Source organism: Sphaerodactylus townsendi, linkage group LG17, assembly GCF_021028975.2.
Source record: "Sphaerodactylus townsendi isolate TG3544 linkage group LG17, MPM_Stown_v2.3, whole genome shotgun sequence".
NCBI classification, from domain to species: Eukaryota; Metazoa; Chordata; class Lepidosauria; order Squamata; family Sphaerodactylidae; genus Sphaerodactylus; species Sphaerodactylus townsendi.
Window position 1 is genome coordinate 19746533 of NC_059441.1, and position 244618 is coordinate 19991150.

The following is a 244618-nucleotide window of genomic DNA, read 5'->3' on the forward strand; positions in this document are numbered from 1 at the left end:
TTTCTGTGCATCCCCGTTGCGAAACGCTTCCTGCCAGATCCTGGAAAGCGAAGCGTCCTCTGCGCCTCCAGGGAGCGGCGGGGAAATGAATGGATGGCTCCAGGTTTGGATGTTCACACGTGCCGGTTAAAGCCGGGGAGCACGAACAGGTCTTGGATGGACTTGGAGCAGGTCTCTGTGGCCAGACAGAATTAGAATTAGAAGCCAGAACAGAATTAGAGTCCAGGTTTGAATCTGAGTCCAGAACAGAATTAGAATCCAAATTAGAATTAGAATCCAGAACAGAATTAGAATTAGAGTCCACATTACAATTAGAATCCAGATTGGAACCACTACCCCATGCAAACTCAAGGAGATGCAGGTTTCTTGTTGGCATCTCAGTCTCCTTGAGTCAGCATGGCACAGTGGTTCAGGTGGGTTCTAATCTGGAAACTAGGTTTGATTCCCCGCTCCTACACATGTGCAGTGGACTTTAATCTGTTGAACTGGATTTGTTTTCCTGCTCCTACACATGAAGCCTGCTGGGTGACCTTGGGCTAGTCACAGTTCTCTCTGAACTCTCTCAGCCCCACCTGCCTCTCAAAGTGTCCGTTGTGGGGAGAGGACTGGAAAGGAGTTTGTAAGCTGCCTTCAGACTCCTTATAGGAGAGGAAAGCAAACTCTTCTTCTTTTCTTGTGCTTAGGGGACGGTATAAAATAGCTCCAACTTTAAGTTACAGTCTTCTATGGAAGGTCCACTAGGTCCCCAAAATGGTCAACTCAAGGGGAGGGGGAGCATCCAATTAGAAATTGTTTGGGTTGCCAGTTCAAGATTTACGAGGTGGCATCTAAGGAGTGTGGGGTTGGGGAAGGGAGCGACTTCAGTGGGGTATAAATAATGCCGGACAATCTACCTTACAAAGCAGCCATGGTCTCCAGGTGCAATGGTCCCTGATGCCTGGAGATTAGTGGTAAATAATAGCAGGAGATCTCCAGCTACCACCTGGAGGCTGGCAACCCTAGAAATAATGAGATTCACTAGTGAATAGCGGGCAGTAGGTAAGCAACCTGATTGTGGAAGCCGGCTCTGTTGCAGGTGGAAATCGGCAGTCCAGCTTCTTAGGGCCGCAAACAATAGGACAGGTGGAGATTCCTGCAGGGTGGCTACATATGTGCCTGTCCCGGTGCGGGAGGGATATATCTTATTGGATTCACTATCAATATCTGTTTCAGGGCCAGAAGTGTCAAATGTACACAACAGGGATTTTTCATTAGTGGCCCCTCTCCTTTGGAATGCCCTCTTCCTTTGAGGCTTACTTTACCATCTTTGAGGTACTAAGCCAACGTGCCAGCGTGGCATAATGCTGAAGAGCAGGTGCACTCTAATCTGGAGAACCGGGTTTGATTCCCCGCTCTGCCGCTTGAGCTGTGGAGGCTTATCTGGTGACCCAGATTAGCTTGTGCACTCCAACACATGCCAGCTGGGTGACCTTGGGCTAGTTGCAGTTCTTCGGAGCTCTCTGAGCCCCACCCATCTCACAGGGTGTTTGTTGTGAGGGGGGAAGGGAAAGGAGACTGTCAGCCCCTTTGAGTCTCCTTACAAGAGAGAAAGGGGGGATGTAAATCCAAACTCCTCCTCTTCCTCTTCTTCTTTATTCAGGCTCTTCGGCAGCTTTATGATCTGTTTCTGGCACTGAGGACTGTAATAATGTTAAGTGCATGGGCGTGTGCCTTGCGCTGTTTCTATGCCCTGGCTTGTTTTTAACAGCCTGTTTTAGTGGCCGTGTTCTGTTAATAGCTGTGGTTTAAAGATTGTGTTTTAATTGTAAGCACCCTCAAGCGGGTCTCTGGAGAGACAGCCTGTATATTTTCCAAATAAATCAAGCCAAAATAAGTTTTTTTGGGACACGGGCAGAGAGTGTGGTCCCTCACAACAGAGAAATCAGCAGCAGCCATCAGAAGGAACCAGAGAAGGGGGTGCAAATGGTGTGTGTGTGTGGGGGGGAGAAAATAGAGGCTGGATGGCTCTGAAAGGTGATAACAGCTGCCTGGCATCTGTGTTAATTCTACTTGTGGCCAATCAGGCGTGATAATTCTACTTGTGGCCAATCTCACAACACAACTGAAAATTTCAGCATTCAAAACTCCTACCAAGTTTTCTACTACTTTTAGCCTAGAAAGTTGGGGAGACCCATAAGGAGCTATTGCTTCAATCTAAAGGTGCCCCACTGGATTACTCAAAGCATCTGCCTAGCTCAGCACCCTTAATTTGAAAGAGAAACCCACAGGATCTTGTAAGAGGAACCTTTTAAGATAAATGTCCTCTTAAACATGGAAGCTTTATTTTGCCAGAGTAGTGCATAAACTGAAAAGAGAAGAGTTTGGATTTATACTCCACCTTTCTCTCCTGTAAGGACACTCAAGGTGGCTTACAAGCTCCTTTCCCTTCCTCTCCCCACAAGAGACACCTTGTGAGGTAGGTGGGGCTGAGAGAGTTCTGAAGAACTGTGACTGGGCCAATGTCACCCAGCAGGAGTGCAGAAACACATCTGGTTCACCAGATAAGCCTCTGCCACTCAAGTGGAGGAGTGGGGAATCAAGCCTGATTCTCCAGATTAGAGAACCACTACACCATGCTGAACAATTTATTCTCGTTCAATTTTGCCAAGCTCTTTTAGAAGATCATCTAGGCTAAGGACCACCTCCAGGTCTTGTAGCAGAAAATTCCGCTGCAAGAAATGCTCATTGGCTTTTTGCATCTTCTGAACTTGCTGCTGATGCATATCATTGGATGACTCCATGCTGCCCATCATTTTATCTGTCGTGTTCCCCTCTTCATTCAACTCTCTCCTGCCCTAGTTTTTTACATCTCAAATGCTTTGAGCCTTTGTTAATAACAAAGATGTCGCAATCCCGGGATCCCATTGGTCAATCTCCTCTCTACCTGTTCCAGTGCTATCTTTTTCAATGAGTCAGAATGTCCCATCTTGCTCTAACAGGACAGGACATACCATCCCCTCTAATTTTTTAAAATTTGTATCCAATTAAAGATGCAACTTCCTCTGGGCATGGAATGATTGCAGTGTAGCAAGAAATAAATGAGAACAATTTGTGCAAAGAAACATGTTATTTTTAAAAAAGGAATTCAGTTACTTAAGTTGCCCATGGAGGATTGTTTTTTGGGGGGAGGAAGTATATTTCCATGCCTTGTTTCCCAACAATGGTTGCCAACAACCTGGAGAAAAAAATGTTGCCCCTTTAATACAGCTTTAGTAGGTGGAAATGGGCAGTTGACACTTTTAATGGAAACGAAGTAATAACATTGCCTGTTCAATACCTGCCCCTGATATTCCTTCAAGGTCTCCTATCCAAACATTTGCCAGGGTTAAGTCTGATTGGCCCAAGGCCATCCAGAAATTTTCATGGCATAGTGGGGACTCGGACCTGGGTTTTCCAGATCCTAGTCTGACCCCTTAACCACTACACCTCGTTGGCTTTTTACTGGCAGATATAACATGCATGAATTTGCGCCTTTCTAGGAAACATCTAAGCAGGTGGTTGTCACCATATCTTATTAAGGTGAGTTTCACCAGCAACTTTCATATTGTGGGAGAATAGTATTTTCCTCCTTTATCTAGACTACAGAAGAAGAAAAAGAAAGGAGAAGAAAAGGAGGAGAAGTTTGGATTTATACCTGGCCTTTCTCTCCTTTAAGGAGACTCGGAGGGGTTTCAAACTCCTTTCTGTTCCTCTCCACACAACAGACCCCTTGTGAGGCAGGTGGGGCTGAGAGAGTTCCAACGAACTGTGAGGCAGGTGCCCAAGGTCACCCAGCAGGAATATAGGAATGCAGAAACACATCTGGTTCACCAGATAAGCCTCTGCCACTCAGGTGGAGGAAAGGAGTAAAAAACATTTGGAAGTGCTCTCAGTGCTCCCAGAGTCTCATCCCAACTGGCCACTGCTCAGTCATTTGAAATCTTCTCTTCTCTTACATACTTGATTTTCCCCACTGAAATTCTATGGTCATTGAGAGTGGATGATTTCATGATGCCTGAAATCTGGGGGGAATTTATTTGAAGCAGTAATTTCTTCATTTCCTTTCCCCCGCTCCCCTCCCCCACACTTGTTTTGTTAAATAGTTGGTTTAATAACCTAGTAAATCTGATGACTCTCTGAACTAATTGTATTATTCACCACTTTTGGGAACAGAATAGAATAGAATAAAACAGAAGGGGAAACCACACCGTCAACATCAACAGCAAAATCATGCATCACCAAGTTGGCTGTTTTGGTGTTCAAAAGGTCGCAAATGTTGCACATCTTTGGAGATAGCAATGTTGGACGACTTCACCAGATGGCAATAAGGATTCCTAAAATAATGCACATAGGAGAAAACGGCTGTCTGTCAGCCTGCAGAATCAAGTGTTAAAGGTATATCCCGTAAAATTTCAGGGAGCAGTGTCCTGTTTGACTGAGCCTTAGTTTAAGCAACTAGGAAATTCTCTGCCCATAGAAAGAAGAGAAGAAGGAGAGTTTGGACTTATCCCCCACCTTTCTCTCCTGTAAGGAGACTCAAGGTGGCTTACAAGCACCTTTCCCTTCCTCTCCCCACAACAGACACCTTGTGAGGTAGGTGGGGTTGAGAGAGTTCCAAAGAACTGTGATTAGCCCAAGGTCACCCAGCAGGAATGTAGGAGTGTGGAAACACAACTGGTTCACGAGATAAGGCACTGCCACTCAGGTGGAGGAGTGGGGAATCAAACCCAGTTCTCCAGATTAGAATCCACCTGCTCTTAACCACTACACCACACTGGCTAGCACAGAAATGTGACCTATATTTCTTGCTAGTGTGCCATTTTTATCTGTAGAGAGGTTATTTCTTCATGAAGAGGATATTCTACAAAGCAACACCCAATCACCCTGGGTCCTCAAGGAAAGGCGGGATGGAAATCTTTTAAACAAATAAAAAGAATTCTACTGATTGCATAAAGTGGTCATGAATGGGAGCGACCTGAAGGAAACACAGTCAGGGCTCTTTCCCACAATGCCCTTCCATCCCCAGCTCTGGGAAAAGCCGCAAAATTCACACAGGAATAGAGGAGTGGAACTTTCTCTCTGGAAGTGGGCACTCCCTCCTGACTGGTATCCTGTTTCCGCAGTTCTGCCCAGATGGAGGAAGTCAGAACTAGGTCATTTTTCACTGAAGAATGAGAAAGGGGGTGCAGGAATCAAGTCAGTGCCCATCCTAATTCAGAGATTCCCAAACTTTTTTTTCTTGTTGCAAACAAGACCCCCCCCCAATGCATCTCAACTCTAGCTCAGCAAGGAAATCTCCCTGAATTAAATAGGGATGACTCCAGAGTAAACGTGCATAGAATCACAGCCCAGCCATGTGTTTGTATATCCCAAAAGATTAGTCTCATTCAGTTCAACGGAAATTGGCCTCCCATCATGTTTCCCTGGGAATGAGTTTTACTGCTATCAAGTCCATTTTTATCCCACTATTGCTCCAAGGAGTCCAGGACATCCCGCAACATGTTTCCGTTCCCATTTTAACTTCGTTCTGAAAGCCAGTGTGGTGTCGTGGCTGCAGTTTCAGAGCAGGATCTGGGAGACCCGGGTTCAAATCTGCACCCTGCCAAGGAAGCTTGCTGGGTGACTTTGGGCCAGTCACTGACTCTCAGCCTAACCTACCCATAAGAACATAAGAACAAGCCAGCTGGATCAGACCAAAGTCCATCTGGATCAGACCAAAGTCCCACAGGGGTGTCACTGTTTGGACAGGTAGGGGAGCAATTCTGGGTGGGAGGACACAATTTCAGTACTTGCCTCAGGTGCTATTTTCATCACATATGCCACTGAATGGAGGGTCAAAGGTAGACCCTCCAATCTGAAAAGGTTGAAGACTACAGTTCAAGATTTTTAAAATGTCCAAAGAAAACAAATACCCAGTGGCACTAATATAATTTGTTTCAGTCTTCAAAATGCCTCTGGACTTCAGTTTTATTTTGCAGACTAACACACCTGCATGTGTGAATGCATGTTTCTGTAACGTAATGTCAAACTGCAGCCGACTTATGTTAACCCAACAGTGTTTTCAAGGCCCCTGATTAAACAGAGGTGATGGGCCATTGCTTTCCTCCGCGAAGTCATGCTTGGTGGTCTCTCGTCCAAATTCCAACCCTGTTGAGTTTCTGAGATCTGATGAGATCAGGCTGGACAATATCATTCCAAATCATACTCTGTTATCAAGGATCAATCAAGGAACAATCTTATTATCAAGGATCATCCGCCTAGCCCAGGCTAGCCTGATCTCGGAAGAGAAGCAGGGTCAGCCCTGGCTAGTCTTGGATGAAAGGCCACCAAGGAATACCAGGGCTGTTATGTAGAAGGAGGCAACGACAAATCACCTTTGAGCATCTCTTGGCTTGAAAACTCCACCGGGTTGCCATAAGTCAGTTGTGACTTGACAGCCCTTTAACTACACATGTTATGCCAGTCACTGTTCTTTCTTTTCCAATGGAAAATCAGCGCCTACAGGTAAAGAGATGCAAGTAGTAGAAGAAGAAGAGTTTGGATTTATATCCCCCCTTTCTCTCCTGCAAGGAGACTCAAAGGAGCTTTTCCTTTTCCTCCCCCGCCCCCAACAAACACCCTGTGAGGCAGGTGGGGCTGAGAGAGCTAGGAAGAACTGTGACTCGTCCAAGGCGTGTATTGGAGTGCACAGGCTAATCTAGTTCCCCAGATAAGCCTCCACAGCTCAAGTGGCAGAGCAGGGAATCAAACCTGGTTCCCCAGATTAGGGTGCACATGCTCTTAACCACTACACCACGATGAGTCCTCATATTCACTCTGACAATGTCATGACCGGACAACACCAACCATAACATTTTAAGTTCCATTCACTTGTTCATCTTCCAATGTTAGGTATGCTACCAAGTGTCAACAGTGCCCTTTTGGTCTCTACATTGGACTAAATGACCAGTTGTTGCAACAAAAGGATTAAAGTTAGTCTCTTGCCTTGGAAACCCTGCTGGATTGCTGTTAAGTCGGCTGCAAACTTTACCCACATAGTAGCAGCTGAGTTGTCTCACGGTTGCAGATAGGGGGCGCCATCACACACCAATCCTATCACTAATGCCTTATTATAGTTGATCTCAGGGGAGCCGTTCGGACACGGTTTGCGTATGAGTTATGCTGATGTTAAATTAAGAGCATGCCAAAGTTACGATCCCTTTATGAATGGCAGTTTAGAATGGAACGGCTCAAGGCAAAAAAATAATGCAGCTAAAGGGCATTTGGAGATTAGAGAAACAACCAAAATACATTTCATACACTATCTGTTACTAGCTTGAAATAGGGCTGTGTAAACATACATCCTATTAGAACACTTTTATGCAACTGAAAATGCTTTAAATAGTACAGTTGGCAAAATATAACTCTAATTTCTAGGACATTTATTTTCTGAATAATTATACTGTAGAAGGTTTTCATGGCCGCAATCAACTGGTTACTGTAGGTTTTCTGGGCTGTGTGGCTGTGGTCTGGTGGGTTTGGCTCTTAATGTTTCACCTGCATCTGTAACTGGCATGTTCCACAGTAAGATGTGTGCCACGGAGAGAAACACATCTTACTGTGACATGCCTCTGGAGGCGCAAGCCACAGATGCAGGCGAAATGTTGGGAGCTAAAAACCACCAGACCAAGCCACCCAGCACAGAAAACACACAAAGCCAATTTCTAAACAATTTCTTACCCAAGATTTTTGAAATGGTGATGCTATGTAGTGTGGGTGTTTTGCTCTTTCATTTGGTTGGTTTACTACAAGCTGCTAAACTTTGGTACTAATTAAAGTGTTTGGGCTCTTCCCTTCTTTTGGGAAACCGACCCTAAGAAAGGGAGAGATAAAAGTCTTTCCATGAGTAACACTTATTGTCAACAACATACTCAAGCATTTGGTTGTACACCAAATGGATTTCAAATAGTGAGGAGTCACCCCACATGCTCCTTATCACAGCCTGCTTTGAAACCCTTCAGATTCACAAGGGGAAACTGAGCCAGGCAGCATGGGTGGAAGCTCTTCAAGAACACAAAGACCTTTATTGCTTGGTTCAGGGTCCTGCCATCCTTTTAGAACAAACATTTGCAGGATTCATGTTAGTGCCAGAAGTACTTTTTTCCCCAGAAAAATTGGAAGCAGGAAACTCATAAATGACCTGGAAGTAGGGGTGGGTAGCGTGGTGGCCAAGTTTGCAGATGATACCAAATTATGTAGGGTGGTGAGAACCACAAAGGATTGCGAAGAGCTCCAAGCGGACCTTGATAAATTAGGTGAGTGAGCTCAGAAATGGCAAATGCAGTTCAATGTAGCAAAATGTAAAGTGATGCACATAGGGGCAAAAAATCCAAACTTCACATACACGCTACAGGGGTCAGTGCTATCAGTCACAGACCAAGAAAGGGATTTAGGCGTCTTAGTTGATTAGTTCCATGATTAGTTCCAACTCAATGCATGGCAGCTGTAAAAAAGGCAAACTCTATGCTGGGGATAATTAGGAAAGGAATTGATAATAAAACTGCAAAGATTGTCATGCCCTTATATAAAGCAGTGGTGCGACCACACTTGGAGTACTGTGTCCAGTTCTGGTCGCCGCATCTCAAAAAGGATATTGAGGAGATAGAAAAAGTGCAGAGAAGGGCAACAAGGATGATTGAGGGACTGGAGCACCTTCCCTATGAGGAGAGGCTGCAGCGTTTGGGACTCTTTAGTTTGGAGAGGAGGCGGCTGAGGGGGGATATGATTGAAGTCTACAAAATTATGCATGGGGTAGAAAATGTTGACAGAGAGAAATTTTTCTCTCTTTCTCACAATACTAGAACCAGGGGGCATACATTGAAAATGCTGGGGGGAAGAATTAGGACTAATAAAAGGAAACACTTCTTCACGCAACGTGTGATTGGTGTTTGGAATATGCTGCCACAGGAGGTGGTGATGGCCACTAACCTGGATAGCTTTAAAAGGGGCTTGGACAGATTTATGGAGGAGAAGTCGATTTATGGCTACCAATCTTGATCCTCCTTGATCTGAGATTGCAAATGCCTTAACAGACCAGGTGATCGGGAGCAACAGCCGCAGAAGGCCATTGCGTTCACATCCTACATGTGAGGTCCCAAAGGCACCTGGTGGGCCACTGCGAGTAGCAGAGAGCTGGACTAGAATAGAATAGAATAGAATCTTTATTGGCCAAGTGTGATTGGACACACAAGGAATTTGTCTCCGGTGCATATGCTCTCAGTGTACATAAAAGAAAAAAAGAAAAATGGACTTTGGTCTGATCCAGCTGGCTTGTTCTTATGTTCTTATGAATTGGATGCAAGAAGTCTGACAGGGTGGATGCATATCTTCTATCTCTGGACAAACAGTTTCAGTACCACTGTCCCAACAATACTCAGCCACAAGTACTTGCTAGAGCTCACCCCATTCAAGCCCACAGGAAATGACATCAAGACTTGCAGCATCCAGCAAGAGCCCTATTTGAATGGAACGTGCCATTCCCATAATCTTCAACAATACAGAAAAGCTCCATTGTAGATACATAGTGTTTCTTTGACCAAATCAGTATCTAAAGGGTTCCCTGAAATTACCCTGTTTCTCAGAAAATAAGACATCCCCTGAGAATAATAGGTAGTAGAGGTTTTGCTGAAGTGCTAAATATAAAACATCCCCCGAAAGTAAGACGTAGCAAAGTTTTTGTTTGGAAGCATGCCCGTCGAACAGAACACCAGAGCATGCAGCTGTGGAGCGGAAAAATAAGACATCCCCTGAAAATAAGACAAAGCGCATCTCTGGGAGCAAAAATTAATATAAGAAGAAGAGTTTGGATTTATATCCCCTCCTTTCTCTCCTACAGGAGACTCAAAGGATCTTACAATCTCCTTGCCCTTCCCCCTTCACAACAAACATCCTGTGAGGTAGGTGGGGCTGAGAGAGCTCCGAGAAGCTGTGACTAGCCCAAGGTCACCCAGCTGGCGTGTGTGGGAGTGCACAGGCTAATCTGAATTCCCCAGATAAGCCTCCACAGCTCAGGCAGCAGAGCTGGGAATCAAACCCGGTTCCTCCAGATTAGATACACAAGCTCTTAACCTCCTACGCCACTGCTGCTCCTGTCTTATTTTCAGACCCTGTCTTATTTTCTGAGAAACACGGTAGAAAGTCTGAGAAAACCCTGGACTAAGTTTACCATGCTCTGATGTTCATATGAATGCAAGCGTAAGAGGGGAAAACCTACTGTAACCTAATCAAGGATTCTCACAAGTCTCCTTCACACTATTTGTGGCAACGTCAGGCACAAAATGTCACCATGAAAACCAGCCCATCCAATCTTTTAAATCCCTACATGAAGAAACACGAAGAACATGCTCCGTGTGCCTACCACTTTGTTTGACTTCAGGCTTACATGGCGATTTCCTCATCTGGATCATCCCATTCCTCAGAAATGAGAAAGTCTGAGGTTGCTGCCTTTCTGCCAGTATTTCCATGTCTCTAAAAAGCTCAAGTTCCCAGGGGAAAGACAAGGGTTTTGCTTTGAAATTCAACAACTTGTGATGACGTAGATGGATCTGGTTACTTCTGGATGAGCTGAGAGAAGGAGAAATGGGGACAATGCTCCTGAATTCAGTGTCCCATAAAGTACTGTTAGAATTCAGGCCATATTCTGAAACAAATCAAAAAGATAGTAAGAACTCTATTTACAACAGCTGATCAACAAATAATTTCTCCCAACTGAAAAGTTTAATGTTCCTTTGGTCATGTGACACATAATCTGCTAGATGATTTTCAGCATTCTCCTCTTGGCAATTCCAAGAGAGAACTCTTGCTTGGTTTTCACTCCTCCCTTGTGTAATCAAATGCAGAATTTCTCATTTTTGCACCATTTTCTGTTGAAAACGTTAAGCTACTGACAGACCCTTAGCTGATCAAAACCAGCCGTCTACTCTGGCTGGCAGCAGCTCTCCAAGGTCCACGTCACCTACTACCTGATTGTGTTATAGAGAGATACGGGGATCGAACCTGATACTTTCTGCATGCGAAGCCAGTGTTCTTCTCCAAAAAAGCTGCTGCTACCTACAGAGTCAGGCCCTTGATCTGTGAAAGTCAGTCTTGTCTGCTCCGACTGGTAGTCTCTCTACTGTCTTAGGCAGAGATCTTTCACATAACCTATGGAGCTCACTCAGATGGGACAAAGGAAAGAAGCTTTGTTTCCACTGCAAACAGCTGTCAAATATATACAAAAAACCTTTGAAATGACATTATTTCTTCCTAATACATTTGCTCTGAATTTAAGGAAGCATGATGTTCCGATTTAGATGATGCTTTATACATTTCTGATATCCTCATTCTCGGTACTCAGTTTTATTATGTATAAAAACCTATTTCATAATTTTTTAAGAGAGTAACTTTCCCTTTTCTAGAACAAATTTTCTATCTTTATTGTTACCATGCTATATTTTTACAAACTAAAAATGCAAAATATGCACATGCAAAATTAACCACACTGATTTACTTCCCTGATAGAAATATCGTAATGAAGTTAAATAGCACCAACATATAGGAACCGGAATGCATTGTGAGCGGAGAGTCACCTATTTGGGACAGTACATGGGGAAAATTACTGAGGATTTTCTTTTCTGCTTCTCAGTTCCCTAATTAATTAATTGATTGATTGATTAATTAATTAAATTTATAGGCCGTCTCATCTCCGAAGGGCTCGAGGCGGCTCACAACATGACTGTTACCAGAACAGTAAATCAATATAACATAAAATCTAACTCATTAAAATTCAGCAGCAATTAAAACAATAAATACAGATTAAACAACAAAGGTTGTGTAAAAACACACACACAGGTGCCCGGTCTAAAGGCCAAAGGAGAAGGGAGGAGAGGCAGGGCCCAGGATGGAATCAGGGCCCTACCAAGATGGAAAAGGCAGCTTAGTTCCAGTTTCAATGGGGGGCAATAGAACCGCGGCCAGCCCCTCCAAAAGCCCGGTGGAATAGCTCCGTCTTATAGGCCCTGCGGAATTTACCAAGGTTATAAGATTTACATTGTAGTTACCAGGCCAAAGGATGAAAAATGCAAAAGCAGTGTGTGAAAAGATCACGCCAACGTTGCGCTTTGAGCAGAAATGTGCTGGGCTTCCCAAGACAGGTTTTTCTTGCAAGTGTGGCTAGTGACCCTTACAAGGAAAATGGACAATTGTCAGATATGCTGAACTTTTACATTGACAGATGAATATAACAGTGACAGGAAAAGCAAAGGCTCAGAGACACAGGAGCCAACCAGAACAACATAATTTGATTAAATTTGGATCAAGTGGATCGGATTAAATCTGGATTAATTTGCATTGACTAAGTTTTCTTGTTGAGGGAATTGATTCTGATGATGGGTTACTGTAGGCCTTCTTGTTATTAGTATTATTGGAGGGGGGTGTCTCTAGAATTTTAATGTTAATAAAGATTTGACCAATTTATTTACAGTCAAAGCCCAATGCTAAATCATGGCATAAAACAGAGCAACTTCTAAAATGAAAAAAGAGAGGACCTTTGAAAAAAAAAACACCATTAAAACTATTCACAATTTAAATAAAATGAAAGAAAAGGAAACATCATTAATCACTAGGGTGAAATGATTTAAAGCCAAAAAACATTTCTTACAGAATAACATTTGGTTTTAAAATTCATCACAACCCTGCTTGCCACACGTTTTAATCCACATGGGCACAGAAATTTACCACATGCCTCGAAATGCTAGGATAGTAAGGAACATAAGAACAAGCCAGCTGGATCAGACCAGAGTCCATCTAGTCCAGCTCTCTGCTACTCGCAGTGGCCCACCAGGTGCCTTTGGGAGCTCACCTGCAGGATGTGAAAGCAATGGCCTTCTGCGGCTGTTGCTCCCGAGCACCTGGTCTGCTCAGGCATTTGCAATCTCAGATCAAAGAGGATCAAGATTGGTAGCCATAAATCAACTTCCCCTCCATCAATCTGTCCAAGCCCCTTTTAAAGCTATCCAGGTTAGTGGCCATCACCACCTCCTGTGGCAGCATATTCCAAACACCAATCACACGTTGTGTGAAGAAGTGTTTCCTATTATTAGTCTTAATTCTTCCCCCCAGCATTTTCAATGAATGCCCCCTGGTTCTAGTATTGTGAGAAAGAGAGAAAAATTTCTCTCTGTCGACATTTTCTACCCCATGCATAATTTTATAGACTTCAATCATACCCCCCCCCAGCCGCCGCCTCTCCAAACTAAAGAGTCCCAAACGCTGCAGCCTCTCCTCATAGGGAAGGTGCTCCAGTCCCTCAATCATCCTTGTTGCCCTTCTCTGCACTTTTTCTATCTCCTCAATATCCTTTTTGATTTTAAATATCTAACCGCACATTATTTATTTATTGCAACCGTTTATGGGTTGTTAGCTGCCCTGAGTCTGAATTTTGGCGGGAAAAGGCAGGATAAAAATCAAATAAATAAAGGGTTTTGCTGGGCCTGTGGCGAGCTATCATAAACCTGACTGAACGTTTTCCTGAGGCAAACAGCGTGTCAAACCAAATATCCAACAACTCCTGTTTTTCAGCCTTACTATTTACCTCAGGCTGTGTGTGTTTTGAAACAAATATGCATGTTCACTTTTAATAAAAGAAACCATCTTGCACCTCTCAAATCTACCTCAGTTTCCTTCGACCTAACATTTATTTCCTGTATTGTATATGCTTTTTAATCCGTTTTTTATTATTGTTGTACTGTTGTCTATGCCAATAAAGGCTTGCTATTAATTTTTTTTTACCTCAGTTATCATTCAAGGCTAGGTTGGGTAATACTATCCCCTCAACTCAGTTTATCTTCCTATCTTTTTAAACATTTCTTGCTGGAAACCCAGTCAGACGCACTGGGAAAGGCGAGAAATTTTATTTTTATTTTAATTTGCATTTCTTCCCCGCCAATCTCCCAAGGGACTCGAGGCAGCTTTGCATCATAACAGAAAGGGAAAATTCCTGTCAGTTGGGGGCTAGCCCCCAGGATATTTATTTCGTTAATTTTATATGCCTCCTTTCCCTGGAAGTGCTCAGGGCAGCCACGAACATTCATAAACTCTGTTTTTGTTAGATAGCAACTCCGTCTCAATACTGGAACCTACGGCCAGATTTCTCCATGTTGTTGTCACCACACATTCCCGATTTTTCGCTAAACAAAACTCTTAATCCTTTGTTTTTTAAAAGGTTGTTTTATTTTATGATCTTAACTTTTATATTCTTCAAGCCTATTGTATATTATATTTTAAAATGCAATTAAAGGTTTCAATTCAATACAAACACAAACATTCATAAAACATTAAAAACAACCCACACTCCACACACTTATTGCTCTAAAATCTATTCAATTAGACGGCAAAGTTGATTGAAATGTTTTTGTCTCCTTGTAGGGAAAAGGGGGGGGGGGCAGATCCATAGTGGTTAAAGAATCCTGGAGGAGAGACTGGAGGAAGGGAGATAATTCGGATTAAATCCAAATTATTCTCCCTCGACTCATGCGTATATATTGGAGCCACTGTGGAGAGGAGGTGCAACCTTTGGTGTTGCCAACAGCCTGGAGAAAAGCATCCTGCCTTTTTAATACAGGCTTCATGTGTGGGAAATGGACAGGCCAAGCTTGGTAAATGACAACTCGTTGGAAACAACACTTCTGTTTAAAGACAGAGAATTTCCTAACTCCAGGCAGTTGGCAACCATAAAGTCTTGCTCTCTTGCAAAGTTTGCATCCTTGCACTGTTTTTGCACAGCGACAGTGTATCCAGGCGTTGACGTGAAGCAAGCCACACTGAGTTGCATGGGCCTGACTCCCAAGGAAGCATGCAACAGCTTTGATTGTGCTTTTGGCCATGCAAGGAGGATTCCATAGGTGGGATGTTTCCTAGGAGGAGCTAATGGAGCACCAGGTGGATCCAGGCCTCCCTTCACTCTCCACATGCAGCAAAGAAGCCTCTCTGCATAAACCCTCTAAGCTTTTTATAGACACCCAAATTTAAGCTGCCCCAAGATGGGGGGGGGGGGCAGCAAGAGAGAGGGGAAACATTCACCTCCCTTCTAGCTCCTGCAAAATTGTCCCAGACTTGTTTGTTTTTGTGTCCCCAAAAACAAGACTGTTTTTGCACCCTTTCTTTGGCCATGCAGAGAGGCAGCCAAATGTTTATATCAGGGGTGTTCAACCCTGGCCCTGGGAACCATAGTCAATGAACACCTGGAGGGGCAGAGTTGGACACCCCTGGTTTAAATAAACTCATCAAAAATAAATGATGTTTTGCCTCCAAGAGTTAGTGAATTCTCTAAGCAGCAGAATTAGTTAACTGCAACAAGAAGCCCGGTTGGAAGATCTCTGCCTTGCCTTTTTGTTGTGAATAGAAAAACATCACCCAAAATGTAAATATACATCCAAAGATGCTACAGCTCAGAAAAGCTTAATGGAGGAAGGTTTGTAGTCTTTCAAGGGTCATCAGACACCTACCTTATTTAATACACAATCCTAGCCCACAGGAAGGTTACCTTCTCTTCCCCCAAATGTCCAACTATACTAGATTTGAAGTGGAGGATAGGTTTACACTCAAGTGTGTCAAATCAACCAAAGCACCCTCCCCCCCCAATAGCTGACTGCCTGTCTTTAGCTCATATTTTTCCATACTTCTTTGTTATAGTGTCTGTCACATTTCAGTTTTGACCGGCCAATTTACTCACCTCCTGAAATGAACTGAAAAGGTACAAACAAAAATCAAAACCAAAGACGTTGCAGCGAAATATACGAAAATATATAGTATTGAAAGTAAATTCACCCATTTCTGATTTGTTTGAATACAGATATTTTGTCAGTCATGCGTTTCTGTAACCGTTTATCACACCCACTTGCATCAACGCTTGGCTCTAGGACAGAATGAGCCAGCCCCTAGATACTTATCAGGACACAGAGGATTCTGAGGCAGAACCTGAGGACACAGTGCAGCTCGAATTGGCTGCTCCTGAGGAAGACCAGGTAGCAGAGCCAACGCCCAGCCCTTCCCTGCCTGATGACATGCAGGTGGAAGAGCCTGCAGATCCTCCCAGGAAACCCAGTGCAGAGGGGGCAGAAGCAGAGGCTGCTACTGCAGAAGCACAGGAGTGCTCATTTGGCAGCAAGGTATGGGAGATTAGAAGTCTCTGCATCTGATGAGGATTAACTCCTTGCAGAATCTCTATATAAGCCTTGTTGTGAGGTTGCTTCTGCCTGGGTGCAACAAGTGTGTTTCCCGTTGCTTCCATGTGCCTTGTCCACTGCTGATCTCCAGCCTGTTACCTATCTCCTGTGCCGTGACCTGTGGAACTGACCCGTGACTATGCAGTCGCCTGCCTTGACCCATTGGACTGTCTCCTGACTACGCTCTTGTCTGCCACCTGTCTGTCCTGTGAGACTGGACCTGAACACGCCCTGCCTGCCTGCAGCACACCTTTCTTACATGGCCAGGGGAATACAGATCTCTACTTGGGGTCAGGAAGAAATTTTCCTCTAGGACAGAAAGGGATCCTAGATGTTTTTTGCCTTCTTCTGGGTATGGAGCAAAGGGTCACTGGAGAGTGATAATAGATAACCTTTAATGGCATAGTACAAAGACCCAAAACAAGATGCAAAAAAATTAGAAGGCAACATACAAAGCAAAATTAAGATCGTTTGTTTATGACCGTGCATAAAAACCTGGCCGTTTGCTCTAGGAGTCTAGGGCATAGCTGGATCCATTGTTTAATAAACTGCTGATCTATCACTCTAAGCCCATCAATAAGGTTGAGAGGAACTTTGTTCTGGCCTGGTTATGAAGGGGGCTATAACGGTGTACAGTTTCTGCAGTTTGTAGCATGCAGGTGCAAAAACGCTCGCTAGGGGGTGTTTTGGAGCCTCTTCCATCCAGTGGGGAGTGGAGAGGGTTGTGAATGTCCTGCATTGTACAAAGGATTGGACTTAGAGGTCCCTTCCAGCTCTGAGTTTCTGTTTCTATGTTTCTAAGTGAGGATCTGGAGACATGTAGTACTAAGCACAAGTTCAGCATATATCCAGCTGCATTGCCCATGTCCACATGATATTATAATTTTGCCCAAATCCAAGACTGGCTCTCCATTCGTCCACCCTTTTCTCAATAGTCTATAGGTTCACTGCATTTTGGAACCTTTTCATCCGCAAGATAAACCAACAATGAGACGATGTTCTGTTCCATGCATCCTTTATTCCATTACAACCACTGCTGCATTCTGCCAATAGATACACAAACCATAATCAATCGCGATCCATCTTTTTACAACAATCAGAGGTGTACAGTACATTTAAGACCGTCAGATTTGGTGGGGAAAATCTTGCGGCCCCTTAGCGTAATGATTTTAAGTATCTTGCATATTCTGTGCGATTCCAGTGTCAGAATAAAATTTCCCCAAACCAAAAAAAAACCTCCCCCGACAGGATCAGTTTCAATGACAGTTTTACATAAATTCATCAAAAACAAATGTGTAAATTTTTTAAATTGTCCTGGAAACCTTATAAAATCTTTAATAGCAAAATAATGCAGGAAATAAAAACTCATTGTAACAAAATGTATTCAATCATATACAAACCAGAATTTATTGGTAACTAGACTGAAATTTAAACTATCAATCAAGAGTTATGCGTAATGTAAATTTATTTATATACAATACTTTTAAAAACCTCTATAAGGAATGCTTTACACAAGGATTTGCCTAAGATGGCGGTTATCCAGACTGCAAATATTATCTGAATAACAGATTTAGCAAATTTACACATTTATTTTTTTACGTATAAAGAATTAAAGGAATTAGCCATTTTAGTTATTTTTTTAAAAAAAAGAACATTTCAGTTTGTAAATATCCAGAAACCTGATGAAAGACTTGTTTCAGAACCAAACCCATTTAGGAAGTCAGTTAATCATAACTTACTTAGGAAGGTCAGTAAGATAGCTTTTTTTTAAAAAAAAAAACCCACGAGAAAACATCACCACAAAAAAAGAAAAAAAAAACTCTTTCCAGTTACAATAGCACAGCCCAAAACTTTGCATGAAGAACGTTCTTCGACTGTAGCCCCAGACTGTTCACTTTCCAAAGAGAGGGAAGATTTTAAAGGAAAAAAGTAACAGGAATTAAGTGACTTGAAGCGGCGGGGGGGGGGGGGGAGAAGAATCATGTGAACTGACTAGAATTTAGTATTCTCCTATTCCATTAGTTTCCCCTTCACAAATCCAACTCCTCTGGGATAAGGAAGATTTTAAAAATCAGGGATTCCAGTCATGACTGTTAGAATAGTTTCCTGTTATAAAAGAAGTCAGACTTGATTGGATTCGCCCTCATGATAAGGGCATTTTCTTCATAGTATAAAGCTACTACAGTTAATCCAGTTAATGTATGTGCAAAAAACAGGTTAAGTTCTTCCATTCACAGTTAACTGAGGTAAATTAAAAAAAAGAGAAAAGAAAAGGAAGAAAAGAAAGATCAAGTAGGATTCTTCAGGAGTTGGGGAGTTCATGAGATATGAACTGTTTTAGCCGCTCTAGGTACTGTGCGTAAAGCTCTATGTCGTTGTGGCCAGCTCCTTCCACCCAGAGCGGTTCCACCGCCCGGGGACATCGCTCGTACATCGCCAGGCCATGCGAGAAATCTATTACTTCATCTTCGGTGCCGTGTATCACCAGCACAGGAGAGGTTACTTTAGAAATCTTGTCAATGCTGCGGACATGAACGAAAGAAACAAAGGGAGAGAAGAGAAGCAAGATGATTAGTTCAGTCGTTAAATACATGGATGGTTTTTCAGGCTGTTATGAGGAATCCTGGAACACACTCTTCAAATTGGCTGTTATTTGATGACACTTTACACACAATACTTTTTTTTTTTGCTGTCAAGACACAGATGAAGAAGACTTAAGAATTGGATTTTTATCCCTCCTTTCTCTCCTGTAAGGAGACTCAAAGGAGTTTACAATCTCCTTCCCCACCCCCCCAACAAACAACCTGTGAGATGGATGGGGCTGACTAGCCCAAGGTCACCCAGCTGGCATGTGTTGGAATGCACAAGCTCATCTGGTTCACCAGATAAGCCTCCACAGCTCAAGTGGCAGAGCAGGGAATCAAACCTGGTTCTCCAGATTACAGTGCACCTGCTCTTAACCACTACACCATGCTAAGATGACTTAGGGTAACCTCATAGGATTTTCAAGACAAGAGATGTTCAGAGGTGGGTCGCCATTGGCTGCCTCAGCATCATGACCCTGGTATTCCTTGGAGGTCTCCCATCCAAAATACTTGCCAGGGTGAATGTTTGTGACTGGCCCATGGTCACCCAGCAAGCTTCATTTGGCAGAGTGGGGATTTGAACCTGGGTTTGTCAGATCCTACTCCGACACCTCAACCACTAAACCTTGCTGGCTCCTGCTTCAAGGCAAATACATCCTGCTAACTTAGGTTTCCATGACTGCTGCCTGCATCTCAATAAATGTGTCCTATTCCCAATCAACTTAAGTTATCTATTTTCAGGTCTTTCATATAAAGCCTACGCTGTCAGTCTCTGCCAACAGAGAGCAATGAGGAAGCCTCTCCATTCTAGATCTTGCTTACTAATGTCACTCGTTCCCATTCAGGCATTTCAGTATTTGTAGCTTGCAAGAAATATTTTGGAACGCATTCCACTGCCAGCTCAGCGGTTTCGCTTTGAGAGAGACAGCAGTCAACGAGCACATGAGCTTTACTAGGTATTCCCGGCTATGCTGCTCTGCAGCTAAGAAAATGTGCAGCGGCTACATAATGATGGAATTCCAGCACCAGCAAGCACAATGGAATCCCAGCACCAGCAAGCAAAATGGGTCACCTGTGGTGATCTGTTCTCTCTTCCTCAAGGCAGGCAAGAATGAAAAAGGGTTGTAGTTCCCGGCTTGACATAACAATGAATTTGTGCGAAAGAATCAGCAAGCAGCAAAAGAAAGCAAACAGCAAAGAGAGGTGTTAACCACCTCTGTTCTGCTGGTCCCTGCCCCAGTAGTTTTCATCCATGGTTTGACATTCTCTCTCTCTCTCTCTCTCTCTCTCTCTCTCTCTCTCTCTCTCTCTCTCTCTCTCTCTCTCTCTCACACACACACACACACACACACACACACACACACACACACACACACACACACACACACCACTAGAATTGGTTAAACAAACATACCCACAATAAGCTTTATTTCTTTAAGAAGAGGTACCAATCGAAGAATTGCAAATGCACCGTAATTCCCTGTGAGCACATTCTGCACATACCTGGGGAAAGCATCAAAGCAGTATGTTTTCCTCGTGTCCGGAAAAGCTACCCGTAAGCCAGACATCAATGGTGAATGAAGGATCACAGCTGCACACTCGTAGCGGGATGCCAAGTCCACAGTGGGAACCGTCCCGATACTTTGTCCGTACAGAATTATATTCTCGGGACTGACGCCGTATCTGCAAAGGGAGGAAATAAGAAAGCAGGAGCTGTTACTTTAAAAAAGAAAATCACACCGGCAAGAGATGGACACACAGATTCACTCTTTCAATATGACTTTGGGTGTTTATAATGATCAGTGCATTTTTGAAGGAAGGCGTTCTCAGTTTTAGTCATCTATGTGCTCTGGCTTCAGCTCTCTGGCCACAGCTCTGCATAAGAACCTGTAAAACCTACCAGCCTGTTTGAACAGGGGTGGACGTGAAGATTCTAGGGCTTGCCTTTCAATACGGCCTGTCATTGTGAATGTGATCCCCACTTAAAGACAGGGAACATCACTGTAGGAGACCTTGTTACCTCAATATATTTAACATAAAGCTGCATTCCTAGAAATGCATTTCAAAGGCAGGCATGAAGTCCTGACCTGGATATCCCAGGCTAGACTGATCTCGTCAGATCTCAGAAGCTAAGCAGGGTAGGAGCTGATTACAATGTGGATGGGTGACCTCCAAGGAATACCCGACACAGGTAATGGCACACCACCTACGAACATCTCTTGCCTTAAAAACTCCACTGGGTGGCCATAAATCAGCTATGACTTGACAACAAAACCCCAGCAAATATCAGACTGCAGTTCACAGTTTTCTGGCCTCTGACAAGCACAGAGATCTCCATAATGGCTAGAACCCACAACCCGTGAATCTTGGGGGAGGCAGGCTACCTTCTGGGCAAAGCTCTAGAGATGACTTCAGCATCAGAACTGTGATCAAGCTTTGGCCCAGCCAGCCTGCAACATTTCTGTCTGATGGGTTCCACCAGAAGTTAATGCTGCTGCTGGCCAGGTGGGACGATGCAAGAACTAGGGGTGAAGTCTAGATTTATATCCCACCTTTCTTCCAAGTTCCTTTCCCTTCCTCTCTGCACAACAGACACCTTGTGAGGTAGGCGGGGCTGAGAGAGTTCAGACAGAACTGTGATTAGCCCAAGGTCACCCAGCAGGAATGTAAGAGTGTGGAAACACACCTGGTTCACCAGATAAGCCTCCGCCACTCAGGTGAAGGAGTGAAGAATCAAGCCTTGTTCTCCAGATTAGAATCCACTTGCTCTTAACCACTACACCAAGCTGGACATCATTACCACGACCTCCACCATACCAGGGATTCAACTCTAGTGCTCAGATTTGCATTATGCTAGATTACTTTTTAATTATTTAGAGGGCAAGCTCTTTGGGGACAGCCACGCATTTGAAGAAAGAATGCCACACACCGCCTTGAACCCATGTGATAAAGCAAGATATAAATCTAATAAAGAATAAATTGAGAGAGGAATGGCCAAAGGCCAAGAAAGTTTAAGAGAAGGTGAAAGAGGTTGAGCGTGAACTACCGATGTAAGATCTTGTGAACAATTTGGAGTAAACTGTGGGACATGCAGGGTCAGTAGCACCAGATGATTTGGCTTAAGAAATGAACTCTGCATTTTTAAAAACAGCCAGTCTGACATGCAGGTATCACAGATTTCTTACGACTACTATATTAGGTACACCTGGGCAAGCCATTATGCTTACTACAGATTGCAAAATGGGACCAACCGTTCATGTTATAAGGTTGTGATTATAAGACTGTAACACGCCGTATACGTAGGGCACTTCCGCACATGCAGAATAATACACCTTCAATCCGCTTTCAATGCACTTTGCAGCTGTACAGAATAGCAAAACCCACAGGTGTGGAAGTGCACTGAAAGTGCATTATTCTGCACGTGCGGAAGTGCCCATACAGTAGCGGAAAGCACTGCCAAACTGGTGTGTCCTTGGGGTGACTCTGAAGGGATTTCAAGGCAAGGGATGGAGAGGTGGTTTGACTTTGTCCTTGCCCTGGACATTCTTGGGGGTCTCTCATCCAAGTACTAACCCTGCTCAGGTCCACCTGGCCCATCCATATTTGTCATACACAGTCCTGACTGGACAGGTTAGCAGTCATCAAAAATACAGGGTCTGGGGTGCAGCAATTGGTTTCCAAAGTGCTTTGTAACTCTCAACAAGGAAACTTTACCATACTGCTCTGGCAGAAACATTCAGACACTATCATCTTCCAGCAGATCATTTCTGTGCCTGCCAGCTCCCAGGTGGTCTACCTTCGAGAGCGTGCTGCAGTTTCGAGGCGAGCTGCAAAGCAGCTCCTAAAAATACCCTCCCGTGAATGAAAAGCGTTTTTGTCTCCAAGGAGAGCCACGTGGCCGAATGGAAAAGTCAGGATTAAGTTTACAGCTCTGCAACCAAGTTGCTCCTGCACAGATCGTCTCTTTAAGGCCATCCCAAGAACAACAGGATGGAGCACAAATTGGAAGGGGAGGGAGGAAGACAAGAGGAGGAAAAAACACAGAGGAAAGATTCAAAGCTGGCAGCGTGAGCTGGAGTAACCCCGATATGCATGTTGACATAAGGAAAGTGAGTGCTACTCTTCACTAAAATTGTGTGTTTCGGCACAGATGGACCAGAGAGGGGGAAATGCAAGGCCTTCACGTACCCTCCAAACCAGCAGTATAAATAAAAAATGGCACTGCTTCCACCGGCAAAGCTGTCTGCTGCCCTTCCTTTCTACCTCTGAGAACATTTAAAGACCTCCACTTCTTAAAAGCCACAGTCTTAAAAGCCACAGTCTTAAAAGGCCTTTCTCGCTCCACGTGCCAAGCATGATTCTCTGGTTGCCACCTTCTGGCTGTCTGCCCACTTGACACCTACCAGAGTTCATTCGTTTCCCACACAGCTCTTTCCACTATAGGAAACGGGGAGGAGGAAATGGAAGCGAATGGGGCGGGGGGGCGGACCATCTTTAGAGACCTTTTCGAAGGTGCCGTCAGGCCATTGGATCTGCAAGGGCTTTTAACGGGGCTTCAGCCTTTGGCGTTTTCTGGGGGAGCAGGGTTTTACTACTGAGTTTTGTATTTTTCTTTTTCAAATTTCAATACACACAGAAACAAAGTTAGAAGGGACCAAACGGGACCGCCAAACAGAGGACAGGCAGAACAACCGCAGGTCAGTCAAATCTGTATATCACAAGGAAAAAAATGATGCTCCTCGCTTTAGAAGAAGAAGAGTTTGGATTTATACCCCACCTGTCTCTCCTGTAAGGAGACTCAAGGGGGCTGACGAGCTCGTGTCCCTTCCTCTCTTCACAACAGACACCTTGTGAGGCAGGTGGGGCTGAGAGTTCCAAAGAACTGTGACTAGCCCAAGGTCACCTAGCAGGAATCAGAGGTGGGATCCAGCAGGTTCTCACAGGTTCCCGAGAGTAGGTTACTAATTATTTGTGTGTGCCGAGAGGGGGTTACTAATTGGTGATTTTGCCACGTGATTTTTGCCTTAGTTACGCCCCTCCTCTCAGCAGTAATGCGCAGAACTTGAAGCAGTCTAGCAGGAGGTGCACCAGCGTGCGTGGCAGCCTGCGCCTGCGTGCATTCGTTTCCCACCCAAGGACCGGCGCAGCGGCTGCATCCTTGCCACAGCCCCACCCAGGAATGCCCCGCCCCATAATGCCCGGCCACGCCCACATCGTGCCCCACCCATCCCCATTGGCACTAAGCTACAGTTTGAATCCCACCACCATGGGAACCTGTTACTAAAATTTTTGGATCCCACCACTGGCAGGAATGTAGGAAAGCGGAAACACACCTGTTTCACCAGATAGGCCTCTGCCACTCAGGTGGAGAAGTGGGGAATCAAACCCAGTTCTCCAGATTAGAATCCACCTGCTCTTAACCAGTACACCACGCTGGCTTTTACTGAAAGTGGAAAATGAAAGGCTTATGGCAACTTTCATCTGTATATACCATTTACAAAACTGAATGAAGCAGACAGGCTGGAACCTTTGAGCACCTTGTGCCAGGACAGCAGACTTTTTAATGGGGTTGTGTGACCCGCAGACCCATTTCGGTCTGAAAATCCAACCCCACACGTGCACGAATTTCGAGCCCTCCTGGTTGTCGCTGACCTGAAAACCAAGAGAAAATGAAGGGGCAGAGGGAAGAGACAGACTTCATGAGCAAGGCCAGCCTCCCCAGACAAAGCAGAAAACGGGCGACTAACAGCATCAACACTCTGCAGAAACCTGGAATTGTTCCGAGACAGAAGGCGACCACAATCAGACTTGGAACACTAACTGAAAAAGCCCCCTGTGGCCGATCAACCGGGAGCAAAAACTGGTATGACTAAGCAGGCTGCTTTTCTTGCCATGAAAACACGGCATAAATCTGCGGGCTCCACACTGCAAAGACGGCCAAGGACCAGGAGCAAGGAAGCCGGCTGCTTCTGCCTCAGTACGTTCAGACGGAACTTGGCACACTGTTTTCGATCCCTACTTATTTGCTCAAGGGCAGTTAGCATAACATACATGTTTACACTAGCTTGCTTATTTAGGAAGTTAACACAGGACTGAATCGCTGGGTACAACCGCAACGCCCGGGCTTTCAAAGCACGGAGGAACGAGGGACACGGTTCGAGCGGCTAAAGATTGACTTGTATCTTTGAAAAGGGAAAACATCTACGGTGGTGCCACAAGCAACCAGCTGAGATGAGACTCCCCAGGCACCAGAAGCCTGTTTATTCTGCTGCCCAGGAAAGTTCTAGTGGAAAGACCGCTGACAAAGGGGTTTCTTCTTCGTGGGTCAGAGAAATAACTGCATCACAGCAGGATGTGTCCGTACCTTCTTCCACTTGACTTTTGCAGAGCTCTGTGCTACACAGAGGACCCTTCAAGGCTAGCCAGGTGAGCGGCAGAAAACCACAAAACAGCAGACAGGTAAATAACACCAAAACAAAGTCAGACCCTGGCAGCAATTCAGACGCAAGCTGTTGCAAGCAGCAAAGCCCAGGCAGAAGACATTGAGGAATGGTTTATCTGTCCGAGAGCTCTTGCAAGATACAGGAGATAGCAGCAATCTACTTTATAGGGGTCTCATAGTCTTAGGGATATGGTGTGAAAAACTTTAAACAGTCAGGAAGAATGTTGATTATGGACCATCACTCTTAGCTAGACTATTCCAAGAGCAGTCCACATTCCTGAGTCTCCTTACAGGAGAGAAGAGAAGAAGAAGAGTTTGGACTTATACTCCACCTTTCTCTCCTGTAAGGAGACTCAAGGTGGCTTTCAAGCTCCTTTCCCTTCCTCTCCCCACAACAGACGCCTTGTAAGGGGGGTGGGACTGAGAGAGTTCCGAAGAACTGTGACCAGCCCAAGCTCACCCAGCAGGAATGAGGGAGTGCGGAAACACATCTGGTTCACCAGATAAGCCTCCGCAGCTCAGGTGAAAGTGGGGAATCAAACCCAGTTCTCAACACCTCTACACCACGCTAGAGAAAGGCGGGATATAGATCCGAACTCCTCCTCTTTCTCCCAGTGTCTGATATAAATGCCATTTATTTCCGCCTTCAATTAAAAAAAACTGTACACAGCAAGTTGTAAAAGCAACTGTTCCCCCGAAGACAGTCCAAGATTTTGCGTGTGCATTTTAACCACCAAGCCCCACCATGCCATTTGTGTTAGGCAACAGCTTCATTTACAGTGAGGAGATAAACACGATCTATTTGGTACACTGTTGGCTTCGCTTAGGAAACCACCAAGCAAGCAGTGAGGTTACTTTCACTGAGTTAGCTGCATTTAATTAAGCCACTCTGCTGCCAAGGCATGTTAAGAGATCGAAAAGGTTATTTATTACAAACAGGCAGCGTTCGCAAGCCGCTCAGGACTCCCTTCGCAAATCAACAAATTATCAATAGAGTTGAATTGCATGTTATTATAGACTTTTTTTACTGGACTGGCAGACAGAATCTATGAAACAAAGCAAATTTCAGGGGAATATGCCCTCCAATGGATACCAACCGCAGAAAAATCCACTTCCTTGTTCTCTAGGGAACAGAGTCCACTGTATTTGCAGAAATGGGGATGTGTTTCTCTAAACAGGTGTGTCCATACTTGGTTATTCTTATTCACACTTGGAAGCAGAGTTCCCTATAGAGAGCAAACTTGTGACCGAGCAAATAATTGTTGGTGGGTTGTTTTTGTAAACTGTAAGAAACCTGTAATTTTTCCCCTTTGTTCTGATGGCTGATGCAGTAAAATGACACTATGGTGTATACAGACAAACTAGTTCAAATGTGTAAGCTTATATCTTCAAGACCTATTTGCGTGGTGGGGTTTCTCCTTCGTGTTTCTTATTTCCATCATGACAAATGATACTCTAAACCCACATCAGCAAGGGAGAGACAGGGCTTTGTCCGAAGGAATGTGCAACCTTTCTGAGACTTTATGGAATTCTCAGAAGGCCCGGATTATGGAGACCTTGTAGGCTTTCAAGGCAAGAGATGTTTAGAGGTGGTTGGCCATTGCCTGCCTCCATGTGGTTTGTAAGAGTTCGGAGAAAACTGTGATTGGCCGAAAGACACCCAGCAGGCTTCATGTGAAGGAGCAGTGGGAGAACGAAGAAGAGCTTGGATTTATACCCCACCTTTCTCTCCTGTAAGGAGACTCGAGGTGGCTTACAAGCTCCTTTCTCTTCCTCTGAGTTCCGAAGAACTGTGACTAGCCCAAGGTCACCCAGCAGGAATGTAGGAGTGTGGAAACACATCTGGTTCACCACACCACTCTGCCACTCAGATGGAGAAGTGGGGAATCAAACCCCGTTCTCCAGATTAGAATCCACCTGCTCCTAACCACTACACCATGCTGGCTCTGCTGTTTTTAACCACTACCCCTCTCTTTTAAAAAGTGTTTTATCCTCACAACCCTGAGAGAAAGGTTAGATTGGGAGCTAGGGATGATGTTCACAATTGAGCATTTTAAAATTAAAATAGAGCCAACATGAAGCATATTAAGAAATGCACATCGCTATGCGTGTAAGCACAGAGTCTCAACGGACTGCACAACACACTTCCGAGAAAGACACAGCATCCCAGTGTGCACAATAACAAGATCATTATAGCTGATCCGCCAGTGCCAATAACCAGATAAACTGGCCATGGATAAATTAACACTGGAAAGCGTGTCACACCCGCTGCTGCTGACTGCAACAGCTGTGTCCTCTCATTTGCCCCCACTCTTCTCCCAAGGAGCACAAAAAACGCTATTCTCTTTGCTTCCAATTGATCCCCCTTGTAAGGTTCAGAGGACAGGCTGATCGACTCATGGGTGAGCCACAAACCCCAAACAGAGGTCAGAATCTGGGGCTGACCCACTCCCAGCCTGGTGCTCTAACCAGTAAACCGCAACAGCTTTCCCCCACTTCTGGTGATACGGCATTTTAATTCACAGTCACAACACCCCTGCAATACTCTGTGGCAAACCCCCAACACCCATTACCATCAGATATTTAACATAGATGCTGCCTTAGAGAGGGGTGTTATTATTAGCTCCAGATTTTCCCTATGGCTTAAAACTGCAAAAATTGGATCATTTAGAGAGCTTCGTATTTGTTCAGCATCACTTTCCACAAACTTTGCAGACCTCAGATTTTAAACAACTGTTATGTTAGTGGGTCGTTATCAGGATACAAAAGTTGTTCAACATCTGTACAGTTGTCCCTTCCACATTGCGACTTTCCTGACTGCAGTTTGGTGTATTGCGATTGGCACAAGAAAGGACTGTAAATGGGAATTTCAATGACATAACTGTTTAATAAAATAAATGAACAGCAACACAGTTTTCTTTCTTAAAATTAAATCTGTAGCCAAAGAATGGCGGTCCAAAGCATGTTTAGGGCAATCTCTCCGAGACATCTCATGAGAATCTCGCAGTGTTCTTTAAATCTCAAATTTCACATGGTTTTCCAGATCGCAGGGGGTGCTGCACCCAAAACCACCACGATGTGGAAGGGAGTCTTGGGATTGGAGGACTTCTCCTGTGACTTTTACTGAATTCCCACGGCCCTGCTTCTTGCAGCCATTTTAGCTAGGCTAGCCTTGCATTCAGTGGCAGACAAAATAATTTATCTTTTATCTGATGAGGATCACTGTGTCATATATATGATGCCACTGTGTGCACTGGCAGGCAAGAAGACTCGTACTAAACTCTTGTCCTGATGTTTAATGTGCAGCAATCTATGCTGTGCTGTGGTCTAGACAATTTCAAAACAGTTTTTTAACCCTGCCGCATTTTCTTTTATTGTTATATTTATTATTGCCTGGACAGCTGTTTTTGTTTTATTGTTACGGCCTCTGGCCTCACACCATAAATTTTACTTCCTGTTACCACCAGCTTCCTGCTGGCCACTGCACAAATATACAAGGTTGTACAAAATCTGTCACCCAAAGAGTACATCTTTCCTTTGCTATTCATGCGGACTTAAGGCCTAGCTGTTCCTACAGCTTAGAGCTAATTACTTCTGCATCCTGCCAAAATATTATTCAGATCACCATAACCTGGAAATTTAAGTTGACCACTTATACAGTACCTGTAATGTAATAATACATTCTAATATGTTATCTGGCTAAGTTATCTGGGTATCATAAACAGACTACAGAAGATCTGAACGACTTGAAACCGACCCTGCCAAAGGTAGCTGCATGTACTGCGGCTGTTCGGCACTTATGAGCTTGGGCCCCTTCCTCACACGCAGAATAGCAGCACTTTCGATGCACTCTGAAGTTGGATTTTACTGTGCGGAATAGCAAAATCCACTTTCAAACTATTGCGAAAGTGGATTGAATATGCATTATTCTGCACATGCGGAAGGAGGCTTGGTCACTGCCAAACATGGAAGTGGGGGGTGGCAAGTTAATGCCTGTGTTGGGCTTGTTCAGTGACAAATTGTGTTGTATGATTAGGAACCGATTTCTACGCAGTCTCTCTCCCTGTCAGCCATATAAGCCTTTAATACTTATAAACTGCACTTGGCCACAGCCATTTCTGAAGTTGCTGCCATACTCAATTCCAAGACCACCTGTTCGTTTTTTTTTTACTGGCTGATAGCAGCCTGTGACAGGCAGAGTTATTTACAGCATTTCCGACTGAAATGCAGAACTAAACAGAGCTCTGTTTAAGCTGTCCTCAAAAAACACAGCTCCATCAAGTCAACTTGGCTGCAGCCTGGAATTACGATCGGAGGAGGGGGTATTCAGACATTTTGAAATCGGATGCAGAGATCACCAAGTTATCCGCTCCAGCAAACTGCCGGACTTTCAGGTTGCCTGGATGGGAGCTTTCCAATGTCTGAAGAACAAGACTAGCCAGTCGACCAGCGTGTGGATCTTCTGCACTTTAAAGAACTGTAATGATAAGGCTACAGATTTCCAACTGAATGAAATATTTGAAGCTCTGTTCTTTTGAGAACTGCAGTTGACATTTCAAAGTACAGGGCTGCACCACAAAAGTGCTGTATACCACAAACGCACCAAAACGAAGAACCTCCTTGGCGATGGTGTTACAGAAGAGCAGAAGACAGAGGCGTAGCTAGGCCAGAGTGCGCCCGGTGCACACTCTGGCTTTTTTGCCCCCCTTCCCCCGAGGAATATTTAAATTCAACTAGTTATGCAAACCCCGAGCACCTCTAAAAAGCCTCTATATAAGCCTCTTGTTACTTCCCCTGTTGAATTTAAATATCCCTGGATCATTAGAAGAAGTGAAGGTTGGGACTCTCACAATTATAAATCAATTGTCACAATTGTATATCATTCGTTTATGACTCAAGTATTGAGTTTATGTACACCAAGGTGTAGTATCTACAATACTACAAAGTTGGGCAGACAACTGGTCAAGCTGATCAGATAGCCATCTCTGAACTACAGTTCTAGGATGAGATGCACAGCACTTGAGTATTTCAGACTGTACTCTTTTCTACCTTGGCTCACAGCAAATTTGTGGCACTTGTACAATTAACCCCCTTAAGCATGACCAGGGGTCCCCAAACTACGGCCCGGGGGCCAAATGTGGCCCCATGAAGGCATTTATCCGGCCCGCCAGGCATGGCGGCGATGGCTCCATTCATGTGCAGTGGGGGCTCGAGGGAGAGGAGGAACCAGCCCCAACGGCTGTTGATTGCAGTTACATGATGGCACCCCCAAATCTCCATGAATTTTCTGACCCAGAGTTGGAAACCTTACATGTGGCAATGCCTGCTCTGCCCTTCCCTCTCAGCTACTCCATGTGTTGCTCTCAGGCTTTCTGTTCAGCGCACTCACTCCCATTGGCATCAGCCAGGCTGGCGAATCGCTCGCTGGCTGCTAGGGAGGAAAGAACCCAGGAAGATACCTGATCCTGGGTTAGATGGAATGTCTCATTGGGAAAGTTCTGCTTTTTTTTTTTTTTACAGGGGAAGGTATTCCACAGCCTCCCCAACAATATTTGGAGCCCACCCTGTACTTGACATACTTTGGTCACTGTTCTAAAAATAAACAGTGACAGAAAGGCTGAAAGGTGAAATCAAACATTTTACAATCATTTGTGCATAGGAATTTGTTCATAGTTTTTTTTAGTCCGGCCCTCCAACAGTCTGAGGGACAGTGAACTGGCCCCCTGTTTAAAAAGTTTGGGGACCCCTGCGCATGACTAAAATACAAGGCCTCCATCCCCCCCCCCCCCTCGGTAACATTGTCCCATCTACCCCTGGTCAGCAATGCAGGGCAGAAAACTTTCTGATGCTGTATTTTTCTGTGGAAAAATTCCTGCCCGACATTTGTAAAAGTCTGTTGACCTAGACCTGTCAGAGCGGTTGTGCCTCAAATGAATCACGTTAGATGCCCTAAACGTGGGGTAGGAAGAACGGACGCGTGGCAGTGCTGGCACGTGGCACACAAGCATTCTTCTGCCAACGTTTATTTGATTAGTATTTGGATTGGACAATTTTCCAGATTCAAAATTTTCCTGTAAAACCCGCATCTCTGCTTCTATGATTTGGAAAACAGATTTCAAATCGCCAGTCGTTTACAATGGTTCTTCTAGACTTCAAGTGTTGCCGAAAACTGCTTTGTGCGCTCTTTGCAAGTGATGCCACACTGATGAACGTGATGTCACACTGATCAGTTATGAAAACGCAGTGGGGTGAAGGCGTCTCGTGAAACTTACTACCAGACAAGTTCTTTCGTCACAAGCTCAACCCATATAACTACATTCTTAGCACCGGTCCCTCCGCTGCCCCCCTCCCAGTGCAGGCATAATGCTAGTAACTGTCTAACCATGTCACACTTCTCAAGTCCAGTAGAAGAAGAGTTTGGATTTATACCCCACCTTTCTCTCCTGTAAGGAGGAGACTCCAGGTGGCTTACAAGCTCCTTTCCCTTCCTCTCCCAACAACAGACACCTTGTGAAGTAGGTTGGGCTGAGAGAGTTGGGAGAGAACTGGGACTAACCCAAGGTTAGTGGGATGAAGGCTTCTCATGAAACTTGCCACCAGACAAGCTCTTTCATCGCAAGCTCAAAAATAACCACATTCATAGCACTGGTCTACTGCTAGTAACTGTCTAACCACGTCATTCCTTTCACATCCAGTACATCCCATCTGCGCTGCCACTAAGCACATTAATGCCAATCAGAGCTTATCAATGCAAAACAAACAACCCCCAAAGTCTCCTTACCCGGATTTCAAAAAACGAATGTTTTTAGGTTGATGCAGGTACTGTATTGTAGCTAGTGCTCAACTAGCCAGGTAAGGGAGAGGAGAATTAGTTGCCAAGTGGGAAAGTGAGCCCACAGCACGGTCCCAATTTCCCAACCACAGTCAAAAGCATTATTTCTGAACCAGGCTCTAAATAGGAAAATCTGCATCTTCTGAACAAGGCAGACAACAGCAGTGGAACTCAGAGTAGCCAAATATCAAGGCTGTACAGAGGTAATCTAGGAGCTCAGATAACAAGGAGAGAGAATGGCAGTCCAGACCGTTTGGAGTTAATGCCACCCCAAATAACCCATATTTCCTAGTAGCCCAGGGAGAGCTGACTACAGAACAGAACAGACAAGCAGCATTTCCTTGGTAATCAATACTCTGAAATCCCTCCTGTCATACAAAGGCACTGTACAAGCTAACAAATGCTGTTAGCTGCCTCACCTAGACAGCTCTGCGCTGAAATAAACAAATGAGAACAGGCAGAAGAACAGGAATACCATCTGCAATATTTATTGGATTCATTTTGCTCACAAGCTTCTCTCAAAGTACTGCCTTGAGACTGATTAATCTTTAAGTAGGAAGAACACCTCGGCGTCATGATGGATAAACAGCAATGCTGTTTTTTTAAAAAAGGTTTTCTTTTTTAAATGTTAGGATTTGGTTTAAAAGGATCCCCGAATTTGATACAAACATTTTAAAGGCTACATACATCTTCTTTGCAAAACCAAATCTTTAAAACAGAATTAAAGCCTGCTTTTCTATATACGTATGCAAAGAGCAACGGGGAAAAACATTTGACATCTAAATTAAGCCTTAATGAGTAAGTTAATGACTAGAGATGTTAAGGCAAGCAAGACCCAAAAGTGAAAGAAAATCAGGGGTAATCTAGCAAGAGAACCAGCATGGTGTAGTGGTTAAGAGCAGCTGCACTCTAATCTGGAGAACTGGATTTGATTGCCACTTGAGCTGTGGAGGTTTGTCTACTAAACTAGATTAGCTTGTGCACTCCAATACATGCCAATGGGGTGATCTTGGGCTAGTCACAGGGTGTTTGTTGTGAGGAGGGAAGGGAAAGGAGTTTGTAAGCCCCTTTGAGTCTCCTTACAGGAGGGAAACGGGGGATATAAATCCAACTCTTCGTATCTTTCATGTCGTATCTTTCATTTATATACCACATTCCCCCCAAAGGCTCAGGGTAGTATATTCTCCAAACCAAAAAAAAAAAAAGAAAAAGGGGGGGGGGTGCCAGCGAAAGACTTGGGATTTTGGACTTCACTCCCACCTTTGAAGTCCACCCCAACCCACCCAATGCAACATCCCCTTTCATTTTAAAATGTATTTAGAATATTTCTGTGCCGCCTCGTCAGAATCCTGTTTCAGATGGCTTACGATTAAAAACAATAACATTAAAACGCAAGACATTTTGCCACCAGCTGAGGAAGGAAGGCAACACACAAGCTCCCTTTAATGCACAGACTGAGCTGCATAGCTTCCCTTATTCGGGGCCCTAGAGTGTCTGAATCACCAGAAACATAAAAATGAATGAGTGGGCGATCAAACACCCGATGTCAAAAAGCCCCCCAAACTGCAGTTAAGATAATTGCTCAGAAGAAAATAAAATTGCTTGAAAGACTGGCATAATCAATGCAAGCTGCAATTCTGCCAACAGCTGTAAAGTTCCCGATCACCGTGACCTTTGAAGACTATCATATGCTGACCCCAGACCCTTTCTGCAACAGGTCTCTGGAACTGGCACAACCGGGATTAAGATGAATGTGGAAGCAGTGAATTAATGCTCGAATGTCACTGAGATGGTAAATCTGCCTCTGCACCATCTCAGACTTCAGACTGCATCCTATGTAGTCTTTCCTCTATACAAGGAACCTCCCTCTGGCATAAGACCAGGCAGGAATATATTCCAGGAATTATTATCCACAGTATTCTCCAACTACTGGTATCTCCATTCTGGCACACATAGGTAACTGCAAAGGAACTTTAAAGCAAGAGCGATCTACCTTTGCCAGTATTTTCCATTGCTACTGTATGGAATTCATACCTAACACTGAAATGCTACATTTCGTGTCTTTATAATACAACCCGTTCAGAACACACAAGAGTAATTGCAGGGCTCTCTGTTTGCCATATGGGTAACACACTACATTCACATTAATTTTTTCCTGAACCGAGTACTATGGAACCTAGATATACAGTTCTGGAAACAACAATCTAAAGGAATCAGAGAAAGTATCAAATTTCATTGCATATTAAAAGATGTGCAGGAGAGGTTTTCAATTTCAATAACACCCTCTTTCATTTTCGCAGGAACCGTTCCCAAGCACCCCTTTACCTCGTTCGAAGAGCCTGCCAAGCCGCATCAATGTCCGCGTAAAGGTTCTTTTCAGACGGTTTCCCAGTGCTCACTCCGTAACCAGAGTAATCGTAGGAGAAGACATTGCAGTTGATACGAGAACCTAAACCAATGTAGAAGCTACACATCTGGCCCAGATCCACGGCATTGCCATGGGAGAAAAGCAGTGTATACCGGCTGGAAGGAGCGCAGCGCACAAACATGCATCCCAGTCTGTTATCCCGGGATGTGCGTGAGAAGAAGACCTCCACGGCGTCCAGCTCCCTTTGGGAATATTGCCAGTCTGCCCGCTCAGTCAAGTGCAGGCTGCAGCTCCCCGTAGGTGTCCCAGCAGCAGCCGTCCCAGCTTCTTGCTGTTCTGGTTGCATCACAGTGTACGTGGGCTCTGGGGGAAGAAAAGCCAGCTTGGCAGCTATGCGGCTGGGGCACGGCGGGCAGCAGAAGAGCCAACATAGCTCACCCAGAGAGAAACCGTTCATTCTGGGGCCTTGTTCTGGCATCAGAGACGCTGGATGGGAAACCGCACCAAAGAGAGACGGGGAGCCAGACGGATTCGCCGCTGATGTCGGATGAGCTCTGCCACTCACCTCAAGCTTCGCCGACCGGTCGTCGCTCGTTTATCATCAGCTGGCAAAACGAACCAAAGGAATCTGTTACCTAGAAGAAAACCGAGGGTGCCTCCCCAAGCGGCGCGTGCCACTTTCTTCCCCTCAAAAAAACCCCTGGTGCTGCACAGTCCAGGCCAGTTCTCCCTAACCCTCCCCTCATGGTGGGGAGACTCACTTTTCTCTAACTTATACTCTACAGTAGTGGCTCCCAACCTGGCATATGTGTACCCTCAGGGGTATGTGCCAGAAGAAGAAGAGTTTGGATTTATACCCCACCTTTCTCTCCTGTAAGGAGACCCAGTATGGCTTACAAACTCCTTCCCCTTCATCTCCCCACAACAGACACCTTGGGAGGTAGATGGGGCTGAGAGAGTTGAGAGAGAACTGTGACTAACTTAAGGTCACCCAGAAGGAGCATAGGAGTGCGGAACCACATCTGATTCACCAGATAAGCCTCCGCCACTCAGGTGCAGGAGTGGGGAATCAAACCCGGTTCTCCAGATTAGAATCCACTAGCTCTTAACCACGACACCATGCTGGGGGAACACAAAATAAATTATGTAATGAATGTGCTAATATGGGGGTACAATTTTAGGGAAACGAATTACCACAAGTGAGAAAAGGTCGGGAACCACTGACCCACAGGACCAGCTTGATTCAGATAGATAAATACAGCTTTTTGTACCCTCAAACGCTGTCTGTCTGCCCACACACTTGGCCCTTTTTGTTTTGGGGAACCCCTAAACAGACACAACTCCCCACCCACACATTACCCCATTCCCTACACAGCTTTGCCTCTACAAGGCCTGGTATCAGGTATCAAGGCCTTGCTTGCCCCCCCACCCAGATTTCAAGGTCTTGCTCCCCCCCCAAGTATCAAGGTCTTGATTGCCCCCTCCCTCCCGTTAAGAAGGCTGCAAAGGGATCACCCAGGCACAAACGGCCCTCCCTGTCACAAGCCCCCCACACCCACCGGACACCTAACCTGGGCCGAAGGAGGAGGAAAGAGAAGTCCTTCCAGGCAGCAATGGGCGCCTCCTCTAGAGCAAGCAGGCCTGGAGGAAAAGGAGCGCCAAAAAAGCCTTTTCTTTCCGGCTGGAGGGGAGGGAAAGGTCGCAGCCCGAGAGGGGCAAGCGGAGGCCGGCTGATGTGTCAGGAGGAAGGGGGTCCTTAGCTGAGGTCTGCCAGATCCATGGCGGAGAGGAGGGCTGAGGCGAGTCACGGGGGGGCTCACAGCGAGCAGGCGGCGGCCATCGTGCCTCAGGTCTCTCCTCTCCGCCGCCTCTCCCCTCCCCTTGCTCAGAGAGGCTCCACTTCCGGGGTACGATCGCCCCACTTTCTCAAAGAGAGCTGTCCTTTTCCACTTCCGGGTTACGGGCCGCCCTTGAGGCGGCAAGCGCCAGAGAAAAGGCCCGAGGAGATGCGCATGCGCGTTCCGCCCCGCTTGGCCAGAGCGTTCCAAGCTCCGACTGTATTGCCGCCCCCTAGGTCGGCGCAGGGGGAACGGCAGCTGCAAGAGCGTGGTGGAACCCGAGGAACGGACCAATCGCGCTCCTCTGCGCCTGTGACGTCGCACAGGGGTAAAAACTTTTTCTGCTGTGGGTTTCTAATGAAAAAAATCTACTGTACACATGAGTGGAAAAGATCTTGTAAAGTTATCCAGCCTCTTATAAAGCAAGGTCTGCCCTCCCTAATCCCTCCACTCCAAAAGACGCAGATCCCAGGGGCAGTAGGTTTGGGAACACTGACCCAGGAAGACTAGGCAGAGCATTCTCTAACACTCATTGCCATGCTCACATGAGGTCAGTGGCTTCCTGGGAGAAGATCAAACTATCTTGAGTATAGAATGGCAAAAAAGATGCTCCAATACAAAATAAAGGCTTCAGGAGGGAAGCATATGTCTAAAAGGAGATATGACTTCACAATTGTAAGCAATTAACTTATTCATACTGAGTGTAGTGCATGTCATCTGTAGTTTGTAGGACGTCTTTTTTGGGAGGGGGATGCTTACTTAAAAGCACTGACCTTGCTTATTTATTTATTTAATATATTACGTTTCTACCCTGCCAATCTCCCAAGGGAACTCAATGCTATCTGCTCTCTGGGTACCAACCAGCTTTAAGAAATTAATTTCTCTGGGACCCAAGTTGCAACCTGCTAGTTTCAGAAGAGACATTGTGCACCCTTTTGGCTTATGGCACAGCACAGGTCTGGGGCGCTTCTGCTTTCCAGACAAAAAGTTTGAAGACAGAATTTTGGCCAGGAGGGGTAACAAAACAAACATTTATGGAGGCGAGAAAAGATGCCTAAATTCTGTCTTCTGAAAAATTATTGAAGACACAGCTGCTCTTGCATCTGTATGCTTTATTTGGGGGCTCCTACATGTTCGCTAACAACAAATAAATGTGCACAATTACAAACATTTGGCGGGCAGGGAGATAGCAGATTGTAGCTAAATACCCCAGATGAAGCCAACTGGAAAAAAGAAAAACAGACGCAAATTGGCTTAATGCCTGTCTTGTGCCTAGCACCAGATGTGTAGTATCAGAGAGCTTCTACTGAAATAATCTTTAATCCCCCCCCCATCAGAGCAAGTTGCGATTCCGTTATCTGTAGAAACAAATGGCAAATTGGCCCAGCAAGCCAAAACGACACAGATAATGTACCTGCGATGCAAAACATATGAAAATGTTATGGCAAAATGTGTCTGTATACTCTCCAGAGGTCCCAGGATTTAAGATTAACTGCAGGCTGCTTATAAAACCAAGCAGCTTCCTTTCAGGGGGAATATATATGTATAACAGAGTCTGTAATATATATATTTACAGAGTCTATTGATGATAGATAGATCAGATCACTATGTGTTTGTTTGCTAGTGACCTTAGTGTAAAAATCCAAGACATCAGAGCTGACCTATAATTGAATACCTTTTTGAGCTATTTGTTCTAGAGAAGCACTGAACAAACCAATAACCAAAGGACCCAGTGACTCATGGGAAAGGATACCCCCATTATTACCTTCCCTGCTGGCCCCTGAGCCATGCTATGTGGGTCGACCAGCCAGCTGTTCCCCAGTACCTTTGGGCTGAAAGCACATAAATGTGCTGTTTTTCAGCATACATTGGAGATGCAATTTTTAATTGAATGCAGTTTTGTATAGTTTCTACTTGCATTGTGGTTTGTCTTTGTGCTGCTCCGGTTGTTTTTATGCTTTTTATTGACACGAGACGCCTTGCAGTTATTGCTTTGGACAGTCAGGCTATAAAATGTTTTCTAACAGGCATCTTGCGCAAACGCCCTGTGGAGCTTTTGGGTGAATCCCCCCCCCCCCATTGTTTTTAACAGGAGCTCTGTAGTAACAGTTCCAACAGGATTTTCTCTCCTCTATGTGCATCTGTAAAACATTCACCAGATTGTTTTTCTGTATGGAGTCAGAGGAAATAAAACAGCGTATCAAGTGCATCGGAGGAGCACAGCATCATCTGGACAATGCCTCCTGTCTGTCTGAATCAATTTACTAACATTATTTTTATTGCTGCTTCCCAAATCCTCTAATAAAGAAACTACAATCAAAATCCCAAAGGGTTGTTTTTTTCTGGTGGAGTGATATGGCACAGTCCCTAGCTAACTTCCCCCATGTTGGTGTCTTCGCTGATTATTCAGATTAATATTAGAGACATTAAAAACGGGTAAAAACACTAGAGAATCCCTTGTGTAACGGAGAGGGGTGTTGGATTTCCCCCATTTCTTCTTGAAACTGGATTTATTGCTGGGTGCAAAAAATACTGCTCACAAAGGAAAAGGACAGTTGACGCACAAATATCCTCTATGAGACAAGTCAGCTAAACAAACAGAGTGCCTTGGGAAGGAGAGCCGTTTGACGTCACGACACAAGGAAATGACTCACTGTTGACTTCTGGCTTGTAGAAATTCAGGTTTTATCAATGCTCCCCAAAGAGCAAAGTCCATTTGGGGCTTTGCTACGGACCAGAGGTCATCACTTATGGTGGACATTGATTCCATACTTCTGACATGCCGTTGGATCCCAGCCCTGAATGGAAATATTTTTATAGGTGGAGCCACACCAGTCATAGAACAATGGTTCTATCCTGCAAGAAGCATCAGCATGTGGGGCAAAAGGTGAGGTCACAAATGCAGGTAGCAAAGGGGATGTGGAAATGAGAGTTTATTCCATGTTTCCTGATGGCTATTCAACTGCTATTCAAATAGATTCTCTTGTATTTCCTCTTTTTGGAGGGGCGACACAAAAGCTGAGATCTTCTTCTGAGCTCATTAGGAGTCTCAGATTTTGCTGTACAAACTCCAGGATAACACCCTCAGCCTGCTGGAGCTATAGTTAATTAAGACTAGAAACAAGTACTCTATTTTTGTTGAGATTTGAAAGAGGGTCGAGTACTTAAGTGTATACCTTCATCTCTGGTCAACATAACTCGCAGGTTTTCATAGCATCTCAAAAACTTACCTGACCTATTTGACCAGAGGCAACATTAAACAAAAATAATGCATGTACATTGTAAAATATAAAACCACTCTCTCACAAACTACATCAGTTTCTCCTGGATGTCACCCAAGCACTGAGCCTGCCATGAATCTGCATTTACCTCTCTCTTAAAAATTTTCAAACTGAAAGGAGCCAAGCAGTTGATATTTCCTGCTTCTAGGAGACTCAGCTGTGCCAAGAGCTGATTGATGCACAGGCCAGCCAATTACAAAGCCATGTTCTGCTCAGAGTAATATTTCAAGTTAAATTGCTGGGAGATGGATTCAAGTCCATGCAAGAGGGAGAACCAGGGACATGGTGGAAATAGAACAGAAAGGGTGGGGAGAAACAAACCTTGACTTGCAGTGGAACCCCCCTCCCTACCAGCGTGGTGTAGTGGTTAAGAGCAGGTGCACTCTAATCTGGAGAACCGGGTTTGATTACCTACTCTGCCACTTGAGATGTGGAGACTTATCTGGTGAACCATATTAGCCTGTACACTCCAACACATGCCAGCTGGGTGACCTTGGGCTAGTCACAATTCTTCAGAGATCTCTCAGCCCCACCTACCTTACAGGGTGTTTGTTGTGTGGGGGAGGGAAAGGAGTTTGTAAGCCCCTTTAAGTCTTCTTACAGGAGAGAAAGGGGGAATATAAACCCAAACTCTTTGAACTCTCTTGTTCCAGAGGAAGTGGTACATAGAATCATAGAAAGGGTCATATGGACCAACTAGCCCAACCCCCTGCTCAATGCAGGATCAGCCTAAAGCATCTTTGTAGGGAGTGTCTGGTTTGGTGAAAGCTTAGATTTTCCTATTTCTCACAGCTGCAAAGTGCATTGAAAGTGCATTATTGTGCATGTGCGGAGCAGGCCTCAGCAGGGGGTTGGACTAGATGACCCTTTCCATAAAAATGACACAAAAAAAGTAGAGCGGGCTCCCAAAAGATGGCTGTAATGAAATCCCTGTGTTTTAATTCCTTGGAAGCTGACTTGGTTTTCATCATTAGAGACCACCCAGATGTGGACACCTGATTGTGTGGGAAAGGAGAGGTTAGAGGAAATGTAAGGTTTGTAGTCCTATGCTTTTATAAAAAATTGAATTACAAAAAAATTACTTCGTTTGAGGGGAAAAAACCACAACGAAGCTTAGGAAGGAAATTTCTGGAAATCAGCAGCACAAGAAAAGGACACACAAACACAGTAATTAAAGAAAGATGATTGTAACCATATGCTAAGAGCAAATGAATGGATAGCTTTAGAGATGTCTTGACATGTCCAAAGTTCTGTGGTTTTCTAGATGTTTCTGACTTGCAGTGCTGCCGCCATTCTGATGTTCGCTGATTGCCGCACAGTTTGGATTCATCACCATGGAAAATGGCCTTCGTGATGCGGGGGAATGTATCCGGCGTCACACCGCCTAAGGTGAACTCACAGGACAAACCCTGCCCGTTACGCAACCCAGCTTGCAATTCCGCAATGGTGGAAAATTCACGGGCTTGGAGCCATTGGAAATGTTAAGGGATATTTCACCTCCCTGCTTCTGCTGCAAGACCGATCTCTATTGCCATGCTATTCCTAGGGGACAGGGCTACCCAAAGCACAGCATGTTGGGAGAAGTTTGCAGTGGGATAACGGAAATTGACAAAAATCTCTCCGTGTCGTGGAAATTCTCTGTGCAATGCGAACCACTGGTTGAAAAGGCAGCAGCAGTGGCATAGTGGCATAGTGGCTAAGAGCAGTGGCTAAGAGCAAGTGCACTCTGATCTGGAGGACCAGGTTTGATTCCCAGCTCTGCCACTTGAGTTGTGGAGGCTTATCTGGGGAATTCAGATTAGCCTGTACACTCCCACACACACCAGCTGGGTGACCTTGGGCTAGTCACAGCTCTACGGAGCTCTCTCAGCCCCACTCACCTCACAGATGTTTGTTGTGAGGGGGGAAGGGCAAGGAGATTGTAAGCCCCTTTGAGTCTCCTACAGGAGAGAAAGGGGGGATATAAATCCAAACTCTTCTTCTTCTTCTTCTATATTGTCGAAGGCTTTCAAGGCCGGAATCATTAGAATGTTGCGGGATTTCCAGGTTGTATGGCTGTATTCCAGTAGTGTTTTCTCCTGACTTTTTGCTTGCATCTGAGGCTGGCATCTTCCCTGACGTTTCACCTGCATCTGTGAAGATGCCAGCCACAGATGCAGGTGAAATGTCAGGAGAAAATACTACTGGATCACGGCCATACAACTTGGAAAACCCACAATATCCTTGAATTTGACCATGCTTGAAAATGCATGGGGGTGGGTGAATCATCACACAATACAAGATATTTCCAAGCCATGTTAAACAACTATCCTGTTACATTGTCACTGTTCTTTTCAACTGACCTTTGAAAGCCTGGAACCGTGTGGGGGTGGGCAGCAAATTGTGGGAAGCCCTCCTAACAGACTGTCCTCTTCCCATGCAGCTGGGTAATAAGCTAAAGGGAATAAGAGAAGTAACTGACCTTGTCCATGTGGTGCTGGATCTTCACTAACTATCAAAACAGCCTGGTCCAAGGCCTCAAGAAAATGGCTCCCCAGACACACAGCAGTAGCTTTCAGGAGTCACAGTACTCTTCACCAGATTTATATGACATACACCGTGGTGGCAAACCCTTGGCACTCCAGATGTTATGGACTACAATTCCCATCAGCCCCTGCCAGCATGGCCAAGTCCATAACATCTGGAGTGCCAAAGGTTCGCCATCACTGGATCGAGTTGCAACTCACTTTCAGGGCAAGTGAGAAGCAGAGGTGGTTTGCCATTGCCTTCTTCTGCAGAGCCTTCTTCGGTACACTTCCATCCAAGTATTGTGTGTGAGATCTGATGAGCTGAGCGATAACATGCTGTCTTATTTTCCATCTGATCTCTCTCTATTTAACATCATATCGGGAGGGGCCGCATGGTACAGCCTGATCTCAAAGTTCAACAGAGTCAGTACTTGGATACCACTAAGGTAGGCTCTGCAAGGGAAGACCACTAAGGAAGGCACTGCAAAGGAAGACCACTAAGGAGACCACTAAGGTAGGCTCTGCAAGGGAAGACCACTAAGGAAGGCACTGCAAAGGAAGACCACTAAGGAGACCACTAAGGTAGGCTCTGCAAGGGAAGACCACTAAGGAAGGCACTGCAAAGGAAGACCACTAAGGAGACCACTAAGGTAGGCTCTGCAAGGGAAGACACCACCAAGGAAGGCACCAAAGGAAGACCCCACCAAGGAGACCACTCAAGGTAGGGTCTGCAAGGAAGACCACTCAAGGAAGACACTGCAAAGGAAGACCACCAAGGAGACCCCGTAGGCTCTGCAAGGGGAAGACCACTCAAGGAAGGCACCTCGCAAAGGAAGACTCACTAAGGAGACCCCTAAGGTAGGCCTCTTGGCAAGGGAAGACCACTAAGGAAGACACTGCAAAGGGAAGACCACCAAGAGACCCCTGCTGCAGGCTCTGCAAGGGAAGACCACTAAGGAAGGCACTGCAAAGGAAGACCACTAAGGAGACCCCTAAGGTAGGCTCTGCAAGGGAAGACCACTAAGGAAGGCACTGCAAAGGAAGACCACTAAGGAGACCCCTAAGGTAGGCTCTGCAAGGGAAGACCACTAAGGAAGACACTGCAAAGGAAGACCACTAAGGAGACCCCTAAGGTAGGCTCTGCAAGGAAAGACCACTAAGGAAGGAACTGCAAAGGAAGACCACTAAGGAGACCCCTAAGGTAGGCTCTGCAAGGGAAGACCACTAAGGAAGGCACTGCAAAGGAAGACCACTAAAGAGACCACTAAGGTAGGCTCTGCAAGGGAAGACCACTAAGGAAGGCACTGCAAAGGAAGACCACTAAGGGGACCCCTAAGGTAGGCTCTGCAAGGGAAGACCACTAAGGAAGGCACTGCAAAGGAAGACCACTAAGGAGGCCCCTAAGGTAGGCTCTGCAAGGGAAGACCACTAAGGAAGGCACTGCAAAGGAAGACCACTAAAGAGACCACTAAGGTAGGCTCTGCAAGGGAAGACCACTAAGGAAGGCACTGCAAAGGAAGACCACTAAAGAGACCACTAAGGTAGGCTCTGCAAGGGAAGACCAGTAAGGAAGGCACTGCAAAGGAAGACCACTAAGGAGACCACTAAGGTAGGCTCTGCAAGGGAAGGCCACTAAGGAGACCACTAAGGTAGGCTCTGCAAGGGAAGACCACTAAGGAAGGCTCTGCAAGGGAAGACCACTAAGGAGACCACTAAGGTAGGCTGTGCAGGGGAAGACCACTAAGGAAGGCACTGCAAAGGAAGACCACTAAGGAGACCCCTAAGGTAGGCTCTGCAAGGGAAGACCACTAAGGAAGGGTCTGCAAAGGAAGACCACTAAGGAGACCACTAAGGTAGGCTCTGCAAGGGAAGACCACTAAGGAAGACACTGCAAAGGAAGACCACTAAGGAGACCACTAAGGTAGGCTCTGCAAGGGAAGACCACTAAGGAAGGCACTGCAAAGGAAGACCACTAAGGAGACCACTAAGGTAGGCTCTGCAAGGGAAGACCACTAAGGAAGGCACTGCTAAGGAAGACCACTAAGGAGACCACTAAGGTAGGCTCTGCAAGGGAAGACCACTAAGGAGACCTCACTCAAGCGTAGGCCTGGCAAGGAAGACCACTTCAAGGGAAGGCTCCTGGCAAGGGGAAGACCACTAAGGAGACCACTACAGGTAGGCTCTGCAGGGGAAGCACCACTAAGGAAAGGCAAAATTGCAAAGGAAGACCACTAAGGAGACCACTACCCATGTAGGGCTCTGCAAGGGTGGGAAGACCACTAAGGAAGGGTCCTTGCAAAGGAAGACCACTAAGGAGACCACTAAGGTAGGCTCTGCAAGGGAAGACCACTAAGGAGACCACTAAGGTAGGCTCTGCAAGGGAAGACCACTAAGGAAGGCTCTGCAAAGGAAGACCACTAAGGAGACCCCTAAGGTAGGCTCTGCAAGGGAAGACCACTAAGGAAGGCACTGCAAAGGAAGACCACTAAGGAGACCCCTAAGGTAGGCTCTGCAAGGGAAGACCACTAAGGAAGGCACTGCTAAGGAAGACCACTAAGGAGACCACTAAGGTAGGCTCTGCAAGGGAAGCACTAATTCACTAAGGAGAGACCTACTTCAAGGTAGTGGCTCTCTGCAAGGGAAGACCACTAAGGAAGGCTCTGCAAAGGAAGACCACTAAGGAGACCACTAAGGTAGGCTCTGCAAGGGAAGACCACTAAGGAGACTACTAAGGTAGGCTCTGCAAAGGAAGACCACTAAGGAAGGCTCTGCAAAGGAAGACCACTAAGGAGACCACTAAGGTAGGCTCTGCAAGGGAAGACCACTAAGGAAGGCACTGCTAAGGAAGACCACTAAGGAGACCACTAAGGTAGGCTCTGCAAGGGAAGACCACTAAGGAGACCACTAAGGTAGGCTCTGCAAGGGAAGACCACTAAGGAAGGCTCTGCAAGGGAAGACCACTAAGGAGACCACTAAGGTAGGCTCTGCAAGGGAAGACCACTAAGGAAGGCTCTGCAAGGGAAGACCACTAAGGAGACCACTAAGGTAGGCTCTGCAAGGGAAGACCACTAAGGAGGGCTCTGCAAAGGAAGGCAACAGCAAACCACCTCCAGTTCTCACTTGCCTTGAAAGTAATTGTTGGGGTTGGTCAGTGGCAACTTGACTGCACTTTAGACACACACCAGATCATGTCTTTCTGACAATCCAAAAGCTTGAATTGATGTAAGTGCTGTTAGTCTTGAAGATGCCACTGGACTTTTATTTTGTTAGGACAGACTCACATGGCTACTATTTGCAATCCATTGTTACAGTCTCCTGCCTTTTAATTAGTAGTGTTAAACCATTTATTAGTTTTTATCACAATTGCTATTGACACTTGTAGTATTTTCATGGTTCCCAGGGCCTTTCAGTTGGCTTTAACTTTTGCGTGCTTTGTGCCGCTAAACAATTTTAACTAGCTGCATTAAACCATTTATTTGCATTTTTTAAAAATCGCGGCTCCGATTGATACTGGTAATGTTTTCATTATTCCTTTGGCTCTTGCAGTTGGCGTTGTAACGGCAGTGGGCGTTTCGTGCTTCCAATCAGTTTAATTCGGACACTGTTTATTGAATTTCACGTTGGAAACCCCCTTGAGCAATTTTCATCTGCGCGCGGGAGCCTTGTGTAAATATTTCAAATAAAATAAATACCCCGTCTTGTTCTGGCTTCCGCAGCGAGTGTGTGTCAGTACATTAACAAGAACAATTTCTTGCTTTCAAAAAAAAAAGGCTGGGAATTGGATGTCACCTTGCCTGACTCTGCGGACCGGCTTCGAGAAACAGATGCTGCTTCTCCAGTCTGGCCAGTCTATTCCTGGTTGGAGCAGACATACAAGAAGACTAGTTGCCCCACATCTCAGAGGGGAATGGGGTTATGCCAGGTCATACCTGGAAGGCAGTGGATCAACAGAATAAAAGGAAGAAAACAGCATTTCCCGTTCACTCACTAACTAAATGTCCTATTCTTATGTAAGATAAGACCTGGGGCAAGAAGGGACGCAGCAGCATTTTAATTTGCTCACAGCAACAGCATTCTTGGGCCGGTCGCGCTCATAGAAGGAAGTGGTGCCTAATGCACAGGGCAGCAGATCCCAGCCCTACATTGTGAGACTTGCATGAGTATAGTGTCTAGATCGGTGATGGTGAACCTATGGCACAGGTGCCGAAGACGGCACTCAGAGCCCTCTCTGTGGGCACACATGCCGTCATCTCCCCCTCCCCCCTTGCCCAGCCAGAGGTGGCTGCCAGCAAACGCGTTGGGAGTCATGCTGCACAGGCTGGCCGTGCATAAGGTGCTCTGCCAGCTGGGGCTGAGCTTCAGGGAGGTCCTCTTGAGTCGACCTGATTTGCTGTAAGTACCATCTACCGCCCCACAAGTGCCCCCCATCCCCCACAAAGCTTGGGAGACTGGAGGCTGGCATGCTTTTCTTGGCGTGTAACTTTTGGGATCAAACGAAAACTTTGGGGGTAGGATTAAAAAGCAGCACCCGGGTGAGGGGCTTCTATTGGGAGGAGTGTGTCTGCTAAGAGCAGGGCAGGTGCAGTGGTGGGATTCAGGCACTCGCCCCTATTGGAGTGAACTGTTTGTTAAGGGCCCCCTTCCCCTGGGGGGAGAGTGATGGGGCTTTTAGTGCCTGGGAGCCCAGGGCTGGAAGGAGAGATCTGGCAAGGTCCCTAAGCTCGCAATGCCAATCCCATTCCCACAGGATCAAAGCAAAAGTACAAAAGATAAAAGGCATTTCACACCGATAAAGAATTGAGCTAAACTAGGCCCCGACCAACTGGCAGGAAAGGGAGAGGAGCATCCCTTACCGCCCTGAGCACCCCTCCCCCCCTCCATTCTGGGTCATTCTGGCAGAGGCAAATGTGGGGCAGAAAGGTCCATTTCAAAATATTCTCCATGCGTTTATTTTTCTGTTCCTGTTGCATTTTTGTGGGAAGTCAAGCGGTGTGATGACATGTGAAGGAAATCAGATGGCTGCTCCACAAATTTAGCTTTCCTGAAGTTATCCCACCCCTCGCACAGCATTCTTGCTTAGGATTGCCTCCCTTGACTGCCTTTTTACTTCTATTTTGTGGTGGTGGGGTTATTGGATTTCAGAAACCAAAAGTTTTACTTCCCTCTCCCCGCGCCCCTCCCCCCTCCCCCGCCAGGCCCCCAGTGTGATAATAGTATAACTATTTCAGGAAGATTATTAGCATTAAACCTCAGATCTAGTTTTGGGGAAGCACGGTTAAGAGCTTTTAAACCCCACTGATTTTCATGAAAAGAACTAAAGCACAATCCTTTACCTGGGAGTAAGCTAGGTTTCTGGCAATGGGGCTTGTTTCTGAGTAAACCCTCCTAGGGTCATGATTAACCCATTTGAAGCGTTGCACAGTTGCTTCAAAGCAAAGCCACCAACTACCACCAAGCTTACTCCCAAGTAATGTGCACCTTGGAGCCAACCATTTTTTCTAAACTAAAACCTCAGTATTCAGGTTAAATTGCCATGTTGGGACTTTGCGATAAATAAGTGGGTTTTGGGTTGCAATTTGGGCACTTGGTCTCAAAAAGGTTCGCCATCACTGGCCTAGATCAAGGGAAGTAATCATACCACTCTCCTCTGCATTGGTCAGACCTCCCCTAGTGTACTATGTTCAGATCTGGGCACTGCAGTTTAAGAAGGATATTGACAAGCTGGAACATGTCCAGAGAGGGACAACCAAAATGGTAAAAGGTCTGGAATCCATGCCCTAGGAAGAGAGGCTTAGGAAGTTGGGGATGTTTAGTCTGGAGAAGTGAAGGTTAAGGGTGAAGGTTAGCTATGTTTAAATATTTGAAGGGGTGACATGTTGATGAGGGAGCAAGCTTGTTTTCTGCTGCCCCAGAGACTAGGACATGGAACAATGGATTCAAGGTGCAGGAAAAGAGATTCCACCTAAACATTAGGAAGAACTTTCTGACTGTCAAGGCTGTTCGACAGTGGAGTTCACTGCCTCGGAGAGTGGTGGAGTCTCCTTCTTTGGAGGTTTTTAAAAAGAGGCTGGATGAACATATGTTTGGAGTGCTTTGATTGTACGTTCCTGCATGTCAGGGGGTTGGACTTGGGGTCTTTTCCAACTCTTATGATTCTATGAGTTTTGGCAAGACAGAAACAACAGATAGGGAACAGGACTACAGGAGCCAGGCAGATGTTATTGGTGCGGCTTCTGCGCTGTGGGCCAAGATGGCTCTTGAAAGCTTAGAAGAGCACATCGTTTTAGAAAAGCTTGAGAAATGCCAGACCAAAGCACAAGCAATGGCTTGGTTTGCGTTCCTGTTTGTGCTCAAATGTGTTCAAAATGAAGGAAAGGAGCATTGAGGCTATTTAGTCTTTTACGGGGGCTTCGCTACCTTCAGCCAAGCTAACCTAGTGTTCAGGCAATAAAAAGATAAACCTTTGAGGGGTGAGGAATGGGGCTGATGCACTGCATTGGGATCAGTGCATCGATTTTTATGGCTTGACCCAATCGAAGAATGGCCTCCGGAGGAGCAGAAGCCACACAGGGTGCATTCCAATGGCTACTGTGCAGTTCTCCAAATACAGCCAAATATCCTTACAGAGTCAGGGTGGTTTAGTGGTTAAGGTAGTCTCTAATCTGGAGAACCGGGTTTCATTCCCCGCTTCTTCACATGAATGGCAGGCTCTTATCTGGTGAAGTGCTGGAGTTGGTATTGAAGTTATCTGGAGTTGGTATTGAAGGACCCCCAACAAATATATAGCCTAATTAAACTTAGACTATATGATCAGGAGTATCAACATCTAATCAATTGTGCAACAACAACATGCTCCCCATTGTACTTTGGTATAAACCCTGAGTCTGGCACGATGGCCAAATACTTATTACAAATCCCGGATTCTAAACAACGCTGGGTACTGACTCGAGCCAGATGCAATGTTTTTTCCCCTGCCCTTTTGCAAGGCCGGATTGAGAAGCGGCCTCTATCACATAGACTATGCCCTTTCTGTCCCACCATGGTGGAAACATTGGACCACATTTTATGTTATTGCCCAAAATATAATCCCCAGAGGGAAGCTTTAGTACTACCGATAATGGGAAATGTGCCCCCCAAAATATCAATCCCAAAATTGTTAAACAGTAATAATCCTTCCATACTTGGGAGAATAGCCAATTATTTGCTGCAAGTCATGTCCTTAAGAGGTATGTAAAATAGGCAAGTACAAAACTATTTAAATGTGAAATACTCCATACCTCTGATACTCCTGGGGTATTTTAGAAGGTGTTTATAAGGAGCTCACTGTTATTTATTGCATTTTATGGAAATTTAATTAATTTATAGTATTAGTAATTTATAATATTAGTAATTTATAGTATTATAGTAATTTATAGTATTAATTAGTATATACAATTTATAGATCTTGGGGAAGGCTATACCTTTTTAGTAAATAGGCTATGAATAAGGAATATCTTAATCCTGTCTTAAGTGTAGTTTTAATATACCTGTTCACAATCCCGTGTACAATGGAATGGACAAAAATTTTTAATCTACGCTATTTTTATAAATGAAGTGTGATTTTAGAATGTAAAACTACTCATAGACGCCATGTACAACTCTTTTAAATTTAGTGATGGTCTATACTCACGCTTTTGTATCTTATGCCAATAAAGGTCTATTGTATTGTATTGTATTGTATTGTATCGAAGTGCATTTGCTTCACCACTCCTAAACATAAACATAGCCTTGGGCCAGTCACAGTTCTCTCTGGACTCTCTCAGCCCACCTAGGTGTCGTGGGGAGATGAAGGGAAAAAGAGTTTGTAAGCCCCTTTGAGACTCCTTACAGGAGTGAAAGCAGGGTAAGAATCTTCCTCCTCCTCCTCCTCCATCATCATCATCATTTAGAGGGCTTATGGAGGTACTGAATACTATGCTCAGGTCTCAAGAAATGCACTATAAACACTGGGCTTATTTGTTATCGAAAAATATTCTTATAAACTGGATTATGAAAGAACAATTGGATTAAAGCAGATATCTGGACACCTTTAGCCTCTAACCTGAAACATTCTAATATTTTGTTTGCTTTCCCTCCCTTCTTTTCCTGGTTCTTCAGTTTGGCTCTTTATTTCCCTGTGGGTGTTTGGCACAAATAGGGGAAGGTTAGAGATAAAAGGCAGAGAGAACGAAAGACCCATTTTCACAGTATTAAGAGATCTCATATCATCTTTGTTTTTTGACTCCTGAAATATTTACACAGCTGTTTCGCTACTGGTAAAAACAATTTTTTCCCCTCATGAGGCCTGGCAAGTGCTCTAAACCCAGCAAAGCTGTGGGGAGGACTGCGTGCTACTTTTTATCCTACCATTATGCCCCAGACGGCAACAACCCTGCTCAGTTCCACCACCAGTGAGGAGACACCATTTTGAACAAAATGGCACCCTCACAGTGAAAGCCAGCCACCTGGAAAGAAAAGCCCTCCAGTTGGTGCCGATATATACAAATGGATGACTAGTGGTTTTGAAGGTTAAAGATTAAGATCCAATAAAGAAAAGTAAGACTTTATTATTAACAACGATTCTAAAGTGCTGAAAGCATAGATTTAAGGGCTAATATTCAGGGTAAAAGAAACTGGAAGTTTATATGAATATAAAATACTTATTTCACAATTATAATTTGGTAAATTTCTGTATTTGTGTATGTTTTGGGCTTTGACTTTGAAGTACCAATAAATTTTTTTAAAAAAACACTTGCTACCTTTAGAACACCTGGAAACTGAGGGGAAGGTCTCTAGTTTAAAACACACATAGGTCGCAAAAATCATAGGAAGCAGTGTGGGTCCCCTCAGCTGGTAGAAAAGGCCAGGCACAGAAACCTACCAACAGGATATCAATGCAGGCAGTTCCCCGTGCGATTTGATGCCTAGCTCGGGCCCCTTCCGCACCTGCAGAATAATGCACTTTCAATCCACTTTCACAATTGTTTGCAAGTGGATTTTGCTATTCCGCACAGCTGCAAAGTGCACTGAAAGTGGATTATTCCGCATTTGTGGAAGGGGACTAGAAGATATGCTGAAAATTGGAAGTGGGACATCCACGTTCCTGATTGTCTGGTTGACTGAGCAACAAGAAAATGGCAGCTTCAGAAAGCTATAAAAAGTGCTGCTTCACAGCAGATACAGCAAAATGAACTGGTCACGTGTAGGGAATTCTGATACAGATATGTTCTTGAAGATTCGCCCACCATGTATTGTCAATTAGAAAAGATATCCAAGATGGATTTGGCGACAGATCCAGCTTGCTCAGCAATGGTACAAACATTCCAACCAAATCAAGATAATCTGAGGAATTCCGAAGGAGGATAAGAAATGAATGCATGAGTGCTGATCAACTTCCTGCAGAGACCTTAGATATGGCAGTGGTCATGAGAGGTTATTAACTAGGCAACTACAGACTACACCCTTCTCAGCCTGTTGATGGAGTTCATCTAAAAAAAAAACTGGGTTGTAATAACATGTAATTGATCAGACGGGCATTTTCATAAAGTGAACTTTAATGTCTGAAAAGTTGAGGCCCTTTTCTTTTACTCTTGTATTGTTTAAGGCAGGAGTTCCCAAACGTTCTTCGCTGGCTACCCCTTGGCAATCCATTTCCCTAAAATTGTACCTCATTAGCAAACTCATTAAGTGATTTCTTCCTGCCTACCCCCAAACACGTACCACAGGTTGGGAACCACTTGTTTCAGGGACTTAATCATCCTGTATTCATTGAATTACTTTGTAATTTTGTAACAGGTTTTGTCTGTCTGTTTGCACTGTTTGTAGCATGTTTTACACTGTTTCGATTGTATTGTCTTTAATTTCTGTAATCTTTCTTGAGCCTCAACAAGAGATTTATGCATTCACTACTTACCCCGCAGCTGTTTGCTTCTCAGTGGGGTTTTCTCACCGTTTTTTGTTTACACAGATTACCGTCCTGCAAAGTGCCCCTAGCTGATCCAATCTGCCATTTTGCCTGCCTGCCACCTTTAATCATTTATTTATCTGGCCATCTTTGGTCTAGCTAGATCATGTCAACAACAACAGACATCGCAGCAGTGGCAGGGAGGCAACTATAAGCAAAGTATAACACAACTGTAAGCAAAGTATAACACAACTATATGTAAAGTATAGTCCCCAGTTAATCAATTCTAGACCATGTCAATTTCACAGGGTTTCAAAAGGTCCATCGCTCCAGCAATAGACCTTCAGCATCAAAATAAAAAAGAAGCCCTTCTGCTCAGCCTGAAATTGTGGTCCAAAGAGTGGGAGGAATTACTGTGGCGTGGGCAGGGGAAGCAAGGAGGAGTGAGAAAACCTGAGGATAGCTTCATGTATGGTGGTCTTCACTTTCTCTGTGAAGGGAAAGAAAAAGTTGCACTAAGGCCCTTTCCGCACGGACCAATAAACACGGGTTAAGGATAGGATAAAACCCGGGGGGGGGGGGCTTCACATGGATCCCGCTCATAATGTGAGTCCGCTCTGCATCCCACCCACCCCCACCCCCTGGGTTTTACAAAAATTGTGATATGTGCGATTCTTTTGTTTTAACGTGTCTCACAGCTGCAGCCTAGTGAACGGCGCATTATGCAGCTGGAGTTTTTGTTTTGCTTACCTCCTGGCTCCCATCTGTGGAGCCACGCAGGGACTTCTGGCTTCAGTAAGGCGCTGGGGGAGCATGGGTCCCTGCCTGCAGAGCTGTGCATAGTAAGAGGTAAGTTTTAAGAAAAAAGTTGTGCCTCCATGCGAAGGTAGGAGCAGCAGTGGCGTAAGAGGTTAAGAGCTCGTGTATCTAATCTGGAGGAACCAGGTTTGATTCCCAGCTCTGCCGCCTGAGCTGTGGAGGCTTATCTGGGGAATTCAGATTAGCCTGTGCACTCCCACACACGCCAGCTGGGTGACCTTGGGCTAGTTGGGTGACCTTGGGCTAGGTTATTGCCGCCTGAGCCCTTCGGGGGAGGGCGGTCTATAAACCCAATAAATAATAATAATAATAAATAATTCTTGGAGCTCTCTCAGCCCCACCTACCTCACAGGGTGTTTGTTGTGAGGGGGGAAGGGCAAGGAGATTGTAAGCCTTTTTGAGTCTCCTGCAAGAGAGAAAGGGGGGATATAAATCCAAACTCTTCTTCTTCTACACTCCCTGGCCAATGTGCTGGCTGTCCATGGGCTGTCCACGGCCTGGGGATATGCCGGGTTCATTTAACCCAGCTGCAATCCAGTCTAAATTTACTGTGCGAAAAGGGCCTAAGACCTTTTGGAAAGTATGAGGATTCTCTGATCTGAAGGCCATGTGACAGCCAAAGAGGGGAGAATCATGTACTTAACACAGAAGGGCACGACTGTGCTACAGCCTGCAATGTATGTGTCTGAACTGGCTCTTAATAAGATTATTCTTGCTCTGTTGTCAATAAACTCAAAGGGAAGAAGCTAACATTCTTGCATTAATTAGTCATTATCCTCTTTTAAAACTCCTCCCCAATGGCTATTCATGAAAAGCTGGGTCTTTTGTTCATTTTCTCCTGCCCTCCCACACCCCTCTGGACTGTCCTCTGCCATGACGACAACCACAAATACTCGCAATATAACCAAGACCAGGAAGTTCTCTCCTGCAGTGTCACCTTCTTTCTCATCAATGCAATCATCGGCAACAGTTCGTAATGCTTTATTATTTTAATGAAATCTCAAAAGGCAGGTTATTCATTATACAGACACGCAAAACTGGCTTTGCTATACAGAACACTCAAAAGTACAAAACACACACTGACCCACAGCACAGGTGCACATCGACATGAAAGATTCCCAACAGATCGGAATGCAAATGATAAGAAAAGTCCACTTCTTTAAAACAAAAATCACATTTAAAAAAAGAAAGAAAAGCAATATAGGGCATGTGGTCCTATCCAAGCGGTGCACTTCAAGGTTTCAATGGGACTGTTAAAACACGAAATCAATTTTCTCCTACTGAAATCACCAGATAACCCAGCCAAAACTTAAGCCCCACCCATTCCAGTGGAAGATGTGAACACTAGATTCCAGAACGGCTGCACCAAAAGGCAGAACCAGAACAGATAAATCCAGGTTAAGAAGTGAAGAACCTAGCATTTCTATGATCACAAAAGCAGCAGGCAAATAAATATTCAACATGATGATGTTCAAAGTATTAGGGTAGGCAATCCTGCCTGTTCCAAAGGGAGAATTTGACATGGGGTAACTTGGATGAGTTGAGTCAGTCAAAGGCAGAACCAAGCAAGAACATGAGAAACAGCCAGAGAAGAAACAGAAAGGATCATGCCAAAATCTTAGTACTGGGTCCCTGACTTGCTCAAATAATGTCTGGTGAGTTACAGTGCAATCCCGAGAAGAGTAAGCCCACTCATTTCAATGGGCTTAGGCTAGAGTAACTCTGAATAGGGTTGTGCAGTTAGTTGTTTAACTCTCTTCCCACTGGAATAAATGTGACTTAAATATTTAGATTGGGTTAAATGGCATTAAAAGCGCCAAATTTTGGCCAGACATGCCCCAAATTTCTATATGAAAACTGGCCCATATCCATGCAGTTGTTTACCCCAAAGATCAAGATGGCAACGTAGGATATATTTGCTCCCTAAACCACAGCAATGCTTTCCCGTTTGACCCTTTTCCTTCTGGTATTTTGCAGCCCACACAACGCTATGACCCCGGTATTGCCGCTAGAACACACTCACAAGGCCCAGCTTGCTGGTTCCAAACAAACCTGTCTAGTGGTTAACTTGTGAAGCAGTCAAGCACAATACAGCCGTGTTACAGCATCAATAAAGCAACGATGGTTCCATGCCTGCCTACTTTAAGCAGGGAGTGAGAGGATGTGCAGAAAAGCACGTACTGACAGCTGGGTAAACCTGACATTCCCGCGTCCGAAATGAATCAAGGCGTTTTGAAAAAGCAGGCTTGTAAAAATTACTTCTGATTCCAAATTTGTATTTTCAAGACAAGAAGGGCAATTCGTTTATAAGTGGATGTGGATGACTGAAACGATGCATGGAAAAACAAGTTACACTCAACACAGGACTGGTGATGAAAATAGCAGTCCTTTGCGCATCATGGGCGGAATTGCTTACTCGATGGAACAGCGTCATCCCTTTGGCTTTTTACCCATCCATCCCTGGCTTCTGCTGGTGAAGGGATGGAAAGTTGATGGCGGGGGGGGGGGCGGGGTAAAGCTCTTGATATGGGAATGAGCCCACGTAGAGTATAACAGGTAGGCCGGGCACATATTTTTGAGCCTCAACAATGAGTGATGTTAAAAAGGTAATATAATGATGGAAAATGTTACAACAGATTGGACTGCCTATCAGCACATGTTAGAACGACGAGAACTTTGCAGGGGGAAGGTTTTTACTTACTCCTTTGCACACTGGCCGAAGGAATTAAGAAGACGGGACAAATTTGAGGACCATTTTCCCTTCCCTGTTATTCCAAATGGTTCAGCTTCTTCTGCCACCAAATTACCACATCACTCTGGTGCAAGTCTAGTCTTCCCCATGCTCACTAACTATCATTTCAAGACTTATCTGATGCATCTCCTGCTCTTACTGGCACTGTCAGAATGGGCCCCTGAAAATACTGCACAAACTAGACCAGGCTTTAAGTCTCAGGGCTGGTTCTTGGACCAGGGATTCTAGACACATAGTCCGAGAGAAGGTATGATGCAGGGGAAAAACGAGCGGCTGTTTGTGCTCTGCAACACTTCACTATGAAGTTTCTCCTGCAGCTCTCCACTTAAAAGGAGTCTCCTGTTGTGATGCTTCCTCCTCCCTGATTGGCATTTCGCCCACCGATCACTTCCTGCTCGCCTCCTCTGGGAGGTCACAAAACCCGGAAGAAAAGTTACGCTTTCGAATTGGTTGATCAGCTTCTCTGGGAAAGTGAAACTATAAGAAAGATCACATTTTGCCAGCATTTGAAAACCACATCACCCTTCTGATCTGCGGCGCAGCGGTTTTGGGAGAAGGTAAGAAAAATGCATAAATGGAAGTTTACAGTGAAGGAAAGGTAAGCTCACTGCGAGGCAGAACACAAGTGCATGAATGGCCAGTGTTTTTTCAGACACATGAGAATCCATGTTTTCAGCCAGTCTTTCTTGCCACAAAGGGTGGAAAGAACACAGAAATCAGGCCCGTTGCATCTGGTGCCCATGCCACCTGAGACTCTGTATGGCCACTGATGTGTCATGCATGCCAGAGGATAAGGATTCCCACCCAGTCTTCCACAGAGAACCCCCACCTTCACAAACAGGTGCAGGGGCTTCAGTCGTATGTGCTCCAATGTATGACTCTGGCCTCATTTGTAACGGACTTTCCTTTTATATGGGGATGGGAGGGTGGGATCCCAAAACTGAGATAGGGAATTCACTTCGTACAACACCAGATATACAGATAGTACTAAAATGTACACATGTTCAAGTTTAGATGGGTTAAAATGAGACGGCAAAGGCATGAAACTTTCTTGCAAGAAAGCATTAGGTCACATGGCGTAACCTTACATTCAACCTGGTCAAAAATGACCGTGGAAAGAAGGATAGACTCTAATGTCGAGAACAGGACGGGACTTCCCTAGCAATAGAGAACACTTCAACACACACACATAATCACACAATCCAAGAGAAAGCACAGGAAGCAAACAATGCTGCCTCATGCCCTGTCTCACAGTATACTGGCCAAACTGTACATCTCAGCATAAAAGCCATATCCTACCAAAGGGCCCTCTGACTAACCGTTCTCTTCCTTAAAGCATGTTACATGAAAGTGGTTTCAAGACTCAGTCAGAAAATGGTGGCTTGGAAGGGGACTTGTGCCTTGATAGTGCAATGTCCCCTCACTGACCTTTTAAGTCCAATTATACCCATTTCCCTGAACATTACTGATGCATGCTGGCCTAGAGGTGAAGGTTGGAACTTTCCAGGCTGTTGTGGAATGTATTGAACATATGGCCAACACGGGAAAGAACGGCAAGGCCAGAAGAGATGTATTAGCCTAGATCTGGCCATCTGGTTGCTCACGATCCGGAGACGGCCTACAAAGGAACGTCTCCTTCCTCACAGTTTCCAGTCGAGAAGAAACAAAAAATGTTCAAGTGCTGTGACATATTCTGTACCCTTTTCAACAAAAAGAACTGAGTAGAATTGTAACTTCATCCGCCACGTGCTGGGCCGTCTTTCTTCTAGAACAGGGGTAGGGAACCTGCGGCTCTCCAGATGTTCAGGAACTACAATTCCCATCAGCCCCTACCAGCATGGCCAATTGGCCATGCTGGTGGGGGGGGGGGGGGGTGCGGGGGGGGGGGGGTGGGGGGGGGGGGGGGTGGGGGGGGGGGGGGGTGGGGGGGGGGGGGGGTGGGGGGGGGGGGGGGTGGGGGGGGGGGGGGGTGGGGGGGGGGGGGGGTGGGGGGGGGGGGGGGTGGGGGGGGGGGGGGGTGGGGGGGGGGGGGGGTGGGGGGGGGGGGGGGTGGGGGGGGGGGGGGGTGGGGGGGGGGGGGGGTGGGGGGGGGGGGGGGTGGGGGGGGGGGGGGGTGGGGGGGGGGGGGGGTGGGGGGGGGGGGGGGTGGGGGGGGGGGGGGGTGGGGGGGGGTCGGGGGGGGTCGGGGGGGGGGGGGGCGGGGGGGGGGCGGGGCGGGGCGGGGGGGGGGGGCCCCGGGGGGGGGGAGAGGTGGGGGGGGGGGGGAAACCACACAGCACCCAAGTGATTCCGGCCGTGAAAGCCTTCGACAATACATTGAGATAAAACATTATGTGGAAGATCCTTCATGACAGACTCTCCACAAATACGATGCTGCTGTTTCTTTGGCAGTTTGTTATAGCTTCTAGACAGATGTCGTTGGCATGGTTTGGAATACCAAGGGGGTAATGGTCCATCAAAACTCCCCTCTTGCTCACACCCTGCTTTTTCCTTTCTCCTTACCTGAGGTTCACTGTTTTACATGCTCAACTATGTCATTGTTGTAAGGTAAAGAGCAACTTATTTTATTTTGGGGTGGAGTGGGGTTGCGAGTTCAATGAGGGAATCGCTCCAATAGTTTCAAGGGACACGTCTTGCTTTCAGGGAGGGCTGGTGGGTACCAGAACCCAAGCAGAGCAACAAAGAAGGCCCAGGAAGTGGCGGAGGATGAGTTTAAAATCCCCTGGGATCTTTAGGTGAGACTGGGAGCACTTCCGCCCATGCAGAATAATGCACTTTCAATCCACTTTCACTATTGGGGGGCTGTGTGGTTTCCGGGCTGTATGGCCGTGTTCTAGCAGAATTCTCTCCTGACGTCTCGCCTGGATCTGTGGCTGGCATCTTCAGAGGACCCCAGTGATTCCGGCTGTGAAAACCTTCAACAATACACTTTCACAATTGTTTGCAAGTGGATTTTGCTATTCTGCACGGTAAAATCCAGCTGCAAAGTGCATTGAAAGTGAATCAAAGGTGCATTATTCTGCATGTGCGGAAGTGCTCAGAGTATAGGGATATAAGCGAGGCAGCTGTTTGGGCTGCGAGTCACACAATATAATTCTGCTTTTGGCTTCTTACACTGACCCCCAACTGATTGTTTGACAACCCCATCTTGGCACAAAGGCCTTAATGGCACAACTCTTGGTTCTGCTCACCTGGAACACTTCCGTCTGGCTGGTCTGCTGGTGAGGGTGCTGTTCGCTGTTCTGCTGGTTATGGTGCTGGCTTTGCCACTGGGACCAGACCTCCGAGGGCCTTCCTTGAAACTGCCCACTGCTTTGGCTGCTCTCGGCTGAGAGAATGAAAAACGGCATCGAAACACAGAACTGGATAAGACTTCAAGGTCTTTTCCGACGTCCTTCTAGTTCAACCCCCTGCACAGAACAAGAACCCCTCCCCCACTCCCCCAGTGACCCCTGCTTAGGGGTGTACCGCTAATAGGAACATGGGGTATCCCATGTCCCCAGGAGCACGCCGCCGAACACAGCCCCCAAGCCTTCCTGCAGGGAGATTGGGGGGGGGGGGTGTTTCTGCGACAGGCAGTCCAGGAGATGGCTTGCTGCTACGGCACCCGTCCGAGTTCTGCCCTCCCGCAGCAGGGGCATGGGGAGGGGGCCGCAGGGAGCCAGGGGGGTGGAGCGGGGAGGTGGTCATGCCCCCGGGCGCAAAATAGCCCTGGTACAGCACTGCCCCTGCTGTAATGATGTTTCGTTATGACGATGCATTTTCTGTTTTTAGGAACTTCAGTCTGTTAATAGAGAACATCTATCTTCCTTTTAGCAAGTGAGTGATGACCCAGATCTATGGCAATATTGTTTAAAAAATGTATAAGAATTTCTATTCTGATATTTTTGATTCTTTAACAGCCAGGGAATCGGGCCACGCTGAAGGAATCCTGTGACCAAATTTACTGGAGTTTGGTTAGCCCGAAGGAACATCATTGTCAATACTCTTTTAAGGCCCCTTCCGCACATGCAGAATAATGCAATTTCAATCCACTTTCACAATTGTTTGCGAGTGGATTTTGCTACTCTGCACAGTAAAATTCAGTTGCAAAGTGCATTGAAAGTGGATCAAAAGTGAATTATTCTGCATTGTTTGTGAGTGGACTTTGCTATTCTGCACAGTAAAATCCAGTTGCAAAGTGCATTGTAAGTGGATCAAAAGTGCATTATTCTGCATTGTTTGCGAGTGGACTTTGCTATTCTGCACAGTAAAATCCAGTTGCAAAGTGCATTGTAAGTGGATCAAAAGTGCATTATTCTGCATGTGCGGAAGTGGCCTTAAGCAAGTGTGCTGGAACTATTAGGGTCACATTTTCGTATACAAGCAGTTTGCTTTATTTTTGTGTTGCATATCAACCCCGTTTTTCTCCCCAATGGGGATCCAAAGCAGCTCACATTGCTCTTCTCTTCTCCATTTCATCCTCACATCAACCACCCCGAGGCATCGATTAAGCTGAGCATATGTGACTGGCCAGAGGTCACCCAGTCAGGTTCACAGGCAGAGCGGGGATTTGAACCTGGGTCTTCTCCCAGATCTTTGGCAAAGTTGCCCGGTTGCCTACCTACCAAACCCTGCAGTTCTGTTCGCCAGGCTGGAATAGGCATTTCCGCTCGGAGAAGACGTGGCCGGACTGGAGAGGGGGCTGTAAGACGCCGGGTCGGCGGGGTAGGTGTGGCTGGTTCCAATCCCGAAGGGTGAAGACTGAGTCTTGCTGGACTGTGAAGGAAGTTGCTAAACAGGGAAACAAACAAACCCAGACTAGACCAGCATTTCCCTCCTACGTTCGTTCTTCTTGACCTAGGAACGGAGTGGCGCAATTGGCCTCCCCTTTAGCAACATGAAGTTGCTGAAGCAAGACTTTTTTGCCAAAATCATCAGATGTATCACTCCCACCTTCATTTGTCTCTGCCAGGGTTGATTAGCTTAGAAGTAAATCTTAATAAAGCAAATCTCAGTAGCCACAGCTGGTTTTGCCCTATTTGTTACCCAAGTGAGACTGAATCAAAAGAAGGCTCTTATCTGCCATTCATACCTGAACAGCCTTCTTGGAAAGCTGAAACATACAAGCCAAGTAAGGGGGAGATGGTTTACTAGCACCAGCATTGCGCTGCAGCACAGGTATGCTTCTGGGGAGCAATGTGTGGGGGCTGGTTTTGAATCACTTTGGCATGGTTTTAGGCAGAACTGGGAAAAAGCCAGCTGTGGAAAACATCTTTCTCATTTCTGACAAGCTCCTCAGTTCTAACTCCCAGAGCAATTTTGAAATTCTCTTCTAAACCTTTGAGAAAGGGCTATTTGGTAAAATGAAGGATAAATGCTTCTATGAGCCTGCCAATTTTGGAGGGGGGCGTGCATTAGGTGACCGGTGCTGCAGTTGAATGCAGGGCCAAGTCCTCCTTTGGCTTGCTAATATGTATATATGTCAGGCAAATGGAAAAGACAGCCTCAATTTGTACCAAATAATAATAATAATAATTTATATTCCCCCCCCTTTCTCTCTTGCAAGGAGATTCAAAGGGGCTTACAATCTCCTTTCCCTTCTCCCCCCCCCCCCACACAACAAACACCCTGTGAGGTGGGTGGGGCTGAGAGAGCTCCGAAGAACTGTGACTAGCCCAAGGTCACCCAGCTGGTGTGTGTTGGAGTGCAAAAGCTAATCTGGTTCACCAGATAAGCTTCCACAGAAGAGCCAGAGCAGGGAATCAAATCCGGTCCCCCAGATTAGACAGCACCTGCTCTTAATCACTACACCACACTGCCACCTGCAATGTTAAAACGAATGAGTTGATGCCCCTGCTGTTGCATTTGGCATGCGGCAGCAACAGGATCTTATACCAAAATAAGGTTTTTTCATCCCCTTCCAAAAAGAAGCAGGCGAGCCCGCTGAATGAACCTTCATACCTGTCCTGGGAACGGAGGGCGACTGCCGGTCCAGGTCACTTGACTCTGGTTTAGCTGGCGAGAGATCTGCGTCAGGTTCTGCCCTGTTGAAGAAGAGGACTGAATGTCGTTGACACCGGGGACGTGGACCACAGAGGAACTAAAAAGGAGGAGAACAACGGTTCAGTGATGCTTATATATCCCAAGGCCTAGAAATATGCTTCTTCACCCAATGCATACATTAAATTGTTGGGACACACTTCTCTAAGGCCCTTTCCACACATGCAGGATAACACACTTTCAATCCACTTTCAGTGCACTTTGCAGATAGATTTTACTGTACGGAATAGCAAAATCCACTTGCAAACAACTGTGAAAGAAGAAGAAGAAGAAGAAGAAGAAGAAGAAGAAGAAGAAGAAGAAGAAGAAGAAGAAGAAGAAGAAGAAGAAGAAGAAGAGGGGGAGGAGGAGGAGGAGGAGGAGGAGTTTGGATTTATATCCCCCCCTTTCTCTCCTGTAAGAAGTGCTTACAATCTCCTTTCCTTTCCCCCCTCACAACAAACACCCTGTGAGGTGGGTGGGGCTGAGAGAGCATGGAAGAACTGTGACTAGCCCAGAGGTGTAGCAAGGAGGGAAAGCACCCAGTGCACTGGCATGTGTTGGAGTGCACAAGCTAATCTAGTTCCCCAGATAAGCCTCCACCGCTCAAGTGGCAAAGGTTCTCCAGGTTAGAGTGCACCTGCTCTTAACCACAACACCATTGCTGCCCTCAAAGTGGATTGAAAGTGCATAATTCTGCAAGCGTGGAAGGGGCCTAAGACAATGCAATGACCACTAATTTAGATGCCTTTTAAAAGGCCACTAGATACATTCAAGAAGGGGGCTAGCTGCGTCCATGACGACAAAATGGATTTCTAATTCCCTACCTATCCCTGCTGTGAATATTCCCTTGATTTTTTAAACCCCTTAGCTGGCGTTATCTCAGAGAACTGCGACTAGTCCAAGGTCACCCAGCAGGCTTCATGTGGAGAAGCAGGGAAATAAATCCAGTTCACCAGATAAGAGTCCGCCACTCATGTGGACGAGTGGGGAATCAAAGCTAGTTCTCCAGATTAGAGTTCACTTACTCTTAACCACTACACCTGGCCAGTTCTCTGTACATCCTATGAAACAAATCCTGTGGCGTGCCCAGTTTCATGGGTGACCAGTAGAACCTGGAATTTTGAAACCATAAGCTCCTCCCCCTTGGTGGATGCAGGCAGGACAACAGCCAAATATGGTGGAGCTAAGGAAGAAGCAGAAGAAGAGTCGGATTTATATCCCCCTTTCTCTCCTATAGGAGACTCAAAGGGGGTTACAAACTCCTTTCCCTTCCTCTCCGCACAACAGACACCTTGTGAGGTGGGTGGAGCTGAGAGGGCTCTGAGGAACTGTGACTAGCCCAAGGTCACCCAGCTGGTGTGTGTGGGAGTGCACAGGCTAATCTGAATTCCCCAGAGAAGCCTCCACAGCTCAAGCAACAGAGCGGGGAATAAACCCAGTTCCTCCAGATTAGAGTACACCTGCTCTTAACCACTACACCACTGCTGCTCTCTCAGAAAGAATTTTGCAGCCGGTCAATGTCTGGCATTTACTGGATTTTACAAACCAAATACTGGTTACCTTACAAGACCGTAAAACCTTACAAGACCTTAAAACCGCTACTATGATTCCAGAGGAAAGTGTTTTTTGACTGGGAGCCATAGGAATTCTTTCCAAGAAAAATGCCTTAAGTTATGTTGCTAAGCAACAGTGGGCCAATGCAAGCCACGCCCTCCAACAACAGTGCCTTCCATTTATTCATTCTGTCACAAGATACCTGAAGGATTTCCCAGAATGTCCTGGCTGGAAAGGGCTCCCTTGGGAATAGATCTGCTGGTTTCCCACCGTGGATGCTGAAGGCATCATCTTTTTATCTGCTACAAGAACAATGCCAAGAAGACACATTTCAGAGCGGAGATGGAACAAACTCACAAGATATGTGAACTGCTTCTCACTGGAAAATGGTCTTCGTAGTCCCTCTACAAGACACCATAAAAAAGTTACATTCATGGCAAACAGTTCTGGTGGTTTTCCGGGCTGTGTGGCCGTGGTCTGGTGGATCTTGTTCCTAATGTTTCATCTGCATCTGTGGCTGGCATCTTTAGAGGTGTATCACAGAGAAAAAAGACTCAAATCTTTTCTCCGTGATACGCCTCTGAAGATGCCAGCCACACATGCAGGTGAAACGTTAGGAACAAGATCCACCAGACCACGGCCACACAACCCGGAAAACCCACCAGAACCAGTTGGATCCGGCCGTGAAAGCCTTCGACAATACATTCATGGCAAAGTGCTCCATGAGATTTTTACTTAATCCTATAGGGCAGCGTAATTCCAAATTCCAAAGGCACAATAAAGCCTATGCCCCCTTCTGCACATGCAGAATAATGCACTTTCAATGCGCTTTCACAATTGTTTGCAAGTGGATTTTGCTATTCCGCACAGTAAAATCCAACTGCAAAGTGGATTGAAAGTGGTTTGAAAGTGCATTATTCTGCATGTGTGGAAGGGACCTATGTATACTAGCAGAGTAAATCTTATAGTTTTTACTTGGAAATAATTGCAATACAGTTCTGAGGCAATCGTTCAAAAGTACCTGTACATAAGATTATAACCCGAAGTGAGGAGGATTTTTAACACCTTAAACCTTTTTCATCAACTGTAACAAAATTCTGGATTGTGATTTTTTTAAAAAAACCAAGCCCATCTACACCGAAATTTCGTTAACTGCAAATTGAAATACACTGAAAAACAGACAAATTTTGTAAAAATTCGTAAAAGAATACAGCTATTGACCTGGGTATCAAATTTGCCATCCATTACATAAGTAGCTAGAAAAATCTGGGCAAAATTTAACAGCCATGAAGGCGAAATTTGCCTGTGTGACATCTTCATTCCTGTATAAAGGCCCCTTCCAGAAGCTGGGAAATAAATCTTTGCCTTGGATTCTCTAAAACTGGGCAGAGAAACATCTAGAGGCAGATGCAACCCAGCTGCGACTGCTACACATATAAAATTGCAAATTGGAAGTTACTTTTTACATTATCGGCATGTGCTGGCATGCATTCTGCCTTCCACAAACTTCAAGGTTTGGAGCTTCTTTCCACTCCTCTTGAAATTGTTACAGAGGGTCAACAGAACCTCAGGGGTAAGAATAGGGGCAAAATGAGGGTCTTCAGTAGAATGGGGGAATCCTCCCCAGTGACATTAAAGCCATCCCCTGCAGCTGGTTTTATCTGTTGCAACATTTTTGCCTTATCGTTATCCTATTCTTACCTTCGGCAAACTTTTCTATTGTCATTTACTAAAATTCTGCATTGCCCTTTAAAGGAAATCGACTGTCCTCATTCTTTTGTTCCCTCAGTTTGCACGGCAGGACTGATGGTTGCTTTTCTTGTTTTAAACAATTACTCTGCAGTTCTGCGTTTGCTTAATCTGTACACGCTACCTGGAGGTGGCATAAGCACAATTCCTGGAGAGACGTGACAAGAAATAAATAATTGCCGATGAATAATTATTGGCTGCTATGATTGTCTTTCCCTACAATGATTTGTTCTGTTGTTCCTCGTCCTCCGACACATTCCTTTCTCCTTTTGTCAAGTGGCTTCTTTTCTTTTTCAAAAATTTTTTGGCATGTAACATTATTGCCTTGGATATCTTTTAATCAGCAAGCAAGGCACAAATGCTTTAAAACAGACAAACACGAGTGAAGCTTCTGCAATAAATCTAACTTTTGGTATTCGGCTTGTGGGCTGCGAGAGAGGGAAGAAAAATTCTCCCGTCTTTCTGAATCTGGATGCTCCGTTGGTGTTCAACTTCTGACCCTAACCTAGGTTCTTGCCAGATACAGAGCGACGGGCCTCGTAAGACCCGCCGCTTAGAAGGCCCACACCGTGGCAAGAAGGGATCTTATTTGTATTGCGAGACGTGCTTGACGACTGCAGAGCGAATGTCCCCACCAAGATCGGCCCCCTCTGCTAGAACTCCAACTGTTTGCACAAGCTGTCCCAGAGAAGCCGATCCAAAATCAACACAGCGCAAACACACATGCAAGCAACGTGCGAGTCTGCCTGTATATCTGTGGGGAGGGGGGGGGGGACTCTGGATCAAACACGGCTGTGAAAAAGACTCGCACACTGATGGGAAAAAAGAGCCCCATCCCCAAATCTCTGATAGCGCTCCATTGGGAGAAAGCAGTGGTGGGATCCAAAAATTTTAGTAACAGGTTCCCATGGTGTGGGATTCAAACAGTGGCGTCGCGCCAATGGGGCTGGACGGGGCACGACGGGGGCATGGCCGGGCATTCCGGGGGAGGGGCATTCATAATTTCTCTGTTACTGTAAAAAACTCTTACTGTAAAAAATAGTTCCTAATTTCCAGCTGGTATCTTTCTGTCCACAATTTAAACTCATTATAGCAAGTCCTATCATCTACTGCCAACAGAAACAACTACTTCTCCTCTAATTGACTGCCTGTCAAATACTTAATACTTTCAAATACTTAATTTTGTTTCTAGAAATCAAAAGAAGGATACTTTCCTTAAACAAGAAAACTTGACAATATATTTCTTTAGAAACATGCTTTTAAAACAGCTAACAGGGAGAATTATCCCGTTTTCTACCTTCGCTAACCAGCCACATAGGAAACAACAGGACTTTATGATTTTTGGACCTAATGGAATTTCTAACGGAAAAGCAGACCCAGTTAGTAACCCCTTCTCGGCACACACAAATAATTAGTAACCCACTCTCGGGAACTGGTGAGAACCTGCTGGATCCCACCTCTGGGAGAAAGGCCAAGAAAGAGTTCAGAGATGTACATTCCTCCTTCAACTTCATTTTATCATTTACCCATTCCCTTTTAACCATGCACATTGATTCGTAATCCCATTTTTGGTCACACCGTATCTTCTTATTGACTTATTTACAAACACACACAGGGCCCTTCTGCACATGTAGAATAGTGCGTTTTCAATCCACTTTCAATGCACTTTGCAGCTGGATTTTACTGTGTGGAATAGCCAAATCCAGTTGCAAACAATTGTGAAAATGCATTATCCTGCATGTGTGGAAGGGGCTGCACACACACACTTACAGATGCCTTGTCAATCCTTTCAATAACATTATTTGGATACTTCCTGGTAAGCTAGAGCCCCGCTATGGTTTGTGTCATAGGAAGGCATCATGATTCTCAGAAAACAAGACACTGGCACACAACCTTTGGGGAAAAAACCACTGGCACACATTCCAACCACTATATCGAAATTATTCTGCATAATGCAATTGCAGGAAGCAACCGGGAGCTAGAAGAAGAAGAGGAAGACGAGGAGGACGAGGAGGAATTGGAGTTTGGATTTATACCCTGCCATTCTCTCCTGTAAGGATACTTAGGCTCATTCCGCACATGCAGAATAATGCACTTTCAAACTGCTTTCAGTGCTCTTTGAAGCTGTGCGGAATGGCAAAATCCACTTGCAAACAGTTGTGAAAGTGGTTTGAAAACGCATTATTTTGCGTGTGCGGAAGGGGCCTCAAGGTGGCTTACAAGCTCCTTTCCCTTCCTCTCCCCGCAACAGACACCTTGTGAGACAGGTGGGACTGAGAGAGTTCTGAGAGAACTGTGACAAGATCATCCAGAAAGCTTCACATGTAGGAGCGGGGAAACAAATCCAGTCCACCAGATAAGCCTCTGCCGTTCATGAGGAGAACTGGGGGAATCAAACCTGGGTTCTCCAGATTGGAGTTCATCGCTCTTAACCATTATACCACGTTGGTTTGAAAGCATTGGAAACCTCATTCCGCCATTCCCACGGCTTCTAAGATGCCACGAGGAATTGTTCTTTCAGACCTTGTGGGATCCCAGCATGGCGCAGAGATGCTCAGCTGTTCCCTGCTCTCTCTCTCTCTCCGCGACCCGTCATTTCATTTATATTTGTAATATTTCTCCCTCGTGTTCCCTCCACAGCATTCCAAAGAGGCAGCCCATCCAGGCACAGATCGGACTGAGAGCAGCTGGGTCACGTAGAACAAACAGGGATGAAAAGGGGCTTGTTGTCGAAAATAGGATCATGACACCATCAAAGGCACACGGTGGGAGCCAGAGGTGGGAGGAAAATTACTTTGGGTTTCCTTTAGTTTCTGAAAAGCATTCCACCAAACATCTGGTACGCGTATTTATTACTAAAACAATAATGTTTACATCCAAATTGGGGGGGGGGGGGAGTTTGGCTTGGAAAGCAGATATTAGTCTGCAATGGGGGCAATCCTATGCTTTTTGCACCATTCTGTAGAACGAAGTTTATTTATTCACATATTTATACCCCACCTAGCCTTTTTAGGGCCCACACATGCAGAATAATGCACTTTCAATCCACTTTCACAATTGTTTGCAAGTGGATTTTGCTATTCCACACAGCTGCAAAGTGGATTGAAAGTGGATTGAAAGTGGATTATTCTGCATGTGCAGAAGGGGCCTAGCTCAAGTTGGAAGCCTTCTCCAACTGAAGGAGTCTTCCTCCAATCTAAGAAGGATCAGGCACGTCAGCTTGGATCTGCTCTAATGTGCTTTTTTTGGCAGAGGGTTTTTTGGTTATGAAGCACCTGTGCTTAAAAGCCAGCATCAAGGATCCCAAGTGACACATAGTTTTAACAGCAAAGAGGTTAACTTACAAGTTGTTATGCCAGCAAACATCTCGGCAAACCTTGGATCCCTCTCCTGGGAGAAGATGGCGTCTGGCTTCTCAACAGGCTTCGCACTCTCATGGACGTTTGACTGTATAGCTGGAACAGGTACCTACCTCAACAGGTACAGAGAAGCAAGTCAGACTCCCACTGGTGGGAAAGCTTCCACCCACCTTTTCAAATCTCACCTTCCAGATTCACTTCAACAACAAGCGTACAATTCTTTATGGATACATTAATGGACTGGACTCTTCAGATTAATGGGAGGGGGGTTAAAACCAGTGACCAGTGGGCCGGTCTCTGGTTTCCTGTGCCTCTAGTACCTGATCAGTGGAACAGGCTGGTTCTCCGGCCAAACCACACAAGCAGCTCTTGCGATGACGCAAAGAGGAATGTGCTGATGCACCACAGAGGCTCACACTGGGCACTTTCACACATGCAGAATAATGCACTTTCAATGCACTTTCACAATTGTTTGCAAGTGGATTTTGCTATTTCGCATAGCAAAATCCAGCTGCAACTTGCATTGAAAGTGCATTATTCTGCATGTGCCAAAGTGCCCTTTGTCCTGCAGAACTGGAAGCAAGAGCCCAATCCAAAGTAAGGCCCCGTGGCAGCACATAACAGCTCAGCTTGGATCTGGCTGGCTGCTACAGACAAAGCAATGGGCCCACCTTGCCTAAGGCCCCCAAACACCCCAAACCAGCCCCAAAGACGAAGGAACCTCTCACAATACTAGAACCAGGGAGCATACATTGAAAATGCTGGGGAGAACAATTAGGACTAATAAAAGGAAACATTTCTTCACACAACGGGTGATTGGTGTTTGGAATATGCTGCCACAGGAAGTGGTAATGGGCACTAACATGGATAGCTTTAAAAAGGGCTTGGACAGATTGATGGAGGAGAAGTTGATCTGTGGCTACCAATCTTGATCCTCCTTGATCTGAGATTGCAAATGCCTTAGCAGACCAGGTGCTCAGGAGCAGCAGCAGCAGCAGCAGCAGCAGCAGCAGCAGCAGCAGCAGCAGGCCATTGCTTTCACATCCTGCATGTGAGCTCCCAAAGGCATCTGGTAGGCCACTGCAAGTAGCAGAGTGCTGGACTTGATGGACTCTGGTCTGATCCAGCAGGCTCTTTCTTACGTTCTTATGAGCCACAGATACTTCTCATTATCATCACATGTTTGTGATCCTGGAAAGGTGCCCCCTTTACCACGAGTGTCAAGTACATTCTACTTCTCTTCCCAGCCCAGGCAACTATGCTGATTGGTCCTCCTGGGTAGAAAGAACTAGAGCGTCCTTTTTTTAATGCAAGGAATTCTGGGGTAGCCCCTCCTTTGCTTCTCAGGAGGGAGGTGAAGCTGAGAAGCAGCAGGCCTCGCAGGAATTTGGGGACACCCTCGAGAATCAGTTCACAAAAACCAAAGAGGCCAAGTGGCCAAATTTGCCGCACCTGAGATAAGTCATATGATGACAGCCCGTCTCTCTGGTGTACTTCAAGCTCGGCCTGCTGCTGCTGAAGCTGCCTGGAAACAGGAAAGGGAACAGGTTAAAGATGCCTGAAGCCTCAAGCTGCATCCTCCCCTTTGGGACTGGGCTCTTTGCAGAGAAACAGGAACACCTGGCTGGCTCACAATCCCGCAACCCAACTTGGACCTCCAGGTTGCCATAATCCTAGGATGGGGTGGTGGAGACCACAAGAATGAAGGAAGGTGGAAGCCTGTATTTAGAATAAACAGGAGCATGTAGCAAAAAAAGAAGAGTTTGGATTTATACCCCACCTTATTCTCCTGTAAGGAGACTCAAGGTGGCTTACGAGTTTTTTTCCCCTTCTTTCCCTCACAACAGACACCTTGTGAGGCAGGTGGGGCTTCCTCCTCTTCCTACAGCTGAGTGCAAGGGCGCAGCCTTTCCTGCGGCACAGCCCACCCCTCCCCAAGTCCTCGCTGCGGTTTTCTGGCTGTGCTCCCACCCCAGGGTGACCGGCTCTCTCCCCCAAGAAAAAGCAACGCATGTGTTGTTATGCTTTGCAAACCTGAGGTCATCCTCAAAGCACAGCCAAACCCAAACGTTCCTTAACCTTGGAAATAAACATTTGCAAAACTTTTCAGATACTGTGTATATCAGCTCTAGCAAGCCCCACGTGTGACAAAAAACGTTTGCAAAACTGCACGCCGACATCTCGCCAGCAGCGCCCCTCCAGCTGCACACTTGGAGGAAAGCCTTTGCAAAGTTCCCCTCCGCGATGCACCGCCGCTTTGTGGAAATCACCTCCCAAAGCGAGCCTGCAGGTACCTTGGATGTAGGTGCACTCAGTGGTGGAATCAAAAATTTTTAGTAACAGGTTCCCTGGGATTCAAACAGTGGCGTAACGTCAATAGGGCTGGGTGTGGCATGACGGGGGCGTGGCCAGGCATTCTGGGGTGGGGCATTAATAATTTCTCTGTTACTGTAAAAAAAAGTTCCTAATTTCCAGCTGGTATCTTTCTGTCCATAATTTAAACTCATTATAGCAAGTCCTATCGTCTACATATTTAGTCATTGACTGTAAATAAAGTCTTCTTCTATCGTCTACTGCCAACAGAAACAACCACTTCTCCTCTAATTGACTGCCTGTCAAATACTTAATACTTTCAAATACTTAATTTTGTTTCTAGAAATCAAAAGAAGGATACTTTCCTTAAAAAAGGAACTTTACCATATTACTAAAACATGTTTTTAAAACAGCCCAACAGGGAGAATGACCCCGTTTTCTACCTTCGCTAATCAGCCACATAGGAAACAACAGGACTTTATGATTTTTGGACTGAATGGAATTTCTAACGGAAAAGCAGACCCAGTTAGTAGCCCCCTCTCGGCACACACAAATAATTAGTAACCCACTCTCGGGAACTGGGGAGAACCTGCAGGATCCCACCTCTGGGTGCACTGCTCTCGTCCAGCAAACTGGAGCCTGAGTTGCCCATGGCGCGGGTGGTCCGGGCAACAACCGAGGCAGCGACTAAGCTGCTGAAAGTTGTAGTGGGGTTGCATCTCCTCTCCTCAGAGAGCTGCCACAACGACCAGGCCAGTTCCTCCTAGCCACACACGCCACCTTGACCCCGCGCGCTTCTCTCTGGCAGAGGGTGAGTGAGACAGGTGGGAAAGTCCTTGGCTGCAACTGCGAGAGAGCAGGCCCTCACCACCTTAGAAGGCACCGCATTTTACCCTCTTCTCCGAGGGACCCAAGAAGGACCAAGGGGGTTTGATGCGGCAGGGCCTGACTGGTGGGGCAGGGGCCGGGCAGGGGCTCCCAGCAGCGGCCTCCATGGGGCCTGGCTCGGTGTGGTCGGCACAGCAGTGGTTTCTGCCAGGCCTGGAGGGGGGGGCAATTTTTTGCCCCATGTGACTTCAAAGGCATGCCCCCGGGACGCGCCCCCCCATCCCATCCTATCCAATCGCAACCCAACCCAACCCATGGAAGCTATGTGACTGCTGGGCTCAGAACAAACGGGGAGGTCTGGTATAGCTGAGATGGGGAGGAGCAAGCCAGCCACCCCCGCAGCCACATGCCCGGTGAGCTTGGCCGAGGGACAGCCCAGGGCTAGTGAATGCCAGAAGAGGGGGCAAGGAGGGCCTCAACTGCAGTGGTGGGATTCAAATTAACAACCGGTTCACTGAACTGAAAAAAAAATTTAGCTAGCGGTTCTCCCGAACCAGTGCGAACCTGCTGAATCCCACCACTGGCCCCCTCTGCCTCATTTGCCCTAATGGGCCAGCCTCCCGTGCCTGTACCTTTTTTACTTATTGCAAAGATAACTGCAGCTTCAGAGAGACAATATAAATTGTTACCAGATATGAGAAACACGTGCTAAACAAACAACCCAGCAATCTTTCCTCCCGCTTCAAAACAGTTGCAGGGGCTACTGATTAGTTAAAAAAAAACATAAGAGATTCTATTCCTTTTTTTCTTGCATCCCATCTGGGTTAATGCTTTGGCAAATCTCAAAGACAATCGGTTTCGGGCAGGGGGGGGGGGGTTGATGCAAAACATAGCAGAGCAGATAACTTGTGAAAGCAAGTCAAGTCACAAACCACAGGCTGACAAAGCATACGCAGCTGTGCAGACATCCGTATGTAACCACACACATAAGGCACTCACAAAACAAACCCCTCACCTCCAGGCAGAGATCCAGAAAGGTCACAATACTTGCAGCAAACCTACTCAGAAACACACAGTGCTCTTTCTCCCTCCCACTTAGGCCCTTTCCACATGGGCCAAGAAACGCGGGGTGCAGCTGGGGTGCATAAGCCTGGTGCAGCCCCAAGCCCTTCACACGGCTCCGTGTGGGCAGCCCTGGAGCCAAGGCGGCTGGCCAACACGCCTTTGCACGAAGGCAAGTCTGTTGTTAGTGTACTTGCTTCTCCCAGCTGTGTAGCAACGCAGCTGGCCACAGACGAAGGTGGATGGTTTTGCTATCATCCTGTTTAAGCCACCAGCAGCTTTTACTTTGGCCTTCTCTGCTGCTGGATCTTGACCATCAATGCAACCCAATGTAACACCGATAGTCCATTATTCATCAGGTTGCCAAGTCTGGGTTGAGAAACACGACACCTGGAGATTTTGGGAGTGGATCCTGGGGAAAGCGAATTTGGGGAGGAGAGTAACCTCAGCAGGATATGAATGGGGTCCACCTGCCCACAAAGCAGTGGCAGACTCTAATCAGGTGAACTGGGTTTGTTTCCCTGCTGCTACACATGAAGCTTGCTGGCTGACCATGGGCTAGTCATAGTTTTTTTCAGAACTTTGATCTTTCAGGTTGATCCATTTTCTCTCAGCCCCACTTGCTTCACAAGGCGTCTGTTGTGGGGGGAGGAAGGGAAGGAGTTTGACAGCCACTTTAAGGGGCTTTCCCCACTACAGAAGGGAGCTTAGGTCGACTCGGTTCCCTTCAGTGGAACCCCTGGAACCGAGCTAAGTGGGCGGGATCATCTTGGTGCCTGTTTCGTTCTTCGATCGTGATTGGCACTTGTGTTACGGTGGAAAACGGGAACGTTCTTTTTTTTTTTACAGTTTTTACAGTTTACAGTTTAAAGTTACAAGCGCTTTCTGCCCGCCACGACTCTCCCATTCTGCACATGCCACAAAAGCGGCTCGTGATTGGTTGAAAGGATGAGGTGTCGTTTCGATGCTTCCCCCCTTGCCATTTGATCAGCTGTTCAGGTAGGCCCGTAAGGACTTGGAGCCCGCTATCCAACTTCTTACTGGAGCTGTGCAGTATCTTAAATCTATTTTAAAACACTCCCTATAGTGGCAAAAAGTGCCAACCAGGCAATTTAACCTGAATGCTGAGGTTTTAGTTTAGAAAAAACTAGTTGGCTCCCTCTGCCCCACCCGCTCGAGCAGGGACCACCCTGCTCTAGCCTCCAGCAAGTTCCGTGCACACCGCTCTGTGCCTCTCTAGCATCTCTGCCTCCTCTGTGCCCCCCCCCCTCAGGCAGCAGCCACCCAGAGCACAGGCAACAGGCCCACCAGCCGAGTCCTCTCTGCTCACCGCAGTGCGTGCATGTCGTGCTCAGTGGCCCAGCCTAGATGTGTGTGGGTGGGTGATTTTCCGCCCCCCACATGACAAACTCTGTGTGCCCGTGCCCACAGAGAGGGCTCAGAGTGCCACCTTTGGCACTCGTGCCATAGGTTCGCCATCACTGCCCTAGAGGTCCAAAGGAAAAAGAGGCTGGGGTCAGCTGAGGCAGAACTGAGGAAGAAAATATTCAGAAGTAAGTCTTGTGCTATTCAACAGGACTGACTTCCAAAAAAATGTTTTCAGAATTGCACTGATAGGTTATTACACTTAGTTGATGGATACTCCTTTCCCTTTCAGCTCTATGGCCTTGGCCTATAGCTACTTCCTTTTTAAAAAAATATATTGTATTGCTGGATTTTCCATTTTATATTTGTATACTTCTTCTTACATTTTCAAACAATACATTTTTCCCCTTTTACTCCCTCCCCCCATAATATCTTCTTTTCTGTTTTATTGTAACCAAATAGCAGTAAGTTCATTCTTTGTTGTCTCTTGTCTCATATTTCTTCGTTGACTCCGGCTTCTTTCATCCAGTCCACGTATATTGTCCATATCTTCAAAATTTTACTCTGTTTCTCTTGCCACAGTTCAGTTTTTGATATTATATCAAATATATCCAACATCACTTGTTCCCAAACATATTCCAGCCAGTTCTGGATTGTCCATTTTTCCTTTTCTTTCCAAACTAACGCTATTGTTGCATGTGCTGCTCTAATCATTATTTTATACATTTGACTATATTTTTTGTCAACCCTTCTATCATCCATTACACCCACAAACATTAAATCATTATTTAGAGCATGTAGTTACTTCCTAAGAAGACTGTAATGACGTCATAAAACGCTGGTAGCGGAAGCAACAGATGCAGAAGTGGGATCCAGCAGGTTCTCACAGGTTCCCGAGAGTAGGTTACTAATTATTTGTGTGTGCCGAGAGGGGGTTACTAATTGGTGATTTTGCCATGTGATTTTTGCCTTAGTTACGCCCCTCCTCTCAGCAGTAGCGCGCAGAACTTGAAGCAGTCTAGCAGGAGGTGCACCGGCGTGCGTGGCTGCCTGCGCCTGCGTGCATTCGTTTCCCGCCCAAGGACCGGCGCAGTGGCTGCGTCCTTGCCATAGCCCCGCCCAGGAATGCCCCGCCCCCAGAATGCCCGGCCATGCCCCTGTCGTGCCCCGCCCAGCCCCATTGGCACTACGCCACAGTTTGAATCCCACCACCATGGGAACCTGTTACTAAAATTTTTGGATCCACTGAACAGATGGAAAAGCATGGTCATGTGATCACAGCTGCCCTGGTAACTGTTGTGAGAGTCTAACCGCTCTTGGAGTGGCAGTTGGCTTAGAGGTGGTGCAGGAGAATAAACCCATCCTTGAGTCAGAGGCCGATACCCATCCCACCATGGGAAACATTGTGGGGAAAACCAAGCAGTCCAAGGAGATTTACGAAGCTGGAGACACCCCGATGAGAGGGGAGAGCTGGCCTCAGAGAAGCAACGATCAACAGGGGAAATTTACCAGGATCAAGGCCTTCTTCAAAAAGAAGAAAGCCGTCTCTTTCCATGGGTGGGAGCCCTGGGGAAATGAGGGGTGGAGGTGGAGTTCAACACACTGCTTGGGACATATTGAGAAGGGATTATTGTTTTAGAAGAGTACTGTGCCGTAGGAAAGATCTCACCTGGGTGGAGGGCACAAGTCACCAAACGTGGCTTAATCAAAGCGGTCTAATACCCCTGGTGGATAGACACATTGGGAACCTTCTCAAGGACCCAACCAGCCCTGGTGTTGTGTGCCCTGCACTCAGGGGCATACCGCCCAGGGGGACATATGGGGTCAAATGTCCCTGGGCTGCAGCCATTTAGTCACGTGGGGGTGGAAAATGGCTCCCACACCTCTCCTCCTCCCCCCACCCCAGGTCCATACACTGACTTCAAGACCTGGTGAAAAAATCATTGTTTGGTTGGGGTGGGGGAGGTCCATATGGGAGGGGGCAGGCGCAAAACTGAGATTTTGCACTGGGCTTCATGTACCCTAGATACGCCTCTGCCTGCCTTTGACCCTAGAAGCCAGAGCTCTCTCTTCCAGCAACCCATATATTTTATTATACATTTCCCACCCATCCTTTCTTCCATCATGGGACTTAACTGGGGTTACATCAAGACAGCCAAAGGTACCATCAGAGCAGACCATATCAAGATCTGCTGAACTTACTGGATCATGTGGGTACCAGCCATATCCCTTGACCATGGCCTACTTAGGCAGTGGTGTCAAACTCAGGCCCTCCAGATGTTCATGGACTACTATTCCCATCAGCCCCTGCCAGCATGGCCAATGCAGAGGCTGTTGGGAATCGTAGTCCATGAACATCTGGGGGGGGGCAGAGTTTGACACATGTGACTTAGAGGGTGGGTAGGATAAAATTGTAGCCTGTAGCGAGGCAAGGGTCGTCATCCTATTTTCCTATCTAATAGACCATTTTCTAATCTCAGATTTCAACCTCACTTGACTAGGAAACGCCTGAATTTTAACTTGAAGTGCTGCTCTGCTCACACCAACAGTTCACCCTCAGATGGTGGTTTTCCAGAGGGGGCAGCGGAGGTAGTCTGGTCCAAGGATGACTATGAAACTCCTGTCCAACAGGTGGGTGAAAACTGCAGACATACATAGGTGCTGTATGTGTATTGTTGTAAGGCACCCGCAGCCCATTGAAGGGGAAGTATGGTGTATAAATTGAATAAATAAATAATCCCAGCACCACTGAATCTCTCCTCCTCCCCCACCCCCCCTGTGTGCAAATATTTCCATAGAAAAGAATGGACAGAAAATAATCTAAGAAAATAACCGAATGACATATCTCCTAACTACACAACACACTTTCCCCTAAAGTGTGCTGCGTAGTTTTCATTTAGAGGGATTGACTTGATCCACAACCCCACTCTACGGTTGCCAGCCTCCAGGTGTCCCCTGGAGATCTTCCACTATTACAACTGATTTTCAGACGGCCAAGATCAGTTCTGGAGAAAATGGCTGTATTGGAGGGTGGACTTTATGGCATCGCTCCCGTCTTCCAAACCCTGCTGTCCCTAGGCTGCCCCACCAGAAAAAGTCTCCAAATATTTCCCAACCCATGTCTGGCAACCCTACCCCCTTCCCGTGTTAAAGTTCTTGGGTTAAGAGAAATGCCATAGGTTATAGGTGTCAAACTCGCGGCCCTCCAGATGTTATGGACTACAGTTCCTATCATCCCCTGCCAGCATCATGCTGGCAGGGGGTGATGGGAACTGTAGTCCATAACATCTGGAGGGCCGCAAGTTTGACACCTGTGCCATAGATGTGTGGAGAAGATGGAAGCAATTAGAAAACCAACCTGACTCACCCCCCTCTTGCCCTCTCCTCCAACAGGAAGTGAGCAACAGCGACCTCTTGAGAGTCAAGGACTCCGGCACCAGCTATAAGGAGACGACTTCTGGGTACAACCGCTGTGTTCAGAAGCTGCAGGTCTGGAGACTGTCACAATTCTATCACCCATTCCAACATGTGACACACAGTCAAGGGTCCCCAACCTTTCTGAGCCTGTGGGGAGCCTTCGTAATTATGAGAGAGGGTGGTGAATGTCATCCCAAAATGGCTGCCACAGGAGGTGGAGCAAAACACAAGACCGCCGCCTTACTATTCACCCCCTTACATCCTAGTGATATTTTTATGTCAAAAGTAGGTAGATGTCCACAGTTCTTCACCAGCATGTTCTGCCCAGACAATCCTGAACAATTCAAAGCCTATCTTCTCTAACAACACTAGCTCAGGGTTTTGTAAATTTAAGAATTAGTGCCACAAATGTGATAAGAAGAAGAAGAGTTGGATTTATATCCCCCCTTTTTCTCCTGCAGGAGACTCAAAGGGGCTTACAATCTCCTTGCCCTTGCCCTCTCACAACAAACACCCTGTGAGGTAGGTGGGGCTGAGACAGCTCCAAAGAACTGTGTCTAGCCCAAGGTCATCCAGTTGGCATATTTTGGAGTTCCCCAGATAAGCCTCCACAGCTCAAGTGGCAAAGCGGGGTTCTTCCAGATTAGAGTACACCTGCTCTTAACCGCTACGCCACTGCTGCTCCTGAATGTGGTTGTGTGGGGTCTAATTTGATTGAATAGGAGCATATGGTTCAATTCTACATATTTCTGAAATTTTTGCACATGTTCACCAGAGTCAGATTTGCTTGGTCCAAAGTGCCCCAGCCAGCTACATGTGGAGGAGCGGGGAATCAAACCTGGTTCTCCAGATTAAAGCCGACCACTCTTAACCACGATACTATGCAGGCATACAAGGGGCAGGTTTTGATCAGGACTGTGGGCAAGCAGGCTTCAGCTTCCCTTCATTGATTCAAAACCGCGCCAGGAACAGCGCTAGCCTGTTGTAGTGGGGAAACCTGTGTGTAGCCCATGAGAATACGTGTAATCCATCAGTACATGTAAGTTTCCTCAACAGGGAAAATCATAGCCTCTTGACGCCATTTTGAAGCAGTGAATTAGCATGATGAGCTTAGTGGTTTTCTCGAGTCAAAAAGAACAAATGCTATGCCCAATATCTTACAAATCTCATGGACACAAATTTAAGAAAATCATTCAGGAGCAGCAGTGGCGTAGGAGGTTAAGAGCTCATGTATCTAATCTGGAGGAACTGGGTTTGATTCCCAGCTCTGCTGCTTGAGCTGTGGAGGCTTATCTGGGGAATTCAGATTAGTCTGTGCACTCCCACACACGCCAGCTGGGTGACCTTGGGCTAGTCACAGCTTCTCAGAGCTCTCTCAGCCCCACCTACCTCACAGGGTGTTTGTTGTGAGGGGAGAAGAAGGGAAAGGAGATTGTAAGCCCCTTTGAGTCTCCTGCAGGAGAGAAAGGGGGGATATAAATCCAACTCTTCATCTTCATCATCCCTGAGATTTCAGACGTTTAAATCAGAATATTTACTAGGGAGATATGCCAAAACACCAAGAGAGCTACGAGTATGTAGATGTAGCTTAAATCAGGCTGAGGATATAATACATTACATACTTTACTGTCCTTTTTATTCTGCTATCCGTTCCAAATATATTAATGACATCCTGACAGGCCTATCAGGTAATGTGGAGGAGAAGGTTTGCTTTCTTATGGCTGATGTTTATGCTGAGGTTACAACTAAAGTAGCAACTTTTATGTTCTTAGCTGCAAAAATCAGAGAAAACTTAACCAAAGCCCTAACCATAAAAGCAAAGCTATAACAAAGGTGGTCAAATCCTTCCAAAGTCATAATTAGATTCTGCCTTAATTATGTAACCAAACATATAATTATTTTGTTGTTGTATTACAATGCTATACAATATTCTGGTTGCATATATCAATGCTATATAATTATTCTGTCTTGTATTTTAATGTTTTGTAAAATGTTTACAATGTGTTTTAATCATGTAAACTATGGGAGTAGGGAGTAGGGTTGGGATTGAAGTATTTTTCAAGTGTATGGCCCATGGCTAATAATAAACGTAATTTGGAATTTGGATGATGAGCTTAGGGTTTCCAAATCTAGCTGGGAAAATTCCTGGATATTTGGGGGTGGTGCCTGGGAGGACAAAGTTTGTGAAGAGGCAAAGCTTGGGAGAACGTGATGGAATTCTAGGCCTTCCATTTCTTCTCACCTCTATGGTATGCCAAAGAGTCTACCTTTCAAAGCTAGCATTTTCTCCATGAGAACTGATATCTTTAGTCTGGAGATACGTTCTAATTCCAGGAGAATTCCAGGACCTACCTTGAAGCTGATGACACTAGATTAGCGTCCCCCACTCTGTGCACCACTCCAGATCCCAACTTGAAAAGGCCCACGTACACCCAGGAATTTGGTTTCAAGCAGGAGACTCCCAGTTTCAGTTGGCAGCTCCCAGGGAGGGCACCAGAATGCAAGTCTCTTGTAGTCAGGAGGGATGTTGGATCAGGCAGATATGGCTCCCTCTTCATGTTAGTTTACATTTGAGAAAAGTTACCTTCTCAGTCACTCCTTGTGCTTTCCCTGCGTGCAGAATACGTACATGGCACTGCGTGAAACAATAGAAAGGTACGAGCAGATAGCTGAAGAAATGGAGGACCTCCGCCCTGAGCTGAAGGTGAGCGAGACAGATGTGCTGTTCATACCAAGAGAAGTTTCAGAGATGAGCTGCCCAGCCTTTCACTTAAAGCTACATGCAGTGTCGTTTTGTTTTTCACGTTCTTGTCCTTTTGAGGATGCGTGGTTCTTGGAAGGACAGCATCTTTTTTTTTAGGGCTGCCAGCTTCCAAGAGGTAGATGGAGATCTCCAAGTATTACAACTGATCTCCAAAGATCAAAGATCAGTTCACCTGGAGAAAATGGCCACCCCACCCTTTTCAGGTTCCACCCCCCAATTCTCCCGGTATTTCCCAACACAGAGTTGGCAACCCTAATTGCGTGGGATTGTGGGAGTTTAATGCTTTTCTCTTTGCATTTAAACTCTTGCTCATTTTTTATTTTACTCTCGATGATGGTAACAGAGCAATTATGAAATGACAACCTTAAAATGGTAAAATTGAAAGAAGGGAGTAATGGACTTAACAGCAAAGAGGGCACACACATACACACAAGAACAAGTAATGCCTGACTCAGGAATGCCACAGCTGGCACTGAAAGAGAAGAAGAAGAGTTTGGATTTATATCCCCCCCCCTTCTCTCCTGCAGGAGATTCAAAGGGGCTTGCAACCTCCTTGCCCTTCTTCTCCCCTCACAACAAACACCCTGTGAGGTAGGTGGGGCTGAGAGAGCTCCGAGAAGCTGTGACTAGCCCAAGGTCACCCAGCTGGCGTGTGTGGGAGTGTACAGGCTAATCTGAATTCCCCAGATAAGCATCCACAGCTCAGGTGGCAGAGTGAAGAATCAAACCCGGTTTCTCCAGATTAGATACACGAGCTCTTAACCTCCTACGCCACAGCAAGAATTAGTTAAGCCGGGATCAGAAGGGAAGGAGCATGTTACCTGGTAGACAGGCAACTCGCTTGTCCCTTTTGTATACTTCATGTGTTACAACAATTTGCCTCATGCTTCATATTAACCAGCACACATCTTTTTCTACAGGAGAAGACACCGCTCCAGAAATATTTACAATTAAATTTGCAAAAGCCTCAGATGAATGAATTCATTTATTTACATGTTTATAACCAGCTTTTCTTCCTGATGGGTGGATAAGCTTACAACAGAGAGGCTTCCAGCACAGCTCGGTCCTCTTCCCTTTTCTCCTCACAGTGAGGCAGAGTGGAAATTCGAACTCGGGCCGCCTAGATCCTAGTCCGGCACTCCAGACATTGCTTTGCAAAAACTGAGGGGCGATGACAGCTTTCAACTGAGCATGTGGCAACAACAAGTGCACACTGCCTGATCTGAGCACTGCTGAGCGCACCAACAGTGTATATAAGCTCAAAAGGAAGCTCATTTTGAATTGCCGATTCAGCAATCATTTAAGGAAAGGGCATAGACTCGTAACAAACTTGAATATTACAAGCAGGGGAAATTAGACTAATGAGTCTATTATGTTTGATACTGCTGGGGGATGCGGGGTGAAGGTTGCTAGATCCAAGTTGGGAAATTCCTGGAGATTTGGGGAATGAAGAAGAAGAAGAAGAAGAAGAAGAAGAAGAAGAAGAAGAAGAAGAAGAAGAAGAAGAAGAAGAAGAAGAAGAAGAAGAAGAAGAGGAGGAGGAGGAGGAGGAGGAGGAGGAGGAGGAGGAGGAGGATTTATATCCCCCCTTTCTCTCCTTTAAGGAAACTCAAAGGGGCTTACAAACTCATTTCCCTTCCCCCCTGACAACAAACATCCTGTGAGGTGGGTGAGGCTGAGAGAGCTCCAAAGAACTAGCCCAAGGTCACCCAGCTGGCACAAGCTATTCTGGTTCACCTGATAAGCCTCCACAACTCAAGTGGCAGAGCAGGGAATCAAACCCGGTTCCTCCAGATTAAAGTGCATTTGCTCTTGACCACTTCACCATGCTGGCTAGTCACCATCTGATTTAGATTATGTTTTTAACTTTTAAAAAATGTTTTAATTGTATTTATAAATTGTTGTAAGCCGCCCTGCCCCTGCAAGGGGAAGGGAAGCATATAGAACCAATAATTAATAAAATATGATGATGAAGAAGAAGAATACACGACAGTGTGGGTCTGTTAGCAGTTCTTGATTGGGATTTGTAAGCGGCCCCCCAACTATTGGTTCAGCTTCTGGGGCATAATTAAGCAATGGGGTTTATTTTACTGTGCATTGAGTAATACGAATTATATATTTAAATATCCACCCCGCATTCATTCCAGTGCTAAACATTGGGTGGGTTCGAGCATTGGTGGCAGGGCCAGATCTTTCCAATCTACAGGCTTCAGCAGAAATACACGCACTTTTGCAAGATGTTAAGAGTGACATCACTGTGTCTGAGTTGGCATGGAGTGGGCAGAGACTGGCAGGGTTGTTTATGCTGGTTTCCATGGATGCAGGAGAGCCACCAGAGGCCCAGCGCAAATATAACCTGCCCACCTCCTCCTTGGATTGAATCCCCTGGTACTTCAAACTGATGTGCATTTTAAAAAAAAATCAGTGAAAAACCAAAGCATTTCCAAGTGAGTTTTCTGGAGGTATGTCTAGGAGATTCAATGAAAATGAATCATGTCGTTCACTTCCATTCATTCCCTTTTATTTCGCTGGCAGGCTAACTCCCCCCTTGCCCATTTTTGTCCCACAGGAGAGGTACCAAAAGGAAAGGAAAGACGTTGAGAATATGAAAGTTTGGACCAAGGTTCTGATGATGGAGGTAAGAGAGGAGAACGTTAGAGATCGAACAGACACGAGTGCAGGTCGTGCTTTCTTATTTGCCATTCTGTTTGGGATGTTTTTATCCCACTCTTCCTCCCAGGAGCTCAGAAGAGGGCACACGGTTTTCTGACCTCTACTTTTCTCTCTCCTCACAATGTCCTTACAAGGTAGGTGAGGCTGAGAGAGAACGCCCATATTATCCAACAGGTTTCCATGACAGCAGAAGAGTCAAACTGGATACTAGTCTGACACCCTAACTACTATACCACACTAGTGAAACCACCAACCTTGCATAAATAGAATCATAGCGCTGAAAGAGACCCCAAGGGCCATCAAGTCCAACCCCCTGTAATGCAGGAACACACACTCAAAGCAATACCAAATAGAAGAAGAAATAGAAGAAATACCAAATTGCTGCTGAAGTGCGGGTGGGGAATTCTATTGGTGACACAACAGATGCTACCCAATCAGTGATATGCACAGCCAGCTTTTGCTGCAAGCTTATATTTTGTTAAAGCTTCCGTCCTATAGGACCAGGCATGGCGTGGGATCTCTTCTATCCCTGCCTCTCTGCTCAGTCCAAGGCCCATTCCGCACAGGAACTTACCGTGACCAGAAGGAACATTTGCTGAACCATCTTTGCTTCAGGGCATGTTTGCTATAATTGGCCATTGCCCTATTTCTCCACGCTTATTGCCCTGTGTGCAGTGGGGCAGACATTATTACCAGTGGTGGGATCCAAAAATTTTAGTAACAGGTTCCCATAGTAGTGGGATTCAAACTGTGGCGTAGCGCCAATGGGGCTGGGAGCGAGGGCACTCCACGGGGACATTGGCTGGAGGCATTCTGGGGCGTGGGCATTCCTGGCTGGGCCAGCTGGCAAGGGACGCCCAGCTGCTGCGTAACTCAGTCTCTTGGGCAGGAGAAGCGAATGCACGCAGGCACAGGCTGACACGCACGCCGGTGCACCTCCTGCTAGACTGCTTCAAGTTCTGCGCGCTACTGCTGAGAGGAAGGGCGTAACTAAGGCAAAAATCACGTGGCAAAATCACCCATTAGTAACCCCCTCTCGGCACACACAAATAATTAGTAACCTACTCTCGGGAACCTGTGAGAACCTGCTGGATCCCACCTCTGATTATTACCCTTTACTCTGGGGTTCAGAGTTTTTCTTCTTGCAGGGCTGAATGGTATCAAGTCCGTAGTACAGACAGCTCCGCCTCTGCAGCCTAGTGGCATGCGTGTTCCCATTGAATATGATTGCATATCCCCTCCCTCTCTCCCGGACAGAAAATCACCTAACCTTAGTAGTTCGATAGCTATAATAATTCAAATATCGTATGCTGCTGAGTATATCACAATTCTTATCGCAATTTTGGGGCAAGACATTAATCACCATTGATCTATTGGTAAAGAAAATTAAACTTGCGCTTGAAGGGGTGTTCTTGGTGTGGGAAACTGGGAATGAATGTGGAGCTCAGGGAAATATGTCTGTAGAAGAAATCTTGCCCCGAAATACATTCACCCTTGCTGTGAGGCAGAAACCTGTGCATAATTGGCCCAAATTGCATTTGCTTTCTCTTGAAATTTAGAAGAAGAGTTTGGATTTATACCCCACCTTTCTCAAGGTGGCTTACAAGCTCCTTTCCCTTCCTCTCCCCACAACAGACTCCTTGTGAGGTAGGTGGGGCTGGGAGAGTTCAGAGAGAACTGTGACTGGCCCAAGGTCACCCAGCAGGAATGTAGGAGTGCAGAAACACACCTGGTTGACCAGATAAGTCTCTGCCACTCAGGTGGAGGAGTGGGGAAATCAAACCTGGTTCTCCAGATTAGAATCCACCTGCTCTTAACCACCAAACCACCCTGGCTCTCTAGTGCTGCCAAGGTGGCCACGTCTCGTTCGTGCTGATGAGTGGGAATCACGTGACCCAACCTGTGCTACCAGCCCACTACAGAACCCCACTCTGCACCATCTGCTGACCTCTTTCAGTCTGATAAGGCTGCCAAGCACTTGGTCTTGCTGCCGGCCAATTTGGCCAGCTGGTCCACATATTGGCCAGCCTGCTTCTTCCCGGCCTCGTGACACGCCTTCCTCTCTCAGCATCCAAGCACATTAAAAACACCCGTTCAAAAGGCAAACTCTGTGCTTCTGCAAATAGTCTGCCTGGATGTATGTATTCTAAATGGAGAACGAGTGGCCCACACAGAGATGCAACAGGCAACCTCCCCAGAGGGCAAGTCATTCTGTTGCCCCTCTGACTGATCTTGACCCCTGTGGCAGAATCACTTCTTCCCGCCCCCTACTCTCACCAGCAGATATTGACTGCAATCAATCAATCAATCAATCAATCAATCAATCAATCAATCAATCAATCAATCAATCAATCAATCAATCAATCAATCTATCTATCTATCTATCTATCTATCTATCTATCTATCTATCTATCTATCTATCTATCTATCTATCTATCTATCTATCTATCTATCTATCTATCTATCTAGTTAAATCTATATCCCACCCTATTTCCTTAGAGCTCAGGCCAAAGCAATTAATTTCACTGAGATGCAGAGGGCAACCTGTATGCCCCCTGCCCCGAATAAACCTGATGGCTTTATTTGTAAATAAACCCAAAGATATGCAGCTCTCAGCATTCAGATATCTAAGCATTTGCAGCTTCAGGATTCCTATAGCAAAGGTATCTCAGCAATAGGTGTATAATTTTTTCCCTAGTTTAAACAACAATATTTTGGACTAGGGGAAACAAAAGATACAACTGCCCTCCAACACGCAACTCCAGACTTTCCCTTTCTGAAGATTTGTTAAAAACCCTACAAAGGGAGGAAGGAAATAAAATGATCTGAATGCGTAAGAGCACCCGGCAGGTGGCCGCCTTAATCCAATTACGAGAACGCTGGAAATATGTCAACTGTGCAGTAGCCACGGAGCCCCACTTCAAAGGAAACTGACACATGCAATAAGAGAGAAGAGAAATGAATCAGACCGAGGTAGTAAAATCCATCCAAACGACTCTACAAATCCCTCAGATGCAGATATCATCTGATTCTGGAGTTAGGTACTCTGGCAGGAGGGAAATGCCAGCAGACAATTCATTAGAAGCCTGTTAAGACCACTCATTTTTCTTCTCCGCATGAATGGCCCCAATTGTCTCGGGGGTGCATTCTTGCTGACACCCGTGTTTCGCACTCTCGAATTAATTCAGTTTCAACCGATCAGTTAACGAATCTATTTTGATCTGTATAAACTAACAGAGGACTAAACAAATAATTCTGAAGAAAAAGGTGCACTCTGTCCGATTATTTGCTCGTGTTTTGTCCCGCTGGGAGGGTAAGTTTCCTCCGGGGCAGAGATTTCTGTACAGACAAGATTCACACTGACAGCGCTGAAGATCCTGTTAGCAAGAGTGGGGAAACCCCCATGTTTCCCCTTGCTTCCGGGTATCACTCTTTCCGGGTCACTCCCCCCCATCCAACTCAAGATTGAAGATTGCTGGCTTCTTTTTTTGCGCCCTTTAAATGTAATTCCTTATATTCCTTTAAATGATATTCCTTATATTGATATTGTGCAGGTTGCTATTGCTCTTGTTTTTTTAGGGAAATGTCAACTGTCAATCCCTGCAAGGAGTGGGGGGAGATGGTTCTCCCACTCCACTCCTTGCAGGGACCGAAAACCAGCTTTTTTAAAAATCCCCAAACAATAATAGATGCCTGCACAATATTGATATAAGGCCGTGGTGGCGAACCTTTGGCACTCCAGATGTTATGGGCTACAATTCCCATCAGCCCCTTCCAGCATGGCCAATTGGCCATGGGAATTGGCCATGGGAATTGGCTGATGGGAATTGTAGTCCATAACATCTGGAGTGCCAAAGGTCCGGCACCACTGAATTATAAGGAACACCAATATTACATTTAAAGGGCTCAAAAAAAGAAACCAGCAATCTTTAATCTTGTGGATGGGGATACGACCGAGAAGCAGGGGTAGGCAAACTGCGCAGAAGGCAGCGGGGCACCTCCTCATGTGTAAACAAAGTGAGGAGACCCCCTGCAAAGGCACTCTGGGCTGAGGAATGCTGCGGGAAGTCCCCATGCATAATAGGCTTCGGTTTCAAATATAAACCCACACCCATACACAGCCTCTGTAACATTCAACCCTGATTTTGCCTGTACTGACTCTGAAAACCAATGCATGGCCCCTTTCAGACCATACGTATAGGGCGAATCTATATGTGGCTGCTGTCTCCTGGTTTGTGTGGACAGTAACATCTGAAGACAGCTGGAGAGAGAAGAAGAGTTTGGATTTGCTTACGATCTCCTTTCCCTCCTCCCCCCACAACAAACACCCTTTGAGGTGGGTGGGGCCGAGAGAGCTCCGAAGAACTGTAATTCGCCCAAGGTCACCCAGCTGGCATGTGCTGGAGTGCACAAGCTAATCTGGTTCACCAGAGAAGCCTCCACAGCTCAAGTGGCAGAACAGAGAATCAAACCCCGTTCCCCAGATTAGAGTGCACCTGCTCTTAATCACTACACCACGCTGGCTCTTAAGGGAGAAGGAAGAGATCTGGCATAGGTTTCTTCCTCTCAAGGAGGAAAAAGAAACCTATATCAAAATACAGAATTCATTGCCCCAAGTTGTGCTGATGGCCACTGGGTATTTTTTTTAAAAGAATTCAGTGCATACATGATGCCGTCTGTCTATCAAGAGTAACTTCCCAGTTGTGAAGCAGGATACCCCTGAATACAAGATAATAAGGATAATAAGAACGTTCTGCATGCCGTGTTTACAGGCTTTCCAGAAGCATCTGGTTAGCCCATGCTGCAAACAGGATGTTGGACAGCAGGGTTCTTCTAATGCTCTAACTATACTGTGGAAAAAGGGCTTCCAAGACCCCTAGTGTGCATAACAAAAGGAGACAAAGGTCTAATGGACGCCAGCTCAGCCCACCAGCAAAATGAATGCACTTGCCACGTTTTCTTTTCCGAAAGTTAATTTAAAAAAGCTAATAAGACAGGAAGCTGAATAGGAAGCTGAATGCTCAAGTTAAAACACTTTGCCTCTCCAGGAAGTTCTTTTTGGACAGCTGTGCCCAAAAACAGACTTGGATTAATTTTATTTTATTGGCATGGAAATAAAGTGAACATCTGAACCCAATGTTTGGTTGCTTTTCCGCTTCCAGACCGAGTTTTGGAAATTGATTGCTGAAGCTGGAAAGAAACGCAACACAAAAACAACCGCCGACTGCGAACACCAGAGTCCCCTATCATTCTCCTCCCCAAACCGTTTTCGCTGACTAAATTCATCACTCAACCAGCTTCATGTTACCATATATACTCGAGTATAAATTGACCCAAATATAAGTCGAGGCACCTAATTTTACCACAAAAAACTGGGAAAACTTATTGACTTGAGTATAAGTCTTGGGTGGGAAATGCAGCAGCTATTGGTAAGTTTCAAAAATAAAAATAGATACCAATAAAATTACATTGATTGAGGCATCAGTAGGTTAAATGTTTTTGAATATTTATTTCAAAGAAAAACAGTAAACTAGCTCTGTAAGTGGAAAAGAGGGTCAGCAAGAAGAATATGGTATCAACAATAACTTTAAAACTACAAAAGCCTTAGCTTTTTTGTAAGGAAGGGTTTTCTGGGCTGTATGGCCGTGGTCTGGTAGATCTTGTTTCTAATGTTTCACCTGCATCTGTGGCTGGCATCTTCAGAGGTGTATCACAAAGAGAGATCTGTTACACATTGTGTCCAGACTTCTCTTATAACCTCTGAAGATGCCAGCCACAGATGCAGGTGAAACGTTAGGAACAAATTCTACCAGACCACGGCCACACAGCCCAGAAAACCCACAATGACCAGTTGAATCCGTCTGTGAAAGCCTTTGAATCCGTCTGTGAAAGCCTTTGACAATACTTTCAATGTTTTGTAATGTAATTTTCCCCAGATTCTCCCTTTAAATCCACTCAGAAAGGGGGGGGGGTGATTTAAAGGGAGAATCTGGGGAAAATTTGAGGGTGCATGTCAGGGGAGAAATGTTTATGTTAGCAGTACCAATATTTCATAGTATCTTTAGGAGACTCTCCTGATTATACCACCCAGGTTTGGTGAAGTTTGGTTCAGGGGGTCCAAAGTTATGGACCCTCAAAAGGGTAGCCCCATCTACTATTAGCTTCCATTGGAAACAATGGGGGATGGGGAATCCCCTTTGGGGGTCCTTAACTTTGGACCCCCTGAACCAAACATCACCAAACCTGGCTGGTATCAGCAAGAGATTATCCTGATGATACCACCCAGGTTTACTGAAGTTTAGTTCAAGGGGTCCAAACTTATGGACACCCTGAACCAAAATTTACCAAACTTGGCAGGTATCATCAGGAGTGTCCCCTGATGATATCCTGAAATTTTGGTGCCATTAGCCTAAAAACTGCACCCCCTGGCGGCAAACAAAGTAAAAACCCTAAAAAAAATGTAAAATCCTCATTCGTGTATAAGTCGAGGGGGGCTTTTTGCAGCACAAAAATGTGCTGAAAAAGTCAACTTATACTCGAGTATATACGGTAATCAGATTTCATTTTTAAAAACATCCCACACCAAAGAAGATAACAGCCTAAATAACTCCTGCATATCCATCCATCCATCCCTCCCTCCCTCCCTCCTGTCTGTCCGTCCCTCTCTCCCTAACTCCTGCATATCTATATCTCCCTCCCGCCCACCCGCCCGCCCGCCCGTCCGTCTATCTATCTATCTAGTCCAGGGATCCACAACCTGTGGCTCTCCAGATGTTCATGGACTACAATTCCCATCAGCCCCTGCCATCATGGCCAAGTGGTAGGGCTGATGGGAATTGCAGTCCATGAACATCTGGAGAGCCACAGGTTGCAACCCCCTGATCTAGTCTGTTCATCAGTCTATCAATCCATTCCTCCCTCCCTCCTTCCCTCCCTCCCCCCGTCCATCCGTCTATCTGTCTGCCCATCAATCAATCAATTTATTTTTTGGTTTTCTTTGAAATGGACAGATCAATTTGAATTTATTTTATTTAAAGCATACCTATCGTGCAAGGAGGTTTTCACACAAGCAACAAGATATCATAAAAATTAAAGCAACAGCATAGCAACATGAACAGACAAAATCACAGCCAAGCCTTCCAAACAATCCCCTCTCAACTGTTATTTCACTCCGCGTCCCCCTGCAATATGCCCTGGAATGAAATTATCTTGCGTAATCTCCAAAAGTAACTGCCCCCCACCCATTCTCACAAGCCATCCCAAAATACAGGTCCCTTGAAAGAGACTGCCAGCCACAGATGCCAGCCACAGATGCAGGCGAAACGTCAGGAGAGAATGCTGCTAGAACACGGCCACACAGTCCGGAAACTACACAGAATCCCAGTGATTCCAGCCATGAAAGCCTTCAACAATAGACTGCCCTAATTCCGGCAATTGCTAAATCAACTGAAGAGAGGGTACAATCAGCGGTGGGATTCAAATAATTTAACAACTTGTTGTTTACAAGCACTATTTTAACAACTGGTTCTGCCAAAGTGGTGCGAACCAGCTGAATCCCACCACTGGGTACAATACAGAAGAGTCCAACTGAAGATCACAATCTAATTATTTCTTTTAAACTTTTATTAGCCATCAATCTCCCGTGTGGGACTTGAGCCAGCTTACAAAATAAATAAAACATGATAAAAACATGATAACAGCAATTAAATCACAGTTTAAAACGGCAATTAGGACTGCCAATAGTAAATGGCAAATCAATCAAAATTCAGCCCTAAATAAAACTGCCTTCAATGGTCTCCCAAAGATCAACAAAGAAGGGACCAGACCTCCCTCCACAGGGAAGATTGTTCCATAATTGTGGGGCTGTTACTGAAAAGGCCTTCTCTCATGTACCCACCTAACAAGCATCTTTGGTGGGGCGGTCAGGAACTTAATTCCGAGGCAGAAAATATATGGGAGAAGGCAGTTCTTCAGATGTCTTGGTCCCAAACCACATAGTGCTTTAAAAGACAAAACCAACACTTTGAATTGGGCTCAGGAGCAGATTGGAAGCCACTGTAATTGTTGTAGTATTGTTGGCATATGCTCCTGATAGCTGGCCCCAACCAGCAATCCAGCCAAGGCCTTCTGCATTAGCTGCAGCTTCGGAATACTCTCCAAGGGTAGCCCCAAGAACCAAACTCCTCCTCCTCCTCCTCCTCCTCTTCTTCTTCTTCTTCCTCTTCCTCTTCTTCTTCTTCTTCTTGTATGGATCATTGAGGATAGATTTGTAGCAACCGGCACACTGTACGAATACAGCATATACAGTGTTGTAAGCTGCCCTGAGCAGCTTCTCATAAATCTTTGTAGATCAATACACGTATATCTGCCACTCCTGGGCAAACCTGGCTACATTTTATCTACAGAGGACATATAAATTAATTCCAGCCAACAGAGCTGTCAGTACGAATGTTCCTCGTGCAAAATTTATGATAATTGATCCCAGACTTCATTGCTTAGAAGTAATAAGTCACAAGAGGCTCTCAGCCCAAGATTTGGTTGGCTATTTCAAATCACGAAGAACACAAGAAGCTGCCTCGTACTGAGTCAAAAGCACTGGTCCATCTTGTTCAATACTGAATCCGAATAACCAATATGTGCTCAGCGCGGAATCTGGGACCTTCTTTCTGCAGGCAAAGCCCCTTCCGTGTCAACTTAGGGCCTAGCAGACAGGATGTTTTCCTAATATATATTTATGGTAATAACCAAATTGGTCAACACTGAAAGTCAGTGACTAGTGGAAATGGCAAAGCTGTGCTGCCTCCGCTTTCAAATTGAAACCACCAACTCAGAAAATCTGGCAAAATTTTAACCTCTTTATTTCCTTTCTTGGGCCCACGCCGGTGAACGTCCTGCTAGACTGCTTCAAGTTCTGCGCACTACTGCTGAGAGGAGGGGCATAACTAAGGCAAAAATCACGTGGCAAAATCACCCATTAGTAACCCCCTCTCGGCACACACAAATAATTAGTAACCTTACTCTCGGGAACCTGTGAGAACCTGCTGGATCCCACCTCTGCTTCCACCCTCCAGCCTACAATCAACTCATAGCTTGGTGGGAAGGGAGCGGGGTGGGGGGGGATGAGAGGAAGATGGCCGCATCAGTGGAGGGTTCTAGAGGGGCCCGCAACCCAACAGGCAGAGCTATGAGTCTCCCAGTCAACGTCAGGTGCATTAAAGCACAGACACACTCCAAGGCCCGTTCCGCACATGCAGAATAATGCACTTTCAATGCACTTTGCAGCTGGATTTTATTGTGCAGAAGAGCAAAATCCAATTGCAAGCAATTGTGAAAGTGGATTGGAAGTGCATTATTCTGCATGTGCGGAAGGGTCCCAAGACTTGCAGCCAGCAAAGTGTTTCTACAGATGAACAGGGGAGAGGAACTTCCACTCATTCTTCCTCCAATTGCTAATTTCCATCACCCCTTTCAGGTTGATCCTGGCATCCTTTGTACCCTTCCTCCCAACAGTAACATTTTGGGCTACAGTGGGGGGCGGGGGGGGGGGAGAGACACAGGTGGTGAAGTGTACTCTCACCATAAGCAAATGCCACTGGATCCAACCCCATCCACCCACACACTTATTTCCTCAATGGACTGAGATCCTAAAATATGTCCAAGTTATTGATCACCTCCACTTAGCAGCCAAGGAAATGGGAGCAACAGCTGGGACCGCCTTACCCCATATGTCCCTACATGGCCCCTACGTTCTATGAAGGCCAATTTACTGGTGGTCCCCAGTCCCCCGATGATGCGGCTGGCCTCTAAAGGCCCTGGCCCCTGCCTGGTAGAACACTCTTCCTCTATCTGTCCAGGCCCTGCGGGATCTTGGTGAGTTCCACAGGGACTGCAAGACTGAGTTGTCCCACTGGGCGTTTGGAGGGACCGGCCGCTGATTACGCCCCCTTCCCTCCCCAGCTGTGTTTTTACATCTAGGATCCCTTTACCATCATTGGGACCCACTGCCTTTTCTCCCCCTTTTTTCTCTTTTGTTGAGGAGGGTTTTAATATGGGTTAATTGCAGGACGCTGATTTTATATTGTGTACTGTACTGCATTGAAAGCTGCTTTTAATGAGTTTTTTAGTATTTATGTTTTTGGAGTTTATATTGTTTTATAATTTGTATTGGTTCAATACTCCATCTGTTTTGCTGTGTGTGTTGTACACCACCCAGAGCCCTTCGGGGGAAGGGCGGAATATAAATCTGATCATAAATAAACAAACAAATAAATAAATAAATAAATAGAATAACTTTGCAGACACAGACACATACTTAACGTTCGTGTTGGTGCAGATGATGTACTCGATTTCATCCGAATATGGGTTCTGGAACGTGAAGCTGCTGGTCCGGATTAACATCCATTCCCGGTTTTTGGTACGGAAACGATACATCACGGAAAGAACCTGACCTTTAAGCTTAACAACCTGCAGAAGATATAGCGAAAATCAACGATGGGAGAAAGTAGCAGGGCAGCCAAGAAGATACATTAACGCAACGTGCCCCATTTACTTTTTCAAAACAGAACAAGGACCATTTCCCTACAAATCAGTTAGCATCACTAGTTGTTATCGGCTTAGAGTTGACCTTGCGTAATAGTTTAGACTCCTCATCAACAGTTTTCTGATGCTGCTCCATACAGGCAATCGAGATCCCCCCCCCCCCCCCCCCGATAAAGATTTCACAGCCTTTTAGCTGCCATAATCAACCTAGAAACTGTCTCTGCATCAGATTCTCCAACTGACCTCTCCCAAATAACACAATAAAAACTGTTGGCACCGAACACAGCAAGCATTCTGAACTATCATAGCTCGGTTCTTTAACTGTATTCCAGAAAGTTGGAATTTGCAAACAGTTCCCCCAAAATCCATAAAAAGTCAGTATTGTTCATTTGACTTCTCAAACTTCCTTCTAGGACAGCATGGAGAAGATTTGCATGGTTGGTTCCCCCACCCCACCCCACCCCACCCCACCCCCTCTTTCCCCAGTTTTAGAATATATTCAGAGATAGTCCCAGAGGTAAATCACAATATATCCTGAGTAATATTATCCCTAAAAGGGACCATAATCGTATGTATCAGAGCCTCTAATCTTATGAAGAAGAATGCATACAAGGCTGTCTTAGTCACTGAACTGTGATGTTCCCCTATTACAAGCAGTGCATAAATGTATTGTCAAAGGTTTTCAAAGCCAGAATTAACCAGCTGTTGTGGGTTTTCCGGGCTGCGTGGTCTGATAGCTTTAGATACTAACATTCCACCTGCATCTACGGCTGTCATGTTCAGCGGCAGGTCCACACAGTAAGATGTGTTTTGTGGCACGTGTTACTGTGGCATGCCTCTGAAGATGCCAGACACAGATGTGGGTGAAAAGTAGAAACTAAAACTACCAGACCACAGCCTGGGAAACCCACCAGAACCAATGAATAAAGGTCCTGGGCAGGCATTGAATCTGCAGAACAGCAGCTAGGAGACTGCAGTTGAGCCTAGAGCAGTGGTGGCAAACCTTTTGCACTCCAGATGTTATGGACTACAATTCCCATCAGCCCCTGCCAGCACGGCCAATTGGCCATGCTGGCAGGGGCTGATGGGAATTGTAGTCCATAACATCTGGCGTGCCAAAGGTTCGCCACCACGGGCCTAGGGTAATTAACCCATAACATCACCCTGGCTAAAAAAACGGGCAAGACCAACTCCTTCCTAGTCAATCGTGTGCCTGCTGGGATGGCAGAACTATCTCATTTTCATATATGTTGCCTTTCCTCCAAAGATATCAAGGGATTATCTTCATAATGGCCAAACGAACTAACTTTGTAAATCAGTGCTCGAAACATGAATTCGATGAGAGATGGAATCCTTATTTTTAATATGTATTGGAATCGATCATGTAAACATAAGATAATTCAAGCATTGGAAATGAATAATATCTAAGATATAGTAATTGGAATTGCAAAAATAGTTTGGAGCAAACAAATGACAAAGATTATGAGATTTTATAAAGTCTCTCTGGTAATCAGAAAATACTATTTTGGGATCCATTGTGTATTTAATATAATGGTGGGTAGATATTTTTTATGCTGTAACTTTTACTGTTCTCTATCATTTTCTTTTTTCCTTTTTTTTTTTGATCTGTTTAATATACGTTGAAAAATAATTTTAAAATAATTTTTTTAAAGGGATTCTAAAGATCAGGCCAAGAGACTACAATCGAATCTAACTCACCCAGTGCACTTCATGGCAGAACCCAATTGTAGCTCTCGTCCAAATGCAAAGATCTTCCTATACACCACATCAACATGGCTCTCCACTAGTTGATTAAGAAATCTGCTCTACACTGAGCAACCTGGAAAGCTGGAATCTCCACTTAAAACAGGAAAAGGCATACGTGAAAAGAAGAAAAAATACTTTTATGGTTCCCAGAACAATAAATTTTGGTCCTGGATAAAAGCCAGAAGTGAATGTTTTCTTTAAGCTATGTTTTACGCTTTCTTCCTAGTTTCAGTCGGATGAGGCACACATCCTTTGAACGACAGCCGTTCTACCACCACACCCGACAGGGTGACTGTAAAAATAGAGTTTGTGTATAAATGTCCAGAGGAAGGGTTTTCCAGTGATTCTAGACAGCCACCCTCTGCAACTTTCGATACAAATCCCATTTGTTGTTCTTGGCTTCTGAACAGTTCATTTGGGCTTAATTTTCCTACCCTGATGAATAAATTTATCTTTTGCAGGAGGCAAAGATACTGAAATTGGCCGGAGATGCAAAATCCTGCTCAGGTTGGTCTAGCCCTAAACGGTTCCTGATAAGGTTGGCCATTTCTAAAACTTCTCCTTTTCTGGGGCATCCTACACCCCAGTGAATCTTGCAATAAGCTCATGTTATTTTTTTTTGAAAAAGAAAAAGAGCATACACTCTCACATTCAGGCACAAATCGCTGCATCAGTGATGTAGGTATATATATTTTTATAGGGTGGGTTTGGGGATGGGGCCCAGGGGGTGTGACCCACCTTTCAAAGCCCCGCCCCCAGCCGGTGGGGGCGCGGGGGGTGGAATCCGCACCACTATTCTGGTCACGTGGGGGGTGCAAAATCACCCCCACACACACGACCAGGACGATGGCAGGGGGTGGAGCCGGTGGCGAGACATCCCATCGTTTTGGGAATGTCTTGGTTGGAGACCCACGATCCTACCATACGTTGGACTCCCCGCACCATCACATCTGACTTATGGTGACCCCTGCTGGGGTTTTCAAGGCAAGGAACTTCCGAGGTGGTTTGTCATCGCCTGCCTGTTCGGTCGGCTGTCTTTGGTCATTAACCAGACTCTGGGTTATCGTACTTTAGGGTGTTGTGGGTCTTCCGGGTTGCATGGCCGTGTTCCAGTAGCATTTTCTCCTGATCTTTAGCCTGCATCTGTGGCTGGCATCTTAAGAGGATCATCCATCCAGAGGATCATCCATCCAGAGGAGCAACACAGATGCAGGTGAAATGTCAGGAGAAAATGCTACTGGAACACAGCCAGAAAACCCACAACACCCTAGTGATTCTGGCCATGAAAGTCTTCGACAATACAGAAGTCTTTATTAAGAATCCAGAAGCAGGTACCAAATTGGGCAAAGCCAGTTCTAAAGAGCACAGGAAGATTATCCCTGATATAATAGCACAGACTCCGCCTGCCCTGTACCAGTGTGAGAGATTCCCAGCAGTTTCAGTGTAGTTTAGACTATGAATGCCTTATCTGTTAACTCGTTGCCAAGCAACAGAATACCTTTCAGTGCAGAGGCCCCATACTCGTGTAGCAGAATTCCCATCCACCACCAACCCTTTAGCAGAGTTCCCATCCCCTGGGCTGCCAATCTCCTGGCAGGAGCCTGGTCTTAATTAAGTGAAAGCAGCATGGCAAAGCATAATCCCAAAGAGCAACCATACACAGCGAATGAAACAGGCCAAAATGCTCGGCGCAAACAATCTCATGCTACACCCCAGATCAATCAGAATCAATTTGTCCAACAAGGACGTGAATTCCAGTCACAGATCTGTGGTGCTCTGGAAAACCCAAAGCTAGGTCCAGAATTGCTTCCATATGCTTGCATGTTTCCGTTAGCAAATCTCAATGCTATCTCCGAAGACTTTGCATTGACAGCCAACATTTTCAGGATTGTTTTATATAAACAATTTTTTTGGGGGAAAAAAAGGATATCCCAATTATGGGTGGTATCTTCCAAACAGCTCGAGCGAGTATAGCCCAGCTGAAATTGGCAGAAATTCCACTGCCACTTCCCACCAACTTTGGAGAAGAAAGTTTGGCCAGAGCTCCTGTGTAACGTTCTTAACTCTGAAAGCCTTTCTCCCCAGCCAAATCAGACTGAATTTCACTGCAATTCACTAGAGCCACTTGCATCTTGCCTGTGACAAGACCCGGCGCCAAGAAATCAGGAAGCTTTTGTAAACTGAAAAAGCATGAATTCTCTTAGTCCAGGGGGTCCCCAAACTTTTGAGTTTGAGGGCACATTTGGAGTTCTGACATGGTATGGGGGCGCAGCACAAATGGTTGCCATAAAATGGCTGCTGGAGGCGGAGCCAGACACAAAAATCGCTGATGCAGCTTACCTGTTGGAAGCTCTCTCTCAGGTGACTCTGATCTTCTGGATGGCAGAATTCTAAAATGTCTTTTCCCAAAAGGTCCTAATGAACAATGGAGAAAATTTCCTTTTTCAAAAAGGTAAGCAAAAATTACAAGGGACTTTCCAAATCCTATAAGGCACTGAGGTCAGGTTTGGGTAAGTTTCTGAAACCTGGGTGTCATTTTGAGAATTGTGAATCTGAAGAAAATAGGGTAGAGGCGTGGGAGTCTGGGAACAGGAGAAAAAACAGACCTGTGGCTGGTAGCCAATAACGCTGATGCATCTTGGATCCACAAAGGTGATAATGCCGTCTGAGTTGTGTCGGGACAAAAACTCCGTGGGGACGGACATCCCATTCATGTCCATGCACACTGGAGAGCTAGTTACCTGAAAGGAAGAATCAGAGATGCTCGGTTCAATAAAAAAGGGAACAAATGACAAAGGGAAAGCCTGCAGAAATAAAACCTGCAGGGACTCTGCCACCCTTCCAAAGATATCTCTGGCTCATTCTGCACATGCAGAATAATGCACTTTCAAACTGCTCTCAGTGCTCTTTGAAGCTGTGCGGAATATCAAAATCCACTTGCAAACAGTTGTGAAAATGGTTTAAAAACGCATTATTTTGCGTGTGCGGAAGGGGCCATAGAGTGCATTGTCCATTTTTACAGTATATAGACTGTTTTTATTGACCCCCCATATCACAGACTAGCAATAAAGCCTGTTGTGTGAGAAAATAGAATGGGCTCTGGAAAACTTATTTTACGCTCCTATCCCATCCCCTTTATGCTCCCAGAACTTTTTGTGTTCCTGGTTTTTCTCTGTGAGTTGATGCTCACATCTCTAGGTGGATTACACAGGTTAAAAACAATTAAATAACAATAAAACATCACAAATAAAAGATAACCATTCAAACAACAATAAAAATAATATTTAAATCATCTGAACCCCCACGCCCCAGACCAGCAGCTATAGAGGGATTTTGCAGAGAGGCTAACCAAATGCGCAAAAATCACATGGCAAAATCACCCATTAGTAACCCCCTCTCGGCACACACAAATAATTAGTAACCTATTCTCGGGAACCTGTGAGAACCTGCTGGATCCCACCTCTGCAAAGAGGACGGTCTTGCCATGTGCTAAACCCATAAAGGGCAGGCATTTGGTAACGGGCCCTCTAAGCGTTCCCCAGTGCTGTGCGGCAATCCAAAAACACTGCATGGAACTGAGCCACCCGGGAGCGCTCCCCTTGCTGGGAGCACCAATACAGAGGCCATGCAGCTGCGCACATGCACAGTTTACAGGAGCCAGGGGGGTGTAGTGGTTAAGAGCAGGTGGATTCCAATCTGGAGAACCGGGTTTGATTCCCCGCTCCTCCACCTGGGTGGCAGAGGCTTATCTGGTGAACCAGATGTATTTCTTCACTCCTGCATTCCTGCTGGGTGACCTTGGGCTAGTCTCAGTTCTCTCAGAACTCTCTCAGTTCCAGGAAGGGAAAGGAGCTTGTAAGCCTCCTTGAGTCTCCTTACAGGACAGAAAGGTGGGAGTATAAATCCAAACTCTTCTTTTCCTTCTTGCTGAGGGGAGGCTAATCTAAAGCCTGGAGGAGAAGTTTACAATGCCCACTTCTTGAGACTGATTTTCCATAAAGAGCATTCTTGTACATTTTGTATGGGGAAAAATGAGCACCAAGCATTGCTGGTCTTATGCTAGAGGTCATTACTGGAACCTGCACTTTCTGGTCCCAGCTCCAAGCAAGAGTCCTTCTTTCTTCAACCTCTCCTCCACACACTATAGGGCCAGATGGGCTTCTCAGGCAGGAGAGCACGGAGCAAGTTCCATCGAATGTTCCCCTCTAACTTCTCAGTGTGCCAAGATACAAGTCCGAGGCTCAAAAAGGTCACTGCCATCCAGTTGGGAGATCTACTTCCTGGAGGGAGAAGAGGTCATGATGCCGGCCCCCTCCCAAGCCTCTTTGTGACTAAACCTGCCCCATTCCCGCTGCCCGCTCCTGACTTCCGCTGTCATTCACAGCACGCTTGATGTCAGAGATGTGCCATTGTTCCGTGGACAGGCAATGGTATTGGTGCACAACAGTTTGTTTTGGCAGCTGAAATGCCTTGTAAGCCCCAGGAAACCACCCCACCTATCTCTTAACACTAAAACATTAAAAGTTAAGGGATTTGATCACGTTTATCCCATGTGACAGGCCAGGACTGCTGTGTAAACAGGTGGGAAAATCTTTCCTCCCATTAAATTGGGTTCAGACTCTCAGAAAAAAAAATGTATTGTGGGATTCCACGTTCTGTCCCCTTCCACCTTTCCCCCTCAGTGGTAAGTATGCATTTTTAAATATTGGCCGCTGTGGAGTTGAAGTTAGATTTTGAAAATGTTTTGACTGTATTTTTTACAAAATGCTGGAAGCCACCCTGAGCTTGCAAGGAGAAGAGTAGAAGAAAGAAAGAAAGAAAGAAAGAAAGAAAGAAAGAAAGAAAGAAAGAAAGAAAGAAAGAAAGAAAGAAAGAAAGAAAGAAAGAAAGAAAGAAAGAAAGAAAGAAAGAAAGAAAGAAAGAAAGAAAGAAAGAAAGAAAGAAAGAAAGAAAGAAAGGCAAGCTTTGGCCTTTTATTTCAATCCTACTTGATGCAAAATTTCAGCAATCCACAAACTATACCAGCTTGCATAGTTTGTACTGTCTGCTGCTGTAAGTAGGTTTCTACTGTGCCATTTTTGTCTTTGTTTCTGCCATGTTAATACTTCATGCCTGGTTGGTTTTCTCTACCAGTCAAACACCTCCTGCATCACCTTTTGGATATCCCACTTTGACAATGAATAACATAAACAAACAAAAAATGTGTTGGAAGACAAGGTTTTCACAAAGACAGCTTTTACCTGAAGCCTTCCTATTGCCACCAGACAATATTTGCTGCCTTGACTCACATCCGCATCTTCTTCTGGAATGGTCATTCCTAAAAAAAAAAGTTTTAAATCCCAGTTATGCCAAGTGAGAACACTGGCTTGACTCAAGTCTTGCTTTTCCTCCAAGGAGCTCAGATCTTGCAACAGACTTGCAAAACTATCTTTGTAAGAAGCCCTCCCTCCAAAAGTCAGGAAAAGTGAACGGACACCACGAAACACAGTAGAGGGCACCACGATACCCGTTGGCACTTATTTGGGAATCAAAGCTTTTTTACACCAATCGGCCCACCCTTAGCAAAGTCGGTCGGGAGTTAGCCCCTGGGCACTCCCACCTTCCTGCGATGTTCTTCTCTTAACTTCAATACCTAAAAGGATATCGTGATCTAGGATGCTTTCCCAACAAACTTGTGTGGAGATGGTCCACTCCCCGCTAACTTTGGAAGTTGGCTACCGCTGTTACAGACTCAAGTCCATTTGAATCGTCCCCTGGCTTCATTAGGGAATATTTTGCACTCTTGTACTGAAAGACTTCGGGGTTTCCTAACAATCCCATCACAGACACATTTCATCACACTGGAAAGAAAACAACAGCCGGAAAAAACAAGCGGGCATTTGCTTTTCCTTTGTTTTCTCAAACCATTTTAACAGGACTTAATTTTATAAACATGAAAGGGATACAACAGCATTTCAGAAGACTATTTTCAGCCCTTCTGGGTTACACAAAAAGTACTGTTTTGATCCAGAAGCATTCTCTACTCCACTAAGTAATCAAATTTCCAAAGTCAGGCTTTGAAGCCGTAAACTTCCTACATATGCTTGAGAGATTTTAAGCTATTTAAAACCTTTCCCCAGAGTCACTTGGACTCACGTCACAAGACAGTGATCCATCGCTGAAAAACATCTTTTGGCATGCTGGTCAGGTTAATCAGAAAGCAAGCTTGTGTTTTGAATCAATTTCGATCTTTCCATTCTAACCTCTTCTATTCTCCCCGAACATGGTGTATGGAGATAAAGCACAGTTTGCACAGTTTCTTCTGAGCACCTATGTACATACTTGAGGTGTTAAAGCTTGTTTAGAGAGCCAGTGTGGTATAGAAATTAAGGCCCCTTCTGCCAGTGGTGTAGTGCCAAGGGGCTGAGAACATGACACACCGGAGGTGTGCACCCTGAGAGAGTGGCGGAAGGGCGTTCCAGGAGGGCTGATGGGCAAAGCGAGGGAGCCGCGTCAGAGCAGAGAATTGCATGCATGCCCCAGGTATAGTTCCCCCTTGCTTCGCCCCTGTCTTCCGCATGTGCAGAACAATGCCCTTTCAATCCACTTTCAATGCACTTTGCAGGTGTGCAGAACAGCAAAATCCACTTGCAAACAATTGTGAAAGTGGATTGAAAGGGCATTATTCTGCACGTGTGGAAGGGGCCTAAGAGTGGTGGACTCTAATCTGGAGAACTGGGTTTGCTTTCCCCACTCCGCTCTATGAAGCCTGCTGGGTGCCCTTGGGCCAGTCACAGTTCTCTCAAAACCCTTTCAGCCCACCTACCTCATAAGGTATCTGTTGTGGGGAGAGGAAGGGGAACAGTGTGTAAGCCACTCCTTCAAACTGAAAAAAGGGGTATAAAACCAAATGCTTCTCTTCTGCAAACTGTTTCATCAGGCCTCCAATACAATTCTATGCTGAGTTACAACATTCAGAATCCATTGACCTCAATGAAATTAGATGTGTGTAACTCTACGTAGGACTGCGCTCCTAATTACACATGCCATAACGCTTCATTTTTAGAAAAAAAATCATGCCAATAGTCGAGTTTGTTTGGAAACCCCCAGAATCCTCCTATTTGGACAGTGGCTCTCTTCTGCAGAGAGGAAATGCTCTCTTCATCTGCTCTTCAGCCTTGCTTCATGTTTTTGGGTTGAGACACTGAAAACTGATGCTCTAAAACCATGCACGTTGTCAAAAGCCCATGTCACAAAATTCAGGTGCAAACACTTGCTTGTGCTTTGGTAGTCATATTAAGAGCTACCAACCCAGCTGTGAGCTGCTTTTAACTCTGCTCGGATAGGGCCTGTGTACAAGACCAAGCTACTGGGATCAGTCCCCCTGGAGAAAATGAACACTCTGGAGAATGGACTCTATGATACTGTACCCCGTAGAACTCCCAGTCCTCCCAGGTTCCTAACCTGATTTCTGGTAACATTACCTTGCAGACTGCCTTGGTGGTCTGGCTTCAGGGCCCAAGAACACCCCCCACCGCACTTCAAAATAATAATGGTGGGGGCAGCCCAGCTATTCTTCCACAATCTCCTTTTGAAGAGCAGTTCTCTAAAACACTTACCCTTGAACCAGTTCACTGAAAGAAGAACAGTTTGGATTTATACTCCACCTTTTTCTCCTGTAAGAAGACTCAAGGTGGCTTACAAGCTCCTTTCCCTTCCTCTCCCCTCAACAGACACCTCAAGGTGGGGATGAGAGTTCAGAGAGAGCTGTGACTAGCCCAAGGTCACCCAGCAGGAATGTAGGAGCAGGAACCAAATCTGGTGCACCAGATAAGTGCCACTCAGGTGGAGGAGTGGGGAATCAAACCTGGTTCTCCAGATTAGAATCCACCTACTCTTAACCACTACACCACACTGTCTCACCAAGCCATTAAAAGCTGTTGCCTGCAACATTGCAGACAATCATCCAAACAATTTTTTTGGTTTTCTGCTCTTTCTGGGTAATAGTGATGTTACACAGTTTATTCGTATGGTTAGTGCCCCAAATGTATCAATTCCCCCAGACACGGAATACCAATGTTTGAATATTCCCCCATATAAAAAACAAACTCAGTATAGTTAAAAAACAGAACACATCCAGATTCTAGCTCTGCTCAGTCCTCATGGGTTTGTTCTCTACACATGGGAGAGGTTTTCAATTTTAATTGCAGGGGGAGAATTCAAAATGGCACCTGCCCACAGAAACTTAAATTAAAATACAGCTAATATTGCGGCCTCAGGATCTTAACACCTAATTGTGCCACGTTTTTAGCCCAGTTCTTAGGAAAACATTGTAAAGCGAAAAAGCTGAAATTCAGGCCAAAGTCCCATAAAGATTTAACTGCTATGGTTAGCTACTGCCATAAGTATAATCTGAGCAGCTATAAGCAAACAGACGCTAAAGCAGCTGTCTGAAAGGGAAAAGTAAAAACAAATTCCAAATTTCTATACTATCTGACATGTTGTTTACTTTGGGAGTTTTCTGTGTAAGACGTGCATTGGGGCTGTGTATGAGCCAGAACACTAGTTCTGGCTTTGATTTAGTACTTATAAAACTTCTAGCACACTCAAACACACATTCTCTCTCGCTCGCTCACGATAGCCATCTCTCGACCAAATATTTTCCATTGATGGATATGTGAGGAACAGAAACGATTAAGGAAAATGTATCATATGGGCTGAATAAAAATTCATTTCCTTTTCAGAAATATGAGCTCCCTAATAAGAGAAAAGAGGTGGGTGGGAGGAATAAATACTTGCTTAAATTAAATGCAAAAATGAAAATAGGGAGGACTGGCAGGGGTGAGGTATTCCGTTTCTGTACGTCACAGGACTCGCTAATGCAACAATTTACATTGCCATAAGTTGTCCCGTTAACCCTACGGCAAACAGAAAATGCAAAAACCCAACCAGGGACGTTCACAACCTACTGAGAAACTGTGTTTCAAAGTTTACAGTAAAATATACTGTGCATCGTATCTTAACACAGTAACTTGCTGACCATGTATTTTCCTGAAACCATTTGTTTACACAAAAGGTATTAAACTTATCTCACTGTGGTTTACAAAGACCCTACATTTAGAAGTCCTTCCCACTGACTCATCCGCTGAAGAATTCGTGCCTCTCGCAGAATCCTGAACATGCCATCAGGATTCTGTGGTATGTCGCCAGACTTAAAAATGAGAGGATAAGAGTTCAAAAAGGGCAAAAGAGTTGTATCTCTTTAAGAGTGCACGTTTGCGGATAGCCACAGTCCCATTGGATCATGGAATCTTGCTGGGTGACCTTAAACCAGTCACATGCTCTCAGCCTAATCTACTTCATAAGGCCGTTGTGATGGTAAAGATAAGCCCCTCTGGGTCCCCAAGAAAGTCTGAGTACAAACATAAAAGTAAAGTTTCCCCTTCAGTCGTGTCCGACCCTGGGGTGCCACTGCGAGCAGTGATTTTATAGGCAAGCCTCTTTTGTGGGGTAGTTTGCCATTGCTTTCCCTGGCTATTCTTTACCCCCTAGCTATGGCCTAGGTACTCATTTACCGACCAAGAATGGATGGATGGCTGAGTTGACCATGAGGCAGCTGCCAGGATATCTGACCCACAGGGGGCTCGAACTCCTGACCGTGTGAGTGGCAGTGCAAGCACTTAACCACTACACCACGTGGTTCTTCATGAACATAATGTAAAGCAAATAAATCAATGAATACTCTTGGCATGGAAATTTAGAAGAAGAAGAAGAAGAAGAAGAAGAAGAAGAAGAAGAAGAAGAAGAAGAAGAAGAAGAAGAAGAAGAAGAAGAAGAAGAAGAAGAAGAAGAAGAAGAAGAGGAGCAGGAGGAGCAGGAGGAGGAGCAGGAGGAGGAGTTTGGATTTATATCCCCCCTTTCTCTCCTGCAGGAGACTCAAAGGGGCTTACAATCTCCTTGCCCTTCCCCCCTCACAACAAACACCCTGTGAGGTGGGTGGGGCTGAGAGAGCTCCGAAGAACTGTGACTAGCCCAAGGTCACCCAGCTGGCGTGTGTGGGAGTGTACAGGCTAATCTGAATTCCTCAGATAAGCCTCCACAACTCAAGCGGCAGAGTGGGGAATCAAACCCGGTTCCTCCAGATCAGAGTGCACCTGCTCTTAGCCACTGTTCTTAGCCACTACGCCACTGCTCTTAGCCACTACACCACTGCTGTAAGATTGTGAAGGACTCGGACAGATGTTATTTTACCAGTTTGGAGCGATGACAAATGAGCCCTGGGCTCCTCCATGCTGGGAGCCTGATCTTCTCAAGCAGAAACGAATGTTAGGCCATGCTCAATGAGGTGATGGGAAATGTCATCCAGTCACGGCTGATTTACGCCAATCCTGCAGGGTTTGCAAGGCAAGAGACTTCAGGAGATGGTTTGCTAATTGCCTGCTTCTGTATGGCCTACTTTCTGAGAGAACTGGGAATGGCCCAAGGTCACCCACTTAGGGCTTCACATGGAGAAGTAGGGAATTGAACCTGGTTCTCCAGATTAGTGCCCACTGCTCTTAACCACGACACCACGTTGGGGATTGCCACTTGGCTAAGAGAGTTCTGAGAGAATTGTGACTGGCCTAGGTCATGCAGGAGGCTTCATGTGCAGGATTGGGGAATCGAACCTGGATCTGTACATTAGAGTCTGCCGCTCTTAACCGCCACCTCACTCTGGTTCTCCAAGCTCAACACCCAGTTTGTATTTACTGTGTGTTCTTCTTGGACCTGGGATCTGTCCCTGGATTCCAAAAAGTGGACAGAACACAGATTCAGGGAGACTCAACTCTCGGTGGTTCATACAGCGATGCCTGACCAGGCACTATACATCTCAAACAAATGATTCCCAAATTCTTTCTGTGAACTGGAAACATTTTTGGCTTTTCTCAAGAGGGTCAAAGGCAGTCTCGGAGGCTGAAGTCATAATGAGGCAAACCTGGAAACAATTGTCCTACAGCAACTCATTCCTCTCATGATGAGGACTTCGGAGTGCCAACGTTCGCTCAGAATGGATATAAGGGAATAAAAGAATGCCTCTCCTCCAGACAAAAAGAGGTGAAAGACTGCAAAATTAGGTCATCTGTTTGCTCACTCAAATAAGCATCCTTGTGACTCGGAGCCCCAGGAAGAAGGCGAGTTCAGCCGAGAAAAAAACACCAGAGTTTATGAAAGGGAATGTGGGCTCTTTGCTCCCCGAAACTAGGTCTTAGCTGCCTCACAGTCGAGCAGCTGAACATGTACTTGGATGATTTTGAGGCCCGGGTGTCTGGTTTTATTTAGCTGTAAGACATCTGTTTGGTACTATGTGAATAAACAGTGTGGGGAGCAGAGGAATGCTTGGTAGGAGAAAGAGATGTGGGTATAAGAGTAGAAAGGAGGTTTGTTTTTCAGAGGTTGTGGCTGTCCGTGCCAGGAGCAAGCTAGGACCACAGTTATGAAACCAAAAGGAGGAAATACAGCCAATGACTGAAGACTCAGGCCTGATCTACACAGCTGTTGACCAAGAGTGGACCACATCACTTCAGATAACAGGGGTGTCTGTCCCATTTTTTAACAGTCTGGTCCACTGGATTTGACCAGAAGTCTAGCCGGCCTGCTATTCTGTTTAGTGGTCAGCCAGATGTTTCCAAAAAGCTCACAAACTGTAAAGCTCTGTGCTTCATCCTTGGCTTCAACCCTTACTCAGAGGTATGCTGCCACGCAAGAGAGCTCACGCTTGCAAACAGCTGCCTGCCCACATACCCCAGAACGAACATGACGTTTTGACAGAAGGGAAAACGGGCAGGGAAAAAAAGCTTTTGTGTCTGTCGCCTACAGCACTGGCCTTCAGTTCTTCCAGAATTAGGACCCACTTTTTGATCACAGGTGGCAGCGCTGAACTAGGAGCCTCAAAGAACTGATGGAAGTTCTTTGAACATGCCTAACATACTAGGGAAGACGCATACAGCGTTCCCCTGCTCTGGCAGCGAGACGTTTCTGTGTAGAACCTACAGAATTGATACATGGACTATATGGAACTGAAGTTTTGTTGCTGAATAGAGAATTGAATGGACTAAGTGATTATTTATGTTTAGTTATAAGAGTTGGAAGACTTATGCTGTATTTTTAAGAACCTTGTCAGAGAAATAAGGAAATGTAAATACAAATAGAAGTGTTGAGTTGTTCAATTATATATAAGATTAATATATAAGATTAGACACAGCCAGAGTGCAACGTGTGTATTTTTGAGTTTATTTGGGCTAGCGCTGAATTACAGCCACATGACGTGGCATGACAGGAAATGACATCACAGGACTGTCATGACATCACAGTCATATGACAGGAGGAAGAGGCATCTGCTCCTCTGAACCTGCCTATATTAAGGAGGAATTCTTTCCCCTCTGAATGATTTTGCCCCATTTTCCTACTGTATTTCTCATCATGCATAAAATTAGAGATTTGGTGCTGTCTATTAGGTTATTTACCGGCTCGTGCGCCCACGATCCTTCCATAAAGCAGCCAGACCGCTATGGCTCTATGGGGCTTGGCATTACCAGAAGGTCTTGACCCCTGCATTGGAGACAACTGACCTAGAAGAGACTCTTATCCTCTTTAGGCCAGGCAAGTCTGATGGAGCTTATGATTATTTCGTCGAGTCTTTTTCTTGTAAATCAAAATGTTTATTTACAGTAAGCTAAAAACCTTGTTAGACACCGCTGAAAAAATACACAGGAAGAACTCTTTCTAAGTACTTTATAGTTCAGTGAATTTCTTTTTCTTTGTGTGTGCTTTTAGTGTTGGAAAGATTTTGAAGTACCATTTTTTAAAAAAATAATTCAATGAAAAAACCCCCAACTCAGCTCACATTACACTTTCCACTGCTGAAGTATAAACTGTGGCCCCATTATGTGAATTAGATTCATTTTGTTTAAGTGGCTTCTGAAACCCCGGAAGAATGAATTGTTTGCAACGCCCGCGCATACGCTCAACACACACCAACATCATGTAACCTAAACAGTTATCTGTCAAAAAGATGCCAAACAGCTTAGGGTTCTACCAGAACATGGCCAGCAGTGAGGTAAAATCTGCTCGAAAATGTGTTTCGGTGAAACGGGGCCTCTGGCATTTGCAGTCTCAGGAATGAAGGAGGCCGTGTTTGTGGTACACTTAAGCTCACACAACGAAAGGGCAAAATAGTGTGTTGTGATTCCTATCAGCAGGAGTTGTCAGAGACATCAGAAGCGGTTGCAGCTGGTCCAAGTGGTAAGGTCAGCCAAACCATCCTTAACAACACGGCCCAGTTAGATTCTGGACTTTGTCTCCAGCTGTTCCCCCCACATCATCTCATATGTAAATACTCCCATGTGGAATATTGAGTTACCAGTGTGTGCTTAGACCAACACAACAGACCAAGGAATACAACTGCCATTCCCAGAAGTCATCTTTTGGATCAAGGACACAGCAGACAAGGAGGCAACAAGGCACCCAAAAGGACTTGTAGGGACCCAGCCCTGCGTACCCTGCTGTAAATCCCCCCATCATATCATACGGTGCCTCTGAAATGTCTCTTAGTGTCAAACGTGGTGGACGTTCCTGGTGACAATTCCAGAAACCAATCTGAAGCTAAGCGAAACTACGGCCACACACAACTGGTGTCAAAAACAAGAGTCACATATCTAGATCACTGTCTGTAAATTCTTTCCTAATCCAATCCACCTCAATGGCTACTGTTGGCAAGAAGAAGAAAGGCAGGGGACACCATGGTCTCCAGAAAGCCCCCCTCCACTTTCTGGATGGACAGAACTGAGGTATACATGTCCAGTATCTAATACAGTCAGGTAGAAGCAAATATTCCCTGCATGAGGCAAGCTAGCATCTACCCTTGTCTTTTGCCTGAGATGCTCGCTTTCTACACACACGGATGCTTTTCTTAAGTTTGAGACCACTGAGGAATACTGCTACCTGCTCCCCCACCCCCGCACGCCTAGTGTATACATTAAAGAATTTTAAAGCTCCCTCAGGGATGGACTCTTTGAATGTTCAGCTTGGAAGCCCTGAAATTTATGCCCAAGAAGCACCATCCTCCAAGAACTTGCACTGCCTACGTCGTTGGTGTCCCGTTCCCGATCATTTAATAAGGCTTAAGCGGGAGGCTGCCCGAAAAGAATAAGAGTAAGACTAAATTGAAACGGATCGCTTGCCTATTTTACTTGCCGGAGGCCAAGCTTTGATATAGCCAGTGCAGTGGACCACCGCGTACTGCGCTTCTCCTTCTTTCACTGGGCCGAGGCCATTCCTAAATGGGGAAAAAGTGAAACAGGGTGCCTTTTAAAAGGAACATATTGTTTTATGTACGCACAGGTTAACTTCAGTCACACAGGGAAGATCCTTGTGCGAAAATCTACACAGCCAATCATAAGCCCTGCTGGCGGCCCAGGCTATTTTCTAAAAATACTTCACAGGTTTTAGAAATGGGATAGGCCAGTGATGGCGAACCCTTTTGAGACCGAGTGCCCAAAATGCAACCCAAAACCCACTTATTTATCACAAAGTGTCAACACGGCAACTTAACCTGAATACTGAGGTTTTAGTTTAGAAAAAATGGTTAGCTCCAAGGCGTGCGCTACTCGGGAGTAAGCTTGGTGGTGGTCGGTGGCTTGGCTTTGAAGCAACCATGCAACTCTTCCAATGAGTGAATCATGACCCTAGGAGGGTTTACTCAGAAGCAAGTCCTATTGCCAGCAACCAAGCTTACTCCCAGGTAAAGGATCGCGCTTTAGTTCTTCGCATGAAAATCGGGGTGGGGGTGGGGGGTGGGGTAACAACGCTTAACATGGTTACCTACACTGCTTACCCAAAACTCGGTCTTAGGTTTAATGCTAATCATCGAGCCCAGCAGCCCAGGCCAGCCTAGATGTGGGGGGAGGGGGGCGACTCTGTTTGCGTGTGCCCACAGAGAGGGCTCTGAGTCCCACCTCTGGCACCCGTGCCATAAATTCGCCACCACTGGTATAGGCAGATGCCTCTTATCTAGCCACTGTGTGCTCTGGAACTGGAACCATGGCTTTAACCGCACTTTTGATTCAGAACTACACCCAGTTGGCTAGTCTCAAACCACGGTTTGTCAATTCAGCGACCATCCCAGACTACAGCTGATCACAGCTACACCCATCCTAGCTCTGCTCAGTCTCAAAGGAGGCTTCGTTTTAATCAGAGGAGTTCATTGCAGGACCATGTTCAACTTTAATATAAAGTGTGATTTAAATACATTTCGAACCCCGGTTTGTTTCGTTTTAAATCAACCGCAGCTAACTCAGTCAGAAAAACCGAAGCACAGATAAAATGCAAAGTTAATGTGTGAGATCAGATCCGCTCAGTACCTCCCTATTTCATTCTTCTGAAATTGGTTTTAATTTGACCGTTTCATTAAAATCAAATCGGAACTTTGGCATTGTTCATGACTTCTTTAGCAGTCACATGAAAAGCAACATGCAGAGATGATTCTTGGTGGGCTGAGAACATGAATCGGCCAGTGGGAATTCACAAAGTGTGAATCAGAAACTGGGCCATCCAGCTTATTATTATCTGCAACTCTGAAAGGCACCAGTTTTCTAGTTCCAAGCAGAATGTGGCTTAAAGCAAAGAAAAGACTCACCTGTATCTTTTCCTCATGGTGGTTATTCTATTCAGAGGCAAATGATCTAAAGGGGCGTTTCCACATCTGGAACCAAAGCAGAGTGTCAACAAATTCAGTAACATCGCCTGAGTCCTTGGCCCCTTCTGGATTTTACTGTGCGGAATAGCAAAATCCACTTGCAAACAATTGTAAAAGTGGATTGAAAGTGCATTATTCTGCATGTGCGGAAGGGGCCCTTGAGAGGAACAAAAACATTAAGAACATTTAAACACATGTGCACATACTCTGGTACATCGGTGAGTTTTAAAAACATTCATTTGACTGGGAACCACAGACCAGCCATTTTCTATACAGTTCTTAATACTACTCGGCTATGTGCAATGCTTCTACGTGAGGAGTCTTACTATTCATGAAAAGTGTCAGAGATTCAAAGTATTAAGGTTGGCGGGGAAGAGAGAGCAGAAAACAGTAACTCACATGCAGAATCTTATTGATCAAGGGGTGGGGGGGGGAGGGACTGCCAAAGTTACTAGCCCATAACATTTATTAGCTCATAACATCTTTTGCCCTGAAACCCCTACTGGGTCACTGTGAGTCAGTTGCAACCTGACAGCAAAAACAGAAGTCTGGAACGGCTCATTGACTCAATTGTGCAGTCTTTATAGGGGACAGAGAACATGACACACTCCTTTGGGGGAGGGCGGTATACAAATTGAATAATACAATACAATTCAATTATGCACACAGGTGCGCATAAATCTCCCTTTTGGTTAGTTTAAAATGTAGTTGTGGTCAGAGTGACAAGAGCTTCAAGTTCAAAAGCCACCTGTCTTCCTTCGAGGGATAGCCGGACACAAATGTTGAATCAAAAAAATCCAGAAAATAACATAAATGATTATGCTAAATGTGTACCTCCGGATAGATCTGAGTTTGAGATCAACCAAAGAAATCTGTCAGTCTTGGAACTTGCTACCAAACAATATGGGCTCTTCATTTCTGACATGAATTGCCATGAGATGTGGAGGCTTTAAAAAAAAAATGAGGCAGTGAATTCCCAAAGGAGAAGACTCTTCAAAAATATTAGCCACAGTGGCTAAATGGAACCTTCATGTTCAGAAGCAATCTATCTTAGCATATTAGCCAGTTAGGCAGCAAGTGTTTGGAGTATTTCAAATGGGAAATGTAGTTGTCATTTTTGAAAAGGTGAAATCAGTACGCAGGTACAAAAATCTCAAGACTTTTTTGAGACCAAGTCCTTAAGAACTGTTAAACATCCCTTCACTTTGGCAGTTGGGGTTAATTACTACCAAGCATTTTAACTGAAAAAATAAATGCAATGCTGAGTTAGTCACTTTCAAGAAATTTGCAAATTGCACAACAGGGACATTCTCAAGGTTTGCTCATCTGCCTAGAATTAGCTAGGTGGTTAATTTCCCTTGTCTGTTTACATGTTTTTAAATATACTGGTTAGTTGAGAAACTCTGCTTGCTTCTAAAAATATTTGCTTCTAAAAATATGGATTTAAATAATAATAACATTATGATCAAAACAGAATGGCTTACATTCCAAAGGCCAGATTCGATGTATAGTTTTCTGGGCCAAAGTACAGGAAAGAATTAGACTGTTAAATGCAGCTGGGGAATACACCATTAACTGCAGGCGAGTGGAAGATTCCAATTTGCTAACCAGAACAAGATCCAAACAATGACAGAAAAGAATGTGCTACTCCGTGGCTTTCGACCTTCCATCTTTGGTTTTGTAACGTTTTCCTGGGGGTAGGAACTTCATGGGGTTTTCAAGGCAAGAGACAAACACAGAAACGGTTTGCTATTGCCTGCCTGTGTGTATCAACCTAAGGCTCTTTCCGCACGGGCCGAATACAGCGCCCTGGGGACAGCAAAAATGCCATCCCCAGGGAGCTGTTCGCATGGGCCTACTCGAGCGAGGTTGTTGGGAAACAGCGGCTTCCAACTGCTGCCGTGCGAACGGCAGCGGCTGGAAGGCGCCATCCCTCCCCCCTGTCCCAATCGATTTACCATCCCTGCGACCCGGATCCAGCCCGAGGTTGCCGAGGGGCGAGAACCACGCCCCCTGCCCTGCGACTCCAGAAGCGGTTAGCGCAGGGTAGAAGTGCTTATCCACCTGGCCTGCGGCTGACGTGCCCAGGCTTGGTGCGCGGGAAATACGTTGTCCGGGCGACTGTATGGCGCGGCGCCATCGTCCTGGTAGTTTCTGGGAACCCGTTCCGTTGTAGAAGCGATCCCAGGGGGGGTTGGAGTAGGAACGTAATATGCGCCGACTAACCGGTAACCGTGTGGAAACGGCCTAAGTACCCACAAGGGCCAGTCCTACTTAGCTGCTGAACTTGGATGAGATCGGGCTCCCCTGGACGATCCAGGTCATCAAAGGCATCCAGGGAACAGGGACCAAAGATGGCCTGTCACAAAATTGGCGGCAGTGAAACGGAGCCTCTAATTTGGAAACAAGTATCTATCCTCCATTTTTGATTATACAAGCTGAATCTAGAGGAGTCCAACCACTGGCCTAGAGATGCCTGCCCCCCGGTGGGACCTGGGGATCCTCTCCAAATTAAGGGGATCAGCTCCCCTGAATAAAATAGCTGCTTTTCAGGGTGGACTTGGTGACCTTGTACCCCACTGAAGTCCCTGTTTTCCCCAAGCTCCATCCCCAAATCTCCTCAGTTTCCCAAACTGGATTTTTCAGCAACTCAAGGTTGACTCAGCCTTCCATCTTGCCAAGGTTAGTAAAATGAGTACCCAGCTTGCTGGGAGCAAAGTGTAGATGCCTGGGAAAGGCAGTGGCAAACCACCCTGTAAACAAAGCCTGCCTATTAAACCTCATGATGTGACGGCACCCCGTAAGTCAGTAATGACCTGGTGCTTTCATAGGGGACTACGTTAACCTAATTAAATAGAACTCTTCCCATTAAAAAGATATATTATCTCATAAAATGCCCCAATAGTTGTAATAAGTTGTGGTTGGGGAAAGGGGAGGATAAAAGTGGGTGGGTGGGTGGGTGGGAGGGAGGGAGGGAGGGAGGGAGGGAGGAAGGAAGGAAGGAAGGAAGGAAGGAAGGAAGGAAGGAAGGAAGGAAGGAAGGAAGGAAGGAAGGAAGGAAGGAAGGAAGGAAGGAAGGAAGGAAGGAGAGGGAGGCCAGCTTATCTACAGACTGTCACTATCCTCAACCTTAGGCCTGACAGAACATCTCTATCTTATTGGCCCTGGCTTCATGACCAGTTTCCACTGGACCCTGATCTGGATGGCCCGGGCTAAGTCAAACTTGTCATTTATTGGAACTAAGCAGGGTCGGCCCTGGTTCGTACTTGGATGGGAGACCACCTAGGAATACCAGGGTCACTATGAAGAGGAGGCAAACCAACTCTGTTCGCCTCTTGTCTGGAAAACCTTTGAGGTTGCCTCAAATTGACTGTGACTTGATGGCTCTTCCCACCACCAGTTTCCACTGGAGGCCGTTTGCAATCTGCTGCTTAAGGGGGCACTTGTTAGCCTACAGTTAGACCACTAAAGCCAACATTTTGAAAAAGGAACAGACTGGATCTAACAGAAACAGCATCCTATCAAGCTAATAAAAAGCAACAGGTGAAGGACAACAGCAACAATATACCTCATCCGGCAAATGAAAGAACGCCTCGATCCCATACACATTCTCATCGAGGACTGTTGGCCCTCTTTCTTCACGGTCCCCGTCTTCAAATCCAAAATCCTCCCTTTAAAAAAGATATGACAAGGAAAGAAGAGCGAAGAGAACGAATGAGAGACAACACCCAAGCGAATTTTAAACTTGGAACCAAGTTCAATAGGTATGTGATATTCCACCTCTCTGTAAAAGTGGGGCAGGCAATTTCATGATGTAAGTACTAGATCGGCAAGTTCACAGTTATAGAATAGAACAGGGGTCTGCAACCTGCGGCTCTCCAGATGTTCATGCACTACAATTCCCATCAGCCCCTGCCAACATGGCCATGCTGGCAGGGGCTGATGGGAATTGTAGTCCATGAGCCTCAGGTTGCAGACCCCTGGAATAGAATCATAGAATCATAGAGTTGGAAGAGACCCCAAGGGCCATCAAGTCCAACCCCCTGCAATGCAAGAGCATGCAATCAAAGCACTCCTGACAGATGGCCATTCAGCCTCTCTTTAAAAACCTCCAAAGAAGGAGACTCCACCACACTTTCAGGTAGTGCATTCCTCTGTCAAACAGCCATGACTGTCAGGAAGTTCTTCCTAATGTTAAGGTGGAATCTCTTTTCCTGCACCTTGAACCCATTACTCTGTGTCCTCATCTCTGCAGCAGCAGAAAACAAGCTTGCTCTCTCAGCAACATGATATCCCTTCAAATATCTAAACATGGCTATCATGTCACCTCTTCACCTTCTCTTCACCAAACTAAACATCCCCTAAGTCTCCCCTCGTAGGGCCTGGATTCCAGACCTTTTACCATTTTGGTTGCCCTCCTCTGGACCCGTTCCAGCCCATGTTGTAGCCAATCAAACGTCTCTGGGGTCCAAGACCACCAACAAGTTCCCCTCCGCAGACCTGAGGGGTCTTTGAGGGCAATATGGGGAGAAGCAGTCATGCATATATGCAGGTCCAAGACCGCTAATACCTTTAAAGGGCTTTAGAGAAACAAAACATCTTGAAAACCGAAGTCTTGCCAATGGAATTGGCCTCGTTTGGCTAAGTTGCTCTCTTGATAGTCTGGGCCTCAAATGTAAAGCTGGACTGAGGTTGACCTACTAGGCAAGATGGCTGCGAATATTTAAAATGAAAGTCACGTTGCAAACTCTGCTACATAAATTATACATAGAAGAGGTAGTTTCTGCTGCCGCTGAAATTCACAGAGAATCGGAGCAGTTTGAACAAGAGAACAACCTCTTGTCCACCCTGAGCACTGCACTCTGTGAAACAACGTCAAAGGTGTTAATACACCGCTGCAAAATCCCCCATTTGTAGGAGTGGGGGGAATCAGCTAACGAACTAGCGCGGTGGTGGCGAACCTTTGGCACTCCAGATGTTATGGACTACAATTCCCATCAGCCCCTGCCAGCATGGTCAATTGGCCATGCTGGCAGGGGCTGATGGGAATTGTAGTCCATAACATCTGGAGTGCCAAAGGTTCGCCACCATGGAATTGGTGCGTTTTGCAAACCTGGGTTAGTCATCGCACATGTTTGCAGCAAGAAAATCAACGAAAATCTCAGTAATCTAAATGCAGAAATGCCACAGCCTTCTTTCCTGGCCGAGTCACACCCCGCCAGCTTATAAAACTTCCCTTCTTTCTTCTTCCAGACAGTTATGAGCTTCATAATTGCCTCCATCTGATCTTCTGGCACAGAACACCTTACCAGCGCATGCTACCAGCACTCCTATTTGCAATCATGACATCTTTCCATTGGAATGCCTTTTAAAAATGTCTCAGAGGTCAACCCACGAGCCAGATATTGCCCTCAATTATATCCCCACGCACCCCAGTGACCTGCTTTTTGGACTGACTCAGAAGGCTATTTATGACAAAAAGGAAGAGATGACTTCAAACCATTTGTTTTTCATTGTTACAGTTTGCTAAACTGAGACCTGGAGGACTCTCATTATAGCTGATGAAGACAGTCATCATTCCAGGCCTCAGACCACAAGGAGCCTCTGGCCCATTATGCGTGGCACGCTTTTGGTGGCGCTCCTCGCCCTGCAAAGGATCCCTGCTGTCTGCCGTGCAGCCATGATCACATGCGTGGCTGTCTGCTTCCACTTGAAAGGCAAGATATCACCTTTTAAAAGGTAATATTTCGAATCAAATACCTTTAATGGCATATAAATAATTCAACATCAACATGAACATCAACACCACAAGGTAACAACAGCCTTTACAACTTCGGGCGAGTTAAAATAACGGCATTAAAAAATTTAGCCGCGGCTTCCAACAACTCGTAGCTGCGGCTATTTAAAAGATATATAACCTTCTGGTTATCTGTAATACCTTCGTTCCCTTGCAAGAAAGGAATTATGTGCTTCTTCCTCTCTATCTCACAGAAGGGACAATTCAACAGCATGTGAGATACTGTTTCCACAGAGCCCATACGACACGGGCATTTCCTGTCTTTATGTGGAATTCCAAGGTGGCGTCCAAGACTAAGGGAAGGTAATATTTGAAGGTCAACATCTATCTATCTGTCCGTCCGTCCGTCCGTCCGTCCGTCCGTCCGTCCGCCCGCCCACCCTCATCCTCATCCTCATCCATATCCTCATCCTCATCTTCATCATCTCCTGTAAGCAGAATAACAAGCAGAATGTAGAAGAAGAAGAAGAAGAGGAGGAGGAGGAGGAGGAGGAAGAAGAAGAGTAGTTTGGATTTATATCCCCCCTTTCTCTCCTGTAGGAGACTCAAAGGGGCTTACAATCTCCTTGCCCTTCCCCCCTCACAACAAACACCCTGTGAGGTGGGCGGGGCTGAGAGAGCTCCGAAAAGCTGTTACTAGCCCAAGGTCACCCAGCTGGCGTGTGTGGGAGTGCACAAGCTAATCTGAATTCCCCAGATAAGCCTCCACAGCTCAAGCGGCAGAGCAGGGAATCAAACCCAGTTCTTCCAGACCTGATCTTAACCACTACGCCACTGCTGCTAAACAATGTAGCTTGTGTGCCACTTTAAATAAGAATAGTTATCTTGGTAAAGACCAGCCTTTTTACCTCAGACATCATAAACAAAAGAACTTTACTCATGTTGAAAGAAAAAGTATATATATAAACAAAGTAATACTTATATGTCGATACATTTACAGTTTATCATTTGGTTACAATATGGTTACCAATAGCAAGGACAATTTACAACATTAAACTTACAGTCAGAGACTTTTACACAGCTTTAATTAACAGAACACTGAACAACATCTTTCCTCAGTCAGAGCCAGAGAGCTACAGTCTCCAAAAGTCACTTTTAGAATGTTCGCTGAGCAATCCCAGAATTCCATGGCTGCTGCATGCAAGGCTGTCAAATCCAACAATATTGATATCGTTTATATCGGTATATCGATATTGTTGAGGCTGCTTTTCATTGCTCTTTCATTTTCATGGAAAAGACGGCATTGGATCCCTGAGGGAGGGAATGGTCACACCCATTCTTCTCAGGGATCCATGTCTGGCTTTTCCCTAAAAAAAGGCAAAAGCAACAAAAAGCAGCCTCAACAATATTGATGTATCGATATAACTAATATCAATATTACCTTTAAAGGGCTTTAGAGAAACAAAACAGGCAAGCTTCATCTTGCCTCTTGACTGCACTGACCCAGAAGCCGGGAAACCCCACAGCAAGAGGGAAACCTTGTGGTTTCCCCTCTCCCGCAAACTGCAGGGCGCCCAGGATCTATGGCGGTGCAACTTTAATGGTGTCAATACAAGAATCTCTGCCCTGCAGGAAGCATACACTCGATGCGGGGCAGAACACCAGTGTATAATTGGCCTCTTGGAGGACATCAGTTTTGCTCCACGCTATATGGGGCAGGAAGTACCAATAGGTACACTAGGAAGAACTTCCTGATAGTGAGAGCGGTTCTTCAGTGGAACAGGATTTCTTGGGAGGAAGCGGGGAGCCATGCAGAGGCAGAGACTGGGATAAAATATTTGAGAAGGAATCAAGACAGCGCTCAATTCAGACCAAAGATTTGGTCTCTTGCAGTAGCCGGGGCTCCTTTTTTCTCCCAGCCTGGTGCTCTGGCACACGCCCATTTCAACACAATAGAAGCAACGTCTTCAAAACTCAGCATGTCAAATTTCACAGGCTGATAATCAAACGCAGAGCCATTTTTACGGTCTGTTTTTTTCCATTCCCTCTGACAATTCCCACTAGGGCAGCTCAATCCAGCTCGTCGCTCAAAGCCTGGATTCTCGTGTTCTTTTCAATTTAATAGAATCTCCCTTCAGAGCCAAAACGTTCCGAGGGAAGGCATATGGAGCGGACTGCAAGCCAGTTCTCGTGGGATTCCCCCCAAATAGTACATCAGCATTCCATACGTGCTGCACCTCAGGCTGCTAAAATTCCACAACCGACAAAAAAGGTTCAAACGCAGACCATCTACATAGCTGAAACCAATTACACAATGTTATCTCGGTTACATTCATGCCAACAGGATTGCATCCATTGGGTTTACTACTGTAAATTTCATCTCTGATTAGAGAGAGAGCAGGTGGTAACTCGTTTGCATCCCTGCTTTGCAATTACTCCTCCACACCACTAGAGATGCTATGGGACCACTTTCGTTGAGATTCACAGCAGCTATGGGAATGGTCCAGGCTGCTCCCATCTATGTCCCTTTCCGCATGGGCCAAAAACCGTGCCCTAGGGACGGAAAAAACGCCATCCCTAGGGAGCTGTTCGCATGGGGGGCGCTGTTGTATTGCAGCAGCGCCACCCTCGCTCCCTGAGCGAGGTTTTCCGGAAACAGCGGCTTCCAACCGCTGCCGTGCCAACGGCAGCAGCTGGAAGGCGCCATGTCCCCCACACCATCCCTGCAAGCTTACCTCATCTCCTGGCTTCCGGCTTGTTGCAGAGGCCAGGGGTGTGTGTCCAGAGCCGTCGCCCCAGCCTGTGTGGGTGTTTCCCCTGGCCTCTGCGACGAGCTGGAGGCCAGGGGACGGGGTAAGCTTGCAGGGACGGCGCAACCTGTGTGAAGGCTGCGCCGCCGCCTGATGCCCTCCTGGGACCGTCCATGCGAACGGTCCCAGGGGGGTGCAGAAAGGGCCCAACGTCTCTTCCAGGAGCCCCAGTGAGGCAGAACTCAGGACCAAACAGCCTGTTCCATTTACCAAGGGAGCTGAGATGGATGGCCATCTTTTATTTTTGGACATTGAATGCAATGATTTGGTTTTTTCTTTGCCAAAAAGTCACAGTTGACTTACGACAACTCTGGTTCAGAGGTGGTTTGCCATTGACTGCCTCTGTGTCGTGCCCTTGGTATTCCTTGGAGGTCTTCCATCCAAATACTGAAGGGGTGTGACTGGCCGGCCCTGCTTACCTTCCAAGGTCTGATGAGATCCAGCTAGCCTGGACTATCCTACTTTGATTTGTGATTAATTCTACTCCTCTGTGCCATTTTCCAGAACTAAAATCCTTCGGCCAAGGGGCTATTTGCTCCACAAGCATCCGTACTATTCTTCCATAAAGGTGGGGGGGGGGGGGGTTTCAATCATGAAAACAGCATGGGAGGAAAGGGTTAAGAACCTCCAGCCATCTTTCCTGATCAAATTAATCCCTCTCTATGACTTCATTTAACTGAAAATAAGAGATCGATCACAGATCTTATTAACACTCTCCACCAAGACTCTCAGCTACACAGACCTTTTTTTCTTTTTCCTCCAGTTGAAATGTTAAAAGATCAACCAGTCAGTAGTTTGGACAAAATAACAAAAGAGGACTATGTATTCTCAAGAAGAAAAAAATTGCGACAAGCTGCGTAACAAAAACCAACAGGAACAGAACAAAAATAATTGTTGCAAGCTCCTAAATCCTTTTTGGTTGGGGGTTAGGGGACAAAATGGGGATGGAGAATGACCCAAAGGCAGAAAAACCAGAGGACATTCACCACAGAGAACCAGAGAGTTCTGAGAGAACTGTAACTAGCCCAAGGTCACCCAGCAGGCTTCATGCGGAGGAGTGGGGAATCAAACACGGTTCTCCAAACTAAAATCTACCAGCTCTTAACCACCACACCACACTGGCTAGTTAAGACATGTTCATTTCACCAGGCAATTTCCAGACAGATTTTTTTAAATGTGCAAGGATTTTAAGAGTTTTTGTTTGCCAAGTACTCTTTTTTTAACCTGTTTTTTAAAAATGCATGGCACTCCCCTACTGGTTTTTAGGATGCATCTTATCGTAAGCCTGTAGCAATGTATTTATCTAGCTCTCTTTTAAAGCCTGAGCCCTCCGGGGGAGGGCGATATATAAGCCTAATAAATATAGTATATAAGCCTAATAAATAAATAATAAATTTATTATTTTATTCTTGAATGTTTAGGCTTGGTATAAGTCACTTCATGAACCAGCTGGGTTGAGGACATTTTAAATCAATACCAAAACTTGAAAAACCGCAGGGTTTATTTTTGTGGTTGTTGATCTTTTGCCAAGTTCATTCGAGGTCCTGCGTTAATTGGCAAAACCGTGGAGGTTTATAATAATAATAATAATAATTATTATTATAGATATTATCGCAATTCTAGGTTTTAATCTGACATCTCATTAGCCTAAAACCATCCGTAAAGTGCCAAAGAAGAGAGCTAATTTTGCCAGAGTTCACAAGATTAGATGGCATAGATTAGATCAATAGCAACCCTGTGGAAAGGAACAAGGCAAAGTTTAGCAGCCACTGGGCCGTTACAGCGCAGGTTTCGGCCTGCTTCTGAGTTGGTCCAGCACACTGATAGGAATGCATCTTGCAGACTAATAAAAGTAGCAAAGGAGGGGGAAAGAAACTCTTCTTCTTTGCAAACCTGGAGGACACGATTCAGTGGGATTTAGGGCTTTTAAAAAATCAACAGCATGCCCACCTTTTCCAGAAGAATCCCAAGAACACCTTCCAAAATGTTACACAAATGTTAAATACAATAACAATTCGCTTCACACAGAAGCGTATCTAGGAAAAAAGTAGCCCGGTGCAAAATCTGAGTTGTCTGCCCCCCACCCCGTATGGGGGGGTGGCCTTCCCCACCATGCCCAAACAACATTTTTTTGCACCAGGTCTTGAAGTCAGTGTATGGACCCGGAGGGAAGGAGGAGGGGCATGGGGGGGGCAGAGGCGTATCTAGGCAAACTGGCGCCTGGGGACAAAACCTGAGTTTGGCGTCCCCCCCGTATGAGCGGCCACCCTCCCCCACCACAACCAAACAATGATTTTTTGCACCAGCTCACAAAACACCTCCCACCCCCAGCATAACATACATGGCTCTCTCCCCACCAACTCTCTTTCCTAATTTTGTTCTCATACCAACCCTATGAGGTAGGTTATTATCCTGAGAAACAGCTCCAAGCCAGTGCAAGTGGGTATTAAGCATGTAAGCAGACGGGACCGTCTGACCCTGCATGTCCCAGTTCGGCCTCTGCGCTCGGCGGACGCCAATCTTCTGGTGGTCCCCGGCCCCTAATTGATGCAGCTGGCCTCCACCAGGGCCAGGGCTTTTACAGCCCTGTCCCCAGCCTGGTGGAACGCTCTCCCTCCAACTGTCTGGGCCCTGTGGGATCTTGGCGAGTTCCGCAGGGCCTGTAAGACTGAGCTGTTCCATCGGGTCTTTGGAGAAGCTGGCCGCTGATGGCGCCCCCTCTCTCCCTCTTTTAACTTCTGCAGCCCTTATTACATCTATGGGCCTCCCTGTCTCCCTCTCGAGAGGGGCTTTTTAGATCGTTTGGACGCTATATTTTGTACACTGTGTTTTAAATGGTTTTAATTACTTAATGTTTAGAGCCCTAGTTATATTGTATCTTAATTTAGATTTATGAGGGTGCTCTATTTGTTAAGAGATTCAAGACTAGGTTGTTTATGTTGTACACCGCCCAGAGCCCTTTGGGGCTGGGCGGTATAAAAGTTTAGTATGATGATGATGATGATGATGATGATGATGATGATGATGATGATGATGATGATGATGATGATGATGATGTCATCTACATAGCAGTCCCCGATGACAGCAGGGTCATTGAAAAAGAATATGAGAAAGTCACTAGATACCGCGATTTGAAAATCGAGCTTCAGTGTCTATGGCACAAACCAGCTGAGGTTGTCCCAGTGGTAATCGGCACGCTGGGCGCCATCCCAAAAACACTAGGGCAGCACTTGAAACATCTTCGAATTGACAAAATTAACATCTGTCATTCAGAAGGCAGCCCTTGCTGGGATCCGCACGAATACTACGCCGATACATTACTATTTCCTAGGCCTCTGGGTGAGGTTCGAATTGTAATGAAGGCCAACAACCAGCTAAAGATCTGGCAGCTGTGAAATCTACAATAACAACAACAACAACAATAATAATAAATCTCTCACAAATCACCCCCAGCAAAACATTTACCAAACAAATGTCAGCATCATCTCTCACAAAACACCTCCAGTGGAATCGACCCCCAAACAGCATCACTTTCAACGGTGTTTAAACTAGGAAGTCCAGATTCTCCTTTTAAATCCACCTTAAAGGGAGAATCTGGGATCCCCAGTTAAAACAACATTGAAAGTGTTAAAACAACATTCTCCCCCACTCTGAAACAGCATCATTTTCAATGTTTAAACTGTGGACTTCACATTCTCCCTTTAAGTCCATGCCAAAGGGGGTGGATTTAAAAGGAGAATATGGGGAAATTTGGAGTATGCCTGCTATCAGGGGTGCATTAAGCTAGCAGCACCAAAATTTCAGGGTATCTTTAGGAGATGATACCACCCAGGTTTGGTGAAGTTTGGTTCAGGGGATTCAAAATTATGGACCCTCAAATGTGTATCCCACATCTCCCATTAGCTTCCATTGAAAACAATGGGGTATGGGGCACCCCTTTTGGGAGTCCATAACTTTGGATCCACTGAACCAAACCTCACCTAACTTGGGTGGTATCATCAGGAGAGTCTCCTAAAAAATCCCTGAAATTTTGGTGCTGCTAGCCTAAAAACTTCGCCCCCTGCAGGCCAAAAACTGAAAAAAACACTAAAAAGTACCAAAAAAACCACGAACGAATCTGAAATTTTTGCGCCCTCCACTAGGGGGTGCCAGGGGACACACGCCCTCCACTAGGGGGTGTACCACCCCCCACATGACTAGATGGCTGCAGCCCAGGGACATTTGATCCCCCTTCCCCTCCCTTGCATGCCACACCTCCCTCCCTCCCCTCCCTCACCCCCTTTCCCTTGCATGCCACCCCTCCCTTCCCTCTCCGCTAGGGTGGGTGGGCCATGTCCAGATGCCAGTCCCCCTTCCCCTCCCTCCCCTCCATTGCATGCCACCCCTGGCTTCACACCAGATGGAATCTTACACTGCTGGAAGAGATTCTCCCCCTTCCTCTCCTCCCGAATCATTACAAACATTCTCCTATGACCTCTTCCTCAACATATCCAAATCATGATAAACCACAGAGAATCTCCAGGCGACCCGATGACCCATGGACCCAGTTCCCAATGGAACCGTTTGGTCCGCCATCTGTTCTGGAGCCGGCGGTGATCTCACTGGATTGCAACCATTTGTTTAAATGGCTGTGTCATCTTGATGGGAAGCTGCCACAGCACAGCGGAAGTGTGGATTTATAATTGAGGGCAATAAAGCAAAAGGAAAGAGGACCGAGATGATTGGGGGGATATTTATGGATGTCCTTGGCATAAGCCACAGTCAGTTCGGAGCAAACTGGAGCAAACTGGAGCATTTTTAGTTTGCCTTGTCTGTCCCTCCGCCCCAAGAATGCCCATTCAGGTGACTTCTTCATTTTTGTTTCTTGTTCAGAACGGCACGAGGGATTTGCATACTGTTTTGCATCTGACTAATCAATCTAGATCCTATCATCTCTCCAAAACATCTAAAGAGCAAACACGCCTCATCCTGATGAAATTAGAAAAAACAACAACTAGATGTGCTTTCAGGGTCTTACAACAGAGCTATTTTTAGCGATCCCATCGCCTCTGCAATACTGAGCAGAGCGTTGCTGCAGTTGGGACAACACAGCTGGAATTGGACCAAGCACATAATTCAGATTTCATGTTGAAAGGCTGCTGGGCTGAGAAAGGGGAAAAACAGAGCAATATATCAGATGAGCTGTAAGCGTCCCTCGCTGCGGGCTTCCTCCAGGACATGCTGTTTGCAAACTCTCCTTCAGGGATCTGTTTGCCACGAAGCCCTGGACAGCGGCCCCAAGATGACTCTGGGTGCTACAGGAAGCTCTGAGGACTATTCCACAGGCACAAACATTGACTCGATGAGAGCCTCTTCCAGGCTGTCTGTCTGATCCACCTGAACTGAGCGCACATCCGATAATCCGTTGGCAGAATGAATGGCTGAGAACAGGCAAAACGTTTTTCAGACAAATTTGTCCATTACCACGATTCTCACTGTGGAATTTCTGATAACTCCAGGGGTCCCCCCCCCTCCCACTTCCCCACTCATAACACAATTATTGATTTGGAGGAGAAGAGTAGAAGAGAAGAGTTTGGATTTATACCCCACCTTCCTGTCCTGCAAGGAGACTCAAGGTGGCCTACCAGCTCCTTTCCCTTCCTCTCCCCACAACAGGCACCTTGTGGGGTAGGTGGCGTTGAGAGAGTTCAGAGAGAACTGTGACTGGCCCAAGGACACCCAACAGGCTTCATGGGGAAGAGGTGGGGATTAAGCCTCTCCCAGAGTTATGTTAGACTAGGACAGGGGAGATCTGAGTTCAAATTCTCAATGGCCCAATGAGCCATGAAGTTTATTTGGAGGAGGAGGAGGAGGAATCTGGATTTATATTGCACCTTTCTCTCCTTTAAGGAGACTCAAGGTGGCTGACAAGCTCCTTTCCCTTCCTCTCCCCACAACAGGTACCTTGTAAGGTAGGTGGGGCTGAGAGAGTTCCAAAGAACTGTGTCTAGCCCAAGGTCACCCAGGAAAGTAGGAGTGCTCTTAACCAGTACAACACGCTGGTTCTCAGGGGGTGAATATTTGGTGAATATTTAGCCTTATTGTGGTGGAAAGTGCCGTCAGGTCACAACTGACTTATGGTGACGCTATAGGATGATCAATGCTAGAGACATTCAGAGATGGCCAATGCCTCCCTCCACATAGGCCGAGAGTTCATAGACAACTGTGGCTGACCCAAGGTCACCCAACATGATTCATATGGAGGAGTGGGGAACTGAACCCGGTTCTCTAGACTAGGGTCTGTGGTTCTTAACTATTACACAACACAGGTTCTCTTGGCTTTGGTCTGTACGAAAAACTATTAAAGCATGAGCTTCTATAGCAAGGTTTTCAGAACTGTTTTTCAGGGAATTCTGTGGCTTCTTGGAAGCACATCAGAGATTCCTTAATGAGTAATAACAGAATGCTTCCTTGGAAAACCACGGGTGCCCACAATGCATCCTTGCAATACATAGCCACAGAAGAATGCTGACTGTGTACACTTGGTTCAAACAGTGAGGCCCCATGAGAAAGACTCGCATGAACCACATATGCACCTTACAACAGACATCTGGAATGACCAGGGAATCCATGGCATGTGTAGAGTGTTCCCTGAGAGTCACAATGCAGCACAGTGCTGGATCTTAGGGCATATTTGGAGGGCACATGATATAGGACCCTTGCTGAAAGGTTACCTGGTGCATGGATGAAAGTGTTGAATTTGACAGCCTTGCATGCAGCAGGGATGGAATTCTGGGACAGCTCAGCAAAGATTCTAAAAGTGACAGTTGGAGACTCTGACTCTGACAGAGGAAAGATGTTGTTCAGTGTTCTGTTAACTAAAGCAGCAGTGGCGTAGGAGGTTAAGAACTCGTGTATCTCCACTCTGCCGCCTGAGCTGTGGAGGCTTATCTGGGGAATTCAGATTAGCCTGTACACTCCCACACACGCCAGGTGGGTGACCTTGGGCTAGTCACAGCTTCTCGGCGCTCTCTCAGCCCCACCTACCGCACAGGGTGTTTGTTGTGAGGGGGGAAGGGCAAGGAGATTGTAAGCCCCTTTGAGTCTCCTGCAGGAGAGAAAGGGGGGATATAAATCCAAACTCTTCTTCTTCTTCTTCTAAAGCTATGCAAAAGCCTCTGACTGAAAGTTGAACACTGTAAACTATGCTTGTCATTGGTAACCAATTGTAACAAAAGGATGAACTGCAAATGTATCAACATATAAGTGTTACTTTGTTTATATATACACTTTTTCTCTCAGTATAAGTAAACTTCTTTTGTTTATGATTTCTGAGGTAAGAAGGCTGGTCTTTACCAAGATAACTGTTCTTATTTAGAGTGGCATGAAAGCTACATTCTGCTTGTTGTTCTGCTTACAGGATTACACACACACACGAACCTATTGACCTGGAGATTCACGATGGCAGCATTTCAATGTAATAAATAACGTATCTTCTAGAACAGTGGTGGCGAACCTATGCCACGGGTGCCAGAGGTGGCACTCAGAGCACTCCCTGTGGGCCCGCACAGAGTGCCCCCCCCCCACACATCTAGGCTGGCCTGGGCCGCTGGGCTCGATTATTAGCATTAAACCCAAGACCTAGTTTTGGGGAAGCAGTGTAGGTAACCCTGTTAAACCCCACTGATCTTCATGTGAAGAACTAACGCACGATCGTTTACCTGGGAGTAAGCTCGGTTGCTGGCAATGGGGCTTGCTTCTGAGTAAACCCTCCTAGGATCGTGATTCATCCGTTGGAAGAGTTGCACGGTTGCTTCAAAGCAAAGCCACCGACTACCACCAAGCTTACTCCTGAGTAACACATGCCTTGGAGCCAACTGTTTTTTCTAAACTAAGACCTCAGTATTCAGGTTAAATTGCCATGTTGGCACTTTGTGATAAATAAGTGGTTTTGGGTTGCAATCTGGGCACTCGGTCTCGAAAAGGTTTGTCATCACTGTTCTAGAAGCTGACATTACTGAGTAAGCGCTCTTTGGGGCAACTGTGGGAGTAGAAACTCTACCCCACCATCACTGGAATGCCTCATCTCCATCCAATTTTACCTTTCATTTCATACAAGGAATTATTAGCATCACACCTCAGTGGTTTTCAAACCTCCTGTCTCCAAGGAACACTTCCCACAGAGAACCGGCTGCTGAGGAAACAGGCTAGCCTGGGTATCTGGGTCGGGGGGCCCTGGAGCATAAGGAAACAGATAACCTGCAAAGCTAGACCTCCACTTTCCACAACAGATCTCCACTCACGAAGATAAATTCTGCTACAGTAAGGAGAATTTTCATGGGCCTTTTCTGCCCCTGTTGCAAGCTGACTTCAAGAGTAGTCAGAACTGGACTTGGTGTCCCAGTCATGGCCTTACAGCGCAGGCACGTCGAATACATTTGTTACGAGTGCCGGATATGATGCAACATCAGGCTACCTGGCACGCTATGTACAAACCCTGAGTAACAACAACATTATCAGTATTTTCAGTGAGCTGACAAGCAAAGCAGGAAAGCAACAGCCAGCTGGTTTTACCTCTCACATCTGGGCAAGAAAAGACATCCTCCCTTTATAAGTATAGACATTTTTATTTTTATTTTATTATTTTTATTATTTAAACTTTTATACCGCCCCATCCCCGAGGGGCTCTGGGCGGTGTACAACATAAAACATAAAATAAATAAATTATTAAAACCTTTAAAACAGCGATAACAATGACAATAATAATAATAATAGTAATAATAGAATAATAGAGGCGTCCGATCAACCCCACTTTTAAAATTCTCAGGAAGGGAGGAGGGCGGCAAGTCACATTGGATAGTAGACCCAGATGAAAGGGCCAGCTGGGAAGGCACCATATCAGCTGACACAAGTCTCTCAAAGGCCGAAGTGGAACAGCTCCGTTTACAGGCCCTCGCGGAGACTCATTAAAGTCCACTAGGAGACCGAACAACCGGAGGAACGGTGTTCCACCAGGCGGAGGGCCAGAGCCGTAAAGGCCCTGGCCAGCGTGGAGGCCAAGCGCGCATCATCCCGAGGGAGCCAGGGACCCACTAATAAATTGGCCTCTACTGGCTGGAAGAGGCCGTTGCAGGGACATATGGGGTGATGCAGTCCAGGAGATCACGAGGGTCCCAGGCAGCGTAAGAGCGCTTGAAAGAGTCAACACCGAGTACAGCTTGAAGATGATCTGGGAACTCCTACACAGGAGCCAATGCAGCTGAGCGCAACACAGGCCTGAACTATGAGTCGTAGAATACGGCTGCCTGTGGAAGTAAGCGCGCCGCTGCATGTTGGACCAGTTTTAATCTCCGGATCAAGCGCATAAGGGAGACCAGCTACGTTAGAGTGAGTTACAATAGTCTAATCTGGAGGAATTTGACCGTTAAGTGGATCACAGTGGCTAGGTTTAAGCTTGGGAGAGGAAAGAGGCCAGCCGTTCGGGCCTAGGCGAAAGGTGGAAAAAAGGCAACCCGGGTTATATGGGCCACCTGGGTCTCCATTGAGAGAGACAAAATCCAGGTGGACCCCAGATTCTTGCGCACGGAGGGTCGGCGCCAATGTGACCCCCTCCCACACCCGGTGGCTGGAAAATCCCTGTCCCCACCCCTCACGCGGCCAAGCCAGAGGGATCTCCGTCTTTGATGGGTTCAGTTTTAACCTGCTCTGCGCAACCAACCAGCAACAGCCTCCAAACAGTGCTGGAGAGTAGCAGGGGGGGCGTGACCGCTCCCCTCCATCCAACAGAATGAGCTGCGTGTCATCAACGCATACTGATGACAGGTCAGTAAAACTCCGTACCAGTCGGGCGAGGGGTGCATATAGATATTAAATAGCAGCCGGGGGATAAGTAAAGCCCCTGGGAATTTTACACCGCCAATTAAGCGGGCACTTCCGGAAGGCCTGATCCCGCACCTCACCGCTGACTCCGACCCCGGAGGAAGCTTGAGGCAATCCACTGAAGGACAGTGCCGCGCGCGGAGGCAACCAGAAGCGGTGGGTGCAAAAGGTGCGTGTCGACCATCAAGCGCTAACGGTAAAGATCTAACAAAACCAGCAGCGCCGATCCGCTTCGGTCGAGGCTGAATACTGAGGTGAATTATCTGCTTGGCGGCGGCGAGAACAGTCTCCGTCCCATGCCCAACACGGAAGCGGACTGGAAGGGGTCGAAGGCCGATGTGTCATCCAGGAAACCTTGAAGCTGCTCCAACACCACTCTCTCAATTACCTTCCCAAGAAATGAAGATTGAAGCGGGGGGCGGTAATTGGCCAGATCTCTCGGATCTAGCGGTGGTGCTTTTAAAGAGTGGAAGGCGGACCACTGCCTCCTTCAACCCATCCGGGAAGACTCCCTTGCTCGAGGGAGCCATTGATGATACTCAACAGATGGGGTGCGTAGCTCCCACCCTGCAAGTTTTTACAAGCCAGGATGGGCGCGGATCAGAGGACAGGTAGTTGGTCTAACAGCTTTTAGCCAGTTAGGGCCCTGCTCGACGGCGGCTTGAGCAAGGAAAACTGGAGCCCAAACAAAGGAGCCTGAAAGGCGGACAAGGGAGTCTCCAGTTCACTAATTGCTTGCTTAGCTAACGTGGGGGAAGATCACCAGGCCGGGCGTGACGCGACCTTATCATAAAAAAGCTCATAAAAAAAGCCTCACAGCTAATGCTCAATTGTGAATTTGAGGACCTCTCTCCGATAGGGGAGGTTAAAGACCGAATTATGCGAGAATAATTGTGCCGGGCTGGAGCTAGCAGATGCAAAGAGGAGGAGAAGAAAGCCCTCTTAAGCCTCCTTCGTTGCAATACATCTCATAAGAGCTTTCATAAGCGATCCTATAAGATGTTGGAAGCGCCAGCCTCTTCACGAGATTTCCTCCACACTTTTTCGCTCTAAGCGATCTAAGCGCCACGTTTCATATGGCACTTAACTCCTGCATTATATACCAGGAGAAGCGCGCCGAGAAGCGAAGCGTAGAGGAGTTTCGAGGAGCAACAATCTCGATGGCATGGGAGAGCCGGGCCAGAATTCCAGTCCTCCACCTGCTCATCGAGTGTGCGGTGGGTTCAGGAGTCCCGTAGAGCATTCCAGGAAACCAAGTTGGATCCATAATAAGTCTCCAGCGAGCTGAATAAATTAGCCCGTCGCCTAGGCGGAAGTGTTAAGCGGCCGAAGTCCACCCGGACCTTCAGGAACGCAGGATGGTCCGGGACCATGGCACTCTGTTAACAGAGGATACGACCAAGTTCACCCCCGACCCGAAGACCAAATCCAGCGTATGCCCGGCCTCATGAGTGGGGCCAGAGTTTATCAAGGAGAGGCCTAGCGTCGCCATGGATGACACTAGCTCCGCCTTGCGCCGTGCATGAGGCGGTGTAATGGCATGGGCGTTGAAGTCACCCAAGACAATAAGCCTGGGGAACCGCCGCGCCCAGTCCGACACCACCTCAACAGCAACCGCGGCAGGCCCGTCTCCCGGTGCGCGTAGGCTGACCCGGTACACCAGGAGAAGCGGCCAGCCTCTCCTGACCAACCACTTTCGAAAGGCCGGCGCATTTCAATGTCACGGCGATCTCCGGAACGGGGACTGCCCTAAAGGGAATGGTTTCACGGATGAACAAAGCCCCCCCGCCCCCCCACCCCCCGGCCCTGTGTTCGAGATTGGTGGAGACACGCGAAACCCGGTGGCACAACCTCGCCTGAAGGCGGCGGTCTCACCAGCGCGCAGGTTTCGGTGACATGTACAGGTCCACCTGCTGGGCTCCAAGAAAATCCTGGAGCACCTTGGTCTTGTATTGATGGACCTGGCGTTGATCAACACCAAAGGGGCCGAAGCCAAGGTATCCCTGATCCCAACCACCATCGTCGCGCCGGGATAGGTCGGAGGTCAGAAGGTGAGCGAGCATAACCATATCTCGTACGCCTTCTATCATATGGCCACCGCCTACTGCAATATCTTCCCCGTCCCATCAGCACAGGGATCCCTAGCCCCAAAGTTGGTGCCCCCATGACTCTGCCAACGTCCCTCCACCGAAAGCCTGACTAACTAAACTAAACCCCCACTAAAAGGTGTCCCAGTTCTGCTAATAAATACTACTAGCCTAAATTACAGCTAGACTACAATCGAGCTGGGTGACTTCCTATATCAAATATAGAATTAAATATCTAAATAACCCACCCCCTAACTCAACACTAACAATACAATCAATACAATCTATGACAAGTCAAATCACTACACTCCTACTGTACTACCCTCTCATATACTCATCTAGATTATAAACATAATTAAACACAATCAGAAAGTTAGGAAGAGATGGGCTAAGAGGGTATTAAATAACAAAAAGGAGTTGCTGCCACCAGATCTCCACGCCCTTTCTGCACATGCAAAATAATGCATTTTCAATCCACTTTCCAATTTTACCGTGCAGAATAGCAAAATCCACTTTCAAACAATTGTGAAAGTGGAATGAATGCACATTATTCTGCAAGAAAGGGGCATTAATTTTTCCATTGGATTGATATTACTCAATGGTAGAATTACCCAGGCTTATATTAGCACCTGTTTAAGGTAGTTACAAAATGGAGTGGGCATTCACTTCAATAATCTGAGCACCATTCAAAGACATGAGATTTAAAACCTTTTCAGGGGGAGCCAACCGCATGCTCTCTGCGTTCTCCCAATGTACAAAGTCGCCATTTTGTCCAAACAGCCAAACACACACTTTGCAAATGAATCCAAATCATGAACAACGTGTTATTCTGTTTGTGCATAATGAAGTCAGAAAATACAGCACTTTTGTTATTTGAAGAACACAAAGGCTCATTCTGCACATGCAGAATAATGCACTTTCAAACTGCTTTCAGTGCTCTTTGAAGCTGTGTGGAATAGCAAAATCCACTTGCAAGCAGTTGTGAAAGTGGTTTGAAAATGCATTATTTTGCGTGTGCGGAAGGGGCCAATGAGATTGGATTTATATCGTGTCTTTCTCTCCTGTAAGGAGACTCATGGCTTACAAGCTCCTTTTCTTTCCTCTCCCCACAACAGACACCTTGTGGAGGTAGGTGGGGCTGAGAGAGCGCCGAAGAACAGTGACTTGCCCCAGATCACCCAGCAGGAATGTACGAGTTGCAGAAACACATCTGGTTCACCAGATAAGAGTCCACTGCTCATGTGGAGGAGTAGGGAATCAAACCCGGCTCTCCAGATTAGCATCCACCTGCTCTTAACCACTACACCACGCTGGCTTTTTGGACAAAACAGAAAGTATCATGCTGGCTAGTTGGCCAAAACAAAAAAACATACTGGGATCTTCTGAGGTCACACCTACTCCTGAGTAGGTGCAAATGGATTTTTCCTATCCCCAAAGTATACCCTGAGATTCTCTCTCAAAACCTGGTCATCTGTTTTTAAGGGCCATCAGCTGTCCTGAACCAACAGGAAAGCCAGGATGTAAATGTTTTAATAATTATGTAACAGAACTATAAAAGCTAGGATTCTCCAGAAAGTTTTCTGCTTACACAAAAAAAACTCTTGGTTTTCCAAGAATCTTTCCCTTTCAACTAGGGCAACAAGCCAGTATGTATGGAAACAGTTCTTTTTAAAAAAAATAACATTCTAATTATTAAATGTGCCAGAAAACTCATAAAAATAGGTGTCATGTGCCGATGTGGTAGTGCAGAAAAGGAAATGCCAAGTCTCCGACATCCCTCAGCTATACCCAGGACACAGCTCAACGCTTCTGCAGCCAAAAGTGGAGGGGGGTGGGTGGGTTTGAAGCCTTTGAGGTTCAACATTAAACATTTTTCTACACCCTCTGAGATAATGTGGCAGCGTTGGGGTTTTCCGAGCAATTTCTCTCATGAGAATTGTCGAACTGCTGATTCCAATTCTCGCCCCTCCTTGCAAGCAGACATTTGATCCTGGGTCCAGAACAGCAGGCCAAGCGCCGCTGCTCTGGTTCATACCATCTCCCCTAGGATCCTGTTTCCAACACAGACCAGCCAGATGCCCCCAGAAGGTCAAAGGCAGGGCACTAAAGTGAAGGCTTTCCCTGTGGCCTGTCTTCTCTCAGCCCATGGCGGTTTTGTTTAGATGCTTCAACACAGCCACACCTTGTCATCATGTGCTCAAGATAGCAGAGTCAGAGGGCTACCAGGAAATGACCCATGCAGTGATGAAACCCAGACTGCTTAGCTTCAGCAAGGTGGCTACAAACCTTGGGGTAGTGGTGTAGTGGTTAAGAGCAGGTGCACTCTAATCTGGAGAACCGGGTTGGATTCCCTGCTCTGCCACTTGAGCTGTGGAGGCTTATCTGGGGAACTAGATTTGCCTGTGCACTCCAGCACAAGCCAGCTGGGTGACCTTGGGCTAGTCACAGTTCTTTGGAGTTCTCTCAGTCCCACCTGCCTCACAGGGTGTTTGTAGTGGGGGGAAAGGCAAAGGAGATTGAAGCCCCTTTGAGTCTCCTTATAAATCCAAACACCACCACAATTACTACCACTACGACGACGACTTTTTCGCTTCAGCAAGGTGGCTAAACACCTTCCTAAGAACAACTACTCTGGCAGAAAGCTACCTCCATAATGTGAAGAAGCAAATTTTGCAAGTTGTCGTGCATCGTTTGAAGAAACATTCTTCTTCTCATCATGTGACTCAAAGGACATGTGCTTGCAGGTCAGCGGTCTCCAATGTTGTCTGGAAATTAAATATGGCTCCCAGGTCTACCTTAGCTGGATTGCCCAAGCGGACCAGATCTCATCAGTTCTCGGAAGCTCAGCTGTAGTTAGAGTTTGGAAGGGAGACGTCCCAGAAAATCCAGGTTTGCTACACAGTGTAAAGGATTCAGTGGTGTTGATGAGCGGGTCAGCCGCCTGGCCTTGACTACATTCCACAACCCGGGCGATGGGCCAGCTTCTGCGGCGGAGACCTTATCTCTGCGAGGGAGATGAGACCTACGTTCCCATGGGAAGCCGGGAGGGGGATGGGATGGACAGAGTTATAACCTGTGCTTCTGGCGGGAGATCTTATTCCTGCCACGGCGTGTACGTGAGCTTTCTAGGATGTCTGAATAAACGGTCTTTACACCCAAAAAAGCCTTTTATTTCTGCTTCTATGCGGAATTCCCTTACATTGTGGCAGGAATCAATGTCGTTCATCTATCTTCCTAGATGCAGTGGACCTCTGGTGTCTCCGGCATGGACGGAGGTTGAATCTTCCTGTGGAAGGTTCGGTAGCCCCCAAAGAGGGCTCCGAGCTCTCCCTTCTGGATTTGGAGGAACCGGTGGGAGAAGCGGGTTTCGCTTGAGCTCTGACTCTTTTCTGCGTCCTTCGTGATCAGCACGAGTCTTCCCTTACTCCCGTTGGAACGAGGGACGAGAAGACGACCATTACGGGGACTTACATGGAAGTCGCTTTGGGGCGCTGTCTATGGATCGGAGTGCCTGTGGATGCGGATATCTACCCGTTTTATTATGGATTACAAACCTCAGATGCAACCTTGTCACCGGAGGAGACGGGCCTGACCACCTTTCAATGCTGACAGCACAGGAGTCCATTGAACGCATTCCTGGACTCGTACTTTGGTGATGCTCCTAAGCGATCCACCGTGGGCATAGCACTGGGGCCCGTCCGAAGACCACCCGTTGAAACTGGGACTATACCGGGGATTGGGAGGGGTATCCGTTACCAAAGCTTCCGATCCGGAACCCCCCCAGATCCCCGGACCAGCAGCTGCACCTGTAGAATGCCCCGCATGGGGCCACCGGTGAGCGCGATGTCACGCTGCGTTCAGATGAAGAGAGGGTCCGGAGAAAGCCTGCCACTTTCCCATCGGATCTATTCCCTCTCCCATCGAAAGAGAGCTGGGATGAGGAAGTGGGCCGACTGCGAGATGCCCAAGAAGCATGGAACCGTGAGCGCCAGCTATGGGAAGAGGAACGAGAGCAGCTGCAGCAAGAGCGTGAAAACCTGCAAAGAGACCGGGAACAGCAGCGCAAAGAAACCCAACTTTCGAATTGGACCCGTGCACAAAGACTGCAGCTGCAACGGCTTAATATATGCAGAATCTATCAGTCCATGATAAAGTCCTGGAACACTCCAAACTGGACTTACAAGCGTCAAGCCGAAGCGTTCAGGCGCTCGCGTACGCATAAAGTGAACTAACTGCAGCTGTTCATCAGAGAGGCCGAACTGGCCAAATTGGAGCGAGAGAAAGCAGCTTTGCATGCGCGACCAGGATGCATTGACTGCGCGCAAGGAGAGAGAGCTGGCTGCCTTGGAGAGGGAACTGAAGAAGCAGCAGAACAGGACAACCTTCAAGTTGGGCTCCACGAACTGTCACTGGTACAGCCGGGCGCCAGAGGGGCGACGTTGCTGGGTCCTACCACCTTCCAAGGACCGGCTCCCACCAGGACGCCCAGCGTACCGGCGTTGGTATACCTCCACCCCCACCGATTCCGGCCCCCCCTGCGCCGGGCTGCCTCAACCTGGCGCCAACCCTGCGCAAGAATCGGGCGCTTGCGCCGCCGGCGGGCGCCAAGGAGACCATGGAGAGAGGGATATTACAGACCTCCAATACCTGTACCCGTTTCGGGACATGGGACCGGGCTTCCAAACTTCCCTACTTACCATTACCTGCAACAGATGCCCACATGGAGGGACTATGACTGATTTATACCCGGTCTGAGCACGCGAGAAAAAATCACGGGACATCGGCTCAGTCCTGGATGGGGCATGGCAGCCACGACTTCAGTTTGTCGACTCTTTTGAACCTGCAAGATGAAGATACTTCGCCACGGTGCCCGCGTTCCTCCAAGCCTTAAGGGCTCGCTTCCAAGATCCGGGTGCTGAAAATGAAGCTATCCGCACCTATCAAATCTATTCCAGCAAGGCAAACCGCTTCGTTTGCAGAAATTTTGCCCGTGGAAGATTTGCGATGCGCGCGGCTGCTCGAAACTTCCCCTCCCACTGGAGTGGCCTGGAGCGCATGAAATGTTTAAATACTTCTGGGATGCTGTGCGACTGAGCTTAGAAGCTGCATTAGAAGCGGTGTTTTAATTCCCGGATCCCCGCACTATTGCTGATTGGATCGGTGGGATCCCAGGTGGCGCCTCGTTTGGAGTGCGTTTCCATTGCGTCGGGGCCGCATACGCCCAAAACATCACTTCTACCGACCACCACTGGCGCACCACCAAGCCAAGCCCAGCCGCCTCTACCGAGATCTCACTCTCCGAGCGCCCGTGCTGCCGACTGGGATTGTTGTCTTTACTCGCGGAGGACCGGGTCATCTAGCCCGCCTAACTGCCCGAAAAAGCATAGAAGCCAACGGCGCTCCGGCCGCGCAAGCACTTACCCATCTGCCAAGCCACCACGCCAAATCCGGGCCGCCCCAACAGGCTTCGTCTAAGGCGAGATTACCGAAGGCTGACCCAGAGGAGGGGAAGCAGCTGTTTAGCCTTTCTTCAGCCCCCATGGGCGGACATGGAGTTGCGACTCCAGACAGCCGTGTGAGTGAAGGCAGCAGCTCCCATTACTGAAAATCAAAGCGTTTCCTGGCCAACCCAGCTTAAGCATACTCTTCGCATTATTATAGCCTCAGCCCTTGTAGATTCTGGAGTGCTCCCATTTGCTTAATCGCTTTTGGCCCCAGGTGGCGGAGGAACTAGAGTCTAGACCAAGTCCCCCTGGCTAAAGCTTCCTTACCATTCACCCAAATGGACGGGCAGTCCTCTTCGGGAGCCGAAGGACCGGCCCAGTTCAAAACGCCAACCGGTTCTCCTCTCGCTCATGCGCCGACCATTGGGAGAAAAATTAAGTTTTATTCTGGCGCCAGTGTCCAAACACTCCATAGTTCTGGAGCATGCCATGGTTTGTTGTTGCATGAACCAGAAATTCATTTTGGAAAAGAAAGGATCTTAGAATTCACCGACCCTCCCTGCGGTGAACACATGAGATTGGGGGGAAACTTCGGCTTCTCCTGACATACCCCTGGCTTCACTTCAGCGATGCATGCTCTAATTGCTCCCCGATTCTACCGGCATTCCACCCCGGCTTACCAAGATTTAGGCCAGAGTATTTCAGGAGCAAAGAATGCGATCAGTTGCCACCCCATAGAGACACTTTTGACTGCAAAAATGCGTAATACAGCCAGGGCACAACTGCCCAAAGGTAGAATCTACCGCGATGAAGTCCCAATGAGGAGAAGGAACTTACGTTGCCTTCTTAGACAAGAACCTCGCATTTCAGCGGGTTCATACGACGGGCTACCAAACACACACACATGCTGCTCCTGTATTGTTTGTAAAAAAGAAAGATGGGTCTTTACGGACTCTGCACAGAATTAGCCATCAGGACTCCAATGCGAGTCTTTACCCTGTCCAATAAATACCCTTTGCCATTAATCCAAAAGGGACAACTTTTAGAGCGACATTGGGCAAGGGACAGCATCTTTACTAAGTTGGACGTGAGAGAAGCTTACTACAGGGGTCAGAATTAGGCGGAAGAGCTATGAACACTTGACTGCATTTAACCACTCTAAGTTTTGTTGACAGTTTGAAAGATACTTAATAATGCCATTCGGGTTAAGTAGGCAGGGCCCCGGAGCTTTATGGCCCTTATCAACTAAGTTCTCCATGATTTATTGTACAAAGGGAGTAGTGGTGTACTCTTAGATGGCGTTTTAATTCTTATTCACAAACCATGGAGGAACATGAAGCATTGGTTCTGGGAGAGTATTGAAAGCGCTTTTGCTCAACGCAACTCCCTCTTTGCCAAACTTTCGAAATGCTGTTTCCACTCAAACCTCATATTGACTATTTGGGTTATCGGATCTCGCCTCGAGGGCCTAAAATGGATCCCTGCTAAGATTGATGCAGTCCTCCAAATGGCCTGCCCTACCAAACCGAAAGGAGCTCTGCAATCTTTTCTGGGTTTTGCTAATTTCTATCCGTGACTTTATACCCCAATTCGCTGAACTGACTTCTCCCTCTCACAGACCTCTGCTTACGCACTAAGGGTAAAGATCCACTGACTGCCGCTAAGCCCGGAGCCCCCCCTTTCCTGGTCCTAAGAAGAATGTCAGACACAGCCTTTTCAGCTTTTAAAATCCGCTTTTACTACCGAACCTATCCTGAAGCACCCTGACCCAGATCTCCCGTTTGTGGTTCACGTGGATGCCTTTCGCCGGACAAAGCCAGCTTTTGGGGCAACCCTGTTGCAGAGGAAATAAAAGCGATGATAGGCTGGTTCCGTGTGCTTATTGCTCGAAGAAATTCTCCGGGGTGCTGGAGCTCAACTGGACTGTAGGGGATAAAAGAGACTGCTGACCATCAAAGTGGGCACTCTCCACTTGGGCGCCACACTGGCTGGAGGGGCTAAACACCCCTTTCAAGATTTGGTCGGATCACCAAGAACTTGCGCAGCCTCTCCACCCCCCTCAAAGATGTCCAGTAGAAGCTTTAACTTCAGTTGGGCCGATTTCTTTTCTCCGTTTCTCTTTCACAGTCCATTTTTCCCCGGAAAAACTCAATAAACTGGCTGATGCGCATCTGGCGCTTCACCCGGGGAGGGTGGAGCTGCCTTACGGGTTTGCCCATTCCAAGCGCACTGCGTTCTCTCCTTTGCCCTCCCAATTGGGGCTGGCTGTCACCTGATCTCAGACGTCCACTCCTCCTTCTCTCGCCCATTCCCTGAGCCTGGTCTCTCCTTTCCCTCACAGGGAACTTCGGGAGGAGGCGGGGCTGCTTGTGAGCCACCGGGCGGAGGAAGGTGACTCCCAATTGCGTTTGGAGAATGGTGTTTGGCGGCGGGGGGATTGTTGGTACGTGCCTCCCCCCCCCCTCCGTAAGCAGGTTCTCGAGGCCTGTCATGATGCCCGCTCAGCTGGACATTTTGGCTTCCTAAAAACTCTGCATTTGGCCCATACGTCAATTTGGGTAGTAGCGATGCATAAGGACATTGAGGCATTATATTAAAGGTTGCTCTGTTTGTGCGGAAGCCAAGAGCGTTCCGGGAAAACCCCATGGTCTGTTTGAAACCTCTCCCGGTGTACTCCAGCCCCTGGGAAGTCATCTCCATGGATTTTTATTACAGATTTGCCAGAAAGTCGCTGGCAACACGGTCTTGTGGGTGGTGGTGGACTTATTTTCTAAACAAGCCCATTTCATCCCATGTGCTTCCATCCCCTCCGGCTCCTAGGTTAAGCGTCTGTTCATTCAGCATATTTATCGATACACTCCGCCCCCCGTTAAAGGTGGTCTCCGACCGCTTGAACTAATTCATTTCAAAGTTCTGGAAAGCTTTTCTAGGTTTATTTGGGGGGCCGCCCCGGTGATTACCGCCCCCTGCCACGTTCAAAGTGACGGTGGAAGGTCAGAGAGGAAACGAGGCAGAACCCTAGAGCAGTATTTACGTTGTTACACCAACTACCGCCAAGACAATTGGTGCGGAGCTAATTCCGTTTGCAGAATACGCCTATAATAATGCGGTTCATAGCGGTACAAAAAAGACCCGCTTCGAGGGTGTGTCTGGTGGCTCCTTCCCTCCGTTGCCGCTGGCTTACCTGCGGAAGCATTGGATCCTCCGGAGTTTCAGCAGTGGATTTCATCTCTGGCCGAGGGGTGGAAAATGGTCCAGACTGCCTTACAACAGATAAAGACTCCCAAAAACTGCAAGCAGATAAGCACAGCTCGGATTTCCCTCTGCGTGTGGAAGCCTGGGTGTATTTGTCTACCAAAAAAAATCTCAGAGACGTGCATAAATTTTCAAAACTAGGCAAAAGATTAGGTGGGACCTTTCCAGATTACTAAAGGTGATTAATGATGTCACTGCCCGTTTGGACTTGCCTAATTCTCTTAGTAATATCCATCCTGTCTTCCATTCCAGTTTACTCAAGGAGGCTCCCGTTTCCGATGCCTGGCACGACCAGCCGGAGAGACCCCCACCGACTATTATTGATGGCCACAAAGCATTCTACGAAATTGGCATGCCATCCCTGGACTCTAAGCTTTGTCATAAGCGCTTGCAATATTTGGTCTCTTGGGTGGGAATTATTCCTCTGGGTATAATCAATGGGTTTATTCCGAAAATATTGACGCCCCCGCCCTCATTTCTGCTTTCCGCCAGCACCTTTCCGCTGGAAACCTGGGGGGGAGAAGTCTTTTTTAAGGGAGGCAGAGTGTAAAGGATTCAGTGGTGTTGATGAGCGGGTCAGCCGCCTGGCCTGGACTGCATTCCACAACCCGGGCGATGGGCCAGCTTCTGCGGCGGAGACCTTATCTCTGCGAGGGAGATGAGACCTACGTTCCCATGGGAAGCCGGGAGGGGGATGGGATGGACAGAGTTATAACCTGTGCTTCTGGCGGGAAATGTTATTCCTGCCACGGCGTGTACGTGAGCTTTCTAGGATGTCTGAATAAACGGTCTTTTACACCCAAAAAGCCTTTTATTTCTGCTTCTATGGAATTCCTTACACACAGAGGTAGGGAATTACAAACCACCGCAATTCATCTCTTGCTTTGAAAATCCTACAGGGTTGGCTGTAATTTGACAGCATTTTCCACTGCCACCCAGGTCTGGAAAGATTAAAGATTGTAAATCTGGCTGGTGGCACCTTAAAAAAAATTAACAGAGTTAACCAACTGCATCCCTGCCTGAATCTTGCCCCAGATTTCCGTCTCCGGCTGTATTCTGCTAGAATACGGGACTGGCTTCGTTTGGAAAGGCCGACTGATTCAAAATAAAGTTCAAGGCTGCTGGCTGAACAAAACTAAATGGGAACCCGTTTTGTCAATTCTGAAAATCACCGGCTGCCAGTTTACTTCTAGGCATAGACCCAAGTACCATTTATTAAAAATGTATTCAGTTGTAGGCATTTTCTTTTGCCAGCAAGTCACAGCTGGCTTATGGCGACCCCTGGTGGAGCTTTCAAGGAAAGAAACATTTGGAGGTGATTTGCCATTGCCTGCCTCTGCCTGCCTTTGCCATTGCCTGCCCCTTGGAATTTCTTGGAGATCTCCCATCCAAATAGTAGCCAGGGTCAGGGCTGAGAGTGTGTGTTACTGGCCCAAGGTCACCCAGCAAGTTTCCAAGGCAGAGTGGGGATGTGAACCCCAGTTTCCCAGATCCTAGTCCAACCCCTTAACCACTACACCACGGTGGCTCAATTTTACACTGGGGTACCTTAAATTCTTGTGTCCACAGGGACTGGACTGGCTCTTGTTGACTACTAGATATAGGAAGGGAGGACACAGCATCTGTGATTCCCATCTCATCTAGCTTGACCTCAAAACTGAGCATTACACAGCTAAAGTTCTTGGCTTAGGAGGTTAAGATATCTAATCTGGAGTGTATCTAATCTGGAGGAACTGGGTTTGATTCCCAGCTCTGCCGTCTGAGCTGTGGAGGCTTATCTGGGGAATTCAGATTAGCCTGCACACTCCCACACACGCCAGGTGGGTGACCTTGGGCTAGTCACAGCTTCTCGGAGCTCTCTCAGCCTCACCTACCTCACAGGATGTTTGTTGTGAGGGGGGAAGGGCAAGGAGATTGTAAACCCCTTTGAGTCTCCTGCAGGAGAGAAAGGGGGGATATAAATCCATACTACTACTCCTCCTCCTCTTCTTCTTCTTCTTCTTCTTCCTCTTCCTCCTCCTCCTCCTCCTCCTAGCAGGAAGTAGAGCAACCTGCATGAATTGAGCGTTTTAGAACAAATGGAGATTCTCCAAATCGTTCCGTCTGGCCCCTTAAAGCAACGGCGTCTCTCAGGGACTGTGAATGATCTATTTATGTAGCATTCTGAAGCCAAGAGTCTGGGAAATGTCCACTTAAATGTACTGTGCAAGCATTTGCTCCTCTGTCTATCCATAACACAGAGATTTTTTTTTCTCTTAAGTAATCTTCTGGTTAAAAAACAGTTCTATACTTCAAGAGGTTCTTTCTCATAACCTTCCAAATTTCCAGTCCAGGTATTACGGCTCAGAACGTTTGACAAAACACAGAAGGGGAAAAAAGGAAAAGCAAAAAAAATAGTATTTGAAACAAGACTAAACATATGGCTGCTTTCACCCACGTTGGCCAACGTACTTTCAAGGCACTTGAGTGATCTCTTGCAAGTGGATTTTCCTGTGAGAAAAGGAAAGCCCACCTGCAAATGATTGCTAAAGTGCTTTGAGAACGCATTATGCCGCATGTACAAAAATAGCGTGCCGTTATTGTTTGGCAGGTTTAGCTCAATGCCTGACCAACTTGGGCAAGATCTACCAAGTCGATCTCTGCAGGTAAGCCTCATTTACAGTGACTGATTCTGAATTCCCATTTGTCTACGGCAGTGTCTTTATCAGACAGCGACAGAGCTCAGCTGCAAGACAATGAAAACACTGTGAGCAGAAGGAAATCTATGAAAGACAATGCTAGATAATGCTAACTTGGATAGGACACATCTCTGGGACCCCTCCCAATCTGGGGCCCCTTCCGCACATGCAGAATAATGCACTTTCAATCCACTTTCAAGCTGGATTTTACTGTGCAGAACAGCAAAATCCACTTTCAAATAATTGTGAAAGTGGATTGAATGTGCATTATTCCACATGTGCGGAAGTGGCCTGGGTATCCACAGTTAATGACAGCACTTGCCAATACAGAAGGATACCCACTTCACATCCCAGAGGATCATAACCAGCCTCCAGACACAAGAAGGCATGCACAGGGCTGCCTCAACTGGGAAGGACTCCCCACACCCCACAACTGATATTGGCCTCTAGGCAGCAGGTGAAAACGTCATCATTTGCCCAAGCTAGGCATGGTGTACCCAGTTGCCCTTTAACTGCTGGGACTTCGTTTTCCGACTTTTATTGCCAGTTTTATTTGTTGTTGGCATTTTGTTGCCTGTTGATGATGGCCTGCATTATATTGCTCTGCTAACATTTGAAAGCTACCTTGAACAATGAAGAAGAAGAGGAGGAGGAGGAGGAGGAAGAAGAAGAAGAAGAAGAGGAAGAAGAGTAGGAACAGTAGGAGTAGGAGTTGGATTTATATCCCTCCTTTCTCTCCTGTGGGAGACTCAAAGGAGCTTAAAAACTCCTTTCCCTTCCCCCCTCACAACAAACACCCTGTGAGGTAGGTTGGGCTGAGAGAGCTCAGAAGAACTGTGACTAGCCCAAGGTCACCCAGCTGGCGTGTGTTGGAGTGTACAGGCTAATCTGAATTCCCCAGAGAAGCCTCCACAGTTTAGGCGGCAGAGGGGGGAATCAAACCCGGTTTCTCCAGATTAGAGTACACCTGCTCTTAACCACTACACCCCTACGCCTTTTGCATGGCATATCTCTCGCATTCTGTATTTGCATGGCATAGGCCTCTTCCACAAATGCAGAATAATGAACTTTCAATCAATGCACTTTGCAGCTGAGTGGAATAGCAAAATCCACTTGCAAACAATTGAAAGTGGATTGAAAGTGGATTGAAAGTGCCTTATTCTGCATGTGCGGAAGGGGCCAGAGTTTGCTTTTTGCTTTAATAGGGGGAAAGCTTCATTGGTTCCAACCAAAACAGGAGAACACAATGATTTTCAATGAGCTTCCAAGTCTTCAGCTATTTATTCAATAACAGAGAACACCATCCTATAGAACCTCTTCTCTCGCATCCCCTTTCCGGCCCGGTGCTTCAGAGTTGCTCTCACAATTAACTCCACGTCTGTCCTACACAGACAATCCGACTCCACCAACAACATCTGGATTCTCTCTGGGTGTGCAAACTTTGCTTGCTAACAGCATTCCTTACAACTGGACATCAACATCTGCTGTTCTCGCGGGCTTCCGAAAGGCAAGCGTCCCCCCTCTTTAACCCTGACCCCTGCTTACTCCCTGCTGCTTTAACAAGGCTTAGATTCCTATATGGCCGCAGGAAGTCTTTCTTGGGCAAAGTCACTGTGGAATGAAGCTCTTAATCCAATAAAGAAACTTAATAATAAAAAAATCAACCAAATCCTCAACGTCAATCACTGTTTCCACTGCAAAGTTTGTGCCCTGTTCTAACCCCTTACAAAATAATTGTGCAAATTGAGAAGACGTTGGTTCTCAAGCCAAGCAAAATAAGATTGGTTAAATCTGCTTAGTCATGCCTTTAAATTGCACAATCGGAAGCAGAACAGATACTTTCTGCCTTGGATCATCTGTTTTTCTGAAACTTACATCTAGCAAAACCTCAAGACACAATGTAAAAAGCCTCAAACTTGCTCACAGGAGGTTCACTGAAGCAATGTTATTTTGATCCAAATCAATTCCAACTGGCACCAATCAGGTGGATTAGAATTAATTTTTTCTTATGTGTGTAATGGGCCATCAAGTTGCAGCCATCTTATGGTGATGCCTGAGCCATCCAGTCAGAGTAAATGATAATAATTAAGTGCCATCAAATCACAATTGACAAACGGCAACCGCTCATGGTGTTTTCAAGTCAAGAAGCCAACAGAGGTGATTTGCTGTTACCTTCCTCTGCACACCTCTTGGTGGTCTCCCATTCAAGTACTAACCTTGGCTGACCTTGCTTAGCTTCTGAGCTCTAATAGCAGCAAGACAAGTCTGGGTTATTTAGGTTGCTATTATCAAAGCTTAAAAAATAAACAATCTGCCCCAACTCTTCCTCTAACTGTTCTGTACCTGTGTGCAGAACAGGGGAGATGGCGTGGAACCAAAAAGAGACCCTGGTTATACTGTTCCTTGGAAATGCCCTTTCTATTATTATCGTATTGAGGTATCAATATCTCAATATGAGATTTTGAGAAGCAGGAAGGAGCCAGCAACATGGAAAGGGAAGAGAAGAGAAAGATGTGGATAGCACCATGTGAGAGAGGAAAGGGTGGAGCTAGGTAGGCTGGCTGAGGGTGGAGGGAACATGTCCGGGGCAAAGTGATGTCCACTGGCAACTCTGCCTGATCTGGCTGGGAAGCAAATTAAAAGTCATGCTAGAAGTGGTCACTCTAGCTGCAGAGAGAATGGGAAGTGAAAGCGGAGGCTCGAGGAAATACATCTGTACAAGAAATCTTGCCGTGACAGACATTCACCCCGATCACGCACCAAACATCTTGTGCATAATAAGCCACTGCTTGACTCTGTCTTGCATACGAGCAATGAAATAATACATTACAAAGCGAGAAATTTCAACACAGGGCTGATGTTTTTCAGTCGCACTCCAAACTTCCTCCCAATTCTACACATACTTCTGTCCCATAGCAGCACCTTGAAGTCTGTTTCAAAGTCAGGGGTACAAGGAGACACAAGTGGCCACAGCAGTGGCGTAGTGGTTAAGAGCATGTACACTCTAATCTGGAGAACCGGGTTTGATTCCCTGCTCTGCCACTTGAGCTGTGGAGGCTTATCTGGGGAAGTAGATTTGCTTGTGCACTCCAGCACAAGCCAGCTGGGTGACCTTGGGCTAGTCACAGTTCTTTGGAGTTCTCTCAGTCCCACCCGCCTCACAGGGTGTTTGTAGTGGGGGGAAAGGCAAAGGAGATTGTAAGCCCCTTTGAGTCTCCTTACGGGGTGGTGGTGGTAAAAATCCGAACTACTACTGCTACTGCTGCTGACGCCCCCTCCCCCTCCCCCTCCTTCTTCTTCTTCTTCTTCTTCTTCTTCTTCTTCTTCTTCTTCTTCTTCTTCTTCTTCTTCTTCTTCTTCTTCTTCTTCTTCTTCTTCTTCTTCTTCTTCTTCTTCTTCTTCTTCTTCTTCTTCTTCTTCTTCTTCTTCTTCTTCTTCTTCTTCTTCTTCTTCTTCTTCTTCTTCTTCTTCTTCTTCTTCTTCTTCTTCTTCTTCTTCTTCTTCTTCTTCTTCTTCTTCAGAAGCTTTCTCACCTTCTGAAAACCTCTTCAGATCCTCATATGGCCCTACCCTGAAAAAATGCTGAACACATTCAAAATTTCCGGCAGCCTGTGGTGAAAGAAACTTTTTTTAGGGAAGAAAAATCCTGAGGAAAGCCAAACAGTTGGCTATGCCACAAAACACTCTTCTTTCAGGCCTTTTGCTGACCTTTCCTCCGACACAAAGCTTGTTTCCTTGAAAAACAGAGCGGCTTGAATTCATCCAGTTCTATACTTCACTGAACAGCTTCAACCCCAATGCCCCATGTGGGTTTATTTTATATAGTTCTTATCCTAGTTTTTTCACCAGCCTTGCCAAACCATATATTACAACCATGAAGCAACCCCATAAAAACACCACACCACCAGCCATGACAAAAACAAACCCAGTCACTTGACTTCACAAAAGACCGCTGAAGTGAGGAATGGCTACAAATATCAGGTTTAGGGAATTCTGCAGTTCATATGACTCAATCCAGAAGTTTCTGCTTTGCAGCCCACATTAAATATCAGTCTTTCCCAGTTATATGGAATCCAAAGCACTATTTCAACCTAAGAATTGAGACCCTCACCCCTTTAGAGAGTCAGCATGGTGTAGTGGTTAAGAGAAGGTAAACTCTAATCTGGAGAACAGGCTTTGACCCGCTCTGCCACTTGAGCTGTGGAGGCTTATCTGCTGAACCAGATTAGCTTATGCACTCCAACACATGCCAGCTGGGTGACCTTGGGTTAGTCACAGTTCTCCAGAGCTCTCTCAGCCCCACCCACCTCACAGAGTGTTTGTTGTGAGGGGGGAAGGAAAAGGAGATTGTAAGCCCCTTTGAGTCTCCTTGCAGGAGAGAAAGGGGGGAGATAAATCCAAACTCTTCTTCTTCTTCTTCTTATACTAAGCCCACAAAAAAAGTCTTCAAACTTTTTACAAAATAAGGGTAGAAAAGCAGAATAAATCTGGGGTCACTGTCATAAGGAAAAGGACGCTAAGCCCATCAACAAACATCTTAGGTTGTAAAACAAAGAGTTGGAAAGCAGGCCAAAACGGAAAAGAAAGAGAGTCCAACCCTCGATGGAAATTCGACAGTACAGCCAAGTTACAGGGTAAACAGGAGCCAAAATAAAGTTGAGAGTGTGGTGAAACTACAAAGCATAATGAAGATAAACCGCCGACATCAGCACTGTCCTGCTGGTCAGGAAAAGTCAGCTTGCCTGTTTCTCGACCTCCGTTTTCACTGAAGAAAAGACAGAGTTTATCTTGTCTGTGTTATTTCTCCAGCTGCAAAATGGATTTACTCCCTGAGACTTATTTCTCAATAAACATGTTCTTAAAAGAGGCTGCTAGTATCAAGCGTGGAAGCCCCCAAAAGCCATTTAGAACGATGCAGCGATCAGATATTGGAAGAGCAGCACTTACTGGCGACAGTCAGTCATTGAGTTAAGTTGTCTTCTGTGGAGGCATGCAATGAGACAGCACAGAGAGAGAGTTTTCTAGCTTCAAAGAGAGTTTTCTAGCTTCAAAATGCTGAAGCACCCCATTCCCAACAGTCGCCAACCTCCAGGTGGTGTCTAGAGATTTCCCGCTATAAAAAATGGTCCCCAGGTGACAGAGATCAGTTAACCTGGAGAAAATCACCACTTTGGAAGATGAACACTATAATGCAGGGATGGCCAACCTATGATGCTCCAGATGTCCACGGACTACAATTCCCATCAGCCCCTGCCAACATGGCCAATTGGGCTGATGGGAATGTAGTCCATAACATCTGGAGTGCCAAAGGTTGGTCACCCCTACTATAATGTCATACCTGACTGAAGTCTCTTTCCTTCCCAAACCTTACCTTCTTCAGGCTTCACTCCCAAAATGTACAGGTACTCCTCACCCCAGTGCTGACAACCCCACCCTTCCTTCAAAGCGCGCAAGATGCTGTTTCCTACCTAAACAGTCTCAAGCACTGAGGGCGCTTCCACACATGTCGAACAATGCACTTTCAATCCACTTTCACAATTGTTTGCAAGTGGATTTTGCTATTTCGCACAGTAAAATCCAGCTGCAAAGTGCACTGAAAGTGGATTGAAAGTGCATTATTCTGCATGTGTGAAAGTGCCCCTAAAGAAACAGAGGGAAGGCGACACTATTCCCTCGGAGCACATAATTGTTCAGGTGGGAAATAGTAACTTGTGAGCTCTAAGGGAAGGAGGGAATTCTCTTCAACATTCCGAGGCTAGAAAATTCCCTCTATGGTGGGTCTGTGCATGCGCAGTCTCAAAGTAGAACTGAAGAGAAGTCCCAAGATCAGCCACCTCAGTTACATGAACCTATTGGACAATTTCAAACAAGCTTTTCTCGCAGCCCAAGTCCATTCTCCCGATTGATTGATTGATTGATTGATTGATTGATTGATTGATTGATTGATTGATTGATTGATTGATTGATTGATTGGCGGGCGGGCGGGCGGGCGGGCAGGCAGGCGGTCGACTGACTGACTGACTGACTGTAAACTGCCCTTCCCCGTATGGGTGGCTTACAATAACAACATAAATACAATAAAATATATTAAAATGTTAAAACCCAACCTAGGTGTTAGGGCGATTAAACTATCTTAAAATAGGAGGGCAGCAATCAACATATAAGAAATGAATTTAAAAGCTAGCAAGTAAAGAGGGAGGCCAATATGAGATCAATGCTCACTTTCGGTCCACCAGGCCCACTAAGACAGCTTACAAATAAACAGAACGGGAGCACTGAAAACCAAACTTTAGATTTTAGGCAGGAAAAGAAATGCAGTCGTCCTAAACTCCCTCCAGCTGAAGGGAAATAACGAGGGAGCCGTGCAAGACTTTCTTGGGAGGAACCTGCATAAACTAGGGGTCACTACTAAAAAGTCCCCGTCTCTTGAACTACATGCTGAACTCGCAACCAAGAACCTAGAAGCATGTGTCAGAAATGACTGACCTGTCATGGAGTTCTCAGAAGTACAGAGCTGCTCCCTTAGTTTCTCGACATCATCGGGATGAACCTGCTCGTAGAGGGTGCTGCCAAACCACTCGGACTGGGGGTGGTTCAAAACAGGTGTGACTGAATCGGACACATAGATGACTCTGCCAGTTTCTGCAGCGACGACGAAAAGGAAGCCATCTGCGGCTTCGAGGATAAGGTGTTTGAGTTCCTGGCCAAGGGAATGACAAAACAAAACATTTTCAGAGGCAAATACATGAATGGCTTTCAAAGCATCACCCATTTGGGGGGGGGGGGACTCCTCCCTCTTCACACCCGTTACAGGTAGACCCAGAAGCCTTTCTTGCTACCCCTTTAAAGACCACTGGCTGGAAGGCAGGGGGATACAGGGACATAATTTTAGGCATCTTTCATCATAGGAGTCAACAGAACTGGCCAAGTCAGCCTGTTTGCTTTCCTACAATTTTCATAATGGGCACAAGGGGTAGAAATCAAAGATTTATTTGATTTCTTGACTGCTCTTCCCATCAAAACAGGCTCAGGGTGGTTTACAGCCAGCTACGGTTTACAGTAATAAAATCAACCATAGCTAAAAGCCAAAATCAATCAATCAATCAATCAATCAATCAATCAATCAAGCAAGCAAGCAAGCAAGCAAGCAAGCAAGCAAGCAAGCAAGCAAGCAAGCAAGCAAGCAAGCAAGCAAGCAAGCAAGCAAGCAAGCAAGCAAGCAAGCAAGCCTTTGTTGACATAATAAACAATAAAAATAAATGCAGCAAGAGAAAAAACTGGTTAAAAAAACCCATGGATACACAGAGCAAAGAATAAAATGTTAAGTAAAAAATTGCTGCTGGCTTTTGATAATTTCCAAGAGGAAGTCTACTGGTGGACAACATCCTCACTTCTCACCCTATATAGGACACCCAAGTCTGCCTGTTAGGAAACCACGTTTGGCTGTGGCTAGGCCCTCTGGAGTTTACGCCTCGTTGCTGGTCTGTGACTGCTGCCACGCCATGACAAAACATCCCTCGGAAGACCCACATCAGCAAGGAAATGCCGAAGGGTCAACCCAGTCCCTCAGGAGCCAGCTACCTGCTCAGTCAGGAAAGAAGGCTTGTAGGCCCCGTCCGTCGACTTGTTTCCTGTGCCTCTCATAGACTTCATGTGTGAGACCGCCATGCGGAGAATGGTCAGCTTGTCAGGTTTGCGTGCCAGAGCGCTGCAGGTGGGCACCATGTCAGACAGCTCGGTGATGTACTGGGTCATCTTGTTCCTCCTGCGTCTCTCTATCTCACTGTGGTTCTCCCTGACGTTGCCAAAGGAAGGTGCAAACACACACACACACAGAAAACAAAAGGGTAAAAGACGGGGCACTCGAAACCTTCACGATATTTCAAGAATACTGAAAAGGGTTCCACCGCATGCTAGCATGACCAAGAAACGGAATCTGGGGTAGGCATGGGACAGACTATGCTAAAATCCAGTTTCAGAGAGTAGCCATAGAAGAGCTAGGTTCGCGTCTAGCAGCATGTCAGCGAGCAATAAGGTTTGTGGGGCATAAGCTTTCAAGAGTCAAAGCTCTCTTCATCACAGACACGGAACCCGACTCTCCAAGGCTACTATCTAAGGCGCCCCTGGATTTGAATCTAGAACTAACGGCGCATTTCTATGTCCAATGAAGTCAACAGACTTAAAAGTCAACAGACTTAAACTGTATTTAAAATTGCACTGTAAAGTGAGCCAGCTGTAACTTGCAGGAATTCTGGATAAGGAATAATTACTTGGGTACCTCTCAATGCATAACAAAATTGGCCCACAATGTCCCTATGTTTGTTTCTTTACTGTCTTCCAAGCTACCGAACTGGGACCATTCATTCATACAGGTCCTGTAAAGAGACTTTGCATTCATTGCAACAGATATTAGGAGATGCTGAAGCTCATAGGAAAAACAAAGGATCTTCCAGCTTGATTTTACATTGGGACAACGAAGGCCTTGACTCTTGGTCCAACTGTCTCCGTAGGCTTATGTATGATTTTTTAACCAAGGAAGTGAAGCCTTGTTCTCATCTCATGCAAGATCTTCCCTTTCCACTGAAATTAAGAGGGCTCTTTAAAGGCTGGAGAGCTCCATGCTTTCCCTCAAGCAAATGTCAGGCTCTGCACTTGCTCTACTCTTGGAAATACTGGATGCTTCTGCAAACTATGGGCACTTCCGCACATGAAGGATAATGCACTTTCGATCCACTTTCAATGCACTTTGCAGCTGGATTTTACTGTGCAAAATAGCAAAATCCACTTGCAAACAATTGTGAAAGTGGATTGAAAGGGCATTATTCCGCATGTGCGAAAATGCCCTATGCAGAGGCAGGGTAACAACCCTGACACAGACAGCGTTGAAGGTTCCAACACTTTGCAGCAAGCTACAATTTCCACCTGGTTCCTCCAAAAAGGAAATCATTCCCTTATAGGAGTTATTAATCCAGCAGGAATAGTATAGTGCCGGTTTATCTCAGTGGAAAGACACACTAGGCTCAAAGTCTTAGGTAATCCACATTTAATTTTGTTTTAAGTCGGGGCCCAGAAAAGGATGCCATGGAATTATCATAAGCAGTCACCTCGCTGAAGCTAATAGCTCTGTGTGCTGCTCACAAATGTTATTATTTATCCTAATGTTGCTAACCAAAGAAGAGTAGCTTTGCAAAGCACTGAAGTGCACTCCCACCATGGACTTGACCCAGAAATGGTTATTCGGCGCTTCTCTGGTTTGGAAGGTTTCAGTAGGCATTGCTCTCGGGCCCCCTGAAGCTTATCTTCAGAACCAGAAGGGTTGGAAGATTGCTTTGTCTTTTAATAAATCCTGTTCTATTTTTCCAACCTCATGGATTCTCAGCACATGCATACAACCCTAACTGGGTTCTTATTTATCCCAGAATCCTGCAAAAATGTGAAGGATACTACTTAAGCCCTGGATCCTAGCCAATCCTGGATGCTAAAGTCATGCAAGGACCACATCAATGAGTCTCTGGTGTCAGATGAATCAATCACTCAATCAGTCCCTCAGCTCCTTGAATAAGGGGCGTTGACTACTTTGAAAACCATCCCGACCAGAAAACGATGTGTCCAGTTATTGCCCAGTCTCTAATTTGCTTTCATTGGTTTCTTTTAATTGTTGGCTCATTGGGGGCCGAGGGTCATGCTGGGCTCAAAACAGCTGCTGGAGAAGTCAGTGGATGCAGCTGCAAAAACCACTTCCTTCACATTCCATTGAGCCTGGAAGATCGCCTCGACTCAGCTGATCTGGTCACCTGGATCGACACCACGGCACCATCGAGATCACGTAGATCTCCCCACTATGTCAACTCAGAGACCCCGATTGGGGCAAAATGCTGTATTACCCGGAGCCAGGAGGAACATGCATATCACTCCCATTCTATATCTGCTCCGAAGGCTGCCCATCAGTTACCAGGTTCAGTTCAAGGTATTGGCTATCACATACTGGTCTTGGACCCTCAAATCTGCAGGACCGCATCTGCTTGCCCGCTGGGCCACGACCGCTTCTCTCCTCTGACCAGGGCCTCCTGGAGCTCCCGCCCTGCAAATGGGCAAGATCAGCAGCTGCCCCACACACGCAGATTATCTCTTGCGGCCCCCACCTTATGGAATCGCCTACCTGGGGAGGTCAGGAAGGCTCCCATGGTCCTGGCTTTCCGCAAGCTATGCAAAACTGAATTATTCAAGAGGGAACGCTGACACAGGCAACAATGCTGCATTATAATAATACGCATTATCTGTTACTGGAACGGTTATCCCTCACTGTTCTCTCAACGCCTACCTTGCGTATTTTTCCTTCTCATCAGAGATTTGATCATCATCATACCTGTGCAAGAAATAAGCAGACAAAAAACAGCAACAGAAAATAAGATCGTTACCGGAAACTAGGAAGGTGATGACACAGTCAATGGCCTTCTACGTGCAAATGCCAATTTTTGCAAACTAGGAGTATGTGTGGGTGTCATTTTTGGATGCCCATCATTGTACGTTAATAACTGATTTTTAATTTGTTTAATTTTTCAATCGTAGCAAAATATTTCAAAAAGACAGTAAGACAGAACAATAAGTAAAAAAACAGATCTTTCCTAACATACAGTTCTGAGTATTAGAGATCCAACATAGTGCATTAATAACTGATTGGAATGTAAGATGCGCAGATTTGTTTAAAGGTTTAAAGAAACCTTTTCATGTGCCAAAAACAGTGCTGCTTTGCCTTAAAAAGATTTCAACATTTGCCAGAAACCTGAAGTGATGAAAAGGGCAAAACAAATAATCAAAATAAAAAAACAGGCCTTTTTCATCAAATGGTGACGTGTCAAACTGACAAATGCACCAATGGGCAGCAAACGGTCTGGGAAGCGACTCACAACCCTGCATTGCCGCTGAGGGATTTCATTCATTTGAAGAATTGCTGACATAAGTGACAGGGATGCAGGGTAGCAAAAGACGCAGCAACAGTGCTCACAAAGCTCTCAGAGATTGACATATTACAGGAAGCAACTGGTCTTTCTGGCCCCCTTCCTAGACCAGCCCAATGGGCTATGATTGGCTATAGAGTTGCCAGATTCCCCTGGCCTCCAGTGGTGGATAGGGTCACCAGACCCAGGTTGCAAAACACCTGGAGATTTGGGGATGGAGCCTCAAGAGGACAAGAACCTCAAGGGGGTACAATGCCACAGAGACCTCCTTCCAAAGCATCCATTTCCTAACCAGGGGGACTAGTCTTTGGCATCCAGGGATGAGCTGTAATTCGGGGGGGGGGGGGGGGGGCAGGCTGGCATCCCTCCTTGGCAGCACGTGGAATAAATCCTCAGACTGGTTAGTCTTGTATTCATGGGTTAGGGTACACATGAGTTCTCAAAGTTGAGCCATTTTCTGCAAGATAATTTTTAAAAAACGATCTCACCTTGAAAATTTGCTGGGCCCTTCGCCATCTTCATCGTCAAATTCCATCCTAAAAAAAAGTAAACGTTTTCCAAATGAGTTGTCATGGTTTCAACGGGCCTCGTGTCTGCTATTCTGATGACTAACGCTGAACCCCTTCTCTACCCCAAGGCAGCAGTTCTCATTGAAGTCACTTGAAAAGAGGTACCATTGTCTTGTTTTAGAAGTCGGACCGGAGGCCATTTTGAAAAGCCCAGAAAATCTTTGGCTCAAGCCCTTTCAAAAGGGAGTAGGCTGAGACAAAGGGCTCCGGCTTAGAACTCCTCGACTTTGCCCAAATCTCAAACAGGCAGCGTGCATCCCGCTTGCTCCTTCGTCGTGGTTTTGTTCTCTCTCCTTTCCCTGAATGTACAACTGCTAATTCCAGATGGGGAGACATCTGTCTGCAGTAGCTAAATAAAAAGAGGAGTCCAGCTGTACTTTAAAGGCGGACAAATTTTAACCCAGTACAAATCCATCAGGCCAATTTATATGCACAAGTACATGTGATAGTTAGCTCTCGCTCCCAAATTATTGTTTTTAAAGTGCCGTCAAGTGTGTAAAGTGCTGCCAAGTATATAAAGTGCCGCTGAGTGTAAAGTGTCATCATGCCAACTTATGGCAACCCAGGAGGATTATCAAGACAAGAGACTAACAGGGGTGGTTTGCCATTGGCTCCCCCTGCATAACATCTCTGGCATTCCTTGGTGATTTCCTACACAAATACTAACCTGACTTGCCTTCACTTCTGAGATCTGATGAGCTGGAGCCAGCCCGGGCCATCCAGGCTGGGGCACAAATGCTTAGACCAGATTGCTTATTTATGTTATATTGAAATGTTGTACACCGCCCAGAGCCCTCTGGGGGTGGGCGGTATAAAAGTCACATCATCATCATCATCATCATCATCATCATCATCATCATCATCATCAACAACATGTTAAAAGCCTTTAAGGTGCCACTGGACTCTAGTATTATTTTATCAAAACACCAAGCAGTTCCAAATCTGCAATTCCAAATAACTTCCTTTGGCCATTTTCTTTAAAGCCTAAAGAGTTAAAGAATATTCATGGGTCTTTTCCCAAGAATGCTGCCCAATGCGCTCTTCCTCGCTCTGCAATATCTAGCTCTTCATTTCTAATTGCCGGGTGCAGGAAAGCACATACGCACATGTACAGAAATGAGAACTCTAAACCCACCAAGCAAATTCATTGCAGCAGCAAAATTTAAACCAGGAACTTCTAGATTCCCAGTGCTGGATCTTAGACACTACACTATACCAGCTCTTCAAAAACATGACTTACAGCGTGGTTATTTGGGATGGACTGCAACGGCAGTCTGTGATTCTGGGGGCACTTCCGCACATGCAGAATAATATACTTTCAATCCACTTTCAGTGCACTTTGCAGTTGGATTTTACTGTGTGAAACAGCAAAATCCACTTGCAAACAATTGTTAAAGTGCACTGAAAGTGGATTGAAAGTGCATTATTCTGCATGTGCGAAAGAGCCCTATCACTTACATATAAGCGTCTTGAAAAACTAGCATCTTGATCGAATCCTCAGCCGCATCAAACAGCTTTCTTTCTTGGTACAAAAGCAATCTTGCAGTTCTCTTTGGTGGAGAATCAGTGACCTCCAGTGGCCAGTTTGAGTATCTAGCAAACAAGACTCCAGGACAGCTGGTCAGCCTGAATAGGAAACAGGATGCTGGACTAGGTGGGCCACTGGTCTGATCCAGCAGGGCTCATTTTATGCATGTTTCTAGTCCTCAATTATCCCTCTCTGCAAGCATTAAGTAAGTGGTTTTTTTTGGCTACACATGGCAAAGGAAGGCCTTCTGCACATGCAGAATAATGCACTTTCAATCCACTTTCACAATTGTTTGCAAGTGGATTTTGCTATTCCACACAGTAAAATCCAGCTGCAAAGTGGATTGAAAGTGGATTGAAAATGCATTATTCTGCATGCGTGGAAGGGGCCAAAGACAGGTCACTGTGATCAACCTGTCCTTCAAGGAAGTATTTCTGCCATTCCTGATCTGCTCACTGAACAACTCCTAGTAAGTTTCAGATAATTTTGAAAAACTGAAAGCGAGCAAAACAGACGGGTGCCCCAAATTCCTTCAAACACAAGGTGCTTTCATGACAGTGCGCATTCTTCCCCTATGTTTTGAAGACTGGGTTGATAATATTTGGGGAGACACTGTGGAAAAAATACCCTGCTCACCTCCCACCCATCAGATAAAATCTTCTCGCCAGCGAGAATAAATTGCCTGACATACAACAGCAGCAGAAGCTGCTTTCAAGAAGACAAATGATCTAACTGCAGAGGAGATTCTGTTGTATTCATTTAAAAATTTCCACTTCACAGGCTGACACATCATTTTATTGCAATTATCATCTCTTGGGGAAGGCCGGAGCGAAAGAGAAAAGACAATGATATTTATTCAACTCTGACTCAAAGTCATCCGCTTTCTTAAACACTGCAGTTAAAAGAAATCAAAGCATTAAAACCCTTCAGGTGTTTAAGATTTACCTTAAGGTAAGTCAAACGCAAGGACAAACGGGATACACTATAAAGATCTTCAGAACTGTTTTTTTTTTGTAAAAAAGGATCAGAGAGAAGTCTTAATATCCCCTAGCAAAAATTTGTTTTTCAAACCAGAGCAAAAGCTTTCTGCAGAATCAAGGTTTTCTTGGGGTTGAGCTACCTGTAAAGGTTTTTAAAGGTGCACATTTTAATTCTGCCATATTTAATTCATTTCATTTCATTCATACCCTGCCTTTCTCCCCAATGGGTATCCAAAGCAGCTTACATCCAGCCATTCAAAGCTTTCCTTTATTGGCATTAACAAGCAAATAAAACAGAACATCTAGAAAGGGAATCACATCAGATAAAACAAGCAAACACAAACCATCAGCACAAAAGTAGAATAACATCACACAAAGCAGGGTAGACATAATGGACCACACTGAGACCCTATCTAATTGCATCTGTATGGTGTGGGATAGGAATTTGGCAACAATTTCAGTTATTTCTGACTTGCAGTTGTTTAAAAGGAAGGATACTTTTTGCCTGTTCCTTAAATGGATACTTGAGAACATAAATTCCTAAAATGTCCTATATATAAGTTCAGAGTGAAATATTAGGACCTATATTGGCTGGCTGGGCAGAGAAAGGTAACAAATGGAGAATGAATATTTATTCGCAGTAAACAACCAGTATAAAACGACAATAGAAAAATTTTAAATAGAAGGTTCCAACAGCTTTTAGGTACACCCAGATAAAAAGAGTAGTCAATATCATAGCACTTGATAGTTCAGGAAGTCCTCTATCCTCCTATCCTCCTGATTTTCTAAATTTGTTTACCAAGAGGCAAAACTGTGCTACAGATCTAGAGCCCCATTGGTCCTTACCCAGAAGTGAATGGTCCATTCTTTCTTTCTTTCTTTCTTTCTTTCTTTCTTTCTTTCTTTCTTTCTTTCTTTCTTTCTTTCTTTCTTTCTTTCTTTCTTTCTTTCTTTCTTTCTTTCTTTCTTTCTTTCTTTCTTTCTTTCATTCATTCATTCATTCATTCATTCATTCAATTATACTGTTTAGCAATTCAAAAGCTCCCTTTTATCGACTAAAAGGGGCATTAACAGATTAGCCCAAGTAGTTGCATAGAAGGGACAAGAAAGAGATATGGAGTCTATGCAATTGTTCTTACCAGGGAAGGTTCTATCTCAGTGTGGGGGTTTTGGAACCTCCCCAATAAAATCGAAGATGACATAATGTTGCACCTAAGTGGCATACATCCTTATCTTCTCCATTTTATCCGCCTTGGGAATGGCATGACCTCAAAGCCTGTGCACACCAGCAGCCAGCAAACAGCCAATGTCTAAGCATAAGCAATGTAATACAAAAGGGACAAAAACCCACCAGATGCCACAATCTCCTGGCCCCACCTGGAGACATGAGAAGACCACTGAGAACTCAACCGATCTGGACATTCTCTGCTCAGTCCAGAAATTGGCCCCGTGTCCTGTCATTGAAGGGCGATGCTGGGAACGCATTTGCGTATTCTCTCTTCGCACAACCAACAGTTCTTCGAAATTCTTGACACACACTGGTTTTATGCCTAATAAAGGTTTTGGATTTGGATTTGGAACCAACAGTTCTCTTGAAGGGCTGATTCTGAGGCCCCTTCTGCACAGGCAGAATAATGCACTTTCAATCCACTTTCACAACTGTTTGCAAGTGGATTTTGCTATTCCGCACAGTAAAATCCAGCTGCAAAGTGCATTAAAAGTGGATTGAAAGTGCATTATTCTGCAGGTGCGGAAGGGGCCTCTGGATTGTTTTTGAAAGGCAGGCATACAATAAACCTGGTTTGGCAGAGCCTATGCCTGGGGCCCCATATCAAGAGACATTGAAAGATCAAGCGCCTGAAAAAGCCAGAACACAACCCACATAATACCTTTTATGCAGACCAACCGAATGTTTTATTCAGACCAACCAAACAGTGTGCAAGCTTCACATTTGTATCCAGAGAAGAGGCATTCTGTGTGTAATTTAACACCATCTAATTTCAGCCTCTCATTATTTATTTACGTATTTATTTATTCCATTTTTATCCTGCCAATCCCCCAAAGGGCTCGAGGCGGCTAACAAAAGAATTAAAACTAATACAATAGTTTAAAAACAATACAAAAATCTAGAAATGTGGAAATATTAGTGAAACCGAACCTGCGGCTTCTGAGCCAGAGGACTGTAAATTTAAACAATCGCCATTACAAAATGTTTTTTACTTAACACTGTAGCCAGAAATTAAGCACTGTAACTAAATAGATTTTAGCCTTTCCGTGCAAGTTCTGAATAGTTTCTTATTAAGCAAGGAACTGTCAACACCAAAGGAAAATCACACTAATCGCAAATGCAATTAAAAAAAGAAAACTCAGAACAATACAACATCTTGAACAAAGCCACCGTAGTTTAATTTCTCATTATGAGAAACCGCTGATTCTTCAACAGCCGATGCAACATTTAATGAAGTGTGCAGCATTCGGGATCTATAACTTCTTGTCAACTGTGTAAGTATAAGCTTGGCTTCTATTATTAATATTTTCATCCCTTCCTTTCTTAGGCTACCCAGCAAGCTCATAGGAGACATGGGAAAGCACAGAAGCCCTGTCTGTTGGCTACTAGACCGCACTTTCCTCGTCCCTAAATAAACACTTTTGCTTACATGGGTGGAAGCGCCCACAGCTGAAACTCAATTCTGATTCCAAGTCGTAAACACCACCACAAAGTCAACTTATTGGAGGGTCTAATTCATCATTATCTGCTTTATTTCTGCCCGATGCTATTTACTGTCTCTACAGGAAGCTTTCTAAAGTCATAGGCAGAAATCTTCCTAGGTCTGACTGTCACTGCACTTTCACTGGAGATATTGATGTCTAGCCAAGATGCTAGGAAAGATGTCTTTGTGTTTAGACTATACTCTGCCTCAGGAAAAGATGTCAGTACGGTCAATTGAGGTGCAGCGGTTGAGAAAATTGTATGCTTCTGCACTAGGATATAGTCCCAAACAAATATGATAATTATAATTCATTTTTATATGCTGCCTTTGTCAAGACCATTGTTTTGTTTGCATTACTGAACACGGTACTTTGGTACAAGAGCAAAATGGCAAAATGTATTTTTACTTCCAAACTTTCAAACTGGACAGAGGGGAGCAGGGCTAGGTAGGCACTAGGATCCAGGTGCAGCATTCTACAGCAAAGAAGGCCTGGCCTGTTGAGTTCTGTGGTGGAGGAATATACAACCCTACTAACAGCTTTTTCTGAGACAGACTATAGAAGTCAACATTTAGTATCCTTTGATACAAGAGGTCCACCACTTCAGAGCTACATGTCTGAAAGATAAGCTTCCCATTCCACTTCAAGTGCAGGAAATAGCCTTACCCCGAGCGCCTCTTTCCTCCTCTGGCGGGCATGGATCCTGCCATTCTCACTTGACCCGCTGCCATAGGTGCCACCGGCAATGTCACCGAACCTGGTATTTCTGACGCCATCTCTGCAATGGAGAACAAAAGGCAGCACCAACACTGGTGAGCAAAGCATTCAATCAGTGCAGCAAATTTAAATATGGTGGATCACCTCTCTCCTCTTCCAGCCAACAACCTACCGCTGGAAAATAAAATGACCTGTTCTGATGGGGAGGGATCGGGGGCTCCCTCCCAAGACACTCCTCACCACCCAATATAATATTACGCAAAATCCCATTACCTGCGTTGGCCGTTATTCTGAACTGGCTTCTCCTCCAGAGTCCAGCCTCTGAGAGCCTTTATTTAGGACAGTATTTTAAGGAATGGAAAGGCAACAGCTAGGAATCCTCACTTACTTTGGATCTTCTTTTTCTGGCTCATTCCGCACATGCAGAATAATGCACTTTCAAACTGCTTTCAGTGCTCTTTGAAGCTGTGCGGAATAGCAAAATCCACTTGCAAACAGTTGTGAAAGTGGTTTGAAAACACATTATTTTGCGTGTGCGGAAGGGGCCTCTGTGCCTGGAGAGTTCTGTTAAGACTTCCTATTTCAGCCCCCCAAGATCACTGCACCGAGGGAACTTTTACGCAACATCATTGCCAGCAATCGTGACATTCGGGAAAATTTCAATCCACTTTCAATGCACTTTGCAGTTGTGCGGAACAGCAAAATCCACTTGCAAACAATTGGGAAAGTGGATTGAAAGTGCATTATTTTGCATGTGCACAAAGGAAGGCAGTAAGAGGTCACTCAATGGCTGGAGAGAATTCCTCTATGGCTCTCTGGGATCCTTGTTGATTTTCTCTCTAACAGGCCATCTGCCAGAGCTTGGCTTATTTCCCATCAGTCCATGTGCTGTCCATGGTCCTGACATTGACGCTGTTGAGGATATAGCTCCGGCTCCCCCTCTTCCTGTCACGTGATTCTAAAGTCACTTGGTTTTCTACCACATGCTTGTATCTTAGTGGCTCTTGGGCCTAGAGAAGCCGAAAACCATCAGCCTAGACCAAAAAAAGCCCACCACAGTCATTTTAATCCCACACTGATGTACAGAGTGCGGGTGTGAGCACAGACTGAAACTGCCAGGAAATCTGAGCATCATCACAGGATTTTATGGCCAGAATCGACTGGCCGTTGTGGGTTCTCCAGACTGCATGGCCATAGTCCAGTAGTTTTTGCTCCTAACAGTTCGCCCAGATCTATGGCTGGCAACTTCAGAGGCGTCTCATAGAAAGGTGTGTATCAACATATCCTACCTTCGGGGGAGGGCGATATACAAATTAAATTTAATATTAACATACCTCTGAAGATGCCTACTCACCTGGAGGAGGAGGAGGAGGAGGAGGAGGAAAAGGAAAAGGAAGAAGAGGAGGGGAGGAATTTGGATTTATGTCTTTCTGTAAGATCTTTCTGTCCCGTAAGGAGACTCAAAGGGGCTGACAAATTCCATGCCTTCCTCATCCCACAACAGAAACCTTGTGAGGCAGGTGGGGCTGAGAGAATTCAGAGAAAACTAGCCCAAGGTCACCCTTCAGGCTTCATCTGTAGGAGTGGGAAAACAAATCCAGTTCACTAGGTAAGAGTCTACCACTGACGTGGAGGGTGGGGAATCAAACCTGATTCTCCAAATTAGAGTCCACCTGCTCTCAACCATGACATCATGCTGGTTCTTATGTACCACAGGTGATTGGGTAAATGGCTGTTTTAAAAGCTGCCCTTGGGCATCACCCTGGCTTTAAACATGTTTACTTTGGAATAACTCCCACTGAATCCAATGGTACATTAATCCCAAGTATGCTCAGCAACCCAATTCACAAGACAAGCATAAGGATTAAACTTTCCTCCGCCACTAATCTTCAGTTTCTACCAATTCCCTCCAAATATTTACATTTATAGGGGGGGAAAGCCTCAACATAAACCCACAATACAAAATAGCATTTTTTAAATGACAGGTTTTTTAAATAATGGGTTTTGAGCTGAGAAAGATATGGGCACCTTGCTCTTAGCCATATGAAACCAAGGCAGATAAGGAAAGAATTTTATGGACAGATTTAAAGGATGTGGGGGAAGGGAATACTGTATGGAACTTAAGAAACAAGATCCTCATTAAAATCAGCACTTCACAAAATATCTACTGTTAAAAAAAGGTTAACACAACCATGTCCCATTTGCAAGTTAATTATAAATCTCACAATAGGAACATAAACACCATTCTTTTGAAATAACAGTAATATTTAGGTGCATGCCTTGTTCTTCTACAAAAGAAACACATTCAGGCCAATATACAGCAAATTCCCTCTGCCCCAAAAAGGATTAATTAATTATCACAAGGCCATTGGAAACAAAACAACACAGCAACACCAATAAGTGGACCTCAACGGATCTCTTCCCTCCCACCTTTTTGAGAAGACGGTCCCCCAAAGACACTTTTCACGTCCTGCGATGCAGTCGTCCTTCAAAGGAATTTTTATCCACGCCTAAGAAATGGGAAGGAATCTCTGGGAAGAAACACCGCTGCATTGGTATTCCACTCCGAACCTGCCATCAGAGACCTGTTTACCTTCACTGTGGACCATGATTCAGCGGGCGGCAAATGCCGCGCATACTGATCATTGGCAACAGGAAATTACCAGCATTTTCTATGTTAACCACTTCGGATCTGGCAGAGGGGGGGTTGGGAGGAAAGTGGCTTTTAATCTGCAAGAGAGATGGACTAGAGTTCAAAATTCCCCATAAAAACAGCGGCCCTTCTGACACGAGGGCACCCTTTATCGTTCCCTTAGGGCTCTGTTCAGGGATTCTAACTTTTCATGGCTGTCCAGATGAAAAACTGGCATCTCTTGCATTCTGTTCCATTTTTATTCCACCCTTTCCCAAGGAGCTCAGAGAGGCACACAGCTATCCACTCCTCCCTTATATCTTCATAACAACTGTGTGAGGAAGGCCGGACAGGAAGAGAATGACAGTCAGTCACTGAGGGAGCTACATGACAGAGTGGGGATTTGAAGAAGAGTTTGGATTTATATCCCACCTTTCTCTCCTGTAAGAAGACTCAAGGAGACTCACAAGCTCCTTTCCCTTCCTCTCCCCACAACAGAAGTAGGTGGGGCTGAGAGAGTTTCAAAGAACTGTGACTAGCCCAAGGTCACCCAGCAGGAATGTAGGAGTGTGGAAACACATCTGGTTCACCAGATAAGCCTCAGCCACTCAGGTGGAGGAGTGGGGAATCAAACCCAGTTCTCCAGATTAGAATCCACCTACACCATGCTGTCTCTTATATACTAAACCACAATGGCTCTCATGTACGCATGCCCAGTCAGAACATCAACCAAGATTCATGCTGTCTTCGAGATGCCAGTCATGGTTGGGCTCTGTCAGGATGCTGTTAGTGTGTGCACTGTCCTTGAGTCTTTCCCACCTGTCAGCCCTGGCTGTCTGCCTGAGTTGGGGATTTTTGGTTCCACGTTATCTCTGCTTGCCTGTGTGAAACTATTCATTGTTTAATTTCTTGTGGCGGGAAGGAGGCTTGCCACTGTGTTAAAGCTATTATCAAAGTTCTAAGTCTCTCAGAACTCGCATCGCCTGTATTCAACTATGATTGCCAGCACAATAAAGAACTGAGAATGGTTACTTTTGCCTGGACTTTACTAGTTCATTACAGGCTCTTTACATTTTTTAAACCTCTGAACCTGCTGGTATTTGTGAATGAGAAAGCTAGTTTTTATTCATTCATTCATGGTATTTGTAGACTGCCTTTCTCACTGAGATTCAAGGGGGATTACACAGCACTAAACTTAAAAAAAATTAGAGCCAATATAATCATTTCCACTTCATGCTCATGTCTGAACTGTGTGGCCCACACATGCATGCTAAGAAAGCAGATAGTTGCAGCTATCCCTGGCGCAGTCTTCCACTTGCTGCCATGGGAAAAAACGGATGGGCACATGTGCTTTCTTGCTGTCACCTGGGCCCTGCACAGGTGCCTTGCAGGAGGGAAGCATTTGCAACATTTCAGTTTTGAAAACAGGGTTCAGTGCCCAAAAAATAAGCCAGTATTCCACCTATTTAACAATCAAGAGAAGAACTGTTCTTCTGGTTAACAGCCCACTTGAAAAATTATATTATAGGGCAAATTAGAAAAAGAATCACCTGGAAAGGAAGGAAGTCTGTGGCAGGCAAAGGCTTTGGAATCTATGGCCCCTTCCACACATGCAGAATAATGCACTTTCAATCCATTTTCAGTGTACTTTGCAGCTGGATTTTACTGTGCAGAATAGCAAAATCCACTCGCAAACAGTTGTGAAAGTGGACTGAAAGTGCATTATTCTGCATGTGTGGAAGGGGCCAGAGCCTGAATGTCCAGGTGTAATCTATTTGTACAAAACAGCCCAAACCCATTCACTTTACAAGTGAAAGCAGTACTTGGATAAATGGATTCGGATTCTGCATTTGGCTGAACATGCACTAAATACAACACATATTTATAAAGCATATGAAAACACATATAAAGAAGCATCCAGCATACATACCACACAGATTGCATGTATGCTCACAGTAATTTGCTGGCAAGGTTTACTAGGACCAGTGAAGGTCAATTGCCACATGCCCCAGACAACCTTCTTTCACTCAAGAGAACTACCCAAAAGTCCTCATTTACCAAGGACAGTCTTTGCAACCATCCATATTTTTGCCTTTAAAAGACATTGTGTTAGAGCAAAAAGTTAACCCTGTCATTCTTCAGAGAAGGCTTTAGGGTCGCTAGGTACAAAGAAGACAAGCCTCAGAGCAAGGAACGGAAGCTCCACGTCTCTAGCACGTAACTAGAGCAATGTGTGTGCATGAAAATGATGCTGGAAGGGAGAGCAGAGAGGTAGGGAGAGAGGAAAAGAAAATTTAAAGAAAATTGATCAAATGAAGAAGAAGAAGAAGAATAGAAGAAGAAGAAGAAGAAGAAGAAGAGAAGAAGAAGAAGAAGAAGAAGAAAAGAAGGAGGAGGAGGAGGAGGAGGAGAAAGGAGGAGAAAGGAGGAGAAAGGAGGAGGGGGAGGGGGAGGAGAAGCAGAAGCAGAAGGAGGAGGAGGAGGAGAAGCAGGAGGAGAAGAAGGAGGAGGAGGGGGAGAAGGAGGAAAAGAAGGAGGAAGAGGAGGAGGAGGAGAAGGAGGAGGAGGAGGAGGAGGAGGAGGAGGAGGAGGAGGAGAAGGAGGAGGAGGAGGAGGAGAAGGAGGAAAAGAAGGAGGAGGAGGAGGAGGAGGAGGAGGAGGAGGAGGAGGAGGAGGAGGAGGAGGAGGAGGAGGAAGAGGAGCTTGGATTGCCACCCCACCTTTCTTTCCTATAAGGAGTCTCAAAGACTCCTTATACTTTTTTCATCATTCCTATTACCCATCTCCTCCCACTTATGACTGTATGACTATAGCCTGTGCTGACATTTTATCTTATTTTAAGATTTTACATTTTATGCTTTCATTACTATTGATTGTTTCCTGATTGCTTACTAGACCTATATGACAATCATTAAGTGCTGTACCTTATGATTCTTGACAAATGTATTTTTCTTTTATGTACACTGAGAGCATATGCACCGGAGACAAATTCCTTGTGTGTCCAATCACACTTGGCCAATAAAGATTCTATTCTATTCTATTCTATTCTATTCTATTCTATTCTATTCTATTCTATTCTATTCTAAGAGGCTTAGAAGCTCCTTTCCCTTCCTCTCCCCACAACAGACACCTTGTGAGGCAGGTGGGGCTGAGAGAGTTCCAAAGAGCTCAGCAATGGAAATCCACCATTTTAAAACAGCAAGCAAGAGGGACTGGAGAAGTTGGAAAAGCCAAAGGTGCTTGAGAGAATCCAGAGCTACTGCGGGAAAAGATCAATTAAGTCAGCAGGGCTAAGATAACGGAGTTATAATTTTGTATCATATGATAATAGTACTGTTTTACGCTGTTTAAATTCCGTGCAATTATAATATTACTTGTTTATCTGTTATCTGTTTCTTCCAATTGTATCGAGTGTATGGACTATGAATAAATAAATCTGATCTGAAGTCAGTAGGGTGCCAACAGAAAAATCCTCAACATGGGACATGGTAGCCATGGGGATTAGTAGAAACTAGTATCTTCCAGAATGGGTCTTTGCAGTAACGGTGCACCATCACCTGACTCCGGCAAACATTTCACTTTATTGTGCATTTATTTGCTACTTGGCTTCGATGTACATTCACCAGTATCTCTCTCCTTCCCACTCAGCAAATTTGTCACAACAAATATCAATTTAGCAAGCAGTTCCCAACATATCCAGAGAAAGCACATTTGGGCCTTGTATACGGAATTCTTATAGGTATTTCAAGTGACGCTAATGAATATTTTAGCGCTCTCGCTGCCTTCAGCCCTGCTGGGTCAGCAAGCCAAGCCTGTTTGCCTGACTTGGAATAATAAACTGGCATTTCATCTCTGCCTAAAGCCCTCTTCATCAAGGTAAACAAGCTGAATCGAACCTTTGAAAGTGGAATCCTCAATAAGAAGACAAACTAAGCAAAGGATTCCTTGCCCAGCCTCCACTCTCTGCAATGCACTTAAACAGCTGACCCATTTAAATTGCTCTCCATGCAAGTCACACATCAGACTATCTCTGCCGCATGAATCTGGACAAGCTCAACTCCAGATTGGAGGACAGAAAAAATGAGCTTGCGTCTTTCTGTATCAACTATTGCAAACATGAACCAATAAAACTAGGGATCGATATTTATTGTTGTTGTTGTTGTTGTTGTTGTTGTTGTAGATTTCACAGCTGCCAGATCTTTAGCTGGTTGTTGGCCTTCATTACAATTCGAGCCTCACCCAGAGGCCTAGGAAGTTGTAATGTATCAGTGAAGTATTTGGGCGGATCCCAGCAGGGCTGCCTTTTATTATTATTATTATTATTATTATTATTATTATTATTATTATTATTATTATTATTATTATTATTATTATTATTATTATTATTATTATTATTATTATTACTGTTGGTGGTGGTGGTGGTGTTGGTGTTGGTGTTGGTGTTGGTGTTGTATTGATTGATTGATTATTGATTGATTATTGATTGATTGACTGCCCTCCCCAGGGCGGCTCAGTGAACAACAATTAAAATACATTTAACCGTAGTTGAATTCATAACATTAAAATTAAATCATATCTATCTAGGTAATAAAATACTATATATACTGAATATTAAAATTCCTTAAAACTCAGAAACAAACAGATGGCGGCCTGCCGCTCCCCTCATCCCGACCCTGTGCCCACAGGAGGCCTAGTTGGAATAGGGGCGTTGTACTCCTCAGTCTGGCTGGCCAAATGCCTGGTGGAACATGTCCGTCTTGCAGGCCCTGCGGAAACTTTGTAAGTCCCGCAGGGGCCTTGGTCTCCTTAGGGAGCCTGTTCCACCAAGTAGGGGCCAGGGCTGTAAACGCCCTGGCCCTTGTAGAGGCCAGCCAGATTTCTCTTGGGACGGGGATCCTGAGCAGGTTCTCCTCTGAGGAGCGGAGGGACCTGGCGGGGTAGTATGGGCCTGATATAAAAGGTCAAAGGAAGCTGAAGAAAATTCCAGCTGACATCATTCTGACTCTTCCAGGTTTAGGGGACCACAGACCTGTGGCATGGATCTCCCAAAATCCCGGAGCCTCCCAGAATCAAGGCACAAAAATAATAAACTCCCACACAGTAAATGGCAATTCACCAGCATGACCCAGCATGACCGAAATTTCACCATCCCGACAATGCAAAGTCTTGTTCAGTTCAACCTCACTGTCATTTATCTTTTATCTATATTTTGAATTCCTTGTTGAATTCCGCAGGGCCTGCAAGACCGAACTGTTCCACCGGGCCTTTGGGGAGACCAGCCGTTGATAGGGGCCCCTCCCTCCCTCCCTTTTCTTGCTGTTATAACATCATGTGGCCCCTACCGCCCTTCTCTTCTGATGCATGTTTTTAGAGGGAACTGACAGCAGGCGCCATCTTAAGTTAACATTAATATTAATTTTATAAGCTGCATTTTAATGGATAGGGTTTATTTTTATTAGAGCCATCTTAATTCATATTTATTGTATTTTAATTTGATTGTGCTCTATCTATATACTGTACACCGCCCTGAGCCCTTCGGGGGAGGGCAGTCTATAAACCCAATAAATAAATTAATAATAATAATAATAATAATAATAATAATAATAATAATAATAATAATAATAATAATAATAATAATAATAATAATAATAATAATTTATTCATTTGTAGTCTGTCTTTCTAACCGAGGTTTTAGGTGAGTGTCATTGGAAGGGTGCAGCTCTGCTTAAAACCACACCACAAGCACTTTAAAAACCAACAAGCAGCTGATTAAAAACCCAACCATTAATAGTTTTGTTATGAATGAGGTCCTAAAGACGAAGTTGTTCCGCCGGGGCTTTGGAGGGACCAGCCGCTGAAGGTGCCCCCCCGCCCATTGGCTCTTTACATCTGAGCCTTTTCCATCTAATGGGACTCGCCGTCCCTCCCTCTTGGGGAGGATTTTTAAAAAAACGGGGTTTGTTGGACGCCTCTTATTATTCTTATTGCTGTTTTAAAGGTTTTAGCAACTTTATTTATAACTGTATTTTATGTTGTACACCGCCTGGAGCCCCTCGGGGATGGGGCGGTATAAAAGTCCAAATAATTAATTAAATTCGAAGCCAGCATCCTACAAAGCTCTGATTTCTGCACTGTCCTGAGTTGCCTAAGATTGCAGTCCTATGCATGCTTACTTGGGAGTAAGCTCCATGCCACCCAGTGGGGCTTATTTTCAAGGAGGCGTGGATCCGTCTGGGTCGAGAGGTACCCAAATGATAACTCAGAATTCAAACCTAGAGGTTTGTCTTCAGCAAAATTAAAAACTCTGGTAGGATATTTAATTAGGACACATAATGAAAGATTCAGTTCTTAAACTGCCTGCAATTGCAAGCACTACGGAGGAACAACATTCTTAAGTAAGCACTGCGGCTTGGCTGCGACTCGAGCTTTTAATTAAACCCTTCCACTCTTGGTTGATTTGAGCAAAGAGACTGAACGGGAAAGAGTCATTGGCCTACCAATTTTGTTAGTTGCTTCGGATATTCTGTGGAACCTTGCATTCTGTCCCTGGACAAAAATCATAATTAATTTCGATGTCTCTCCCTCAGCACACATACTGTAAGAACTTGATCTTTGTCCTGAATAAAAAGCATACTTTACTAATCCCGTGTGGCGGAAATCATAAAAATAAACACTCTGAGAGGGAGGGTTAGCAGGTAGCAACTTCAATCTACGTGTTACTGAGTATTTCCTTTGGGGAGCAAAGAAACAGAACAGCGAAGAGACTAAGGAGAAAAGGCAAGAAGAATTGCATTTTATCAGTGTCACCCTATATGCCATCCCTCCAGTAACTTACTCGAGGCAGTTCACAAAATAAAAAATGGTACAAAAATTCATCAGTCCTAAGCAGCTATAAAACCAAACCATAAAACCTGCCATTAAAAAATGAGTGTAGTATAACAGCAATCTAAATCACAAATGAGTGTAGTATAACAGCAATCACAATCCTCAAGCTACAAGAAGCAATAAACGCTGCTAAGATAAATGGAACCACCAATTAATTTTTTAATTTTTTTTTTACATTTATACCCCACCTTTCTCCCCCAACAGGGACCCTGCTTATGCTCTCCTCCAGCTTATCCTCATACCTACCCTGTGAGGTAGGTTAGGATGAGCGTGTGTGACTAACCCAAGCTCGGCCAGCGAGCAGCGTAGAGATTCGAACCTGGATCTCCCTATACCAGACTTGTAACAACAGTCAGCATGGCTGTTAGAGGGCACTTTCGCACATGAACAATGCAATTTCAATCCACTTTCAACACACTTTCACAAATGTTTGCAAGTGGATTTTGCTATTTCGCACAGTAAAAACCAGTGCATTGAAACGTGCAAAGTGCATTGAAAGTGCATTGAAAGTGCATTATTCTGCATGTACAGAAGTGCCCTCTAACCATGCTGACTGCCATTACAAGTCTAGGTACAAAGAATTTTATTGGCTTGGTGTCTAAATGACAGCAAGGCAAACACCTCCAGTACAACAAGGGTAGAAGAAGGGTTTGGATTCATATCTTGTTCTTCTCAACCATAAGGAGTCTCAAAGGGGCTTACAAGCTCCCTTCCCTTCCCACAACAGACATTTTGCTAAATTTACACAGACAATGACAAAGCATTTCCTTTGAGATATACAGAGTGCCCAAACCAAGGAGAAACCAAGGGGAAAGAGGCCCCCTTCCGCACATGCAGAATAATGCACTTTCAATCCTCTTTCAGCACTTTGCAGTTGGATTTTACTGTGCGGAATAGCACAATACACTTGCAAACAATTGTGAAAGTGGACTGAAAGTGCATTATTCTGCACGTGTGGAAGGGGCCAAAGAGAAAATAACAGTAAATTAGAATAGAATTAAAAAGAAAAACAGAGGGCACGTGGAAACAGTATGAGCAACCGTAAACTGTGTGTCCATAGGTGTTGAAATATGAAGAAAAAAATAGTTTGAAACATGCACATGTATCCAGGAAACATGGAGCAAAAATGCAGGTCCCATCAAAGTGTTAATAGATTGGTGGTGAATTTAGAAACAACCTTCTCTTTGTATTGTCGAAGGCTTTCATGCCGGATTGAACTGGTTCTGGTGGGTTTTCCGGGCTGTGTGGCTGTGGTCTGGTGGATCTTGTTCCTAACGTTTTGGCTGCATCTGTGGCTGTCATCTTCAGAGGTATATCACAGAGGGACAGACTACAGTGTGTAGCAGACTTCCCTCTGTGATACAACTCTGAAGATGCCAGCCACAGATGCAGCCGAAACGTTAGGAACCACCAGCCCACGGCCACACAGCCAGGAAAACCCACCAGAACCACCCTTCTCTTTCTCCCAAGGGAAGAGGGACTTGCTGGCCAATTCTCCCCACAGAGTAGAACTGGGATGCCAGCACTGTGGAAGCCCCCCTCCCTGAGGAGCAGTGGTACCTTGGCCAGCGTTCATTCATAATAAAACAATGGTAACCAAGACGCAGAGACACAGCCTAGTTTAGCAGTACAGTTTCTAAAGAGAGAGATTCTGCTCTGTGTTGTAGCCATAAGAAAGACCTGAATGGGAGAAAGAGGACAAGGCGGATGAAAAGGAAACCCCAAGATGGTAGAATTAAGAGAGAGATTTTAGCAAAACATTTAAACATTTTGAAAAGCCAAAAGGAAATAAAAGGGGACACAGAACAAGCAAGGTAACATGGCAAGGAAACATAAAATGGCAAGATGGCAGAAGGAGTCAAGGAAACAAATGTGGCCCGCAATACCCCTCCTGGCTTTCAAAGCGTTCCCCATCTTCCTGCTGCGGACCAAACCATTTCCGTTTCCCCCTTTCTGCTTGTGCCAGGAACTGAAATGTAAGAAGAGCGCTGATTATTAGAAAGACATCCTGTTCCGAGAAAAACTCGAGAAAACCATGTTGGGAAGTTCCATCTGGATTTTTGTGCAACCAGCAAGCCTCTCGCCTATGTCTTTTCTCTGATTGGGAAGATTTTCTAGCAGAAGGAGGGAATGCCTTGTTGTTATACAGGCATAAACATACTGGGTTTTCTTCTCAGAGAAACTGCCTAGTTTCAACTGCGTATGAACAGCACAATAAACCACAGTGGTTTTTAATGCCTAGTTTGCACGACCATGCTATGTCTATCAGATTTAAGGTACAAATATTGGTGCGGAGGTGGCCTCCTCTTCACCTCAGTGGAGTCTCCTTCTTTCGAGGTTTTTAAAGACAGGCTGGATGGCCATCTGTCAGGAGTACTTTGATTGTGTGTATCTGCATTGCAGGGGACTTTCAATCCACTTTCAATGCACTTTGCAGCTGTGCAGAATAGCAAAATCTACTTGCAAACAATTGTGAAAGTGGATTGAAAGTGCATTATTCTGCATGTGCAGAAGGAGCCTAAGTGCCATCAAGTCACGGCTGACTTATGGTGACCCATTAAGTTTTTCAAAGCAAGAGACTAACAGAAACTATTTGACACTGCCTTCCTTTGCATAGCACCCCTAGTAATCTTTGATGTCCTCCCATTTACCCAAGATTTAAGCAGAATTTACAACAGAGAGTTTTAAAAATTTGCATATGCTTGTGCCGGGAAATCCAAGAAAATTCTAGAACCCCAGAATCCCCCTTTAAAAAAAAAACCTTGAAAATCAGGAGTGCCAGGAGAAATAACTGCCCTTTATCACAAGTTATGGTTGAGTTGACAGATTTAAAATTAAAAGCTATATCACTGGATGACTTGAAGTAATGAAGTAATGCATGAATGAAGAAGAAGAAGAAGAAGAAGAAGAAGAAGAAGAAGAAGAAGAAGAAGAATGAAGTAATGCTCTCTTACTCTTTCTCTCTCACGCACACTAGATTATGGACTAAGAGCAGCAGAAGTGATAAACTTTATAGGAAGAAAAAATTCTTGCTACAAGTCTCCTCTCATGCATCGCTATTAGGACCTCGCCAACAAGATTATTTTGCAAAAAAACTGAAGAGTCTTTTCTTCAGCAGGCAGTCCCATTATAGCTGATATAATTACAGTGCCCCATTTTCTCCCAAGGATACTGTTAAATTGATTTTTGGAGTTCACCAAACAAAACGGACTCAGATCCTGGACGAAGCGGCCCTACAGTCACAAGACAAGACATCTGTCTTTAAGCTGAAGCTTAAAAAATCACACCATTACCAGACCAAATGGATTCCTCCCAACCAACCGATCACCAATTCGATTTCCAGGGATCAGCTGTTTAACAAAAAAATCTTGAGTTATAACACTGGTTGCATTCGGAGAGCTGGACAAACAAACTTAATAAAAAAGAGAGAAATTAGTTTAGGGCCAGACAGTAGTCATCTGTACCCCGTCACGGGAGCTTTCTGGATGACCTTGGGCCAGATATACACTCTCAGCCTATCCTACCTCATAGGGTTGGTGTGAGGATAAAATGGAGGAGAGGAGAGCAATGTAAGCTGCTCCAAGTCACCGTTGGGGAGAAAGGCAATGTATAAATGAGGCAAAATAAATAAAATATGTGTGGTTTTTTGGGAATTGTAAATGTGACTCTCCAGGATCTATGGACTGAAGAAGAAGAAGAAGAAGAAGAAGAAGAAGAAGAAGAAGAAGAAGAAGAAGAAGAAGAAGAAGAAGAAGAAGAAGAAGAAGAAGAAGAAGAAGAAGAAGAAGAAGAAGAGGAAGAGGAAGAGGAAGAGGAAGAGGAAGAAGAGGAAGAGGAAGAAGAGGAAGAGGAGGAGGAGTTTGAATTTATATCCCACTTTCTCTCCTGTAAGGAGACTCAAGGTGGCTTACAAGCTCCTTTCCCCAAGTCTTTCCCCACAACAGACACCTTGTAAGGTAGGGGTTGGGAGGGCTGAGAGAGTAAAGAGAGAACTGCCCTAGGTCACCCAGCAGGAACGTAGGAGTGCCAAAACACATCTGGTTCACCAGAAAAGCCTCTGCCACTCAGATGGAGGAGTGGGGAATCAAACCCGGTTCTCCAGATTAGAATCCACCTGCTCTTAACCACTACACCACACTGGCTCCTTAGGGATCTACCATCTTGTTTTCCTGTGCATGCTAATTTGGTCTCAGACTCGGTTCAGAAAGAAATAACTTTGAAAGTCGGCCCACTTTTCTGAGAAGGGAACACAAAAACAGGTTGTTTGACTTTCTTTCCCACACTCACTCAGCCTTTATGTAGGTCAAATGAGTTTCACCTTTAAAGCGCACACCACATTTCAGGACAAGAAGCCAAAGAACATTTGCTTCATAATCCACGGTCACGTACTGATTTTCATTTAAGATTTTTAAACTTTCCAATTAAAAAGGGATCTCCAGGCCAGTGGTCTGTGCAATGTTCCTTTCAGACTGTGAGGAAGTCAAACTCTGATCAAGACAAACTGTTCCTTGCTGAGCTCAGAAGAATCAAAACACAAAGATACATCCCGCTAATACACAAGCCTCAATATAAAGTGCACAGTGCGTTTATTGTGCCGGTGTGATTCCTAAATATCCACTTATCACTATACCAAACGGACTACTACTGTTGCCGAATTCTAACACATAACAATTACTTATTACATTCCTACTCGTTATTACAAACATACAACTCTTACTCATAACTTACCATTTCCAGGGGTGGCCAACCTATGGTGTTCAAGATGTTCATGGACTACAATTACCATCAGCCCCTCTGGAAGAGGCTGATGGGAATTGTAGTCCATGAACATCTAGAGCACCATAGGTTGGCCACCCCTCATTTAGACATCCAATTAAGTATGCATACAAGAAACCATTAAGAAAGTGGAGATTGGGGGTGTTAGCCATTTCAGTTTATACAGTCCAACGATATTCGCTTCCTCCTCTTTTTGGAGCATGAAACCAAAACAACTCAATTGTCCATAACAAAATGCAATTAGGCACAAGTCTGGTATGTTTGTATATTTAATTGTATGTCTAAATTGTATGTTGTGAGTAAAGTGCACTGTGTGCTTTATATAGAGGATTGTGTATCAGCGGAATGTATCTTTGTGTTTTGGAACGTATCTGCTATACACCATTGGATATTGTTGAGCACAGAAGAATGCCAGCAGAACATTGGAGCATGCTGGCGCAGTGTTGGATTAGGATCCGAGACCCAGGTTCGAATTCCCCCTCTCTCAAAGAAGCTTTCTGTGTGCACTAGCAAACACTCTCAACCTCACAGATAAAATGGACGACTGAAGTATAATCAACCTTTTTGGGTCCCCATTGGGGAAAAATGCATGATATAAATGAAGTAAATACATTCATAAAATTAACATCCTTTATTTATTTATTTTGATTTATATGCCGCCCTCCGCGCAAGGGCTCAGAGCAGCATACAGGAATATAAAAATTCGATTGAATAAAACAATTAAAACAGCCACAATGATTAAAATCCAATCCAGGCTAGATAAAATACCTTTAAATTAAAATCTATTTAAAACTTAAAAACTTAAAAAATCAGAATTGAAATTAAATTTAAAATCAGAGTTAAAATTAAGACTGGCAACAGATGCTATTGAGAAACAAATAGGGGATTAAGGCTTTGGGGCCGACACCGAGTAACAGAAGTTGAAAATAATTACAAGTACAATTTAGCAGTGGCATAGCACCAAGAAGGAAGGGGTGCACGATGCGCCGGGCACATGCCGGTCCGGAGGGGGGCGTGGGTGTGGCAGGGGTGCAGGGTGTACACATGCCCCGGGCACAGTTCCCCCTTGCTCTGGCCCTGCAATTTAGTGCATCAGTCCCAGTGGTTTTGAGGTAGTGCAGTGTATTGGTTAATTTAGAAGAAGAAGAGTTTGGATTTATATCCCCCCTTTCTCTCCTGCAGGAGACTCAAAGGGGCTGACAATCTCCTTGCCCTTCCCCCCTCACAACAAACACCCTGTGAGGTAGGTGGGGATGAGAGAGCTCCAGAAGCTGTGACTAGCCCAAGGTCACCCAGCTGGCATGTGTGGGAGTGCACAGGCTAATCTGAATTCCCCAGATAAGCCTCCACAGCTCAGGCGGCAGAGCTGGGAATCAAACCCGGTTCCTCCAGATTAGATACACGAGCTCTTAACCTCCTATGCCACTGCTGCTCCAGATATTTTAGATATTTGTACCAGATAATTTGCGCCAGATAATTTAGATATTTGTACCCTTCTTTTCTCCCCAAAGGGCTTGAAAAAGTGCTTATGACATTGTTCACTGTTCCATTTTATCCTAAGAACTATCTTGTGAGGTCAGTTTTGACTGATGAGCCTGCCTGTCCTCAGGGTCAGCTTCCATGGAAGAGTGGGGAGTCTGCCCTGGGCCCCCAAGATCCTTATCCAATACTCTAACCACTCGTCATGCTGCTAAGAGCGCTGGACTAGGATGCCCAGGTTCAAACCTGCAATGCGTCCTAAGCTTGGCTAGGTAGGCTTGGGTCAGCTTAATTGATTTAATTTATTCCCTCTTCCAGCTTAATTTATTTCACAGGATTGTTTTGAAGAGAAAACACAGAACGGAGCATCCTTGTACGCTGCTCTGAACTCCTCGGAGGAAAGGAAAGATAAACGAGTATTCGACAGATCGAGCCTATGGAGAATTCAACCCGCACATGCAACAGTTATGGTGGTGAACCATTCACCATAGGCTAGAAAGCACCCTGTTTGGCTGGCTCCCTGCCCTCAGACTTTCTGAAGAAAGAATCAATATAATGATTAAAGGAAGCCACGAATAATTTCACAACGACCACATCCGCATTGGAGGCAGGTTGTGGTTTGGCACAAGAAACCCAGGAGGAATTGAGCGTGTGTCACTCAGAAAAAGAAAGTTAAAAGCAAGCACAATGCCCTGCAATTATGGGTAGGAAGAATTAGCGGCATTTATTTATTTGAAATGTTTGCACACCTACCTTTATTCCAGGGAACCCAAGGACAATGTATAGTAATTAAACACACATTAAAACAACACGTTAAGAGTAACAATGCCATATTTGAGGGCAAAGGTCTGAGGCCTAAGATCAGGTTGTTCTGACGTTCCCTCCATGGCTCAGGCATGCCAAGGAACCCCAAAGCTCAGCCACAACAGCCCACACCCCTCACACCAACAGTTCCCAAATGTTATTACAGAGCAGATAAAGATAATTGAAATTCTTTTGCTATCACCACTGACAGAAGTTCAAGTTAGGCCAGAATGGATTCAGGTTAAGTATCAGGTGAATCTTCCAAATCCTAAAAACTGTTATGTTGAACAAGGGAACTCTGAGATTTCCTTCCATCCACTAGGATAGGTAGCCTTTAGAAATTTCTAGACTCAAAACCCCAAACCCAATCCTGAGACGGACAAATATAAAAGTAGTAGAAGAAGCAGAGTTTGGATTTATACCCTGCCTTTCTCTCCTGTAAGGAGACTCGAGGCAGCTTACAAACTCCTTTCCCTTCCTCTCTCCACAACAGAGACCTTGAGAGGTGGGTGGGGATGAGAGAGTTCTGAGAGAACTGTGACTGGGCCCAGGTCACCCAGCAGGCTTCATGTGTCGAAGCAGGGAAACAAAATCTAGTTTACCAAATAAGAATCTACAGCTCAAATGGAAAAGTGGGGAATCAAACCCAGTTTTTCAGATTAGTGTCCACCTGCGCTCAACCACTACACCACGTTGGTGTAATAAGTACTCAGTGGTGTAGTAAGTACTTATGTTGTTTTTCCATCAGTACGATCTGCTGATGGAGCACGAACTGATATATAATATCACTGCCCAAAAAAAACAAAATGCCTGGTCTCCCAATTTTGAAATATTTAAAAGGGCAGGGGCAGATCTGGTCCAAAATGACTCCATTTCACGTTACGCTGGACTCCAACCAGGAAAAGGGCAAAGTTCCGGGGTTGCAAACTTTTTCACTGTCTGCTGCTCTTCCCCCTTTAGCAGCAACTCAGCTGGCAGATGCTGGCAAGCAGGGTCATGACACCACAAGTTCAAAAATGTCACCTTTGGGCAACCAAAATGGCAAAAGATCTGGAATCTATGTCCTACGAGGAGACTTAGGGAGCTGGATATGTTCAATCTGGAGAAGAGAAGGTTAAAGGGTGACATAATAGCCATGTTTAGATATTTGAAGGGATGTCATGTTGGTGAGGGAGCAAACTTGTTTTTTGCTGGTCCAGAGACTAGGACCAGGAGTCACGGGTTCAAGGTGAAAGAAAAGAGATTCCACCTAAGCATCAGGAAAAACCTCCTGACAGTAAGGGCTGTTCAACAGTGGAATAGGCTGCCTCAGAGTGTGGTGGAGTCTCCTTCTTTGGAGGTTTTTCAACACAGGCTGGATGGCCATCTGTCAGGAGTGCTTTGATGGTGTGTTCCTGCATTGCAGGGGGTTGGACTTGATGGCCCTTGGGGTCTCTTCCAACTCTATGATTCTATGACCTTTGAGCAGGGCCCTGGCTGAGTGACGGAACATCTGCTCAACAATGAGAAGGCCTCAGACTGAACCCAGTTAAAAGGATCACATAGCAGGTGACATGAAACACTCAGTACCCTCGACCGCACTACCAGTCAGAATAGGTCAGATTGGTCTCGGCACACCAGCAACCTGAATGCATACGCCCATATACTGACCTTCTTCTTAAAGGCACAAGATCAAAGCAAGATTTATTTTCCTTCATGGTGGTCAACTGGCCACACTAAGTGGGTCAGGAAAGCAGGATGACCCCCAATGAATCTATTTCCCTCTAGGCAGGTGACTGGCTTGGCCTCCTTCAAGGCTAAGCTCCGGGCACTTTCACACATGCAGAATGATGCAATTTCAACCCACTTTCAAGGCACTTTCACAAGTGTTTGTAAGTGGACTTTGCTATTCCACACAGTAAAATCCAGCTGCAAAGTGCCTTGAAAGTGGATTGAAAAAGCATTATTCTTGCACGTGCGGAAGGGGCCTCTGAAGTTCATAAGTTTTTATTTTGCATTAGCTCAAAGTCCCAGCAAAACAGTAAAAACCACACCAAACAATACAAAACACAGTATCAAATAAAATCCACAAACATATCAGAAGACTGAAATACACAACCAAGTTTTTAAAACACAAACTCTACAGCTGAAAGTATCAGAATTAACAGCAGTTTACTCTTCCTATAATAATAAACAGAGGTTCAGGATAAACCAATGAACTCATCTTTGACCAGATTTGCGTGAGGATTTCAACCAAATCTTTATAACATGAGCCACAAATAGCTTTATGGTGGTCATTTATCTCCAGACCTACACCCCATTGATGCTCCCAAGCAGCCTAGTTCACATGTAGCGTTGCTATGTCCCTCCTGGCCACTGATGGGGGGTGGGGGGTAGAGAATGCCGGGGGCAAACTGGGAAACTCGAGATTTGGGGATGCAGCCTCGGAAAGGCAGAGGCCTAAGTCCACCATCCAGTCCACCTTCCAGAGCCCCCATTTCCTCTGGGGAACTGATCCCTGTTGTCTGGAAACCAGCTGTCATTCCAGGGGATCCCCAGGTCCCCCCTGGAGGCTGGCATCCCTGGGAGGGAAGGGTTTAAGGAAGGGTGACAGCTCAGTGGGGCACAACCCCACAGAACCCACCCTCCAAAGCATCCATTTGCTCCAGGGGGAACGGATCCCTATAAGCCAGAGATGGATCCCCAAATCCCAGCTGGCGCCTGGCACCCCTAGACTTGATTTCCAGGCTCCACAGGGGGGACTTGGGCCTGCTCTGCCCATACTGCAAACCCATCGCCTTTGGGTTGCCACCTCCCGGGTTGGGAGGCTCCTGGAGATTTGGGGATGGAGCCAGTGGGCAGATGAAACCTCAGCGGGGTCGCCCTCCCAAGCATCCCTGTTCTCCAGGGGAGCTGATCCCTGTTGCCTGGGGATGAGCTGTCATTCCCGGGGGGAGGGGTCCTACCTGGGGCTGGCAGCCCTCCTGCGCCCCTCCCCTTTGGAAAGAGGCTGGCCCCCCTCTTCCCCGCAGCAGTGCCCGGTGCAGTGGGGCTCTGGGCTCCCGTCCCCCACCAGAGGCAGAGGCCGGGGATGGGTGGCCCAGAGGGGCGCGCCGACCGCGCCCAACGGCGCTGGGCACCGCGACTCACCGGGAGGGTTCGCCGCCGCCGGCGTGGCCATCTCGTCGTCCCCGGCGGGCTGCAGCGAGAGCGGCGCGAGGATCCCCGCGCGCGGCCACACAAAGGGAAGCGTCCCGGGCAGGAGGCTCCCCGCGCCCGCGCGCGCACCGCCAAGATGTCCGTCCGCGCAGCCTCGGCTCGGGCGCGCGCGCTCCGGCTCCCCCCCCCCCTTCCCAGCCCAGGGGGCCGCACATGTGCGCTGGGCGCCTGAAGCCGCTGCCCACACTTTGCCCTCAGCTTCGCCTTGGGGACACCCCCCCCCCCCTCCATCCATCCCTAGTGCGCATGGCTGGAGAGGAGAGCGCAGCAAGGGTGGCTGTGCAGGGGAGTAGGGAAGGGCGCCTTTTGGAGGAGGGCGGCCGGGATTCCGAACAAGAGTCCGGAGGAGGACAGCGGGGGATCAGTCGCTAACTCGATCGCTTTTATATTATTCTGTTGGGGTGCTGTGTGGTTTCCGGGCTGTGTGGCCGTGTTCTGGCAGCATTCTCTCCTGACGTTTCGCCTGCATCTGTGGCTGGCATCTTCAGAGGATCTGATAGTAGGAATGGAAAGCAAGTGTTACTCCCGGCCGGTTTACAGTCATTGTTACTCCCAGGCTACAGACTTCTTTGTGACTCACATACCAGGCTACTCTATTCAGATGGCCTCACCTTTTGACCTCACAGTATATATACTCCACTTGCTTTCCATTCCTACTATCAGATCCTCTGAAGATGCCAGCCACAGATGCAGGTGAAGCATCAGGAGAAAATGCTGCTAGAACACGGCCACACAGCCCGGAAACCACACAGCACCCCAGTGATTCTGGCCGTGAAAGCCCTCGACAATATTATTCTATTGTTTTCCTATATGTACATATATGAAAGCCGCCTCAAGACCCCTGGGAGACTGGCTTGGTGGAAATGTCAGATATAAATATAAATAAATACAGCTGCATTTGGCTGTATTTAATCTATTAGTTGTTGTTTTTGGATGATGGGAGATGCAAATGTCAGCAACAACATTAGCAAGCAGAACTGACTAATGAACAGAACCAAAAAATAGCCTTCACTGCTGGGGGGGGATGGGGGGTGGCGAGCCTTAGGCCGGATTAGTGGGGTGCCTTTTAGAGGAGGAGGAGGAGGAGGAGGAGGAGGAGGAGGAGGAGGAGGAGAAGAAGAAGAAGAGGAGGAGGAGCTTGGATTTATATCCCCCCTTTCTCTCCTGTAAGGAGATTCAAGGTGGCATCTGGCAAGTTCTGGTAAATTCATATCATTTCCTTCCATTGGGGTATCAGTAGCTAGCTGAATATCTTTTCATTTGGCTGTATTTAATATATTTCTTGTATTTTATATGATAGGAGCCCCCCTGAGCTGGGAAGGTGAAGGGCAACGTAAGAATATAAATGACAACATGCACAGGTAGGACTGACTACCGGACAGAACCAAAAATAGGCTTCTTCTTATTGGGGAGAAAGGTGGGGTATCCTTTCTATTTTGTTTTATTAAATTTGATACCCTGCCCTACCCTGACCAAGGCCTGATTACGAGCATAATGGAATTACATTTACCTATAAATTAACCTGATTAAAATTAAATTTAAAAACGCAGTACAACAGTATAGATGGTGAATATATATCTCCCTAAACTCCCACCTAGCCTGGACCACAGGACATATCATCATTCATTTCTGTGGGTTTAGACAGGAGTAACTCTGCATAGGATTGCACTGTTAAACAGCGTTCTTTATAACCTGAGCCATCTAACACATTCGTTAAATTCTCTATTTTGAAAAAAATCTGAAAGGGATCTGTGTGACATAATTTTATTTAATGTTTCAGAGGTTGGGGGCAGGCCAAATAAAAAAGCCAAAAACCTGTAATGAATCAAGGTTTTGCTGGCAAACCCCCCGAGTCTGCTACATTTTAGATCCTTGCCTGATTTAATTACTTTTCAAGTGGTGTTCGCTTACAGAATGGATAATTTTATGGGGTGTTTTTTTAAAGAAAAAGAATCCTGTGACTATCTTGAGTTTTGGGGGGAAAAGAGCTGGGTTCAGAATATTTTAGAATATAGCCCTGCACCATCTGATAATTGCTTATGTGTTAAGAATGATTCTGCCATTCTGTCTTTTTTACCATTAAAATGATTAAAAAATGGAACCTTAAAATGTGAGAAGAGTGTTTTGGATTTATACCCCACCTTCCTCTCCTGTAAGAAGACTCAAGGTGGCTTACCAGCTCCTTTCCCTTTCTCTCTCCACAACAGACACCTTGTGAGGCTGAGAGAGTTCCGAGAGAACTGTGACTAGCCCAAGGTCACCCAGCAGGAATGCAGGAGTGCGGAAACACATCTGGTTCACCAGATAAGCCTCTGCCACTCAGGTGGAGGAGTGGGGAATCAAACCTGGTTCTCCAGATTAGAATCCACCTGCTCTTAACCACTACACCACGCTGGCTCCCAATTCTCTCACTTGGTGATTGTCCGCCTTCACAGGAATCCTGGTCAGGATTTCTTTGGCCTTCACAGTTTATGGGTCTCTCATTTAAGCCCTATTTAGCCAAGTTCTGATAAAACTAAACTGTTTCCAGAATTAGAACATCAGGATCAGATTATTCAGGTGATGTGAAATTGGTTTGCTGACATATCATGTGATTGCATCAGTACATCCCGAATATAAACATTTAAACATTGTCCCTTTGCTTATCTGGAGAAGTGCTTTTGGGGAAAAAAAAAACTATCCAGCACCACACAAGATAGTATAGCATTTGCAGGTTCTTGGGCAATATGGATTGGGGCCCTGTCATGGAAGCATGTACAATAGTCAGACATCAATCAAGAATAAATAAAACTGCGCCTTCTTTCACACAATTAAATATTAATCAAGGCTGTGAGGGTACTAGATTTTTCACAAGCATCTGTCTGAGTAATCAAGTAACTAACTAACCAACCTGACATTTGTTCTTCCTCAGGAAAAAAAATATATCCTCGCCTTGTGCAAATGCAGAATTTTACCAAGGCAGCTCCATTAAATATGCAAAAATATACTTAATTTACATTTTTAAAAAAGATGGAATGAGATTGTGAAAATGAGTATCAATCCAATCCAAAAACCTTTATGAGGAATAAACCAGAAGTACCATACATTCCAAGTACAAAAACAGGATCATTGTTATATATCATGTAGAACATGGATTATAAATGTAGCAACTGCTTCAGAAATTTCTACATTAGGGCTGTTCAATAGCTTAGACATTTTTAGTTTGTCTGAGAGAAACATAAATTCTAGAGGTAGTAAAGCTCCCAGATCGGTTCTAATATCATTATACCTCAAACAGTAAAGCAGGATATGAGGGATTGAGTCCATAGCGTTGGGACAGTACCGACAACAACGCTCACTTTGTGGGATGTTAAGGAAATGACCTTGAAGATAGACAGAGGGGAATGAGTTGCACCTTGCTCTTGTCATGACCCATCTGCACTTATAATTAACAAGCTGTTCTAAATATACAGCAGGGCTAGATTTCGGGGGTGTGATCCCAAAGTATAGAGGGGAACAGGAGCTTTGTGCAGCACTCAGGAGAAATTGGTATTCCTGGTCGTACAGTCTGATCTTTAGATGATGGTAGATTTCCGTGGCGGTAAGCACATGAAGAGACTCCCATGAGAAAACGAGTAACCTGACATCTTGAGCTCTGAAGGTAGAAGTTTTACTCAGTTATTTCACAGACAGTAACTCGATTTACCTTCAATTACAGGTGATCTTATTATACAGTCTTCTGGCAACAGAAACTGATCTGTCCAGCTGGATTTGAAAAATCCAATATGTCTGAAACCCAGATAAGTAAGCTCTGTAGCCAGACACTCTCTGAGAAGAATATCTTCTCAGATGAGCAAGCTGATCTGCCTCTGATTTCCATCCACTCATTTTGCTAATTTTTCAGTGACTGCGGACAAGGTTGAACTGTCCGTGTGGTAAATCCAACAGATACATCAGGAGAAACTTCTCTGGTTCCCTAAACACTGAATGGAAGTTCTTTCCATACACCTCTGACTTTTATTTACAATTCATCCTGTGAATACTGATCCCACTCACAAGACACGGGACTATGAAGAATACAGGGAATCTTCTACAGAATTGTCACAGGCGTAAGATCTAGCAGGGCGTCTCTTAGAGTTTAAGGCAAAAAAGTTAAACGTTTCAGGTAGGAGAAGATAATTTATGGAAAGCTACCGGTGATTTCATCCAGATCTGCTGGCCCAGGCTAGCTTGAGCTCGTCAGATCTTGGAACCTAAGCTGAGTCAATCCTCACTAGTCCTCAAGTGGGAGATCACCAAGGAATACTAGGGGTGTGATGTAGAGGAAGGCACTGGCAAACTACCTCTGTCCGTCTCTCTAACTGAAAACCCTTTGGGATCCCCATAAGTCAGTTGCAACTTGAAGGTCCTTTCCAGCACCCCTACAAGTAAATTTAGTTTCCTTTTGAATGCAGCTCCTAGCTAAGGTTGGGTTAATGTGCCTCTTTATACATACAGCGACTTCTGTTTAGTTTCCTTAGCAACTCAAAGTACCATCAATTTAACTCAAGTGCCAATTCAGAAACAGTTCCTTGGCTGAGTACTTGGATCTCTGCTCTGTAGCCAACATTTCTCAAGTAATTTCTCAGCGACCCACCGTTCTGTTTGGCGCACGGGCAAACACAATCCCTGCACATCAAACGCCTCACAAAGTTCAATTTTCATCTTCAAACAATTCATTTATGTCGCAAGTTCTTCTCTGGGACAGGAGATCAAACATTGATTTCCCATTCATCAGAAGACTGGCATGAGACGACGTATATCCGGGACAGCTCTTGGCTTTTCTCTGGGCTTTGTTGTAGAGCGGGGTCCAGTGAGAATTGAACAAGAGGACTTTCAGCTTTGGAGAACAAGCAGACGGATGAAACGCAGGAGAGGGCTGCCCTGGTAGCTCAGTGCCAGAGCCATCTACACTACAGTGCTCAACTCTGTTCATCTTAAAGGAGAGGGCCAAGTTCACTGGCAGCCCTGGCCAAAGGGCTCACCCAGTGGTTCAGCAAAGGGGGTACAAGGGTGCTCGAGCCCCGGATGCCGCTTGAGTATGCCATGTGGGTTGTGTGTTCAGCTGCCAGTCCTTTCCCTCCCTCCCCAAGAAAACTCTGCCCCGGTAGTGTGGTGGGGAACTTGGAAAGACCTTGAGGGGGGATACTTCACTTTCCTCTGTGCACCCTTCCCACTAGTTCCCAGGTTCAATCCCCGGCATCTCCAGATTAAAGAGACAGAATTCTTGAATGTTGAAGTTTGCAATTCTTACACAAATTGATATCACCCTCCTCCTCCTCTTTCTCCTCCGCTCAAATTATAATGAAAGCCCAACATTCAGCTAAAGAACTTGCAGCTGTGATATTAAACAAAAATAAATATTAATAATCCATTGGAATTTATGCAAGAATTACAACACTGGGGCTAAAAACTTAAGGGAACATCACTCAAAGTCATGGAAAATGAGAAGGTTGAGATCTTGTGGGTACTTTCAAATCCAAATGGACAAAGTGTGGGTATATAATACACTGGAAAGCACAGTGATCGAGGATAAGAAAGTGACCATCATCGACATAGCAATACCTGGGGACAGCAGAGTCAATGAAAAAGAACATTAGAAGGTCACTAAATATCATGCTTTGAAAATCGCGATTCTGCAACTATGATACAAACCAGCTGAGGTCATCCCAGTGGTAATCGGCACCCTGGGTGCCATTCCAAAAACACTGGGGCAGCACTTGAAACATCTTCAAATCAACAAAACCGCAACATCTGTCAGATTCAGAAGGCAACCCTGCTGGGATCCGCACAAAGACACATTACAACTTCCTAGGCCTCTGGGTAAGGCTCAAATTGTAACGAAAGGCCAACAACCAGCTGTTTCTACAAACGTTTCAACATTCAAGAACTGGCAGTTGTGATAGCAAACAAAATAATAACAATAATTTGCCTTGAAAATAGGATATGCACAAATAAACTACTCAGAATCAAACATATCACTATGAAGTTTCTGCAGGAGAACTTTTCAGAACTAACGAAGTCAGGCTAGCTTTGGCTATCCAGGTCAGGGAAACAGCTACCAATAGGTCTGGAAAATCCCGCATCTCCAATGTTTTACTGTGAAAAGAGTATCACCTCTTTTAAACATCCCTTATTCTGCGATAAATCTTTGCAGACTTCAGCAAAGATCTACATCTGCCTGGGCCGAGCCTCTTTGCCCCAGTGATATAGATTCTCTTTTTTAAAAAAATCCCTTGACCCTATATCATCTTAAAGATGTCGCTGCAAGTAATTCCCTACCTGACAATATGGCAATAACATAACCCAGTACAGTATTTACTGATCTGTTTCCCCAGACAACAGGAAGACATTGCCTGGTTTTCATCTTTCGTGGATTATGGAAATGGAATATTTTAAACTGGAGACTGTGAAAGAAAATGAGTTTGTGTCCTGTTATGCTTTCCGATATACAGATATGAGCCTTTTCAGTCAACAGAGGGACCGAGAGATTTAGGAGGAGAAGAGGAGGCAGAAATGGAAAGGAAACGTCATGTAGAGATTATGGACTGGGAAGAATGCGGCATGTTTTATGTTCTGCTTTTCTCCCAATTGTATCCTTGCTGGAACTAAGCAGGGTTGGCCACAGTTATTGCTTAAATGCAGGACCCCCAAGGAAGACAGGGGAGCTATTCAGATGAAGGCCATGGCAAACAACCTTTGCTCATCTCTAGCTTTGAAAACCCCATGCTTCTGAGGTTGCCATGAGTCAGTTACACCTTGCTGGCACACAAGTATTATCATAGAATCATAGAGTTGGAAGAGACCCCAAGGGCCATCTAGTTCAACACCCTGTCATGCAGGAACACACAATCAAAGCACTCCTGACAGATGGCTAACCAGCCTCTCTTTAAAAACCTCCAAAGAAGGAGACTCCACCACTCTCCAGGGCAGTGAATTTCCCTGTCAAACAGCCCTGACAGTCAGAAAGTTCTTCCTAATGTTTGGGTGGAATCTCTTTTCCTGCACCTTGAATCCATCACTCCGTGTCTTAGTCTCTGAGGCAGCAGAAAACAAGCTTGCTCCCTCTTCGACATGGCATCCCTTCAGATATTTAAACATAGCTATCATGCCCCCCCCCCCTTAACTCTCGCTTCTCTAGACTAAACATCTCAGCTCCCTAAGTCTCTCCTCATAGGGCATGGATTCCAGACCTTTTACCTTTAGGTTGCCCTCCTCTGGACACTTTCCAGCTTGTCAATATCCTTCTTAAATTGCAGCACCCAGAACTGAACACAATATTCTAGGTGTACTACAGTACAATTCTCTCCAGTGGGGCCCTGAAGTGATTTACAACAGTGTTCTCTCATGCAATATGGGGACCATAACCCTGTGTGTGTAAAGGACCATCAAGTCACCACTGACTTATGATGAGCAAGTATGGTTTCAAAGGCAAGAGACTAACAGAGATGGTTTGCTATTGAATCCCTTTGCATAATGGCCTAGGCCAGTGGTGGCGAACCTATGGCACTCCAGATGTTCATGGACTACAATTCCCATCAGCCCCTGCCAGCATGGCCAATTGTAGTCCATGAACATCTGGAGTGCCATAGGTTGGCCACCATTGGCCTAGGACAGGGGTAGGGAACCTGCGGCTCTCCAGATGTTCAGGAACTACAATTCCCATCAGCCCCTACCAGCATGGCCAATTGGCCATGCTGACAGAAACTGATGGGGTGTCATATTCAGGCCATTCTGGGCTATCCTGAGAGCAAGGATTCAACCTAGGATCTCCTTGGTGAACTCTGTCCCAGTACTAATCCAGTCCAACCCTGCCCTGCTTCTGAGATCTGACAAGATCGGGGTTGCCTGGACCATACTACGGGGTCAAAGAGTTCAGAGACCCTTCCCATGTTGACAGACAGTTCCCACATATGGGCAACCCAGCATGGGGGTTCCAGAAGCATCAGCTTTACAACTCTGGCTTTTAATTTGTTTGTGAATCGGCTGCCTCGTTCTCCTGTTTGTAAGAACCAGGCCTAACTTTTAGAAAAGCCCCTTTCAGAACTAAAGTTTAAATGGCTAACTGGACTGAAATGAAAATAAAACAAACATTCACTAAGTGCTGGTCAGGAAACACAGGATTTCAGCAGGAAGATGTACTATTTTTCCTTACATAAAGATGCCCCCCAATCCCCCCCCAAAAAAAAATACTGTGTCAACTTTCAAGTTCACCTGAGTAGAGCTGCCAGTTCCACTTCGGGAAATTACTGGAGATTAGGGAGTGGTGGTCAGGGATGGAACTCTGCAGGGATATGATGTCCCCCTAGGACTTCTGCTTCTCCTAGACTCTATGGTAGGCCATGTAAAGCAGCCATCTCCTCCAGGAGAACTGTTTGCAGTGGTCAAGAAATCTCCAGGCCACACCTTGAAACTGACAACCCTACCGTCCGAGGCTCCACTGCTTGGCCCAATAAAAAGATGACACAGACTCTCCAAGAAATGGAAACAAAGCATGTCCAATGATGCCTTCTCACACCTGTCCCCTGGTATTTGAAGAGGGACTTGTGCACCAATGACAGTTCTTGTTTTCCATGCAGGATTCAGTCCCCATCCTGGGAAGGACTCCCTCCAGCTCAGAACCTGCTCAAAAGTCTGTTGAGCAAGGAGGGTCCAGTGGTCAAACTCAAAATAAGTCAGCGTTTATGAATATCCTGTTCTGCTCTTCCCAACTCAAACCCAACTGTAAATTCCTTGGGGCAGAGACCTGATTTTTTTTTCACCCTTTCTTTCTGCAAGATTTTCTGATCAGCATTCCACAGACCATAATGACCAGGGCATATTCAGAGGTGGGATCCAGCAGGTTCTCACCAGTTCCCGAGAGTGGGTTACTAATTATTTGGGTGTGCCGAGAGGGGGTTACTAATTGGGTCCGCTTTTCCGTTAGAAATTCCATTAGGTCCAAAAATCATAAAGTCCTGTTGTTTCCTATGTGGCTGGTTAGCGAAGGTAGAAAACGGGATCATTCTCCCTGTTGGGCTGTTTTAAAAACATGTTTTAGTAATATGGTAAAGGTCCTTGTTTAAGGAAAGTATCCTTCTTTTGATTTCTAGAAACAAAATTAGGTATTTGAAAGTATTAAGTATTTGTCAGGCAGTCAATTAGAGGAGAAGTAGTTGTTTCTGTTGGCAGTAGACGATAGGACTTGCTAAAATGAGTTTAAATTAGGGACAGAAAGATACCAGCTGGAAATTAGGAACTTTTTTTTTACAGTAAGAGTTTTTTACAGTAACAAAGAAATTATTAATGCCCCACCCCCGGAATGCCCGGCCATGCCCCGTCATGCCCCGCCCAGCCCCATTGGCGCTACGCAACTGTTTGAATCCCACCACCATGGGAACCTGTTACTAAAATTTTTGGATCCCACCACTGGGCATATTTCATTCGTCACCCAAACATTACACACATTCAATTTTATTTGTTTTCTCTCCCCCCCACACACATATTTATACCCTGCTTTGCTTCCCAACATGGCCCCAAAGCAGTTTACAAAAGCATCTCTCCCTACCATTTCATCTTCATAACCCTGTGAGGTCATTTAGGCTGAGAGCGAGTGACCGGCCCCAAGGTCACTTAGCAAACTTCCATGGCCGAGTCAGGACACGAACTCCCCATTTCTAGCTCCACACTAATAATCACACCAAGCGGCAAAAGTCTCCACCAGCTACCTCTTTATTCTTCGCAGGCTTGTACACATTTTGCAATTCAAGACTGATAAATCTGGACAGCACCCCCCCCTCGTTCCAAAGAAAAATGCAATTTCACACCAAACACCTCCACTTTATTTTTTGCATTCGCCCGTATTATGATGCTGCACAAACCAAATATTTGATTAGAAAAGGAAAACAATGCAGATGGAACGAGGGCAAAAAGGCCTTTCGGACAGTCCAGAAGTTGTGCTGGTTGGAAGCAAATAAATAAATAAAGACACCCCTCCTCTCTTATCTGGTCCTCAAGGCGGTGCATCTGTTCTTCCTTCGGGGAGACCCAGTGGACTGTTCACTCAGAACACATCAGAGCCTCTGGATAGGGCGAACTGCAGGATTGCAGCCGGGAAACCCCAGGACATGAAAGCCCAGCTACCAGCATGAGCTTGCAGATCCTTCAAGAGGTGAATGGTGCGGAAGGGACGAGGTGAGCCCCTTTGGCTTGAGACAAGCAGCAGAGCTGCTTACAAGAACAGGCACTTTTGCTGTGCTGTAAGAAGAAGGGAGGAAAAAAATAGAGAGAGCATTGCAGTGAATCGGAGATTGCAGCAGTATGCCGGCAGCTAGTTAGCAGCTGGAAGGGGGAAAAAAAACCTTGCTGCTTCCTGGGCATTTCCAGATCTAGGCTGGTGTCAACGCAAAAGGGAATCTCTCCCCAGCCCTTTGGTGTGGGGGTTGTTGCAAATCAGCCAGAGGAATCGTGCCACTACGCAAGGATGCTGGAAGACTGTGCATCATGTCTCTGTGTCGCAGGGAACGGTCCGCGCAACCGTCCTGGACCGGACAAGTTCTTCCAATAGGTCGGTAAACTCTTTTATTTTCTAGCTGTTTCTTAGAGACAGAAGGCTGCCCAGCCTGACAGCGCTCGCTCACCTGTCTGCTGAATTTTTAAGCCAGCAGAGAAATCCATCTGCCGGGAAGCAAACAGTGTGCAAAGACCGGCACAAGGGTTTCCTGGTGGAAAAAGAGACAGCTGCAAGTCCCAGTTATCAATATCGAGGAACAGGAAGCTTGAATGCAGACAGAGATTCTTTATTTTACTGTAGCGGCAATGGATGGATTCTTGTACGTTTGACCTCAGGATAGGAGCTTCCACTGGATAGGAGCTTCCAGTGAATGCTGGTTTCAGCTACATAGAAAGGGCACTTTGCTGGATAATGTTTATGTTTTGTGCATCCACAAATGCCCACAAACCACACACAGATGTTTAGGTGTAAGGAAGAATAACAATAGGATATACTGACTTCATTTTGGAACTGAGGATTTGTTTCTTAGAAATCAGAGAAAGAGGAAATAACTGTCTGGTTTGTGGTAGCAGGCCTGTCCCAAAACCCCAAGTATCTAATTGTGAATGTGTACACGCACAACAATTACATATAGAGCAACTACAATGCAAGTGTATGGATGACAGAAATGCCTTCATAGGTTTTGAGTTGTTTTTTTCTTTGTGAGACTGATTTGTTACTTTATGGACTTTTTAGAGAGAAAGAATTGTCTCGACTATCTTGGATTCTGGAGCATGTTCAACTTTTTTACACTGCGCTTTTAAATAGTCTGAATTGTAACATGGAGACTTTTTAAAAAAGATTCTGTTTTGTATGTAATCAATCAGTCCAGCTGGATTTTTACGAAGTGCCCCTAGATTTTGGTTGTCGTTTTTTTTAATGTCATAAACTAACATGAGCCACTGTTCAGCCTCTCAGTTCACTGAAGTTAAAAAGTCTGTATTCATCGGGATTCGATAATATTTGCAGGAGCCATCTAGCAGAGCAGTAATGTTAGGAGCAATCTTAGTTTGTCTAATGAACAGAAAAAAGACTGCAGGTTTATGTTGCTAAACGGCTTTGCAAATTTAGCACTGCCAGGGTCTATTAAGTGATTCTCTTCATGTAAAAATGACTCCCATTTTCTTCCCCTTAAGTAAAGAGACAATTTTATTCGGAACACTCTCCCCATAATGATGAAACTGGGGAATTTCCCCTTTTTAGACTTATCGAATCTTCTCCTATGTGATTCTCTCAAACAAAAGAAATTAAGGTATGAACAATGCGTGCAGTTACTAAAAAGAATGTCAAGACCAGCATCCTTCAAAATTGTGGGTTTTCTATGGGTTTTAAGCAAATAATTTTCCTGGTTCGCTTTTGTATGCTGTCTGATGCGTGTTTACTGAAAATCAAAGGCTCTTTCATTCATTTATGGACATAGTAGCATTGTCTGTACCTGACAGAGCCATGGGTCTGAAACACCCTGTTTCTAAGCAATCCTTAATCCCAGATATGCATACAATGTATTTGCAATGTGTGGAACCTTCTCACTACAGATGTGCTATTCGCTTAAAGTGGCTTTTAAAAAAAAAAGTTCAGATGAATGGAGAATAGACTTATCAGAACCTTCTTGGACATGACTGCCAAGTGAAACTTCCATATTCAGAGGCAGTATACCTTAAAATACCTCAGGTCCTAGAAAATAAGCTGCTGAGGACAGCAATCTATTTGTGAGTTTTGTAGGCACGCTGGCTGGTCAGTGCTTCAGAAAGGATGCTTCCTGGTCAGATCCTTACGTAAGGATGACATTCATGCAAACGAAATACTAAACATGGCAATATATATCCCATCAGTGAGTAATTGCTCTGGGCACATGCAAAACGTTTTATTAAAAAGAAGGTTAAGAGATAATCCAGTTGATTTGAGGCCTTTTGAGAAAGAGATCAACGCCAAAGATGATTTCATGTGTAACTATCCCCCGCGAATGTATTTCTATTTAAGCTGACAGGAAGGCTAGTTATATGTGACATTGGGCTTCCAGGACTGGGATTCCAGATGTGTCTTATGGACCTCAAAATCCAGACACTTGGAGGGAGGATATTTAGATCAGGGTCACAATGCTGGTCCCACCCCTACCCCCCACGTGGGTTGCTCAAGGCCACTGTGGGGAAAAAACGATGAATATGGGATCCTATCTTTTTCCTCAAATAGGACTTAAAGCAATGTAGGTGGCATTTCAGAATGGGGAAAGAAGGCAGAAAGAAGAGTTAAATCCCCCTTTCCAAGAATTGTGTTTCTGGTCCAGATCCCCCCCCCCCCCGCCCCACACACATTGCTTTAACAGTCAGTTGACATTTTTTTAAGAATCCCAAACAGCCTTCCAGTCACTCAAGAAACCTCTGAGTGATATTACACCCCTGTGGACCCTAGAGATGCTTTAGCTATTCCCACACAGCTAATTAAACTCCTGACCGAACTAGCTGTTCCACCTCCCTTTTCTAACTGCAAAATTCAGCATCCGATTTTTCTAAGACGCACCTGGAGAAAGGTGCCAGCTTTGCCCAGGTTGAGAGAGCATCTTTAAAGCTGCCTCTTTTGGGTTACCAGAACAAAAATGTGCTCAAGTCCACAAGTCCTGCAAGACCGAGATGCTACACCAGGCCTATTATGGGTGAAGCAGCAACAGCTCCATCTTAGTGGGTCTCCCTACCGCTCTTCCTAAAAATTCCCTCTGCAGTTTAATTTTTGAGTATCGCCTTCCAACGTGGAAGCCAGCGTGGTGTAGTGGTGAAGAGCAGGCACACTCTAATCTGGAGAACCGGGTTTGATTCCCGCTCTGCCACTTGAGCTGTGGAGGCTTATCTGGTGAGCCAGATGAGCCTGTGCGCTCCAACACATGCCAGCTGGGTGATCTTGGACTAGTCAGTTCTTCGGAGCTCTCTCAGCCTCACCCACCTCACAGGGTGTTTGTTGTAGGGAGAAGAAGAGAAAGGAGAGTGTAACCCCCTTTGAGACTCCTTACAGGAGAGAAAGGGAGGATATACATTCTTCCTCCTCTCTTCTTTCTTCTTCTTGTTCTTCTTCCTTCTCTGTTCCTCTTTCACTGAGTTGTTATCCGTTTTATGCAGAGTCAACTTGACAGGGTGCCAATTGGAATTTAATTTTTTCCTGATAATGCTTTTAAGTGTATATTGTGTTTGTATATCACATGTTTTATTGGATCGTATTTTAAATTGGCAGCTGCCATTAGCCTGGAAGGGTAGGGTACAAATCTAGTAAGATAAATAAACAATACAAATAAATATCCAGACATGGACCATATAAAACAGAAGTGCCCTCACGTTCAAGGTGGCTTAAAGAGCTCCAACTGAACACTTTCCAAATGTTGCTGATGGAGCAGTTTCTCTAAAGGGAAGGGGAAAAAATTACTCTTCTGTTTTCTAAGCAAAAATCATAGCAGCTCAGAAAAACCATTCATCTTGTAAGAACAGTGAGAATCTTTCGAAATTATCGTTAAGTGAAGCTCCCTCATGCCACAGTGAATCGACCTTCAGAAAACCTCAACGATTTCCTTGAAAGATGAACAGGTGTATTTATGGGAAGGTGTTCTGTTGCGGGGACAAGAGGAACCATCTCTTTCCCCAGACCTCAGCCTGAAGGTATGTAATGTGAAAGACCTCAGTCCAAGGGCCAAGTTACAAAGGTACAAATTAAATAAAATAAGTGTTGTGGGGAGAGGAAGGGAAGGCAATTATACGCCGCTTTGAGACTCCTTACAGCTGAGAAAGGTGGATATAAAAACCAACTCTTCTTAGAAAATAAAGAAAAGCCTGTCTGGACAGGTGTGCACAAAGAGTTGAGTCTGGGGACTGTGGAGAGGCACGGGAAACATTTTAAAGAAATACGCACGTGAAATGCTGGCCGTTTCCGCACGGGCGGAATATGGCGGCCTGGGGATGGCAAAAACGCCGTCCCCAGGCCGCCATTCGCACAGGGGGCGCAGCTGCATCGCAGCCACGCCGCCCTCGCGCCACCCGACCGCCACAAAGCCGGCGTTTCCCCAGTGCGCTTAGAAGCGTACTTGTTGGGGAAATGCCGCCTTGAAGCCACTGCCGAGCGAACGGCAGCGGCTTCAAGACGCCCCCCCCCCACTCCCTCCCAGCACTTACCTTGTCCCCGGGCCTCCGGCGCGTCGCCAAGGCCTGGGGACACACCCCCCTGCCCTGCGCCACTGAAGCAGGTGCGCAGGGCCGGGGGGCGTGTCCCCAGGCCTCGGCGACATGCCGGAGGCCCGGGGACACACCAGGTCGGCCGGGCGCCAGCGCTCCACGGCGCCAGCATCCCGGCTCTTTCCAGGACCGTCCATGCGCCGACCTAGCCGCTTCCGCCTCCGTGCGGAAACGGCCGCTGTTTCCACAAAAGAATCGCTAAAGAAGAAAATGCAAATAAAATCTTTTCAGGGTGAAAATAAAACGTTTGGGGATAAAAGCCATGCCAAACTCCACAGAGGAAACATCGTATTCCTTCCTCAAAAAGTTTTATTTTGGTTGTGCGGAAAGAACCACTGTCTCTACATAACAACAATAAATCTCTTTTTACCAACGGGCTTCCCATAATCCACTTCTCACAACATTTCCCCCTTGGCCAACTGATCTTCATGACTTTATTAATCCCACTGATTGACAACCACATTTTCAACCAATTCAGTGCGGTCAGAACTACTCTGAATACTGTCACAGTTATGGAAGTTAAGAAGCTGTATTCTTTGCTTTGACTTCTTGGTTCTGTAAATTAAAAACCATCTGGAAAGGAATTGTTGCTGAATGGAAAAACCAGTGAAGCCAGACTCCAGACTCTGGAGGACATTGCTTCAGGGGCCCCTGGAAACAAAACATGGCTTTATTAACTTTTTCAGTTGTATGTAGGTGACTTTTTGTTTCCAAGTAAGGTTCCAGCTCACAGCTGCTTTGCAGAAATACTATCAGTATAGCAGGATCTCTATCTTGAGCAAGCACCAGCAGAATACAAATTGATTGCTGCCCAGATTGGGCAGCAAATGGCATTGCCTCTTTTGAAAAGGGAGGGGGCAGGTAGAAAGTTGAATTGATTGAAAAAAGGATGAATCGGTAGAGCTGAAGCATCTCCCCTGGTTTCCTGGGCAAGGTCTGAACATTTTGCTATCACTTGGGAGGCCAGTGGTGGCCTTTGCATAAGGTAATGGTGGGACGTGTCATCAAGTTACAGCCGACTTATGGAGACCCTGCAGGGTTTTCAAGAGGCAAATAGGTTTCAAGACTGCACCATTGCCTGCGTCTGTGTAGCGACTCTGGTATTTCTTGGTGGCCTCCCATTCTTGCTTTGCCATCCCATGGCCCTTTCCGGACAAATCACCTAAAAGGTTTGTTAAACATTTTCAATCCCCCCACCTTTTACCACGATGTATGTCTGAACTCACCCCCTCAAAATTATCCATGGCCGCCATATCCCCCCCCCTTTTTAGTCATTTGTTGAATTGATGCTTCAATGCTTCTTGCTGTGATTCTCTATTCCTTGTATAATCGATGCTTTGAAGACTTTAGTTACCTGCAAAAATCCCAAACAGAAATGATGAAAATAAGTCGGGGGTGGTGGTGGATGGAGTGGGCACAGAAAATTGCACTGAGGAGGAAGTGTGGGATGGCCGAGAGGTGTGGAAAACGAAGTAAATCGATCATTAAGCAAGTGAAGACATTTTAAAAATGTTTCAGGTTAAAAAATATTTTTTTTAAAGGGAATTCATTTAAAACATTTTGCAGCTGGAAGTAAAAACATTTTCAGAATGTAAGGAGGAACAACAATGTGGAACGCCGTGGAGGAAACGTTTTATTTTCTGCCTCAAAATGTTTTAAAAGGTTTGTGTGGAAAGGGCCATTATCTACAGCCAGGCAATGACAGACCAAGCATAGCATACTCCTGTAGGATTTATAATCCGATCTGTTTTTATTTATCTTTTTATACCCCATATTTCTCCTCAATGGAGTTTCAAAAGGACTTACCTCTTTCTCTTTTTCTCCATTTTCTCCTCACAACAACCCTGTGAGGTATATTAGGCAGAGAGAGGGCAGCTGGTCTGATTGACCTTAGCCTGGCATGAATTTCTGCATCATCTTTTTTGGACTTTATATTTCAGTCGCTCTGCTGATGAGTTGCTTTGGAGATTTCAGACAGCCAAGTGGCTATACCGCTGTCATAATATAAAGCAAACCAATTCACATGCACATTTTGATGCCCAGTTAAATCACACACGCCCTTCATTCATCGTGCCCAGAGATCAGCTAGCACAGCCTCCTTCCACCGCCTGTGGAAGAAACAGATGCTCATCGGGCTGGTTTTTCTTCCTTCCCCTTATTTCCAAAAAGTCTGCTCCCTCCAGAAGAATTAAATCACTTCCTGCCCTGTTTGTTTTCCAGGGACCAGCCTCTTGCCTTCGCTAACACAGAGAACCTGCCGGGATCATTGATCAGCTATTAGAGATTTAATGCAGAATTAATCCTGACTGGCGTAAATCTGTTTATCGGTTTACAAAATCGTCGAAAGTTTCTGCAACATCAGCTGATGTGTTCAGATCTTCAGTCCAAAAATCACCATGACAGGGCAAACGGTTTTGATAACACAGAGACCATTCACAGCTGAATGACTTGCACATTTTTTCAAGATCTGCTGTTAAAGACACGCTTCCTTCAACAACAACAACAACACACACACACACACACCCCAAAAAAACACCACCACAATATGCTTCTGTCAGTGGGAGTTTTTCATTATTTTATATTAAAAACATAAGAAAGAGCCTGCTGGATCAGACGAGAGTCCATCTGGTCCAGCACTCTGCTACTCGCAGTGGCCCACCAGGTGCCTTTGGGAGCTCACATGCAGGATGTGAAAGCAGTGGCCTGCTGCTGCTGCTGCTCCCGATCACCTGGTCTATTAAGGCATTTGCAATCTCAGTTCAAGGAGGATCAAGATTGGGAGCCAAAGATCGACTTCTCCTCCTTCAATCTGTCCAAGCCCCTTTTAAAGCTATCCAGGTTAGTGGTCATCACCACCTCCAGTGGCAGCACATTCCAAACACCAATCACGTGCTGTGTGAAGAAATGTTTTTTATTATTAATCCTAATTCTTCCCCCCAGCATTTTTCAATTTAAGTATTGTGAGAAAGACATAAAAATGTATCTTTGTTGACATTTTCATGCATAATTTTATAGACTCCAATCATATCACTCCTCAGACGTCTCCAAACTAAAGAGTCCCAAACGCTGCAGCCTCACCTCATAAGGAAGGTGCTCCAATCCCTGAATCATCCCCGTTGCCCTTCTCTGCACATATTGTGTAGTGAGAACAGGAGACACAATCTCAAACACCAGGAATGGGTTTTTTTGCAAAAACCATCCAGAATATTCAAGGCAAAATATCATTAAACAACAAAACACTCATTTTAGAAGTACTTGTTTGAGGGCCTAGCTCTTTCTAAAAACCTTTCAAATTGAACTTTTAATTAGTAAGAATTGAAGCCCCCCACCTCTGGACCCCACCCCAAAGTACACTAAACGGGGAAAGAGAGGCCTCCCTATTTCATCTGCACCAAATATAAACACACTTTAAAATGTGCTACCTGCTCTATAGATACAATTGTAAAAAATTTTTTTTGTTATAACTAATAACTGTTTACTATATCTGTTTTCTTGTTCCTGTATTCCTCAGATCCACAAATTATCAATTCATTTTTTTTCTATTTAATTTATTTATGTATTGCATTTTTACCCAGCCAATCTCCCACAGGACTCAGGGTAGCTTACAAGTTAAAGCATATAAAATACAATAGAATAGAATAAATAATATAAAAATACAATAGAATGAATAATATAAAATAGACATTATAAATATTAAAACCAATTATTATTATTTTGTGAAAAAAAGTCTATCACAGGGTTTCCAATTATCAATGAATTCAAATAAGTTCTTTTCTCTAATCAAAGAAGTGAGTTTAGTCATCTCCGCCAGTACTAATAAATTCACCGGTCATTCTACTGTTCTAGGTATAGCTAAAGTTTCCCATTTTTGCACATGTTGTTCTGCTGATGTCATATTATAAAAACCAGGTCTTCCTACATCCAGTGACAAAGGAAGGGAGAACTGCGCCTGGGGCATGAACTACTTGCACGCCCCCTCCTGCCCCCAAACCCGCCCCAGATGTTCCCATTGCAGCTACGCCTCTGCCTACATCCTTTCATTGAAGAGCACCAGCAGAGTTTGTAGGCAGTGCATGCCCTGCTGAGTCATCTACAAGTCTGCTGAGATGCTGACATAAACCATGTTGCTGAATAATAATAGCATAACCCGGCACGCTGTACCAATGCATAAGTACCTGGTGGAATTTAGCACCCCAAAAGGTAGCAATGGTGTAGAAGGTTAAGAGCTCATGTATCTAATCTGGAGTAACCGGATTTGATTCCCAGCTCTGCTGCCTGAGCTGTGGAGGCTTATCTGGGGAATTCAGATTAGTCTGTGCACTCCCACACATGCCAGCTGGGTGACCTTGGGCTAGTCACAGCTTCTCAGAGCTCTCTCAGCCCCACCTACCTCACAAGGTGTTTGTTGTGAGGGGGGAAGGGCAAGGAGATTGTAAGCCCCTTTGATTCTCCTGCAGAAGAGAAAGGGGGGATATAAATCCAAACTCCTCCTCCTCCTCCTCCTCCTCCTCCTCCTCCTCCTCTTCTTCTTCTTCTTCTTCTTCTTCTTCTTCTTCTTCTTCTTCTTCTTCTTCTTCTTCTTCTTCTTCTTCTTCTTCTTGTTTGTGTGTTAAGTGCCGCCAAGTCGCTTCCGACTCATGACAACCCTACGAATCAACACCCTCCACAATATCTTATCATTAACAGCCTTGCAAACTTGCAGTCTTGCAAACTGACTGATAGCCTAGTTAGGGTCCCTTCCGCACATGCAGAATAATGCACTTTCAAAATTGTTTGCAGGTGGATTTTGCTATTCCACACAGCTGCAAAGTGCACTGAAAGTGGATTGAAAGTGCATTGTGCGGAGGGGGCCAACTGCATGAGATCGCCACGGGGACTTACTGTAGGTGCTGGTGCAGATGACAGTTTGGGGGGGGGGGTGGAAATGCAGCTGGGCCTTTGACTTAGTCACACTCTCTTAGCCTAACTTCCTGGAGGATTTAAAGGACAAAGTCATACCTGCTTTGAAGAGTCAGTTTTTACACGCTGCCTTTCTCCACCAAAGGAGTCTCAAAGTGACTTACCAACTCCTTCCCTTCCTCTCCCCACAACGGATACCTTGTGATGCAGATGAGGCTTGTGATGCAGATGCAGATGAGAGAGTTCAGAGAGAACTGAGACTAGCCAAAGGTCATCCAGCAGGCTTCATGTGGAGGAGGAGGGAAACAAATCCAGTTCACCGGATTAGAGTCCGCAGCTCATGCGGAGGAGTGGGGAATTAACCCAGTTCTCCAGATTCAAGCCCTCTGCTCTTAATCACTACACCACACTGGAGAAGACCTTAATAAATAAATAAAACTTCCTCTAGCCTAACGCAAGATAAGACTATTCAGTCTGATCCAGGAAGGCTCTTAAGGGGCGATGCATTTACTGCCACCATTCCATTGAGGATAGTGGTCAGCCAGCGTGCTGTAGTGGTTAAGAGCAGGTGCAGTCTAATCTGGAGAACCAGGTTTGATTCCCCACTCCTCTACCTGAGTGGCTGAGGCTTTTCTGGTGAACCAGATGTGTTTCCCTATTCCGACATTCCTGCTGGGTGACCTTGTTCTTTGGAACTCTCTCAGCCCCACCTGCCTCACAAGGTTGTGGGGAGAGGAAGGGAAAAGAGCTTGTAGGCTACCTTGAGTCTTCTTACAGAACAGAAAAGTGGGGGATAAATCCAAACTCCTCCTCCTCCTCTTCTTCTCTGCTATAATTTTAAAAACAAATCAACCTGTATTTGAACATACCCCTCTTCTAAAGAACGCAATGTTGCAATACAGCTCGGATTTATCAACCATCTTGTAGAAGCGGGTCACCTACGCCAAAAGTGAGGGACATTTGTTCTGTAACACACAGTTTGACTAAATGTACAGCACAGCAGTTGACAGGGTGTGAGATGCCTCCAGGCGCTCCGAGGGCTCCGTTTGTCCTTCCCCACATCTGCTGCTCACCTTGGCACGCAGCAAATGGGTCACGGTCCCTGTGAGAGATTAATTGCTCTTTGCAAGTTTTCCACCAGCCTGCTCATTCTACCCGTGCATCAGGGAAATATCTCCGAAACACAATAAACCACGGAAAAAAGTCACATTAACAAGTATTGGCACTGGGCAAACAAATTGTGGTCAACTGGTAGAATAACATGTACAGAAATATAATGTAACAGTTACAGTGGTAAAGAAAATTTATACAATAATATAAAAAAATGTGCACGGTGACAGGAATCCTGATATGCTTTGTAAATCTTCTTCAGCCAGAGCCTACTTATTGATACGCTAAAGGAGTATGTTAAACTTACTTTAAACTATGAAAGGAGAGCATTTCCAGCCGACACGTGCAGTGGGTAAAAATTGTGCTCCTCCTGTCCCTTGTTATATTTCCAGAAACAGGTCCTTTCAGCACATGCAGAATAATGCACTTTCAATCCACTTTGCAGCGGGATTTTACTGTGCGGAACAGCAAAATCTCCTTGCAATCAATTGTGGATTGAAAGTGCATTATTCTGCATGTGCGGAAGGGGCCTAAGATTCTCAGAGCTCTCGTTTCACACAAAGCTACACAACAGTCCACCAACATGATTAAAAAGCGCGCAACGTCAAAACACAGCCGAGTCTGAAAGCCCAATAAGTCAAAATGTTCTTCCTCCTTAGTGAGTGTCTCAAAGGTCCATTTTAAACATCTTTTTTTCTGAGGAAACATCTCTCACCAATGCATAAATAAGTAAAAATCAACATAAAATTAAAACTTCTCCCCAAGTTTAAACAGGAGCCTTATGCAATAAAATACCTGGCAAACCCAAGGGAAAAAAAATACCAAATGAACACTACCCTAATTGGAACAAAGAACTCCGATAAATTATTCTATGTTCACTACAGCATCTAAACACACATGGGTAACCATCCATATTCTAGTGTTACAAACAATAAACATGCCGTAGATCATTTAAGGGCGGAGGTTAATTCCATGTGTTGTCTAATGGCACTGGACTTAAGTAACTGCCTCAGCAGCTTGAAGCTTGAGTGGTTTTTAAAATATAAGAGAATGAGTCACCCTCAGGATTATTAAAATGCAAGCGGCCGGGTTGATTGTGATAGATGAACGATGGAGCATAACCAACATGAATAATTGCGACAAGATGCAGACTGGAAGTGTTATCTACATTCCCGTCCAGGGAGACAGCTTGGGATAATACTAGTTAGAGCGTTGAACTAGCACGTGGAAGACTCAGGTGTAAATAAGGTTGCCAATTCTGGATTCAAAAATACCTGGAGGGTGGAGGATGGGACAGTGGGGTTTAGGGAAGGGAGGGACTTTGGTAGGGTATAACGCCCTACACTCCACCTTCCAAAGGAGCCAGCGTGGTGTAGTGGTTAAGAGCAGGTGGATTCTAATCTGGATAATCGGGTTTGATTCCCAACTCCTTCACCTGAGGAGGCCTATCTGGTGAACCAGATGTCTTTCCACACTCCTACGTTGCTGCTGGGCTAGTCACATTTCTTCTGAACTCTCTCAGCCCCACCTACCTCACAAGATGTCTGTTGTGGGGAGAGGAAGGGTAAGGAGTTTGTAAGCCACCTTGAGTCCTCTTCTTACAGGAGAGAAAGGTGGGGTATAAATCCAAAATTATTATTATTATTATTATTATTATTATTATTATTATTATTATTATTATTATTATTATTATTATTATTATTTCTTCTTCTTCTTCTTCTTTTGCTGCTGCTGCTTCTTCTGCTGCTGCTGCTCTTCTTCTCCTTCTCTTTCTCCTCCTCAGCCATTTTCTCCAGTGTTTTAAATAAACAAATAATAAATAAAGCATGTGTGTAACCTGGAGCCACCAGCGACCCAGTTTGTTAAAGTGGTTAAGAGTGGTGGCCTCTAATCCAGAGAACCAGGTTTGATTCCCCACTCCCCCATACGACCAATAGACTCTTACCCATCAGGGGAAGGCGTTGGTCCCTATTCCCTTCACAGGAACTGGCTGGTCACCGTTTCACAAGACCCTGGTCAAGATGGATCACTAATCTGGCCCAGCAAAGTTCTTCCTGGTTCGAATGTTCTCTAAAACGTGGAACCTGGAAACTTGAATAATTAAACTGGATTCCCACCTCTAACCTCTTTTCCTCTCAGATATTCCAAATCTGGAAAGCAAAAAGCAGGTTCTAGATTTTTACACATGACCAAGGGCCTTTCCCCACTTCCCTTAAGCCCCGCGCTACTCGAGGAGAGTAGCGCGGGGTCCCTCGGCACTCCCCACTGAGAGGGGCAGCGACAGCGCAGCCGCCCCGAAGCTGCTGCTGTCACGCCCCTCAGCGCGCAGCATCCCAGGCGCTCTTCTCAACGGCGCCTTTTGATGGCCCCGCGCAGAGCGCGGGGTCGTGGGGACAGCCGGGCGCGCGCCTGGGATGCTACGTGCTGAGAGCAGCGCGCGCCGTAGAGGGGAAGGACGAAAGTGGGGAAAGGCCCCAAGATTGCCAGAGCAAAGACCCACCAGACCTCCAGAAGACTCCAGAACTTCTCATATTTGGTTATACTATTTTAATCCCAGAACAAGGCCAATTCCCCCCTTCTCTCTCCCCATGGAGCGGTTTCCAATCGAGTGCATTTGTGAATTTCGACAATCTAATCAGTTTTGTTGCTAAGGAACGTTTGATTTAATTAGTAGTAAAGACAAGTGCTTCATAAGCAAATTGGGGGGGGGGAGGCCGTATTAAAGCTCTTGAAAGGTATTCTGATTTAGTGAGCCACCACAAGATGATTAAAAGGAAATGTGTACACTTTTTTTCCCTTCTCTGATTAATGGCCCTCAAGCTCGGTTTCTTAGGAACCGGGTCTCCAGAAACATTCCTGTAAAATTCCTTCCAGATTGACTGAGAGAGAAGTATCTTTTCCCCAGCTGAAGACCAATTTGAAATACTGATAGCTTCTCCCAGAGGGGAACGGAATGATTATACTCCTTCTCTTGTGAGAGATCTCGAGAGCGTCAAACGGCTTTCATCGAGCACCTTAAGATGCTAGCCATATACTAGTCCTCAAGCTGGAAACAGACCTGTGTTGGCTGGGACAGGAACAAAAGATCTCCCAGGATTACAATTGATCTCCAGGCTACAGAGATCACTTCTCTTGCAGGAAATGGCTACTTTGGAGCATGGTTTCCATGGAATTATACCCTGCCAGAGGTTTACTGGGAGAAAATGGTGCCCGGGGCAACACTTGCTCAAATGCCACCCCACCCCGCCCCCGTGCCTCACCTCAGCCGGAGGTGGTGGCAGTCCTGGGCAGCCTCTCCATGGGGTGGGGGTGGGGGCAATTTTGCGCCCCTCACATGATCTAATGCATAGGTGCCAAACTCGCGGTCCTCCAGATGTTATGGACTACAGTTCCCATCATCCCCTACCAGCATCATGCTTGCAGGGGATGATGGGAACTGTAGTCCATAATATCTGGAGGGCCGCGAGTTTGACACCTGTGATCTAATGGGTGGCATCTGGGGTCAATTGAGCCCCCATGTCCCTCTGGCAGATACAGCCCTGTACCCCACTGAGATCTCTCCCCTCTGAAATTCTGCCTAGGCTCCATGTCCAAATCTCAAGGAAATTTCCACCCCACTCTATTTTCAGCAGAATCAGTGCTCGGGTGCGCTGAACTAAGTTGTGGCGAAGGCTCCATCCCCACCTCTCCAGGAATTTACCAGCCCAGAATCAGCAACCCTAATTTGGACAAACTGAGTTGGACCGAAGCATTCCTAATGCATCTCAAGTGTGGTTCTGCTTTAAAGAGGAGGAAAGATGGAGACAGCAAAGCCACCATGAGAATAAACCAGAGGCTCTTGATTGTCAGCGTGGTGTAGTGGTGAAGAGCAGGTGGATTCTAATCTGGAGAACCAGGCTTGATTCTCCCACTCCTCCACCTGAATGGCAGAGGCTTATCTGGTGAACCAGATGTGTTTCCGCACTCCTACATTCCTACTGGGTGACCTTGGGCTGGTCACAGTTCTTCAGAGCTCTCTCAGCCCCACCTACCTCACAAGGTGTCTGTCGTGGGGAGAGGAAGGGAAAGGAGCTTGTAAGCCCCCTCGAGTCTCCTTACAGGAGAGAAAGGTGGGATATAAATCCAAACTCTTCTTCTTCTTCAAAGTCTTTTTCAGAAGTTTTTTTCCAGACAGGTAGGCATGTTAGTCTGAAAGCAATAAACAACATAGGAGTCCAGCGGCAGCTTAAGAATAGCAAAACTTGAACACACACATGCAGACAGACGAAGGTCCTTTCTGTACAAGCCCCTGGAAACATTTTGCAAACATTTTCAACCACCACCATCACCATCTCTTGTTTGCACTCACCCTCTCGAAATGATTCCTGGCGGCCATTTTGTGGTTGTTTACATTTTTCAAAAACAATCTGTAGATTCAATGCTACGAGGCTTCAAAGACTTGTGCTGTAATTCTTAAGCTATGTAGTTCATAGCTATGTAGACATACACTCCTCAATAAAATTTTTTTTAAAATAATGGCCATACAAGCACAAGAAGACTGGTGTGAGGAAGAAAATGGGGCCAACAAGGAAGTCTGAGGACTTCACAGAGCAGTAGGAAACGTTTTAAATTCCCCTGCACAGCAATTTGAAATGGTTCCACAAAACAATCAGCTCCAGCTAACCATTTATTTAAAAAGATCGCTTGGGAACAGCATCCAAATAAAACGTTTTGAGGCAGGAAATAGAACAGTTGGGGGTAAAAACCATGCGGAACTCCTCTCAGAAAATGTTTCATTTCCTGCCTCAGAATGTTCTATTTGGTTTGTCCAGAAAGGGCCAATGCTGCCTTATACTGAATCACCGTTGGTCCATTAAGTTCAGAATTTTCTAGACAGACTGAGCGCGGTTCTCCAGAGTTTGAAGCAGGCGTCTTTCACATCACCCATGATTATTTTTAACTGGAGAATGTGGGAATTGGATCTGGACCCTTTGGCATGCTAAGCACATGCTTTACCACTGGGCTACTGGTCCTACTCAACATGAGCGTCCATGAATCCAAACTAACTTTATCAGTTATAGGAAGTGTTATTAGCCAAAGCTATAGAGTTTACAAATACTGACAGCTGAACACTTCATGCATTGGGGTGTTGTGTGGTTTCCGGGCTGTATGGCCGTGTTCTAGCAGCATTCTCTCCTGACGTTTCACCTGCATCTGTGGCTGGCATCTTCAGAGGATCCTCTGAAGATGCCAGCCTGATCACAGACAAAATAACGTCAGGAAAAGAAAAATACTACTAAACCCATACAACCAACTTCCACAACACCAGAACTCACTACTTAGAAGCTATCAACCGCCAATAAGCCACAACACCAATGTTCGACGTGAGAAAGCCTTCGACAATACTTCATGCATTGGATGAAGTGAATTCTGACTCACAAAACTCATTGCTAACCTGTTAAAGAGGTCCCTGGAGTCCTGTTTTATCAAACTGCGTTTTGCTTGTGACGTCCGAACACAAGGCGTCCTGTCCCCGGGCTACCAATGTGTAAAATTCAATTCCGGAACTCTTACTTAAATATCCTTTAATTTCTCACAGAACCCCAGGGTGAATGTACTGGGGAAACACAACGGAATGCTTTGGGTCTTCTGAGGCAGAACGAGCAAGAGAATTGCCTCGAATTAAATGGGGCATGGAAGAGCTGACGCAAGAGCTCTCGAAATTATGATATAGGAGAACGAGGCGCTAATCGAAAAAGCAAACATACACAAAGGCAGACTACAAAAAGAACTCAGCAGGGTTTTGCTGCTGTAATAACGGTTCAATTTATTTTCTAGTAGCGAAGAACAATTCTAGTAGCAAAGACCTATCGCCCTTTTCTTTAGGCGCTGGAAGTGACTGGGCCCGGTCTATCCATCCACAGTATTTTGTTGCCGAATCAGAGAAGTGGGCGTTTTCCCTCAAAGTTGGAGAAGAACAGTTCAGACTGCTGTTTAATGAACCCCAAAATGAAATTAGAGACAGATTCATCGGCTTAATTTGGCATCTCTGTCGGATAATTGAGCAGCTTTTATACAGACTCAGGGGAACATTAGTTTCACATGGAAGGGCGCCATGGCGGGCAACTGCCAATATTCTGATGGAATTACTTTGCACAAATCTGTGATGGACTGCCCGTTCTACGGATGAGGCTTTATCAAGATTGGTGGTTTTCAAGGGGCTGCTCCTTAAGAAATTTATCATGGGCTTCTCAAAAGTAATGAAGAACAAAGCTTGCATGAGAGACAGATGAAAATAAGAAAAGACCACACTAGGAATCCATCCATTCCAGCATCCTATTTTAAACAGAGGCTAACCTGCTGCCCTGAAGGATCAGCAAACCAGTATAAAGGTCTTCCCAGCACTAGTTAATCCTACTGCTAAGACTACTATAGCAAAATTATCTATTGCATTTGTTCTGGTCAATGACTGTAATTAATAATAAATCACTGCTCCGACTACTGATCCTTCCTGACAATGTATAATCACAGGGGAGAGCTATGTTTTGACTTGCAATTAGCCAACTACAGTGAGAACCAGTATGGTGTAGTGATTATGGGGGCAGACTCTAATCTGGAGAACTAGGTTTGATTCCCCACTTCTCCAAATGTTGGGTGATCTTGGTTTGGCCGATTACCGTTCTGGACAAGTTAAAATTAAAGACCAAAACACTCAAGGCAATGTAACTTTTTCTGTTATTCTTTTACAACAGGAGACCAGATCTTTCCCCATCTACCTGCTTGTTCCAGGTTTCGTGACCAGGAACCACTCCTTACATATCAGCGGCCCATCAGGTACAGCGAGACCCAGCGCACAATCCAACCAAGAGGGAGAATTGGATAGAGGTCAGCAAAATAATGTTTGGTTTATCAACAAAGCACTACATGTCAGGGGGAAAAAATAAAAGAATAAAAAAGAAGTAAATATGAGCAAGCATAACAATAATAGCAATATTATTAATAATGCATCTTGGCCCAACCACAGAACCACATTGGCTCATATGAGTACAGATCACTTGACCTGGCCAACTTCTTTCATTCAGACATATTGCTGGGCTGGGGCCAGATCATGGGGCAATAGATCTTACACAACTATAGTACAACAGAAGTTGGCCCTCAGATCTTCTCTGTTGCTTTAACATGCCAAACTAATAAACAGCACCTTTTCCAAGGATGTTGTGGATTTTCCGGGTTGTTTGGCCGTGTTCCAGTAGTATTTTCTCCTGATGCTTCACCTACATCTGTGGCTGGCATCTTTAGAGGATCATCTGGAGATGCCAGCCACAAATGCAGAAAATACTATTGGACTGTGCACGCTCGAACGTTCCACCGAGCTGTTGGGACCAGCCAAAAAAGTTATTACTGACGTATGTTTAAAAAGAACAAACATGGCAGCCAACATGTACCAGTACAAGTCAGGAGTTCAAAAAAAAGAAAAGGGAGATCGTTTGCGCTGTGAGAAAAGAGGTCAGCAGCAGAGGTGGGATCCAGCAGGTTCTCACAGGTTCCCGAGAGTAGGTTACTAATTATTTGTGTGTGCCGAGAGGGATTTACTAATTGGTGATTTTGCCACATGATTTTTGCCTTAGTTACGCCCCTCCTCTCAGCAGTAGCGTGCAGAACTTGAAGCAGTCTAGCAGGAGGTGCACCGGCGTGCGTGGCAGCCTGCGCCTGCGTGCATTCGTTTCCCGGCCCAGGGACGGTGCAGCCCGGCTGCGTCGCTTTATACAACTGGCCCGCCCAGGAATGCCCCGCCCCTGGAATACCCGGCCATGCCCCCGTTGTGCCCTGCCCAGCCCCATTGGCGCTATGCCACAATTTGAATCCCATCACCATGGGAACCTGTTACTAAAATTTTTGGATCCCACCACTGGTCAGCAGACTTTGTTTCAGCTGGGTTTGTGGGAAAGTGTACATGTTGCCATAAGCATCTGAAAGCCAAGGGGCCGGCCTTGGAAAGACCTGGACGTTTTGGGGGTGGAGCCAGAGGAGGGCGGGGTTTGGGAAGGGGCACTTCAGACGGGCACATCCAAATCAGCCATTTCCTCCAGGGGAAGGGTTATGCATTGCCTGGAGGTCAGTTCTAATAGCTGGAGGTCAGCAGCCCTCCTCCCAAAACCTCTTATCTCCTGGACTCCGCAGTCCCCCTTTGGTCAGCCGTCTCCGTGGTTGTTGTCTTCTGCAGGTATAAAATGGTGGTAGCAGGGGGAACCAGCCCTGATGTGGAGAAACATGAGCCATGGAGGGACCAACTCCAGAACCAGTCTTTGTCGACGTGGATAAAGGGTTAACGCTGGCATGCTTCGTCTTCCTCTGCCTTTTCCTGATCGTCATGATTATCCGCTGCGCCAAAGTCATCATGGACCCTTACAGCGCCATCCCCACATCCACGTGGGAAGAACAGCACCTCGATGACTGACGAAGAGTATGCAAGACTTCGGACCAACCAGAACAGCACAACATGGACGGCCACCTCCTTCCTGCGTGGGCGCAGCATCTTATCCAGCTTTTCCGAGGCTGCCTCGGTTCGGCTGACAGCACACCAATTTCCGCACATGACCAACTGCTGTGGCTGACTTCCAGCCTATTTCTATGTGGTGACCTCCAGGTTTTAATGAGAAAAAAAATTATGCCCGTCTGTCAAAGTAGCACAAAAGCTCTCTAGGCGATAGAAGTCCCTTTCCCGCTTTTTTCGCTAACTAAGCACCTTCCCGGCATCAGAATCAATATTGTTTTTAATTGGAAACAGACACGCAGCATGGTTACCAGGCAGATATTCGGGGGTTATGGGCCAAAGTGTTGTGGGTGTTTGGATCGCAAGAGCTGTGTGTTGTGAGGTTGATTAAAAGTGTGTCGCAAGCAGATGCGCAAAATACAAGAAATCCCGCCCAATATTTCATTTCTAATAGCCTCGGAAGACAGAGAAGGAGGAAAGGCACACCCCAAATATTCACCCACTGAAGTACACATCTGAGAAAATGTCCAGCAGTACCTTTGTCTGTTTACATATATAAAGGTTGGTTTTTAACGGCCCCTTCCGCACATGCAAAATAATGCACTTCCAGTACCCTTTCACAATTGTTTGCAAGTGGCTTTTGCTATTCCGCACAGTCAAATCCAGCTGCAAAGGGCATTGAAAGTGGATTGAAAGTGCATTATTCTGCATGTGCGGAAGGGGCCAAAGCTCTGTCACACGATGCCATGAGCCAAGGAGCAACTGGTTAAAGAATGGCTGATTATAGCAGGTTCGATTCTCGGTTGTTAAGTTCAGCGCGCCTTGATTTGGATGGCCCAGGTTAGCCCAATCTCATCCCATTTCAGAAGCTAATCGGGGTCGGCCCTGGTTGGCACTCGGATGGGAGACCACCAAGAAGGTGCAGGGTTGCTATGCAGAGGCAGGCAACGGCAAAACCACCTCTGGACCTCTCTTGCCTTGAAAACCCTACAGGGTTGCAGTAAGTCAATTGCAACTTGACCACGGTTTCCACCAACAAGATTACAGGGGTTGTCAGAATGGAATTCATCTCAGTGCTCTTTATTTTTAAATTGTTTTGTTAAATTCCTACACTGCCCCTCCCCTCCTGGACTCGGGGCAGCCTCCAAGGCAACAAATGCACAACAAATACGACAACCATAATTATCTGTTACAAATTTCAAAATGGGGGGCAGCTAGAGTTGCCAGGTTCATCCTGCCCACTGGTGGGGGGGGGGATAGGGTTGTCACCTGCAGGCTGGGGAAGTCCTAAAGATTTGGGTACAGGCTTTGGGGAGGACAAAAACTTCAATTGGGGACACTGCCATAGACTCTATGGCATAGAGTCTACCCTTCAAAGTGGCCATTTTCTACAGGGAAACTCATCTTTGTAGTCTGGAGGGGGGTTGTGACTCAAGGGATCCCCATATCCCACTTGAAGGCTGGCATCTGTAGGGGCAGTGGTGGTTGCTGCAGGCTGGTATTCCCCACGGGGCATCCAGAGGTGCCCTGGCATCACTCAGCTCCCACCCAGACCCCTGGAAATTAACAAGCCCACCTCTGTGTATATCTTGCGGTCCACAAATGCCAGATATTGTGATCAAATACAATCCACAGAAGCGTCTCCTGATCTTTATATAGCCTGACCTTAAACCATTTCCCATCTTGTTTCCAGTTGCTGAGTGACACGTTAATTAAATGGACGGGGTGGGATATGGGGGGCTGCAGAGACACGTTCAACTTTAACCATAACATCTAAGAACAGGCGGGCAAGTGGAAGGGCATATTTTTGTTGAGCAACAGAGAATGCAGTGACCCGACAGCGGGATTTCAGGAAAGAAAAACAACTTTTTCTCCCCAGTAAAAAAACTCCCTCATACTATGTAAGTTTTGCTCCAAGAATTGCACGACGATAGAATTACTTGCCTGGCTTTTGGTAACTGCCAAATGGAAGAAGTGCAGAAAGCAAATTTCAGCAGAAAATTAATTCCACATCTATTTCCGAGTTTGTTTCAATCCACCAAAGGGTTGCCTACGAGGCCAATTCCTGGCCCACGTGGCTGTCGAAGCCTGCTCGCTCTGTCACTGCAAGAACAAGGAAAGGGTTCTGAGCTGATTCTAAGGCTCATTCCGCACATGCAGAATAATGCACTTTCAAACTGCTTTCAGTGCTCTTTGAAGCTGTGCGGAATAGCAAAATCCACTTGCAAACAGTTGTGAAAGTGGTTTGAAAACGCATTATTTTGCGTGTGCGGAAGGGGCCTAATACAGGGAAGAATCTTGGCCTACCTTACAAAACTGTCGGGAGGATTCCTGAGTTCCTTGACTTTTGAACTCTTCAAGCGACCCGCACAAAAGGCTCCGTGCTCTCAGCTGTGCTGGACGTGAACCTTGAGGACCATGCTCCTCACAGCTGGGAGGGATCAGTAACCAAATCCCCAATGTATGATTTAGCCCAAACAAAGCAGCTGGGTGTGTGTGTATTATGGATGGGAATTTCGAACTCTTGCTCCACCTTGATCAATACCCCACCCCCCCACCCCAAGGGTTATCAGTTCCAGGCTGGGAAAAACCTGGGTGGTGCCTGAAGAGGGCAGAATTTGGAGAGGGAAAGAGGCATGATGCCATAGCCCCCTTCTGCACCTGCAGAATAATGCACTTTCAATCCACTTTGCAGCTGTGCAGAATAGCCAAATCCACGTGCAAACAATTGTGAAAGTGGATTGAAAGGGCATTATTCTGCAGGGGCGGAAGGGGGCGCAGAGTCTACCTTTCATTTTCTCCCTGTGAACTAATGGTGGGAGATCTCCAGCCATCCCCTGGAGGTTTGGCAACCTAAACCCCCCCCCCCCCCCCCCCGGCTTGTTGCAATAAATAGTACAATGATGTCAGACTTGGCAATTCTGGGTAACAATATCTAAAAGGAGAGTGCCAGGGTTTATATGTGCCTGGAAGCAATATGTAGACTTCCTTATCGCTTATCTGATACCCTCTCTTCCTGTTCTCCCAACTGCGCCATTCCCTCGAGCACGAATACGTGCTCCTATTAAATCTTTACTGTTGTTTTTAAATGGACACTTTTTTCTTTCCCCTTTTTGCCGTGCTTAAATGGGTTCCCTCTAAATCCCCATTATTAACTGCCAGAAGCAGTGGAGAAAGCTCTGCCTGAAATTTAAAAAATCCCAAACCTACCTAAGTAAATAGAACCACTGCAGAGTTACTGGGAAGGAGATTTCCTCGAACCACAGGGTGTGTTTGGTAAAAATGGGTGGCGATCCGGTGCCCGTTTATTTAGGAGTTCAGTCCCAACGAGTGTAATAGGACTCGCTTCTGTGAACGTGCATGCAACTGCACTCAGACTCAGCGGTTAGGAGCTGCCAACTTCTTTTTCCTGACAAGGCTCCTGTGCTTGCGTGGCAGGCAGAACTGCAGCGGCCATTTTTCAAGCACCTATTTAAAGCACAGGAGCAGACAACTTTATCAGGAACAACCAAGCAATACTGTTGTGCCCCTTTCTGCCTTCTTCGGATGGCAAAAGGGCAGGAGGAGAGAGAGTGTGGTACAGTGGTTAGAGTGTTAGACTAGAACCTGGGGGGACCCAGGTTCAAATTCTGCACTCAGCCACAAAACTCACTGGGTGATCTATTCACTCTCTCCCTTGGCCTGACCTACCTCACAGGTTATGAGAATTTTGATACGCCATCCGGAGATGTTTGGATGAAGGGTAGGATTAAAAATAAATTTGATAGAGGTGGCTAAGAGGAAATGTGGGACCGCCTAAATACCTCACCCCGATGCTTTTAGCGATGCCCTTGTGTATGAGATGCCTTGTCTGATGCACACCCTGGCCCCCAAGACAACCCTGGTTGAATTTCCTTGGAAAGACCACGGAAATTCCACCTCCACGGGGGCTGCCGTGCCTGTGAAGTCCAAACTGCATGTGAGAAAGTGCCTCAGCTGATTTTATTTTAAGGAACAGGAAAAAAACTACTTCCGTTCTTAAGCCGTTCTTCCATATCAAGGGCAGTTGTGCCAGGACACCACCACTTGCTGGAAACCTGTAGAGAATGTATTACCTAATACAATAAATGGCTTCAACAGAAAAATGACGGCTCGCCATCCATCTCCAAGAAGTATTTCCTTTCCAAAAACAAGTTTGCACAATGCATGGACTGACGAAAGGATTTTTTTTTCACAAAGCCACAACACCGGGATGGGGGTGACCTGTCAGGGGTGTCAAGGTGACAAACACAATTCTGACAGGGCCGTCCTGTCACCCAAAGAGGCAGTGTGGTTAAGTGGTTAAGAGCCGTGGACGATAATCTGGAGAACCAGGCTTGATTCCCCAGGTTTGAGTGGCAGACTCTTATCTGGTGAACTGTGTTTGTTTCTCCCCTCCTCCACATGAAGCCTACTGGGTGACCTTGGGTTAGTCACAATTCTCTCAGAACTCTGTCAGCCCCACCTACCTCACAAGATATCTGTTGTGGGGAGAGGAAGGGAAAGGAGTTTGTAAGCCTCTTTGAGACTCCTTATGGTTGAGAAAAGTGGGGTATAAATCCAAACTCCTCTTCTTTTTGCTGGGTGCTTGGCTAGAAATTCAGTGAGCCCTCAATAAAGGGAAAGAGAAACCATGATCTTGGGCCAGTCATTTTCTCTTAGCCTACATCTCAGGGCTGTTGTGAAGAGAAAATGAGTAACAAGAGCCCTTCAAAGGGAGGGCATGAATGGGGGAAAGAAGCGTATAATGTAGATAAGGGCATATGCATGTTAACAGCAAGGCCCCTTCCGCACATGCAGAATAAAGCATTTTCAATCCACTTTCAATGCAGCTGGATTTTACTGTGCGGAATAGCAAAATCCACTTGCAAAGAATTGTGAAAGTGGATTGAAAGTGCATTATTCTGCATGTGCGGAAACGGCCCAAGTTATGTGGTTTCTTGTCATATGATGTTTGAATTGGTGTGAGGGGACAACATGTCTGCCTGGGGGACTTTATTATAATTTGTAAAGTTAATTTTCTCAAAATAATTACACAGGTGAAGATAATAAACAGAAAAACAAGAAAGGGGTTGTGAGATCAAACGGGCTTGTCATGGAAAACCCATCAAGACTTGTGTATTGAATTGGGGGGGGGGGGGGGGAGGTCAGTTTCCAAAAATGCAAAAATACCACTTGTGTGTGACTTATTCAATGTATAAGTTCCTAAGGCTGAACCAACACACAGGTACTCCAGTTTTGAAGAATCTGGGCTTGGTAACTCTGCTGCTTGTAGTTGTAGTGCACCGGTGTGCCTGCCGCTGTTCCACAGCAAAGTATTTCTGGTGGGGCAAACGCAGCCTGTGAACTTAGTCCAACAAATGCCACACAGAGAGAGATTCATTGCGTCCCTTTGGCATCCAAAAGGGAAATCAATTTCATGCCAGGGGAAACCGGCAAATTTGACAGCTGCGGTTGCTTTTTTGCTCCAGGCAACAGGGCTTCTGCAATTCCCCACAGCCAAACATCTTGTTGCTGCTCTAATACACAAGCAATGAAATGGTTTTACAACAGCCAGCCGACAGCCGCAAATTTTCATTTCTGAAACGATCCCATTATTTTCACTGAGGCTTTTTCAGTTGTAGAATCATAGAGCTGGAAGGGGCCATACAGCAAGCCAGACTGGTGTAGTGGTTAAGAGCAGGTGCACTCTAATCTGGAGAACTGGGTTTTATTCCCTGCTCTGCCACTTGAGCTGTGCAAGCTTATCTGGTGAACCAGATTAGCCTGTGCACTCCAACACATGCCAGTTGGGTGTCCTTGGGCTAGTCACAGTTCTTCGGAGCTTGTTGTTGTGTTTGTTTGGGGGGGGGAGGGAAAGAAGATTGTACAGGAGAGAAAGGGTGGATATAAATTCAAACTCTTCTTCATTTCTACAGGATTGTCTCTTCTGAAATGATCCCATTATTTTCATTGCGACTTTTTCAGTCATAGAATCATAGAGCTGGAACGCGTCATACAGCCTAGAGCATCCCAGAGAAGGGCTTGTTCAGTGGCTGAAGGGGAGCTCACCATCTCCCTAGGCAGCTGATTCCACCATCTTTTGGTATTGTGTTTTTTAAAGGCAGGATGATTGGCAGAGCCATCCCTGGGGTCAGGAGAGCTGGGGCAAGTTAGCATTGCCAACCTCCAGGTGGCAGCTTGAGATCTTCCACTATTACAACTGATCTTCAGGTGACAGAGAGATCCAGTCAACCCAGAGAAAATGGCTGCTCTGGAAGGTGGACTCTATGGCATTATGCCCCATTGAAGTCCCTTCCCTTAAGGACTCAACAACTCCCTGTTCACATAACGTGATATCTCTAGGCCCCTCCAAGGTAGGGCCTAGAGATATCCCAAAATTGCAACTGATCTCTGGGGGTGGTGATTTGGCAGTCACATCATAGCACGCATACCCACACAAAAGAGTTGAAAAAACCTACTTGCACACACACATTTTTTCATTCTATTACACACAGTGCCATCCTATGCAGAGTTACTCTAGTCCAGGGGTCTGCAACCTGCAGCTCTCCAGATGTTCATGGACTACAATTCCCACCATCCCCTGCCACCATGGCCAGTTGGCCATGGTGGCAGTGGATGATGGGAATTGTAGTCCATGAACATCTGGAGAGCCACAGGTTGCAGACCCCTGTTCTAGTCTAAGCTCCTTGATTTCACTGGACACAGACTAGAGTAGCTGTGCACTAGATTTCACGATCAAGAACAGCATTCACTACATGCTCAGAGGACCTGCATTTCGCAGCCACCCTGCAGATCTGTATATGATTATTCAAGATGCAGGGAAAGGATTCAGCAGTAGTCTCTGATTCAAGTTGAAATGCAGCATAGAAACTGCAGGATTCACTAAGATTTATGATTATGACAAACAAAAAGAATTCAGAATCTGCTGCAAAAACTCGGTGGGTTAAAAGTTTATAACAGAGAGGGAAAAGCCCAACATTCTTTTGTAAGGTCAGAAACTGGAAGAAAACTCTAAGAAAGGGATTCTCCTTCCTCTTTTTTTTCTGTTGGCCTTAAAAGAAGATACTCAGATCAGTCTGGCTGGGAGAACTTTTCCGGAACATTCCCCGAAGCCAACTCGATAGCCCTTTCCTTGGCAGTAGCCTGCAGGATGAGAAAACAGAGTAATTAGATAATGCTTTAGATAAGAGCATGGCCTTGTTGGTTGTGGCCCCAAAGCTGAGGAATGAGTCCCCCAAGAACACAATTAATGGTTTAGAATCCAAAGCAGGTGCTGGAGACAACTAGTTCGATGTGGGAGAAGGCATTTAGCACTGCTCCCCAGCACCATAAAACCCTCCTGAAAAAGCCTTCTATGCTGCTGCTAAAAGAGTTCAGAAGGGAAAACAGACTTGTGAAGTTTATGGCCTGCCAAACTTGATGAATCGTTCAGGGTTTATCTTATCAGCTCTCTGCGAAGGTTAAGTGAATTTCTACAGAGTATCGAAGGCATGAATCTATCATGGTCTGTAAAGGACAGAGGATTCGAATTGTTCCTTGCAGGATGGGGTGGGGGTGGGCTGGAGGCCTGATGGAAAGGCAAACTTGTTTCCTAAGTCCTGGCGGGTTCCCGCATAATAAAAGGCGGAGGATACCGTAATATTAACAAAGCAGAAAAATCTGATCTGCATGTTATGATTACCATCTCTTCTTTGTGGGGAAGGCCATAGCTCAGGGGCAGAGCATCTGGCGTGCAAAAGGTTCCAGGCCCTTGGTATCTCCAGTGACAAGCTCAGACAGTACAAGATATTAAAAACCACTACCCAGGGATCGAGAGAGCAGTTGGCACTCAGAGAAGACAGGTCTGATCTTAACAGACCAAGTGGCCAGCTCAATATAAGGCAGCTGCATACGTCCACTTAACACTCTCCCTTGTGTTGATGTTTCAGTCTCTACTACTTATACCAACCCTCTCCAAAAGTAGCACCATGCTACTTAAGCCAGCTCCTTCCCCAAAGAACCCTGTGCTCAGAGCAGAGGCGTATCTTGGGAAAATGTAGCATGGTGTAAAATCTGAGTTTTCCACCACCAACACTCCATATGGACAGTTGCCCTCCCCCACCACAACCAAACAATGGGGTTTTTTTTGCACCAGGTCATCTGAAAGGAGGCAATTTTTCACCCCCCACGTGACTGTATGGCTGCAGCCCAGGGACATTTGACACCATATTTTCCACTGGCTCAGAGCACCTCATATCATGCCCCCCCTTTTCCTCTCCGTCACCTGGACACACACCTGTTATAACGACTTCATCTCCATCTTGCAGGAATTTACGGGACTGGCCGTTCCCAAGGTCAACCGTCTTTGTTCCCTTCCAAGACAACTCCAACATGGAGCCAAAGTTCTCGGGATCCTGAAAGAGGGAGCAAGACTTGGTATTTTTAAAATGGCGCACGCGCGGTAACCTTGGGTATCGCCGGCCTGCCAAACTCAAGGATGCTTTGTGGTCCCAGAGAGTGCAAAACACCCCAGTGATGTCGATTCCATCAATTGATGTGCTGGGTAGATTTGGTTGGCTTTAATTTAATCCTTTGTCCTCTGGAAGACTGCCTACGGAATGCTTCTGTAGCTAATGCCTGGGAGATCTAAGAGTAAGCAGTGAAAACCAAATGATCTATAAAGAATCCTAAATGGGAAAATGCGGGGGACGATGCGGCACATGGCAGGATTCTCTCTCTGGCAAAAAAAAAGTGACTATCTCACCCCACCCCACCCCACCCCACCCCTCCCTTGCATATTGCATGATTTTTAAGGGTGGGATTAATTTTTGATGAAGAATACCACAGCAGGGGTTAAGCAGGGGCTCCTAACCTTTTTGAGCCTGCAGGCACGTATGGAATTGTGACACACAGTATTGGGTGCAACCCTAAAATGGCGGCTGCAGGAGGAGGAGTCCATGACCAAATGGCTTTCTCAAGAAGAAGAAAGAAGAGGAGGAGGAGTTTGGATTTATACCCCACCTTTCTTTCCTGTAAGGAGACTCAAGGTGGTCTACAAGCTCCTTTCCCTTCCTCTCCCCACAACAGACTCCTTGTGAGGTAGGTGGGGCTGGGAGAGTTCAGAGAGAACTGTGACTAGCCCAAGGTCACCCAGCAGGAATGTAGGAGTGCGGAAACGCATCTGGGTCACCAGATAAGCCTCTGCCACGCAGGTGGAGGAGTGGGGCATCAAGCCCGGTTCTCCAGATTAGAATCCACTTGCTCATAACCACTATACCACGCTGAGCCAACCGGAAAACGTCAGACAGTGAAATCACACACAACTCCAATAGCAGCTCTTCAGCATTTCAGACAGAAGCTCTGTTCAACAGGGTGTCTTCCAAAATGGACCCATTGTTGAAAAGTATTTTCTCACTCACACGCCACTTAAACGTGCCACCAAGCAGAGGATACACATTTTTTAAAAATCTGCCCAGCCAATCAGAAGCCCTGTCGGGCAAAAGTCCCACCTGGCCCCCTCACTTTCTAAAAACACTTAGAGGGGCACCAAGAAAGGTATCAGCAGGTGCCACGTGCTCATGGGACCCCTGCCCTAGAGTCCTAGAGTGGAAAATTCATTTTGCATGGTTCATTTTGCATGCATAACATCTGAGAGAGAGAGAGAGAGAGAGAGAGAGAGAGAGAGAGAGAGAGGAAACACATCTCTGTCTATAACACATCTCTGTCCATAAATAAAACATGGAAGACAGTAGGATACACGGGGAAGGGAAGTGTTTAACCGCTGAGCCTGTGCTTGGTCTTTTCTTTTGAAAATGTTACTAGCAGAGCAGGAGAGCTGGTTTCGATTAACAAAACCAGAAGGCAGGTTAAGAGTTAAACCCTCCTCGCCCTTCCCAGCATGCCTCCCATGCAAATTTCAGCTGCAGAAGCCTGCAATTTATATTCTAGAGAGGGACGTAGGAGTGATCTTTTTCTCTGTTTGCCCAAATACTGGCTCCATCAGCAGGAACGAAGCTCTCCTAATTCTCTCTGCTGCCTTCAGCGCCTTGAACCAGGTGAGGGCTTAGGGAATCCCACGGCTAAGACCTGTTCTATTTGCAGATTTGTGGCCTGTGAAATTCCCAGTCTGTGGTCTGACCACATGATGCAGTCATCAGCTGGTTTTTCGTCCCGCTGTGTCACCATTGTAATCATTCCGTAGGTACTTTGGCAGGAAATGTGGTTGGCTTTGATATGGGGAGGCAGTAGATCCCTCTACTTCCAGCATTTGCACTGACTCTTGCAATGGATTTCCACAAAGAGAGGGTCTGCCATCTTTGTTGCCATCATTCTTTTATTTCAGTCCCCTTGAACAATAGCACAATAAAACCACAAAACTTAAATAAGACCCATATCTAAAAAGACCTCCCTTCGGGGATGGGGCAGTCTATTAAATTTGATTAATAGATTAATAAAAATAAATAATCTCTTCTCCGCAGCCTCTAAAAAATAAAAAACAAAATAAGTACGCTGTACGTTGAGGGTCAGAATCCTCTAAGAGGAACTGAACCTTTTGCTGTAAAGTTGCTTGAGGACTGTTTAGGAAACATGGTACAACCCACTTTAGCCTCAGTTGGGAGACATAAGGGCACTGCAAAAGGATGTGTACCAGAGGTGGGATCCAGCAGGTTCTCACTGGTTCCCGAGAGTAGGTTACTAATTATTTGTGTGTGCTGAGAGGGGGTTACTAATGGGTGATTTTGCCACATGATTTTTGCCTTAGTTACGCCCCTCCTCTTAGCAGTAGCGCGCAGAACTTGAAGCACTGTAGCAGGAGGTGCACCGGCGTGTGTGGTAGCCTGCGCCTGCGTGCATTCATTTCCCGCCCAAGGACCGGCGCAGTGGCTGCGTCCTTGCCACAGCCCCGCCCAGGAATGCCCTGCCCCCGGAATGCCCGGCCACACCCCCATCGTGCCCCACCCCGCCCCATTGGCACTACGCCACAATTTGAATCCCACCACCATGGGAACCTGTTACTAAAATTTTTGGATCCCATCACTGATGTGTACCAAGGAGTTCACTGACTGAAGTGGGCAGGGACATCGCCTGTCTGAAAAAAGGACTATTTAGTAGACAACCCAGCTAAACCATCAGAAAAGGGAAATTAGATCTTGAGTGCATGACAGTTCTACGTAATTAAACTGACCAGAGAATTCAAACAGGAAGAAAGATAACTCTTAGATAGAAGGACCAGGGTAAGTGGAGAACGTCCTCCAGGCATCAAAATGAGTGAATAGTTGTTGCTGTAAAGACCACAAGACAGATTTGAGTCCCCCAGGTATTGGTGTGTGCCACTGATGTCATTGGCTTGCCTGAATCTAGAGCTCTCAAATGACCCAGACCAGACACATTTCAAAGCAGGACCCTTGGTGGTCTGGGGTTCAATTCAAACTGGACCTCAATGAAAACCTTATCAGCCCAAGCTTGAGTAGAAAATGGGGGGGTTGGCATGGTGTTGGCAAGAGGATTTAGGGCGGAGATGAATGTGGTAAAGTAGCACTGTGAGCATGATGATGTCACTTCCTGGGAAAGCCCAGAAGCAACTGCATTAGCTCTAGGAACTACCAGTAATTCTATGGCAAAACTTTATGGTATGGTTGTTGTGGGTTTTCCGGGCCATGGTCTGGTAGATCTTGTTCCTAATGTTTCGCCTGCATCTGTGGCTGGCATCTTTAGAGGTGTCTCACAGAGGGAAGTCTGTTACTGGACACAGCGTGTAACAGACTTCTCTCTGTGACACACCTCTGAAGATGCCAGCCACAGATGCAGGCGAAACGTTAAGAACAAGATCTACCAGACCATGGCCACTCAGCCCAGAAAACCCACCACAACCAGTTGAATCTGTCCGTGAAAGCCTCCAACAATATATTTATGGTATGACTTGACCATAGAATTTCTGGTCATTCCTAGACTGCTGCCATTGCTTTCAGGATCTCCCCAGAAATGACGTCACCATGCTTCCAACGTTGGTGAGCTTTATCTCCATCTCTAATACGATCGCTTTGGATAAGGTAACGGCTACTGGAAATTCTTACTGGTCCGCTGATGGTCCCAGATGCCAGGAGGTCTCCGGGCCTGATGTTGCAGCCGTTAACGGTGTGGTGAGCTAACTGCTGTTTCATGGTCCAGTACATGTGCTGAGGAGAAAACAGAAGTGGTTTAAGGAGCTGGTCACACCATGGTCTTTAGGCAGCAGGTTTCTCAGAATAATTGAAAGAAATCAACTGTTTGGAACTTCCTATCTCTGAGAACCCTTCCCAGCAACCGGACCTACCATGGATCCATGAGATCCACTGATTTGTTCCCCAGATCTGCAGCACTGTTACAAACAGTGAGGGAGGGACCAAGACATCCATCATATTCTCTTCTCCTGCTAATTCGTGCTTGACAGCCAGCGTTTTTGCCCACCTCCAGGGTGCTAGCCACACAGTCCTAGCCTCAACCCCGGCCAGTTGAAGACCTCCGAGGAATGCCAGGGTGTGACGCAGAGGCAGGCAACGATTTGAAAGGAAGTCACAGATCCTGCAGAAAAAATGTTTCTTACCTTAAAGTTTGAGTGGCAGATAGTTGCCGGCTTGCTCATCCCCTCTCCTGGAAAAGAGGTGGAGGATACAGGAGAGTCAGCACTGTGTGAATGCTGCCTATTATTAAGAACATAATGCTGCCTTTTCAATGAAAGCCAAACAGCGGTGTCCAGATAACCCCACTTCCCCCCCAACTGTTCCAACATTGATTGATTCATTGATTGATTGATTGATTGATTGATTGATTGATTGGATTTGTAGACCGCCCCATCCCCAAGGGGCTCTGGGCGGTGCACAACAACGTCAACATATATACAGTGTATAATAAAGGATCACAATAGTGACCACATAAACAATTGTTACATTTACTAAAATCCATTAAAATCCATTAAAACATGGTGGAACTTCCAGTTGGTAGCTGGAGATATCCTGGGATAACAACTAATCTCCTGACAACCAAGATCAGTTCAACTTGAGCAAATGGCCGTTTCGGAAGTTGGACTCGATAGCCCTGGAACCCCTGAACCCTTCTTGCCTCAATCCCTCTATGAGGTTGCCACTAGTCAACTGTGACTTGTGAGAGGGCGACTGTGACTGTGACAGGGTGTACGGTACCTTTGACAGAAACGAAGAGGTTGATATCAAATGTGTAAGGCTGCTCATCACAGAGGTAGGGCAGAGGTTTGGGATCCTGAAAGAATAGAAGTGGCATTATAGGCACTACTCAGAATTGTTTATTTAGGGCAGTGATGGCGAACCTTTTCGAGACCGAGTGCCCAAATTGCAACCCATAACCCACTTATTTATTGCAAAGTGCCAACGCGGCAATTTAACCTGAACAACCCCCTTGAGCAGGGGCCAGCATGCTGTAGCCTCCAGCAAGTCCTACATACGCCGCTCTGGGCCTCTCTAGCATCTCTGCTGCCTGCCCACCCACCCACCCCGGGCAGTAGCCACCTGGAGCACAGGCACCAGGCCCGCCAGCCGAGTCCTCCCTGCTCGCTGAGGTGCACACACATCAAGTCAAGTGGCCCAGGTCAGCCTAGATGTGTGTGTGGGGGGGGGGGGCAATTTCCGCCCCCCCACATGATGAACTCTGTGCGTGCATGCCCACAGAGAGGGCTCTGAGTGCCACCTCTGGCACCTGTGCCATAGGTTCGCCATCACTGATTTAGGGTATTCCTAGTCCACCCTTCCTCCAAGGTGATTGGAGTGGGCGCTCTGTTCTGTGCTACAATAATGAAGGAGGAGGAGGAGGAGGAGTTTGGATTTATATCCCCCTTTCTCTCCTGTAAGGAGACTCAAAGGGGCTGACAATCTCCTTTCCCTCCCCCCCCCCCCACAACAAACACCCTGTGAGGTGGGTGGGGCTGAGAGAGCTCCGAAGAACTGTGACTAGCCCAAAGTCACCCAGCTGACATGTGTTGGAATGCCCAAGCTAATCTGGCTCACCAGATAAGCCTCCACAGCTCAAGTGGCAGAGCGGGGAATCAAACCTGGTTCTCCAGATTAGAGTGCACCAGCTCTTAACCACTACGCCACGCTGGCTCTTGGGCTGAGAGAGCGCCACTGGTTCATGGTCACCCACCAAACTTTGTAGCTCAGAGAGGAAACTGAAACAGGATCTCCCAGATCCTCTAATCCAGGGGTCCTTAATCTTTTGGAGCCTTGGGACACATTAGGAGTTCAGAGGCAGGGTCCTCAGACTGAGTGCGCCACTCTTTACTATCATGTTGCGATAAGAGCAGGGAAGATGCCTCCAACGCACCCTTAGAATCAATTGTCATGTGTGGTTTGTATAGAGCACACATTGCCCTATACGAAAGACAAGACACACCTGTTCATGCTTGGCTAACCTGGATGGGGTTTGGCAGAGCAAACGGCTGCAGAGCTTCCATCGTGACCACCCATGGAGAGATGGTCGTGCCAAAGCTCTTGCCCAAAAACGGGCCCAGCGGAACATATTCCCACTTCTGGATGTCACGAGCTGGAAGGGAGGAAAAGATAACAACAATGTTATTATCCTGACTGCATCTTTGCTTTTGAATGGAAAAGTCTTGCTGGTTCTTTCAAAATTAATAATTGATTCTTGATCTCTGTGATATTCTACCAGAGCAAATCTTTCTTTCACCCAATATTTTTTCTCTTGGGCGGAGTTCTCACAGAGGTCATTAAGCAGTATAGTCACGTCTGACGCATTCTCTCTGTCTCCAGATATAGGATCTGAGTAGCTAAGCCGATAAGAATATAGATCCCTGTACCTGCCTACATCCCTTTGTGGCATCATGCAATCACAACCAATCCCTACCAAAAAGTTTGCAACTACCAAATTCCTTAATGTATCCTATTATATAAAAGGCTGGCTGTGGTGGCGACGACTCAGTTCCAGCCAATTTCTGTGGGCAAAGTTCTAAAGAACGGAGGGGTTGGGGAAGGCTGACATAGGCAACCCAGCTCCACCATAGATAGTTTTCTGAAATGTTAGTTCTATAATGTCATAACTGTAATAATCGTTTTCTTGAGCCTGTTGTATTTTTCTGCACAACAGGCTTTATTACTAAGCTTGAGCAACACCAAAAAAATTCGGTAAAATTCGGATTTGTCTTGATTTGACTATAAAATTATCGTAATAGCCAAATCAGCCGAATCCCTGATTATTACCACTTTCTACAGATCTATACCTCTGATAGGACATGTGGTCTGTGGATATCTAATTTTGAAGTTTGGAGCCACACTAAGATCTGTATGCGAACTTGGGGGACCCCTCCCTCAGGTTTGCAAAATATTAACAATAGTGTTATCCGCACATAATGCACTTACTTTCATTTCTCTTGGAGGAGCTGGGAACCTCTTGAAGCCTGGCTGGGGTGGTGGCAGATGCCGGGAGCATGCAATTTGGGATCCATCCTGGAAACTACTCCAGGCTTGGCCCAGATACCATCATCACTGCGGCTGGTCTCCAAGGTGAGTGGTGGGGTCTGGAGCGATGCCAGGCACAGTGATGGGGAAGATGTGATTCCATCCATGAGTCTCACAGGCTACCCCACCCCCCGTACCCATCTATATATCTAATATATACACGCAGAAACCTAATCTCTACAGTATGAACACGCATTCATCCAGTCAACAAAAAGGTAGTTGAAGTCACCCAGCATCCAAACATTTTCCCCTTCAGTTGCCTCCCTTATTTCCTTCTCCATGTGACTCTCTTTTGAATGTCTCCAGGAGCTTTTCCCAAAAGCTGCGTCTCTTACCACTCCAGTCGTTCATTAGAACCATCCCAAAGATATGTTTATGAGCTTCGTGGATGGGAACGGCCTCCCCGAGCTTGTTTCCAGGGCCCACAAAAAATGCCTGGAAAAAAGCAGAAGGTGAATTAAAAAAAACAACACAAAACATGGAATTGCCGTTCAACACAAGGACCCAACAGTTTGAACATGAGGTGGGTAGAGGGTGACAGAGAGGGAAGTGTGAAGCTTTGGAGAAGAAGAATTGGTTTCTATAGCCCACTTTTCTCTACATTCAGGAGTCATTGGCTCCTTCTGGACATGCAGAATAATGCTCATTCAGTCTACATTTTGCTATTCTGGACAGTAAAATCCAGCTCCAAAGTGCATTGAAAGTGGATTGAAAGTGCATCATTCTGCATGTCTGGAAGGGGCCATAAAGTGGCTTACTGTTGCCTCCTCTCCCCAACAGGCACCTTGTGAGATAGGTGGGGCTGAGAGAGTTCTGAAAGAACTGTGACTGGCCCAAGGTCACCTAGCAGGCTTCATGTGGAGGAGCAGGGAATCAAACCCAGTTCTCCAGACTGGAGTACATCATTCATATGGAGGGGCAGGGAAACAAACCCGATCCAGCAGATTAGAGTATGCCATTCATTAAAAAGCATGGAGAAACAAACCTGGTTCCCATTCCCATTAGAAGAACAAGGGAATCCCATTCCCCTATAATCAATTTCATCTTTCTCCTGTGTTGTTTTGGTGAATATTTCAGCAAAATAGTTAAAATTATAAAAATAAGTTGTGTAAAGGGATTCACTAATAAGATTATTTAAATCTAAGAAGGAAAGGTAATGGATGGGAAAACTGGGAGGTGAACGTATATAAAGAAATAGTCTCCTACCATTTCTAACTCCATATCCAGAAGCCTGCAGGCACCAAACACTGGAGGCTGAGCTGGAATTGAAACAGGAAGAAACAACCGATAAGCACATTGTGACCCAGAGGGAAATGCCACGGAGATTTAAAACACTCCAACAACGTGCCTTGCTGAGCATTCATTGAATGGCTGTTTGCCAACAGGAAGGCCCGATCATGTGACTCACCATCGTCAGGTCTCATCTGCCCTGATGGCCTCCGAATCGGGGTCCCAGATACGACAACGGAAGACGCACGGCCATGATAGCCGACGGGTAAGTGCAACCTGGGAAGAGAAAAATGCTCACCAGTTTGATACAGAGACATCACAAAGCTATGGAGTTTCATGGCTAAATGGTGAAAACAGGATTTGGGTCTCAGCAACCAACCCTGGTTTGCTTTGCTTCACTCCACACCCTCTGCAGAGACGGGTCTTTCTGGAGAGTGAAACCAAAGTAGAACACAAGACGCCGCCTTTTCCTGAATCAGGCTGTGGGTCTATCAAGGTCAGAATTGTCTGCTCTAACTGGCAGCCAGAGGCGTAGCTGCGATCGGGACATCAGGGCGGCTTGTCCCAGGCGCTGCCATCGCAGTCACGTGAGGGGGGGGGCATGTCGGGGGGACATGTTGGGGGTGCGTGCAGGCCATTCATGCCCTGGGCACAGTTCCCCCTCCCTTTGTCATTGCTTCCAGCTGCTTTCTATGGTCTCTCTATGGCCTTCATTGGCTATGCTTTTAACTGGGGGTGCTAGAAGAAGAAGAAGAAGAGTTTGGATTTATATCCCCCCTTTCTCTCCTGCAGAAGACTCAAAGGGGCTTACAATCTCCTTGCCCTTCCCCCCTCACAACAAACACCCTGTGAGGTAGGTGGGACTGAGAGAGCTCCAAGAAGCTGTGACTAGCCCAAGGTTACCCAGCTGGCATGTGTGGGAGTGCACAAGCTAATCTAGTTCCCCAGACAAGCCTTCACAGCTCAAGCGGCAGAGCGGAGAATCATACCCAGTTCCTCCATACACGAGCTCTTAACCTCCTGGGACTGCTCTTGCTGCTCCTGGGACCTTCTACATGCCAAAAAATATGATCTACCAAGACTGTGATCAAGAGATTCCAAAGTGGGAGTCCCAACCCTAAACAATGGCAATGCTAACCTTTCCTGCCAATGTAACCTAAACACAACATCGCTTCCACCAGGCAAAGACAGGGTCGGCTGTTGGAAAATAGTCACTGTACACTGATGGCCTGTATGGTCCCTGCCAATGTTATGATTCTACATAAGAGCCAGCGTTGTGCAATTATTAGGGTACGGAACTAGGATCTGGGAAACCCAGGTTCGAATCCACGCTCTGCCGTGGAAGCTTGTTGGGTGACCTTGGGCCTGCTACACTCTCTAAGCCAAACCTACCTGATAGGATTATGGCAAAGATAAAAATGGAGAGCTGGAGAATGTTACAAACCACTCTGGGTCCCCTTTGGGGAGAAAAGGGGTGGATAAACGAAGGGAAGAAAGGCCAGGGGTCAAAGTGGAGCCTGACCCCAATCTCGGTGTTTACATCCAGATAATAAATCACCCAATTTTTTTTGTCTGTGTGCTGTCCAATCACAGCTCATTGATGACACCCCCGGGTTTTCAAGGCAAGAGTCTAACAGAGGTGTTTTGCCATTGCCTGCCTCTGCATCGCTACCCTGATATTCCTTGGTGGTCTTTCACTCAAAGGCTTGCCAGGGCCGACCCTGTGTAACTTCTGAGATCTGATGAGGTCAGGTTAGCCAGGGGCTTGCATTTCTGAAGCTGCAGTGAAATCAGTAGAGCAGCAGTAAAGCTGCAGTTCTAAAGCTAAAGGGAAGTCGAACGCTGCCCCTGGGCACTGCATACTGACCAGTTAGGCATCAACGCATTCTCCTTCCCTCTGAACATGATCCCAACGTTGGTAGCGTGTTGCCAGGAGGAATAGAAGTCTGTGTAGTCTCCTAGGAGAAGTTTCAAAAAGACGCAATTAACGACAAAGGCTGGTTTGTGTCAGTTCTGAAACTTTTGCCGAGTTCTGGGAAGCTGCAGCTGCAGAGGCGTTCCTCCCATTGGGCAAAGTGGGCAGCTGCCCAGGGCGCCACCTCGTGGTGGGCGCCAAAATAAATTGTTCCCCATGAAGTTTGTTGAAGGCTATGAAACTAGGCCTGGGAAGGGGGCACTCGACAGGTGCGTGCCAGGCTTTTAGCAAAGATGCGGAAGCGTCTAGAAAACAAAACAAACAAAAAAACCCTGCAGTCTTCCAGCATTTTGCCTTCTCTTCTCAGCTGATAAAACGAACTAAATAAATAAATCTCTATAGTCAATACATTTACTGCCCTCAGGTGGTCTTTGTGGGTAACGATTCACCTGCCAGTTAATTTTGACCTACGCTTTTCAGGATTTGGGCTCTTTTGACCAGGTAACTGGGTCATCAAAATGGGAGCCAAGTGTATTTAAAGCAGGACTCTCCAGACTTCATGAAGAAAGCAACGAAAAGGCACAGACAGACAAGGGGGAAATTCATAATGCTTACCGATCTCAGCAGGAAGGTGCATGATGGCGGAAGCCTGAGGGACGAACACCCTGGGAAACAGAGAAAGAAATAGTGATGTGTTTACTACCTCAGCTGGAAAACCTGAGGCAGGTAAGAAAGAAATATTGTACACTAATTGGTGGAAGCAACGGACAGGGCAGTGTCGACTTTGCTACCTGTTCTGCAGTGCAAGGCCCCTTCTGCATGTGCAGGATAATGCACTTTCAATCCACTTTCACAATTGTTTGCAAGAGAATTTTGCCATTCCACACAGTAAAATCCAGCTGCAAAGTGCATTGAAAGGGGATTGAAAGTGTGTCATTCTGCATGTGCAGAAGGGGCCCAAGACCAGAACCCAAACTGGGGTCCGAAACTTGGGTACAAAAATGGCAGATTTTGACCACTAGGGCAGTTGTCAATAGGCTACGTATTTTGACAATTGCCAGTCAGCTATGTAATTTTTCTGTTTCTAATTGATTCATATTATTGATTATGTCTTTGTATGTTTCACATGCATGTTGTGAGCCATCCTGAGCCCAGCCTCTGACTGGGGTAGGGGGGATAAAAGTTGAATTAACGTAAAATAAAGGATGTTCTCATTCATGGCTACATTGCACAGCGTTCCAGCGTTCCCACAGAATCCCAGCCTCACATACCCTCAACCTTGGCCCGCACACACAGAATAATGAACTTTCAATCCACTTTCAATGCACATTGCAGCTGGAGTTTTACTGTGTGAAATAGCAGCATCCACTTTTGAAACAATTCTGAAAGTGGATTGAATGTGCATTATTCTGCATGTGCGAAAGGGGCCCTAGTCCTTTTCCCAAGTTACTTTACCTTTTGCGTAATTCCACATTGTCTCTCAGGATCGGCTCATTGGCAGACAGCAGCTTTTGGAGAAACACCCTGGCTTCCCTCCAAGCATCCCAGCCCAGTCCCATGAACTGGTTCAGCGTTGGCTGCAAAGGAAGGAAAAACAAGAGCCGGCGCATTGTCTTCCCTTATATGCGAACCGGGGCATCGTCCAGGAAGCACATACTGTGGGACGCAGACTGACCGTGTGGGGATGCATGAAACAGATGCTGCCAGACCAAGGCCACACCGTTCAAAACCAAACTTCACTGACGTTCATTTACTGACAGAAAATGTCGATTCTGTGTCCGTTAGGGGTGGAACTATCATTCAGCGAGGCTCTGGCCCTTTCTGCACAACCCTTTTAAAATGTTTTGAGGCAAGAAAGAAAACATTTGCTCCATGGAGTTCTGCAAACGTTTCATTTTTAGTCTGAAAATGTTTTAAATGCATCCCCTTCAGTTGCTTTGTGATCTACTGACTGCATTTCCCACTCTCCTCTACTTCCCTGCTGCCATTTTCTGAATCCCCCCCCGTTCCCCCTCACTTGTTTATTTACAGTATTTCTCTGTTTAGTCTTCAAATTATTGAGCATTTGAGGAGCGTGAGGCTGTAAAACATTGAAGCATTGATTCAACACAGAACTAATTTTTTTTTTAAAGGAAAAATCATGTAATGAGTCAGGAATCATTTCAAAAGAGTGATTGCAGACAAACCGGCAGGGGGGAATTGAAAGCATGGATTTGTGCAGAATGGGTCAGTACCTGCTTTGGAGGCAGGATACCTCCAGTTTTGGACCCCCCCCCCCTTTAAACAGCTATATTATTTTATTTTAGACTACCTCCTCTACCTCCAGAATCCAGAGTCACTGGGCTCAGCAAAGCTCCCGGCCGCTCAAAAATTAATCAATCGAGAACAATAAAACCTACAAAAATCTTAAAAATATGAGATAGTAAAACAGTATCCCAACAGACATCAAAACACAAGGTGATATGGAAGTCGGAAGCTGACATGAAAGATGAGAGCCCAAGAGAGCCACGACCCATTTGACAGGGCCATGGCAGGTTTGTGGCCCTGTTTCACTTCAGGGAAGGGCCACAGCTTAGGGGTAGAAGGCTTGCTTTGCATGAAGAAGGTCCCAAGTTCAATTCCCAGCATCTCCAGTAATAGGTGATAGGCAAGACCTCTCCTTGGGACTCTGAAGAACTGCCTCCAGAGTAGACAATGTGGATGTATTCCTCGAGCATGCTAGAGGCCACTCTTTGGGGTTTGTGGGAACTTGCCACTAACCCCCTCCCCTGCTTCTCCATTCCCCAGTAAACACATCCTGAAGACCCACCTAGTCGATGTCTGGTTAAATACCTGGTCAAAGATGTGGTGATGCTTCGAAAGGACTGGTCCATCAAACAAGTGCTTAACAGCACTGAGATCCAGAACTTGGTTGCCAATGGCTACTCCAATTCTATGCCTGGGCTATGAGGAAAGGTAAAAAGTCCTGGATAAGTCAACATTACATTTTTTAAAATTGCTTTCCTACTTAACCCCAATTTTCATTGCTATAATAGTAAAGTGGAAAGAAGAAGAAGTTTGGATTTATATCCCTCCTTTCTCTCCTGTAAGGAGACTCAAAGGGGCTTACAAACTCCTCCCCGCACCCATTAATGAACACCCTGTGAGGTAGGTGGGGCTGAGAGAGCTCAGAAGAACTGTGACTAGCCCAAGGTCACCCAGCTGGCATGTGATGGAGTGCACAAGCTAATGTGGCTCACCAGATAAGCCTCCACAGCTCAAGTAGCAGAGCAGGGAATCAAACCCAGTTCTCCAGATTAGAGTGCACCTGCTCGTAACCACTATACCACACTGGCACTACACGCACTGGGTGGGTGATAATAGGGGTCTCTGCTTTTCGATGGAGCTCCACAGGTATGTAGAAGAACATTGTGTGTGTGTGAAGAACATTGTGTGTGTGTGTAAAGAAAGTGCTGTCAAGTCTCAGCTGACTTCTGGCAACCCAGTAGGATTTTCAAGGCAAGAGACTAACAGAAATGGTTGCCGTTGCATGCCTCTGCATAACAACTCTGGTATTCCTGGGTGGGCTCCCATCCAAGAACTAACCAGGGCCAACCCAGCTTAGCTTTTAAGATGCAACAACATCATGCTAACCGGGGGTATCTAGGTCAGGCCTTGTAGGAAAAATGTGTGTCTGTTTAGCTGCTTCTGGCTCATGGCAACCCTATGAATCAATGTCCCCCCAAATATCCTATTGTTAACAGGTCAAGAAACCAAATATCAATTACAGGGAAGAAAAGGGTTGTATCTGTCTATTCAGCAACATATGAATTGGGAAAGCCAAAATAATCATACCTGAATCAATGCCTGCTCCCTTACAGACCTGCCTGGGTGCTGAGGTCCGCGGGGGGGCGGGGGCGCTTCTGGCAGCCAAATTGCCGTCTGAGATTCAGGGGGTTGGGGGCCACCCGGAGGGCCTTCTCTGCAGTGGCCCCGGTGCTTTGGAACACTCCCCCGCCCCCCCGGAGGTCCACCAGGCCCTGACTCTGCAGGAGTTTAGGTACCTGGCCAAGACTACTCTCTGTACCCAGGCATATGGGTGACCTCTCTTGGGGGGTACCTCCCCAGCGTGGTGTAGTGATTAACAGCAGGTGGATTCTAATCTGGAGAACTGGGTTTGATTCCCCACTCCTCCACCTGAGTGGCAGAGGCTTATCTGGTGAACCAGATGTGTTTCCACACTCCTACATTCCTGCTGGGTGACCTTGGCCAGTCACAGTTCTCTCAGAACTTTCTCAGCCCCACCTGCCTCACAAAGTGTCTGTTGTGGGGAGAGGAAGGGAAAGGAGCTTGTAGGCCACCTGGAGTCTCCTTACAGGAGAGAAAAGTGGGGTATAAATCCAAACTCTTCTTCTTATACTCCATTTTATTTTTCGTTCTTGTTGTCTCCTAGTTCAGCCCTAGGCCAAACTCTGAACTTTGTTGGGCTCTGCGCGGGTTGGGTGATATTGCTTTTTTAGGGGGGTGGGTTAGCGTGGGGAATGGGGATTTTTTAACGGGAGATTTTAGGATGGTTTTATACAACTGTATTTTTATTTATTTTGTTTTAATGATTGTATTCCTCCCAGGGATGTTGGTGATGGGCGGGTAATAAAAATACAGAAAACAGATCAATCAATCAGTCTCTATTCAGACATCTCCTTGGAAGAGGAAAGGGGAGGAGAAGTCCACGGGAGGCAAGCCAAGTTCATCTTTAATCTTGCAAAACTGACCCTAAAACGTTTACTTAGCCACAGTCTTGCAAACAGATGAGTTAATTTCTAAACTGTCGCTTACCCATTAAGCCACAGGCTCCGGCCACATTGCTAAGTCACTGTCCTGCATTTGCCTGTTGTTGGGAATGTTTTTTTTAAAAAGTCGTAGAGTTAACCTTACTTTGGTTCTCAGACCCTACAAGCTAAAAAAAAACCTGAGCAGGGAGAAAGAGGGATGGGGCGGTCTACAAATTTAAACAATAAATAAATAATTTTTTAAACTCTAATGCACAGAAGTTATCACAGCACAGCTCTTACCAGGTCTTTTAGTAAGTATTTAACAGGCGGTGCGGAAACAAGAGCACCACAACGTTAAAAGCACTAGAGAAGTGCTGCAATTTCTAATGTCGCCCAGCAAGATTCCAGACAGCTGCTTGTCCAGCCAATCAAAACCCCCAATGGCCACAGCAGCTAAAAGTTAGAAGACTTACATTGTCCTTTGTGGAAAAAATCCCATAGGGCAGATTCTGCAGGGGAAAGTCTGAATTCTCGTCCACGTGAATAAAAGACATTTTCGGCTCCTCTCGCAGCCACAGCGAAGGGGGCAGAGGAGGAAGGGGGCTTGCCAGATGTTGCGCTGGAGTCTGCGCACTGGAACTCCAGCTGACTTGGATGGGCTCCATTGAAACATGTTACAGCACCAAAAAAAGTTGCAATGAAAACGTGGAATGGATTTAGACTCACAGAATCATAGAGTTGGAAGAGACCCCAAGAGCCATCAAGTCCAACCCTCTGCAATGCAGGATCACACAATCAAAGCACTCCTGACAGATGGCTGCCCAGCCTCTGTTTAAAAACCTCCAAAGAAGGAGACTCCTCAACTCTCCGAGGCAGTGAATTCCACTACCAAACAGCCCCGACAGTAAGATAGATACTAATACAGTATCTGTATAAATCTGATCCAATTAAGAAGATATTAAAAACATGAGAAATGTATATACTGTATAAATATTGTTATGCTATTTCTCTTTCCTCCTCTCCCTTTTAATCTACCGATTTCATAATTAACTATGCTATATTTTTAAAATTATGGAGAAAGAATCACACTCACTCTTATCTAAAATTGTATATCCAGAAATTCTTGTAACAAAAAGAGAAGTCTCCTTTATTACTGTCCCACTCCTTTACAGAATACCAAACTATATGTTTTTGTATTTTCATTTATAACATCTGAATTTTTAAAAAGACAGTTTTTTCCTAATGTAAGAAATTCCTAAGGAATCTCTTTTCCCGTATTGTGACCTACACAGGTATTGTGACCTACAGTTTTTCCTAATGTAAGGAATTCCTAAGGAATCTCTTTTCCTGTATTGTGACCTACGCAGTTTTTCCTAATGTATGGAATTCCTAAGGAATCTCTTTTCCTGTATTATGACCTACGCAGTTTTTCCTAATGTAAGGAATTCCTAAGGAATCTCTTTTCCTGTATTGTGACCTACGCAGTTTTTCCTAATGTATGGAATTCCTAAGGAATCTCTTTTCCTGTATTGTGACCTACGCAGTTTTTCCTAATGTATGGAATTCCTAAGGAATCTCTTTTCCTGTATTGTGACCTACGCAGTGGCCTAGTGTAAAGGATTCAATGGTGTTGATGAGCGGGACAGCCGCCTGGCCTTGACTGCATTCCATAACCGGGCTGATGGAGCCCAGCATCTGCTTGGCGGAGACCTTATCTCTGCGAGAGAGATGAGAACTCCGTTCCCATGGGAATCCGGGAGGGGGGATGGGATGGACAGAGTTATAACCTGTGCTTCTGTCGGGAGACCTTATTCCTGCCACGCCGTGGGTATGCGTGAAGCTTTCAGGATGTCTGAACTAGCGGTCTTTACACCAAAAGCCTTTTATTTCTGGCTTCTATGGAATTCCTTTACATTGTGGCAGAATCCTAGTTCATCTATCTTCCCCTAGTGCTGATGGACCTCTGGTGTCTACGGCATGGAGAGGTTGAATATTCCAGAATCTGTGGAAGGTCGCGGTAGCCCCCCAAGAGGAGCTCGGGCTTTCCCTTATGGATTTGGAGGAACGGCCGGAGAAGCGGTCACCAGCTTTGGTAACTCTTTTCCGTCCCTCATTATCAGCTGCAGGTCTTCCTTGCCGTTGGGGCGAGGGGCCGAGAAAGCGATCATGTGGATTTGCATGAGTCGTTTAAGCGCTGTTCATGGATCGAAATGCCTGTGGATTGGTTCTCTCACCCCGTTTCCGTCGCGGTGGATTACAAACCTCCAGATGCAACCTGTCAGGAAGAGCGGGTCTCCGACCACCTTTCATGCGGGCAACACAGTAGAGTCCATTGAGCGATTCCTGTGGACTTCAGTGTTTTGGTGATAACTCCCAAGAATCCACCGTGGCATAGCACTGGGGCCGATCGAAGACCACCCGTTGGCGCGGGACTATATCCGAGGGGATTGGGAGAATTATCCGTACCAGCTTCCCGGATGGACCCCTATGATCCCGGATCAAAGCAGCTGCACCATAGAGGTGCCCGATGGAGCAGCCGGGTGGGCTACGAGGTCCACCACATTCTGATGAAGAGGAATCCGAGAAGAAAGCCTGCCTTCCCCTCAGATATTCCCCCCTCCCATCAAAAAAAGAGAGCTGGGACAGGGAAGTGGGCGACTTCGAGATGCCCAGAAGCATGGAGCCGATGAGCGCCAGCTATGGGAAGAGCGAGGAAGCAGCTGCAGAAGTGAAAACCTACCGAGAGCCGGGAACAACGAGCGCGCCAAGAAATCCAACTCGAATTGGACCGTGCCAAAAGGCGGCTGCAAGCGGCAATATGTGCGAACCCACCTATCAGTCCATGATAAAGTCCTGGAACACTCCAAACTGGACTTGCGTCTTGGCGTTCCGGGCGCTACGTGCGCATAAAGTGAACTAACTGCAGCTGTTCCAGCAGGGCGAACTGGCCAAACTGGAGCCGAGAAAGCGAAAAGCTTTGCATCGCGCAGGATGCCTTGACTTCGCCAGGAGAGAGATTTAGCAGCCTTGGAGAGGAACTGGCGGAAGAAGCAGCAGGTTCAGATGCCCCAAGTTGGAGTCACGCTGTCACTGGTACAATGGCATAGGCGGCAGCTGCTGGAATCTGCTACTCGCGCATCTGCCACCTTCAGGACCGGCTCCCCGCAGAACATAGCGGCACGGCGTTGGTACCCCCACCTCACCCGATTCCGGCCCTCCCTGCGCTGCTCAACCGCGCGGCGCGCTGGCGGTATGAGCCCGTCGGAAAGGATATTACAGACCTCAATACCGCACCACCCGTTTGATGGGCCAGCTTCCAAAACTTCGTGCTTCATCCACCACAACTTCGATGCTGGAAGTTCGCGATTTATTACCCGGTCTGAGCATTGAAAAAATCTGCGGGACGGTTCCGTCTTAGATGGAGGCGGCAACCCGACTGGTTTGTGACTCTTTTGAATCTGCAAAGGGAGGGCCTTTCGCGCGGTGCCAGCGTTCCTCCAAGCCTTAAGGGCTTCAAGCACCGAATCGGATGCTGAAATGGCGCGCCATCGCACCATCAAATCTATTCAGCAAGGCAACCCATTTCCGTTTGCAGAATTTGCCCGTGAATTTCGTCGCGTGGCTGCTCGGGCGCTCCACTCCTGAGTGGCGCAAAGCGCATGAAATGTAGTCCTCTCCGGATGCTGTCGGCGGCAAACTTCGTGAAAGCGGTGTTCCTTATTGGATCCGCACTATTGCTGATTGGATCGACTTGGGTTCCTCCAAGTGGTGTCGTTTGGATGCAGCTTCGTGCGGGGCGCCCGCCAAAACCGCCCTTCACGACCACCTTTCATTCGCAAGCCAGCCCAGCAGCCTCTACCAAAACCACTCCGGCTTCGTGCGTCTGCTGGGATTATTATGCCACTAAGGAGGACCGGGTCATCAACTGCCAACTGCCGAGAAAAACAGAAGCGGCGAAAACCGACGCACCCATCTGCCAAGCCACCAGCAAATCCGGACGCCCTGGCTCGTCCTAAGAGCAGTTATCGAAGGCTGACCCAGAGGAGGGAAGCAACTGTTGCCTCTTCCAGCCCCATGGATATGGAGTTCGACTCCAGGCGAAAGGTGAAGGCGAAGCTCCCATTCTGTTCAAAGCGTTTCTGGCCTTCGCCAGCATACTTCGTGTATTATAGCCTCAGCCCTTGTAGATTCTGGAACGCTCCCCATTGTTTAATCTTGACCCCAGGTGGCGGAGGAACGGACTATGACGAGTCCCCTGGCTAAGCCCTTACCGTTCACCCAAATGGGCGGCAGTCCTCCGAGTCGAAAAGGACCGGCCCAGTTCAAAGCATAGCGGTCCTCCTCATTAAGCTGACCATTGGAAAATTAGTTTTATTCTGGCGCGGTGTAAACCTCCATAGTTCTGGGCATGCGTGGTTGTTGTTGTGCATGAACCAAAATTCATTTGGAAAGAAGGATCTTAGAATTCGCGGCCCTCCCTGCGGAGAACACATGAATTGGGGAAAACTCACCCTTCTCTAGCCATGCACCCTGGCTTCATCAGCGTGCAGCAGCTCTAACTGCTCCGATTCTACGACATTCCACCGGCTTACACCAAGATTTAGCCAGAGTATTTCAGGGGAGCAGAATCACGATCAATTGCCACCCATAGAGACACTGACTGCAAAATGCGTGTGGCCAGGGCACAACTGCCCAAAGGTAGAATCTATGTATGAAGGTCCCAATGAGGAGAAGAACTTAGTGCCTTCTTGAACAAGAACACAGCTCATGGCGGGACTGCATCACGACGAACTACCAAACACACACATGCTGCTCCTGTATTGTTTGTTAAAAAAAAAAAAGGATGGGTCTTTAAAGGCTCTGCCGCGGATACCGAGGACTCAATCGCGGTTTCCCTGTCCAATAAACACCCGTTGCCCTTAATCAAGGACCTTTTAGATGCATTGGGCAAGGGGCGCATTTTACTAAGTTGGACTTAAAGAGCTTACTGCAAGAGGTGGGATTGCGGAGGCTATGAACATTTGACTGCATTAACCGCGAAATTTGGACAGTATGAATGCTTAATAATGCCATTCGGGTTAGTGGGACCCCGAACTGCTGGCCCACTTATCAGCGAAGTTCTCCATGATTTATTTACGAGGAGTAGTGAACTTAGATGATGTTTTAATTTATTCACAAACCATGGAGACATGAAGCATTGAACGGAAGTATTGGCTTGTGCTCCCAACAACTCCTCTTTGCCAAACTTTTCTAAATGTTGTTTTCCACACCAAGCCTCTATCGACTATTTGGGTTACGGATCTCTTCGAGGGCTAAAATGGATCCTGCTAAGATTGAAGCAGTCCTCCGTGGCACACTTCACAATCGAAAGGAACTCCAATCTTTCTAGGGTTTGCTAATTTCTATCGTGACTTTATACCCCAATTAGCTGAACTGACTCTCCCCGCTCACAGACCTCTGCATACTAAGGGTAAAGATCCACAGGCTGCCAGGGCCCCCTTTCCTGGTCTAAGAATGTCAGACAGCCTTTCAAGCTTTTAAAATCAGCGCACCTTCACCCGAACCTTATATCCTAAAACACCCTGACTGAATCTTTTGCGTTTGTGGTTCCGTGGATGCCTGGGACAAGCGCTTGGGGCGGCCCTGTTGCAGAGAAATAAAGATGATAGGCTGGTTCCGTGTGCTTATTTATCAAAAAATTCTCGGTGCTGAGCTCAACTGGACTGTAGGGGATAAAGAGATTTCACTGACCATCAAGTAGCACTCCACTTGGCCACTGGCTGGAGGGCTAGCTGCCCCTTTCAAGTTTGGTCAGATCCACAGGAGCAGCGCCCTCTCCACCCCCCCTCAAGATGTCCATAAAACAGCTCTGTTGGGCGATTTGCTTTCGTTTCTCTTTCACTGTCCATTTTTCCCCGGAAAAAACCAATAAACAGCTGATAAGCTCTCGCCACCACCTGCCGAGAGGAGGTGGAACTGCCTTACGGGGATATTCCGCACACTGTTTCTCTCCCCTCCCAATTGGGAGCTGGCTGTCACTCGTCTCAAGCGATCCCGCTCCCTCCTTCTCCACCCATTCCCAGCCTGGTCTCACTTTCCCTCCGAGAACTCGAGGAGGCCGGGGCTGCCCAGCGAGCCACCAGCGGAGAAGGGTGACTCCCCAGATGCGCCTGGAGAATCGCGTTTGTGGCAGGGGATTGTTGATGCGTGCCTCCCCCCCCCCCATCCGTAAGCAGGTTCACCGAGGCCTGTCATGATGCCCTTCGGCTGGACATTTTGGCTTCCTAAAAACTCTGCATTTGGCCCGCCCGTCAATTTGGTGGTAGCGCGATGCGCAAGGACGGTAAAGACATATATTAAAGGTTGCTCTGTTTGTGCGGAAGCCAAAGCCGTTCAGGGAAAACCCCATGGTCTGTTGAAGCCTCTCCCAGTGACCTCCAGCCCTGGAAGTCATCTCCATGGATTTTTATTGGTTGCCAGAAAGTCAAGGCAACCGGTCTTGTGGGTGGTGGTGGACTTATTTTCTAAACAAGCCATTTCATCCATGTGCTTCCATCCCCTCGGCTCTAAGTTAAGCCGCGTCCTGTTCATTCCAGCATATTTGCTCGTCTACACTCAGCCCGTTCAGGTGGTCTCGACCCGCGGACCCCAATTCATTTTCAAAGTTCTGGAAAGCTTTTCTGGGTCTGTTGGGGGGCCGCCCGGCAATTACGTAGCCCTACCGCGTTCAAAGTGGCCGGTGAGTCAGAGAAACGAACAGAACCCTGGAGCAGTATTTCGTTGTTACGCAACTACCACCAAGACAATTGGTGCGAGTTAATTCCGTTTGAGCCGCTACTGTCGAAGTTCATAGTACAAAAAAAATTACCGAGATTTGGCATACGGTCGATCCTTCCCTCCGTTGCCGCAACTACCTCTTGGGCGTTGAAGATCCTCGGAGTTTCAACAATGGATTTCATCTCTGGCGAGGGTGGAAAATGGTCCCGAACCGCCTTACAGCAGACTAAAGACTCCCAAAAACTGTGAGGATAAGCACCGGCTCGGATTTCCCTTTACGTGTGAAGCCTGGGTGTATTTGTCTACAAAAAAATCTCAGAAGGCGTGCATAAATTTTCAAAACTGGGCAAAGATTAGGTGGGACCTTTTTTAGGATTACTAAAGAGTGATTAATGATGTCACTGCCCGATTGGACTTACCTAATTCTCAAGTAATATCCATGTCTTCCTTTCCAGTTTGCTCAAGGAGGCTCCCGTTTTCGATGCCTGGCCCGCGACCAGCGAGACCCCCACCGACCTTTATAATTGATGGCCACAAGCATTACGAAATTGGCCATCCTGGACTCGTTTTAATGCGCAAAAGCGCTTGCAATATTTAGTCTCTTAAGATTTGGGATATTCCTCTGGGATATAATCAATGGAGTTATTCGAAAATATTAGCGCCCCTGCCCTCATTTTCTGCTTTCCGCCGCACCTTTCCGCACAAACCTGGGGAGGATCTTTAAAGAGGGAGGCAGAGTGTAAAAGTTCAATGGTGTGTTGATAGGCAGGACAGCAGCCTGGCCTTGACTGCATTCTAACCGGGCGATGGAGCCCAGCATCGGAGACCTTATCTCAGGAGATGAACTCCGTTCCCATGGGAATCCGGGAGGGGGGATGGGATGGACAGAGTTATAACCTGTGCTTCTGTCGGGAGACCTTATTCCTGCCACGTCGTGTACGTGAGCTTTCTAGGATGTCTGAATAAACGGTCTTTTACACCAAAAAAGCCTTTTATTTCTGCTTCTATGGAATTCCTTACACCTAGGAGGTTAAGAGCTCGTGTATCTAATCTGCAGGAACCGGGTTTGATTTCCCGCTCTGCTGCCTGAGCTGCGGAGGCTTATCTGGGGAATTCAGATTAGCCTGTGCACTCTCACACACGCCTCCTTCTTGTTTGGGCTGATCCCGAAAGTTTCTCCAGGAGCTCTCTGGCCCCACCCACCTCACAGGGTGTTTGTTGTGAGGGGAAGGGCCAAGGAAGTGTAAGCCCTTCAGTCCTGCAGGAAAGGGGATAACATCAATCCAAACTCTTCTTCTTCTTAGTCTCTGGAGCTGCAGAAAACAAAGACCAACCGACATCAGGATTGGATATAGATATGTCTCCAAGGAGCTCAGCTATGAGCAGCTCAGAAATGGAATGGCAGACTCTAAAATTGCACTGACCAGCCCCTGGGGCAGCAGTGTTGTTGTGGGACTGGAGTAACACACGTCATTGGTGGAATGACAATATGAAATGGCATGGGAATGAGTATGAGAAGTGTTGTGGGACTGGATAACAGTTGCTGAGTGGAATAACAATCTGTGGCCTCTTCGCTTCAAGCAGAATAATAATGCACTTTCAATCCCACAATTGTTTTACGCAAGTGGCTTTTGCTATTCCTTTAGTAAAATCCATCTGCAAAAGTGCATGGAAAGTGGATTGAGTACATCATTCTGCTTGTGCAGAAGGGCCTTTGAGAACAGAAGAAGTGTTGTGGGGCTGGAATTACCCGGTTGGAATACGAGGTGGAGCCATGGTTTGGAATGGAATTAGTGCTCTGGGATGGGAATGAGAAAGTTTGCAGAATGGGAGTACCAGAGGTGTGCTGGGGAACAGATGATGGTCGTGGGAATAGAATCAGTGCTCTGGGATTGGAATGATCCACCCCACCCCAGTGGAATAGGTGACCCCAATGCCAGAATGCTGACTGTTGCTGAGGAGTATCCACCCTGCAGGGGAGGGATCATTCAGTCCCCAAACTATGAATCTATTCCTTGGGACCGAAGCTCCATCATCATTCCAGTCACGGAAGTAGATAGAAGAAGAAGAGTTTGGATTTGCTCCCCCTTTCTCTCCGTGGGAAGTCAAGGGGCTTACAAATCTCGCACTTTTCCCCCCTCACAACAAACACCCTGTGAGGTGGGTGGGGCTGAGAACTCCGAGAGCTGTGACTAGCCCAAGGTCACCCAGCTGGCATGTGTGGGGAGTGTACAGGCTAATCTGGATTCCCCAGATAAATATCCACAACTCAAGCCCGGCAGAGCTGGAATCGAACCGGTTCCTCAGATCAGAGTCACTGCTGTTGTACTGCTGTTAGCCACTACGCCACTGCTGCTCCCACATTAATTCACTGCTGCTCCCACATTGATTCACAGAGACATTAATTCAAAATCCATTCTGTGGATCTGTTGCAATTTTTGTGTGAGTGTGCTGTAGCATGTTTCAATGGATCCCATGCAAGTCAATTGGCAACCCTGCCTCCCATTATCTTCAAGGGACCTTCAAGCCTCTCCCGTTGATGCCAGTGGGCAATCTTGTCATTCATCCCATTGAACAAACCTCACCCTCTCCCACCCTTTGGTATGAAACCAACCGATCCCTCTGGCTCCCACCTTTCCCTAGGTTGCGGTTTGCAGGCAGTTAATGAATGGCGAAGTCTGCATGACTCAGCAACAGCCTTCTCCAGGAAAAAACCTATAAAGAGATTCGCCTGGCTATAGGGAGGGCATGCTTCTCTTCCAAAACTTCACAAACTATGGGATGTTTACCTTGTTTGTAAGCACTAGATACAGAGCAAGACAGTGGGGTATATCAGACACAGACATTTGTGCCAGAACCTTTATCGAAGTGCAACTTGAGATATTGTTTTTTGCGCCAACCCGTAAACAGCTGCCCTTGTTATGTTGGTATTCAAAACGTGCTATAAGACCCGAAACATTTTAAAACAATATAAAGAATATAATACTTAAAAGGATATTTATTAAGACCAAAATATAACAGCCAACCATGTACGAATAGGCCCCTTCCGCACATGCAGAATAATGCACTTTCAATCCACTTTCACAATTGTTTGCAAGTGGATTTTGCTGTTCCACACAGTAAAATCTATCTGCAAAGTGCATTGAAAGTGCATTATTTTGCAGGAGCAGAAGGGGCCTTAATCTAATTACACTGGTTCAGATAGGATGGTAAATGCCAATAGCCTCCCGTGTGGTGGGGTACGGGCAAACGGAAAGTGTTATGTCCCCAGAAAACAACTCACCTCTGCTGCAAACAGCTTAAATTCTCACACGTGAAGTCTGACAATATCGATATGGTTGCAGGGATACACGCCAACGGTTTTGAAAGCACCAATAAATTGTCTTCACATACTGCAATCGCTAACCTGAATTTCCAAACACCTTGAGAGGTGGGTGGGGCTGAGAGAGCTCAGAAGAACTGTGACTAGCGCAAGGTGTTGGAGTGAACAAGCTAATCTGGTTCACCAGATAAGCCTCCACAACTCAAAGTTCAAAGGCAGTGCATAGTCAACATTGGACTAGGCCAAAGACGGGTGAGTGAGGGTTTTTCTTCCTTTTTTAAAGGAAGTGGTCAAAAAAGCGTTGGAAAGCGTTTAAAGAATCGAGAAAAGCGTTGGAAAGGGGGGTTTCCTCCTGAAAAGAGGTGGTAATAAAAGGAGGCGAAGAGGATCGAAAAAAATGCCCAATTTTTCATGGCAACAAGATGGGTTCCTGATTGGCTTTGGCCAAATGCTCAGCCTTACCAATGTTTATTCCAGTGTGAGCTTTGCTGGAGTCAAAGCTCACTTTCTGAGGTGCATCTCAATCGAAACCGAAGAAATTAGCTCTGACTCTGATCTGTTCCCCATGTGAACAAATATCAGGTGCCTTGTACTCAGCCAGAACAGAATGGAAGACCCACAGACAAATGAGCAACAGTTCAAAAATGGTTTAATAGTATTGAAAGTTTAGGACTCTGACTCCTCTCGTGAACTCTAATAAAGAATACTTGCGATGCTGGAAACAATTGGAGATCATTTGAAGAGCTTTGCGGAAACTTGAAATTCTTTCTTAACTGCTTCTAAGAAAGTCTGATCTTCTTGTGCTCGCCGGAGTTCTCCCAGTGTCCTGAATCTATGCTCTGTTTTCCTGCAATTCTGCTGAAACTCAATTACTCAAAATACTATGGATCTCTAGCATATGTCTGGGATATGTCCTGCAGCCGCTACACAGACACCTGAGATTAAACAAACTGAAAAAAACAAAGGAGTTGCTAACAAAAAAACTTCACTGTAGGGCTCTTGCCTCAGAGTTGTACCTGTGGCTCTCAGATGTTCATGGACAAGCAATTCCTAATTGGCCATGGTGGCGGGGTTGATGGGAATTGTCCATGTTTGTCAGAGGCGGCCCCGGAATTCTGAGCAACAAACCCTTCTTAAGGGTCGGGGTCTGTAAAATCCCACAGAATGCTGTACAAAGAATTAGAAGCCTATTCTATCTAAAGGGCACAGCAGAGCTTCAATAAAGTAGTGAAATTGTCTCTAGGGGCATGTGCTCACAGATGTTCATGCTGGAATAAATGCTATCAGGCTTTTACAGTGCCATCAGAGTTCTGCGTTGTTTTGCCGGAGTAACACAGCTGGAATTGTTACAAAATCCGGAGCCTCTCCTCACCCCCATTCTGCAATTCAGTGCTGAATATGTCACAGACTAGATAGCCTTGGACACACACATGGGTACCACTCTGAAGAAGGTTTGAATTTATACCCCACTTTTCTTTCCTGTAAGGAGATTCAAGGTGGCTGACAAGTTCCTTTCCCTTCCTCTCCCCTCAACAGACACCTTGTGAGGTAGGTGGGGCTGAGAGAGTTCCAAAGAACTGTGACTAGCCCAAGGTCACCCAGCAGGAATGTAGGAGTGTGGAAACACATCTGGTTCACCAGAGAAGCCTCTGCCACTCAGGTGGAGGAACGGGGAATCAAACCCGGTTCTCCAGATTAGAATCCACCTGCTCTTAACCACTACACCACGCTGAAGCTCACAGGTCAGCCCAAACTTTGCATGTACAAGGTCTCAAGTTCAGCCCCCAGCAAATGGACCTCCTGAGTTTTCAGGCCTCCACATCTCCACTGCGGCCACAAAGATCGAACAAACTGCATCCCCCCAAACCAAAACAAACAGGCAAGGCATGCACAGTTGCCTCCGAGTCCCGATTTTTTAAAATTTTATTTAATCAAAGTTAAAGATGTGGATGAACATAAATACAATACAGTTAAAACTTCAGATCATTCTTCATATTGGTGTACATAAAGACCCAATAACATAAATCCCCAGGAAACCTGCAGTCAGCAATGAAGTGCAGACAATCG

General features: G+C 45.9%; 4 protein-coding genes across 7 annotated transcripts; 1 reads left to right on the plus strand and 3 right to left on the minus strand.

Annotated features, from left to right (window-relative positions):
- Nucleotides 1–17257: 17257 nt before the first annotated feature.
- On the minus strand, nt 17258–36459 carry ABHD17C (abhydrolase domain containing 17C, depalmitoylase). Its single transcript, XM_048482139.1, has 4 exons — nt 36058–36459; nt 34444–35091; nt 20348–20527; nt 17258–18781 (listed from the first exon to the last, which is right to left on the minus strand). Exons 2-4 carry the CDS (start codon nt 34962–34964, stop codon nt 18562–18564), a joined length of 921 nt encoding a protein of 306 aa, XP_048338096.1. The 5' UTR covers nt 34965–35091; nt 36058–36459; the 3' UTR covers nt 17258–18561.
- Nucleotides 36460–38722: 2263 nt separating this feature from the next.
- On the minus strand, nt 38723–179951 carry ARNT2 (aryl hydrocarbon receptor nuclear translocator 2). 2 transcript variants are annotated; one of them, XM_048481683.1, is made up of 20 exons: nt 179767–179951; nt 160011–160122; nt 154047–154094; nt 152586–152681; nt 150182–150395; nt 149087–149300; nt 114300–114402; nt 110672–110737; nt 109218–109312; nt 100260–100336; nt 97626–97760; nt 97360–97434; nt 93026–93177; nt 69744–69816; nt 68277–68400; nt 63386–63485; nt 61549–61687; nt 60213–60378; nt 58797–58933; nt 38723–39122 (listed from the first exon to the last, which is right to left on the minus strand). In XM_048481683.1, the coding sequence occupies exons 1-20, from the start codon at nt 179795–179797 to the stop codon at nt 39069–39071; spliced, it is 2211 nt and encodes a 736-aa protein (XP_048337640.1). In that variant the 5' UTR covers nt 179798–179951; the 3' UTR covers nt 38723–39068. The 2 variants fall into 2 exon arrangements, with proteins under 2 accessions (XP_048337640.1, XP_048337641.1); XM_048481684.1 differs by lacking the exons at nt 38723–39122; nt 152586–152681 and adding an exon at nt 39158–39416.
- A 9937-nt stretch (nt 179952–189888) lies between these two features.
- On the plus strand, nt 189889–209501 carry CTXND1 (cortexin domain containing 1). 2 transcript variants are annotated; one of them, XM_048481983.1, is made up of 3 exons: nt 189889–190399; nt 207333–207465; nt 208805–209501. In XM_048481983.1, the coding sequence occupies exon 3, from the start codon at nt 208859–208861 to the stop codon at nt 209036–209038; it is 180 nt and encodes a 59-aa protein (XP_048337940.1). In that variant the 5' UTR covers nt 189889–190399; nt 207333–207465; nt 208805–208858; the 3' UTR covers nt 209039–209501. The 2 variants fall into 2 exon arrangements, with proteins under 2 accessions (XP_048337940.1, XP_048337941.1); XM_048481984.1 differs by having other exon boundaries at nt 189889–190026.
- A 6532-nt stretch (nt 209502–216033) lies between these two features.
- On the minus strand, nt 216034–233155 carry FAH (fumarylacetoacetate hydrolase). Of its 2 annotated transcripts, none has more exons than XM_048519621.1 (14): nt 232926–233155; nt 230534–230639; nt 229157–229278; nt 228317–228366; nt 227654–227744; nt 225965–226062; nt 225763–225815; nt 224892–224991; nt 223494–223624; nt 222253–222328; nt 221658–221704; nt 221149–221250; nt 217371–217488; nt 216034–216238 (listed from the first exon to the last, which is right to left on the minus strand). In XM_048519621.1, the coding sequence occupies exons 1-14, from the start codon at nt 233123–233125 to the stop codon at nt 216162–216164; spliced, it is 1371 nt and encodes a 456-aa protein (XP_048375578.1). In that variant the 5' UTR covers nt 233126–233155; the 3' UTR covers nt 216034–216161. The 2 variants fall into 2 exon arrangements, with proteins under 2 accessions (XP_048375578.1, XP_048375579.1); XM_048519622.1 differs by having other exon boundaries at nt 230534–230644; nt 232926–233095.
- Between the last annotated feature and the right edge of the window lie 11463 nt (nt 233156–244618).

What these genes read in the sequence shown, in the direction of transcription:
- ABHD17C (XM_048482139.1), bottom strand. Translation starts at nt 34,964, where the DNA reads ATGCCAGAACAAGGCCCCAGAATGAACGGTTTCTCTCTGGGTGAGCTA. An exon ending in TGGCAGGCTCTTCGAACGAG is followed by an intron (nt 20,528 to 34,443) that starts GTAAAGGGGTGC and finishes CTCCCTTTGCAG; the next exon opens with ATACGGCGTCAGTCCCGAGA. An exon ending in TGCTTTGATGCTTTCCCCAG is followed by an intron (nt 18,782 to 20,347) that starts GTATGTGCAGAA and finishes TCATGTCCGCAG; the next exon opens with CATTGACAAGATTTCTAAAG.
- ARNT2 (XM_048481683.1), bottom strand. Translation starts at nt 179,797, where the DNA reads ATGGCCACGCCGGCGGCGGCGAACCCTCCCG. An exon ending in TGCACCAACACGAACGTTAA is followed by an intron (nt 69,817 to 93,025) that starts GTATGTGTCTGT and finishes TCCTGTTTCCAG; the next exon opens with GCAGCTTCAGCAGCAGCAGG. An exon ending in GTTTGCTGGCATAACAACTT is followed by an intron (nt 63,486 to 68,276) that starts GTAAGTTAACCT and finishes TTGTTCTTGTAG; the next exon opens with CAGATAAAAAGATGATGCCT.
- CTXND1 (XM_048481983.1), top strand. Translation starts at nt 208,859, where the DNA reads ATGGAGGGACCAACTCCAGAACCAGTCTTTGTCGACGTGGATAAAGGG.
- FAH (XM_048519621.1), bottom strand. Translation starts at nt 233,125, where the DNA reads ATGTTTCAATGGAGCCCATCCAAGTCAGCTGGAGTTCCAGTGCGCAGA. An exon ending in AATGTGGAATTACGCAAAAG is followed by an intron (nt 228,367 to 229,156) that starts GTAAAGTAACTT and finishes TCTGTTTCCCAG; the next exon opens with GGTGTTCGTCCCTCAGGCTT. An exon ending in GCACCTTCCTGCTGAGATCG is followed by an intron (nt 227,745 to 228,316) that starts GTAAGCATTATG and finishes AACTTCTCCTAG; the next exon opens with GAGACTACACAGACTTCTAT.